Source organism: Periplaneta americana, chromosome 11 (assembly GCF_040183065.1).
Source record: "Periplaneta americana isolate PAMFEO1 chromosome 11, P.americana_PAMFEO1_priV1, whole genome shotgun sequence".
In the NCBI taxonomy this organism is placed as follows: domain Eukaryota; kingdom Metazoa; phylum Arthropoda; class Insecta; order Blattodea; family Blattidae; genus Periplaneta; species Periplaneta americana.
The window spans coordinates 179,445,995-179,734,352 of NC_091127.1; the positions used below are offsets into that span (position 1 = coordinate 179,445,995).

A 288,358-nucleotide genomic window follows, 5' to 3' on the forward strand; every position below is an offset into this window, starting at 1 on the left:
ATAAAGGTTCGTGTATATAGTATTTTCCAGGTTCAAAAGAGCAGGAGACAACTATGACAATGTTAGAGTGGGTTATATCCCTGATCACGTATACAGAATGAGTCGTAATTATGTACTATAAACTATTGCAGAGTACTCTATACACCAAAACAAACATAGTCTGTTTTGTCATATAGGCCAACACTTTTGGTTGTGACGGCTTCGTTATGGGAACAGTTTAGAAATACAAACAACAGGTACTTTCTTAGAGGGATGTTTATTGACATTGCAGGTTCATAGATGTTCGAAATATCCACTATTAACTTCACAACACAATTCCGCCCTCCTTCACCGTGAATGTCTTGTTAGGTGAAAGATATTAGGTGGGTCCCAGATTGTATTTCCTGCAGCCATGATTGCATTCAACAGATGCTGTCTTGTAGTGTATCATTGGGAGTAAACAGACCTCACAACCAAAAGTCACAGAGAGTGAGATCAGGTGATTGTGCTGGCCATGCAATAGGTCCATTGCGTCCAATCCATCTGCCTAGGAATCGTTCCTCCGAATGAAGACTCACAGCACAATCATAATTCACAGGTGCTCCATCTTGAAGTAGCCACATGTTAAATCAAGTTGTTAGTGGTATGATGTCCAATTGTTGGATTAGTTCAGTCTGCACAAAGCGTAAATACGCAGGACCTGTTAATCATGCAGGAAGTTCACATGAATCCAGTAGGATATTTCCCCAATTACACCCACCCAGATATTGATGGAAAACTGATGTTGCAAATGTACTTCCTCAATAGCATTTGGATTCTGGTATGCTCAGACATGCTGGTTGTGGCAGTTGAAGATACCATTTTTGGTGAATGTTGATTCATCCAGTACCAGTACAAGTATTTTGCTTAAAAAATATCGATCAGCTGCATTTTCATGAAGGAACCATTCGCAGAATATCCTCTGGCCTTCAAAATAAATCTCTCTGTGCAATTCTTGCACAGATTGTAGATGGTATGGGTAGAATAATACCTAATGTACAATTCTCCACACTGACTTCTGAGACATGTGATGACATCCAGCTAATTATCGTGTACTTGCACCTGGTGAACAGTCTACGGAACACAGAATGTTTTCTTCAGCAGCAGCAGCAGCAGTCCTGCGACTTGTGGTCTACCAGCATTGTTCATCACAGGTGCAAAGCGACTGGTTTCCCTAAGGCAACATTCCACTGCTACAAATGTTTTTGGAATTGAGTTGGTCGGACAGGAAAACGTTCAGTGTAGATGCGAGCAGCAGCAGAATTGTTTCTTACTTCGCCGTAAATCAAGATTATATCGGTCACTGTTTGTATATGGTTCCCCCATTCTGTATTAGTGCCAACTGTTATGTTATGCAATTCAGTAATAAACATTAATCTCGGTTACAATACTCAACATCATGAATCAGCAAAACATCATCATAACTACAAGACATGGCCAACTATGAATATATCTCTTTTTAACCACAAAACAACATCGACTTAGTTCCGATTTTAGCCATGGGTAATTGGTAGATTTGCTTTGAAATAACGCAGTGTTGCCATATCTTGATAACAATGCAGTATCGGCTATACGTTTATATGGCAGAATATATTTGTTTTGGTGTATAGAATACTCTGCAATACTTTATAGTATTTATACGGGGAGCAGCCAGCCGGAGGATGTCAATAAAGAAAAGATCAACATTTATCTGCCAACAGTTGATTACTTCAAAGCAAAATACCAGCTTGAAGACATTGAGGTGATTGGTCTTCTTATTGGAGCTCGTGGTGTGATTCCCAAGTTCTTTGAAAGCTTCAGGAAGACTTTTGAACTACCACAGACACTTACTGCTCACATCATAACTTCAAATTCTGAGTCATCATATTCACTCTGTTTAATTTTTTTTTTATTCACTTTATATTCATATATGTTTATTTTAATTTTCTTTCTACAAAATTTATGTAAACATTTAATATTGTAAAATTCATGTAGGAGAGTATACTGAGTCCTTCAGGGCTACCTCCAATGGGAGGCAGTTATCTCATCTCTCTTAATTATGACTAGTCGACCTGGTTGGCGAGTTGGTATAGCGCTGGCCTTCTATGCCCAAGGTTGCGGGTTCGATCCCGGGCCAGGTCGATGGCATATAAGTATGCTTAAATGCGACAGGCTCATGTCAGTAGATTTACTGGCATGTAAAAGAACTCCTGCAGGACAAAATTCCGGCACATCCGGCGACGCTGATATAACCTCTGCAGTTGCGAGAATCTTTAAATAAAACAACATTTTTTATAATTATGACTCACCTTGTATATCAGATTGGCCATTCCCATGTTATGAAATGGCAACATATAAACGAGAACAACAACCAGGATCTCTACTGTCGAAAATTAATTTTTTGGTAATGATCGCTAGATGGAAGTACTGCTGCAAGTTGCTCTGTGCAATTCCATCAGGGTTATAATGTGACTTCTTTTGCAGTCGCTAGATGGAGTATAGTGAAATTGATAAAAGTTGTCTTTAGGAGTCCATTAGACTTAACTCACATGGACCACACCACAAAACTGTGGTTCACTTGTGGGTGGTCAGGAATTAATATTATGGAAACAGATGATAGAATTTCATACGGACCACTAACTGAAGTCAGTGTCGACGTCGGTCACAATAAGTGGTTGGTATCACCCACAGAATTGTCGCTGTCGGTGGTTGAATGCAACTCACATAGTGCGACATGCCGACTATTCACTGTCGACACTGTATTCTTGGAAACGACAATCGCTTACTTCACTGCTGACAGCAAATATAGTAGTACATTTTGGTACTGAGCTTGCAGTGTGGTTGTCTATGGTTGACTTTTACTTTAGTAGGTTATTTTACGATGCTTTATCAACATCATAGGCTATTTAGCATCTGAATGAGATGGTGATAATGCCGGTGAAGTGAGTCCAAGGCCCAGCACCAAAAGTTACCCAGCATTTGCTCATATTGGGTTGAGGGAAAACCCCGGAAAAAACCTCAACCAGGTAACTTGCCCTGACCGGGAATCGAACCCGGGCCACCTGGTTTTGCGGATAGACGCACTAAGCGTTACTCCACAGGTGTGGACTCTATGGTTGATATGGACTTCAAGCGTCCACTAGAAAGTGGTCCATGGGTGGTTGGTTCTACCAACAGGACAACCACACAAAACTGCAAAATAATCACAAAGATGTGGTCCATGTGAGTTCAGCCTAGGGCTAATCAATCTGTTATTGTGGTCAGGAGTTACATGAGTTAAGTAACAGGAGACGAGATTTCCCTTCATCATTAGTGCTACAACTTATTACTTCTGCTAGAAACTGCTCTAATAGATGCGTCTCACACAGCCAGTCAGAACACTTTCAATGGACACTCGTCCTAGTTTGCTTATGATTCTTCTATAAATGAAAGTGCAGTATTTAGGGCAGGCAGGAGGGTCACACTTGTTCCTAGAGGAAGTTCTCTCAAGACAAAGTAACCCTCTGCATGCATTCTATCTCAGATATTGGCTTCCTTAATTATGGTGTAAGAAAACTAAGTGTAACCCAATAGTAGGAATAGTAAACATTTTTTTTGTAAAAGCAACAATCATTGTATATCTTAAAACAGTAAATAATCTGAAAGGAATAAAACCTAAGATTGTTTGATCTAATACAAACAAAAAAAATAGACGAACAAATTATTATATTTTGATTACCTAAAACAATCTTCTTCTTTCAAATGCCGAAAATGAAGTATGAAGATAATCTGAAGAACATTATTGAATGTTTATTATTCTAGAAAATTCAGTTTCTTTACTACCCTGATATATAAAGTATTTAAAATCATATAGGCTAGACCTATTTATTTAGGGTCTTTGAACCTTAGTTTCAGGTCTAATGAGTTAATACCACTATATGAATATCTTGTGAGATACCATTGCAAATGTTTTATATATATATATATATATATATATATATATATATATATATATATATTTTTTTTTTTTTTTTTTCAAATTTTTTCCTCCAGGTTTTTTTTTCTTTCAAAATTCATAATTCTTGTTTTGTTATTGAAATGAATACTCTACAGTTGCGTGCAAATTAATCCGAACAACGTAATTACAATTACTTATGCAAAAACACTCAAACAGGATAAAAAAAGTATCTAAGACATACCTCGGTAATCTATGTGGCCTCCCTTGTTCCTAATAACAACTCTGAGACGATTTGGCATGGATTCCACTAATTTCCCACAAATATTCTTCATTTCTTCATCGCGAAACCATACACCAATGAGGGCAGAAATCATCTTCTCCTTTGTAGAACAATCCATTTTTTGCATTCTTCATTTGCAAATTGACCACAAGTTCTCAATGGGGTTGATGTCGGGTGAGTTGCCTGGCCAGGGGAGTACCTGAATATTCTTCTTGTTGAAGAATTCTGTAGTTTTTCGAGACGTATGGCATGGTGCCAGGTCTTGTTGGAACACACCTCTGCCATCCAGAAATGATTTTTGCAGCTGGGGTACGATTCTGGTTTCCAATAAGTGAATATATTTGTCAGAATTCATCATTCCCTTGATAGGTATTAATGCTCCAGGCCCTTCATGTGTAAAACAACCCCAAAACATTACTTTAGGGGGGTATTTGGGTGCTTGTTACTTTTTCGGATCCTTTCCATACATAAGAAACACGGTAGCCATGGACCCCGAAATGAGACTCATCGGAAAAAAGTACATTCTTCCAGTCATTCACTGTCCAGTGTTGATGTAATTTTGCCCACATTAAGCGTTTTTTGCACATAACAGGGGTTAGCAGTTGCTTCTTAATAGGCTTACGAGCCCTTCGTCCAGCTTCCAAAAGCCTACGCCGCACTGTTGTGACATGAATATTCGCCCCAGTGGTAGCCATTAACTCGTGGGTTAAGTCGACAGCAGTTAGTCTAGGATTTAATTTACTTTTCCGGCCACAGTTTCCTTTTTTGTGGGGTGTGATGGATCCAGTCTCCCTGTATCGTTTTATGATCGAATTAACAGTAGCCAAACCGGTGTGACATTCTGCAGCAATTTGGCTCTGTGTCATAGAAGAATGCTCTGCTAATGTTATAATTTTAGACCGTTTTCGTGGAGTTGTATCCATTTGTGAAGACGACAGAATGTACACAGGATTGCAGTAGTAAGTCTTCAACACAACTGAAATGCTTATAAGTACAAAACGACAGGCAAAATGTCACATATCATAAAAAAAATAATGACAGACCTTCAACAATGGAATTACACGTACTACAGATGTCAATTAAAGCGGTATGAGCAGCTATGAGGCCAACAATGACTTACTTACATACTTACAAATGGCTTTTAAGGAACCCGAAGGTTCATTGCCGCCCTCACATAAGCCCGCCAGCGGTCCCTATCCTGTGCAAGATTAATCCAGTCTCTATCATCATACCCCACCTCCCTCAAATCCATTTTAATATTATCCTCCCATCTACGTCTCGGCCTCCCTAAAGGTCTTTTTCCCTCCAGTCTCCCAACTAACACTCTATATGCATTTCTGGATTCGCCCATACGTGCTACATGCCCTGCCCATCTCAAACGTCTGGATTTAATGTTCCTAATTATGTCAGGTGAAGAATACAATGCGTGCAGTTCTGTGTTGTGTAACTTTCTCCATTCTCCTGTAACTTCATCCCGCTTAGCCCCAAATATTTTCCTTAGCACCTTATTCTCAAACACCCTGAACCTATGTTCCTCTCTCAGAGTGAGAGTCCAAGTTTCACAACCATACAGAAGAACCGGTAATATAACTGTTTTATAAATTCTAACTTTCAGATTTTTGGACAGCAGACTGGATGATAAGAGCTTCTCAACCGAATAATAACACGCATTTCCCATATTTATTCTGCGTTTAATTTCCTCCCGAGTGTCATTTATATTTGTTACTGTTGCTCCAAGATATTTGAATTTTTCCACCTCTTCGAAGGATAAATCTCCAATTTTTATATTTCCATTTCGTACAATATTCTGGTCACGAGACATAATCATATACTTTGTCTTTTCGGGATTTACTTCCAAACCGATCGCTCTACTTGCTTCAAGTAAAATTTCCGTGTTTTCCCTAATCGTTTGTGTATTTTCTCCTAACATATTCACGTCATCCGCATAGACAAGAAGCTGATGTAGCCCGTTCAATTCCAAACCCTGCCTGTTATCCTGAACTTTCCTAAGGCCAACAATGACAGAAAATGTAAAAATATGTCGTGTTCGGATTAATTTGCACGCTACTGTATACTCAACCTACTAATCATATCATATATAAATGCTAGAGTTTTGTTGGCATTTCCAAACAGCTTGAAAACGTTACTTTTAGAAATTCCAAAATGTTTTGGAACTTGGTGAGAAAGTTGTAATAATTCCGATTTTGGTTTCTTTTTCTTAATCTTGTTGAGGGACATGCCTTACAATCTGTTCCGGCTTCACATCACTCAGTCTTCTTTGTGAAGTTTATGAGCATTTTTTTTATATGGAGAGGTTACCAGTCTTTGGCATAATCTCCAGACTTGGAGGACCAGGGTTTTTCTGTCGGGGTTTCTATTTCTTAGCCTTAGTTGATTGATCTGATTTTAGGGACAGAATACTCGTTCCCATCTCCTTTCATTTGCTACAAAGTTTCAAGGATCACAACATGGTATGGAAGTGGGGTTAGCTGACAGAGCTGATATTTCTTAACCAGACGGCCTTCTGCAGAATTTTTGGAAGCAGTCTATTAACATCAGTTGCAGTCTGTGTCCATTACCAACCTTCGATTTAACCCATAAATTATTATTGTTTAGTCAACTGCCCGAAGACAGGTCTGAACTTCATAAGTGACACCAATAAGGTATCACTCATGAGGCAACTAAACCAGGAGATGAGTAGGGTAACCAGTTCCTTTCCCCCTCCTTTGCATACATTACTGACTAGTAACGGTATTCCACTAATCAGACTTCAGGTGCCTACAAACAATTGTTTTTCCTCTGACAATGTTAAGTGAGATGTACTGCCTGGTAAAATTCAGGTGGCCCAAATTTTGTTTCTGGGTCTGTACATATCAGCCAGAACCTCAATCAGAGATAAAATAATAATAATAGTTATTATTATTACTATTATTATTATTATTATTATTATTATATGTGAAGACCAAAATCTGTAGCACAGGCTCTTAGAGCCGATGGCATCTGGGAAGGTTTGTGCCAAGAGAGACAGATAGAGAAAGGGAGCGTAAAACATTGTCATATCGTACTTCATGCACGCGTGCTGTACAAATAGTGCAGGAGAAAATTTAAATTCTCAAAAGACAATAATTACCTTAGCAGTTGATTATTGTAAGCATGCATGACACCAAACAAACCCTGTTTTCTTTACTAACAATTCTTTGCACAGTTAGCAAACCCACACCACATGCTTCTGCAGTTGGCAACATTGCAGCCAGCACCATTATGGTCGGCAGCATTCTGCTTGTCAACATTTTTAAAATAATTATACACTTTAAATAATTCCCCATGCTTGCCTGTGCAGTACTAGTCTTTTTACAGTTCCTCCATCCATTTATTGATCTTACACGCACACAATGTTAGTTTTACTTATTCAGTGTATTGAAACACCAACACATGAAGAAACAAACTCTGGAAGCACTTGTTACTGAGTCCAATTGGTTCTACAATACAAGCCAGAAGCCAGAAATGCATATTATAGCAGTCTACCACCTTCCCAACTGCCATCGACTCTAGATGTGTATCATTTATTGTGAAACCCCAATCTTCCAGTCCTCCTTATATAATTACTCTACTTCATTTTTCAAATATTTTTGGGACTTGCTTGTTGGATGTTATTTTTATTTATTTTTTCAGGATATATGGTTTGTTTTGCATGCACTCAAGTTCTTAAAGTTTTCCAAAGACAAAGAGCAAGGGGATGGTTTGGAATATGATAGGGGGCATATAGTACAATGAAACCTGGTTTTTACATTTCCGCAGTTTACGTAATTTTGTGCTGGTTTCTTCTGTTCTATACCTACAATATACTGTGAAGAATTGGTAGAACAGAGAAAATTTCTCTCCGGCACTGAGACTCGAACCTGGGTTTCCAGCTTTACATGCTGATGCTTTATCCACTAAGCCACATCGGATTCAAGTTCTGATGCCGGATTGAATCCCTCTCACTTTTAAGTTCTATCTACTATGTTCGCCTTTGTTGACCTACTCTCGTGTCACAGTAGACATAATGTCCAACCACAAGTACAGAGGTCACTCATTACAGATGTGAACAAATTATTAGCAAATTGACGACTTTTATTATATAGTTTTACAAAATTTGACTTTTTAATTTATATTACAGTTGACATTTTTGCATATTTCTGTCATTATAGTAGACAGAAATGTCAACTGTAGTGCAAATTGGAGAGTCAAATTTTGTAAAAATATGTAAAAAAAATCTTCAATTTTGCTAATAATTTGTCCACATCTGTACAAGTGACTAAGTGGCCGGGGTCCGACGGAACATGGCACTGTCTTGAATCACAAAGTGATTACTTCATATTACTGTGATGTACTGAAGTACAAAAGTAATTCTGTGTTTCCATATGGTGCACCTCTGTACTTGTGGTTGGACAATGTCTACTGTCACACATACTGTGACACTGTACACGAGGGTAGGTCGACAAAGGGGAACACAATAGGTAGAACTTAAAAATGATAGGGATTCAATCCGGCATCGGAACTTGAATCCAGTGTGACTTAGTGGATAAAGCACCAGCACATAAAACGGGAAACCCAGGTTCGAGTTCCGGTGCCGGAGAGAATTTTTCACTTTTTTACCATTCTTCACCATATAAAAATGCAGAATTAATGCACTGAAACTCCATTTGTACTTCGGTACATCATAGTAATACTACAATACACTGTTTTTTTTCACTATTAACACTTGTAAGAAGACATATTTCCCTTTATTTGCTTTTTTTATGTGGCTGCGCTGAATTTCAGCATCAATAATTCAATGATGGTCAATGGTCGATCTTCCTGGCTCAGCACCTATTGATCAATATTAATATTGATTGTCTGATTTCCTCGATTCTCGAATCATGGCATCCTTGTAACTGCTGTTGTGTTGTATCTTTTTCGATTCACTGTGTTGTACATTGTAATTTATTGCCTAATATAGATTATTGTACTTGATTGAATATGCGTTAAAATTGTTTCAAGTTTTTTTTCCGAATATGGAGGAGGAGGATCGGAAATGTTGTTGTTGTTTTCTAATGCCAGGCGTTTGACAATAAAGTCATTTGACCTTTTTCAAAGATATTATCATGGCCAGCCACTAAAGCACAGATTTTGAGATGTTCCGAATCCATTTCTTGGTGTGAAAATAAATGGAAAGTTGTAGCCGATTTAAGTGAACACCATATTTTAACGTTTTGGTGGCTACTTCATTCACACACAACCCCCAGAATGTCTGGAGGACTGGACCTAGCTGGGAGATCTTGCTGGTCACCAGCTTTCCCTCCTTAAGCCACTGGAGGACGATTTTAGTGCCATAGCAGGTCAGCATTAGGAACAGAAAAGTAGAAAGAGGAGGAAGGAAAGGGAAATTAATCCCTAGGTCTCGAATGCTCAAATGCCGTCAGGGTCGAAGAAAGTAAGAGTTCTGTCAGAGGACTGGATAGGAAAGGGTAAAGAGGGAATTAGGTATTGAATAGAGGAAAATTATACCAAATTCAGTCATTAACTCATCAAGCTGACCAGTGCTAATTGATGAGTAGCCCCTCCCTTTAGTTCAGCTTCTAAAATTATGCTTACTAACAGCTGCACCACGGGAAGGTAGGGATGGGACATTGGGTATTTGTCCAGGTTGGTTCCTTAAAGCCTTCAATGGGAAGGATTAATGGCTCTCTCCCCTGTATCCGACAGATACCCTTTTGCAGCCAGGATCGGAAATGTATTTCTGTAGAATAGAAGCTAAAAATTCTACAACTTGCAGATTCCCATGTTGGAACTCGTGTTCAATTTGCAAAAGAATTTGAACCTTCCGTGTCTACATTGAACACTATAATCAAGAACCAATCGAGCATCGAACTTTCTTCAAGACAAAGTGACCCCATGGCAAAAAAACGTAAATACATTCATAGTTTAAAGTATGACGAATTGGACACACTGGTAGCAGAATGGTTTGTTTTTGTGAGGGCATTGAGCATTCCAGTTGAAGGCACCATACTCAGAGCAAAGGCTGTGAATTGCATCGCAGTTGAGCATAACCTTATTTACTGCTTCCACTGGTTGCATAGACAGGTTTAAAACCAGGCATAACATTGTTTACAATAAAGTCTGTGAGGAAAGGAGCAGTGTGGTACCAGAGACTGTAAACCATTGGAAACAGGGAATCAGATGTGTCATTCAAGGTTATGAACCTAGAAACATTTTCAGTTCTGATGAAACTGGGCTTTTTTATAATATTGTTCCCAGTAAAACATTGTATACTAAAGCGAGAAGCGCCATGGGGGGTAAGCTGAGCAAGCAACAATTAACTCTTTTGCTAATGGTGAATGCTGATGGGTCGGAAAAGTTACCTCTACTAGTGATAGGAAAATTTAAAAAGCCACAGTGTTTCAAGAACATTAAAAATCTACTCACCACTTTGAAACCAGCAGCACAGCATGAATGACCAGCTGCATCTACCATGCATGCCCTGGATGCTAACTGGGGGCATAGCAAAGAAAAATACTGTTGTTGCTGGACAGGTGTCCTACTCATCCACAAGATTTGCAGCTCAAGAATATAAAATTGATGTTCTTTCCAGGAAATTACACCAGTGAGCTTCAGCCTTTCAATCTGGGTGTAATATATTCTTTAAAATCCAAATACAGGAAGAGACTCGTCAATAAAGCTGTTTTTATGCATGGCACTGGTGTAAATGCTAGTGAAATGAGTGCCAGTCCTCGATGCTATGCACTACGTGGCCATGCATGGCTAAATATTACTCCTGCAACAGTGTCTAACTGCTTCCGAAAGGCAGGATTTTCTTTTCCGGAAGAACAAGTAGATGTGGAGAAGGAGCAACTACATGATGAGGAGCCCAACAACTAGTCATGGTAGCAGAGTTGTCATCATTTGAATATGTCAACATTGATACTGATGTGATTTCATCCATGGTATCGGTACCTATTGTAGATGGCATTGTTTCCAATCATCAAGGAGGCAGAGATGATAGAGAAGAACAAGAAACAGAACCAACAGCAGTTCCAACACTCACCATCTTGAGGTGCTCTATTGCATGTGCATCTGGAGAGGAGGAGGCATACAATGCTTTGTATGCAATGGAGAGACAGATGGAACAAATTCAAATGCAGAAGAAGCAAATGCAAACAAAGATTTTACATTTTTCAAATAGTGTACAGTTAATTGTAATTTATTGTGTGTTAAGATGATTAAATTGTGGCCACATTAGATTGATTGATAAGTTTGAACTTTTTAATTTATTTCTTAAATTTCCTATCATTTACACTTTTCTGTAATTATATTTTTTTTTCCATCAGTTCTCTAAAAAGTATAAAAAAAAAAGGGGGTTCCACTGTATCACTAATAATTCTCTGCGAACATTTCATTAATTACTTCCATGGAAATAGTTGTATGTGCTACAGCAGAATCCTGTTTGAATAAGGCAAAGTAGCATTACATCCCTCTTAACTGGCCAAGAAAAGGGTGTAAAATCAGTCACATACTGTATAGGTACACTGAATTAATTTCTTCTTCTTCTTCCTCCTCCCTCCTCCTCCTCCTCCTTCTTCTTCAAGTAATAGGCCCTATGGTCTGTCACGATCTCACAGTTGAATTTTTAACCCAATATTTCATTGGATGACTTAGAGATTTCGTCTCATTTCCACGATAGTGAAACATGGTATTTTTTTGGTACACATGCAATGCAGATGATTTATCCATTTGTTCTGATAATGTTGTGATTCATTACAGGTTCTAATTGTAATATTCTTCCATTACACCCTCATTTCATTATGTTTATGATGCGATTTGGTATATCTTGCTGTGTATCTCATAAATTTCATTTCACTAGCCCTTATTCTAGTATGTCTTTGTACTAAGAAAAGAAAAGTTTCATAGAAATTGTGCACTTTATCCTTTCGCCACTAATGCCCTGCCATACTTTTACTTCACATTATGAAGAGACACTTCATGGAGACCAGGTTGTTCGGAGCAATGGGCCATAGGCCAGCTATGTTTGGTGGCCCACAACAAATCATGCATTAGGTTTCAGCCACTGTTCATTAAAATTATAATGAATTTGCTTTATCATAACTTTAAAAACACCAAGTGAAAAAGTTGTGTTACTTGCTCTGAAATAGAACTATATTGAATTAATCATGAATTAAATATAGAAACAAACTTATTTTAAATGAAAATAAAAAGAAAGTTAAGCTTCCAGTGTTAGTTTTCTCTGTTGCGTAGTTGCTTAAAATTGCGAAAAAAAAATCTGTTGAAATGACTGTATGAATGAGGGAGACTGGTAATTTCTATGAAAATAAATCAAATAAAGTACGGTATTAGCTCTTCATGTCCGTTCTGGACACAGTGAATACCAGAAAGTCTCCTTCTGATCAGTGATCACATTTAGTTTGAAAGCCTAAAAACACATTCACTATGTTTCATTTCACATAATTATGTTTACATATTTTTATTGTTGCCTGGTGAGCATCTGTAAAAGAATGAGTTTGTCACATGGGCTGCAACTTGCTCCTTCCATAACGTTCAACAGTAAATTGCCGAGCTTGTAACATTAAGTTTGCATCATAGGTAATTGAGAAGTAAACAGAGATAGTTGATCATTTCAACAAAAAATTTCCCTCAATTCCGGAACTTACCTTATGCTACAGCCACATTACTTGGCCCTCCATGTCCTTAGGCCTCCTTAGATTGGTGTAGTCAATATGTATTTTGTTCAGACCCATTCATAAATTTAAGCCTGAATTCAGGAACATTGGATTTTCTCCAATGATTTAATCCTTCCAGCTGCATTATAGCTCTGGAGTTTACTCAGTTTCTAACAGAAATAAGTACTCAGGGTTATTTCCTTGGGGGTAAAGATGGTGAGCATGTAGGGCTGACATCCCTTAATTACTTACAAATAGCTTTTAAGGAACCCGGAGGTTAATTGCCATCCTCACATAAACCTGCCATTGGTTCTTATCCTGAGCAAGATTAATCCAGTTCCTACCATTATATCCCACCTCCCTCAAATCAATTTTAATATTATTCTCCCATCTATGTATCAACCTCCCCAAATGTATTTTTCCTTCAGGGTTCCCAACTAACACACTATATGCATTTCTGGATTCACCCATACGTGCTACATGCCCTGCCCATCTCAAATGTCTGGATTTAATGTTCCTAATTATGTTGGGTTCTACTGGACAAAAGTGGAGGTTAAGCAGAAAAAGAAAGAAAAAGACAGCATTAAGATGTTCATTAGTGTTGTATGTACGTCAAGCCTAGTAAATATTGGTTCATAACTTGTGAATGTCTTCTATTCAAAAGTTTTACAAAAGTGAGAATGAAATGGGCTGAAAGGACATGTTTGGCAATGCATACCTGAGTGTACATTTCAGTATCTCAGAAAGGAAAAGAAAATTTGCAATAGCTTTATAATTTTAAAAAGTGTGCATTATGAGTGAGAGAGGGGGAAGCAAAGTGCAATTAACATTCAATAAAGTTTCAAGAATATATTTTAATACTGTGAAATATATTTAAATACATAATCTTCAATGAAGATTCCAGCCAAAAAAATAAAGTTTCTTTCTTTGACAATTATACATTTTTTTCAATTCCACAACCTTAACAAAGAAGAAATAAAAAATTATTCTCTTATCCTATGAACAAAATCTTCATACAAAACATTTAAAAAATATGGGCTGTCCTGTGACCTTTTAGCTCAGCAGTCAGGAATGAGTCACACTCTAGTGACATGATAATGGCCAGGGTCAAGGCTTGTCGATTGTTGGGCTATGGCTAGTGTGACTCTAAACTTGTGATAAGACACATTTCTGTTCTGTTCACTACCTATATTTATCAGTAGAATATTAATTCAGTGTTAAACATGTGTTCATTAATGACACAGTTGCGAAATACATATCGTGGAGAAGAGTGCAAAGAAAGTTTCATATGATGTATCCAAATTCCCTCAGTGCTATGTAGGACAACAATTCATAACACAGCGAGAAATTTTCGAACTACAGGTTCTGTATTAGAATTAAGTTCTCCAATTTAAATCCTTGCGATTTTTACTTATGGGATGCTTTGAAAGAGAGAGTTTATGCAAACCAAACAATCATCATTATTTGAATAAATTGAAAGAAAACAGCGGGAGGTTTTTGCCATTCCACATGAACTTCGCCATGTGTCAAGAAATATTTTTGGAAGATGTGAACTTTGTTCGAAAGCAAAAGGTCGGCACTGCGAGACACTGATGTAACACAAGGTAAGTGCTACTTCAAGGGAAAACCGCACTGGAAATCCACTGCTTAACCCCCAGTACACCAAGTGGGAAAACATGCCATGACAAGTGCCGGCTGCAAACTAACAGGTGATAGGACACCCTGTAGTATAGTACGACTTTTTCCTTAACATTAATAACTTTAGCTGTACCTCTGGCTTAGTATATCTGGAAATATGTAAAGGTGTTGTTGAAGTATTCTTCTAATTCAAATATAAAATCCCTATGACAAATTTAAGTCCTTTGGTCCTTGTAAATAATACTTTCAAATAGGTACATTTGGAATCATAGAAGATAAGAATTTCTGTATTATAAAATGGAATAAAACTGGCACGTTTCAACAAAAATATTTATAATTATAGAGGAAAAAAAATATAAGAAAATTAAATATAATGCTTGTTAGTTCATCCTGATTTACACATACCTCTTCGAAGTATAAGGTTTCAGAGATGTGGTATTCAAACATTTTCATTTAAAATAGGCCTACTATTCATATTAAAATTCATTTAGGAAAATAAGCGTACAAAAGTTACAGGTACCTGTTAAGATGGCAATTCTACAAGCACCAACAATAATCTAAAAATCAAAGTTCCATATAAAATAAGTAAATTAGTGATTCATAATATACTGATTGAGATTTTAATAGAACATTCTAGGTACGATTATGATCACTGTTTAAAATATACACAGGAATTAAACGAAGTAAAGAAGCTTTACTCCTTTCCAAATGCTTTCGTTGCTTTATATTATGTATAGTTCTGTTTTTAGAACTTGTTTCCTAACTATAAAACAAATTTATTGCCTTCTATGAACTTAATGCTTACACACATATTGCTCCATACCTGATAGTTATATCGAAATTATATATAGGCCTATCATAAAATTTATATATTTTTCCTTATGTTTCAATTACTTATTCGCCCACAGCCACGGAAACGTAGTAAGTTAGGACCTTTATAATATGTGTGAGCATTTGGAATGATAGCTTCAGTTAGAACCAAATAAATTTTCTGTCCTTAATTTGCAACAGGAGGCAACATCAAGTTGTCAAGGCACAATGAAAATATCACACTGTTATTGATGGTGGGACCCATCCTCCAAAAGCCCTTTCCATCTCCAATGCCACAGCAATGGTCAAATGGTCCTGATATAAGGAGGCCACTGCCTGAAAGAATCATATAAGAAAAGTTGAACTGAAACATATTGTGAATTCCATTGGAATTAGTGTTAAGGTATATGTACACCTTTACATACAAAAAAATTTGTTTTGTATAATTTTGCTCTGTAAAATTTTTATACAATTGAGAATGGTACCAGAAAGAGAATGAAGTGAACAGATCCCTTGAAATTATGTCTAAATTGTTTTTAAAAATTATTTTGTTTATAATTTTGACATGCAACTTGAAACATGATAGCTCATGCAGTTTTTAAAATAGAACCACAGTTTTTTCACTGTTTTATAGCTAAAACTATTCTTTAGTGCCTGACATAGAGCTATTTTTATTTACATTAATTAAATATTACCATATATGTAACTTACAATAATATTTTATGTTGCATAAATCATGTAAAAAATCCATAGATAATTATTAATTATATTAATGTTATTTTATTCATTGTCAGGCACTGGGGGACATTTCAAGCTTCAAAATGCTCAATATCTTCTTGGTATCACCATATTTGACTGAGATATCATGTTTGAAAGAATTAAATATTCTAAAATTACTATTTACAGGAAATGAGCCACAAACTTTCAGAGCCTAGAAGACTCCATCATCATATGTTACCCCTTAAGCAGCTTCATGTCGGTCCAGTTTCAGCTTCTTTCTGCCTCTCAAATACCTCCACCTTGTTTTAACTTCAGGTGTTGAATGTTTTTTTGGCATTTTTGTTCCTATTTCCATTGATGCAACAAATCCTGCGATGGTGTTTGTCCCAGGGTTTATGCCCATCCTCCTCAGAATTGTAATTTCTACTTTTGGACTCTTATTAAAATGACGTACAACATCTTTGACACTCAAATTTACAGTTTTATGACTAACAGTAAAAGGTTATAAATTACTTCATTATGTAAAAAAGTTTTTTTCAATCTAATGATCATGCCCAGATATCCATGCATCTATTTCGGGACTAGAAAGAAGTTTATTTTACAAGCAATGCTGGACGAGGGGATTGACTGCTACGAAGATCACTCCAAAAGTAGTCTAAGTGACCGTGGCTGATGACACAGCATTTTGGAAAATGGGACTTATCTGAAAAACCATAAGGCATAAATCGAAAATTCTTATATCAAATTAAAGGGGAGAAAATTCTCTATTAAAATAGTTATATTTTGAAAATTCTAATTTTTCATCATTTTTTGCGTTTTGTGGGTGTACATATACCTTAAGCAAAGATCAACATGTGAAATGACCATTCTCGAACTGCACACAGTAATTTAACTTGAAAGGCACATAAGTGAACAGGTAATAAATAAAATCTAATGTATGAATGAGTTAAAGAACAAATAAAAATTAAAATGATACTCTGAAACCTAGAATTTTACATTTATCATTGGGCCCCAGATTTTTATGTAATATCCAAGTGCGAAATATGTAATATTAATAAAATATTTAATTTAAAATCACTATTTATTGATGCAATAAATTCACAAAATGTCACAATTTAACTGGTCAGTTGAAGTGGGACGATGCAGCCTGGAAAGTTGATATGCCATTTCATACCCCATTGTACAGCTTGCAAATACAACTTGTCTCTGCCACAATGTATGTTTTTCTTGTGCCTTAAGATTTCCTAGAAAAATATTATGTATTTGATTTACCTGATACCCAACCCAAACCCTTGCTAATAGCCTATGTTCAATTTGCAACAAAGTTAAATGAGAGGTGCATCTGACTATCCCTGATTCTGAGAAAGCATTAGGCTGAACGCACACAGACCATATCTTTGCGATTATTTTGCAGTTTTTGTGTGGTTGTGCTGTTGGTGGAATCGACCACATGCAGATCACTTTTTTTGTGGTCGCTTTGAAGTCCATATTGACCACAGACAATCACACCGCAAGATTAGTACCAAAATGTATTTGTCGTCTGCAGTTAAGTGTAAGTGTCTGTCGTTTCCAAGGATATGGTGTTGGCAGCAAGTATAAAAATGTCACATTCTTTACATAATATGTAAAATAACACAACTATAACCTATCAGAACCACAAATCGCCGACATTTGTCCTTTTCAGTAGTCTACAAGTAAAGGAATGCAATATGTAATTACATAAGAATCCGGGCTCTATTTATCACCAGTACACACATACGTTTCCTCCTCCCACTCCCCAATGGTGGGGCCTTTAACTTATCATTATTCACCCTACTCTACGCGCAGCTCATAGCTCATAGATGCCAGTGGCATATACTGGTTAAAGGGTTTGGGCTACCGCTGACCCTATTATTACACAAAATATATCTAACAATTACTTTAATTTTAATTACTATGGTAAAACTAATAATACAAAATTATTACATTATGTTATATTATAAACTTTTTCTTTTGTAATTTCCTTGGGCTACCACCGGTAGCCCGCAAAATACGCCCCTGATAGATGCTGCTAGTGCTGAGAAGCATAGACCACTTGTTTGACAGATGGAGAATTTTTGGAACATCACAGGAACCACCTATGTTGCTTGTCAAAGTTACAAATTCAGGGTGAAGCGAGATTTTAATCCAAGATAACCCTACTGACATGGGAACTGTTAATGAGCACTTATCGGAACCTTCCCTCAAACTATGCTACATTGTTAGACCTCCACAGCAGATAGACAAATACAAATAATTAGCTGCTCGTACTAACTGTAAGTTTTAGAAATTAAAGCTTGTATAAAACATTACCAAAAAATTGAGTAGCACTGGTAACTGACATGGCATTAACTAAACTACTCAAAAATGTTGCAGTGTAGGCTTTCACGGCCGGATTCTATAGATGTAGATTCATTTTCCGGGCTGAGAGGCCGTGGTCTATTAGTTGGTTTTATACCAGACGTTTCGTCTGCAACTGCGGCAGACATCTTCAGTGGAGTGGTATCCGAGGTCGCAAGACTCTTCTCGGCGTACCTGAGGCAACTGATCCTGTGTCTGGTTGTGCGGGCGTATTTATAGTGCGGCTCGCGGGCCGAGGCCTGTTGTCGCTGCGGTCCGCGCCGCTTTGTTCGCTGCTCCCGTTCTGGGTTCCGTCCTTTTGTTGTAGTGGCTTCTTATCTGTTCTGTTTAGGACCGGGTACCAACACTTGTTTAGCTTTACGCCTTCTTCCTTGCGATTAAAGTTGTTGTTATATTTATGTATTTCGATCGCTTCTCTATGTAGAAGGGGGAAGAAGTGCGTCGTCGTGCTCAAGATGTCCGTGTCCTTGAATCTTATGTTGTGATCGCCCTCTTGATAGGCATGTGCTGCCACTGCCGATTTGTCGATCTGTCCTAGGCGGCAATTCCTATTATGTTCTGTCAGTCTCGTCCTGACGCTTCGCTGTGTAGTACCGATGTAGACCTTCCCGCACGAACACGGAATCCTGTAAACTCCGGCGGACAGCAGCTTGTCTCGTTTGTCCTTGGATGACCTCAGCATGTTCCGGATTTGCTTGGTCGGCAGGAAGGTCGTTTCCACATCATGACGCTTCAGCACCCTGCTGATACGGTCCGTCACATTCCTTAAGTAGGGTAGGAAGACCGTGCCCTTCTTAGTCGCTCGTTCCTGTGACCGCATCGACGGTGTTACCCTGGGGCGCATGGCTCTCTTTATCTCCGGCCTTGAGTAGCCATTGGCCATGAGTGCTGTCGATACATGGCTCAGCTCCCGTTGTATGTGTCGTGGCTCGGCTACCCGCCTGGCCCTGTTGATCAGGGTTTTCATCATGGCCCGTTTCTGGCCGGGATGATGATTCGAGGTCTTATGCAGATATCTGTCTGTGCCGGAAGCCGACCCACACAGACAGATATCTGCATAAGACCTCGAATCATCATCCCGGCCAGAAACGGGCCATGATGAAAACCCTGATCAACAGGGCCAGGCGGGTAGCCGAGCCACGACACATACAACGGGAGCTGAGCCATGTATCGACAGCACTCATGGCCAATGGCTACTCAAGGCCGGAGATAAAGAGAGCCATGCGCCCCAGGGTAACACCGTCGATGCGGTCACAGGAACGAGCGACTAAGAAGGGCACGGTCTTCCTACCCTACTTAAGGAATGTGACGGACCGTATCAGCAGGGTGCTGAAGCGTCATGATGTGGAAACGACCTTCCTGCCGACCAAGCAAATCCGGAACATGCTGAGGTCATCCAAGGACAAACGAGACAAGCTGCTGTCCGCCGGAGTTTACAGGATTCCGTGTTCGTGCGGGAAGGTCTACATCGGTACTACACAGCGAAGCGTCAGGACGAGACTGACAGAACATAATAGGAATTGCCGCCTAGGACAGATCGACAAATCGGCAGTGGCAGCACATGCCTATCAAGAGGGCGATCACAACATAAGATTCAAGGACACGGACATCTTGAGCACGACGACGCACTTCTTCCCCCGTCTACATAGAGAAGCGATCGAAATACATAAATATAACAACAACTTTAATCGCAAGGAAGAAGGCGTAAAGCTAAACAAGTGTTGGTACCCGGTCCTAAACAGAACAGATAAGAAGCCACTACAACAAAAGGACGGAACCCAGAACGGGAGCAGCGAACAAAGCGGCGCGGACCGCAGCGACAACAGGCCTCGGCCCGCGAGCCGCACTATAAATACGCCCGCACAACCAGACACAGGATCAGTTGCCTCAGGTACGCCGAGAAGAGTCTTGCGACCTCGGATACCACTCCACTGAAGATGTCTGCCGCAGTTGCAGACGAAACGTCTGGTATAAAACCAACTAATAGACCACGGCCTCTCAGCCCGGAAAATGAATCTACATCTACTCAAAAATGAATAAGGATTTTGCAATCAAAATATAAAATCTTAATTACTTGTTATTTATTCTTACGTATAATCTGTAATAATAAAAATTTTTTTAGTAGGTTATTTTACGACGCTTTATCAACATCTCAGGTTATTTAGCATCTGAATGAGATGGTGATAATGCCGGTGAAATGAGTCCGAAGTCCAGCACCTAAAGTTACCCAGCATTTGCTCTTGTTAGGTTGAGGGAAAACCCCGGAAAAAACCACAATCAAATAACTTGCCCCGACTGGGAATCGAGCCCGGGCCACCTGGTTTCGCGGCCAGATGCGCTAGCCGTTACTCGACAGGTGTAAACACTAATAATAAATCTGTAACCGAAATTTTTCTGGTAATTTTCGCTTTTCCAAAAATAATTGGTGTCAACATTGTATAATTAACCATCCTGAAACCGAAAATAGTTTTTTTTTTTTTTTAATGTCTGTCTGTCTGGATATTTGTTACCTTTTCACGCGATAATGACTGAACGAATTTATATGAAAATTGGAATATATAACTTAGATTTTAGAATATATGACATTTAAAATACGTTATTTAAAAGGTGGGTATAAGGGGGCCTGAATTAAATAAATCGAAATATCTCCCTTATTATTGATTTTCATGAAAAATGTTACGTAACAAAAGTTTTTTAAAAAATAATTTCCGATAAGTTTTATTCTATGCAAAATTTTGATAGTACTGATATTTAATGAGATAAATGAGTTTTAAAATAACAACGCCTTTTTTTTTCTCACCACCTAACGGGATGTAATGAAATAAAAACAAATGACTTCGTCTATAAGGGGCCTTGGACAACAACAAACTGAAGCTATTAACATACAGAGAATGTTTCTGTGTTTGTATGAAGTAACCTCAGAAGCTAATTAACTGATTTGTATAATTATTATTTCATCATTGGAAACTGTAGTTTCTCTAGATGGACATAATGCTATAATGTTATTACAGTAACTTCTGAGTGAATCGAGGAAGGTAAGATTAAAATAGCTTCTTATACACAGAAAACTTGATAAGCTATTCCGTATATTCAATTCCTGTATTTCTTAAAATAATGTTTATGTTCTACATTCATTTTGATCTCAGAGGATTAATGAACAACGCAAGTGTATTGATTTAGTATCCAGTAATAGTACATTAGCTTAGCATTCCATTATTTTATAATCCAAATTTTAATTATGCTCAATTGAATCGTGTTAAAATAGATAAAATGAATAAACTATGCAATGCAAAAAAATTGGGTAATGGGCCAAGCAGATTATGTTGTACTGTTGTAAAAGTTGTTACTGCTGAGATTGAAGAGCCTCCACAACAAATTAAAAACTTACTCATCTGAATACATCCGTTATCAACACAATTTTTAAGTAATATAGTATAATATAAGACAGTTGTTGTTTTGTAATGCCAGGCGTTTGACAATAAAGTCATTTGACCTCTTGCACTCCAATATTTTCAAAAATATTATCACAATCAGCCACTGAAGCACAGATTTTGAGGTGTTTCGAATCCATTTCTTGGTTTGAGTTGCACAATGGGCAGTTAGGGGACTGATATATTCCAATTCTATGCAGGTGTTTGGCCAAACAATCATGGCCTGTTGCCAATCTAAATGCAGCTACAGACGATTTTCGTGGTAAATCGGGAATTAACTGTGGATTTTGATGCAGAGAGTTCCATTTTTTCCCTTGGGACTGAGTTATCAAATTTTGTTTGTTGAAGTCTAAGTATGTAGATTTAATAAATTTTTTCACAGAGTAATACGTAGATTTAGTAACAGGTCTGTAAGTAGCAGTGCTGCCCTTCTTTGCTAAAGCATCCGCATTCTCGTTTCCCAGGATTCCACAATGGGATGGTATCCATTGGAATACAATTCTTTTATTGAGTGATATTAATTGAGAGAGCATTTTAGTTATTTCTGCTGTTCGAGATGAAGGTATGTGTTTAGAGACGATTGATAGAATAGCTGCTTTGGAGTCTGACAACATAACTGCATTCCTAAATTTATTGATGTGGCATAGAAGGTTCCTGAGACATTCACTTATTGCAATGATTTCACCATCAAAACTTGTTGTTCCATATCCAAGAGATCTATAAAGTGAGAAGAGACAGCACGTAACACCTGCACCGGCACCTTGTTCTCTGGAGATCAAGGATCCGTCGGTGTATAAATGAAGGCAGTTTTGTGGAGGGTACCTAATATTAATTGTCTCTAAAGACAATTGTTTCAGTATTTCAGTGTTTACTTCTGATTTCAGTATTTCTTCTGTTAAATTTAGATTATATTCTATATTTAATAGAGTTAAAGGGTTTGGTTTAATTTGTAAGTTTTCTTTTAAATTCGGGATATTGATTTTCTGTTTTAATTCTTGAACAATGGATATGAAACTTTTTTGAGTTTTCAATCTACGGAGAGGACTGTATGAATGCCAATTGTTTCCTGGTAATCTAATAAGTTTTTCATATTGAATCAGTGCTTTTTCTTCTATTGTCATTTTGATGCTGTTAATATTAGTGAGAAATCTCATAGAATCTATTGGAGTTGTTTTGATTCCACCAGTAATGAGTCTGAGAGCTTGGTTTTGAACATATTCTATGTCGTTTATGAAAGGTGAAGTAATTAAAATTTCTCCGCAGTATGTCAGCACTGGCTGTATAAACATTTTGTATGTAGTTTTCAAAGTATTCCTAGAGCATCCCCATTTCTTTCCTGCTAATCTTTTTAGAAGGGAGAATCTTTTACGAGCTTTTTCAGAAATGTATTTCAAATGGTTGCTCCATGTTAACTTACTATCGAAAATAACTCCAAGATATTTGGATTCATAAGTCCTAGGAAGGTGTTGGCCATTGTATTGGATATTGAATTCTCTTTCTTTTTTACCAAGTGAAAATATTTGGTAGTTACTTTTGCTTAAATTGATTGTCATTAAATTTGATGTATTCCATTCATGTAGTTGATTTAGAGCTTTAAGAGCAGAATTTTGAATTTTGTCTCTATGTCTGTAAGATCTGGAAGTCCACAAAACTATATCATCTGCAAATATTGCTGTTTTCATGTTTGATTCCTCTAATAGGGAGGGTAAGTCATTTATATAAATATTGAATAAAGTTGTGCTGAGGACAGCGCCCTGAGGTAGACCTCGATATGTTTGTCTGTAACTAGAAAGTGAGATATTGAATTTAGTTAATATAAGACAGTACAACATCTTATTTCAAGTGGCATCATTTGGTGCAAAAAAATACATAAAGTCAATTCTACGCCATCATTTAAATCTGAAGCATAGGCTTATCATTTAATTGGAAAGCTTCTTCCAGCTGATGGTAACAGCCTTCAGTTCTCACAAGTATATTCATTTCAGATGCTGACCAATTGTCTATTAGGTCTGATATAATAAAAATTTTTTTACCTTTTTTTAATAAGTTATTTTACGACGCTGTATCAACAGGTTATATAGCGTCTGAATGAGATGAAGGTGATAATGCTGATGAAATGAGTCCGGGTTCCAGCACCGATAGTTACTCAGCATTTGCTCATATTGGGTTGAGGGACAAAACCTCAACCAGGCAACATGCCCCGACCGGGATAGTATCAATCTTAAAAGTAGAGTTGACTGAACAACTCCAGAAAGTATTGCATAATAATAACAGTTAAATTCATAGTTTTAAATACAACTTTCAAAATGATTCAGGAACAAACGATTTACAACATACAAAAAGCTATTATTCACTAAGTAATTACAAAACTGTATTTAGATTTGTCAATATTTAATTCTAAGAAGTGCAGTGAAGTGGTCTCTGGACCAAAATGATCGCATTTTAATTATTTAAATACAATTTAAATTAAGTAACATATTGAACGATTTAGCCTTCTATCAAACACGAATGTTCCTTGGACCAAATGTCCTATTTTAAATAATTGATTAAGTGGCGATCTTACTCGTGTTAATTGTGTAAGCATGTGCGGCTTACAGCTGTTTCGGTGTTTCTTCACACCATCCTTAGAGCCTACTAGATCTCAACTTCATCTCGAACTTCGCTGCTGTTGTGTGGGTGCGTTCGATTGTTGAAAAGTGTTGAAATGTGGTGTCAAATAGTGTGTGTGTTCTGAAATTGATCTGTGTGTTGAGAATTTGATCAGGGTGTGTTTTGGCGTGTCTGTATATTTCATATTGTTCTAGTGTGTTGAGTTTTTGGTTTTTGGGTTGTATGTGTAGAATTTCCATGTCTGTATTTATGTAACGCTATGTGTGGTTAGCATTAGTTATTTGTTCGGCATATGTAGATGTATTGTGTCCTCTGGTTATTGCTTTAATGTGTTCTTTGTATCGAGTTTGGAATGATCTGCCTGTCTGTCCAATGTAGAAACTGTCGCAACTATTGCATGTGAGGACACAATACATCTACATATGCCGAACACATAACTAATGCTAACCACACATACCTTAACATAAATACAGACATGGAAATCCTACACATACAACCCAAAAACCAAAAACTCAACACACTAGAACAATATGAAATATACAGACACACCAAAACATACCCTGATCAAATTCTCAACACACAGATCAATTTCAGAACACACACACTATTTGACATCACATTTCAACACTTTTCAACAATCGAACACATCCACACAACAGGCAGCAAAGTTCGAGATGGCGCCGAGATCTAGTAGGCTCTGAGGATGGTGTGAAGAAACAACGAAACAGCTGTAAGCCGCACATGCTTACACAATTAACACGAGTAAGATCGCCATTTAATCAATTATTTATATTCAAGTGTTAAAAGTAGTGTACGAAAGATTCAACATGGATTGTCCTATTTTAATTATGTAATTACTTTATATTTATTTTTAACAAGTGCAGTGGAGCGCATGGGTACTGCTAGTTAAATAATAAACTAAGTTGAAGGTTTTATAGGGTATTTGTTACACAATACTATTAATGTGTGTGTGCGTGTGTGTATTTCTACCTCAAATATGTAATATTTATAACACTGTAAAGTTTGAAGTGAATTTTCAATGATCTTATATTTAAAACCAGAGCGAAGAAAGAATGATGCTGAAACTAATCAGGGAGAGAGAAAAAAGAATTGACTGGGTCACTGCTGAGAAGAAACAGCCTATTGAAGGATGCACTGGAAGGAATGATAAAATGGGAGAAGAGTAAGGACAGTTGAAGATATCAGATGATAGAAGACATTAAGATATATGGATTATATGCAGCGACTAAGATGAAAGTAGAAAACAGGAAAGATTGGAGGATGCTGAGTTTGCAGTGAAAGACCTGTCCATAGGCAGAAAACTATGAATGAATGATTTTCTTGATACTGACCACTGAAGATTAACTCTGTACCTGAAATCCAATAGGAAGACCTTGTGAACTCAGGCCCATGGGACAGTGTGTAGCTGGCAATTCCAGAACATTGAATATACCGGTGTAAGAGAAGTTAAATGGCTTCACCAGTGGTTCGTTGTGGAATGGTGCTGGAGTTGGATGTGTTGGATACAGCAGTACACCATCATTTCCTAGTATTTCCTATAAACAATACAGTAACAACATTTCACAAGGAATTAAGTTCTAATAATACCACAACAAAATATAATGCAGTACATGTGTTATAGTGTAGGAAAGAGAAATAATTCTGAGGAATATGTAATAATTTTGAGTATTAAAACACATTCTTCAAGATACATTAGGATATATTCGAAATATTTAAATGATTTAACGTGTTCCAATATGTTGTCTGTGATCAATTTAATCTGTCAAATGCTGTTACTAGTCCTCCTCTTCTCCATTCTATTACACCAATACAAAGTTTGTCGTCCTAATTTTTTTCTCAGGAACTTTAATTGCTGGTATGTTGATATTTTAAGTGAAATATTCCTATATCTTTCATAAACAACCTGTTACTTTTCGATGAAGTCGTCAATTTTTACGCACCTGCGCCACCTATGACCAAGACACATATTCCATCCTGGTAAAAATCCTTATTGGGATTCCAAAGATCAGCAGAAAAACTTTTTCAGTTCATAATGGTGGACCAGATTTCGTCCCTTGTAATGATTCATGACACAAAGACATTCCCCTCATTTGCGTAATGCTCCAGGAGCTTCAAAGAAATATCTTCCCAGGCCTGTTTCTGCTCATCTGTCATCATTTTCGGTAACCACCAAGCGAAAATCTTTCTGTAACTAAGATCTTAATGATGGTTATTTAAATTAAAACTGGTTTTCCGATGCTTACTGTATGACACATTTCAAGTGTTTTGATATAACGATCTACTTTGATATCTGTCGATTTGACCCTTGCTTTCTGTCACTGTCGTTGCTGGCAGTCCACTTCAAGGCTCTGCTTCTCTGCTCCTGAAGTGTCTCATCCAGCATCTAACTGTACTGATGTCTACAGTACATATCTTGGACGAGTATGGATTTCAATGGACTAATTTTCTCCACAATGAGGAATTCAATTGCAGCCCTTTGTTTTATATAAATACTGAAACATCCACCATTCTGAACAGCTACCATTTCACTTTCATGTGAATTATCGCATTTTCGCTCTGTATAGTGAAACAAGAGACATTTTGTGGTCACTAGGTCACTACTCGTAAATGAAATTCGCGATATTATGGCTCTCCAGGTCTGAAAGAAAAAAAAAAAAAAAGGAGGAGGCATCACTTTCGTACCAACCTATATACAAGGGCTATTCGGAATTCGACCTCCGTGAGCTGTTAAGAAAACAAGCCATGAAAATATAGGAGTCATTCGAAAATTAGTGGCAACACTTTAATTAAGAACAAAAACTTGCATATTCACAACTGACATACTTACAGTTCTTAAAAGTAATCTCTTCCAGTGTCATGTACCCATCGCCACATCTCTGGAAGGCAATGGATGCTATCCACAGTGTCGCTTTGGTCTAAGCTTCTAATTGATTGCTCTACAGCTGTTGTAATACTTACTTACTTACAAATGGCTTTTAAGGAACCAGGAGGTTCATTGCCGCCCTCACATAAGCCCACCATCGGCCCCTATCCTGTGCAAGATTAATCCAGTCTCTATCATCGTACCCCACCACCCTCAAATCCATTTTAATATTGTCCTCCCATCTACGACCTGGCCTCCCAACTAACACTCTATATGCATTTCTGAATTCGCCCATATTTGCTACATGACCTACTCATCTCAAACGTCTGGAATTAATGTTTCTAATTATGTAAAGTGAAGAATACAATGCGTGCAGTTCTGTGTTGTGTAACTTTCTCCATTCTCCTGTAACTTCATCGCTCTTAGCTCCATATATTTCCCTAACAACCTTATTCTCACACACCCTTAATCTTTGTTCCTCTCTCAAATTGAGAGTCCAAGTTTCATAATCATACAGAACATCTGGTAATATAACTATTATAAATTCTAACTTCCAGAATTTTAGAGACAAAAGCTACTCATCCGAATAATAACACGCATTTCCCATATTTATTCTGCATTTAATTTCCACCTGAGTGTCATTTATATTGTTACTGTTGCTCCAAGATATGTATTTGAATTTTTCCACCTCTTACTTACTTACAAATGGCTTTTAGGGAACCCGCAGCTTCATTGCCGCCCTCACTTAAGCCCGCCATCGGTCCCTATCCTGTGCAAGATTAATCCAGTCTCTATCATCATATCCCACCTCCCTCAAATCCATTTTAATATTATCCTCCCATCTACGTCTCGGCCTCCCCAAAGATCTTTTTCCCTCCAGTCTCCCAACTAACACTCTACAGTATATGCATTTCTGGATTCGCCCATACATGCTACATGCCCTGCCCATCTCAAACGTCTAGATTTAATGTTCCTAATTATGTCAGGTGAAGAATACAATGCGTGCAGTTCTGTGTTATGTAACTTTCTCCATTCTCCTGTAACTATCCCTGTTAGCCCCAAATATTTTTCTAAAAACTTATTCTCAAATACCTTTAATCTCTGTTCCTCTCTCAAAGTGAGAGTCCAAGTTTCACAACCATACAGAAAAACTGGTAATAGAACTGTTTTATAAATTCTAACTTTCAGATTTTTTGACAGCAGATAATTTGTAAAGTGTACCCCTCTCAGTGGTTCTTTCATCTTAGGGAAAAGGTCATAGTCGCTGGGACTCATATTCAGAGAATAAGGAGTATGCTCAAGTAAATGAACTAACTATGCAGCCACGTGACGAGCACCATCATAAAGCATAGTGGGGTGGATATTCAAGAGATTTCGAAATTTCTGATGCAATGCTGTTCGTAAATGTGTTCCAAAAAGTAACTGTAATATTTAGTATCCACACGCATTCTAATTGGAATAGAATGGGTGATTTATACACCTTCATAATAATAAACAACAATAAATATAACTTAGGATAGGTCCTGCTCTTGTTTACATTTGTTTGGCCTTATTATTACAGTCACCACATATAGAGTATAAATGAGATTATTACCTTACAACTTACAGATAACACATATCAGGCACCATTCCACCTTATATTATCAGCTTACATTAGTCACCGCTAGGGGAGCTGAATACTAGCAGTGTTGCCACTAATTTTCGAATGATCTATGTATCAATATATTTTATTAATACAAAAACACATATAGGCCTATGCTGCTACTTAACATATTCACTCTCTGAATTCAGATTTATCATATCGTAGCTTTTATATCCCTGTACCAAGGAAGTTTGCTGCCTTGGAGCTCAGCCATAAATTCTATGTTATACATGGGACTATAAGAGTACAGTACATCAGTTACTCATAGATTTCAAAAAGGCATATAACTCGGTTAAGAGAGAAGTTTTATATAATATTCTTATTGAATTCTGTATTCCCAAGAAACTAGTTTGATTAATTAAAATGTGTCTCAGTGAAATATGCAGCAGAGTCCCGTATAGGCCAGTTTCTATCTGATGCTTTTCCAATTCACTGTGGTCTAAAGTAAGGCGATGCACTATCACCTTTACTTTTTAACTTTGCTCTAGAGTATGCCATTAGGAAAGTCCAGGAAAACAGAGAGGGTTTGGAACTGAATGGGTTACATCAGTTGCTTCTCTATGTAGATGACGTGAATGTTAGGAGAAAATCCACAAACTATTAAAGAAAACGGGAATTTTACTTGAAGCAAGTAAAGAGATAGATTTGGAAGTAAATTCCGAAAAGACAGAGTATATGATTATGTCTCGTGACCAGAACATTGTACGAATTGGAAATATAAAAATCGGAAATTTATCCTTTGAAGAGGTGGAAAAATTCAAATACATATCTTGGAGCAACAGTAACAAATATAAATGACACTCAGGAGGAAATTAAATGCAGAATAAATATGAAAAATGCCCGTTATTATTCGGCTGAGAAGCTTTTGCCATCCAATCTGCTCTCAAAAAAGCTGAAAGTTAGAATTTATAAAACAGTTCTATTACCAGTTTTTCTGTATGATTGCGAAACTTGGACTCTCATTTTGAGAGAGAAACAGAGGTTAAAGGTATTTGAGAATAAGGTACTTAGGAAAATATTTGGGACTAAGAGGGATGAAGTTACAGGAGAATGGAGAAAGTTATACAACACAGAACTGCATGTATTGTATTCTTCATCTGACATAATTAGGAACATTAAATCCAGACTTTTGAGAAGGGAGGGCATGTAGCACGTATGGACGAATCCAGAAATGCATATAGAGTGTTAGTCGGGAGGCCGAAGGGAAAAAGATCTTTGGGAAGGTCAAGATGTAGATGGAAGGATAATATTAAAATGGATTTGAGAGAGGTGTGATATGATGGTAGAGACTGGATTAATCTTGCTCAGGATAGGGACCGATAGCAGGCTTATGTGAGGGAGGCAATGAACCTGCGGGTTCCTTAAAAGCCACAAGTAAGTAAGTAAGACATAACCATGGATTTTAAGAGAATGCTGTTCTTAAACAAAACAGTTCTAGAAAACATTTACTAGCTGCTTCTTGTTCATGGAAGGAGGGGGATGAAGAAACTTCTTCCTTGTTATCATTCTCTCATTGAGGATAATTAGTCTTGTATGATATTGCTTGAGCTCACAAATAAAATTCTTAATGCTGCGAGATTAATGGAGTTCAGAAAAATCTTTGTTGACCACACATGGAAGGTCTGGAAAAGAACAACATACCTAAGAAGGAAATATATATTTAATATTATTTGTCTTGCTACAGCAGTTGTAGCAAATGATTAACATATAAAGCAACAGACTTTACCTCCAATTCTTGATAAAGCTGACTGCATTGGTCTACCAGGTAGCTGTGATGTTCACTTCCGTACTTTATGCCCCAGTTCTCAATTAGTGCTGTTATAAGGCCAGTAAAGGTATGGTTGGACATTCCTATATGCCATTTCAACAATTCCCAATATACATTCACCGAGCCCTGAAAGATGCAATAAGTATATTATTAATGACTTTTCAACATACAGGGCTAGCACAAATGATTTAAGCGATTTCATTGTCATGTATTATGAAAAATATGAAGCCTACAATATTGAAACATATACCAATGAAAAGAGACAATCTCCAAGTTTCGTTTAAGTATCTCAGTACACTGTGTGACCGCTAGGCGGCTAGGTATGAGAAATGGCGGCAACAGGAGAAGAGCGCACATATTGCGTACTTGAATTCCACACAACAATATCAGTAACCACTGTACAAAGACATTTCCGCACACGATATCATAAGAAACCACCAAATAAAAACACAATACATGATTGGCATTCGAAATTTACAGCCACAGGATGTCTCTGTAAAAAAAAAAAATCCATCGGACGCCAGTCTGTCCCTGACGAAATTGTTGAGCACGTAAGGGAAGCACATGTGTGAAGTCCGCGGAAATCGACTGTACAGGGAAGCAAGAGGGCTTGGTATACCACAGTGAACAGTGTGGAAAGTGCTGCGTAAACGTCTGAAAATGAAACCATACTGTTTACAACTGCATCAAGCCCTGTTACAAGATGACAACAATCAGCGCCATGAGTTCTGCATTGAATTCCAGCAATTGTTAGAGGATGACGACACATGCAACAAACTGATTTTCAGTGACGGGGCCACCTTTCATCTGAGCAGCAAAGTAAACAGGCATAATGTTCGAGTGTGGGGAACGAAAAATCCTCGTGTGATTTTAGAACACGTACGAGATCCACCCAAAGTTAATGTGTTTTGTACAGTGTCATGTGATAGAGTGTATGGACCCTTCTTTTTTGCTGAAAACACTGTTACTGGCCTATCTTATCTGGACATGCTGACGCAGTGGTTGATGCCTCAGTTACTTGAAGATAAACCACGGTTTTTATTTCAACAAGACAGGGCTCCACCACTTTTCCATCTTAAAGTCCGCCAGATATTACAGCTAAAATAATAATCACATATCCTTACTTTACAGTCCAGAAGGTGTTCAGAAAATGCAGGTCCATTCTTTGTCTTCATTTTAGCAAACCAGATGGGAGCCGAATTCTTCATTTTCCTTATATGTATCTACAAACATGAAACATTTAAATTTTTAAGTACGAAACATTACATTTTTACAAATGAAAGACTCAAACTCATTCTCAGTACTGAATTATATTAAACGGGATTTTAATAAAAATCCTTCATAACTGCTTTTCATATTTATATTGATTTCCGTCCTAAATTGAGACTGGATCCCCACTTTAGGGATTATGTTACTTATCATTAAATATAAAATTACGTCAGTTGTTGCTAATACACTTAATAATGATATAATTAAATCATATTCGGCAAATAAAATATATCCATGTTATTATATTCTAATACATTCAAATAAAAATTACATTACACAATTACAAAACAGTTACTATGAAATTTGGTTTTAAAATCGTTCATCCAACATTCATACAAACTGACAGATACTCATTCATGTCTAATGTCCTTTTCAAAAGCACGAATCATTCTGCTGAGTAGCCATGCCAACAGAGTAGGCGACCCCTCTACTCTTACCTATTTGCCCTGGCAATGGCATTCACATTCAGTCGAAATGTAAACAAATATTATACTACTATCAATCTTAAAAACATGGCATTTTACAAATAAATTAAAAACAAAATTATAAGAAATAATTAAATTTCAGTAGAGATTTTGTTCAGCATACCGACATGTATAACATGTATTGTCTATATAATTTTGGCAGTTTATATCGTTTACACCCTTTTCGCATTAATATCAGCATATTTGTAGCAGAAGCTCTATCCTCTGTCCTATACAAAACATATTACCTTTTGAGCCTTCACGCCATATGCCTTGTCCAAATGCAACACTGCTTTATGAAGAACTTTTTTTATTTCTGGATGTACTGGACTTACAGTAGCAGATCCTCCATCATCTTCCATATAATAGAATTTAATCTTTCTTATATCAACCTACAAAAAAAAAAAAATTAATTTATTAATGTGCGAATGTGATGTAGCCTATTACTCTATCAAAATATAGATTTCTTGCGTAAAACAAGAAATTGTACAGGATTAAGAAAAGTGTCTGTATAAACCATGCCGGTAGTTTCTTTTTCAATAACTGTATAATATGAATGTATTATTCAATTCCAAATATCTCAAACTGGACATATTTACACGGATAAGATTTCAACTACACACTGTTACATTTCAAAATTAATTAAACATGATATATAAACAAAAATATTTCATGGAATGTAATTATATATGACGTTCTACTGTGAGATCTAAAGATTAAACCAATAAAACTGATTAAAAAAAATTCATTGTGTTCTTAGTATATACTCATAATGGGGAACATGGACTATATCACAGCATTGTTAAATAAACCATAATTTAATTTTTTAAAAAGAGATGTAGTCATAGTAGGCCATGTCCTGTTTATTCATGATGTTGAGTATTGTAACTGAGATTAGTGTTACTTTTACATTACTGAATTGCATAACATAACAGTTGGCACTAATACAGAATGGGGGAACCATATACAATCAGCGAAATGATTGATATGATCTTGATTTACAGTGAAGTAAGAAACAATTCTGCTGCTGCTGCTGCTCCTCGTATCTACGCTGAACATTTTCCTGCCCAACGACAAACTCCAAAAACATTTGTAACAGTGGAACGTCGCCTTAGGGAAACTGGTCACTTTGCACCTGTATGAACAATTCCGGTAGACCGCGAAATCGCAGGACTGCTGCTGCTGAAAAAAAAAACATTCTGCATTCCGTAGACCATTCACCAGGTACAAGTACACGGCAATTAGCTGCACGTCACATGTCTCAGAAGTCAGTGTGGAGAATTGTACACTAGGCATTACTCTACCCCTACCATCTACAACCTGTGCAAGAATTGCAAGGAGAGGTTGATTTTGAACGTCAGAGAATATTCTGCGAAAACTTCTTGAAAATGCAGCTGATCGACATTTAGTATTTAGTTCCGATTTTAGCCAGGGTAATTGGTAGACTAGCTTTGAAATAACGCAATGTTGCAATATCTTGATAACAATGCAGTATCGGCTATATGTTTATATGACAAAATATGTTTATTTTGATGTATAGAATAGTCTGCAGTACTTTATAGTACATAATTACGACTCATTCTGTATATAACAATATTTTCGTTTGCTTTATACTTATAACTGAAAGAAGACGAAGCACATGTATGGCACAAACATTATCTTCACAATTTAAATTCGACTGCATTTTCGTACAGAATGTTCTAGTAATTTTATTAGAAGAGAGTATGACAATAAAAAGACTAGCATAAATACTATATATCAGAGAAACTTTGTTAAATCTCCTTACTTACTTACTTACTTACAAATGGCTTTTAAGGAACCCGAAGGTTCATTGCCACCCTCACATAAGCCCGCCATCGGTCCCTATCCTGTGCAAGATTAAGCCAGTCTCTATCATCATATCCCACCTCCCTCAAATCCATTTTAATATTATCTTCCCATCTACGTCTCGGCCTCCCCAAAGATCTTTTTCCCTCCGGTCTCCCAACTAACACTCTATATGCATTTCTTGATTCGCCCATACGTTGTTAAATCTCCTTACAGGATTTAACACTGAAAAGTTCCCAATATTGGGATCAGATGAGAAGGAAAAGGAAGAGCACTTGGTAGTAAGGAGATTAACAACAATAACAATGTATACAAGTGAAAGTTTTCTTTTTACTTTACTTACATAACTTGAATACCATATTCAAAAATTTTCAATACAGTACTTGAAACAGGTGATGAGAAAGAAGTTACACTATTTGTAAATAACCACATTGTTTACTCAAATGGGTATCTTACTTTTGCATAAGGAAAAACAATAAAAAAATTTTTCAGAATTGGATTAAACTGACACTTTGTATCATTTCCACTCTATATATTTAGGAAGGGACTTTTCGTATTTATAAGTAAAAACTTAAACAATTTCTTTTTTATAGAATTGTAAAGATGCAACATGCTAATTCAGCACAAGCAAACTAGTCTTTCATATCCTGCTAACAAAAATCTTTTTTTTTTTTAACGTAGACATTATAAAAACCGTAGAAATGAAAACAAATACTCAAAACAAGAAGTTGCTCCCAACCTTTTTATCCAACTGGAGCTTGTCAACATTCTTGCCAGCAATGATCCTCAGAGTTGGTAACAGGTCGACAGCATATCTGGACATAGGACCAATACCCAAGAAACCCTCTAGCTCCTCAGGGGGATATGGATGTTGACCATGATTTGAGACAATTCCTAAAAATAAATCGATATTACATTATTAATTACAAATGAAAATTTACTAAAACCATTGTTTTAAGTAAGATAGCATTCACACACAGAAAAAGTTTAATTTCATTACAAAAAAAAAAAAGTCACACAGATGATACATACTTTTTAATTTTCACACCAATACAATTCTCTTATCAGGTCTTCGATAATATTGCTGTTTAGTTTATTTCCTCGGACTATATAATAATAATTTTTAATCTTCCTCAACTTGGTGAGGTTGCCAAAGACAAAGAATGTTAAACAGTAACATTTAAGATGTTACATTAAAAATGTCTTGCAAGAAGTTTGTTTACAACAAACTGAAATTTACAGTAGATAATGTTTTACAGTAATGAAAATTTGCAGTAAAATAAAAAACCGTTAAAAAAATAGAATGAGAAAGTTCAACTGTAATTTGAATTGAAGTACAAGTGTTGCCGTAAAATCTGCAGCGAACCCTTCAAAGCTATCATAGAAATTTCCTTAATTGTTGTTGTTGTTGGGACTCCAAATTTATGACAGAATGAGACGAATTGTTTTGTTATGGTCCCTCTAGCACCCACCATTAATCCGATGACTTCTATATCCCTGAGTTTATGTTTTGTAATAAGGGATAGTTGGTTCAAAAGACATGCATCCAAATAATAAGATAAACTTTAGTTTTTTGGATTGCATATAAAAAAGCCTTGTTAATAATTCCAAAAGTAAGACATCTAACTTCATTTACAAATCGTGTAGCTTGAGAAAATATGTACAGGATGTCTGACTGAAGCCTTTCATAAATTGTTTTAGGCATCATGCACAACATGACTAAGAATAGACACTTTTCGTCGTTAAAATTCTTTAACTCGCAGTGCTTGTATTTTAGTTTTAATAATAACTGAAAATAGCTAAAATAATAAATAGATTTTATTTTAGTAGGTTATTTTACGATGCTTCATCAACATCTTAGGTTATTTAGCGTCTGAATGAGATGAAGGTGATAATGCTGGTGAAATGAGTCGGGGATCCAGCACCAAAAGTAACCCAGCATTTGCTCATATTGGATTGAGGGAAAACCCCGGAAAAACCTCAACCAGGTAACTTTTCCCGACCGGGAATTGAACCCGGGCCACCTGGTTTCGCGGCCAGACGCGCTAATCGTTACTCCACAGGTGTGGACTTAATAAATAGATATAAACAGGTTGACTGATTAATATATTGATTCATACTATGTATTTGAGCAAAGAAACAATTTCTAATACAAGGATCTCTCAAGGTAGTTAATGGCTCTCAGCTGGAGTAATAGGTTCTATGAACATTTCGACTGCCTGCAGGATGCAAATAAAGATTTCTGATGAGGTGGGGATAGAATCCTAGATAGAGAATACCATACATAAAATTATTATTATCCTCATTCGATACGGTTCAATGCTTGGTCGCACTGAGTTGCTTGTCTTGCATCTTTATCGTAATAATAATTATATCTGTGAACAGGCTTAAGATAAGATGTGTAATTCCTAAGTTACTGATTATTGTCAGCTTGCCGGTGATGATAATACAGAAGTATTATTTTCTTTGCTTACTTTGTCCTTTATGAAGTACATATACTCGTATTAAAACAACTATATTTTGTGAGGGGGGGGGATAACTTTCCAACAGGAGGGAAATTCCCCCCATCCTTCCCGTTAATTCGCACCTTGACTGCCTGTGAGAGTTCTTCTTTTCATACTCTTTAATGTCGAACTCTGATAGTAGATGATTCTAGATTCTACTACTTTAAAACGGAAATATGTAATCGAAGAAACATCTTATGAACCAGAATGCTCCACAGCAGTAGCTATAAAAACTTGAATCCTGCCTTCGGTAATCATTCACGGTTCACATCTCAAACTCGTGACAGCAAAAGTGAATATAAGACATTCCAGCAAGCAATATATGTCCAACTCCATGAAGGTTGTCATTGACCTCATGTCACAGACGATCTGGTATGTATAGTCTAATTCAACGTTTTTCATGGTTTACCTATGTTGTGACGTTCTCATGGTAATGTTGCTAGAAATAACATACTCAAACTATCTTTAAATAAATTAATAAATTGTGTTAAAACTCTAAGCTGTCTGTTCTTTACAGGCACCTCCTTATTATGTCCATTATTTATTTAGAATTAAACAAAACAAATTAATTTGAGGTATTGGAGAAACTTATGTATTAAGAAAAATATGAGAAGCACAAATGACTTGATAAAACACTATCCAACGAAAAACGCGATTATAAGAAACGTTAGAAAGCCGAAACAAAATGTTGTTGTTGTTTTCTAATGCCAGGCATTTGACAATAAAGTCATTTGACCTCTTGCACTCCAATATTTTTCAAAGATATTATCATGGCCAGCCACTGAAGCACAGACTTTGAGGTGAAAATGGCAAGTTGTAGCCGATTTAAGTGAACACCATATTTTAACGTTTTGGTGGCTACTTCATTCACACACAACCCCCAGAATGTCTGGAGGACCACACCTGCTGTTGGTCGACAGGCCCATTGGACCTAGCTGGGAGATCTTGTTGATCACCAGCTTTCCCTCCTTAAGCCACTGGAGGACGATTTTAGTGCCATAGCAGGTCAGCACTAGGAACAGAAAAGTAGAAAGAGGAGAAAGGAAAGGGAAATGAACCCCTAGGCCTCGAATGCTCTAATGCCATCGGGGTCGAAGAAAGTAAGATTCAGTCAGAGGACTGGATAGGAAAGGGTAAAGAGGTTATTAGGTATCGGATAGAGGAAAATTATACCAAATTCAGTCATTAACTCATCAAGCTGACCAGTGCTAATTGATGAGTAGCCCCTCCCTTTAGCTCAGCTTGTAAAATTATGCTTACTAACAGCTGCACTACGGGAAGGTAGGGATGGGACATTGGGTATTTGTCCAGGTTGGTTCCTTAAGCCTTCAATGGGAAGGATTAATGGCTCTCCTCCTGTATCCGACAGATACCCTTTTGCAGCCGCCGAAACAAAATAAATAATTAACATAACAGATTGACTGACATGTTTGACATAAAATTATCACACGAAATCTAAAATCTGTAACATTCACGTGACAATGTCAGTGAACATTACACACACCCCTGATTCCGCCTGCGAAACCAATAAATACCTCCTACATGTCTGGGCCGATATTTGAGCTGCCTAAAAAAAGAATGGCTTAAATCGAACACCTTTTGTATGTATTTAATTTTGCACAAGTTGCATAAAATAACAATATTATATTCTAATAATAATTAGTTTTTTTTTTCCTTTCCATAAAAATCAGCATTTAAAAGTGAAGTTAAAATACATTAGTGATTTATAATGAGACCCTATGCATATTCCTCTTCATTCAAAATCCTGCTTTAATGGTTCGCAAGGAGGCTTACAACTAGTGACCAGTACAGTAATCCTTTAATAATGAGAAAATCGTCAATCAAATCATTGGCTTTGAATTAAATTGGACCTCCACTGCGTGTTTTTCGTCTAAATTAATAAAGATCTATTAATGAAGCATTAATAGATTTCTCCAAAAATATTTTGTTTTGTTGTGGCTATACGAAGCCTCCAGATCGTTCTGTGGAGGCCACGTAACAAAATAGCCAATAGAATTGTTTAAAATGAAGCAACACCTCCGCAGAGGTCGAAATGAGAAAATGGTGTTGGATTAGGTATACGCTAAGGAAGCCAGATGGAGCAGTTGAGAAGATGGCATTGGACTGGAAACTTCTGGATGCTAGGAAATGCCACATTTCTCATGAAAAGGGGTGTACAGATACTTCTGTTGAGATAGTATACCTAACGAAACTTTTATCTTTTGATTTTTAGTAGTTATTTATGAAAAATGTGTAAAAATTTTCAATCGATATCATTTAGTGTCACATCTCTTACATTTCAGTAACTGTAAAAATCTTATTCGTAAGTTACTACAGAATATTTCTTAAAATACTTAACCCAAAATATGTATCATCATCATTGTTTCTTTTCTTTTTAATCTACATTCTGGTGGCATATGCAATTAAATGTGTATATGCAACTACTTGTTTACATAATACAGTCCACACGCTTTACTAGCATTGCTGCTTCATTAAATACAACATAGTTACTGCACAATACAAGAGAAAGCATTCCATGTAATCAAAGAAGGTCATAATGATCCAGAATATCAATTCATAGTAATTCAGGTAATAACTCACCTTTAGATGGCTTATGGCCAAATATTCCATTGAAGAAACAAGGCATACGAATGGATCCACCTATATCTGATCCAATGCCCAATGGCGAACCAGCTGCAGCTAATAAGCAACCCTAAAAGTAAAGAATTGAAAAGATGAAATAAAACTTAATTCTGGTATGATAAATCTACCTAATTTCGTGAAGTTAGTTCTATCACGGAGTAAAATATACCACTCCGAAACTTTCTCAAGAGTGCTGCACACATGGCATCCAATGCTTAAACTCTGAAAAGTTTTAACATCTGACTCACCTTTGTTTGGTATCACTAGAGCCCAGATGTTTAGGCATTTATTCTGGTTAAAATAGGCAGGCATATAGGCACTAAAAATAGTAAAAATAGGCAGAGAAATAGGCATTTATTATTCGTGGAAAGAGACAAAAATAGACAAATAATAAACTAACCCACACGGTACTCACTTTCCTTGGTTACATGTCACAAGAAGATGCTTTTTTAAGTTGTCAACTGTCATAGTGAGCCTCCTGTCAGAGAGAACGTTTTTCATGGTGGACAAAGATCTTTCTAGTTCTACTGAAGTGACTGGAGCAAACTTAAAATAACATTTCAGAAGGACTGTCTCCTTCCTTCCTTCCTTCCTTCCTTCCTTCCTTCCTCCCTCCCTCCCTCCCTTCCTTCCTTTCAGATATCGGGAAAAACCGACTGTGTACTGTCTCAAAAAGAGGGTTGTGAGAAGAGATTACAGACTTCAAAGTATGCGTGCCTTGTGCGTGCAAGCGACAACAGTAACAGGATCTGGAAACTTGCTTTTAATACTTCCCTCATCCCCTTTCTTTCGCTGGTAAATCACGAAGTGACCTGAGCACTGAGGGTTATACTATTCAAACATCTTTGTTAAGTGCATAAAAGATGGAATCAATAGAGGAGAAAAGTTTACATGGAAACATATGTAGGCCTATCGCTGGAGAATAAGATTCTCAGCAAATATTTGTGTGAGGTGAATATATACTTTTAATTTGTACAATCATTCTTTTTTGTTTTTTTTATATAATTTATGTGCGGTTTATTTTAAATGCATTAATAATGTAGAAAATGTACCATAACGACGTAAAAAGACTAAAAAAAGGCATTTAACCTTAAAATAGGCAACGGGAGTTAAAAAAGGCAAAATAAAAATTGGGCCTATCGTCCCCAAATGTATGGAAACGTGTTTATCTCTAATAGGTCTTTCACACAAACACTCAGTTTAAAAAAAAGGCATTTTGCCTAACATCGGGCTCTAGATATCACTATCCATTTTGAAATAGTTGTGCTGCTGCAGCTTTCTCAAAGAAAGGTAATTATCTTATTACTACTAAATATTTTATATTATTCCTAGTTATAAATTAATCTTAATATACGATACTTCATATCTGATATCAGTTTGTCAAGTGTAATGAAGCGTAGGAAGCTTACGAAAATGACTGAATTTTATTAATTTTTGCAAGGAAAATGACTCCACATAAAAACAAATAATCTGAATAGAATAGTAAAAATGCAACAGTTGGTGGCTCTGTTGCCGAAAGGAGACAAAATTGCAACACTAGAGCTTGGAAAAAGCTCTTCGGAAGGTAGGTGTTAGTGGAAAAATAGTCTATGTAAAAAGCTGTCAAAGAATTTTGGATTCCCGGGGGTACACTGAAGGACTATGTGAAACAGAGTGGAAACGAACCTCAAACAGTGCCTGTTGGGAAAGTTGAAAGATCTTTTGGAAACAAGAAGGTATCTTCTGGAATCGAATCAAACAAGTGGTCTGAAGCATTAAAAAATAAAATTGTGAAGGAAAAAACATTCCATTGCCACATTTCTCAGATCCTACTCTGCTAACAAATTCAAAACATCCCACTGAAAGCCTTCTTTATTAGCTGTTCCTCTTTATTTAGGCAGGTCTACATCCAAATAGCTTACCAGTCTAACGGTCAAATTAAAAAAAAAATCTAACAGTCAGTCGTCATTTTAGGTCAGGTCTAACAGTGAATGACTTTGAAGAAGTTGGTACTTTATGATTCAATGAGAAAAACACAATGTTATTAATTTATTACATACTACTAGTTTTTTTGTGGCTCAAACGGCATTGGTCACAATAAATCCAGCACACATGGGCTCAGTTCCTCCAGAGTGAATGTGTATTCCTTGTCATGTCTGTCCCATACTGACCACATCATAAGGAGTCCCAGTACTTAAATATGTCTGGTTGATAAATCTCAATGAGGATGATGGTGTTACACACTACTTAGACTGGACACAATAGATTACATAGATGAACGAGAAGTTAACATTGTAATTGTCAAATTTACCTCTCCACCTGATGAACCACCAACAATATGGTTGGTATTATATGGATTGTTGGAACGTCCATAAACTGTATTACTACTCTCCCACCACATGCACACCTCAGAGACATTCGTTATAGCGAAGGGAATTGCTCCTGCTTGTCTCATCAACCGTATAGTATCAGCATCTTCTTTAGCTTTTACATTTCTTCTGCAGTACAGGCCAGCTGTTTGAGATAAATCTATAACATGATGGAAAATGTGGAATCATATTAGATATTAAAAACAGACCTGACTTTGTAGGTGTATTTTTATTTTATTTTTCAAAGTACAGTGAAACCCCGATAATACCCGATACACGCTTGTTTGTTACGCTATCCCACATTATACGTTCTTTTCGTTCGGTCCCTTGACATCCCTATATAAAACCATGTAAAATCCACTGCTTAATATGCTCATCATCCTGTTTAACACACTCTTTCCTCTGCTAAAAATTCTAGAATATCGTACCACAGTCTAGTATATACAGTTACGAAACTTGAGTTGTGAGGGTGCTAGGAACAATAGACTGTGCCGGTACAATTTTGCATTGTCTGTAATGAGGCGATATTAGCGATCCTAGTAGTTAGCAACTATCTATGGATGCATATTTACTATGTATTGAGCTTCGTGACTGTATATACTAGACTGTGATCGTACTTTAAGGATACTGAGAAAATCTTCCTGGACTTCTACATTCGTAGGAGTCTTGTTTGGTGAAGACAATAGAATGGACTGCGACCCTTGAGTACCTGCAAGTCTACTGTATTCAGAGCCTGTCCTTGCTGGCAGTTTTATATTGCATTGTCACTGAAGTCTAAGCGAAGAGGAAGTGAAAGCAGTAGACATTCCAAATCCTTCTCGCAATGAAGCCCTTGACACAGTGTCTATGATTCGTACATTCATTAATGTTTCTACTAGTCAAGTTACAGATGTCACTTCCGATTTAAATTGTGTGGAAAATGCAATTAATGTTTTCATAGTACTGGATCAAAGTGCAAGACAGAAAAAAATTTTTGACTTTTTAAATAAAGGGGCACTTTAATTGATAAGACAGTGTATTTGTTTCGACATTTTCTGAAAGGAAAGAAAATAAAATAATCTTCTGTCCTGCATAAGTACAGTATTTAATCCTTAAATTTCTTCAACAAACGCTTATGCTGATTCATATCTTTGTGTTAAAATTTAAAACATTCAAAAAGACTCACTCTCACTAATATGTGGTCCCGTTTAATACGTTATTTTTATGCAGTCCCTTGAAGAGCATCTTACCGAGGTTTCATTGTATCTGCAAACCATATGATTGTTTACTGCGCTCATAAAAATAAAATTTCACAATAATACATACAGTACTAATTCTAATAAACACGTTACAGCAACATCCTATAACTTTAAAATCTACAAAAATTATTAATATATCACGCAAAATAAATCGTAATGTGTAATGAAATCTCATTTTAAAGTTCTCTCTAGGACTGGAAAATTTTACTACTACTGAATACCAGTAACTCCTTCAGTTGGAAATCCATCACTTGAATGCTGAGAGTCAATTTTTGTCCAGTAAAACGTGAAATTTATGATATATTGCAAAGCAAAAAATAAAAATAGCACAAATCACTTTCATTGTTAAGAATAAAAAAAAAAAAAAAAACAAATTCTTTTCCAACAACCACAGGGGCAATATCTCCCCTCACAAAATGAACAGACTTAAAATTAGATGGTTTTTAAGCCAGCCAGGGGGAACAGTCACATTGATGTCAAGATTTTTTTGGGGAATTTTATTGGTGCAAGTACATTGAAAACAAGGATATTTGTGTTGGATTTTTCTCCTTTATGTCCTGCTTCTCCCAAAGTAAAATAAATTTAGGCCAATTCTGTTTAATTTTAAGCATGTTCAAAATGAAATTCCTCAGGATGACGAGGATTTTTTTTGTAGGAATTGGTATTTAAAAAATGAAGAATTGAGTCCTTGGCACTCTCACTTTACAACTAAGATCAGGAAAAATAATATGAAGCAAGAAGGATGATGACTTCATTGTGAAATCCAGAGCAAAAAAAAAAAAACACACACACACTCTCTCTCTCCCTCCCCCCTCTCCCTCCCTCTCTCCCCCTCCCTCACTCCCTCCCCCCTCCCTCCCTCCCTCTCTCTCTCTCTCTATATATATATATATATATATATATATATTCATGGTCTAACATTTTAACAAAATAAAATTAAAGATCAGAAGAGGATTTCTAGATATTTCACTGTTTCCTGGAACTTAACATCTACAACGAGGCTGTGTATTCGTTTTGGATAGTCTCTGGCAGAGCATGCAACATTCCTATGAGCCAACAAGACTATAAGAAAGAAATACACACTATCAAATACATAGCACAGGAAAATGGATACAACTTGAACATAATAGACAACATCATAAGAAAGACTAAATGCAAACAATAAACCGCAACACAAACACAAGAATAAAACCAATACATCACACTAACATACAAAAACAAGAATGCAAGATTCCATTATCCTTCAAGAAACTAAAATACAACATTGGATACAGAACACAGAACACACTACAAAAACATCTTAACACACAGACAAGACACACAAGCAAATACAACTTGACAGGTGTATACACACTATCATGCAATAGTTCCAACGATTTCTACATTGGACAGACTGGAAGATCATTTCAAACACGTTACAAGGAATATATCACAGCCATAACCAAACCACACAATTCAATCTACGCAGAACACATCACATACTCCAACCACAACTACAGCAACATAGACACTGACATGAATACTACACATAGCCAAAAAACCAGAAACTTGACATTCTAGAACAATATGGAATTTACATACATACAAAAACATACCCACATCATATCCTGAACACTGAATTGAATTTCAAAACACACAACCTTTTGGACATAATCATGAACACACCCCACCACAGGAAACGAGAAGATAGCACTGGACCTCTGTAGGCTACGGATAATGACGGACACCACGTCGAAACTAGTCAGCAGGTAATTTTTATAAATTAACACAGTAAAGAAGTTATAACATTAATCAGTGACAAATAATAATAATAATAATTATAATAATAATAATAATAATAATAATAATAATAATAATAATAATAATAATAATAATGCAATTTTTGTAACAGGCTTATTTATTACGTCATGATGATTATTCTATTCCTGACACACACTTGATCAGAGATGCTTGTTTCATATAACTTATTCCATTTCCATCCTCTTCAGTAGTACAACACAATACACAGCTATGTGAATTGTTCTTTCTCTCTCTTTCTGTCCTACAGAACAATGGAGTTTGCAATAAAACTGATTAGGCTATAAAATTATGATTAATTTCCCTCTTGTTAACAAAGAATTGCATTTCTTAAACAGATCAGATCACTGCCAGGTAGACAATTATTAGGCCGTGACCCAAAGCTACATTTAAAGCTGAAGTGAACTAGATAGTTGACTAAATAGCCAGATGTGACTTAGATGCCTATCGCATAAAAGGTACAAATAACAATTTACGAATGTAAGTATGGATGACAAATGAAAAGTCTTAGTAATTTCTATTGCCTAAGAAAATTTTACTAATTTGTCATGACTAACATAATATACTAAAAATGTAATGGAATGTAATTTTTTATGGGCAAACTATAAATCATGGAAGAGGAAGTCCTTCACTATTTTCTTGCGAAATGATCAAATTTATTTAACTGATTAACCAGCAATGAATTCAAGTACAATATTTACAATAAACTATGGTTCACTTCTAGAAAATAATTATTCTATACTGTACTCTATCCACAAAATCTTCAGAATGTGCATAAACAGCAGCACGTGTAACTTACACTGTGACAGCACAGTGCTATGGATTTCTCAGAAAGTTACGATTATTGTTAAGTATCGGAAATCTATTATAAATAATAAGTAATAACTGCATGTAATAATTCTGTGATATAAGCACGTTAATATGTTCGATTGTGGCACCTTGTTATTCAGGTAACTAGAGTTGTCATTTATTATTGTGAAAGCTTCAATATATTTTGCTATGTACTGCATCATTCGTACTCTACTATGTAACTCTCAGCCAATAGGAAAACGACTAGTTCTGTCTGACTAGCAGGAATTTTTTTTCCGATTCACACTGAACATTCGCTCAATGAACTATGTACAGACCTACAGTATGTAATTACATAATACATACACTTACACAGACACTGACACAATATATGCAAATAATAGTAAACATACATTATGATTTTGTCTAACAAAGAAAAGAAAACAATTTACAAATATTACATAACTGCTCAATTTTCTTATTACAAAAATAATTTTCAGAACGAATTATTACTATAACAAGGGTTTAAATGATATAATCTAATTGATTAACTAGCGGACTTACTCGTGTTAATTATGTAAGTTCGTGTGGCTTACAGCTGTTTCGGTGAGTAGGCTCTGAGGATGGTGTGATGAAGCACCGAAACAGCTGTAAGCTGCACAAACTTACATAATTAACACGAGTAAGTCCGCTAGTTAATCAATTACTTATATTCAAGTGTTAAAAGTAGTGTACGCAAGATTCAAAATGGATATAATCTGTTGTTTCAATAACCATCACAGTTTTGTAGAATGAATTAATGACTATGATCAAAGCTCTGTTGCAAAATACAAAATATGTCCACTTAACACACACTGTTTACACAGTCAACCGAGAGCATTTCACCATAGGACTAAGGTTAATGGCAAATCCTCTGAAACTTCTGAAGAAGAAAGTTGCTGTGTGATAATTAGGGACCAGATTTTTAGGTTTTCAAGAAGTCCATTTTAGGTTATTGGAATAATATGTGAAATAGGTTTTTTTTTTGTCCAAACTGTGAAAGGGGTTGCAAAAAACTACCTGATGTTAAAAATGTACGCTTGTAGTCATTTTAAATAATATAATTTAATTGGGTAAAATGTACCACAAAATTAATCTTTCTAAGTTTTATTAATATTTACAAATTCGAAATGTTTGTTCTTTCCCCTTTAAAACGTGTGGTTAAAAAATTAACTAATATTAAACCTAACACTTTATATAATATAACTTCAATTTGCATTCAGGTAACTTTTGTAGTGGTCCAGGAGTGGGAGAGGTAAAACATAATTACTATTTTACAAACTAGCTAGTAATAGAAATCTTTCTGCAATGAAACCCAATACCTCACACAAATTACAGTGCATAATCCCTGAGTATAGTAGTGGTGGTTGTGGCACGAACAACAAATTAGAATTATTTAAAACTTGGATGATGAAATTTGTTTTTGCTTTACATTCACACAAAAAGTAACGTTCGCGAAATGAAAAGTACAACAAAAATGAATGACTATCTGAAATGCATTTATAATTTGGATGGACTGAAACATAAGACCTTTCGAATTTTTAAGACTTCTAATTTAAAAGGTGGTCAACAATCAATAATTTTATATTTTTTCTCTCCCTAAAAATTCTATAGTATACCAGTGGTACGATATTAACAGGTACAATGTGCATAAAAAATTGACACTTGCTTCTGGCAGGCTTAACAATAGATAACTCTTCCCTCAGTGGTAAAGATGGAATCATTTTTAATTCACTGTTAATAAATGTGATTTCACTTATTATGGCATGGCTTTACAAAACACAAAATATAAAAATTCAATGTTAAAACCAGAGGCACCAGAATAAAACAGACTGCACAGAGACCTCAAAAAAGTTCACAACTCATACCCGCACACGTAAGATTAAAGTCTTCTATCAGCGAACATGCCCAAAAACTTCACGAATTTCAACGATACGATTTTTCGCAGTCCATTCACCTCAAGAGAAAGTTCAGACACTCCATACCATTCTACTGGCATGCCATATCATTGGAAATTCAAAAGTACATACAGTCCCATCAGTGCCCTTGAGAGGGTGAAGCCTCTGAAGGACGGGTCGCTATAAAAAGAAAGATGGAATTCCATGTTAACCTTTTATCCAAAACAACAACTGAAGACTAAAGGGGTAAAGACCGCAGATTGGGTCGTTTTCTTCAGTATAGAAGAGAATAAAAATTATAAGACGTATTTGAAATTTCTAAATATATTTATACAAAACGAAATAAGTATATAAAAATACATATTAAATATGATTTAGGTTTTTTTAGTTCTTACAGCTCAATTCAGATTCCTTTAGGTTCAACAGAATTTACATATATGACTATTATGACCATGATTCGAAAACTTATCTAAGAAATTATGAGTTCAGAAGTAAGGAAAAAAATAGGTAAAAACCTAAAAATCTGGTCCCTAGTGATAATCTAAAAACTGGTACTACAATTTCCTCTATAATTGCTGCATCATTATAGACATTTACCAATGTTAAATAAAGAATAAACTGCCTATCTGTTTTTAAAATTATGTTTCATTTAATTATGCTCGCAATTACCGAGGTTATATCAGCATCACCAGTGTACTTAAATGCCTTCAAACTGGCCGGGATCGAACCCGCTACCTTTGGCACAGACTGAGACTGCATCACCCAGGCTGCCCGCCTATCCTCATAGACATTCGGCTTAGGTGAAAAGTTTGTAACATTATAAAGTATATACAAGCAGAATTTATAATGTTATAGTAATAGTAATTTATTCACCATAAAGATCTTTACAAATCATGGCTTCGTCAATCTTATTTCTAGGTCTTAATCATAGTTATTTGTGTCCTCAGTGGCATGGTGCAGTCACTCTGTTATAAACAGCATGAATATCATTAAAATACTTGCACTAGTTACTGTAGTAAGTAAAAAATGGCAAATTCATATCATACTATACCTTTCACTTGGATGCAGTCCTTAGTACTGAAAGGAACTCCAAGAAAAGGAGTATCTTTTTCAATATCTTGTACAGATTTGTTCCCAGACTGAATGAATTCATCAACTTTACGTGCATCTTCCAATGCTTCATTGAATCTTTCATCTACAACACAGTTTAAAATAGGATTGACTTCCTTTATTCTGTCAATAAAAGTCTTTACCACTTCCACACTTGTCACCTGTAGATGAAAGAATTTATTAGATACAACAAATCGTAATCTTCCACTGTGAAATGTTCATTAAATTTTTTCCAAAGTGAGTAAACTCATAAAGCATTTTTCTTGCTAAAGTGTCATTCCATGTCAACTCAACCAAAGGGTATTGCATCAACACCACTAAATTGGCCCATTTTTTCCTTTTCAAAAAGTTACTTCATACTAAAGAACTTGTAAACCCCGCAATTAGTTTAGGAACCAGAGCTGTCCAAACTTCTAAAACCTACGTTTTTAGACTAATATGTAATATTTTTTAAAGACAACTGAGTCATCAATCATTGCATTTATTTTTATACATTTTGTCACTGAATGTTGTAGTTTATTACTGAAAAAAAAAATTGTTGCTAATAGGCAAGAAACTGTTCCAAAATTCTGTAAAAATATTGAACTTCAGAAATTTACTTTTCGTGTATGAACATGAAGTTCAGTTTGTATTTCCAGTGCAATGGAATCTACTTATCGTAGCTTTTCTGGAATACTGTTTAACTCGAAAAAAGCGAAAATTGATATTTTCATGTGAATTGGTCCAAAAAAAAAAATTATATGGAATAATGTTGTATCTCCGAAGTTATACCAATTACCGCTAGGTGGCAGATGCATCAATGGGAAGCAAAGGATGATGCGGGAAAGTTAAAACATGCTCTCCTGTACAAAACAGGCTTTTTGCGTTGCAACAGTAATCCGAAAAAGCGACGATATATACATGCATTACAGGAAAAAAAAAAATCTGTCCTAATACAGCTAACCAGACATGAAGATAAAATGCTCAGAAGCTGGCATTTTCAACTATTAAAAAATTAATGTCTGGTACTTTCCACGAATATCATTTTATTTTTCATATAATTCCCATCACTTATGACAGTCTGTGCACAATGTTTCATCTTCCATCTCAACTCTCAAGTGATATAGGTAATTGTTACAATTTTTTTTATTGATAGTGTTTTTAATGTACTGTAAGAAGTGCCATTTTAACACATGAGCACACTGGGCCCAGAGGCAGCATGAGCATAGGGGCCCCATGAAAATCTATGCACAGGCCAGAATTTAATATTAATTTTCTTAGCCTTCTCAACATTCAAATCTCCCTCTAACTCGGTAGGAGAAAAATTACGACTTGTAACAGAGAATTGACATGTCTGCATTCGCGAGACAAATGTTGCTGTTTTCATTGCTTGCAGTAGAATATTGTAACGGATTCATGGGAGGCAACAATAATATTGCTGACAATGTGCATTTGCATTATCAAAAGCAGAGCCTGCGCTGTTTATGTTTTTTTTTAGTGGGTTATTTTACGACGCTGTATCAACATCTCTGGTTATTTAGCACTTGAATGAAATGAAGGTGATAATACCGATAAAATGAGTCCAGTTTGCTTATATTGAGTTGAGGGAAAAAAACCTCAACCAGATAACTTGCCCCAACCGGGATTCGAACCCGGGCCACCTAGTTTCGCAGTCAGACACGTTAACCTTACACCACAGGTGTGGACCTGTTTGTAATCCAAGAATTCTATTTGTGTGATGAAGGGTTAGAGGAATCACCATTTGGTTCTGGAACTGTACAAATATTATATTTATGTTGAATCCAGTATGTATCTACTACACTGGTGGGCCAGAAGAAAGAAACAGGTGAAGCTTTCGGAGGGGGAAATGTAATTCTATAATCCAGACTGTTGTGCGACTTTTCGATTTTTCAAGGACCATACCAAAACACCATTTGCAGTCATATACATTTTATGCTACATTATGTTTTCTCTTTACATCCTCAAATGTGACATTAGAACAGGCCGAATGTATATCTTCGAAAATATAAATATTCTTGAATTTTGGGGATGTTGGTATCACTTGGACTCTGATTTTATATTTTTTTATCTGTGGTATCCACTTGTCGCAGGAATTGCATACGATCCTTTGAATCTATGTGGTAGTGTATTACCACAGTCTAGTATATACAGTCACGAAGCTCAATACGTAGGAAATATGCATCCATAGATAATTGCTAACCACTAGGATCGCTACTATCGCCTCATCACAGACAATGTGAAATAGTACCGACAAAGTCTATTGTTTCTAGTACCCTCAATAACTCAAGCTTCATAACTGTATATACTAGACTGTGGTATTACTGTGACTTACAATATCTTCAGATAGAACATGAAAAATACTGGATGCATGTTATGTGTTCATATGCAAATTTAAACATTTTCAACTGGGTATTGTAAACTGGCTTTAGCTGCAAGTCGTTTGACTGTTCCACCAATTCCATCATATGGACCTCTGCCATGAACTTGGTGAAAGAAATGCCATTTAACCTCTATATTAAGAAAGTCTCTTTTTATGGCTCAGAATTCTTGTAAAATTCTTTTTTTTTTTTTTTTTTTTTTTTTGTACCAGCAGCACCATAAAAAAATTAAAGTATATTTTGTAGATCAGGATGCTTTTCCCTAATACACTCAGACTGGCCTACAACTTGCTGAAAGTAATGGACAGTTACAGTGCAATGTTCTATATTAGTAATGATACACATAGATATAGGATGACTCTATTCAACGTAAGACACAAAAGGATGCAACGAAGACTGATCACTGATCCAATGAAAATCTTGAACTCATGTTGGACAAGGCCCTCAGAAAAATCGCCTAGAAACTGGATTGTTGTTTGACAATGTAAGGTGGTTACGGAGGTGGCAGAGTTTGTCAGCTAATTTTTCGATAAATTCATCACACATGTTGACACATATATCACAAACATGACCTATCTGTGCTGATCCACTGTTTGTACTTGTACACTCTCTGATCTCACTCTTAAATTTCTGTGATAAAGGATGGACAGAACAGAGAAAAATTCTCTCCGGCACCAGGACTCAAATCCGGGTTTTCAGCTCTATATGCTGACGCTTTATCCACTAAGCCACACCGGATTCCAGTTCGAGTCCCAGTGCCAGAGAGAATTTTTCTCTGTTCTGTCCACCTTTTATCATATGATAACGCAGAATTCCTGCACGAAAATATCATATGTACTTTGGTACATCATAATAATATGATATGCGTAAGTAATCACTTTGTGATTCAAGATGGCGCTCAACCCATCGGATCTCTGCCACTTAGTCACTCGTAATGAGTGCATCTCTGTACATAGTGCGTTGGACATTGTGCCACTATGACATTATATGTGATACAGTACATGAGGGTAGGCCACTAGAGAGAAAACTGAGAAGTAGAACTTAAACTGAGGGGATTCGATCTGGCATCAGAACTAGAATCCAGTATGGCTTAGTGGATAAAATGTCAGCACATAGAGCTGAAAATCCGGGTTCGAGTCCCAGTGCCTGAGAGAAGTTTTCTCTGTTCTATTCATCCTATATCATATGATAACATAGAATTCCTGCACGGAAATATCATATGTACTTCGGTACATCATAATAATACAACAAATTTCTCCAAAGTTTTCTAGCATCACCTCACACCTTCAGTCCCTAGACAACTGAAACAGGCCCCTATCATGCAGTCTTCAGAGTTGTCACCAGTCACCACACATCATCACTTGAAGTTGTTTTGCACTACACAAAGATTTGAATTGTGTTTTTTTTTTTTTTTTTTTGAAGCAGACTGGATGACAAAAGCTTCTCAACCAAATAATAGTAGGCATTTCCAATATTTATTCTGTATTTAATTTCCTCTCGACTTCATTTATATTTGTTATCGTTGCCCCAAGATATTCGAATCTTTCCACTTCTCCAAAGGATAAATTTTTTATACCAGGAATGATGAAGATATATTACCATGATAAGTACCCTCAAGTACTACTCCAGCTGCTGTTATTATGATTTTCATCTTTGGAAACATTATTATGATTATAGTATATGGTATAATTATAGTATATACAAAAGTTAAACAATTATTATGCTGTTATTTGGTATTAGAATTTTTATTGAAATTGAAAAAGAGTGTAATTCTTAAATATTTTTACGAAATTAACCAGACAGAATTGAAGAACGAAATTCACCACACAAACTACTAAAAATGTACTGAATATGAGAGAAAAATATGGAAGCTGAAATCTCTCCCAGACATCGCCAAATATAGTCGTGAAAACTTGAAAAAAATAATTTTGACAAAAATTAAGACAGGCTGTTTCCGGACTGATGTTACTAACTTTCAGGGATGATGGGGAAGGGCACATGTATCAATATGAGATAAGGAACCCTGGTCCGGAAATGACCGAGTCGAAAGTTATAAGCAAAAACAGTTGTGTGGAAATGAAATAATTTTATTCTTCTGTACACCTTATTTATGTGTATTTATCTGCACATCTTACACATACTGTATTCATCTGACATTGTTTACGTTGTCTGTCTACAGTATTCCATTCAGTGCGCTGTCTGAGGGGTGGGGACAGGAAACTACACTAAAGCAATGCAGATGGCGGAATGTGTAATGGACATGGTCGGTACTGATATGCACGTCTGTAGACAGCAGTGTATGTGTACAAGTTGCAGTGTCCAGTCGATCAGTCCTAGTGAAATGGAGGACTACACGAGAGCAAAATATGTAGACATGATTTTCGAATACGGATGAGCCAATGGGAAAGTAGACAAGTTCACAGATTGTATTGGTACAAGTACCCACATAGGAGATATCCGGCCCATACCATCTTTCCACGACTGTTCCAAAGGTTAAGGGAAGGAGGGCATGTTGTGCCAAATTATAATTTCATTTCCACACAACTATTTTTGCTTATAACTTTCGACTCGGTCATTTCTGGACCGAGGTTGCTTATCTCAAATTGATACATGTGCCCTTCCCCATTATCCCTGAAAGTTAATCCTACTGAAAAAAAAAAAAAAATTATTATAAAATATCAAAAGCCAGCACTTTTTCGTTATATTATGTGATACTCCTGTGGACAACACTTGAAATTTTGGGACATAAATGTTTGCCTAGTTTGTACTGAAGAAAAAGCTCTTTCAAATGATATATTAGTAAAATATTTATCATTAGTCATTTGCTTTTAATAAGAGATATTCAACACGTTTTTGCATTCCAGTGCTAATTTTGAAAACTTTGGACAGCCCTGGCACGTAAACTATTAACATTTCACGATTTTCCTTTCAGAATTAGGGCTTATATCATATTAAGATTTCAAGAAAAAAAAAATGTTAATTTTGATGACAGTTATGCACCATTTTCTTTTTTAAATTGGTCGAGTTCATACGGAATGATCAAGTGAGCATTGAGCATGCACAAATGTTTATGAAGAGAAAGAAAAATATAAATAAGTGCTCTCATTTTACGAGGAAACTAGATTACACTGGAACTCCGGCATACATTTTGCTGTGTATTGTGCTTGCACTGGCAGAAAGCATGTTTCATTACTACTGGCAAATCAAGACATTTAGCAACTACAGAACTGGCTTCTTACACTGCCGTCAGGAGAGCTGGAAGTTGGCCAGCGACAGAATGATGAGAAATTTCGTCGTAAAATGAGAGCACCTGTAGTAAGAGCACTAACAGCTAACTGGACGGCAAACTTCGTTACCTGGGTGATAAACATTGTGAAGTGCTTCTGTTTACTTAAAAAATAATGGCTAACACAAATGTTATTCCAAGTTTAATAATCTTAAGCATTATTCAAGTAATCAACTATCAGTTTCAGTTCAGTATTTATAATAATAGAAACATACTGATCAACAAAATATTTTATTTCTAGATACTGAATTTTGCAACATCGCCCATTTTTTTTCTCTGTCTCTTACGGGCAGTTTTTACATATACTAGGATTTAAACAAACATGTAATTCAGACCAGTGACTATCTTTTGATACTCGCAAACCAGCAAAGATAGGAAAAAATAGAGAGAGAGAGATTTAAAGAAATATAAATTGTCCAGTCTTAATTAAGGATGACAATGAGGTTCCAGAAATTAATAGCAAATATAATAAATTAAAGATGAAAAGTGTTATAAAAATAAATGGTAATAATTAAGCACAATTGATATTAATAATATAAAATAAAAACCTTAAAAGATAATCTTAAAATTACACTTATAAATAAAATATTTTAGTTAAAATTAGCATATGGCATATCCTTAATTAAGACCTTCTGAGTGGTATAAATGAAACTGTATAATCTACAGGAAATCTTTAAGAATTTGGTGATGATTTTTTTAAATTTCAAAATATGGTATTGATAATTGTTTTAAAAAATTATACGTAAATTTTTATAAAGAACCCCGAGCACCAAAAAGCAAACTTGTTAATGACCAACTGAGGAGAGGGATGTTATACTTAGCACAAGGTAGGGAATACAAGGCTCATAAATGGTCCTCTTTTCATAATCAACCTGCTTAGCTTAGTTGAGATGTCTCTCCATGCGTATAATTAGATTTATGATAATAGTCTTTTGTTGTTGCCTGTTTAATGTCATTATATTCGCTCTTCTAAGAGTCATCTTCAAAAATGCAGTTCACCTCTTCATGAACTTTCCAACTCTTTTTCCGAAGAAGACAGGCTACAGTTTCACAGACTCTATGATGCGTGTTGTTATGCAATAATTCTCCTTTCCGACAAAAGCCCAACACCTGACCAAGGGTTTCTGTCGTGTTGCAACCAAGTTGACGGCAATGGGTCATGCTGAAAGCTCTGTCAGGAATGGAGCGCACTGCAGTAAGATTGCAGGACATCTGGACTGCATTAACATGTTGACTGCCACTTGACGCATATATACGTCCATATACGTGCTGTGAGACATATATACGCTTCAAGCGGCAGTCAACGTGTTAATGTATTCCGAAGATAATAAAATCTTTTTGGTGCTGACCCAAGAATTGGCTCTTGGATATTCTTCGTAAATGACTACACTTGAAGAGGTAGAAATAAAAAAGGATACATCATTTCTTAATGTTTTATAATAATTAAAGAGTATAACATACAATGGCTAAAATGTACTGTTCTAAGTCCGAGACCTGCTATTGCCTCTCAGAGATATAAATTTTTCACTCTGTATTGGCAGCTCTCCAGTGTCCTTGTTGGGTTTAGAGTTTTGGTCATCTCACAGCGTCATTCGAGATAAGATGTCAGAAGGTCTGTGTATTGCAAATAATCATATGGCGAAAAATGTTGACTTTCATCTGTCTTATTATCCTACAGTTGATAAACAGTGTCTTACATGTAAGTAGATTACTTTTTGTTTATAATCCGATACTTCCAGTGCTTCTGCTACTCACGTCGCAATATTCTTAACATTAATAGTGATATTTTTTCCATGAATCTACAGTGCATTCGGAGCTCAGCCGAACTGGAATAAGACTAGAACCTTAGGTCAGGTCACCAGTCCACAGCCCATAGAAAGTCTTATGAGAGCTTTGTATTGTACCCACTTCTAAAAATATATGGTTATTAGTTTTATATTAGAATGACAAATAATAGGCTACATGTCAAGCAGTGTATTCTACGGAATGGTCTGGCTGAGCTACGAAAGCACTGTATAATATAGCTCACTACTTCAAGCAATTGTAAATGTATAATTTCACCACAGAGTTTGCTTTGCACTGGTGACAAGTGTAAGGCTTCACTTTTGTAGATAATCTGTACAAGTTTCATAAAATTAATCAACTCCACTTCTGAAAGAAGATGCAGCACATTCAGATATTTTATCCCTTCTAAGGATATCTTTCACATGTAGAGAGATAAAATGTTCAGCCTTCCTTGTATTATTTCATATGTTTCTTGTAGTACTGCTAACACCTCTAATTATACTGTTCTTGCTTCACTCAGTGAGCCATTAAATAAATTTAGAAATATTCTGAGAGACAGGGGGACGGAGAGAGGGGGATATGAAGGGAGAAAGGAGTAGCTGGGGAGAGAGGGAGGAGGAAGAGTGGGGGACGGAGAGGTGAGAGAGGGAGGGAATGAGGGGGAGGGGAGAGTAGAGCGAGAGAAGACATTGATACCATAATCATTTTGTGACTATTAAGGATGTAACAAATGTGTACGTAGGCATCAAAATACTTTCTCTATACTTCTTACAATAAGTACACATTACAAGCATTTTCTGGTATATGAACGTGACAGTTTTAAGTTCTGGTAAAAAGAAGTCAAACTGAAATATAAACAGTAAATTCATAAATATTCTTCCTTCAAGAATCAGAACAGGCTTCTCTAATCTTCTTTAAATTGAAATATTAATGGAAGATTGAGTAAGCAGCTTAGGGAGGAAAGCTGGAATGAATGAGTATGCAAATAGCAAAGCCACCATAACTTATACATTGAACAGAGTTTTATTCATGCTGAACAAAATTACTTCTAATAAAAACTAATTATAATTTCGTTTTTAAGGTATCAAATTATTGTTCTCATAATAAATAATATTTAAGACAGAAACTTCTACAACAGTATAATACAATATGAAAGCTGCCTGTCAGAAATAGAAGGTTTAAGTTATTATACATTCATTACCACATGCAATAATCTATTATTCATTTATATGTAGATTAACATTCACATATGTATGAATTGTGGTGTATTATTTTTTGCACTACATCTATTTTTATTCTCATGCTTTTATAACAAAGGCATGCATATTTTAAAATAAATTAATAATAAAAAAATTACCACCACAGAATTAGAACCTTGATGATGACAGCCAGAAAAAAGAACATACAAACAACTTTCAGAAATATTTTGTAATACATTTCAGCTTTTTACACATATAACACACATAAATGCACTCGAAACGCAGATTATGTTTTATACCAGTAATCATATAGATTTGTGTATGTATACAATATGTGTGTTTTTATATATAGAGTTACGTGATAAGTTTTAACTATCACATCTCCATAATGGGAAGCATGCATAAAGTGGATTCTTTTAATTGGAAACACATGATTTCATAATATTCACAAGGAAACTTGGAAAAAAAAATCTCTTTATTATCAAAATGCTAGTTGTGATAAAACTGCAGAATGTCACATGAGTCGAAAACTTCATTTCATTGGTGTGACATCACAGCATATATTATTTCGGTAACATTTATCTGATTCAGACGAGGTGGAACTTTTCTGTACTTCCTATTTACATTCCTCTACTAGAAATTTATTATGACATGTATTCCTGGTGAAAATATGCATATAAAGAAATGATGTAGCTGATGTTTTGTTCAGTACAAAAACACATTTTCATCACTTGTGCTCAAGGCACACTTTCCATTTCATAATACATTTGCCACTTTCGCAATTGCATACTTAACTTAATACTTTATACCAGTCCAAAGTAATATCAATACACTTGAAATATATAATCATACCCTTTCTCTTCCATTACACAGCCTACCTGATATTTCCATGATGAAACGCTGTTGCCTTAATCAGACCTAATTTGCAGTCTAAAATGTAAGATAGTAGTTCATATTTTATCTGTTTCAGGCATCGTCTGTAAAAGAGCCTCTATCAAGATGTAATAATTAAAGCACACGCATTTGGAAGACATCGAGATCCAACAGATAACACTCCTCATAACATTCCAAGGATTTTAAAATCATTAATTCCTCAGATGATATATTATAAAAACAAAATTCTTAGAACCTATTTGAGAAATATAAAACTTCCGTTTTCTTTTTTCCACACTACGCAGATAAAGAAGAAATTATTACTTTGAAACATGTTATAATGGTAAATGTGGAGGAAAATCACGGGATATCAGATCTTAACCAGGATTAATTTTATCATATTTACTGAGAGACCAACAATACTTTGTAATGGACATTATTGTCAAGATAATCACTGTTATCACTGGAGAAAGCAACTAAGTACAGCATTCTCTAATTTTTTCTGTGTATTTCCATCTGAAATCGTATCATAACTAATGTTCTATTTCTTGCTTCAAATCCAAAGCAGTTTGGCTTTGAGAAACTTCTTCACATCAGCGTTCAGGTAGGGTTGGCAGATGTCCTGATATGGTGGAACGTTCCCGATTTTCAGAAAATTTTTCCCGTGTCCCGCTCATATTCGTTGTGGGATGCAGAATGTGCCACTTTTGAAGATATTATCCATTCCCATGTGGAATTGAAATTCGCAGACAATGCTGCATAAATGCACTATGCACCATGTTCAGACATGCAGATTTAAGAGAATACTCTATCATTTTAATTTTGTATTTTGATGTTTATATGTTAATCTAAATGTTACTTAAAAATGTATTTTTTATAGACCCTATTAAATTGTCACATTAACTGACACAATATTGTAAATTATAAGAAATGTAATGTAAATACTGTATTCTACATCTTGATTACACAACTTTTAACACTATGTCACTTCGGATAAATATTCATTAAAATGTTGGAAAAGTATTTAATTATCTTATACATACATAGGCTACTCTGTATTGATACACTATTATTAAGTCGCTTGTATATCAGCTGCAGTAAAATGTCCCTCTTTCATATTTTTAAAATCTGGCAACCCTAAGTTCAGGCCCAATAAACCCCCCTAAGGTTAAATATCGTGATATGCTCCAACAAAATCTTGAATTTTGTTACAAAACATATTAGGCATTACGACAGTAGTTTAACAAATAATTTTTGTTCAACAGTTTTCAGTTTAGAGACTATTAAATATATTTCCATGTCCTTTAATCATAGCACTCATAATAAATGCGTTTTTTTCTCTCTGGAAATAAGTATAACAATTGAGACATACCATGCATATGTATGAGTACTTGTGTCACTTAATTTAATGTGCTGCCCATGATTCAGGTAAAACATATTGTATAACTTTTTTTTTTTACTTTAATTTTTTCACATACAGTATACATATTTTTGCTGATGATATGGTGTTGTTAGCAGAAGAAGAGACGATACTAAGAGATATGCTACTGGAGCTAAATGACTGCTGTGAGCAGTATGAGATGAAGATAAATGCAAATAAGACGAAGACCATGCATGGTTGTCGCAAGAAAAAAAAAAAAGATAAACTTGCGAATGCTAAATGACGCAGAAAAGCAAGTGAACAGCTTCAAATACTTGGTATGTACTATAAGCAGTAACATGAGCTGCATCCAGGAAGTCAAAAGGAGGATATCAATGGCAAAGGAAGCTTTTAATAGAAAAAGGAGCATCTTTTGCAGACCTCTGGAAAAAGAATTAAGAGACTAGAGAATTGCTTTGTGTGGAGTGTAGCATTGTAAGGTGAGAAATATGGACATTACGACGAAATGAAGAGAAACGAATAGAAGCATTTTAAATGTGGATATGGAGAAGAATGGAGCATGTGAAGTGGACAGACAGAATAAGAAATGAAGTTGTGTTGGAAAGAGTGGGTGAAGAAAGAATTATGCCGAAACTGATCAGAAAGAGAAAAAGAATTGGTTGGGTCACTGGCTGAGAAGAAACTGCCTACTGAAGGATGCACTGAAAGGAATGGTGAACGGGAGAAGAGTTCAGGGCAGAAGAAGATATCAGATGATAGACGACATTAAGATATGGGGATCATATGCGGAGACTAAGAGAAAGGCAGAAAATAGGAAATATTGGAGAATGCTGGGTTTGCAGTGAAAGACCTGCCCATGGACAGAACAGTTATGTATGTATGTATGTATGTATGTATGTATGTATGTATGTATGTATGTATGTTTACATATTATACAATATAATATGAAAATGTATAATACGTTTAATCTTCATCTTACGATGTTTGGGTGACGTATATACGTCTGTTGATGTGACATATTAATGAATTATTTAATTCATTAATACGTTTAAAATTTAAATTTGTCCAGCAATAATGTACGGATATGTCCACCTCACAGTTACCTGTCTGCGCTATATAGACAACAAAAATATATTCACTCTTTCGTCTGTTATGTCAGAATTCAGTTTTGCTTCATAACTAATCATTTTATTAAGTAAGAGGGAGTTACGGGAGCTACTAAATAGGGAGTTTTATGCAATCATCACAAATATAATTTTTCGTGAGCTGAAGAGCTTTGATTATAACTGTTAATACGTTTCACTAAACTGCAATTGTTACTGAAATGATAACTAAATCATTTAAAATTATGTTATATTAATAGTTCAGTCAGAAAATGTACCCTTACCACATACCCAAACATCTTTTTACGTTTAACTTCGAAAAAAAATGTATTACGAAGTATCATCTCTTATCATTACCAAATGGATTTAATGTAATAAAAATTATTAAATTCATGTCCTTTCTTACAGGACGAACAGAAGTGACACTGTTAACTTATGCAGGAGAAATACATAGGGATATAATCTGGCAAAAATAATAATTATTACTAGTTTCGACGATAATTCAAATTCAATGATATGAAATAGTGAACAATGGTTAGTAGAAACAACTAAAGCTGTCGATTGACTAACAATTTTGATCAATTAACTGGATGTCTCATTTCAGCAAGATGGCGCCAAGTGTCATACTGCTCACGAAACAGTTGACCTATTGAGGAGAAGTTCAGAGGCTTCATCATTTGTGGGATCCATACCACAGTATAAAATGCCACTACTCTTCTTAAATCAGAACACATACCAAAACATAACTTTAGATTCCTTTATTGGTCAAGAAAATGCTTGTCAGGTTGTAAAAGAAATAAAAAAAAAATGAATTGGTGGCAATCATCAAGAAACCATACTGGTCTTATTATGAGCCTTTCACTTATGTAAAAAAAACGAACACTATCATTGTTAGTCACCTAGGAACCATAAGGACCTTGGAATATACTGTGGCAACCGTGCTGGAAGATTCTAGTTGCCTTGGGAGTGCGTGCACGTATCCAGCGCAACACAGGGCGAGAGGGAGGTATGGGAACAGGAGCTCGAGCTTCTGTGGATGCTGAGGCGCAGTGCGGAGCAAGGTAGAGTTACAAGCCTGGCGCGGAGTGGAGGGGACTGACGTAAGGAAATATCTGAAGGCCGAGTGTTGTGGAGGCCCAGAAAGTTCACGAGGCAGAACAATCGAGAACGTGTGATTTAATAAATAAAAGCGCGAGCAGCCTTCGGCGTGAGTTAGTTTAGTTTGTCAGCTGTGAGAGAGATAGCTAGTCTTCAAGCCTTGGAGCGAGGTGAACCCGAGTTCGACGTGCAGTGAACTTGAGTAGGTCCACAACTGTGGCAGCGTCCAGGCAAGTGCGGCATATCCGGAAGTCTTGGGTTCGAAGTGCAGTGAACTTTATCTGAAAGTCTTGGGTTCGAAGTGCAGTGAACTGCATCTGGAAGGCTTGGGTTCGATGTGCCGTGAACTTGAGTGAGTGAGCAAGAAGAACTAGTCAAGGCGAACAAAGTGTGAAGTGAGAACTGACAGTTCTGTTTTGTACATAGTGCTTTGTGAACATTAGTTGAAATTAGGAATACATTGTTGTTCTTCTCAATAATACACGTGAACTGTCATTGTCGTTCGGTGGAGTGCATTAACGACTACTGTGTTGCTGTGTTGTGTGGTATACCCATTGTTGACGGATGTGTGATTAAAGTTAGAAATAAAAAAACACGTTATTGTTGAATGAAAGTTACAATACTTATATGCCTTTATGAGGTCCAAGAAATTATGCAGGGTTCTAAAAGAAAGTTTATCAAAGTTATTAATAAATTATATAAAAACGAAGCATATAATTCAAGGAAATGTAAGTGGAGATACAGAATAATAACATCAATAGTAGGTTTCAGTATGACTTTTGACATATCCAATATAGTTACTGTCCACACCTGTGGAGTAATGGTTAGAGCGTCTGACTGCAAAACTAGATGGCTCGGTTCGAATCCCGGATGGGGCAAGTTACCTGATTACGGGATTTTCCCTCAACCCAATATGAGCAAATGCTGGGTAACTATTGGTGCTGGAACCTTGGACTCATTTCACTGGCATTATTACCTTTATTTCATTCAGACACTAAATAATCTGAGATGTTGATACAGCATCGTAAAATAATCCACTAAATTAAAATAAAATAAAAAAATATACCTATTCCTGTCCCTTCTCCCCCATATCTATATCTTCGTGGTCCTTAAATAGGTCATCATCTATGAGTCTGGACGATATTCAATGGCAAATCTTTTTCTTATAGCTTCGTTTCTCTCTATCATTAAGTTCACCCCACAATGTGTGTACCGGTAACTACAAAAAATCGCATTATAATCTTCTTAAATTCTATGCAGTTTTATTTTACTTCATAAAACTGGATATTAATTATATGTATGTATAACTATTAATATGGCAGCCGTGTAACTCAGTTGTTAAGAAACTTGGTGTGGACTACAGTAGAAGGTCTCGAGTTTATTCCATGTGATGGTAGGATTTCTCTTGTTGCCAAACCTTCCAGAATAGCCCCAGAGTTCACTCAGCCTCTTGCCAAATTAAAAATCGAGTTTTTTATGGAGTAAAAGGTGGTCAGAGTGTGGTGCTGACTGTATCACCTCATTCTCGCGCCAAGATCATGAAAGACTGGAACTCCACTTCCATGCCCCCATTGCATCTTCATGGCACGTGAAAGGATACTAATATTATCGTGTAAATATGAAGATTTTAGAAAAATATGCTTCCTTGATATTTATCTGTATTTAGCTAATTATAAAATGGATATCTATCAACAATAAATAATTTTGGTTTTCACCTTCAGTAACATGTTACAATAATTAACCTATTACTTCTTTACAAATTGCTTTTAGATAACATGGAGGTTTATTGCCACCCTAACATAAGCCTACTACTATCAGTTCCTATCCTGAGCAAGATTAATCCAGTCTCTACATCATACCCCATCTCCTTCAAATCCATTTTAATATTATCCTCCCATCTACATTCCAGTCTCTCCAAAGGTCTTTTTCCCTCAGGTCTTCCAGCTAACACTCTATATGCATTTCTGGATTCACCCATATGTGCTACATGCCCTCTCATTTCAAACATCTGACTTTAATATTCCTAATTATGTTAGATGACGAATACAATGCATGCAATTCTGCATTATGTAACTTTCTCCATTCTTCTGTAACTTCATCCCTCTTAGCCCCAAATATTTTCCTAAGCACCTTATTCTCGAACACTCTTAACCTTTGTTCCTCAAAGTGGGAGTCCAAGTTTATAATCATACAGAACAACCGGTAATACTGTATAACTAACTGTTTTATAAATTCTAAATTTCAGTTTTTCTTTTTAAAGCAGAATGGATGACAAAAGCTTTTCAAACTAATAATAATAGGCATTTCCCATATTTATTCTGCATTTAATTTAGTACTCTCGAGTGTAATTTATATTTGTTACTGTTGCTCCATTGTATTTGAATTTTTCCTCTTCTTCAAAAGATAAATGTCCTATTTTTATATTTCTATTTCGTACTATGTTCTAGCCACGAGACATAATCACATACTACTTTGTTTTTTTTGAAATTTTCAATTAACCTATATTCACCAAAAAGTTACGAGATCCAGACAGTTTTGACACTACTTCAAACACAAAGTTACAACAATTTTAATCAACTACTCTTCACATTACAGTGACCACAATATTCCAACACACACTTACACACAAAGACTGGCAGACAAGCAGGCAGGCAACCAAGTAGGAAAAAAGACAACATATATTACAGCGAAAATAGTCAAAAGATGTTAAGGAGATCTCAAAACGTGTAATTTTGGAAGTTCGAAAATAGAATTTTTTCACGAAGCACAATGAAGATGATGCAAAAAAAAAAAAAAGAAGAAGAAGAAGACACTCTGGATGTAGACTACAGCATTAGATAAGAATACTGTTTCTTTCGAATTTAAAATCAATTATGAAATAATTTTAACGTACCTTGCGAGTCCTTATTTTGTGAGCAAGAGCAGATGCACTATCAAGCAACAGTAGATTCTCAATGGCCGGCATCTTCTCTCCTGAACCATGATACACCAACCAAAATAAAGCATATGAAACTACTTCTACAAGTCGGAAAGTTAGGCGCTGACATATTATTTTAAACTCTTTTGTCCAACTTGATGACATCTGAAATTTAATTACATGCCAAATTATTTTACGCGAAAAATTAAACATAAATAACAATTCGACAGAGTTAATGGCTTGTCAAGGAGTAATATAAGGCCGGGAAGTTTTATACACTTTTAGCTGTACAAATAGGCAACTATTAGCTCTTTATCCTTATTGGTACAAAAAAGTCCGCTAGTATATTTTACATGGAGTTCTTAAGGGTTTTCTTGCTGTATTTACAATTGAGGATCTAACATTCTAAATGTGCTAAGTGCCAAAAATAACTTTCTGAGATATTGATGAAAAACACACACACTGGGCAAAGCATGTTGAGAAACCTACAACACTGTCCTTTGGTGCATGAATGAGTCACTTATAGTTGAGCTACGACAAAGACAATTTAGTATGATATTCTCATATGGTTGTTGCTTCATTAGATTGAATAAAATGAAATTTGAAAAATTGGCAGGAACTTAGCACATTTAGAATGTTTGGTCTTTAATTGTCTTCCAGCTTTCTAGTTTACACAGTTTATGTGAGGGTGGCACTGAACCTCTGGGTTCTCTAAAATCCATAAGTAATTGAGAGGTAGTGATTGCGAAGACCTATAGCCTGTCCTAACTTAATGCCATCTTCACCTTCTTGTCTTACACCCTGTTTTAAACAAACAAGGCTCTGGCAACCGATTACCAGCAGAATAACTATAAAATCTCATGTAGAGGAAATGCTACATAGGCGAACTCCACCAATTAAACCCTTCTGGGTTAGCAGCCCATCATATTGTGTGTGTGTGTGTGTGTGTGTGTATATATATATCTGTGTGTATACAGGGTGTTTCAGAAATACTTTGACAAACCTTAGGGGCATGTTCCTCACAACAAAACAAGAAAAATAGTTCATATAAACATATGTCCGAAAATCCTTAGTTTTTTAGTTATTAATGAAAAAACATAAAACATCTGTTAGATATTGTCAGCTTAGTAGCAAGTGTTGCAACTTTAATCAATTCAGAAACTCATAACAATGAAAGTGGAAACAAGAGGAGAACATTTTGAACATTTGTTATGAGTTTCTGAATTGATCAAAGTTGCAATACTTGCTGCCAAGCTGACAATATCTAAGAGATGTTTCATAATGTTCTTTCATTAATAATTAATAAGTAAGGATTTTCAGAAATACGTTTATATGAACTTTCTTTCTTGTTTTGGTGTGAGGAACATGCCCCCAAGGTTTATCAAAGTATTTCTGAAACACCCTGTATACCGTATAATTTACAACACATTCTTCTTGCAGTTTTCAAGTGAGTTTCAGAATGAGTTCCAACAACAAACCAAATAGAGTGAATTTAAATAACTCAATTATGTGTTATCTTGTGTATCTGAGCTCCGTCTCTGATGATATTATATAGTGTCCTATATCTGGGACTTAAAATATTCCAGCGTCTCATTTTTTTTTAGGAGACAGTACATAATAGGAAATTGTATGATACAACTAGGCAAAAATTCAGACGTAAATATCCTAATAGGCCAGAGTCCTTTAGATATACAATATTAGAGTTATGTGATAGACTCAATAAAACAAGTTCGAGTTACAGAAAAAGAAGACAAGAGCAGTGTTCTTACAGAGGAAAAAATCTGTGAAATTCTAGCAGTCTTGAAACGTAATACTCACAAGTCTCTGAGACATTTAGCAAAGAAAATCAGGGGCATAACTACAGAGTGGTTGGACTGGCAAATATCCAGGGGCTGACCTGTCATTATTGTTGTTGTTGTTATTATTATTATTATTATTATTATTATTATTATTATTATTATTATTATTATCATCATCATCATCATTATATGTTTTTAGTTGTTACCAGAGCATTCTTAACGTTAAATACCTGTATTAACTTATATTAAATACATGGCATTCATTTCTGTGTATACAGCATACTGATAAGTCTGAAAATCAAAACAAATTTCGAAGAAGTAAGGTAAAAAGATTTTAGGTTTGATACAGAGAATGAATATTGTAAGTCTAAACGCTCCTTTCATAAAGGCAAATGAAAGTTTTTCATAGAAACGTTATTATACAATTTCAAAATCAGAATTATAAATCGAACGAATTTGGTTACATTATGCATCCTTAAGAACGCTGGCTTTTTGGAGAGAGAACTTAAATTACAGCACAAAGCATTTGGATAGACGATTATTGTGGTTGGAGGCAATAAATGAAGCAATAAATACCAGTATTCGTCAAAAGCACACTTGGATTCCTATCTTGTATATGAGCAGTGGTCAGTGGTATTTACATGGTACGCTGGATAAGAAAATTGAAACAATTATAAAGAAACGTAAGTTATTTTGTCACCATGTATTACACAGACTTCTTAATATTATGCTCTTGCAATATGCACTGTACCCTTTCGAAAAAACAGACCAAAGATAGGTAGGCTTAGTGAGGAAAGTGGTAGTGGAAATTTCATTAGCATTACAGAATTCCCTAACTAAATATGATCCAGTTTTACAGGAAGTAATCAATAAACCTAAAGGGCAGATTAAATATGAGTTCCAGTGTACCCACAGAATGAACTTATTAAACTATTTCTTTTAAAGGAGGAGAGCAAAATAATGACGAAATAAAAGAGATCCCTCTATTCTATTATAATGAATAGGCCTATCACCCAAGATACAGTATATCTAAGAAAGATCAGCTAAGCGAAATCTATCGTTACTGTGTGATTCAAACAGATGAGAACTGATATCAAAGACTCTTTTCTTGGGTTTCATGTAGTGGAGGGCCAATCTAACTATATTAAATCTAATGAAATCATAAAAGAAGTATAAAGACAACGGTTTTCTCTGAAGAAATGTCATTAGCAGGGATACGATGGAGTCAGCAACGTAAGAAGTGTTTACAATAGTACAAAAAAAAAAAAACAACAAAAGAGAACAAAAAAAATATTGACAGGCCAGGAAGTATGATGTAGATTTTGCTTTGAAACCGACATTTCGACACATTCATAAGGCTCTTTGTAAGAAAATTCTGTTGCGCTCAAGTCTGATGAAAAAAATGAAGCTGAAGCTCTGAACAAGCACACTGAAAATTATAACTTTGTTTGCTTGGTGATTTTTCAATTCAAAATGCTGCAATCAACATTGTGTCCAATGCACTTCAATCCAATATGGATTTATCAATTTATCAAAAACAGTAGAACTTTTACAGAAGTGCTATGAAGAACTGAAAAATGATCCAAATAACTTTAAGAATTGAAAGAGACGCAAGCCTAATAGCAAATAGCATTCCATTCAGCCCGAAATTCATTCTCGATATAGGAAAATGCAACATCACTATGATGAACTCTTTCAAGATGAACGGTTAAGAGATGCTGAAAGTTTCGAGCAGACGTGTTTTTTCACATGTTGAATGTGATTACAAGTCAAATGCAATGTCATTTCAATGGTCTGAGTGAAGCGATATCAAACTTTAGTATATTGGAATCTAAGTCTCTACAAAATTTAAAGGACATAATCTTCTGTATAAGGCTAAGAAGTTGGCAGATACGTACTTACTTACTTACTTACTGGCTTTTAAGGAACCCGGAGGTTCATTGCCGCCCTCACATAAGCCCGCCATTGGTCCCTATCCTGAGCAAGATTAATCCATTCTCTATCATCATATCCCACCTACCTCAAATCCATTTTTATATTATCTTCCCAACTACGTCTCGGCCTCCCTAAAGGTCTTTTTCTCTCCGGCCTCCCAACTAACACTCCATATGCATTTCTGGATTCACCCATACGTGCTACATGCCCTGCCCATCTCAAACGTCTGGATTTAATGTTCCTAATTATGTCAGGTGAAGAATACAATGCATGCACTTCTGTGTTGTGTACCTTTCTCCATTCTCCTGTAACTTCATCCCTTTTAGCCCCAAATATTTTCCTAAGCACCTTATTCTCAAACACCCTTAACCTAAGTTCCTCTCTCAAAGTGAGAGTCCAAGTTTCACAACCATACAGAAGAACCGGTAATATAACTGTTTTATAAATTCTAACTTTCAGATTTTTCGACAGCAGACTGGATGATAAAAGTTTCTCAACCGAATAATTACAGGCATTTCCCATATTTATTCTGTGCTTAATTTCTTCCCGAGTATCATTTATATTTGTTACTGTTGCTCCCAGATATTTGAACTTCTCCAGCTCTTCAAAAGATAAATTTCGAATTTTTATATTTCCATTTCGTACAATATTCTCGTCACGAGACATAATCATATACTTTGTCTTTTCGGGATTTACTTCCAAACCTATCTTGGCAGATACGTACAGCAAAGATATTTCTTCAGTGAGAAATTTTAACTAGCTTCCCTTCTTACAGTGAAAAATTACTTCCTTTTATCCAGTTTTTCGGAAGTTTGTACAGCTTTGATGTTGTTTCTGCCCATTCCTGCTACAACTGCCAGTGCAAAGTGATCATGTCTCAAACTTAAAATAATCAAAAGCTATCTGAGAATCACCATGGGTCAGGAAGTATTGAAAATATCAGCAGTTCTATCCATCAAGCAGTCCGTGGCTAGGAAACTGGACTTCAAAGAAGTAATAGATAACTTTATCAAAACGAAAGTCAGAAGGAACGAGTTTTAAGGTATGCAAAATGTTATACGTAACAGTACATTTATGAAATTATTTAGAAATAAGTTCTGAATATTTATTTTGTATATAAGTTGTATTTAGAATTAGGTCTATGTACTGGTATTTCTAATGTGTGGGTATAGAAATTACAAAGATATTATAAAACATGTAAAAATGTCACTCTATAGAACTCAAAAGTAGTAGAGGGCTAACATTTTTCCAGAAGCCTCCAAGCTTCTATGTATGCCACTGCAGAAGACAGGAATCTATAGCATCTGTGGCAACAAAATTATTTAAACTGAAATTGTACAGAATTCCAGTATTCATAAATTACACCTTCAAGATTACAGTCGTAGGCATTTGTAATTGAATGTTAGAAGAAGTAAATAATGAAGAAACTGATCCCAAATCGATTTTATTTTCTGATGAGGTGTGATTTCATATGCATGCCCACACATAACAGAATGACATATTATATTGGTCATCAGACAAACCAGATTTGTGAAGAGGGCTGCACTGTATGATACAAAAATAAGAATGTGGTGTGCCATCAATGGCTATAGAATTATTGGTCCATTTTTCTATGAAGAAACCAGGATGTGATTAACGGGGGAGATGGGGGAGATTTCCCCCCTCCTGTTGGAACATTATCCCCCTCTTATAAATTCATATTAACATCCCTGCCAGGGATAACTTCTATCCCCTCTCATAAAATATAATTGTTTTAAGAGAAGTATACTTTATAAAGTACAGTATAAAGCATGCAAAGAAAATAATATTGATGTATTATCATCACCAGCAAGCTGACAACAATCAATAACTTAGAAATTACATATTCCCCCCCCCCCATCAGAAATCTTAAATCGCACCCTGGGAGAAACAATCAACAGTGCGAGGTACATCTGTCACATTTTGCGACCTGTAAGTAATAGTTAATGTATGCATAACATATCTCGATGTATTTTCAACACAACACCACAGATAATATTGGAAACGAATCCATGACCGATGTGTACTGGATTTGGAGGCGGAATTATAAGCAGAAATTTCTAGCCCACTATTCCCCAAACCTCACACCTTGTGATTTTTTATCTCTGAAGAATATTCGAACATAAAGTGTATAAAACGAATCCCCATACACTAGATGAATTGAAAGAAAATATACAAAGAGCAAATGGTCCAATACAATAGAAGAACTGATATGTGTGAATGAAAATTTTATTTCTTGAGAGAGTGTTATTGATTTGTAAGAGAAAGTGGACATCAAATACAGCATCTTCTGTGAACAGTGTGAGTACCAAATGCTGTTATGTCGTATACAGCGTGAAAGTGAAATAATCTTCCTGACTGAAAGGGACAACAGGGTACACTTAAATGAATAGAAAACCTATATTATGTTTCGTGATTAAATGCACAGTTAATCAGAAATTTAAGTTTGAAGTTTCAGCAATCCGGCAACATCACTGCTTGTTCTCGTGATACAGATGTAAGAGGTCAACAAACTCGGTCTGTCTCACTCGGTGAGCCGCTCTCTGGCTCGATGTTGCAATCTGTTCACATCATGCAGTGACTTGAAATTAGTGGTTCTTTTAATTAAATTTACACGCAAATCGTTCATGCTATTGTAATATGCCGGAGGGATAAATGATTCTTTCTTAGATTTTCTATCGATATGAACAAAAATCACGATCCTGTTCGCAATAGTTACCAAATAAGAGGGTGTTAAACATTTAAGAAAAAACATTTTTTTTCTTTTTGAAAGAAAAAACTATGAACTTTCCACCAATATACTACAGTTCTTTGTTACAACATGAGCTATTCACTCTGAAAACATGCAAAGCTATTTCACTTCCTCCCTGTATACCCATGTTTTAATCCAGATAACTCCTCACAGCATAGTTCAGGAAGTAGGTGTTTGCCTGCTAATCCAGAGATATTCTCGAGCATGGGTTTAATTCCTGCTTGGACTGATTACCAGATTGGGGTTTTTCTGAAGTTTTCCCAACTGTAACGCGAATATCTGGTAGTCTATGGCGAATCTTAGGCCTCATCTTACCAAATACCACCTCGTTATCACCAATTCCATTGATGCTAAATAGTCTAGTAGTTGATACAGCGTCGTTAAATAAGTAAAAAAAAATTAACTCTTGAGAACACGCATTCTCATTTAACAGTAGAGACCTGGCTTCCTATCCAGAACATGGCCAACCAATATCCCAATCAAGCAGAATAAATGCCCGTAATTTTTACTGGACCAACCATACCTCTCCAAAGATTGATGGCAGCAGAGTAGGATTATTAGCTCCAGTGTTGAAAGGCTAATCATGTCTACTTTGGGAAAGGAACAACTTATTTCTCACACAATTATATAGATCTAATTTGAAGACCACCGATTATCACAAGAAAATGGACACTAAAATTCAATTCAAATTATTTCTTAGTGTTACACAATGCTCCCTGTTATAAATTAATACACGAGACAAATCTTCAACACACATTACAAAATAATGAAATCATAATAAAAAATTGGAGTTTAGAGTGGGTCATGAAACTAGTAAGTTTGTGTTCAATGGTGATATTACTATTTAAGTGCTTATAACTACATCCAACAAAGTTCTTCTTCTTAAACTTTATTTGTATTATTGACAGCTGAAGAAAGTGTGGAAATATTAGGAACATTTGTTTTACTCAAATAATATTATATTTAATAAGTTAAATACTAACAATTTGGTTATCTGAAACAGATAGTGTTTTGTTTTTTATCATAAAATAAAAGAAGGCATTGTTGCATAGCCTTCAATATGCAATCACATCAACAAGACGAAGGCCAATTATCCTTCCCAAATCAAGGCCCTCCAGTTAACTCTTCTACATCACGTTCCTTGATACAGCCTTCAAAATTAGTCACAAAACGACAATATCAAGAAATAACTGAAAATAATTCTTCTAATTCTGATGAAAGTTTTTTCACACCAAATAAAAAACAAACAATTTCAGCTTCTAAAATAAATTCTAAATATGTAGTCGATCTAACTACCGTCCACAACAAGTTCTCCCCTCTCGAGGAGATGGATGATGAAATTGATAATGTGACTCCAGCATCAACACAAGAATCAACCTCTACTAGGCCTACTCCCAAAATCAGAGTACCACCAATATTTCTTCACGAAGTAAATAATTACCAGCAGATAATATGCGACATAGATTCCATTATTTCCAATGAGTATTCAACACAACAACAGAACAAAGTCTTAAAAATTAATACTACTACTGCTGCTGACTTTCGTTTGGTTACAAAATTCTTAGAAGAATCACAGCTCACTTATCATACTTTTCGTAATCCAGATACCAAGAGACTGGAAGTCGTTTTACGCAATGTTCCTCATTCTCTAACAGATAATGATGTTATCTTGGAGCTTAAATCCCTCAACCTGCCTGTTATTAAAGTTACCAGGCTTTTCTATAGAGACAGACAACCTATGCCGCTCTGAGCAGTGGAATTAGACAACAATGAACAGGGTAAGAAGATTTTTGATATAAAACAAATTCAATATGCTCTCATTAGAGTAGAGTATCGCCGAAAACCTCGAAACATTCCTCAGTGCACAAGATGTCAGCGTTATGGTCACACTAAAAACTTTTGCCATCTCACACCACGCTGTGTGAAGTGTCCTCAAAATCATCACTTTTCTGAATGCACTAAACCTAAAGAAGCCGAACCAACATGTATAAACTCTGGAGGAGCACACTCAGCAAATTTTAAGGGTTGTAGTTATTATCTTGGCTTAAAAAAAAAGTCTGATTCAAATCCTCCACAGCAAAACCTCTCAACATCACCGCCAACCTTAAATTTGCAAAATTTTCCTAATCTTACAGCAAATTCTCCTTCTGCCTCGCCATCTACACCTTCTTGGCCACACTCAGTACCTATTAAAACAAATGTTACCAATACTTCAATTCAAGATACCTCTCCTGCTACAGATGTTATTGGAAACTTAATTCAATTAGTGATAACTTCCCTGAAACCACACCTACCTGTGATTAAAACTTTCCTCCTCCAACTTGTCACAGGCCTTCTCAATAATGAACAGTAATGTCAATAAAACGTTCTCTGAACTGGTTATTTTAAACTGGAACGCAAATGGAATCAAAGCTAAGCGAGGAGCTTTCTTAGAATTTCTCTCTCGACACAATGTAGCTGTAGCGTGTGTTACTGAGACTCATCTTATTCACCCAGAGAAGTTTACAGTTCCTGGTTACAATATTTATAGAACTGATCGTGTTGCTCCCGAAGGCTCTGGTGGTGTGGCAATTATAATTAGGAAAAATATACAGCATCACTCAATACTTCTGCCAGAACTGAACTGTTTAGAAGCCTGTGCTATTAAGATAACTTCACATAACCTTCCACAGTTTACTATAATTTCAGCATATAAACCACCAAAAGTACGTTTGAATTCTCAAGATGTTAATCTTTTTTCTAATACTACACCAACAATACTTTTAGGAGACTTAAATAGTAAACATCAAATATGGGGATGTCGTGTAAATAACCTAACAGAAGACGATTACTAACTATCTCAGAGGAAAACTCTATTAATATCGATGCGCCTTTGGAACCCATATTCTATCGACCTAACATATTACCAGATATACTGGACATAGCTTTGCACAAATATATTCAGAACACCTCAAACATGCGTGTATTACATGAATTAGACTCCGATCATTGTCCTGTTCTGATTTCATTTGGCGACAACGCTATGCTTCGCCCTCCTCCCAATCGACTTATTGAGGGTACTATAAACTGGAACAACTTTCAACTAAACCTAGACGATGTTTTGCAGCCAACCAATAACTTGAAAACAATCACCGATGCTGATGCAGCAGTTCGTACTTTCATTGATGCTATTACTTCATCTATTCGAGCAGCAACGGTTCCGACAAGACGGGTACATAGAAAATCTTATCACGAAACCCTTCCCTCAAAAATAAAAGGCTTATAAAGGAAAAACATCAAACCCGTTGATTGTGGCAAAAACATAGAGAACCATGGCAGCATCACCGCCTAAATCAACTAACCAGAGAGGTAAAAAAATTGTTGGACGAACACCGATTCATATCTTATCAACGCCATCTAGCCACTTTATCTCCAGAAGATTCCTCCCTTTGGAAAGAGACAAAGCCAAACCCAATAAAGAATAAAGAATTCAACGAAGAAATAGAACATTTTCCGAATAATTATCCTTCAGCACCATTGCCTGTAAACTTCACCTCGCCAAATGAGATCCACTCAATAATTCAGAAACTTCCAACAAAGAAATCTCCTGGATACAATCTCATCCCAAACTTTGTATTGAAGTATCTTACTCGTAAAGCTCTAGCAAACTTAGCTTCATTATTCAATGCTCTACTTCGTCTGGAATATTTCCCTGATACTTGGAAACATGCAGTAATAATTGTAATTCATAAACCTGGAAAACCTGCTTCAAATCCAACAAGTTACCGTCCCATAAGTCTTTTATCAACTATATCCAAAGTCTTTGAAAAGGTTTTGCTGAAACGCTTGGATATGTTTCTACTTCAAGCAACCATCCTACCTCCATATCAGTTTGGCTTTCGTCGAAATCATTCTACCAACCATCAAGTGCTTCGTATCACTGAACAAATTGCACAGGGCTTTGAAAACAAAGAACAGACTGCAGTTGCATTTCTTGACTTCACTCAAGCATTTGATCGAGTTTGGCATAAAGGTCTTCGGTACAAATTACACAAGTCCGGCGTTCCAGACTACCTATGCAACATAATGACTAGTTTCTTGTCAAATCGCACATTCTCAGTCAGAGTGGATTGTACTCACTCCTCTGTTAGACCCATCAGTGCTGGCGTTCCACAAGGCTCTATCTTAGGTCCGATATTATTCAATGTATATACCTCGGACATTCCTGCAACACCAACTGCACAAATTGCTATGTATGCAGACGATACAGCTATTTATGCAATCCATCGCAACATTAACATAGTCTCAAATCACCTTCAGGAAGCCTTAAACATCATATGCCCTTGGATTGAAAATTGGCGCATCGCACTGAACTACAATAAATGCAAAGCAATGATATTTACTTTGTGTAGTCCTACTAATCCTCCATGCATAAATCTTTCAACCAACGTGATACCGTGGAAACCAAAGGATGAAGCTATAAAATATCTTGGAGTGCACTTAGATCGCCGTCTATCATGGAAACATCACATCAACAACAAACTTAAATTGGCCTACTCAAGACTCACTAAATTATATCCGCTCCTCAACAAGAAATCATCTCTAAAGCTACAAAATTGCATGCTACTTTACACATCTCTATTACGACCTCTACTGCTTTATGCCTGTCCTGTCTGGGGAGGAGCTGCAATAAGTGAAATTAAACACATCCAGTCATTTCAAAATAAAGTCCTACGAATTTCACTCAATTCTCCTTGGTTTGTCTGTAACAGCCAACTACACAGAGAAACTGGTATTGACACAATCAAACAGTTTATTCATTCACAAGCTAAGAAGTTCTATAACAACCTAGAAAATGTTCCAGGCGCCATCCATTACTCTCTCGGAAAGAAGTCCACATTTCCCACCAGAATCAAGAGCCGACTTCGAATGGACCTCATATTATAATCAAAATTTATCATCACACCAACCTATGTAAACAATTATTTATTAACAATTATTTTTGTTCATTGAGGAGCCTAATCTAGGCTGCCCTCAATTCAGTGTCATATATTGTATTTATATTTTTTTAGGAATGATCTGTATAGCGCTAAATGCGCTGATCGATCAATAAATTGTTTAAAAAAATAATAATAATAAGAAACGAAACTTTACCTCATCTCAGGGAAAAGCAAAGGAAGGAAGAAGGAAAATATAGATATAACCCTTCACTTGTTTCACATCTTAAAGTTTCAATGCTGGTGTAAATAGATGAAATGAATTGAAACTGATAAAGGAGCATAAAGTAAAATATATTAACTACATAATCGACAGAAACCTTAAGGAAATGGATACACTCTCCTAAGGCTTCATCACTCAAACCTACATTCTATTGAATTTGGACAGATATGAAGAAGTGGGTTGGCAGCAATAATACCACATTTAAATTAACAAACATCGAACACCTGTGTTACAAGATATTCGAAGAAATGAGAGTGAAGAAACTGCAGAACATGTGCTGGCATGTGGGCGATATTGAGAAACAGATCTATACTTTCTGCAATTGTAATTCACTTACAATGTATTTAACGAGAACAAATGCATAATACAAATATGACATTCTGCACGAGATTTTATTGAAAATTAAACAAAAACATATTGTTACGCAAAAAAAAAAAACAAAAAACAAAAAAAATCTCACATTATCTAAGAACATGGCTACGAGAAAGATTGTCATGGTCTAGTCATGGCCATCTTGACAATCGCCTAATATAAATACATGTTCAAAGTTCTAAAAAAAAACAAAGGAAATGTTATATTAAACTCATGTTAAACATGCATTTATAATATAAACTCGTTGAATGTTGGCTATGTTATGACTAAGAATGTGACGTCGCGGAATAGCCTGTCTTTCTTGTTAGCCACGACCTAAGAAATATAAGTGCAATAAGTATTTGAACACTTGAGTTTCACTTCTCTTATGCCAGGCCACTCGAAAAGTAATGACAACATAGTTACTAGATCTAGACTCCGGCCGTGAAAGCCTACACTACAAGATTAAACATAGTTACTGTTTCACACTATTATTTAGATTATTTTTTTGGTATTACACATTTCAAATAAATAATATATTGCCAAATCCTTGGAAGACAGCAGACTGTATCTGCAGCATATTTCTGGATCTCTATCTCACTGATCGATCTCAAGCTCTTTGGATGTCAAATCTTGATTGAAAGCGAAAGCCTTGTCTCCACCCTTCTCGCAATAGTTCGTTATGGTTGGACTTTTCTCTCACAAGCTTCTTGTAATGCCATGAAGCACTGGTTGCATGTTTTTCCTCTCACAACTTGTATTTTTATGAAGCATCTTTGTTCAAACCTACTGAACATTTTTTGGGCGGTATTGCTTAATACAAATCAGAAACAGTCCCTGTAGTCACAAAATATGGTTACTTCAAAACTTTCAATACTCCACATTTATGCAATAATCGCTCCTTTATTGCATATTAAAAGATGCCGATGCTCACCGCTAGGAGTGCTGATTTACAGTATTGTTGCCATTACTTATTGATTGCCCTAGTATCTCATTTTCGTGGCTGATTTTACACATTCAGTACTTAGTAGGTTAATCTTTTTATTTTATAATCGCATCAAGTCTTCTGGGCATTGACTGCACCACAGTGATGAAGTCAGGGAAGAATTTCCCCCAGATTTCAGGATGTCCCCTCTCCCCCCGCCCCCACGGAGATTTCAGACTTTTTTCAAACTAAAAAAAGGTCATTTACACAATACTAATATGACTTTTCAGTAACTAAAATAAATTCTGTTATGTAGATATTTTTAAGTAGTTGTTTCCTTGAAGGCTGATGATTTTCTAATGTAGGGCAGGCATGGACAGACACATGGAATGAACATTTTGTACCTTGACAACTTTGTTTCGAAAGAGACGTGTTTCTCTTGTGCCATTTGCTGTAGATGATACCGTGGTGATGTTCATTGACAGGTTTTCCAAGAATGTTGATAACGTGAAATTATATTGTGCCTATGTCATCGTAATTAAAGTCACAAAGCACAATGGCATATATAAATATCAGACTGACCACCGGACTGATTGGTTTAAACAATTAAACCGTCTGAATATTCAGTCTTGATGTTACAGTTAAGAAGGCCAGTGTACTCTGTGTTTATTGCGTAGTTTTCAGTGCTCGTTTTAGTAAATATAGGTTTAATAATTATGTTTATTAAAACAGATACAGCATACACAGTAACTATAAATATTTCAGTGTACGATGGCAAAACAACAGACATTGCTTACTTTTCTTAAAAAAAATGTATTGAGGAGACAATCGAAAGTGCTCTGTTACATTTAATGAAGAAAATTCTCAATTGGCTAGTGAAATCTGTGAACTGGTAATTTCATCTGTGTTACCTTTATCTAGTGCTGTTGGAGGGGAGTCAATGAATAAAACGGTTGGACACAAAATCAAATACCAAAAACGATGAGAAACTAAATATGTTTGGTTGTATTTCGATCATACTTGGGGGAGTGTATTTTTTAAACTGTGCAAAATGCATTTAAGAAAATAACCCCTAACCTCTTCAAAAGCAGGAGAGGTATTCATGTCAGTGTCCTTTAAAAACTTTATAAAAGCTACTGTAAGTTAGGGAAAATTGGAAAAACATTCACAATCAAAAAAGCATGGCAAAGCTGTCTCAACGAAAAATGCCAGATAACAGGGTTTCAAACAGGGTTCAACACAATGAAGGCCAAAAGAATAGAGATAGACTAGCTTTATCTTCATTAGTTAAGATTGTGTACTTTTAAACTATAGAACAGATATAGGCCATTCGGTATATCGTGAAACCATCCCGTGTCTAAGGGGAAAGAAGTGGACTGGGAAGCTTCCCTCCCTCGCTACACTTCCACTTACAGGTAGCTAGCTCGCTTACCTCCAAGGTTCTTACTATAAGCTACGGCGCACACAAGCATATGGTTTCATGAGATAACGAATGACCTATATCCACACTACAAAATATGAACCTTTAGTCTTACAACAAATTAGTTTCATGTTTGTTTGCAGCGAATTCTAGCAGTAGTGTAAGTGGAGTTCGAGCTCGGATTTCAGAAATAAAACAATGAGAAATTTCTTAGCTACTGTATCACTAATTTTAGAAACAACTTCCCAATGCTTAAGCAGGCTTCACACACTGTCAAAGACATTTATAAACTTTTTCATTGTTCTCCTAAAAGTAAACAAATTTTACATGAAATTTTAAAATCTTCAGAAGAAACCATTCTAAACATACCTGAAGCTGTGGATTAGCAATTACTGTATTGTGCAATGGAACGGAGAAAAATTCTCTCTGGTGCCGGGATTTGAAACCGGGTTTTCAGCTCTACGTGCTGATGCTTTATTCACTAAGCCACACTGGATACCCACCCCAATCCATTACTCTTTCACAGTATGATGACGCAGAATATCTGCATGGAAATATCATATGTACTTCGGTACATTAAAATAATACACATGATATGCGTAAATCACTTCGTGATTTAAGACGGCGCTTATTCTGTCGGATCCCAGCCAACTAGTCACTCATAACGAGTGCACCTCAGCACATATGTGGACTTCAGTCCTACGTTCATAGACATCTATGACGTAGTGCAGAGGGCGGCCACTAGAGGGAACCCAAGAGTTGGAACTTAAACTGAGACGATTCTGTCTGACGCCGGGGTGGGTATCCGGTGTGGCTTAGTGGATAAAGCATCAGCACGTAGAGTTGAAAACGCGGGTTCAAATCCCGGCGTCGGAGAGAATTTTTCTCTGTTCCATTACTCTTTCATCATGTACAATTTAAGCTTTTGGTATGCCTTGCATATAATCAAAATTGTCTAAGAATGTGCCCTTTTCTGCTGTCCGCATTCCTTTGGTAATGTTATTGTAAAAATTAACCAAAACATGTCAGCAGACTATATAGTCGAAGTCTTCAAGGTACATCTACATTATTATTATTATTGTTATTGTTATTATTATTATTATTATTATTATTATTATTATTATTATTATTATTATTATTTAGGTTATGTTAGCTTAGTCTATAAGATGTCAAGAAAGCCCTCTATCCTGGTAATCTACATGAAGATGAAGAATGCAGGATTTCCAAGTGCTGTGCAAAGGCTGGTAACTTTTTGTTAGTGATGTTGCCAGTACTGGTCAGTGAGAAGCTATTGTAATGGTAGATGTACAAAGGAAGTCACATAACGAAAACTGTGTTTTTTTTATTATTAGGCCTATTTGTCCTCTTTCACTATTTTTGAGTGCTTATTCCATGAATACAAGTTAAATGTGTTCTTCACATTACATCATGTTGTGTGTTTTATGTCCCTACATTTCCTCCTTTCACTAGAAACCACAACATTTTACCTCCATTTCGACGTACTTCTCATTTCAAACGTAATTTACTACATTTTTCAACAATTTTTCTTTCTCCAAATAGGCTGTATCACTATAAAATCCTTACATTTTCAACTCCATCTCCACAAAAAAAAAATCCTTATATATTTGACGGTTCCGCGCCGCGGCATCATGGTCTAAGGCATCCTGCCTAGGACTCGCGTTACGGAATGCGCGCTGGTTCGAGTCCTCATGGGGGAAGAAATTTTCTCATGAAATTTCGGCCAGTGTACGGGACCGGTGCCCACCCAGCATCGTGATGCACTTGGGAAGCTACGATAGGTAGCGAAATCCGGTTGTGAATGCCAGCTATAACGCCTGGGGGGATCATCGTGCTAACCACACGATACCTCCATTCTGGTTGGATGATCGTCCACCTCTGCTTCGGCATGTGGGCGTGAGGTCAGCACCCGGCTGGTCGGTCTAGGCCCTTCACGGGCTGTAGCGCCATGGATTATTATTATTATATATTCGACGATTTTTACTTCCAAAATAACCAGAAGAACCTAGTTTCTCCAAGTTCTGTGATATGACTGCATTAAAACTGTGTAAAATTCCATTTATGTTCAATTTAAAAAGCAGTGTGGCAAAGTATCCTGGAGCAGAAAAATAGTCACTCATCTTAAAAGGTTTTATTTCAGTGCAGCAAAAGTGTGTATTTCAGTTCTAAAGTCAGGTTGGCAATTGTTACATTACAATAATATATTATATGGTAGTATAAAAATATATTTATATCTTAACGTGGTAACGCGATTGTAAAGAAATAATAATGTACCTCATGCACTTCAATCAAATAATGTGGCATACCAGTTATGTTATCTAGGGCTATTACCTATGGACTTGAATCTTGTATCTAACAGTTGTACTGTATATTAATGCTGGAACATCAAAAGCAAACGACAAAATTATCTTATTATAAGTCTCGCAAATCTAAGTGATACATGTGAGGAAAGAGAAAGTTGCAAGCGTGCCTTTATGTTGATCATATGTAAGGTTGAGTCAAGAAAAGGGAACATGGTTATGAAAGGGAGGAGCAATGACACTAAAGAAAAGTATGCTCCGCTGCTTAGAAGTTAGAAGAAGTCGACCTGTGTATGTTATTAAACGAGATGAACAAGAGAGGTGGTTCTCATTGTATACAGTTTAATGATCATTTAAAGACAATTGGGGTTCAAGTGGAAGAAGACAGGGAAAAGTTCAGTGAGAAAGTTTGACCCATCATCAAGTCACAATGTTAGAAAAGAGAACTGAGATCATAATAACAAATTACAATAAATTAAGGACGTACTTAATGATAGTGTAGTGGCAAAAATTTCGACCAATCTTCCATATAGCCCCACACCACACAAGGAACTGACATCTGATTAAGTTTCTTTATTAGATGGGTTAAATTAGAGAATAGTTAATTCACATTAAGCCAAGGTAGTGACAAGGTTAATGGGTTAGTTGAGGGGATTATTTAAGTGATATGAGGCCGAGGAATTGTGGTGAGGGAAGATACCAGTTTCACTAAAATTTCTAATCATAAGCACACACTTTGTAACGTTTTATTAGATTTGGTGTCAAAGCGATTGGCAGATGGGTATCGGTTGGGATCTCCAGCTGGTTGGGAGACGACATACAAGTTGGGGCCATTCTTTGATCTCGACACACAACACACACGGGGCTGGCTGACGTCTGATTTGCGTTTCGTTATGGGGTAGATGGATTACATGATGTTAAGTGACATGAGGCCGAAATATGTGACAAGGTTAGTGGGTTAGTTAAGGGAATAGTTAAGTGACGTGAGACCGATGAATGTGAAAAGGGTTCAATGATATAAGTACGTTTTCTCTCCCGCATGTAGTGTGGGGTGATATCGAAGTTTCATCAAAGTTGGTTACTGAGTCGCTCTTGGCTTGGCATTTCATTTTTTTTTTAATTAAAAAAGTAACATATATTTTTTTTACATTTAAAATTTCAGGGGCCAAAAACATCTGCGATACTTAGGCCTATAATTATTATAACCTCCATTACAGACACGCCCATTAATGTGTCAACAAAATGTCAAGTCATGTTTAATACGGTATAAAAAATTTGCATGCGAAATGTAGGGCAACAAAATTAGAAACAAACAAAAAAGACAAACTTACGCTTCTTTCGTCTATTGACAAGAATTCTATAAATACTGTACGAGTTTATCTTATCGTTGTATGGCAACTGGTATAGTTGTCATGTATTTTTAACTAGTTTATTCGTTGCTTTCACAATAAACATTCCCATAAAATGTGTACTAATATTTTTTATTGAAATTGTAATCAATGGAGGTTAAATATCGAATATCTGACAAATCGAAGACTCTTCAAATCAGCCAAATTTACATCCTAAGCACACGTCACAACACCCACGACTTTCATTGAAACGGCACCCACAATAAAGATAAAATTGTCAAATGTCAGTTGTCATTATTGCCGATGTTCAAGTGCTGCCAACCATTGCGCTAAGAATAATTATGTTGCCCTGGAAGGGTTCAATCTCTTGTTTGTGTGTTGTTTTGAAGTAGGTTATTTTACGACGCTGTATCAACATCTTAGGTTATTTAGCGCCTGAGTGAGATGAAGTGATAATGCCAGTGAAATGAGTCCGGAGTCCAGCACCGGTAGTTACCAAGCATTAGCTCATATTGGATTGAGGAAAAACCCCGAAAAAAACCTCAACCAGATAAGTGTTCGCGTACCTACGACCTATCACCGAAAGTACTCCCCCCATCAGACTATTTCCTTATCCACCTGCTCTGAAGATGACCACAACACCAAGACAACGCGGTAGAAGCCCCGAAGCTTATCCACAGACCACTCAACCAGGTAACTTGCCCCGACCGGGAATCGATCTCGGGCCACCTGGTTTCGCGACGAGACGCGCTAACCGTTACTCCACAGGTGTGGACTCTCGTTTTAAGTTGCACGGTTGCATCTACACGGTTCAACTTTTCTTTCAACTTTAAACATTCAAGCGAGTGAACGAAACGCATTCAATTGTGCATGACTTTTTCCACTAAAAATGAGAGCGCATGCAGCAATTGAAAGCTGCCTATCGCCGGTGGATATCTTGTGCATATTTCTTTCAACAGTAGCATGTAACGAAATATGTAACTACGACGTGGTAGCGAGCAACTGATTGTTTTAGGTGGTAATGCCGTGAATAAACTGAACATTTTTTTGTTTGGTCATTGGTGATGGCAGACCTTTTAAGCTAAAAATGGCGGCAAGTATGATTAGCTTTATTGAAGATTATGACAAATATGAGTATCTGGAGTGTTCAACCACAATTTTGAAAATCAAGTAGTGTAGGTCTAATTAAGTACTGGATTGATATTTTATTAATTGAATGGATTATTTATGAAAGGGCCTACGTCTTGAATACTAAATTGTTAGCAATTAAATAAAAACCGCTTACAGGCCGAAATTTTAAAATTAAGGCTGAAATAAAAATTGTATCATAAATTCTACTAAGCATTAGAGTGTGAAACTTAGTCCTCTTCATATCCAAATCGATGTATCTACACCCAAAGAACAATTATTACATTGCAAACTCGTTTTCACAAAATTATCGACTTAGGCCCTTTCATAAATAACCCATTCAATTATGTATATACATGTAGATATAGATTATAGAGAATAATGGAGCATGTCAAATGGACAGACAGAATAAGAAAGAGTGGGTGAATAAAGAATGATGCTGAAACTGATCAGAAAGAGAAAAAGGGATTGGTTGGGTCACTGGCTGAGAAGAAACTGCCTACTGAAGGATATACTGGAAGGAATGGTGAACGGGAAAAGAGTTCCGGGCAGAAGAAGATATCAGATGACATTAAGATCATAGCGGAGACTAAGAGGAAGGCAGAAAATAGAAAAGATTGGAGAATGCTGGGTTTGCAGTGAAAAACCTGTCCATGGACAGAACACTTATGTATGTAATGTATATACGTAGTGAAGATGATGTTCAACACAGCACCGCACCATGTAGACATCTGTGTGCATCTTAATCGAACGTGCGTTTTCAACTTGATGATTTCAATTTTTTTTTTTGGTACGAATTGTCTGTACTATTATATCTATAGCGAGTAATGAATGACTCTGTCAGTGAATTGGTCTGCACAGCTGAATAATAAAGTGTCACGTGTCAGACAAAAAAAAATCGTTTATATCAGAAGAATGTAGGCCTATATCAGTGGCGTTTACTGGTTTAAGGGTCTGGGCTACAACTGATCCTAACATTACACAAAATATATTGATTTTGTCATCCCTATAATAAAATTCCTTACAGTATCTATTTATATGTGAAATTCTAGACCTATTCATTGGGACGAAAATGCGTTGATGTCTTAATCATTGAAATTACAGTTGCGCTGCTTGCCAAGTTTCTGTAGAAATGACTTTTCAATGGGCATCAGTGCCAAGCCAAATAAACGTTCTTGTGTCTGAGTTGATCTAGGCCTACAGTAAGATTTTATTCTCTTCAGCGCAGAAAATGTTTTTTCTATTGATGCTGACAAAGCTTGTATCGGTATTGTCACAATTAATAACGTTGCCAATTTAAGGACTTCAGGAATTACTTGGTTCAGCTGGTTTTCATGTATGGCAGATAATATTTCATGGATCGGTTTGTTCGAGAAATCAAAGATTTCCGCTGGATATATTACACTTGATTCATTTTTCAAACATACTTTATCAAAGTGACTGTTATAGAACTGAAATAATTTCTTTAGTGCCTCATTCGAGACGTTCTCTCTATAAGCAGAAAATTTCTGAGAATCTAGGAGATGTGTGAACTAAACTTTCCATAATCAGATGAATTCTACAGCTTCAAAATCTCCTATATCACTTTCACAAATTAAAGAATTGTAGAATGTGTATAGCATTTATGAGCAAGGCAAACAGAAGAACTTTATTTTCTGCACACAATTTGGCAACTATGGTGACCATCAATTTAGGAGGAAGTATTTCATCCTTCAGCTTATTAGTCAGGGTAGAATGTAGTATTCCATATTTTCTTGCAATTTTCGTGGGATAGAGTTGTTTAAGCATCCTTAACTACAATATTTAAGGATTACTTTATATATTTGAAGAAATTTTTTCCATTTTTTGACCTAGTCATAAGAAATAGTTGCAAACATTTAAAACACAGGTTACATACAATCTATATCATTTACATAAAAAGTCAGGAGCATATTTGCAAGTGATGGACAACTACTGGATATCACTTTATTTTAAACTGGTCAACTATTGGTGTTTGATAAAAATTAAGAACTAATAAATGACCAGCCCCATTAATACTCGTAAGAACTATAAAAACTGAAAATATGTATATACATAGCTCCTATAGCTTTGAATTCATTCAATATAATATAATTATATTTCAGAGCTGTGTTCAGATGTCTGTACACCTGCTACTACACTTCCCTAATAGCAAGCACCAGCTGAAGCCATAGGTACTGCAAACACAAGCTTTGTTTCCTAAATTTCCTGCTTTCTAAAATACCATAATTTCCTGTTACACTGTTGTCAAATGAAACAAAGAGATGTTAAAGATTACTTATATCTGAAGAAATATCTTGCAATGTTGCCAGAATGCTTATTTTTAATTAAAACATTCTCATGTGGTCAACTTAACAGGGACTTTTAATAAACTTTTTGCTTTAAATTTAGTGGCTTTTTGAATTCATATCCGGTATATAAATCATTAGAATTCATTTTTAGCAAGCAATATGTGGGTATCACTCGATTCTGAACAAAATGGTCTTTACGGGGTTTTAAATCCAGAGGATTCAGATAATCTGTCGGTAATTTTCATGTGTTTACGATCTAGTATGCTGTAGCACAGCTGCCTGTATTTCAATTCATCATCTCCTTTTCTTCGTTTTAATGGTGGTTTCATTGTATTTCCATATTACTCCATATGGACGGAAATCCACTACGTCTGTTATTAACCCTGGGCTTGGAGTGGGGATAACTGGTGGAATCCCTGTTTTGAAATTTTCCCTATTTGCAGCTCAAGAATATAAAATTGGTGTTCTTTTCAGGATATTGCACCAGTGAGCTTCAGTCTTTAGATCTGGGTGCAATACATTCTTTAAAATCCAAATACAGGAAAAGACTCGTCAATACGCTGTTTTTATGCATGGCACTGGTGTAAATGCTAGTGAAATCAGTGTCAGTCCTTGATGCTATTCACTATGTGGCCCATGCATGGCTAAATGTTACTGCTGCAACAGTGTGTAACTGCTTCCGAAAGGCAGGGTTTTGTTTTCAGGAAGAACAACTCTAAACTGGCTACGGCTTAATGAACGTAGAACTTTCATTCTCTTGTTCTCCTTTTCCAAGTCCTTCACACTTCTACACCTACCTACCTTGCCTCCCTACCTACCTGTCATCATATCATAATCTCTTCACACGGCACGCAAAATAACCGCATACTAGCCATACCAACACATAAGACATCATCGTATTCATCATCATACAGTCCACACCTGTGGAGTAACGGTCAGCGCGTCTGGCTGCGAAACCAGGTGGCCCGGCTTCGATTCCCGGTCGGGGCAAGTTACTTGGTTGAGGTTTTTTTCCGGGGTTTTCCCTCAACCCAATATGAGCAAATGCTGGGTAACTTTCGGTGCTGGACCCCGGACTCATTTCACCGGCATTATCACCTTCATCTCATTCAGACGCTAAATAACCTAAGCTGTTGATAAAGCGTCGTAAAATAACCTACTAAAAAAAATCATCATACACAATCTCGCTCTTGCGCTTGTGGAATACCCTACCCAGAGACATCAGAGACTGTCGGAATTTAGTAGCATTCAAAAGCAAACTTATTAAGCACTAGCCGTACCCGTGCGCTCCGCTGCACCCGTTAGAAATAAATATAAAGTAATTACATAACTAAAATAGGACATTTGATCCAGGGAACATTCGTGTTTGATAGAAGGATAAATCGTTTAATATGTTACTTAATTTAAATTGCATCCAAATAATTAAAATGCGATCATTTTGGCCCAGAGACACTCATTTGGTGCAATGACAATTTCTTTAACATGTTTCTAATTTTTATTACATGCAACCATAGTTTAATGAAGATTGACATCATTTAGATTTAATGTGTATATTTTATTTTACTTGTTATAGGTTTCCATTGAATTATGGTAATAACTTAATTTTAACCCTTGTTTTCTATGTATTCAGTAAATGGCGCTTGGCCCACTATGGTTCTGAACCCTTCAAATAACTTAAATTATATTATATAATATTACATATTATATTATATTATATTATGTCAGAAGTTACTGTAATAACATTATAGCATTATGTCCATCTAGAGAAACTACACTTTCCAGTGGTGAAATAATAATTAATTATACAAATCGGTTAATTTAGCTTCCGATATTACTTCATACAAACACAGAAACATTCTCTGTAGGCTATCTTTCATAGCTTTCGATTGTTGCTGTCCAAGGCCCCTTATAGACGAAGTCATTTGTTTTTTAATTCATTACACGGCCTTAGATGGCAGTTATTTTAAGTTTAAAACTCATTTATCTCATTAAATATCAGTCCTATCAAAATTTTTCAAGGAATAAAACTTATAGAAAATTATTTTTAAAGAAACTTTTGTTATGTAACATTTTTCACAAAAATCAATAATAAGCGAGATATTTCGATTTATTTAATTCAGGCCCCCTTATAGCCCCCCTTTTAAATAATGTGTTTTGAATGCCATATAGCCTAAAATCTAAGTTACAACGAACTTAATGTATATTCCAATTTTCATCGAAATCCGTTCAGCCATTATCGCGTGAAAAGGTAACAAACATACAGACAGACATACAACAAATATTTCAAAAAAGCGATTTTCGGTTTCAGGGTGGTTAATTGTATATGTTAGGACCAATTATTTTTAGAAAATTGAAAATTACCAGAAAAATTTCGGCTATAGATTTATTATTAGTATAGATTTTCTTACTGCGTAAAGTAGGTTTAATTTTTACTTAATCAATAAAAGAAATGCGTCTCTCTTCTTAACTTTTACAATAAACTGTCTAGCTTTTATTAATCAGTTAATCTTTTAGTACTTTCATTTTGATTGTATTTGTAAATTTAATATTAATTGTAATTATAATTGTAATTGTATTCTTAATAATGTAGTTGTAATCCCCTGGTAGAGGGGAAGAGAAGGCCTAATGGCCTTATCTCTACCAGGTTAAATAAATAAAATGTGGAGAAGGAGTAACTACATGATCAGGAGCCCAACAAGCGGTCCATGATAGCAGAGTAATCGTCTTTTGAAGAATACGTAAACATTGATACTGATGTGATTACATTCATGGTGCCTATTGGAGATGACATTGTTTCCAATCATCAAGGAGGGGGAGATGAAGAAGAAGAAGAAGAGGAAGAGGAGGAAAGAGAAACAACGCCAGTTCCAACACTCACCATCTTGAGGTGCTCTATTGCCTGTGCATCTGGAGAGGAGGAGGCATACAATGCCTTGTTATTTAACGACGCTGTATCAACTACTAGTTATTTAGCATCGATGAGATTGGTGATAGCGAGATGAGGCCGAGGATTCGCCATAGATTACCTTGCATTCATATTACAGTTGGGGAAAACCTCGGAAAAAAACCCAACTAGGTAATCAGCCCAAGCGGGGATCGAACCCAAACCCGAACGCAACTTCAGACCAGCAGGCAAGCGCCTTAACTTACTGAGCCACGCTGGTGGCTTAAGTGTAATTTATTTTGTGCTAAGATGATTAAATTGTGGCCACATTAGACTGATTGATAATTTTGAACTTTTTAATAACTGGCCAATAAAAGCGTACAAAAATCAATCATATACTTATTGAATTAATAGTTTTGTTCTTTTTTTTCTTCTTCAAGTACTAGGCCCTATATTTCTGATATTAATAAATTGTTGTTTGTTAAGGTGAAAGTTTTACTCTTATTATTGACCCAGTATCCAACAAGGTTTTTCATCCTTTAACCAAGGTTTATGAGTTCTTAGTGGGCAAAGGGACTCCAGAACGGTTCACTTTAAAAGAATAATGAGTTTGTCCCATGGGCTGCAACTTGCTCCTTCCATAAGGTTCAACAGTAAATTGCCGAGCTTGTACCATTAAGTTTGCATCACAGGAAATTGAGAAGTAAACAGAGGCAGTTGTTAACTTCAACTGAAAAAATTTTCCTCAATTTCGGAACTTACCTTATGCTACAGCCACATTACATGGCTCTCCATGTCCCTAGGCTAAGCCCTAGATTGGTGTAGTCAATATGCATTTTGTTCAGACCCACTCATAAAGTTAAGTCTGAATACAGAAACACTGGATTTTCTCCAATGATTTAATCCTTCCAGCTGCACTACAGCTCTGGAGTTTACTCGGTTTCTAACAAAAATAAATACCCCGGATTATTTCCTTGGGGATAAAGGTGGTGAGCAGGTAGGACTGACATCTCTTAATTACTTACAAATTGTTTTTAAGGAACCTGGAGGTTCACTGCCACCCTCACATAAACCTGTCATTAGTCCCTATCCTAAGCAAGATTAATCCATCCCTACCATCATATCCCACCTCCCTCAAATCCATTTTAATATTATCCTCCCATCTACGTCTCGACCTCCCCAAAGGTTTTTTTCCCCTCAGTGTTCCCAACTAACACTCTATATGCAATTTTGGATTCACACATATGTGCTACATGCCCTGCCCATCTCAAACGTCTGGATTTAATGTTCCTAATTATGTTGGGTTCCACTGGACAAAAAATGGAATTAAGCAGAATAGGAAGGAAAGAAAGAAAGAAAAAGACAGTATTGAGATGTTCATTAGTGTTGTATGTCCATCAAGCGTAGTAAATATTGGTTCATAACTTGTGAATGTCTTCTATTCAAAAGTTTCACAAAAGTGAGAATGAAATGGGCTGAAAGGACAGGTAAGACATTTTTGACAATATATACCTAAGTATACATTTCAGTATCAATGTATACATTGAGCGAAAAGTTTCTGGACAGAAAGGAGAAGAAAATTTGCAACAGCTTTACAATTTTAAAAAGTGCATTATGAGTGAGAGAGGGGGAAGGAAAATGCAATTAACATCCATAAAGTTTCAAGAATATATTTCAATACTCTGAAATATATTTAAATACATAATCTTCAATGATGATTTCAGTCAAAAATAAAGTTCTTTTTTCTTTGGTAATTATACATTTTGTTCAATTCCACAACCTTAACAAAGAGGAAATTAAAAATTATTCTCTTAACCTATGAACAAAATCTTCATACAAAACATTTAAAAAATATGGGATGTCCTGTGACCTTTTAGCTCAGCAGTCAGGAATGAGTCATACTCTAGTGACATAATAACGGCCAGGGTCAAGCCTGGTCGATTGTTGGGCTATGGGCAGTGTGACTCTAAACTTGTGATAAGACACATTTCTGTTCTGTTCACTACCTATGTTTATCAGTAGAATATTAATTCAGCGTTAAACATGTGTTCATTAATGACACAGTTGCGAAGTACGGATCGTGGAGAAGAGTGCAAAGAAAGTTTCACATGATGTATCCAAATTCCCTCAGTGCTATGTAGGACAACAATTCATAACATACCGAGAAATTTTCGCACTACAGGTTCTGTATTAGAATTAAGTCCCCCGATTTAAATCCTTGCGATTTTTTATTTATGAGATGCTTTAAAAAAGAAATTTTATGCAAACCAAATAATCGTTATTTGAATAAATTGAAAGAAAACAGCAGGAGGTTTATACCATTCGACATGAACTTCGCCATGTGTCAACAAATAATTTTGGATTGTGCGAACTTTATTTGAAAGCACAAGATTGGCACTTCAAGACACTGATGTAACAAGGTAAGTTCTACTTCAAGGGAAAACCGCATTGGAAATCCACTGCTTAACCCCCAGTACACAAAGTCGGAAACATGCCATGACAAGTGCCGGCTGCAAACTAACAGGTGATAGGACACCCTCTAGTATAGTCGAATTTTTCCTTAACATTAACAACTTAACTGTATCTCTGGTTTACTATATTTGGAAATATGTAAAGGTGTTGTTGAAGTATTCTTCTAATTCAAATATAAAATCCCTATGACAAATTTAAGTCCTTTGGTCCTTGTAAATAATACTTTCAAATAGGTACATTTGGAATCATAGAAGATAAGAATTTCTGTATTATAAAATGGAATAAAACTAGCACATTTCAGCAAAAATATTTATAATTATAGGGAAAAGAATAATACAAAATATAAGTAAATTAAATATCATGTTTGTTAGTTCATCCTGATTTAGACATACCTCTTCGAAGTATAAGGTTTCAGAGATGTGGTATTCAAACATTTTCATTTAAAATAGGCCTACTATTCATATTAAAATTCATTTAGGAAAATAAGCGTACAAAAGTTACAGGTTCCTGTTAAGATGACAATTCTACAAGCACCAACAATAATCTAAAAATCAAAGTTCCATATAAAATAAGTAAATCAGTGTTTCATAATACGTACACTGATCGAGATTTTAATAGAATATCTCTAGGTACGATTATGATCACTGTTTAAAATATACACAGGAACTAAATGAAGTAAAGAAGCTTAACTTCTTTCCAAATGCTTTCGTTGCTTTGTACTATGTATAGTTCTGTTTTTAGAACTTGTTTTCTAACTAGAAACAAATTTATTACCTTCTATGAACTTAATGCTTACACACATATTACTCCATACCTGACAGTTACACCGAAATTATATTTATCATAAAATGTTTATATTTTTCCTTATGTTTCAATTACTTATTCGTCCACAGCCATTGGAAATGTAGTAAGTTAGGACCTTTATAATATGTGTGAGCATTTGGAATGATGAGGCAACATCAAGTTGTCAAGGCACAATGAAAATATCACACTGTCATTGATGGTGGGACCCATCCTCCAAAAGCCCTTTCCATCTCCAATGCCACAGCAATGGTCAAATGGTCTTGATATAAGGAGGCCACTGCCTGAAAGAATCATATAAGAAAAGTTGAACTGAAGCATATTGTGAATTCCATTGAAATTGGCGTTAAGCAAAGATCAACATGTGAAATGTCCAATCTCATAACGCACACAGTAATTTAACTTGAAAGGCACATAAGTGAATAGATAATAAATAAAATCTAATGTATGAGTTAAGAATAAATATAAATTAAAATGATACTCTGAAACCTAGAAGTTCATATTTATCACTAGGCCCTCGAATTTTTATATAATATCAAAATGCGAAATATGTAGTAGGCCTACATGAAAATCTAGTAAATATTGGGGAAATATGTAATTTAAAATTACTATTTCTTAATGCAATAAATTCACAAAAATGTCGTCACAGTTTCAGTTGAAGTGGGATGATGCAGCCTGGAAAGTCGATATGCCATTTCCACCCCATTGTATAGATTGCAAATTCAACTTATCTCTGTCACAATCTATGTTTTTTTGTGCCTTAAGATTTCCTAGAAAAATATTTTTATGTCGCACACATAATGGTATTTGATTTACCTGACACCAGATCCAAAACCCTTGCTAATAGCCTATATTTAAGTCACACAGAGTTAGTATGCACTCAATGTTGGTTGCTTGACGGTTGTCAGCCCACTTTGAGGTCTGTGGATATAGAGGGAAGAATTGGATCGGTGTCTGGTAGAGTTCCCGGGTAGCTCAGTTGGGAGAGTGGTGGTATGTTTAACCAAAGGTCCCAGGTTCGATACCCGGCCCCGGAACAATTTTTCCCTCAAAATTATTCAGCCTACATTCAGTTTGCAACAAAGTTAAATGACTGGCGCACCTGACCATCCCAGATTCTGAGAAAGCATTAGCAGCCTGTGTTTTATCCAACTGAATTATTGAATTCTTTGAAACCACAAGGATTGCTACTATATAATTTAATACTTAAACTATTGCAAAATACTGACTCACCAAAATTATGCAATGGAACAAGAATTGGTGTGAAAAAACTCATTAAAAAATTCTCAACATGAATCTTTACATAGCGTCACTTATAATTATTTGTCTATATTTATTTGTGCTAAGTTTATTTGTTTGTGCATGTGTGAGTATGTATATTATCGAACCTGACGATGTCATATCCAGGCCTTATACACTGGTTTCTGACAAATACATATTATTATTATTATTATTATTATTATTATTATTATTATTATTATTATTATTATTATTATTACTACTACTACTGGTACATGAATTAATGAACTTTCTTAACCAAATGCCTGAAAGGATTAACTCAATTTAAAACAAATGCAGATCAGGCAATTTTTAGAATTAATATGTTGTTTTTTGAAAGATACGACATGACAGCTCAGCAGCTGAGCTTGGAACTACAGTGCTATGTTGCCAATATGGACTACCATGCTGTCAGCTGATGGAAGCTAGCAATTGACGTTAAGATGGCTGACGTTAAAACATTCATTGACAAATGACGCGAAGGTAAGAAAAAAATATAAAAAATCGACAGAGAATCAAACACGAAACGTACTAATGCTAACATTGTGTGCACAACATTAAGCACTCGCCACATGGGAAAGTTTGGCAACTCAACCGTTGTTACCATAGTAACAGGCCTACTATGCTACATGGCATTCAGTTGTTTTTCCGATCGCAACGCTCTTGTCATGTCCCATCTTTCAAAAAAACAAGTATAGTAGTTCACACAATGCTGAGAAATACTGATACTAAACAAAAACATGTCAATTTATGCTAATTTTGACTACTTGTTTCCCATAAGTAGAATTACGTGTGAATTGTCAAATGTCTGTAAATAACTCAGTCTAGTAGAGAACACCCTGTAATCAATTCATTACATACCAAATACAAGAATGCAGAAATTTATTCGTTTTGGAATAGTGCTAGATTTTGTTTAGGACAACACAATGCCTTCTATCATTCGAATAGCAGTTATCAAAGAAAAACAAGAAAATCATGCCTTTAATTATTTATCAGAGAAAAGATTTAATATTTTCATTGATGGCCGTCATATTGACCAATGTTTCGATTATTATGTCGAGAGAGAGGGGGGGGGGGGGTTGAGAGGCAGGGAGAAGGAGAGAAAACGTTTTAAAGTTTGAAGTGAATTTTCAATGACCTTATATTTAAAATCACAGTGAAGAAAGAATAATGCTGAAACTGATCAGGGAGAGAAAAAAGTATTGATTGGGTCACTGGCTGAGAGGAAACTGCCTATTGAAGAATACACTGGAAGGAATGGTGAACGGGAGAAGAGTCTGGGGCAGAAGAAGATATCAGATGATAGGCGACATTAAGATATATGGATCATATGTGGCATAAGAGGAAAGTAGAAAATAGGAAAGATTGGAGGATGCTAGGTTTGCAGTGAAAAACCTGCCCTCAAGCAGAAAACTATGAATGAATGATTTTCTTGATACTGACCACTGAAGATTAACTCTGTACCTGAAATCCAATAGGAAGACCTTGTGAACTCAGGCCCATGGCACAATGTGTAGCTGGCAATTCCAGAACATTGAATATACTGGTGTAAGAGAAGTTAAATGGCTTCATCAGTGGTTCGTTGTGGAATGGTGCTGGAGTTGGATGTGTTGGATACAGCAGTACACCATCATTTCCTAGTATTTCCTATAAACAATACAGTAACAACATTTCACAAGGGAAGTTCTAACAATACTACAACAATACAATGAAGTACATGTAGGAGGGGAAAATAATTCTGAGGAATCTGTAATAATTTTGGGTATTAAAGCACATACTTCAAGATAAATTAGCGTATATTCGAAATATTTAAATGAGTTAACTTGTTCCAATATTTTCAATTCATTTTATGTAAATTTTCAGAAAAGTCTATATATATATATATATATATATATATATATTTTGAAAGTTTATTGTTTCAGTCATTGACTTTACTGTTGTGTATGTTTTAGGTGTTAACCTTTACATTATAAGTTACAAGATGTATAAACGTTTTCGTTGAACAGTGTCAACATCTTCAGATATGAACAATCAATTTTGCAATAGCATTACTCTCTACAATCACTACACATACAATACATGTTTAATGGCATGCGGGGATAAAATCTTTTAAAATAATATAATTATAAACACATTAATATTTTAATATTCAAATATAGGTGCCCCTAATGTCAACATTTAAAAGTGTACATATAATGTACAATAGAAATACGTTTGCAAGTCTTCACATGTGGGCTGGATTATTAATAAGATAATATTGTGAGGCTAGAAATAAGGTTAAATATAAAATTGAGCTGACTATATATCATATTGTATTATACATGTGAAGATTTGGAATTACAATGTTGTATTACATATTTTTATTCATCTTTCCATATTTTAGTGATGCACATCTTTCCAATATATATCGTAGTGTATGTTTCATGGCCTGTCGTAAATACTTATGCAGATTATTGTGATAATCTTTTTGCCAAAATATTGGGTTTTGGTTGTTTATTGTTGAGTTGGTGGTGTGCGTTTGCTTTATTGCTGTTCATTCACAGGATAACTGATCAAAGTCCAATACTGTATGTATAGTGGATTATGTAGCAAGATGTGAGTCGGGTGCCTAGAATCGCTTACTTGTTGTGGATGTGCTTTCTTTAGATGTTGATCGTGCACTGGCTATGTGAAGACAGTCTTCACACTAAAGTCATTTTGAGTGTTTGTGCCAAGGGATTTTGTTCCGGTATGCAAAAGTGTTCTGTCTGCGAGAGTGGAATGTATTCTCCGGAGGACAATAGTGGAGAAGTATAAGTATTTAAATACATTGGTATAAATGCTCGCTATACTGGAGAATTAGCACGGTCACTTTGAACCGTGCCGTTACGTTTACCATCAAATTTAAGTAAATACACAATGTCACCAACATAAGAACATGACGTTGGTGTGTGGCGTAGTTGGCGGGAGAAATTTTTTCTCTCTCTCTGTCTACCTCCTTCGTTCTGAACATTATTGAGAGATAGCACCACTGTTAGCGACAATGTGTATTTGCGTAAATATTGCGAGTAAATTTTGACGAGTGCCTTAGATGAGAGGCTCGGGACAGAAACAGGTTTGCTGTAGCGCATGCGCAGACCTCTCATGCAGTGGGAGCGTGATCCTTACTTGAATTTATTTTTGCGTGTACTTGCAGATTAAATGATTGAGATCCCTTCTTGCTCCGGTTACAGGCCTTGCATTTACGAAGGTTATGTTATGTTAGGTTAGCTTAGATTAGCTTAGCTTAGGTTAGGTTAGCTTAGGTTGGTTAGATTAGCTTTGGTTAGGTTAGATTAGTTTTGGTTAGGTTAGCTTAGCTTTGGTTAGGTTAGGTTAGCTTTGGTTAGGTTAGGTTAGCTTTGGTTAGGTTAGCTTGATTTGATTCGTCCATGTAGTAGTTAAAATTATATAATATGACAGTTTTTGATTCGTAATATTGTTAAAAAATAATAGGCCTATAATGAAAGCGGTGAATAATTTCATGGTCCTTAAATTTTTTTTCGTAAAAGGCTAGGTATTTTTCTATAGGCCAGAAATAAAACAGCAACGCCGTCATAATTACGTACTTTACGCTTTGGCGAACATTAACTGGAAATTTACTTTCCGTCATTTTAATTGTATTCCGTGAAACACACCTTTTTTCCTGTTAATTTCCTTGTGATAACCTAGTTTATTATCTTATTACATCTTCATTTTCTTTTAATGCATTCAAAAAACCGCCGTTGTACTACATAAAACCTTGAACTTGACTAATGGAGTGAATTATTTAAGAATATAGTCGCGAATTTGACTACCACCATTTCGATTATATTTTGTTTGATACGGCTCGGTACGGCCCGGTGACTAGTGGCCAGCGAGTAGAGTCGACTATCGATATTGGTCTGCCGTGCGTATTATCCAGTTGTTCCTAAATGCTTTTGGGGATTTCTATTTGCACGTGCTTTGTTGGCACGGCGTTATTGTGCGAGTACTGAATTTCACTTTCTGGTTGAGACATGTATGTGCTTTATATATATATATATATATATATATATATATATATATATTTGTAAACAGAGTGCATGACTATGTAAGTGTGTGCTATGCAATATATATATATATATATATATATATATATATATATATATATATATATATATTTTGTGTATGGTTTACGTGAGTGTTTCTGGAAGGATCTATATATGTTTGTAATCAGAGTACGTGGTTATGTAAGAGTGTGCTGCACAATATACTTGGTGTAACATTTCCTTAGATTGTTCAATTGTACATACATATATTCTCATTCTCCTAATTGCATTTCTTATTAAAGTTGTTATGTGTTTAAGTATAGTTGTTCTGTCTTTATCTCATTTATCCAATAACACACCTCGAAAGTTTACGCAAGGTCTATGGGAGCCTTGAGACGAAGGGTGGCAAGGTGCGCATCACAGGATAGGGACCGATGGCGGGCTTATGTGGGGGTGGCAATGAACCTCCAGGTTCCCTAAAAACCATAAGTAAGACATATGGATTGTAAGAGAATGCTGTTCTTAAACAAAACGGTTCTAGAAAACATTTACTAGCTGCTTCTTGTTCATGGAAGGGGCGGGGGGGGGGGGGCGATGAAAAAACTTCTTGCTTGTTATCATTCTATCATTGAGGATAATTAGTCTCGTATGATATTGTTTGAGCTCAGAAATAAAATTCTTAATGCTGCAAAATTAATAGAGTTCAGAAACGTCTTTCTTGACCACACATGGAGGCTCTGGAAAAGAACAACATACTAAGAAGGAAATAGTACATATTTAATATTATTTCTCTTGCTATGGCAGATGTAGCAAATGGTTAACATATAAATATAAAGCAACAGATTTTACCTCCAGTTCTTCATGAAGCTGATTGCATTTGTCTACCAAATAGCTGTGTTCTTCACTTCCGTACTTCATGCCCCAGTTCTCAATTAGTGCTGTTACAAGGCCAGAAAAGGTATGATTGGACATTCCTACAAGCCATTTCAGCAATTCCCAATATACATTCACCGAGCCCTAAAAGATGCAATAAGTATGATATTATTAGTGATATTTTCAACATATATTAAGCAACATAGGTCGAATAATTGTCAAGCCCTCGGGAACCAATCATATTAAGCAATACATAATACACTTGGTGAATATTAAGGCTATGTTTATGTTGGAGCAATGATAAATGATACCAACAATGGTTTAAAACATGATACTAGCAACGTGATACCTCAATAGCTGAGCGTATTTAAATTGAAGCAACGCGAAGAGGAGTAATACTTTTATAATTTTAACTGTTGATCTGACACATATCCTCTGTTGAATCTTATAAAAGCATACAGTAGTAAAAATTTAGATCCTTTTTCCTAATTCAGGAGCTCAAATTATCCCTTAATCATGTATTTTGAACAAGGTTATCGAAAAGAAGTTAAAATTTGCTAAATTACCTTAATCCCACTAGTATTACTTATGTGGCAGGCAGCAGACAAGCTTCAGTGTCAAAGATGGGCTAAAGACAGTCTGCGAGTATTTAATTAAAAGACACTATGCTTTAAAAAATGGCGGTAAGAGCCTTAGCGACAGAGAATGTTAATAGCTAAGATTCGACAAGGAATTGGGAGGAAAAGGGAACACAAGGACTTCGCCTATTTTTTATTAGTAAAAATGCAAATTTTGAGTTTTTTCAAGAAAGTTTCGATAAAACGATTATGTAAATAGAATAAATCTACATTCAAAGATTCTAAATCCATTGCACTTATCTGCCAAAATAGTAAAATTAATAATAATCTTAAAACAAAATTTATTCCAAATATCTGGTCCTCTCATATTAAGATATAAAATTAATTATAGATAGAAACCGGCCTGGCTTCATCGGTCTGCTCAAAACATTGTATAATAACATAATTACTTCGAATATAATATATATATGAGAGTATTTTCATTTTATTGGGTTATTTTACGACGCTGTATCAACATTTCAGGTTATTTAGCGTCTCAATGAAATGAAGGTGATAATGCCAGTGAAATGAGTCCAGGGTCCAGCACTGAATATATATATGAGAGTATGATTCCTACCGGTACATCTATACATTATGTTTAATGTAGTTGACCTATGTTTTATAATATTTATCTGTCTTTTATAATGAATCATATTTTAAAAGTAACACATTTGTTAAAATTTGAGTATTCACAAGCTGCTTTTTATTTAAACATATAATCTATGCAGTTTATACACAAAATCTATGCACAATATAAATAAACATGACTGAAAAAAGAACAAAAATTATTACAATGAAGAGAATTAGTCAACAGAGAAACTGAATATCTCAAAATCTGCCAAATTTTTCTTTCCATAACAATACCACTAACCTGATTTTACTTTTCTGAAATCTGATGTTCCTTCTGTTCAAAGTTCACACATAACGACAGACATTACAGTTAAAATAATTATCACATATCCTTACTTTACAGTCAAGAAGGAGTTCAGAAAATGCAGGTCCATTCTTTGTCTTCAATTTAGCAAACCAGATGGCACCCGAATTCTTCATTTTCCTTATATGTATCTACAAACATGAAACATTAAAATTTTTAAGTACGAAACATTAAATTTTTATAAGTGAAAGTCTCAAACTCATTCTCAGTACTGAATTATATTAAACGAGGTTTTAATAAGAATCATTCATAACTCTTTTTCATATTTATATTGATTTCCGTCCTGAATTATGAGACTGGATCTCCACTTTAGAGATTATGTTACCTATCATTAAATATAAAATTACATCAGTTGTTTCTAATCGTAGGCTACGGCACGACATCACATTCTTAGTCATAACATGGCCAACATTGAACAAGTTTGTATATAAATGCACGTTTAACATGAGTTTAATACCACTTGAAGACCTGTGAAGCATTAAGATCAGAAGAAACTACAGTTCAAAAGTATTGGAAAGCACGACTGCTAATGGCTTCATTGCCAAATGCAAGGCACTAGACAACAACAACAACAACAACATGAGTTTAATATAGCAATTCCTTTGTTTTTTTAGAACTTTGAACATGTATTTATATTAGGGGATTGTCAAGATGGCCATGATTAGCCATGATAACCATGTGACACCGATTCGTGCCAAAGCCTGTCTTTCTCGTTAACCACATTGCTAATACACTTAATAATGATACAATTAAAATAAAATATACAATATTATACCCTAATACACTCAAATAAAAATTACATTAAACAACAGTTACTATGAAATTTAATTTTGAAATCGTTCATCCAACATTCATACAAACTGACAGATACTCATTCATGTCTAATGTCCTTTTCATAAGCACGAATCATTCTGCTGAAGTAGCCATGCCAACAGAGTAGGCGACCTCTCTATTCTTATCTATTTGTCCTGGCAATGGCATTCACATTCAGTCGAAATGTAAACAAATATGAAACTATTATCATTCTTAAAAACATGGCATTTTACAAATTAAAAATAAAATTATAAGAAATAATTAAATTTCAGTAGACATTTTGTTCAGCATACCGACATGTATTGTATATATAATTTTGGCAGTTTATATCGTTTACGCACTTTTCACATTAACATCAGCATATTTGTAGCAGAAGCTCTATCCTTTGTCCTATACAAGAGAGATTACCTTTTGAGCCTTCACGCCATATTCCTTGTCCAAATGCAACACTGCTCTATGAAGAACTTTTTTTATTTCTGGATCTACTGGACTTACAGTAGCAGTTCCTCCATCATCTTCCATATAGTAGAATTTAATATTTCTTATATCAACCTACAAAAACATAAATTTAATTTATTAATGTGCAAATGTGATTTAACTTATTACTCTATCAAAATATAGATTTCTTGCGTAAAACAAGAAACTGTACACAATTAAGAAAAGTGTCTCTATAAACCATGCCAGTAGTTTCTTTTTCAATATTTGTATAATAGTGAATGTATTATTCAATCCAAAATATCTCAAACTGGACATATTTACACGGATAAGATTTCAATTTCACACTGTTACCCATTTCAAAATTAATTAAACATGATATATAAACAAAAATATTTCATGGAATGTAATTATATATGATGTTCTACTGTGATATCTAAAGATTAAACCAATAAAACTGATTTAAAAAAAATATTTCATTGTGTTAAGATATACTCATAATGGGGAACATGGACTATATCATAACCTTGGCAGTTGTGAGCATTGTTAAATAAATCATAATTTAATTTTTTAAAAAGAGATGTATTCATAGTAGGCCATGTCTTGTTGATTCATGATGTTGAGTATTGTAACTGAGATTAGTGTTATTTTTACTTTACTGAATTGCATAACATAACAGTTGGCACTAATACAGAATGGGGGAACACAGAAATACCTGATTGGAACTTAGTCTCTCAGACGCCGGCCACTTTCATTTTGATCAAGTGTACATAATTACAACTCACCCTATATATAACAATATTTTCGTTTGCTTTATACTTATGACTGAAAGAAGACGAAGCATATGTATGGCACAAACATTATCTTCACAATTTAAATTCGACTGCACTTTCGTGCAGAATGTTCTAATAATTTTATTAGAAGAGAATATGACAGTAGAAAGATTATCATAAATACTTTACATCAGAGAAACTTTGTTGGTGAAAATTTCCCAATATTGGGATCAGATGGGAAGAAAAGGGAAGAGCACCTGGTAGTAAGAAGATTAACAACAATAACAATGTATACCAGTGAAAATTTTTTTTTTTTTTTTTTTTTTTGCTTTACTTACATAACTTCAATACCATATTTAAAGTTTTCAATATTTGAAACAGATGATGAGAAAGAAGTTACTATTTGCAAATAGCCATATTGCTTACTCAAATGGGTAGCTTGCTTTCGCAGAAGCAAAAAAAATCTGAATTCGTCAAAATTTGATTAAACTGACACTTTGTGTCATTTTCACTCCAATATATTTAGGAAGGGAGTTTTTGTACTTACAAGTAAAAATTTGAACAATTTCTTTTTTTATAGAATTGTAAAGATGCCACGTGCTAATTGAGCACAAGCAAACTAGTCTTTCATACCCTGCTAAGAGAAATCTTTTTTTTTTTTTGACCTAGACATAAAAACTATAAATGAAAACAAATACTCAAAACAGAAAGTGCTCCAACCTTTTTATCCAACTGGAGCTTGTCAACATTCTTGCCAGCAATGATCCTCAGAGTTGGTAACAGATCGACTGCATGTTTGCACATAGGACCAATACTCAAGAAACTCTCTAGCTCCTCAGGAGGATATGGATGTTGACCGTGATTTGAGACAATTCCTAAAAATAAACCGATATTACATTATTAGTTACAAATGAAAATTTACTACAACCATTGTTTTAAGTAAGGTACCATTCACACATAGAAAAAGTTTAATTTCATTACACAGAAAAGTCACACAGATGATACATCTTCCCCATTATACATTTTAATTTTCACAACAATTCAATTCTCTTATCAGGTTTTCGATAATATTGCTGTTTAGTTTATTTCCTCGAACTTACTTACTTACAAATGGGTTTTAAGGAACTTCCAGGTTCATTGCCACCCTCACACAAGCCCACCATCAGTCCCTGTCCTGTGCAAAATTAATCCAATCTCTATCATCATATCCCACCGCCCTCAAATCCATTTTAATATTATCCTCCCATCTATGTCTTGGCCTCCCCAAAGGTCTTTTTCCCTCCAGCTGCCCAACTAACACTCTATATGCATTTCTGGATTCGTCCATACGTGCTACATGCCCTGCCATCTCAGACGTCTGGATTTAATGTTCCTAATTATGTCAGGTGAAGGATACAATGCATGTAGTTCTGCATCGTGTAACTTTCTCCATTCTCCTGTAACTTCATCCCTTTTAGCCCCAAAAATTTTCCTAAGAACTTTATTCTCAAACACCCTTAATCTCTGTTCCTCTCTCAAAGTGAGAGTCCAAGTTTTACAGTCATACAGAACAACCGGTAATATAATTGTTTTATAAATTCTAACTTTCAGATTTTTTTGACAGCAGACTAGATGACAAAAGCTTTTCAACCGAATAATAACACGCATTTCCCATATTTATTCTATGTTTAATTTCTCGAACTAATTATTCAAAAGACATGCACCAAAATAATAAGATGAACTTTAGTTTTCTGGATTGCATATAAAAAGCCTTGTTAATAAATCCAAAAGTAAGACATCTAACTTCATTTACAAATTGTATGGTTTGAGTAGATATGTACAGGTGTCTGACTCAAGCAGTTCATAAATTGTTTTAGGCATCACGCACAACATATGACTAGAAGTAGACACTTTTCGTTGTTGAAATTCTTTAACTTGCAATGTTTGTATTTTAGTTTTAATAATAATTGAAAACAGCTAAAATAATAAATAGATATAAACAGTATGACTGATTAATATATTGATTCATATGACGCATTTGAGCAAAGAAACATTAATTTCTAATACGTGAATCTCTCAAGGCAGTTAATAGTTCTCAGCTAGATAATAGGTTCTATGAACATTTCGACTGCCTGTGAGGGTTCGAACCCTGGTTCTTCTTTTCGTACTCTTTAATGTGGAACTCCGATAGCAGGTGATTCTAGAAGGTTCTAGTTAATACTACTTTGAAAAAGGAAATATGTAATCGAAGAAACATCTTATGAACCAGAATGTTCCACAGGAGTAGGTATAAAAGCTTGAACCCTGCCTTCAGTAATTATTCACAGTTCGCATCTCTGAAACTTATGACAGCAAAAGTGAATATAAGATATTCCAGAAGGTAAAATGAGAGGAATTAGAAGGAATTATCAATTAATAAATAGAGTTCACTGAAATTAAATGTATTAATGTTACTGTTTGTTTTATTTTCAGAAGCTGAAATGTTATCACTTTTTATTAAAAAGCACATAGAGAAATTAATGAAGTAAAAAAGTAAATGTCATAAATTAAAATAATTTATGCATTATTGTATAGGCTTATGAGAGAAATATCTGACGAGAACTACTTATTAACACATTTCCTTTCTGCATCGGAATGTTCCATGAAATTGGGAAACTGTACACAATAAATTTCATACCATGCTGAACATTCGTTGTTTCTATCCTTGTAGTCTTCATTTTAAATGTCCCAAATATATGGCCTTTTCTCATTCTCCATCACAAACACCTCAACGTCAACTTTCTCTACATCCATATCACCCAATGAATCCAATCACAAAGTACAATGCACCACTACAAGTTAAAAAATTGCAACAGCCGGTACTACAATACAAGTGTGATATGTCGATTGGGTCACGTTTGTGACTGAAGCAGACATTACAGAGAGTTTTTCTCGAGGTATTTATTCTCGTTCTTTGGGTTATTCTCGTGAATATTTATTGTTGTTCTTACATTTCCCTTAAATTTATTAATTTTGAATTTCCGTTTCCCCTCTGTCATTCCACCAACACTCTTCACCTCCCCTTCATTTATCATCTGCAATAGTAAAAGTAGGATGGGGTGAAGTTCTGGGGTTATAGGGCTTACGGATTTCTGATGCTGATATAGGAAGGGTTGGGGCTCATCAGGCTACTCGTATGCCTGGCTCTATCAGAGGTTCAAACGATGCTACTCGTCCATTAAACAGGACCTAGCTTTATTAGAGGCTGATGCAGGATGGCCCATCTGTCAGCATCGGATTCACAAATGTCACCCAGGCCACCTGTCGGATTTGGACAATCGTCGCATATAGCCCTATAGACATACAAAGGGCCAAAGAATGCCTAAGTTATCGAGTCCAACTCTCATAAAAGCCAAGATATGTCGTTTGGACACTTGCCGCCAAGCTGCCACGTTCGCTCATGTGATTGATGCAATATAATTCAATAGCCCATAGCAAACTTACAGCTACTGGGCAGCGTCTGTTCCGCTATGGGCGATGTGGCTTGCATATGGAGACGTTCTACTGCTGCAAACTCTCTGTCCTGTGTGAACTACTACATTTAAATTAGAGTATCACAGAAAAAGGTGCGGCCACGTGATGTGGCTGCCATTCCAAAGACATTCCATTCATGTGAACCAGGCATAAGGAAGCAGATGGAACCGTTGAGAAGATGGCATTGGACTGGAAACTTCTGGGTGCTAGGAAATGCCACATTTCTCATGAAAAGGGGTGTACAGATACTTTTGATGAGATAGTGTACCTAACCAAACTTTTATCTTTTGATTTTTACTAGTTATTTACGAATAATGTGGAAACATTTTCAATCGATATCATTTAGTGTTACAATCTTACATTTCAGTAACTGCAAAAATCTGTTGTTGTTTTCTAATGCTAGGCATTTGACAATAAACTCATTTGACCTCTTGCACTTCAATATTTTTCAAAGATATTGTCATGGTTAGCCACTGACGCACAGATTTTGAGATGTTCTGAATCCATTTCTTGATTTGAGTTGCACAATGGACAGTTAGGAGACTGATATATTCCAAAATATATATGATATATGCAAAAATCTTACTCGTAAGTATCTATAGAATATTTCTTAAGATACTTAACCCAAAATATGTATCATCATCATTGTTTCTTTTCCCTTTAATCTACACTCTGGTGCCATATGCATTTAAATGTGGATATTCACCCACTTGTTTACATAATACAATCCACACGCTTTACTAGCATTGCTGCTTCATTAAATACAACATAGTTACTGCACAATACAAGAGAAAGCATTTCATGTAATCAAAAAAGATCATAATGATTCAGAATATCAATTCATAGTAATTCAGGTAATAACTCACCTTTAGATGGCTTATGCCCAAATATTCCATTGAAGAAACAAGGCATACGAATGGATCCACCTATATCTGCTCCAAGGCCCAGTGGCGAACCAGCTGCAGCTAATACGCAACCCTAAAGGTAAAGAATTGAAAAGATTAAATAAAACTTAATTCTGGTATGTAGGATAAACCTACCTAATTTCGTGATATGTGAAGTTAGTTCTATCACGGAGTAAAATATAACAAACTGAAACTTTCTTAAGATTGCTGCAAACATGGCATCCAATGCTTAACTCTGTGAAAAGTTTTAACATCTGACTCACCTTTGTTTGGTATCACTATCCATTTTGAAATAGTTGTGCTGCTGCAGCTTTCTCAAAGAAAGGTAATTATCTCATTACTACTAAATATTTTATATTATTCCTAGTTACAAATTAATCTTAATATATGAACGTATAAATCCATCATATTTGATATAAGTTTGTCAAGTGTAATAAAGAGTAGGAAGCTTATGAAAATGAGTGAATTTCTTACGATTCTTGATTCGTTTGTTTACTGTATAATACCACAGAAAGATAAAATGAATATGGAGAACAAAAAGATAACCCTGAATTTTTCAGACCATGAAAGAGCGATTCTATCAGAGCTGGTTGGTTCTTACGCCAAGACGGAAGACTGAATTCTGATGTGAGTACAGCCTACCATTCCCAAAACACCCGCAAATTCATGTATTTGATGGAATCCAACCATTAAAGATCGTAGTTCTGCCCTTGAATTAAATGAAATATAGCGTGGGCAAAAAGACGCAATAATTTTCGACACATGATTAATAATACTACATTTTGCCATGGCAGATGAATATTACAAATATCAATCACAATGTTAGGCCCTAAATGTCCCTGCAGCATACGATCTTAATGTCGTTAAAACTCTATTCAAAGGTGAGACAGGATTATTTCGATTAGTAGAAAATTCCCGTCTTTCATTCATTTCATTCACTAACCACAACATGGTTTCTTTGGACAGACGAAATGTTTCCTCACATTTCCTAGGCCCGTATTCTTCAAAAGAATCTCCTCTTTCCACAAAAACGCCAATTTGACGTTAGTGTCCGTTTAAATAATCCAGGAACATCATTTCATCTTCAATTCCATCAAGAACATTGAATTGTGTCGTCATTTTGTTGAAACTTGACCCTGATAAATTCTACATAATCACTCCATCATAGGCAGTTAAGTTTTACCTCAGTAAACTGCCATGTTTAATTTTGATCGTGACTGATGAACCCGATACTGAAGTTGAACAGGATAAAATGCGAACTTAACCACAGTAAAGTTTTGATCAAGAATGGTGCACTTCGCCATAGGTTTTCTTTAACAATAGAAAGTTGTTAGTGCAACACAATTCTCAAATGATACAGAGTGAGTATTAAAATGTGTGTAACCAAGACGAGACAATTTATATAATAATACATGTTTCGTTTGACCACCTGCACGTTTTGAGCATTGACGACTATGCAATGAATGAGATTGAATTTCAGTCACTACGATAACATATTATTATTTGAATTCTTTATAGGACCCATCTTACTATATTATTTTTTATTTTATTGCGTTTTCTGTGCATTTTAATGTTTTCCTCCACTGCTACCATTCATGGAAAAGTGCACAAAACACATAACAAAGAGCAGCGTACAATGATGAGACGGAATTTTTCACGATAAAAATATAATCTATACTACAGTAATAATAAATCTGTAACCATTTTTTTTTTGGTAATTTTCGCTTTTCCAAAAATAATTGGTGTTAACATGTATAATTAACCATCCTGAGACCGAAAATCGCATTTTTGCAATTTTTGTTTGTATGTCCGTCTGGATGTTTGTTACCTTTTCACGCGATAATGGCTGAACGGATTTCTATGAAAATTGGAATATCAATTAAGTTCGTTCTAACTTAGATTTTAGGCTATCTGGATTCAAAATACTTTATTTAAAAGGAGCGTTATAAGGGGCCCTGAATGAAATAAATCGAAATATCTCGCTTATCGATTTTCATGAAAAACATACTAAAAGTGTCTTTAAAAATGATTTCTGATAAGTTCTATTCTATGCATAATTTTGATAGGACTGATATTTAATGATATACATGAGTCACCCCCGCCTCAGACTAATAGGCTATAATGAAATGAAAACAAATGACTCAGTCTATTTAAGGCGACCTTGCACACAACAAACAGAGAATATTAGTCATTTAACACTATTTTTATATGGATATATTTCCATTCTATTTTGGGAATATATAAATGTTTGTATGAAGTAATCTCAGAAGCTAATTAATCGATTAAGAGTTTTATCTTAAAGATGAGTATTTTTACTGCACCAAAAATATAACACATAAATATGAGTGAAAATAAGTATTTTACCATTGAGCTCACTGGAGCCGAGTTATTTTAAAAAGTGTTCCTGAGCTCATAATTTACTCATATTCGTTTCCTGTGTTTCTTCAAATAATATTTATGTACATTCATTTTCATTTTTTTTATTTACATAAACAATGATGCACAACCGAGCGAGTGGCTCAGATGGTAGAATTTGAGACTCGCATTTGGGAGGTCACGGGTTCAAACTCTGTGGGCCACCAATCTGACTGGGGTTTTTCATGGTTTCCCTTAGTCATAAAGGCAAATGTCAGATTGAAATTTACATGCCATGATTCATCACCGCACCTCAATTACCAATATGATAAACACATTAATCAAAAACTATAATCAGTTACGTGAACACAAGCAATCTACAACACACTATAGAAACAGGAACTCAACAAGAGTAAAAACAGCCTACTGTATACCCACACATTCTAAACACACGACATGACCACAGATGTTAAAGCGTGTATAAATAAACTTAACAAAGAAAAAAAAAAGATGCACAGTGAGGTTAACATAAAAAATTATCTTCGTACACAATCCACTCTCTACTGACATTAATTTGGAGTGATTTATTAAAGAATGCAGTTAAGACTACTTTAGAAAAATGTTAAACGAATTATCCTTGCACCAAAAACGGATGTTCTCTGAACCAAATGATTCTATTTTAATTATATGCATGTAATAACAATTAAGAAACATGTTTGCAGGAAATGAGTGCTCTCTAGACCAAAATGATCGTATTTTAATTGTTTAAATACATTTCAATTAAGTAACATATTAAATGATTTATCCTTCTATCAAACACGGATGTTCCCTAGATCAAATGTCCTATTTTAATTATGTTATTACTTTATATTTATTTCTAACAAGTGCAGCGAAGCGCATGGATATGGCTAGTATGGATTTATTTTATTGGGTTATTTTACGACGCTGTATCAACATCTAGGTTATTTAGGGTCTGAATGAAATGAAGGTGATAATGCCGGTGAAATGAGTTCGGGGTCCAGCACCGAAAGTTACCCAGCATTTGCTTGTATTGGGTTGAGGGAAAACCCCGGAAAAAACGTCAACCAGGTAACTTGCCCCGACTGGGATTCGAACCCAGGCCACCTCATTTCGCAGTCAGACGCGCTAACCGTTACTCCACAGGTGTGGACGCTAGTATGGAAATAATTTGCTTATAGTCCTATGTTTTATACAACATATAAAAAAAAACCTCTAATTGTTTATTTTCAAATGTAAAGAAGTTAGGGAGAAGATAAGATGCTCTGACTAAAAATCAAAGCAACTAACTTCTCTTTATTATTATCCACTGTGTTATGTCAAATACCTGTAAGAAAGATTGGTGAGGCTAACACAATTCACTAAAACCAACCTGCTCTAGCTTCTAAATTACTAACTTAAAATTAATCTGTTTGAAGTAATTCATATAGATCTCTCGACACTTTTCTCGAAAAAGTTTCAGATTTGATACATAATTCTGTAATTAATTACTCTTACAAACTTTTCTTGGATAGTTTTTACAGTTGATACTTTTTTATATAAAGAAAATCAATAGGCCTAAAACATAACAAACGAATTTAGAATAAAACACCCTTTTGTGCAGTTCTCAAATAACTAACGTTATTTTTCGAGTAAGTAGGCAAACATATTGACGCAAGAGGAAAAGTACTTGTTTCTGTATCAGTGATCTTAAAGAGTGTGATTCGTGAAAATTTCAAAATGAGTTTTTTCAGTATCACAATACCTTTTCTATACTTCTTATAATGAGAAATTAAATAGAATGTACCAATCAAATGCCACATACTCTCATACATTTCACAGAAAATTATAGTTTACATACATTGCTCAGATCCTGCTCTGCTACAAATTCAAAACATTCCCACTGAAAGTCTTATTAGCTGTTTCTCTTTGTCTAGGCAGGTCATACATCCAAATAGCTTACCAGCCTAATGGTCTAATTTTTTTTTTTTTAATCTGGCAGCTAGTTGTCATTTAGGTCAGGTCTAATAGTGAATGACTTTGAAGAAGTTGATACTTCATGGTTCAATGAGGAAAACAAAATGTTATGAATTTATTACACACTACTAGTTTTTTGTGGCTCAAATGGCATTGGTCACAATAAATCCAGCACACATGGGCTCAGTTCGTTGTAGGGGAAGTGGAGGAGGAGACTCCTCCAGAGTGAATCTGTATTCCTTGTCATGTGTTTGTCCCATACTGACCACATCACAAGGAGTCCGAGTACTTAGATATGTCTGGTTGATAAATTTCAATAAAGATGATGGTATTACACACTATTTATGCTGGACACAATAGATACATAGATTAACGAGAAGTTAACATCGTAATTATCAAATTTACCTCTCCACCTGATGAACCACCAACAATATGGTTGGTATTATATGGATTGTTGGAACGTCCATAAACTGTATTAATAGTCTCCCACCACATGCACACCTCAGAGACATTCGTTATAGCAAAGGGAATTGCTCCTGCTTGTCTCATCAACCGTATAGTATCAGCATCTTCTTTAGCTTTTTCATTTCTTCTGCAGTACAGGCCAGCTGTTAGAGATAAATCTATAACATAATGAAAAATGTGGAATCATTGTATTAAATATTAAAAACAGGCCTGACTTTGTATATCCAGTAGGTGTATTTGTATTTTATTTTTTAAAATACCTATAAACGATGTGATTGTTCACTGCGCTCATAAAAATAAATTTCAAAATAATACTTACTAATTCGAAATAAACACGTTACAGCAACATCTTCTAACTTTAAAATCTATAAAAACTATTAATATATAACGCAAAATAAATCGTAATGTGTAATGAAATCTCAATTTAAAGTTATCTCTAGGATTGAAAATCTTTACTACTACTGAATATCAGTAACTCCTTCAGTTGGAAATCCATCACTTGAATGCTGAGAGTCAATTCTTTTCCAGGAAACATGAAATTTATGATATATTGCAAAGCAAAAGATAAAAATAGCACAAGTCACAATAGTTGTTACTGAATAAAAAAGAACAAATTCTTTTCCAACAACCGCAATATCTCCCCTCACAAAACGAATAGACTTAAAATTACATGTTTTTTAAGCCAACCAGAGGAAACAGCCACATCAAAGTCAAGATTTTTTGGGGAATTTTAGTGATGCAAGTACATCAAAAACAGGGATATTTGTGTTGGACTTTTCTCCTTTATGTCCTGCTTCTCCCGAAGTAAAATACATTTAGGCCAATTCTGTTCAATTTTAAGCATGTTCAAAATGAAATTTCCTCAGGATGACGAGGATTTTTTTTTTTTGTGGGAATTGGTATTTAAAAAATGAAGAACTGAGCCATTGGCACTCTCACTTTACAACTTAGACCAGGTAAAATAATGTTTAAAAATCATGGCATCATTGCTGCACACAGTGTCTTGTTAAGCATTACATTTGCTGCCAATCTCGGTACAGATGCTTATCAAAGTCGAGCATTATATTATCATTGTATTATTATAATATGATGGTTTCTGTAGTTGTTTTTTGAATATGCAGTAATACTTTCAACATGTTTTAAGTTTTTATAATACTGTTTTAATGTTCTATTTATGGTCTAACATTTTAACTAAATAAAATTTAACATCAGAACGGGACTTCTGGATATTTTACTGTGTCCTGGAACTTAACATCTACAACGATGCTGTGTATTCGTTTTGAATAGTCTCTGGCAGAGCCAGTCCTACAGACAGCACAACAGATGCATTCGCATGGAACGGCAAAATAGAAGTGAATATAATGGAGAAAATTAATAAATGCAAATAGGTAATAATACAAAGGAAACAAAAGACAGATTGAAAACCTACACAAACACATAAACAAAATACATTCAAAACTACACTACAAACTGGCCACCCTACCCCATTATCGCCTGGCCTAGTTGCCTCATAAGTGGTGCCTTCTTGGTATCACTTGTGAGGTTCAGACCTGTCTTCTGACAGTGGTCTAAACAACAACACTAGAAATAGAAAACAACAAATCCATAAATTTCTTACACATCACAATAACAAAAACAGACAACAAGCGTAAGTTCAAAATACACAGAAAACTCACCACAGTAAATCTTTCAAGAAACTAAAATATAACATTTCATACAGAACACATTACAAAAACATCTTAACACACAGACAAGACACACAAGCAAATACAACTTGGCAGGTGTATTCAAACTATCAGGCAATAGTGGCAACGATTTCTACATTTGATATAAGTTACTGGAAGATCATTTCAAACACGTTACAAGGGATATACCACAACCATAACTAAACCACACAATTCAACCTACGCAGAACACATCACATACTCCAACCACAACTACAGCAACATAGACACTGACAACATTTGCGAAATGAAAAATACAACAAAAATTAATGATTATCTGAAATGCATTTATAATTTGGATGGACTGAAACATAAGACCTTTCGAATTTTTAAGACTTCTTATTTAATAGGTGATCAACAATCAGTAAGTTGTTTTATATTTCTTCTTCCCCTAAAAATTCTATACTGCAACTACGATATTAACAGGTACAATGTGCATAAAAAATTTACACTTGTTTCTGGCATGCTTAACAATAGACAACTCTTCCCTCGGTGGTAAAGATAGAATCATTTCCAATCCACTGTCGTAATAAATGTGATTTCACTTGTCATGGCATGGCTTTACAAAACACAAAATATAAAAATTCAATAAAACAGACTGCACAGAGACCTCAGAAAAGCTCACAGCTTGTATTCATCTACGCAAGACCAAAGTCTTCTATCAGCGAATATGCCCGAAAACTTCACGAATTTCAATGATGCGATTTTTCGCAGTCCATTCACCTCAAGAGAAAGTTCAAACACTTCATATCCTTCTACTGGAATGTCATATCTGTGATCATTGGAAATTCAAAAGTACACACAGTCCCAATCAGTGCCCTTGAGAGGATGAAGCCTCTGAAGGACAGCCCACTATACAAAGAAAGACGAAATTCACTGTTAACCATTTTATCCAAAACAACAACTGAAGACTGAAAGGATAAAGACCGCAGATTGGGTCGTTTTCTCCAGTGCAGAAGAAAATAAAAATTATAAGACGTATTTGAAATTTCTAAATATATTTATACAAAACACAACACAGAAAAATACATATTCATTATGATTTAGATTCTTTTAGTTCTTGTGATCCAATTTAGTTTTTTTTAGGTTCCACAGATTTTACATATATGACTCTTATGATCATGATTTGGAAAATTATCTAAGAAATTATGAGTTCAGAAGTAAGGAAAAAATAGGTAAAAACCTATAAATCTGGTCCCTAGTGATAATCTACAATTTTCTCTATCATTTGCTGCATCATTATGGATATTTACTAATGTTAAATGAGGAATAAACTGCCTATCTTTTTTTAAAATCATGTTTTATTTAACGATGCTCGCAACTGCCGAGGTTATATCAGCATCGCTGGTGTGCAGGAATTTTGTCCCACAGGAATTCTTTTACAAGCCAATAAATCTACTGACATGAGCCTGTCGCATTTAAGCACATTAAATGCCATCAAACTGAGCCAGGATCGAAGCCGCAACCTTGGGTACAGACTGTGACTGCACCATCCAGGCTGACCTGCCTATCTTCATAGACATTCGGCTTAGGTGAAAAGTTTAGGAATATTATAAAGTAGGCCTTTATACAAACAGAATATAATGTTCATAGACATAATCTGTGTCTTCAATGTCATGTTACAGTCATTCTGTTATAAACAGCATGAATATCATTAAAATACTTGCACTAGTTAATAAGTTAAAAATGGCAGATTCATATCATACTATACCTTTCACTCGGACGCAGTCCTTAGTACTGAAAGGAACTCCAAGAAAAGGAGTATCTTTTTCAATATCTTGTACAGATTTGTTCCCAGACTGAATGAACTCATCAACTTTACGTGCATCTTCCAATGCTTCATTGAATCTTTCATCTACAACACAGTTTAAAATAGGATTGATTTCCTTTATTCTGGCAATGAAAGTCTTTATCACTTCCACACTTGTCACCTGTAAATGAAAGAATTTATTAGATACAATAAGTAGTAATCTTCATTAAATTTTTTCCAAACTGAGTATACTCATAACGCATTTTTCTTACTAAAGGGTCATTCCATGTCAACACAACCAAAGGGTGTTGCATCAACATCACCAAATTGGCCCATTTTTTCTTTTCAAAAAGTTACTTCACACTAACGAACTTGTAAACCCCGCAATTAGTTTAGGAACCAGAGCTGTCCAAACTTCTAAAACCTATGTTTTTAGACTAATATGTAATATTTTTAACCACATTTGAGTCATCAATCATTGCATTTATTTTTATATATTTTATCACTGAATGTTGTACTTCATTACTGAAAAAAAAAAAAAAAAAAACTTGTTCCTAACACTGTTTATTAGACATATAATAGGCAAGAAACTGTTCCAAAATTCTGTAAAAATATTGAATTTTAGAAATTTACTTTTCATGTACAAACTTGAAGTTCAGTTTGCACTTCCAGTGCAATGGAATCCACGTATCATAGCTTTCCAGAATACTGTTGTAACTCAAAAAATGCAAAAATTGAGATTTTCATGTGAATTGGTCAATTTTCTATGTGGAATAGTGCTGTATCTCTGAAATTATACCAATTGCCGCAAGGTGGTGATGTATCACTATTAATGGGAAGCAATGATGATGTGCGAAAATTAAAACATGCTCTCCTGTACAAAACAGGTTTTTTGCATTGTAACAATAATCCGAAAAAGTGGCGATATATACATGCATTACAGAAAAAAAAACTGTCCCAATACCGGTAACCAGACATGGAGATAAAATGCTCAGAAGCTGGCAAAAATTAAAAAACTCGTAAAAATGGCATTTTCAACTATTAAAAAATTAATGTCTGGTACTTTCCGCGAATATCATTTTATTTTTCGCACAATTCTCACACTTATGATAGTCTGTGCACAATGTTTCATCTTCCATCTCAAGTGATATAGGTACTTGTTACATTTTTTTTTACCAACAGTGTTTTTTAATGTGCTATAAGAAGTGCTGTTTTAACACATGGGCACAGGCGCACTGGGCAGTTGCTCGGAGGTCACACGAGCATAGGGGCCCCATGAAAATCTATGCACAGACAGAATTTAATACTATAGGGGAACAACTTCGTAAACTCCATTGGTCTGCACATGCGTCAATCTTAAACAGTGACACAATATAATATTTTCCTTCTCCTTCGTAACTGTCAGCCAATAACAGAAGAAGGCATTACTTAGGTAGACTTTCAATGAAGCAGAATATTTTCGTATTTTATGTACTTAATAATAACTCAAAAAGTAGTACAGTAGTCAGATTCAAATAAGGAAAAAAGCATGTTAAAGAGTACTGTTTGCAGATTTTTAAGATGCTTGAATCACCAGAATATAACAAATGTAACAAATAAATCAATTGAGGTTTGTTTTATACTACTGTAGTGTGGGAAAATATGTTTTTGAAATAGACGATATCAATCGGCGATAAACTTTTTTTCTTGAAGAGAGAAATAGGTAGTTGCAGTGTATGGAATCATATTATATTTGACCAGCCTCATGGTCTAGTGGTCAGAGCGTCTGGCTATAGTTCATGAGGTCCCGGTTAGAGCACAGGAATTTTTCCTTAAAGAGGATTATTCCTGTGTTCGTCCATGGTCTGGAATTTAGGTTAAGTTTAGATTTAAGACCTCTCCTGGCACCACATTATCATAATCATCTTATCACATCATCGGGGTAATGTAACTCCTCCTTCCAGGCGCCCCAACCTCAGAAGTGGGTTACAACTAAGCCACGGCCAGGAGAGAAGACCAGAAATGTCGAAAAGACAACCTGGTGGTAATGGATTAAAATATTTGTTTAACCATTTAGCAAATCGATGTGTTAGAAGGCTGATATATAATTTTCCTAGGCTAGATAATATTGAAATACCACGATAATTTTCCAGATTCCTTTTCTCTTCTAGTTCCTTTATATAATGTAATTATTTTTGCACTTGACAATTTTTCTGGGTAAAAGTTAGAATTTTTTATTTTATTAAATAGCTTTAATTTCCTTTGAAGATAAATATTATTCGTCATCATCTTTTTCCAGTAAATAGTGGGGATTTCGTCTTTGCCACAGCTTTGTTCTTTGCTTTTTTTTTTAGTATTATTTTTATACATCTTGATTACACAACTTTTAACATTGTATCACTTTGGAATATGTATTATATGACTATATGACACACAAAAACACACCCCAATGAAATTCTCAACACACAACTCAATTTCAGAACACACACACTCTTTGATTCCACATTACACCACACAAACACACCCTCACAGGAAACAAAACAAGAGGCGCCAAGACCAACAACGACCAGTTCTGATGATGACCCATAATAGGTCGAAACATGTAAATCAGGTACGATAGAATTTAACACAAGAAAGTCAATATAATATATATTCCGAAATATTATTTTCAGTTCATCTAGGTTTTAAAGTCACTATCAATTCATCGCTATAATAGTTAATCGGTCCTATAAAACTTAAGACACTATTTATGACTTCTCTATTATATATTTTATAGAAATATTCTCTCCATTTATCCCGATTTTTTTTATTTTCCGGCAATGAAAATAACCTACCACTCTAAGTATTTCCAGACCTCGTTTACATTATTATTCTCAATCCAATCATTTATTTTATTTGATTCATTAAAAAGAAAATCTTGTTTCTTGTTATTTATCAAGACTTTATAATCTTTTCTTTTTTTTTTTTTTTACATAATCCTGTTTTTCTACTTCTTTTTTTCGTTTTTTTCCAAATATTAAACTTCTTAAATAACTTACTTCTTACAATTCTACTTCCTTCATCATACCATGTTTTTACCTTTGTACATAATCCTTCGGTTTTGTATCTTATCATATCACTAGCAGCGTACTTAACTATTTGATATAATAACTCAATGGCTTTAATATTATTACTACAATCACAAAAAAGGTCAAATCCTCTACCTAATACCTATCAACAATAAATAATTTTGATCTTCACCTTCAGTAATATGTTACAATTAACCTATTACTTACTTACAAATTGCTTTTAGAGAACCAGGAGGTCTATTGCCACCCTCACATAAGCCAGCCATCGGTTTCTATTCTGAGCAAGATTAATCCATTCTCTAACATCATAACCCATCTCCTTCAAATCCATTTTAATATTATTCTCCCATCTACGTCTCGGCCTCCCCAAGGACATTTTTTCCTCAAGTCTTCCAGCTAACACTCTATATGCATTTCTGGATTCACCCATATGTGCTACATGACCTGCTCATCTCAAATGTCTGGATTTAATATTCCTAATTATGTTAGGTGACGAATACAATGCATGCAGTTCTGCATTACGGTATGTAACTTTCTCCATTCTCCTGTAACTTCATCCTCTTAGCCTCAAATAATTTTCTAAGCACCTTTTCTCGAACATCCTTAACCTCTGTTCCTCTCTCAAAGTGAGAGTCCAAGTTTCACAACCATACAGAACAACTGGTAATATAACTAACTGTTTTATAAATTCTAACTTTCAGTTTTTTTAAAGAAGACTAGATCACAAAAGCTTTTAAAATGAATAATAACAGGCATTTCCCATATTTATTCTGATTTCGAGTGTCATTTTTATTTGTTACTGTTGCTCAAAGGTATTTGAATTTTTCCACTTCTTCAAAAGATAAATGTCCTATTTTTATATTTCTATTTCGTATTATATTCTGGTTACGAGACATAATCATACATTATTATTTTTTTTTATAATTTACAATTAACTTATATTCACCAAAAAGTTACAAGATCCAGACAGTTTTGACACTACTTCAAATACAAAATTAGAACAATTTTAATCAACTACTCTTCACATTACAGTGACCACAATATTCCAACACACACTTACACACAAAGACTGGCAGGCAACCAAGTAGGAAAAAAGACAACATATATTACAGCGAAAATAGTCAAAAGATGTTAAGATCTCAAAACGCGTATTTTTGGAAGTTTGAAAACAGAATGTTTTCATGAAGCACAATGAACATGATGCAAAAAAAAAAAAAAAAAAGACACTCTGGATATAGACTAGAGCATTAGATAAAAATACTGTCTCTTTAGAATCGAAAATCAATTATGCAATAATTTTAATATACGGTACCTTACGAGTCCTTATCTTGTGAGCAAGAGCAGATGCACTATCAAGTAACAGTGGATTCTCAATGGCCGGTATCTTCTCTCCTGAACCATGATACACCAACCAAAATAAACCGTGTGTAACTACTTGTATAAGTTGGAAAAGTAGGCGCTTACATATTATTTTTAACTCTTTTGTCCAACTTGATGACATCTGAAATTTTAATTACATGACAAATTATTTTACGGGAAAAACTAACATAAATAACAATTCGACAGAGTTAATGGCTTGTCAAGGAGTACCGGTAATAAAATAGGCCAGGAAGTTTTGTGATATTTCAGCTGTACAAATAGGCAATTATTAACTCTTTACACTTATTAGTAGAAAAATGTCCACTAGTATATTTTACATGGAATTCTTAAGGTTTTTCTTACTGTATTTACAATGGAGGATCTAACATTTTAAATGTGCTAAGTGCCAAAAACAACTTTCTGAGATATTGACGAAAAACACACACACTGAGCAAAGCATGTTGAGATACTTACAACACTGTCCTTTGGTGCATGAATGAGTCACTTACAGCTGAGCTATGACAAAGGCAATTTAGTACCGGTATGATATTCTCATATGTATGTTGCTCCATTAAATTGAATAAAATAAATTTGAATTTCATTTCCTGTCTGCTATTTTGACATGAGTTACGAGGATGGAAGGTGCGTGTTGTTCTACGTCTCGTGGTGATGGCTCGTGTGCAGGTTGTGATATACGTGCAATGGAATTTATATGGTTATGTAAGTATGAAGAAGATTTGCGTGGATTTTTGTTAGAGCACTGTGTTTTGTGTGATAAATACGTATGTGAACATTGTGGTTCAAGTTTGAAGGCAGATTGGAAATCTAACTTATATAGATGTCAGAAGTTAGTAGAAACAAAAGGAAAAAGAAGGGGTGTAATTTTTGTGTTTCAGTTTATAAAAACACTTTTTTTTTGCTTATGTTCATTGAACTATTCAAATTACCTAGGACGGCAATTTCCGGTGGGAGAGGGCATTTTCTCTCTCTTTATCTTCCTTTTTTCTTTCCCTTTTTTTTTATTTTTTTATTTTATTTTATAATGAAATTTGTTTTTAAAACACTTGTTCGTAAATCTTTTCTGAAGTTTGTTCTTGAACACCTTGTGTAAGTCGGATATTATTTTTCTATCACATTATCGCGGTCGTGGTGAGAGTAAAAGGAAAGTGCGCAGCTATATAAATGCCAGTTATTATACAATGAAACTGCTTAAATTTAACTGCTTGTATAAACAAGAATGCATTGTTGAAAATCAAATTGAATGTGTGTTTATTTATCGTTATGAATAGTAACCACAACTGTCAGTTACATTTCATAAATATTATAATAAATCGTCAACAATACTATTTAATCACTTTCCAGCTTACATACTATATAATTCGATATGGAAGATTTATTCTGCAGAGTTGGAATTTATTTTTTAATTTACTTTATTCTTTCTATCGAAGTAAGGAATAATTGTAATAATTATACCACCAATAAAACCAATACTTAAAAATAAACAATAGCCTGCCTTTCACAAATCAATTTTGTTTCAACAATGAATAATTTTGAATATGTTTCTTTGAATGGAGTCTGATGTGCTTCATCAGATCGACTTTGATGACATTATCAATGTTTTTTTCTGTGAAGAAAGTGCGAAAGAAATCTTTATAATTTTACAAGTAAAATGCATGTATTTTGATTCCAGCAATTTATTGTTTTCTGAACTGTAACATTTCATTTAAAACTAATTTAAACTAAACATAACCTGAGTGTTAGAGAAGGCCATATGGCCTTAACTCTGCCAGGTTAAATAACCATTATTATTATTATTATTATAGCTACTCATAAACTGTCTTTGGGAGTTGGGGGGGGGGTGGAGTGGCAGGAAATTTTAGCACTGCCTAGAGGCAGCACTGTACCTAAATCCGGCCCTGTTGACACATGATCCTCCACATCATGAGTATCTTAAGAAAAAAATTGGTATTGCTCATCAAACTGTGGTTATTTTTTCATGGAATTGGATGAAATGTATCCACTTCTTCATTATAGTAAGGTAAGAGATCAGAGTTAGTTACTGAACTGTTTCGTCGTTGATTTAGGTTAGATTATATTAGCTTAGGAATGTTAAGTTGATCATTATTATAAATTGAAATGTACTTTTGAAGTTTGTTTGCAGTACCAGTACGGGTATTCAGAGCATCGTTTCAATGAAACTCTGGTGTTAAATCTATAAACTACAGCCATGATTTCATACATGAAATCATTACAACTTACAGCAGAGTGTCTTGTTTAGGCACAGTGAAAACATAAACAAAGTGCAGGTAACGTGTGAGGGGAGGACCAGCCGTATGATAAACACGAGGGATGCACAAGGTTTTAGTTACAAAATTTATGGTGGAGCATTAATTGAAATTGTATTTTCCAAAAATACACAAATTGCATAATGTTATCATATGGTTATCTTCTCCGTATATGATGGTCAAACTTCCTCTCTAAACTTCTTTATGGCTGACAGACAATATTCCTTGCCTCTCGATCAGTAACTTACTCTTTTATTTTTCCCTGTCTTCTTCCACTTGAACCCTAATTGTCTTAAAATGATCCTTAAACTGTATACAGTGAGAACGACCTCTCTTGGTCACCTCGTTGTTATAGGCTTACTTTAGTTTAAACAGTATTGTGGCATCTAGTTTAATAACATACACAGGTCTACTTCTTCTAACTTCTAAGCAAAGGAGCATACTTTAAGTTGTGTGGATATAAAGGGAAGAATTGTGACGGTGTCGTGTATGGTTCCTGGGATAGCTTAGTCAGTAAAGCATTCATGCGCTAAGTGAAGGGTCCCGGAATCGATACCCGGCCCCAGAAGAATTTTTCCCTTGAAATTATTCAAGCCTGCTTCACAGGGAGCTTCTACCTGAAAGTCAGATTTGCATATCAATTCACTGTTTTCCAAAAAGTCTTGATTTCAGGAAACATTGTACGTGAGTTTGAGATTTTGAATGTTTTTGCTGTGCACTACACAAGTGATTCAAGTCACCAAATCCATACTTACTTCAAACCTCATTTTTGTTAGAAAACAATAAGCATGGCCAGCAAAATAGCATGAAATTTCACAACCCGATAACTATTCTACATTTTCATATTGTGAAATAGAAAAATATCTATAGTGTATTGTCCGCTTTTTGTTTTATATTGTTGCACTAAATTCGGAAGTAGCAGGGTAGGTCTACTCTTATTTACTATATGTAATTATTTCTCTTCTAGTGGGCGAGAAGAGAATGATTTCTGCAAAAGATGTTTTACAGTATACATTTCCAAGTGCTATTATCATTAAATAAGTAATTTAAATTGTTCACCTGCGCTGGCACATAACTATGAACTCTAATAAAACCTAAACACAGTAAATTCATTCACACAAGCAATAGTTTATAAGGCTACAATTGAGAAGTTGAGCTGCTTGTATACAGCATGACCTGCGAGCTTGAGAGAAGTGAGTATCCCCACCACTCCACCGTGCGCTAGCAGAGAATTATAGCAGTAACTCTCAACCGAGGATGTTCTTTTGTATGGTCAGGACAACCAGACCAGACCTCATTCCACTTTGTCAGGCAGAGTGTGGCTGTTCTGGGGATGGTGTGCACATTCAATCAGCAGGCATTTAAAATATTTAAATGGTAGGCTAATAAATTAAAATTAGTCTTGAACTATATATGCCAACTTCCAATGAGATTACCACGCATTTAAATTGTGATAAATTAAAATTGTTGTTGCATTATATAAAACAACTTAAAAAAGAGATTACAGAATTTACAGAGTGTCCAGCGCACACCTGAACACCCGCAATATACGCCCCTGATAAGCGCACACTTTGTAACGTTTTATTAGATTTTGTGTTCGTGACTTATTGGCATTATAGACCTAGGTCTATTTACACGAATTCTGGAGTGTACTTGTAGTGTCACGACGATTGGCAGATGGGTATTGGGAGTTCCAGCTGGTTGGGAGACGACATACAAATTGGGGTCAATCTTCGATATCTACCTACAATACACATGGGGCTGACGTCTGATTTGCGTTCCGTTATGGGATAGATGGGTTACCTGTGGGATTACGTGACACGAGGCTGAGATATGTGACAAGATTAATGCGTTAGTTGAGATATATAAGTGACGTGAGACCGAGAAATGTGAGAAGGTTTCAATGATATAAGTTGTCCAAGTACGTTTTCTCTCACGAATATAGTGTGGTGTGATCGAAGTTTCATCCAAGTTGGTTTTAATTTTTGGTTAACGAGCGTTGAGCGGATTCCGCCGATTTTGGAATAGACACCGACGCACTTTGGTTAGGTTTGGTTAGTTTAGGCTTTTATTATCCCGTCAAGATGAAGGTGAAAGCGATTGAGTGTGATATTTTGTTCTCTATGTTGGCAGTTCAAGTATGTCGGTGTCTATTCCAAAATCGGCGGAATCCGCTCAACCAGGACCTCCTATATTACCGGACCTGACACTGGCATCCAAGATGGCGGCCGGAAGAGGGCTTTCGTAGATTGCAATGAGTTAAAATAAATACGGCATCGAAGAGATTATTTTAACAAAATTCTCAATTAAACAATAAATATTAAAGTTCCTTACACTACATAAATGAACGTAGTACATTCAGTAACATAAAAATATACCTACATATACACCAATAATAAAAGAAAACAACTAATTAAAAGCTTCAATATGTTACTATATATTAGGCTTAGGCCTATATGTTTTTATATATGAATATTGGCAATTGACCAATTAACTCTTGTAAAATTCAGATTTGTGAGGAAATAGAAGGTAGTAATATAATACTGAATAGCTGCTATTTCAGGATTTAGGAAATCTTACCTGGATTATACAAATCGATTTCATCAGCAACTGGAAATTATATAATATGGAGTCCTGTCTTCCTAATCACTAAACTTTGTCACTGTATTCACTGAGATTGGTTGAAAATAGAGCTAGCTATTCACTACGTACAGTTTAACACTGTGCCCACTGATGTTGATTTAGAATGAAATGGTACTATTCACTGTAATTTCTCACTGTATCCACTGATTCTGATTTAGAATGAAATGGTACTATTCACTGTAGTTTCTCACTTTATCCACTGATGCTGATTCAGAATGAAATGACACTATTCACTGTAATTTCTCACTATATTCACTGATGCTGATTCAGAATGAAATGACGCTATTCACTGTAGTTTCTCACTATATTCACTGATGTTGATTCAGAATGAAATGGCACTATTCACTGTAATTTCTCGTTGTATCCACTGATGCTGATTCAGAATGAAATGACACTATTCACTGTAATTTCTCACTATATTCACTGATGCTGATTCAGAATGAAATGGCACTATTCACAGTAATTTCTCATTGTATCCACTGATGTTGATTCAGAATGAAATGACACTATTCACTGTAATTTCTCATTGTATCCACTGATGCTGATTCAGAATGAAATGACACTATTCACTGTAATTTCTCACGTATCCACTAATGTTGATTCAGAATGAAATGACACTATTCACTGTAGCTTATCACTGTAATATCCACTTATACATATACAAGTGATTAGATAGGCTGTACAACTAAAAAGGATGAGGAATTCACAGCTTGGAGAGCACAGCAGCCTATTTTTTGAACTTGGAACACTTTCGATGGGTTTTATTTTTGTCTTTCAATGTATGCTTTTCATTTTGAACCTTGCAGTAATTATTAATAAATATTTTGGCCAATACTTGCTGCACTTCACTTAAAGTCATTTCACATTTACATATTACATCAAAATCTGTGGTATTTAATTCAAAGAAAGCCATTGCTACTGTAAATTGATGACAAGCTTCCTCCGACAGTTCAACTGTAAGAAGTCATTTTAAAATGTTTCGCTTCGTAAAATGTTAAATAGTTTATACACAGGTGTACACAAACTAACAACAAAATGGGAAGGGCATTTCAGACCACCACGGTTTAAGGCATTAAAATAAGAAAATGTTGTATTGTTTTCAATTATCAAGTCCCTGGCTGTAGACAAAGTTGACACACATGATACACACTTTTCTGTATTCGATCCTAACGAGTTAAGTACACTATGAGAAACATAGCCACCAATGCAGATTAGAATTTCCTGTGTACTTCTGTCAATTTCAACTGTATGTAGATGTTCTAATGCACCATCAAACTTATTCAAGACACAGTTATAAACGAACCGTCCGCACATGGAAATTTATCTTCTCTGATAACGAAATCAGAATCAAAATGTTTTATGCAAACCACTGAGTTGTTTGTTGGGGTAAAATGTTCACAGTGAATGCTTCTTGTCCACTTATCCCTTAAATCTTTATCTTTTGGAAACAAAAATACATGTACAAACGGACTTTCTTTATCGTAATTCGATTTGCAACCTGGGACACTACACGTGCAAGGCATTTTAAGGTTAAGTCTGGTAACGACATAACAACATACTTCCAAGCTTTGTTCTCTACGAAAACAATTTATATTAATTATAATATCACAATTCTATTATTATATACTAACTTATAAACCCTTCAACGAGTATACTAGAGGTAAATGATACAAGAAACACAATAACATTCACATGAAGTACGTATACTTTCACAGTTGCGTTAACCACTCAATTGTCCACCATGTTTGTTTACTTCCGCTCACAGTGTCAGGTCCGGTAATATAGGAGGTCCTGGCTCAACGCTCGTTTCACCCTAATAATCAGGCCGTGTCTCAAAGCTACATTTTCAACTGAAGTGAACTAGATTGTTGACTAAATAGGCGGATGTGACGTCAGAAGTTACGATCTAAAGCTATGTAGCGCATAGCAATCAAGTCCGTAGTAGCTAGTAAACGAAAATGCTTGCGTGATTGTTGACTTGTTCACTAAACAAACATGGATACCTCATCAACAATTAGGGTTATTAAATCTGAAAATGCTTTGGAATTGAAATAATGTAAATATAATTTAGAATAACACGTTAACTTTGAACACTGGCATTGTTAATATCTTCTGTACAATGTTTTAAACATTACTGTAATACATTAAGTCCTTATCTTTTTCCACATAATTCATAATGAAACTGCATTAGGACACTGCCTTCTTAATTTAGTGCTGCACAGTGATGTCATGGTTTTTAGAAAAATAATCTATGAAGAAGGCCATGTTTCAAGCATACATGTCCAAAGCTCCCTAGTGTGTAGTTTATAAGTCACCTAGTTGCTAGTCACTAGTGTGTAGTTTGGACTTGAGCTTTGAGACACGGCCTCATTATAACCTCCATTGCAGACACGCCCGTCATTGTGTCAACACACAAAATGTAAAGTCATGCTTAATATCCAAAAATTTGCATGCAAAATGTATGACAACTAAAATGAGAAAGAAACAAAAATAACAAGAAATTCAGAACATGGATGCCTTCCTTTTCGTCTTACTTCAAAATTCCAACCTTGTGTACAAAAAATTAATTGTTGGCACTGAAAAGTGGCTTTTCGTAAGCATGATGATGCGCATTCGACAAACACAGACAAATCTGCTCTTTCTAGTATGTTAAGATAGGCCTACTTATCAGTGAAGTATCCGTATAATGAAATTTTCCCAAAATGGATAAAGAGAAACAAAAAAAGGCAAACTTACCCTTCTTTCGTCTATTGACAAGAATTCTAGAAATAATGTATGAGTATATCTTATCGTTGTATGGTTACTGTTTAGTTGTCAAGTACTTTTAACTAGTTTATTCGTTGCTTTCACAATAAATATTCCTATAAAAAAAGTATTGACACTGTAACCAATGGAGGTTAAATATCCAATATCTGACAAATCGAAGACTTCAAATCAGCCAAATTCACGTCTCTCATAACACGACCAACACGGTACTCACAATTCAAGAGACTTTGGCCTATTATTATAGACCCTGATCGTAATCATACGTAATCAGGGATATAGCCTCTTGCCACAATTATCAATTGTCATGTTATTGCTTATTGCCGATGTTCAAGTGTTGCCAACCACTGCGTTACGAATAATTGTTTATGCTTTGATTAAAATTACACGGTTGACGGTGGCCGGAAAACTCAGTTGGATGTTAACTGGTAAGGTTCAATCGCATGTGGCGAGTTGTATGCAAGAGGACTTATAATTCTAGCCCTCTTGGTTGGTTCAACTTTTCTTCAAATTAAGCATTCAAGCGATGCGAGTGAACGGAACGCATTCAATTATGCATGTTTTTCTTTTCCACTAAAAATGAGAGCGCATGCGGCAATTAAAATCGTCGGTGAGTATTTTGTGCGTATATAGGATGATACGCACAAACATATAACAGATGGGTCATCCCAATGTTAAAATCGGTAGCACTTTGAAGAGAACAACTGCCAGGATCGCCACAAGTCCGCCGTAAACCAACACGAGATGGCAGTACAGCCGCTAATGTAATTCAAATGGACTCACTCCTTATGTAACAACGAGATAGCAGCGTAGTAAACTTGACAAAAATTGTTACCGTCAAAGCCTATAAGGCCGAGCAATCTGGGTATATATCTGTAGTGCTCGGGAAAAGTGGCACAAGTCAAAAATGTTAATTTTACAGAAGAAGGAAAGAACTGTCTTCACACTGGTTTATGTAGATTTGATTTTCTTCTGTATGAATTATTCCAGTTTTGAGAAATACTTCTGTCTCGTTTCCCAAGCAAGCAGATGTTCCGTAAGTTGTCAATAAACTAATAAAATTTTTTTGTGGAAACTGACTTATGCCACTTTTCCCAAGCACTGCAGATATGATCTAGGGCAGGCTTCTCAAGGCCAACGCATAAAAGTTGTTACACAGAGCAATTGTAGATAGCGTAGTCAGCTGAAATTCCACAAAGCGGCACTTTTGAGTTGTACTGTCAAAATAAACGGTTGTTTTCGGAACGAATAAAATTTCTTAAGTCGTTTGCAATAATAATAATAATAATATTAATAAAATGTATTTTCTAATTATATATTATGAGTAAAAGGAAGACATCTGAAGCATGAAGAACTATAAATGTTACGTAATTATTTATTCACAAGGAACTGGCTACCCTAACCCATTATCTCCTTGCCTAGTTGCCTCATAAGTGGTGCCTTGTTGATATCACATGTGAAGTTCAGACTGTCTTCGGATAGTTGACTAAACAACAAAATACTTCGGGCTGTATTCATTGACATTCTTAGCACTGCCTTCCGGTGGATGATCAGCGAACTAACGTTTTTCGTATTCATAAACCAGTGCTAGCGATATGATATGAATCCTGTACAAGTAAACAGTCGTTAGTCGGGACTAGTTTAGCACGCTCGTAGCGCGGGCTAGCGAATGTCTATGAATAGCACTCTTCATTTCTAGTAAATGGTTTTTGGTATCTCTCTCTTTTTTAAGTTCATATTATATTTAATAAAATAAAATTCCATTAAATAATAATAATTAAATTACAATTAAAATTTTTGATTGTTAAGGTACATATTCTTACGATATGTCCTCTCAAATTCTTTTCTCAAGTCCTTCAGTTCTTCATTATACGTATTTGTTACACTGGTCTTGATTCAAATTAGGTAACAATTTTATATTAATAAAGTGGTAACAGTTATCCACTGAAACTTGCAACTCCCACAATTTCGCTTTCTAAGGACATTCTTTCCTTGGAGATGGAGACAAAATCGTAGCGGTTACAGATGTCTATTCAAACGTCGCGGTCAATGACGTCATCCGGAGATACATGAACTTCTCCCGCATCTTGTTCCACTCTTGCATTAAAGAGAGGGAGAGAGGGAGAGGAGGAGGGGGAAGTGCTCTGAGAAGGCCCTATTGAGACGTCTGATTTAGGGCATCATTTAGTAAGCCTATGGTGCGTATTTCATTCAACAGTAGCATGTAGGAAGATGTGGTAGCGAGCAACTGATTGTTTTTAGGTCAGGAGTTCCCAACCTGGTGCTCGCGAGCACCATGATGCTCTTTTAATGACATTTGGTACTTTCGTCATGCGAGTAAAAAAATGCTCGAGAGCACAAAGACTCCTGAGGTCTTATTCAATTCAAACTTTGTTGTACGAGTTGGAACAAATATTGTTGCTATTCATCCATTATGATGTCTTAGAGATCTGATAGGCCTTCTTGTATTTCATGGTGTATAATCTCTTTCAATTCAATGTAGACGTAATCAGAGAAATCAATATTACCCAAGAGATTTTGCTAATTTTTAAGAAAAAAATATTTATTGTTTTAATCAAGTGCAATATCCTTAATGTTATATAAAATTAAAGAGTACCAACGTATTTTATATGTAACATATTATTTCACGTCATGGGCATAATATTAGCTGGCCACTATAATGGACGCACGGCTCCTAAAAGTTAATTGAAAGAAAAGTTGAACCATGTAGATGCAACCATGCAACTTAACACAAGGGATTGAACCTTACCAGTTCACATCCAACTGAGTTTTCCGGCCACCATCAACCGTATAATTTTAATCAAAGCAAAGCATAAACATAATTATTCGTAGTGCAATGGTTGGCAACATTTGAACATCGGCAATAACATAATTGATCTCTATTAGAGTTGGGCAACACGATTCTTTTTCAGAAGTCGATTCCAACGATTCAATCACACATTACGAATCGATTCTAACGATTCGTTCACGATTCTTCTCAGTCTGCGATTCCAACTATTCTTTTGAATCGTCAACGAGTTCACGATTCTTCCCAGTCTGCGATTCCAACTATTCTTTTGAATCGTCGCAAGACACTTTCCTTTGCAAACCACGCGTAGAACAAAAACGTTCTACATCTCTCTCATAGATGGCATAAGAGACGAGACATTGGATTGTCTCTTTCTCATTGGCTGGAACCATTCAGTATGAACTCCATTAGTCTACAAAATTACCCAAGATAATGTCTCTAAATTATAATTTATCAACTGAACCTTATTATGAAGTACATTTTTTGCATTACATCTCTATTTAACTATGCAAATTTCAGGTTTGTGTTCATTATTTTCCATACTTAACAAATGCAGTACATATTTTGATTTCACTCTCGCTCGGGAGCATTCGACACGGTTCGGAAATGTCCGTTGACAGGTTACATCAAACAACGAATAGAATCGTGGGTTACGATACCATGCCGATTCCTTCATATTCTTTTGAATGACGATTCGTTACGATTCGTTTGAACGACGATTCGTTACGATTCTTTTGAACGACGATTCGTTGATACCACGAATCGATTCTTACGATTCTTTATTATTAGTCGTTCGAATGAACGATTCGTTCACGAATCGACCCAACTCTAATCTCTATACTAGCAGACATGTCACTATCAAGATAACTAGCGTAGTATGTGAGGCGTATGTCTAGGTCTAGAATCCCTCGTGCAATCCTGCATTACCAACCTAGAGGCAGATCAACTGGATGTCCAATGAAGAGAACTGAAAACTTTTGTGGTCCGTAACAGTCCTTCTGGGACTATAACCTTTATGGCTGATGATGTTGATATACTGAGAAAATAATTATTTGCCATTTACGTGGCACTATTTCTTTATAATATATTGTACATTTAAAAAAAAAGAACTGTTCAGCAATACTCCGGTGCTATACTGTAACAGAAGTTTTGATATCAGTGAAAATTATATTTTCTGGGTAAACTGTTAATCAGATATCAAATTCTTGTTATGTTTACTACTCTCTAATTGAAAAGCTGCCCAGAACAAGATTGTAACCCGCAAATACGAAATTCTTCAGAATTTAGGTAAAAACCATAAGAGGCCTATTGCACATATTTTCAATCTTTTAGAGCAAGAATGACAATTAGAAATGTGTGCTGATTTTAATACAAAAATTATCAATATTTTATAATGTAATGTACAGTGCATCACTAACAACCTTGATCCATGGATAAATTAAAAAAAAAATCTACAAACTGCGGCAGAGGAAACGCATGTTTTTTGATCAGCCAGTACTCGACAAAGAGGAGGGGTAGGGGTTTCCGCTGCTTGCTACTAGACAGCTTTGATTATGCAGTTTCAGTAGCTATGGTGCCAAAGACCTTAGAGTATCGACTGTTTGTTTTTGAAACTTATACTGAAACAAGTCCGTAATTGCCATCCGGTTTTAATGATATCCACTGACTGCCTCACTCACCTGCCTTGTCCATATGTGATTAGTTTTTTTGGTATTATCTCAAATCAAAGATTTACATATACAAACTCTACAACATCCAGGAACTGAAAAATTTCATTTACCTGGAAATCGCTAATGTGGAGGAAGAAATTAATGTTGGGAAGAAAAATGTAGAATTTCGAAGTGAGGTTGCGAGATTGCATATAGAAGGGAGGGTATCACTTGACGAATGTTATTTTTCGGAGATAATTCAGAATTATCAACAAAACTGCAGTGTACACGCTTTATTTCCGTGTAATTAAATTTTGTTTAACTTGCAAATTTACTGAGTTATTGTTATTTGAAAAACATGCATTTTCTCTGCTGCAAAAAAAAAAAAAAAACCTGCAGATGGATATGGAACACAAGTGGATGGAAAAGAAAAGGAAATAAAAGAAGATTTGAGGAGTAAAAGCCAATTTCTTTTTATTGTAAAAATATTATATTCTCGATTGTTCATTAATGTAAATATGATCGCTACTTCCATAAATAGTTGTAGTGTTCTTCCTATTAAATTCAGACTTTTATCCTTATTAGTGCTTGGTTTTATTGATTTTCAGGCACTTTTATAACTTTAAAAATAACACAAGTGTATAGCAAAATTTCTATGATGTCAGACTTCCATGTAAGACAACATACTAAAAAAGGACAAATATCCATATCCTAAAAAAAAGATTCGAACCTACAGCTGTGATCACTGCTTATGTAATATATACAAGCTGGTATAAACGTAGAGTTTGACTGAGTCACAGAGCCACTAAGTTCGTCCTGACATACTATAAAATTAAGATTAGTTCTATTATAAATCATTTAAATTCGTCTGATTAATTTATGCATTACTGACTGAGTACGAAGATTATAAATAAGCAAAGCATCAGTGTTATTTGAGATTTATTGATGACATGTTAAATAACAGTAGGCCTAAGCCAATTTTCAGTGTGTTTTAATGGAATTTACATTTAAAAAAACAGTTACATGAAAGCCACTACAGTTCAAAAGTATTGGAAAGCACGACTGCTAATGGCTTCATTGCCAAATGGAAGGCACTAGACAACAACATCATTTTTGTTTTCTGAAAGCCTAAATTTGTTAAATTAAAAGTCTGCTTTCAAACTAACTCCTTCAGCTTTTTCTTTTACTTTGGCAAGTTGGATGGTTTTCAGTTCTGTGTCTTTTCTCCAGATTTTATTTCTAAAAACAGCAGAGCTTACTTTTAAATTACTTAATATTGTCTGTCTTAGTTTTCCGATAAGCTGATTCTGTTTCCTAATTTTTATATTGTAATTTAATGGTTTTGGGAATTAATTTTCAATTGAGCTTTGTGTGACTAATTTTTATGTCCTTCATAGAGTTCTGCAATTCTTTACACGATAAATGTCATTTCGCAATTCTGTTACATTCCTTTGCGTACCTTTATGTATGTTTGAAAAAAAATATTTATGTTATATGAAATCCTCAAACACAGGAAACAGACGTTTTCTTGTAGAGTTAATGCCAAAGCCAAAATCAGCTCCTTTGAAATGTTTCTTGCAGACACGTGATATTGTGCTTGGTGTTCAAAAAGTCCCTTACTTGTCTGTTGGCAAGAAATGGCTAAAGAACACTCTTTTCTTAGTTCATCATCTTGTGGAAAATTATGAAATGGCATGTCATATTATTCACTGTGCTTTGATTTGGAAAAGGTTACAAAGCAGTAAACCATTTCTAATCACACAAAAATTAGCAGAATGACTTCCTAATTTTTAATTTAATTCATCATCATCATCATTATTCTAAGGCACCACAACATCAAAATTGAAAGTTTTGCCTTCTCAATAATTCTCTTCCAGACACTTCTGTCTTTGGCTGCCTTCAAATTAGTCACTTTCATTTTCTTCAGGTCTTTAATTTAATTGTAACATCTAATTAAAAATATATTTACACACACTAAAATACTGTAGCATTTACTATTATTATACTACACTACAGACTAATCAGAATTAAACTTTTTTTCGCCACTGCAAGAAAAATCGCGCAACACACTTCTTATGCATTATAACTGCAGTTTCCTATCAGTTAGTAAAAATGATAACCTTTCAAAGTGCGTATCATATTTGAAAAAAGGGTAGGGAAAATTTAGGCCTGCTTGAAAATGCTTAATTGAAGAGTGTAAACAACAAAGTTTGTAAGTGCACACAATAAAATTTTTCAGGTGAGGCATTTTGCTTCATCCAAATCATATAGTACTGTTGACAACTGCATATTGCATACTGTACATTAACTAGAGTCTACTTTCACTTCAAATTCCAACATAGGGGGAAGAAGCCTTGCAGTACTGGTCAACATACAGTACCAGCCAGTTTGTGTTTTTAAATACCAATAACAATTAGCAGGACGTGCAATGTAGTGTTCACTGCTTCTAGCAGTCAAAAATCACCGATAATTAATTCAAACTTAAATATGCATTCAGTGTTGCCAATTCAGCGGTTTTCCCGCTAGATCTAGCGTTTTTCGGCGTTAGTTTAGCGGGTAAAATTTATGAAATTTGTATTGCTGATATAGGGATTTAGCGGGTATTTTTAGTACTCACAGCGGCAAAATTATATAATTTTACATTGACAATATAGAAATTTAGCGGTTTCTGCACGGCTTCACAGTGGATTTTTAAGAATCGAGTTGGCAACACTGTATGCATTCATTCGCTAACAGTCAGTTGGAACACTTTTCTGCTTGCTGTGGTGTGAATCGATAAATCTAAATCGATTGAAATCACGGCACTTTGATAAGTAGCGTTATAAATCTTGTTTGGTTTGATTTAGTCATGATTTATGGATTACTTTTGTGCACGATCCATTTTACATAAAATAATGATGCTACAGAAAACAATATTTTTATGTTTCGCTGTGTGTCGATTAGTACTGGTCATATTCTTTCATGTAAATTATGTCTAAAATTGCAACCAAAGGATTTCAGTGTACAGGTATTCATCCCTGAATCTCAATGTATTCACAGAGCTCGATTATCTACCTTCAATGATGACAGACATAGCAGTGGATTCGAATGTGAAACTGAGAGCCCAACAGTTGGCAAGTTCACATCATGAGACTAGTCCTAGTAGGTCTACTCCTAATGATGCCATTGTTGTAGGCCTAAAGGAAACAATTCAGCAAGTTCAGCCCAATTCCGGATGCCAGTAAGAAGTGAGAAGTTAGTTGATGCCGAAAATCTAAAGGAAGTGCGGTCTTGACATCCAGTCCTTAAAGACATATCTAGAAGAAAAAAATAATGAAAAGTTGAAGAAAGTAGCCAAGAGCCTACTGCATGGGAAACACCCCTTATCAGGAAAATTCTTCCCAAAAAGCTCAAGAAAGACAACTAAGAAAAATGACGGCCAAATTAATTTTTTGTAGGGAATCTCATGATGAAGATTGGAGCCAATGTTCTTTCTGCAAAATGTGGGCTCACAAAGCCTGTGCCAGCATTCCTGAGAGGTCCGACACATATGAATGGGATTTTTGTCAAAAGTAATATGTGACCGGTACTGCCTGCCAGTTTTCTGCTGTATCAATTTTATGGACATTTATTAATATTAATTACTGAATTTTTTTCGTAATTATCATTGAGTTCACTAATATACATAAATACTTACATTATATCAAAAGAGTGTATCAAAATGTTGAATGCTTTTTTATTTATAACCCAAAACATTTAAGTAATCGGTACTGCAAGACTTCCCCCTACTGTATGACTTCTGTATCTTTGCTGTTTACTCTTCAATTATATATTCAGGGAAATGGTACATAATACCTTAATTTATTGCAATATCTCATTATAATAATAGTAAGATTTTCAAGTTGAATTAAATAGCGACTAGTTTTAACATGATTTATCTGTAAATAAAACAAAAACAATTACTTTTCTAGGACTGCACCCAATTAGAGCAAAAATAGTTATAGATGGTAAAATAATCGAACAAGTTAATACATTCAAATATTTGGGTTGTTCTATAACTTGTGGAAAAAAGTATGAAACTGATAACAAACTAAATATATTTAACTATTTTTGTGATACAGTTCACCGTACTTTGGGTAAAAAGATGTGAAAGGAAACTTTATTGAAGTTTTATAAAGCCATGGCAATCCCTGCATTCTTGTACGGTTGTAAATGCTGGACTTTAACAAAAGACCATGAATGAAGAATCGCAGCAGGAGAAATGAAGTTTTGAGATTCTATACTTTGTTGGATAGAAAGAGGAATGAGATATAAGAGAAGAACTAAATATACAAAGTATAATAGAAATAATTAGAACAAAACAACAGGACTGGAAAGAACACATAAATAGAATGCCAACAACATGTATTATTAGAGCAGCCACAGATTATAATCCTAGAGGAAGGAGGTCACTAGGAAGACCAGTTAAAAGATAGCGAGACCAATTTTGATGAGGCAGAATAGGTCGAAGGGTCTGAACCTTGAAGGAGATGATGATGATGACGACGACGAATAATAGTAAGAGTAGGTACAGTTTGCATGTAAAATTTATTAAGTTTCTTTTATTTCTTTTCGAAAACGTTTACTCTATGAATTCAAGTACAGAGAAAGCAGTGGCTCGGTATGTATGGAATGTCTTTTAATGTCAAGAGTGGTAACCATTTATTTTAACATAATGCACACATTAAAGTTGGGAAATGGTATCCATTAATCATATTCAAGTGTTCTGCTACAATTCTGTGGTATGAAACACAGCTGCTAGTGACGGAATTGGTATTATGTGGGAACCAATTGAGAGCTGTATTTTGTGTGCTATGTGCCAGTTTGTATGTACATATTACGTAAGCAGTGGCTGTGACATTTACTCGTCCATTCATTTTGAGTGCAGCATAATCAATTAATTGTTACAAGATATCATACATTTAATACATAACAGTGACACTATGATGTTAATGCTGGAAGAGGAGGTTTACTTTTTAACATATAATATCTGTATGAAATTTAGCTAAGGTACCTACTTCAAAACTAGTTAAGTCTGAGATTTTAAATAAATACTGCTAGTAATTTGGGTTGTAAGGGGTAGTGACGTGCATTCCATAACTTCTCCTATCCAAATCCCAACCCCACCTGCTCGTAGTGCAACCTGCTAATTAACTAACAGGGACTCTGGGGACCGAGTCATGGCGGTATAACCATTACATCTAGTACAGAGGAAATGCTGTACTCCCATGCCTGTCCAGAGGCTATAGGTGGCAACCCCACCACTGGACTTACTTCCTCCAGGCTAGTAACCTGTTGGAAGGACATCTTCTTACTAAAAAGTCTCTACAAACACAGAACACGACTGCTTAGTAATTTTTCTATAACTATAATTTCCTGGCACTTCTATTTAACTTAAAAGTCACTGTGATCATCAATAATAAACTTGAAAAATACAACCTACCACAAGCCATTAAAAACATGAAAGTTTTTAATTCTTTTTTTTCCCTGCCAATTTAGATGTATGACACTTTTCCACAAAACTATATCATCACAATGCAACCGGATTCCACTGCAATTCAACGTTCTTGTTATCAGCACTCTTACTTCTTACACTGTTCTTGCCCTGAGCACTCTTTCTCCTCTCCGGCCTGACTGGAGGTCCAGCATGACTGCCTTCTGAAAGTTCCTGCACTAAACGCTGTACATTGTAACTGTAGTTCAGTGCTCTACCTGCTGGACTTGATAACACATTATCAGCTATTTTATTAACAAGTGAAGTCTGATTCTTTTCAAAATGACCGTGAGAATATGATCGAGGAACTGAAGGCCGGGATGAAGGTGGAGATACCCGAGTACTTTGGCTTGCACATGCTCGTGGTGAAGGATGTATTATATTTTTCCCCTTTAGTTCTTGCATCTCGATACAGTCTATTGACAATGTGGTCTGAGTTCCAACTTCACGTCCTTCATTGTTGCTCTGGTTGTAGGGTGTAACTGATATAACACGCGTTTTACTTGCATCAAAGTTATGAGGGCTTCCTTGTGACAGACCTGAATGGGAGGACTGCACAACTAGATGAGAAAGCTCAGGACAAAATGACGTGGAACCATCTGAAACACCTCCAATATCTACAGAAGGAACGAAATTCAATTTTTGTGGAGGTTCATCATCAGAGCCTTCTGTAAGATACAATTTCACTTCATCAGGTATATTTATGTTTTTACAATCGCCATAGTTATTTCTATACCTGTTTCCCTCTGAAGTTCTACTTCGATAATCATCAACTTCTGCACTTATACTATGATGGGAACCCATATCAACAATGGAATTTTTCTGATCTTCCTCAATATGGATGCCATCATTTGCACTTACAGTGTTTGCATTAATTTCGGTACTTCTGTTTTTCCGTTTATTATTAATATCATCATTTCTGTCATCATTCTCATCTTCATTAAACTTACTTGCTATTACAACTTTCATATCGTTTTCTGCTGGCATTCCATCACTGATCTCCTCATCACTGTCATTAATATCCTCCAAATCCACATCATTAGCTTCCCTACAAAGAAAGATATCAAATTTTTTTATTGTCCCAGAAATCTTCTCATCACTGTTTTGTTCTTCATCACTTACATCAAGACTCTGATCTGGCAGGGCGAATGGCAGAATGACTTTAGAGCTGTCCAAACCTGCATTGCCAGTCCTTCGTTTCTTTAGATTGGGAACAAATGATGGAAGAGTTGTATTTGCTAGAGTAAGTGCTGACAGAATCTGAAATACAAGACAAAAACGAAACTGCTCAATACATATTTTCAATATTAACAACATATACAGCAACATTTTTGAGGGAGAGGAAAAGACAACATATCTGAGAAATATTAATTTACATAATTTTCAAATTTATATGAAAAAAAAAAAGTACCATAATATATGCTCGTGTAATTTACACCTCCGCATATTTTGCACATTCTAATTATTTAACAATTAGTTATTTTGGATTTTGTTTTTGCTTCACATATTTTACGCACCAACATTAAGTACAGTGTGAGTTCTTTGCTTTTAATAAGTAATGATTTTACCGTTTTTAATAGGTAGTTGGGCAGCTGGCATCATAACATGAAGTTGCATCAAGGGCACATCAATCAACTATCAATTGATTATCTACTATGATCTCATTAATTATTATAGACTACTGAATAGATTACAGTACATACTCATTACGATTATAATTAATTTAATTACTGCTAATTATGAAAACTATTTATTGTTACAAAATTGAAATAAAACATTCACACAACTTATTTACCGTACTCTAAATAGTAGTAGAATAAAATCTAGATAAAGCCCTCCACTAAAAAAATCTGAGTATTTTATGCACCTCAATTTTTAATAGACAAAAAGAGGGAAAAAAATTGCGAAAAATTACACCAGCAAATACAATATTATTTGTAAGAAAGAGCAACAAAACCTATGATGACACAATTACTTATAAAAATGAAATAAATTAATGAGGTGCATAAACAATTGAATGTTCTTTCATATTTAAGTATAAAAATATCGGGGTGCCATTTGAAATTTCTAAAGGGCCTGGGGGATGAAATCTAAAATGCAATTAAGCCTGGTTTCAGACTTCCCCCTCAATATATAAATTGACGTGTTTTTGTTTACATTCAATTCAATTTAAATAATTAGTTATTTAGACTGGTAAGATTTAAAATGAAAGCCCTGTATGTGTGTGTGTGTGTGTGTGTGTGTATCAATTTGCAGAAACTTTCAGTGTGACTCATAGTAATATATCGACATTATAGTAATAATTGCAAATATGTATACTTACTTACTTACTTACTTATGACTTTTAAGGAACATGGAGGTTCATTGCCACCCTCACATAAGCACGCCATCGGTCCCTATCTGAGCAAGATTAATCCAGTCCCTACCATCATATCCCACCTCCCTCAAATCCATTTTAATATTATCCTCCTATCTACGTCTCGGCCTCCCAACTAATACTCTATTCTGGATTCGCCCATATGTGCTATATGTTATAATTGCAAATATAGTTTAATTAATTATGAAATAAAAAATATATATAAAACAATAATGAAAACGAAGTTAGAATGTAATCCAACCACATTTCGGACAATTTTTCAGAATTATTTAATTTTGACCCTGTCATGTTTCTAGAGTCCTCGAAAAATGTATACAAATTTATTGGGAATTCTAATGAACGCAATGTACACATATAATTACGGAACTCACTTGTGCTCCTAACTGACTTTCTTGTGATGTTGTACTGCCTCTCCTAATCAAAAGAGGTCCCACACGACTACTTCGAATACGTCCAAACTCTCTTCTTTGTCTTCGACTGCGAGTTTTTCTGCCCCTTCCACCAGACACAGTTGCAGTACTTGCTGCAGGCATAGGAGTGGCTGCAGCTTTTCGTGTTGCTGTTACTTCAGCAATCTGTACAGACACTTGGGAGTCCAATGAGTGGCGACGTGATTCAACTGACACCCTGCAAATGATTTCCATCTGTTATAAAACTACTTTACTTTAACAGTGTGGACTTACAGTTACTGCTAATATTTCAATTTGTTATCCAGATTAAACCAATGATTATGAAGACCTAGTGTGATACTCTGTGTCAACAATGTGATTGAGCTTCACAACTTACTTACTTACTGGCTTTTAAGGAACCTGGAGGTTCATTGCCGCCCTCACATAAGCCCGCCATTGGTCCCTATCCTGAGCAAGATTAATCCATTCTCTATCATCATATCCCACCTCCCTCAAATCCATTTTAATATTATCTTCCCATCTATATCTCGGCCTCCCTAAAGGTCTTTTTCCCTCTGGCCTCCCAACTAACACTCTATATGCATTTCTGGATTCGCCCATACGTGCTACATGCCCTGCTCATCTCAAATGTCTGGATTTAATGTTCCTAATTATGTCAGGTGAAGAATACAATGCGTGCAGTTCTGTGTTGTGTAACTTTCTCCATTCTCCTGTAACTTCATCCCTCTTAGCCCCAAATATTTTCCTAAGCACCTTATTCTCAAGCACCCTTAACCATGTTCCTCTCTCGAAGTGAGAGTCCAAGTTTCACAACCATACAGAAAAACCGGTAATTTAACTGTTTTATAAATTCTAACTTTCAGATTTTTCGACAGTAGACTGGATGATAAAAGTTTCTCAACCGAATAATAACAGGCATTTCCCATATTTATTCTGTGTTTAATTTCCTCTCGAGTATCACTTATATTTGTTACTGTTGCTCCCAGATATTTGAACTTCTCCACCTCTTCAAAAGATAAATTTCCAATTTTTATATTTCCATTTCGTACAATATTCTCTCCACAAGACATAATCATATACTTTGTCTTTTCGGGATTTACTTCCAAACTTATCTCTTTACTTGCTTCCAGTAAAATTCCCGTGTTTTCCCTAATCGTTTGTGGATTTTCTCCTAACATATTCACGTCATCCACATAGACAAGCAGCTGATGTAACCCGTTCAATTCCAAACCCTCTCTGTTATCCTGGAGTTTCCTAATGGCATACTCTAGAGCAAAGTTAAAAAGTAAAGGTGATAGTGCATCTCTTTGCTTTAGCCCACAGTGAATTGGAAACGCACCTGACAGAAACTGACCTATACGAACTCTGCTGTACGTTTCACTGAGACACATTTTAATTAATCGAACTAGTTTCTTGGGAATACCAAATTCAATAAGAATATCATATAAAACTTCTCTCTTAACCGAGTCATATGCCTTTTTGAAATCTATGAATAACTGATGCACTGTACCCTCATACTCCCATTTTTTCTCCATTATCTGTCGAATATAAAATATCTGGTCAATAGTTGATCTATTACGCCTAAAACCACACTGATGATCCCCAATAATTTCATCTACATATGGAGTTAATCTTCTCAAAAGAATATTGGACAAAATTTTGTACGACGTCAACAAAAGTGATATTCCTCGAAAGTTACTACAGTTAGTCTTGTTCCCCTTCTTAAAGATAGGTATGATTATGGACTCCTTCCATTGTTCTGGTACAATTTCCTTTTCTCAAATAGCAAGTACAAGCTTATAAATTTCGTTAGATAATGCGCTTCCACCTTCTTGTATTAATTCTGCTAGAATTTGATCGATACCTGGAGACTTATAATTTTTCAGCTTTTCTATCGCAATTTCTACTTCAGAAAGCGTGGGTTCAGGTATAAATGGCTCAGCAGTTTGTATTTCAATTTCGTCCCGATCATTTCTATTTGGCCTATGTATATTTAGTAGTTGTCCAAAATAGTTTTTCCATCTGTTCAGGATTGAATGAGCGTCTGCAAGCAAGTCACCATTCTCATCCTTGATCGTGTTTACCCTTTCCTGATATTCATTGTTGAATTCCTTTATGCCCTTATATAAATCTCTAATGTTTTTATTTTTACTATTTGTTTCTACCTCATTCAGTTTTTCCTTCAAGTAATCTCTCTTTTTATTCCTAAGTGTACGATTTGCTTCCCGTCTTCTATTGAAATAATCATCTCTATTCGCCTCAACTGGATCCTGTAAGAATTTCAATTTTGCCTGTTTCCTTCTTTCTACTACCATGCAACAATGTTCATCAAACCACGGTTTCTTTTTCTTAGTTTCATAATAACCTATGCTCTGTTCAGCTGCAATTTTGATATTATCTCGGATATTTTCCCACATGCTATTAACATCTAACTCTTCCTCAACTTCGTCGGAACTTGCTAATACGGCAAACCTATTTGAAATTTCGACCTGATAATGTTGCTTAGTTTCCTCGTCCTTTAATTTCGGAATATTGAATCTTCTAATATTTACTTGTTGCTCTACTCACTTGGCTACTGATAGTCTTTCTCTTAGTTCTCCAATTACCAAATAATGGTCAGAATTAGAGTCTGCCCCCCTGAAGGTTCGAATGTCTACTATACTAGTAGAGCTTCACAAAGTATTCATATTTTTATATTCATGCAACAATTACAATGTTAATGTTTCACTTTATTATTATTAGTTCTCGATTTAGAAATTTAATTATAATTCCACTTTTACTCTCTGTAAGGTTAAAAAAAAAAAACAAAGAAAGGTGAATGAAAAGAAAAGGGAGCAATATAAAAAAAGAAAAAAAGGGAAGAAAAGTAAAAGAAACAGAAAAAAAAGACTGACAAGGAACATGCTCCAACTGTGATTAATGTTAAAGTCAAGATCACTAATTAACATGGTAATAGTTGCTCGTTTTGCTCTTGAACCATTTAGCTGTTCCTGGATCATGAACATATTATTTTATGTTCTTCTCTTAATTGGATGTGATATGCAATGTGTGCAGCAGTAGATGGCAAAATAAACACTAAGAAGTACGCAGTGCTCATACATACAAAAAGCTGTGATGTCTCTTACATTTTCGTCAGTTGCAGTCAGTTGATTTCAGTGATGACAATCATGACATTATTATGACTCAGAAGAATTTTGTTTTTAGGGTAATACAAAACATCAAATGTTGTTTGTTGTTGTTTAGTCAAATGCCTGAAGACAGGTTTAGACCCCACAAGTGACACCAACAAAGCATTACTCATGAGGCAACTACGCCAGGAGATAAAGGGGGAGGATGGCCAGTTCCTTTCCCCCTTCTTTGCATACATTGCTGACTAGTTACATATTACACTAATCAGGTTTCAGGTGTATACAAACAATTGTTCTTCCTCTGACACATATAGTTAAGTGAGATGTATTGCCTGCTAATATATCTACATATCAGCCGGAACCTCAATCAGAGGTGAATATCAAATATTTCATTAAATTAAATCGCAAAAATATTGTCCTGTTTGTGACTTTAAGAGAACACGAATCAGATACAGCGAGTTTTGTCATTTGCATCTTATCTAAACCTCACTTATGATAAAGTGTCCGAACATCTAAGAATGACCAGGTAAACATATGATTTCTTGAAAGTGATGAATAGAGATATTTGGAGCAGTGAACAACGTACACTGTGGTTTTATTTTCAATATTATGTGCGTGTATTCTCTTATTATTAGGAACATATTCTGTGAACACCGTCTCTCTCTCTCTCTCTCTCTCGCGCGCGCGCACCTCCCTTCCCTCTCCACCTCTGCCCAGAGATGACTGTTTAAATTCGTTCATTGAATTATATTCATTACTCTCACTTTCAGTAATCAGTTCCTCTCAAACATAATCATTTTCAGATTCACTACCAATGTCTAGCATGTCATAAATTGTTAAAGGGAATACCACTCTCATACTTATCTTTTTCATTAGTTCGAGTAAGATACTTGCAATACTTTATGACAACTTATTTTTTTTAATGTTCACCATATTAGCTGAATTAATGTGCGTCATGTTTACTTCAATTTATGAGCTAATGATTGTAAATTAAAACCAACAATTAATTATTATATTAATCAGTGACTGATTAATCTTAATATATAAAATTGAATGTGGGTATGTATGTATGTATGTGTGTATGTTCTCTATACAAATCTACACGCTTTGACCGATATGTGCCAAAGTTTGCACATTTAACCTTCATAACCAGGAGAAGAACATAGGCTACATTAAAATTGTGCAAATGGAAGTTAAACTAATTAAAAATATAAAAAATAAAAATAAATACGGTCAAACATTCATGTGTAATACTAAAATGCAATCTTCTATAGTCAATTGTTTTTTTATTATTGTCTGTTGTATTCAACATCGACTTTCACGAGGCCATGGAAATTTTAACACGAAATTAAATTACATTGTTGTTACAGATCATGAAGGCTAAAACTAGATAATTTATGCAATAAGTATCTCTACGCAGTCTAGGACGGTATTATGAATTCCTTGATGCAGTTTTGTAGATAGTGAGCAAACTGTTTTATACAACTGAATTCTAGAATTCTTTGAAACTACAAGGATTGCTACCACATAATTTACTTACTGTAATATTGAATAACCAATAGTACTATTGCGAAATATTGACCCACCAAAATTATGCACGAATAAGAATTGGTGTGAAAAACTCATATGATACGTAATAGAATTGGCAATATTAACTGCAAAAATAAAAGGAGATGTTTTTATTCCACGTACTGCTAGGATACTCATTCAATTTTAAGCAACTGCAATTTCAATGCCACTAGCATTTGTAATGGCCATATTAAAATGAAGCTCAAGGACAGTCGCTCAAAGTTGCAGACATTAACTAAAAAACTGCGTGTTTTTCACATCCTCAACTATATTTTATACAAAGAATTGAAAAAAAAAAAATTTTTACACATATCAATAAGCAATTCAATGATACTTTTGTCATGTTGCTAATGTAGTATGTGAATGTACATAAGCCCACTGAAAATAACATTGTATTAATTCTCAAAATATTGTTATTCACGTTGCAAATTTAGTATGTTAAGCATTGTGGAAATAAAAATCTCTTGATTTCTAAAATACCGGTAGGCCTATACGTTTCTCAGAATATTAGTCTTTATGTTAAAAAATGACTTATTGCGAGTTTATATTGTATCTGTATTTTGTGTGTAAAATTAGAATTAATATAATATGTTCTGAATTTATGAGATATAGTTTCAAGTTATATTAAAAAAAACTGGATATGATATAAGTGGGTGTACAGCGGTCAAGAGTTAAAAAAATCTTCCAATATAAATTAAATTATATATGTATATATTGATTCGATGCTGAAACTGATCAGAAAGAGGAGAAGGAATTATATTTTCGTTCGGTTTTACTTTGTTTATAGTTTGACTTTTCTATTCCTTTATTTGTATTTCTGGTGGTGTGGAAGAGAAGGCCTAATGGCCTTAACTACACCAGATAAATAAATAACATAAATAAGTAAGTAAATAAATAAATAAAAACAAATAAATAATAATAAATAAATACACAAATTTAAAACAACAGTTTAACGTCAGGCACATGATGAAATGTTTTCTTTTCGGTGCGTGATTTACAACTGTTTTAAATTGAGTTAACCCTGGCAGGCATTTGGCTAAGGAGTTCATTAATTCATGTAAGTGACGTTAAGTAAAGATTCATCTTTATGGGCGAGGAAAGCTTAGTAAAGACAATTCGTTTTGGTTGTGTATAGTTAGGTTTCCGAGATTTCCGAAAATTTAATAACCAGTTTAATTAAAAATAGAAGCAGGAAGGAAAACCCAGGCAACGCCGGGTGCTTTCAGCTAGTATGATAATAAAGCGAAGTGCGATGTGTCATGCAGAATTGTAAGAATGTGCTAGTAATGAATGGCAATGAAGTAAATTGAGCTATACTTAAAAAAATGAACTGGATAAAATTGGACAGAGACAACTGTGGAGAGAAAATCATAAAAGAGAAAATAATGTTTTAAATATTATTAGAGGGAGCTGTAGTGATATAGAAAAACAACAAATGCTTAGTTAAGCGAAAAACAAAACTTCAATATAAAATTACAGGATATTATGTATAGGCCTAATGATAAATGATAGGAATGTTAGAATTGGTTTTGCATGGATCAGGTTATGAGTATAGAAACTGAACATACAAAATTATATCTCTATTATGTGGAGAAATAGAAGATATAAAGGATATATTGTTAACATGATTGTGTTAAGACAGATTGGAGTTATGTATTTTAACAGGGTCTGCATATGACGGTCACTGTAGACCACTATTTATTCAAGAAAAATTTTTAACTGTCATAAATTTATATATATTTCAATGTCTAATGAAAATTAAGAAAAACTTTAATACTTATCACTCTGAAACAGAAGTTCACCATTATAATACAAAGTACAATTATTGTCTTTCAGAACCTAGAGTTAGATTAAGTCCAAAAAATGGTTCAATTCTATTGCTATAAAAATGTTTAATAAGTTACTACAAAAGGCACATTGTGCAAGTTATATATAATTTAAATCTGTTTTGTATAACTGGTTAATCAACCATTCATTCTACAGTATTAGTGAATTTCTTGACTCCACTGTAAATGTATTCTAAATTTCTAAGCTGCATTGCTCTATAGTATTATGATTATTATTAGTATTGTAGAGACTTTTTAGTAAGAAGAGAGAGTGGGCAAGAGATCCTTGGGCAGACCGTTCAAGCGTTGGCAAGAGACCGTAATGGGCCACTAGGCCCAATACATGCAAGGATGATGATGATTATTAGTATTGGTTATTGTTATTATTATTATTATTACCAGTATTGTTATTTCATTTGTATTATTGTATTCATCTGTTTTTACATTTTATGTTAAAACTCGACGAACACCTCAAGGTCAACACACCACTAATGGAAAATACAAATTCAGATAGATTGAACAAATAATTCTGTGAATCTCTTCTTAAAATTGCAAAAAAAAAAGCACATTCCACGAGGAAAACCAAAAAAATACACCCCATTCTGGACAGAAAGCCTGAATTTATTGAAACAAGATAGAGATAAAGCAAGAACCAAAGCAGAACATAGCAAAACACCAGAAGATACTCAATATTGGAGGAAGAAGACTGCCATTCTTAAAAAAGCAATCATAACAGCAAAAAAGAACAGTTTTAATAAATTTATTGAAAATATTAATTACAGAACCGATAGCGCTAAAACATATAAATTCCTGAAGAATATTTCCAATACACAGGAAAATACTAGCCAACCTATTATTCATAATAACAAAACACTAACATGTAGTAGAGATATAGCAAACGCATTTAATAAACACTACTCAAACTCTCACAGATTACATCCCAATATCAAAAAACTGACAAATTTATCAAAAGAAATTAAAATTTAAAAACCAAGAAATCTCCTGGCCCCGACAACATTCATTCCGAATTTTTTAAACATCTGGGGGAAAAAGCCAAGTCTGTACTTTTATCCATTTTCAATTTATCATGGAACACCTCAATTCCTGCAGCTTGGAAAAAAGCAATCATTGTACCAATTCACAAAAAAGGGAAACCTGCTCATGATGTTAATAGTTATCGACCAATAGCACTATTAAGCATGATAGCAAAAACCATGGAGTCCATGATCTCCAACAGATTAACTTGGTATTTAGAATCCCATAATCTTTTATCACCAAGACAAGCCGGTTTTCGACAACTACACCCTACCAATGAACAAGTCCTACACCTCGGCCAAGAAATAAAAGACAGTTTTAACAAGAAAGAAGATACCTTGGCAATATTTATTGACTTTCAGTTAGCATATGACTCTGTTTGCAGAAATAAATTATTACTAAAACTCCAGAAATTAGGTATCTCCAGCAATATGTTCAGATGGATATCAGAATTCCTTAGTCAAAGATTCATTGCCACTAAATTCAATACCTCACTTTCTAGTTACAGACAAACATATCGAGGTCTACCTCAGGGCGCTGTCCTCAGCACAACTTTATTCAATATTTATATAAATGACTTACCCTTCCTATTAGAGGAATCAAACATGAAAACAGCACTATTTGCAGATGATATAGTTTTGTGGACTTCCGGATCTTACAGACATAGAGCAGTGGCGTATACTGGTTAAAGGGTTTGGGCTACCACTGACCCTATTATTACACAAAATATATTTTAAAATCCCTATAATAAAATTCCTTACATATTTATGTGAATTCCAGACGTCTTGATTGGGACGAAAATACGTTGATGACTTCGTCCTTGAAATTACAGTTGGGTCACTTGCAAAGTTTCTGTAGAAATGACTTTTCGATGGATATTAGTGCCAAGCCGGATAAACGTTCTTGTGTATGAGTTGATCTACAGTAGGATTTTATTCTCTTCAACGCAGAAAATGTTCTTTCTACCGATGCTGACGTAGCTGGTATTGTCACAATTAATGTTGCCAATTTAAAGACTTCAGGAATAACTTGGTTCAGCTGGTTTTCATATATGGCAGATAATATTTCATGGATAGGTTTGTTCGAAAAATCAAAGACTTCTGCTGAATATATTACACTTAATTCATTTTTCAAATGTACTTGATCAAAGTGACTGTTATAGGACTGAAATAATTGTTTAGTGCCTCATTCGGGAAGTTTTCTCTATAAGCAGAAAAATTTTGAGAATCTAGAAGATGTGTGAACTGAAGCTTTCCATAATCAGAAAATCTGTCAGTAATTTCCAAAGAATTTTCATTTTCCATATTACTCCATATGGACGGAAACCCACTACGTCTGAACTCGGATATAGTATTTTTTTTTTAACTTTGATACCTCTTGCAAGTAGTATGCTATGTCTAGACTTTTTGTCTGAAGAATATTGTAGATCACATCTGTATGTGCGAACACTCTAGCATAGACTTCAAGAAGAAATATATTCTGAAACTGTGTGAAAAAATTCAAATATCCTTGAGCCTGCACATTTACAGCATCATCCCAGTTTTCTTCAGAGTCATTACAAATGATATTTTTAAAGAAAGCAGTCCGTTTTTCTCTGTATTCCTTTACTGTATTTACAAGCCGAGATGTAAAATTCAATCTAGTTAGTGCTACTTTTGGGAGTTTCTTGTTCATAAATTCCTTGAGTTTTCTGATCTTTTAGGAGATGATGAGAAAAATGCAGCTAAACCCGACAGTGTTTTGAAAAAAATGCGGCATTCTGGAATGGATAAAGTAGTTTGTTGCAAAACTAAATTGAGAACATGGCTGTAACAATGGACAAATAGGGCTTGAGGATACTTTTCTTGAACTTTTGTTTTTAAGCCATTAATATTTCCCGCCATAACTGAAGCACCATCGTATGTCTGTGCAATTAACTTATTGCCGACATTGTATTCTGCTATAACACCTTCCACATGCTGAAACAAAGCAGCAGCAGTTTTGTCCGAACTGACATTTGTGAATCCTATAAACCATTCTCGAACATTGGCAGTACTGTCGACATATCTTAAAACAGTGGACAATTGACTCTGATTAGAGCAGTAACTTGTTTCATCAACAACAATGGCCACAAAAGGCTTTATGTTCTTTATCATAACCCCACTTATAGCAAATATTAAGTCATTCTGAATTGCGAGAGAAGTACCACAAAATACTGTTGAACTCTCAAGATGATTGGCCAGTAAATGATCAAATTCACTTAAGGAACTTAAATATTCAATATAATTTCCTATATTGTCTGATTCCACACTCTCGTTATGACCCCGAAAAGCCAATTCTTGTTTTCCTAGAAAGCAGACTGCGTTAATAAGATGCAGTAAAATCTCCCGATTTTTTTTTTTCACAAGAGCATTGTGTTGGTCGATGTGTAGAGCTTTTGGCTTATCTAGCTGTAAATCAATTCTTGTCTTCCCAAAGTTTGCAAAGTTCATGCTACTACAAATATGAGCTTTTGATTTGTCGTATTCTAGGACTGCCGTTCGAAGGGAGTTCATATTAGAAAACCCCTCTTTTGACCACACATTAGTTTCGCGGCTAAATAACAAACATGGCCAGCAAAATAGTTTAGACAGTTTAGAAGTACCACACAACCAATTCCACTTACCATATGATGTTGAAGTGAAATGGCGTGTGTACTCTCGCTGTTTTTCTTTTACGTCCATGGACAAATTTAACTCAGGAGTTGGTCTTTCCATTTTGACAATTTCAACTTTCTCGTTGTTATGTACGACGGTTAAAAGGCACTTTTAATAAACCTTCTATTACACAGTCATTTTCAACACAAACCTCTCCAGAAACTTGTTCTGCCATATTTTTCACAATATCACTTAATTGGGAAATTCAAAACTTAATAATTCACAATTAATATAACTCTTAGACACTCGAACAAATCACAGATTTAAAATAATGCACTGCAAGAACACAATCACATTCAATTGCTAGCGTACTAAGTGTATTGCTGCTTCGCGCCTGCCAAGAAACCGATCACGAGAGCGGCAACTCGCCCGCCTACAGTGCACGATGGAAACAGGAGGGAGCGGGGGGGACGGGCAGTTGTGCGAAGGACAGCGTGAGCGAAACGGTCACAGGCTACCTCACGTAGCAAGCGGTTTCTCCAGCGATGCCACCTTGACAACTTGTTTCTTTTCGAGAGCAGAGAGCGCATATAAATCTAACAATTACTTTAATTTTAATTACTATGGTAAAACTAATAATACAAAATTATTACATTATGTTATATTATAAACTTTTTCTTTTGTAATTTCCTTGGGCCACCACCGGTAGCCCCGGTAGTCCGCAAAATACGCCCCTGACATAGAGACAAAATTCAAAATTCTGCTCTTAAAGCTCTAAATCAACTACATGAATGGAATACATCAAATTTGATGACACTTAATTTAAGCAAAAGTAACTACCAAATATTTTCACTCGGTAAAAAAGAAAGAGAATTCAATATCCAATACAATGGCCAAAACCTTCCTAGGACTTATGAATCCAAATATCTCGGAGTTATTTTCGATAGTAAGTTAACATGGAGCAACCATTTGAAATACATTTCTGAAAAAGCTCGTAAAAGATTCTCCCTTCTAAAACGACTAGCAAGAAAGAAATGGGGATGCTCTAGGAATACTTTGAACACTACATACAAAATGTTTATACAGCCAGTGCTGACATACTGCGGAGAAATTTTAATTACTTCACCTTTCCTAAACGACATAGAATATGTTCAAAACCAAGCTCTCAGACTCATTACTGGTGGAATCAAAACAACTCCAATAGATTCTATGAGATTCCTCACTAATATTAACAGCATCAAAATGACAATAGAAGAAAAAGCACTGATTCAATATGAAAAACTTATCAGATTACCAGGAAACAATTGGCATTCATACAGTCCTCTTTGTAGATTGAAAACTCAAAAAAGTTTCATATCCATTGTTCAAGAATTAAAACAGAAAATCAATATCCCGAATTTAAAAGAAAACTTACAAATTAAACCAAACCCTTTAACTCTATTAAATATAGAATATAATCTAAATTTAACAGAAGAAATACTGAAATCAGAAGTAAACACTGAAATACTGAAACAATTGTCTTTAGAGACAATTAATATTAGGTACCCTCCACAAAACTGCCTTCATTTATACACCGACGGATCCATGATCTCCAGAGAACAAGGTGCCGGTGCAGGTGTTACGTGCTGTCTCTTCTCCCTTTATAGATCTCTTGGATATGGAACAACAGGTTTTGATGGTGAAATCATTGCAATAAGTGAATGTCTCAGGAATCTTCTATGCCACATCAATAAATTTAGGAATGCAGTTATATTGTCAGACTCCAAAGCAGCTATTCTATCAATCATCTCTAAACACACACCTTCATCTCAAACAGCAGAAATAACTAAAATGCTCTCTCAATTAATATCACTCAATAAAAGAATTGTCTTCCAATGGATACCATCCCATTGTGGAATCCTGGGAAACGAGAATGTGGATGCTTTAGCAAAGAAGGGCAGCACTGCTACTTACAGACCTGTTACTAAATCTACGTATTACTCTGTGAAGAGATTTATTAAATCTACATACTTAGACTTCAACAAACAAAATTTGATAACTGAATCCCAAGGGAAAAAATGGAACTCCCTGCATCAAAATCCACAGTTAATTCCCGATTTACCACGAAAATCGTCTGTAGCTGCATTTAGATTGGCAACAGGCCATGATTGTTTGGCCAAACACCTGCATAGAATTGGAATATATCAGTCCCCTAACTGCCCATTGTGCAACTCTAACCAAGAAATGGATTCGGAACACCTCAAAATCTGTGCTTCAGTGACTGGTCATGATAATATCTTTGAAAAATATTGGAGTGCAAGAGGTCAAATAACTTTATTGTCAAATGCCTGGCATTAGAAAACAACAACAACATTTTATGTTAAATATTATTTTATAGCCTCTTGTAATTTAGTATATTTTATGTCTATTGCAACAAACTGTTGCTCATGACATTAATAAACGGTTGATTGAATATAGTTGTATGAAAAAGGAATGGCAACATTATAGTAATGAAATTGTATTAACCAAAATATCAAAATTACAAATGAACAGATAATAAAATCCTTAGGAACATATTTTTGGAAAGTACGAGAAAAGTGAATGAGGGAAATAAAAATGTAAGTATGTATGAAATGTAAGTAGACCTACCTTTGTATGTACAAAATTGTATTTGATAAGTGAATGACAGCTAAATGACCAGAGGTTAATGCTGTCATTCAACATTGTAACATGTTGCAATTAATTAATTAAATACTGTAAATAATAAACAAATAAATAAACAAACAAAGAAATAATTAGATATAAAATATAGGAATATGTGCTGGGAGCATATATGTCTATAAGGAACAACCTATTAAATGGTCATTTTTTGATACGCAAAAGACTATTGGTTTTTTTTATTTTATTGGGTTATTTTACAACGCTGTATCAACATCTAGGTTATTTAGCGTCTGAATGAAATGAAGGTGATAATGCCGGTGAAATGAGTCCGGGGTCCAGCACCGAAAGTTACCCAGCATTTGCTCGTATTGGGTTGAGGGAAAACCCCGGAAAAAACCTCAACCAGGTAACTTGCCACGACTGGGATTCGAACCCGGGCCACCTGGTTTCGCGGCCAGACGCGCTGACCGTTACTCCACAGATGTGGATAAAAGACTATTGGAAGTCCTGCAGAAATAGAATAACTATGATGCGAATTAATAAGAGGATAGAAAATTAATGATCTATATTGGAGATATATTACAAAGAAATTATATCTATAGTCTTATCCAGTTAAGGGAAAAGTTCTATGAGGAAGGATATGTCACTGGATTTATTTAAATTTCATTAAGAGCCCACTACACAAAATTCAGTACTACTATAATGTATACTGAGTGCCCATGCCATTTAACTTGTCATTAAATACCTTCTCACACTGTAACTGATTTCGGAGTCTATCGAGTTTCGATGCTGGCTTGAGTTTGAGCCAGTGGCAACACCAATAAGAGCACCACGTCGTGTCATCAGCTTCGGTAATGCTGCTGCCCAGGTTGAGCTGAAGTCTTGTGATGCAATACTGTTCATATCAAAATTTAAACCTGAATAACAAAAGAATAGCTCATATAATGCAATATGTTCAAACAATCGAAAGATTAGTTTCTATTTTATAGGAAAAGATGAACAATGAAGTTGACAATATTTATCTCTACTTTCAGCTAGTGATTTCAATGCAATTATTATCAACAACAATACCACAAGTGCTCATAGTTTTCTGATAATTTCATTGAGCTTAAGGAAAGTTTCTTGTCATAATAATTATTTCGAGACCGAAGGACGAAAAACAATTATCTTATAACAAGAAACATAAGTTTAAAGCAAAATTAAATTATCAAAGAAAATTATCACCATGAGTGATATTCAGCTAGTTAATTCCCTCGCGAAAAATTAATCTTATAACACAAGTGCATTCCAACAGAGGTTATAGATACATACCTAAGCCTTCTGGAATATGAAATTCAATGATAAATATTTGAGAAAATAACTTGATCTCCTTGCAATAAAACAAGTGAGCATCTGAGAAGATTAATATAATTATTACTTACTTATTGGCATTTAAGGAACCCGGAGGTTCATTGCCGCCCTCACATAAGCCCGCCATTGATCCCTATCCTGAGCAAGATTAATCCAGTCTCTACCATCATATCCCACCTCCCTCAAATCCATTTTAATATTATCCTCCCATCTACGTCTCGGCCTCCCCAAAGGTCTTTTTCCCGCCGGCCTCCCAACTAACACTCTATATGCATTTCTGGATTCGCCCATACATGCTACATGCCCTGCCCATCTGAAGCGTCTGGATTTAATGTTCCTAATTATGTCAGGTGAAGAATACAATGCGTGCAGCTCTGTGTTGTGTAACTTTCTCCATTCTCCTGTAACTTCATCCCTCTTAGCCCCAAATATTTTCCTAAGAACTTTATTCTCAAACACCCTTAATCTCTGTTCCTCTCTCAAAGTGAGAGCCCAAGCTTCACAACCATATAGAACAACCGGTAATAGAACTGTTTTATAAATTATAACTTTCAGATTTTTTGACAGCAGACTAGATGACAAAAGCTTCTCAACCAAATAATAACAGGCATTTCCCATATTTATTCTGCGTTTAATTTCCTTCTGAGTGTCATTTATATTTGTTACTGTTGCTCCCAGATATTTGAACTTCTCCACCTCTTCAAAAGATAAATTTTCAATTTTTATATTTCCATTTCGTACAATATTCTCTTCACGAGACATAATCATATACTGTGTCTTTTCGGGATTTACTTCCAAACCTATCTCTTTACTTGCTTCCAGTAAAATTCCCGTGTTTTCCCTAATCGTTTGTGGATTTTCTCCTAACATATTCACATCATCCGCATAGACAAGAAGCTGATGTAACCCGTTCAATTCCAAACCCTCTGTGTTATCCTGAACTTTCCTAATGGCATATTCTAGAGCAAAGTTAAAAAGTAGAGGTGACAATGCACATCCCTGCTTCAGCCCGCAGTGAATTGGAAAAGCATCAGATAGAAACTGGCCTATACAGACTCTGCTGTAAGTTTCACTAAGACACATTTTAATTAATCGAACTAGTTTCTTGGGAATACCAAATTCAATAAGAATATCATATAAAACTTCTCTCTTAACCGAGTCATACGCCTTTTTGAAATCTATAAATAACTGATGCACTGTACCCTTATACTCCCATTTTTTCTCCAATATCTGTCGAATACAAAAAATCTGATCAATAGTCGATCTATTACGCCTAAAACCACACTGATGATCCCCAATAATTTCATCTACATATGGAGTTAATCTTCTCAAAAGGATATTCGACAAAATTTTATACGATGTCAACAAAAGTGATATTCCTCGAAAGTTACTACAGTTAGTCTTGTCCCCCTTCTTAAAAATAGGTACGATTATGGACTCCTTCCATTGTTCTGGTACAATTTCCTTTTCCCAAATTGCAAGTACAAGTTCATAAATTTCGCTAGATAATGCGCTTCCACCCTCTTGTATTAATTCTGCTGGAATTTGATCAATACCTGGAGACTTGTACTTTTTCAGATTTTCTATTGCAATTTCGACTTCAGAAAGTGTGGATTCCGGTATAAATGGCTCAGCAGTTTGTATTTGAATTTCGTCCCGATCATTTCTATTTGGCCTATGTATATTTAGTAGTTGCCCAAAATAGTTTTTCCACCTGTTCAAGATTGAATGAGAGTCTGCAAGCAAGTCACCATTGTCATCCTTAATCACGTTTACCCTTGCCTGATATCCGTTTTTAAATTCCTTTATACCCTTATATAAATCTCGAATGTTTTTATTCTTACTATTTGTTTCTACATCATTCAGTTTTTCCTTCAAGTAATCTCTCTTTTTATTCCTAAGTGTACGACTTGCTTCCCGTCTTTCATTGAAATAATTATCTCTATTCTCTTCAATTTGGATCCTGTACGAATTTCAATTTTGCCTGTTTCCTTCTATCTGCTACAATGGAACAATCTTCATCAAACCACGGTTTCTTTTTCTTAGTTTCATGATAGCCTATGCTCTGCTCAGCTGCAATTTTGATATTATCTCGGATATTGTCCCACACGCTATTAACGTCTAACTCTTCCTTAGCTTCGTCGGAAGTTGCTAAAGCAGCAAACCTATTAATATAATTATTATAATGTTTTATTGTGAAATGCATAAGTTATTATGTCTTTATTTTAAAAATAATCATAAATGTAATTATATAAAACGTTTTACTTCGGAGTAGGCATTATTTATTTGCATTTGAAAGTTATACATTATACATTTTATTGAAAAAAAAAAAAACTATTATTATTAATTTTGAGCAACAAAGAACTGTTAATATAGTTTGATTGTCATTAGTCAATTATTGAGCATACCTGGTTGGGTTTTTTTTCCGAGTTTTCCCTCAACAAATTGAAGTTTTATTGTGAAATGCATAAGTTATTATGCCTTATACAGAGTAAGACATCGGACTTCACCAAGTAATTCTTTAGCACATGTCAAAACTAAAATGCCTTTAGGAAAATCTCATATCATGCATAGTTATTATTATTAGACTTAAAAGAATGAAAAGGTGGCCACACTGTAACAAAATGCTGTACTTCGGAGAACGAGCATCCTTAGCAAAATGCTGCAACACAACTGATCAGCTCAGTGAGGAGAGAAGTGAAATGGAAAAGAACTGAATTGGAAAGTCAGGGTTAATTCTCAATCATGCTCTATTTTTTTTTTATTCTTGTGTTTTCTTTATTTATTTATCTATAGTATTTCACTTATTTTAAATTTTTAAATACAGTATTTATTTTTTACTAAGGCCTAATTTTCTTCTACAAAGTAAATTATTTTTATGTTGATTTATATTTTAAATCTCATATTTGGTTCAATGCAGTATTTAACAAAAATGTATTTTTCGAAGATGTCAGCCAATAAAAGATTCCTTTATAACAAAAACAAAGTTAGTAGAAAATGTATGTACAGTACAATGATTAGGGGCACCATAATAGGGTGAATAAAATACATGAATGTTGATAAATAAAACTACTGTAATTCGTGAAAAAGTCGTTATTTAAGTAGAATTTCCATGTTTTCCCTAATCGTTTGTGGAGTTTCTCCTAATATATTCACGTCATCCATATAGACAAGAAGCTGATGTAACCTGTTCAATTCCAAACCCTCTGTATTATCCTGAACTTTCCTAATGGCATATTCTAGAGCAAAGTTATAAAGTAAAGGTGATAGTGCATCTCCTTGCTTTAGCCCACAGCGAATTGGAAAAGCATCAGATAGAAACTGGCCTATATGGACTCTGCTGTAAGTTTCACTAAGACACATTTTAATTAATCGAACTAGTTTCTTGGGAATACCAAATTCAACAAGAATATTATATAAAACTTCTCTCTTAACTGAGATCGATAAATGGGTTTGCGACCTCGATGTTGGATTAAGATTTAATTTGGGTGTAGAATTTCTCATATGCCTTTTTGAAATCTATGAATAACTGGTGTACTGTACTCTTATACTCCCATTTTTTCTCCAATATCTGTCGAATACAAAAAATCTGGTCAATAGTCGATCTATTACGCTTAAAACCACACTGATGATCGCCAATAATTTCATCTACATATGGAGTTAATCCTCTCAAAAGAATATTCGACAAAATTTTGTAGGACGTCAACGATATCTTAGGAAACTTATTAAATTACCTCATTCAAAACACTGCAATATTGCGCATCAGGTATGGATGAAAACCCAGGTTTCACAGAGAAAAGTTTCATTAAACTACTGTACAACATCTATAATGTTTGATGAAATCACATTTCTACAACAAATGGTTCAATTTTGTAGTTTGTTAACAACAATAATAAATCTATCTGGATCGTTTGAGAAAATATTTTATGTATAACAGTGTATATTGTATTTAGTAAATTTTAAGTTATTAAATGACTGCTGCATCAATCTAGTGATCAGCACGCTAGTCACTGACTGCAAACCACATGGATCCAGTTCGATATCCAGCTCTGTCCTCTGGTTTTAGATCTGGAGATGTCATGCGCACGACAAGCACAAGACAAGGGACATACATGTAGATTCGAGATACATTTCTGCCCATACCAGGAATGGGACCACAGACTGAATGGTTGAAAAGTGCATGCATCCAGTGAGCCATAGCAGAGGACAGCAATAATAGGTTGGTTTGCTGGCTGCTAGGTGTTATCTGGTATATTGATTATTACCTAATAATTTTCTCCCTAGCTTCCCAATATAAGGCTACTAAATTATCATTCTTTTGTTTATCACCATCAAGTTGACAACAGTTCAAGGAAAGCAGTAATACCGTATTTACTCGAATATTTCACGCACTTTTTCCCCGCAATTTCGATCTATAAATTAAGGGTGCATGAATTAAGCGAGGAATTTCACAAGCTGGTATTTTTAAGGGTAAAAATGACAAAACTACGCAGTTCCCTTACATATCCTAGTAACTTGTCTTCAAGATCAGGGAATTTTCCACTTTTTGGCCCACGAAATGCTTTCCTTGATGCATTTGTTTCTTGAAGAGCTTGTTTTTGTTTCCTCCAGTAGCGAATATTAAATTCTGGAACTGTGAATTCACGTCCAGCTGCTCTGTTGCCATGTGTTTCTGCATACGCAATAACTTTTAATTTGAAGGACGCAGTATGACTCGAATATCGGGATTTACCATTCATTGTTAAAACTTTTAACAGACGGCTTTTGACAGGTCTCCCTTTTCGAGTCTCAAACTCAACTGATGCGATCCAACACAAAGCTTTCAAAACCCCCATTCAAATGGTAGGGGGAGGTCAATACCCTATACCGGTATTTTTAAAGGACTTTCATAGACGAGAAGGGTGCGCCTGTAACAGGTAGCTGTCCGGTCCCAAATACCGCTATGCACTCTCTCGTTATGGCATTTAAGATACCGTACATTCAGGGCTCCTCAACATAACACACCTCATTACTTCAAGTTTCAGCATGTAGGTACTTGTTACAGTATTTCACGAATATTAAATGTGTGAAATATACGAGGAAATTAATTTATTAAATTATATAGTAAATAATTTGGGTGCGTGAAATATGCGATGGCGTGAATTACGCGAGTAAATACGGTAGTTGCTCTACAAAAATTCTTTATCGATGATACAGTATTTCATTGCTTTATGAATGTCTTTCCATTACTTTTCATATTACTTAAAATATATTTTCAATGACTTCACACCAATAAAGAAATGAAAAGTGTACTTAGGCAAACGAGCTATGTTTGATTTCACTATGTTAAAAAGCAAAATGCATTAAGTCAGAAATATTACTTCTGAGAAAAAGACATTTGAAAATTCTTGACAATAATGAATTCTCAAAATATTATTTTTAGTAAGTTGTTTCTCTTTATGTATATCTGATTTTTCAATTCTAAGTTTATACACATACATTATGTACAGTCTTAGAAAACGTTTTGTCCCAGAAAGGAGGTGTGCATGATCAGAGGATGTGCGACCTGAGTCACAAGAGAAGGACTAGTTGAGGTAATAAAAATAGTTTTGTTTCGTTGTATGTATGATCATGCACACTGCCTCCTTTCTGGGACTTATAAAGTATCTGTGGGACAAAACTTTGTTCTAAGACTGTACATTATAGACACCTTTTTCTCAGAAGTAATAGTTTTGACTTGATGTGTTTTGCTTGTAAACTGACAATTTGATTAATAGTGATAGTGGTACAATATAAGAACATAATTAATTGATTAACTAGTGGACTTACTCGTGTTAATTATGTAAGATATGTGCAGCTTACAGCTGTTTCAGTGCTTCACACACCATCCTCAGAGCCTACTAGATCACGGCGTCATCTCATACTTCTCTGCCTGTTATGTGGGTGTGTTTGATTGTTAAAAGGTGTTGAAGAGTGGAGTCAAATAGTGTGTGTGTACTAAAATTGATCTGTGTGTTGAGAATTTGATCGGGGTGTGTTTTAGTGTGTTTGTATATTTCGTATTGTTCTAGTGTGTTGAGTTTTTGGTTCTTGGTTCCATGTCCGTATTTATGTTATTGTATGTATGGTTAGCATTGGTTATGTGATCGGCATATGTAGCTGTATTGTGTCCTCTGGTTATTGCTTTAATGTGTTCTTTGTAGCGTGTTTGGAATGATCTGCCTGTCTGTCCTATGTAGAACTTATCGCAACTATTACATGCGAGTTTGTATACACCTGTGTGGTCGTATTTATTTGTTTGTGTTTTTTGTGTGTTGAGATGTCTTTGTAGTGTTTTCTGTTCTGTATGTTATGTTGTATTTCTGCTTTCTGAATGAAGATGCGATCTTATGTGTGCTTTTGTTTTCGTATGTTAGTGTGATGTATTTCTTGTGTTTGTGTTGTGTTTTGCGTGTTTTTGTGTTTGTTAAGTTTTTGTTTTGTCTTTCTTATGATGTTGTCTATTATGTTTGGACTGTATCCGTTTTCTTGTGCTATGTATTTTGTTAGTTAATCAATTAATTATATTCAAGTGTTAAAAGTAGTGTACGCAAGATTCAAAATGGGATATAAGAACAATATTTCTTACAGCTGCTTCATGAAACAGAAACTGTAATCATTTTTACCTAAATATATACATACAAGCTCATAAAGTTTTTTATTTTAAGAATTTAAATAAAATGTCAATATTTTAACGATATTATTAGTTTGTATTCCAAAATCAGATCTTTCTGAATTGAATGTCAAGACAATACACAATTCATAACTTGCCTACAGGATCCTCATGGGTGCTATGAAAACTAATGGAGAGGCGACCTGCATTGTTGAATGTCTTCCTTTTTGCAAATGCTTGAGCAATAACTTTATGCTTCTTCAATCTGACGGGTTCTTCTGCTTGAGTATTAAAAGTCCTGGTAAAGAAACAAGATGTTATTCATTTTCATACCAAATAACACTTCAAATTTTACCATTGGCCTTACTTAACCTGCAAACTCCACCTTAAAGATAATGAATATGTAGTGAGAATTTGACATACATACAATAGATCATTTTCTTACATAATTATAATGAATTTCACATTCATGCAGAATTACATTACAGCAAAATATAATGCAACTCTTTTCAACAGTTTTGACTAAAACTGCAGTACAGACAGGTTTCACTAGTCACATGATTTGCTACATATTACGAGAAGAGATTATTATTTATTTATTTATTTATTCTGGTGTAGTTAAGGCCATCAGGCCTTCTCTTCCACAACGTCAGGAATACAAATACAATAATAGAAATAAACAGAAAAAAAAAAACACTATAAACAAAGTAAAGCCACACAAAATATACACAGGTTGCAGTCACACAAACTTTAAATGAGTGATTTAAGTATCATAATTAATTCTATCCTAACTAATTAACTAACATAAACAAGAAACTTAGAATTTTAATCTAGATTAAAAAGAAAAAGAAAAAAAAAAAACACAAATCAATACTTCTAGCAATACCTAAAAAACGTTAACTAACACAAAATTTTCCAATTTAATTTTGAATTGTGATAAAGTCCGGCAGTCCCTGACATCATTAGGTAACGAATTCCAGAGGCGAGGTATTTCTACAGTATAGGAAGATGAGTATAAAGTCGTTCTATGATGAGGGATAGAAAGAAGTGCTTGATGTCGGTTTCGAAGAGTTGTAAGAAATTGAAAGTGCGATAACAGATAATTCGGAGTAGAAGTATGCATGATTCTAAAGAGAAGAGACAGTGAATGTATTGTTCTTCGTTCCTTCAGACGCGCCCATGAAAGTAACTGGAGGGAAGGTGTTATATGATCAAATTTACAAGTATTGCAGATGAATCGTATGCACACATTATGAACACGTAGTCTCTCAGCTAAGAGTGAACTTACATTAGTTAGCAAGGAATCGCAATAATCAAAATGGGGCATTACAAGCATCTGAATAAGACTGTTTTTTAGACTAAGTGGTAGAAATCCTTTCATATGAAACAAGGAGTGAAGTTGAGAAAATATTTTTTTGCAAATGTGTGTTACTCAAGTGCTTCGTAGACGATTATGTCCCATTGCGATTTCTCTGGATTTAACCTTAATCCAAATTTGTGTGGCCACAGTGAATTCGAATTCAAGTCTTCGTTTATTTTGTTTACTGTGTCACTAGTCTCATCAGGGTGGAAATGCAAATAAATCTGCAAGTCGTCAGCATTCATATGGTATCTGCAGTGTTTTATCATATTAGTCACGTCATTAATATAGATCATGAAGAGTAAAGGTCTCATGATCTTGAAAATCAGTAACACTACGGCTAGGTGCACACTTATCTAGCAAATCTGCTTTCTGCAGAAACGTTTTTTGCTGAAATCGAAAAAAGTTTTGTTTTTCCTAAAAAGCAAATGTCCTTGAGTCTTCAGTCTTGGAACCATGGCTGGAGGGGATTCAAAATCAACTGCAATCTATGGGGCACTAACCTCTAGATTTTATCGTCACCAAGAGGCCAATGTCATCTGCGTATATCGGCAGCTGACTCTTTCTACTGTGGATGAAGCATAATGGGAGGTCGTCATTGATAAACACATTAAGCAATAGGAGCCCAGTGACAAAATCCTGAAGGACTCCTGCTTCAATTTCGTGAGGGGTAGACTAATTTTTGCTTAATTGGAGCTTGAATGTGCGTCTTCTGAGATAGGATTAAATAAAGAGCACCATTCAATCTGGAACTTCCAGGTCCAGTAATTTAACAAATACGAGGCGCGTCCATAAAGTAACTTTCCCACTCGTCCCACAGCTAGCAAACCATATCTTGTGCGAAGCAACTGCATGTACGTGATAGAGTAATGTCCTGGCATGGCGCATGCGCTAGCGAAACTTTCCGAGTGCTCTCAGTAGCTTTGTTGCATTGGTTGAAGATGGACGCTCCTATTCCAACTCCCGCTGCATGTGAAGTGTGATCAGTGATAAAGTTTTTGAATGCACAGGGCATAGCGCCGATTGAAATTTATCGTCAGCTGTGCCAGGTCTATGAGCCTAACGTCATGAGCAAGCAGATGGTGCGTTGCTCCACAAGGTCGTCTCTGATGATGGTTGGCCTCCCACTACGCTCCTCGTCATGCACATTTTGGTGTCCTGCTGAAAATTGTCTACAGCAGCAACGCACCATTTGCTTGCTCATAATGTTAGGCCCATAGACCTGGCACAGCTGACGACAAATTTCAATCGGCACTATGCCCTGTGCATTCAAAACTTTATCACTGATCGCACTTCACATGCAGCAGAAGCTGGAATAAGAACATCCATCTTCAACCAATGCAATGAAGCTACTGAGAGCACTCTGGAAGTTCCGCTAGTGCATGCGCCATGCCAGGACATTACTCTATCACATATATGCAGTCACTTCGCGCAACATATGGTTTGCTAGCTGTGGGATGAGCGGGAAAGTTACTTCATGGACGCGCCTCATAGTCTCTCATGCCAAACCTTGTTGAAAGCCTACTCAATGCCCAGGTAGGCCACAGGTACTTACTACATGTTCTGTGCTCAGTCTTTGGGTAATGTCCTCAGTCATGTGAAGAGCCTGGCACATGGTAGAATGACCAAAGTGTGGAATCCGAACTGCTCATTCCTTATTTGAAGCAAAACTATATCAATGACATGTATATGTACAACCTCCTTTCCTCTGCCAGTTTGCTGAGAGAACTGAGGAGACCAATGGACCCATAATAATTACTTCGATTCATCTTATCTTTTCATGCACTCAATCGATCACCTTCCCTCTGGTGAGAAGTTCCATTACAAGAGAAGGGATAGTGACCAAGCCAAGATGTTATTGACGATATTTGCTATGTGATCATTAACTGAATGGGGGAGATGTTGAAGTACAATGCCTTGCACGGACTGAGGCATCAAATGAAATAGACTACTTTACAACCATTCCATGGCCATTCCCAATTTCTGGCTTTCTGTTAAGGTCACGAACTGAGTCTTCAATAGCTTCAATCTGGGGAATATTTAAATTTTGATCCAACAGCTAAAAAGTGATCTCAACAATCTCGTCCAGTATGTGACGTAAAGATAGTGACATCTGGTGCGATCTTCAGTGAATGATGAGATTATTGCAACAGATTGAACAGAGAGATGTGCCAGATATCTAACAGTTACATGGACTGACTCACTGATCTGCCTGAGAAAGCAGTTCATCTCAATTCTGTGCTCATCTAACTTAGTATGCTCCCACAATGTCCTAGCTTGACTGTTGGATCTCTGATATAGGTAGGGAGTTGTATCCATCCCACTTCTGAATTGTGGCATCCACTGCCATCCTGATGCACTCTGTCACATTGCTAGCAAATCTGTCTATGTCTGCTAGAGTACTTCAGGGGGAAGCGATGGAGGCATAGAGGATACATGGTACTAAGTACTCAAACAGCCACTTTGTTGTGGAACTATTAATCTCCAGAGTCCTGAGACATTTGTTCTTTTATTTTTAAAGTTCACTGTAATTCTACACTTCAAAAAAAGTCACTGACATGAGGAAAAATTCTGCAGGTTACAGTTAGCGCACAAATGCAAGTAAATAATACTATACTTTGGGTCTCTGCACATACATCTCATATCATAATCATGTATCAAGTATGGTATAGTATACTATATCCTCAGGACTCGAAGGTTAAGCAACTGGGTACATAATATCCATGAATACCGGTAGGTGGTTGAATGGATGATGATCCAGGATAGTTGATCTTACAATGGTAGTGAGATTTTTAACCAGGGTAATATTCTAACGATTGGGGATGTCTTGCAGCATCTGGTGTGTGTGTGCATGCATGCATGCGTGTGTGTGTGTGTGTGTGTGTGTGTGTGTGTGTGTGTGTGTGTGTGTGGTTCGTAAAGGCTGTCATGAAGTATCCATTTTGAAAAAGTCTCGCATTCAAATGTTCAACTTGGCTCCTCTTATATGTCTGGCCAATACGGTGAACAACAAAGGAAGTTACGAGCTTGTAATGTTCGGAGACAATGGCCACAGTTTTTTTTTGTAAGAAAAATGATCAAACTATCAGCCTGTCATCCCTTTAAGGATGGAGGCGAGTTTTACACGTAAGGATTGGCTGCTTGCAGTACCTAAGCAAAGTAGTTGAATGGAACTAGATAGTGCATTTCAGATTAAATATAATTTGAGTATCATCATACCTTCTGAGACATCTTCTCCAGGTGTCAACTGTGGAGCTCGTCCATACCCATGATGACATTATGACACCTGCCAAGAACATCACCAATATATGCAGTTGCATCATTGAGAGACTTGGTCGAGACTCTATCTTACATCTCTTTGTGTCTGCATTACCACTGCTCATAATTCGGCAACTATGAAAGATAACAACATAAAGATAAGCATAAAACTGATGCGCATGTTGAACAGCTACTTGTGAATGATGATAAAAGCAAAAGAAGAAAGAGGAAAAACTCACTAATTACAAGATTAAAAGAAAAGTACCGTTTTTTTTATTCTTATAAATAAAAATCATATATGTGCGTCATCCTAATTTTCTAAGTTTGTCTTAATAATTATTTAGAAACTTCTGAATACTTTTTTCAATTTCGTATTATAAACTAAATAATTTCATTCTGTTTGTACTTGAGCAATAGCATAGGTTTTAGAAGTATTCAATTACTGTTTACAGTTACTTCATTTGCTTAGAAAATGTTAATATTATAGAAAACATTTGCAGGAAATAGTGTGTTTGTAATTGATTTTTTTTTTGTAAAATAATCACATGTTATTAATTATTAATGCCATTTCAGATGTAATTAAATGCCGTTTCAGTTATACACTTTTCTCACTTACACGTTTTTTTCCTTCATAAAAACGTACAAATGAAGTTTTACTGTAACACCACTTCATTACATAATGACATAAAACAGAACAGCCTCACTGTGTACGAAAATTCGAAGACTACCCAACAACACTCATTGGAAAAAGTACAAAGCACCTCAAAGAAAACTTAAAGAATTAAAAGGGATTTTAAAAAAGTTAAACAAGAACATGAATTCAGCCTTGAACCTGAAGTCCTTCCACTACAATAATGTCCACTAAATTATACAGATTTATGAACAGAAACTAACGTTATCAAAAATATAAACAGGAAAGACAACAACATAGAAATTTAAAAAACTCCTTGCTCTAGAAACAATACATTTCAGATATCCAGAACCAGAATGCTATACATATGAATACAGAGTGTTAAAAAAATATCCAATATTTTAGGAGGTGACAGTATGCATCAAAACAAGAAAAAAATGTCGAATAAACATGGGTCCTACAACATATACTTTCTGAGATCTGAACACTTGTTCATAGGAGGTGCTCAATGTGACGTCCATTTATGGCAATGCATTTTTCTGCCCTACAATACAGCAGGCTACCAGATCATACCGTAGTTGACACCTCTGGCATGGAATAATGATACGTCGCAAGGAACAGTGAAAAGAAAAGTTTGGTTGCGGATATGAGCGGGGTTCAGCAGAGATGGTGTTGTGAATTTTCGTAATCAGCATGTGTGGGCTGATGAAAATTCCCATGCAGGTGAAGAAAGAAGCCATCAGCACCGATTCTCAATCAACTTATGGGGCAGGCGTTTTTGGTGATAGATTAAGGGCCATACGTGCTCGCACAGAGATTAACTGGGGCTCGTTATCAGGACTTTCTTATTAACGTATTGCCTTCCTAGCTGGAGTATGTGCCATGTCAGCAAAGACTACAAATGCATGATGGCACACCAGCACATTTTTTCCGCAATGAGCGTGAACACCTGATGCTAACATTTCAGGACCGCTGGATTGTTTGGAGAGACCCAAACCTTGACCTGCTCGTTCCTCAAATCTAAATCCTCTAGACTTTTGTTATCAAGAAAAATCAGGTCAATTTCAAAGATTGCGTGATTCCTTATGCCGAAGGACAAAGAAATGCATTGCCATGAATGGATGTCACCTCCTATGAACAAATGTTCAGATCTTAGAAAGTATGTGTTGTAGGACCCATGTTTATTTTAAAAAATGTTTCTTGTTTTGATGCATACTAGCACCTCCTAAAATATTGGATACTTTTTTTAACACCCTGTATACAGATAGGTTTTTGATAGACGAAAATGGGACTGCAGCAGCAGTCACTCCAGGTACTTCAATATTATTTATACTTTAATGATTGGTAATAATATATGAGCCGCTCAGAGCAAATGTGGTGTAAGTCAAGATTGGGTAATGAGGTTTAAAGTAGAAATTTTATAAAATACAGCGCAAAGTAGCAGTTAATATGTCCTTCGTGCTATCCACTGACTACTAATAGTTTAAATAATTGAATATTAATTGCTACTTTGCGCTGTATTTTACAGAATGTTTACTTTAACCCTCATTACTCATTTCTGACTTACACCACTTCTGCTCTGAACAGCTCATGTGTGTCCTGATTCATGAAATTATACTGTGTTAACCATGCATCAAAATACTGAAATGTATTCTAAATCCTAGTGGTCTCCCTCAATGGAGAGCAGATGATTTAAATAAATTATTCTAACTACTTGCCTCTATAATATAAAAAAAAAGTAATTTCTAAATTGTTAATATGTAGTAGGTTATCCAATTATCTTCTGACCAGAGCTGCAGCGGGAACTGCCCCAGCCGATAAAACAATGCCCACAGCCAGATGGGGAAGTGGGAGGGCGGGGTTAACTGGTTTTGACCTGACTCTCATGCGACACATGTTGTTTGAACAGTGGAAGCAACTACATGTGTACAGTCTGCTAAGAATAAATGACAAATAATAGGCCTAATTATTCCATTCCACATCAGGTGTTTATGTATGATTCGTACATCTATAGATTATCGGCTTGTGTTGTCGGGAGATTATTTCAATAGAAATTCTCATTTGATCGAGTTTCAAGTTGTAATACAATTCATAAATTAGTTAATAAATTTTGGAAAATAGGAAGTGTTTAAGATAAGAAGCTAAGAAGGAGACAAACAGTGCTCACTGAGGAAACTCTTAATGACACTGGACAATGCCTCGAAAATTCCCATAACAAATCTCTTAGTGGTCTTCCTCAGCAAACAGAAATTTCCTGGTTCTATACAAAGAGTTACGAAATTACATATGTTGTTGTTGTTTTCTAATGCCGGGCGTCTGACAATAAAGTCATTTGACCTCTTGCACTCCAATATATTTCAAAGATATTGTCATGGTCAGCCACTGACGCACAGATTTTGAGGTGTTCTGAATCCATTTCTTGGTTTGAGTTGTACAATGGGCAGTTAGGGGACTGATATATTCCAATTCTATGAAGATGCTTGGCCAAACAGTCATGGCCTGTTGCCAATCTAAATGCAGCTACAGACGATTTGCGTGGTAAATCGGGAATTAACTGTGGATTATGATGCAGAGAGTTCCATTTTTTTCCTTGGGATTGTGTTATCAAATTTTGTTTGTTGAAGTCTAAGTATGTAGATTTAATAAATCTTTTCACAGAGTAAAAAGTAAATTTAATAACAGATCTGCACGTAGCAGTGCTTCCCTTCTTTGCTACAGCATCTGCATTCTCGTTTCCCAGGATTCCAAAATGGGATGGTGTCCATTGGAATACAATTCTTTTATTGAGTGTTATTGAGAGAGCATTTTAGTTATTTCTGCTGTTTGAGATGAAGGTGTGTGTCTACAGACTATTGATAGAATAGCTGCTTTGGAGTTTGATAATATAACTGCATTTTTAAATTTACTGATGTGGCATAGAAGATTCCTGAGACATTCATTTATTGCAATGATTTCACCATCAAAACTTGTTGTTCCATATCCAAGAGATCTATAAAGTGAGAAGAGACAGCACGTAACACCTGCACCGGCACCTTGATACCTGGAGATAAAGGATCCATCGGTGTATAAATGAAGCCAGTTTTGTGGAGGGTACTTAGTATTAATTGTCTCTAAAGACAATTGTTTCATTTTTTCAGTGTTTACTTCTGATAAAACTCTACAAATGTACTGTGGTGCAAGAACTTATACTGGATGATTCTGCATTTTGGATTGCATTTTGTGAATGGATTCTGAATAGAGTGCATGACAGAGAAATTGATCCTAATCTTATCTTGTTTTCAGATGAAGCGTGGTTTCACTTATGTAGATACGTTAATTTGCAAAACTGGTGATAGTGGAGTTCCAAAAAATCTAATCTGCACCATGAGGAACCTCCTTCAGGACCAAAAATTAGTGCAGTTTCCAGTGAGAAAATAATAGGTCCTTTTTTTTTAAGGAAACAATTATTAATAGTGATTATTATCTCTGGGAATCATTAAAAGATAAAGTGCACAAGATGAGACCACACACTTTAGACGAACTGAAGGATGATATCTGCCAAGAGATCAATTCAATTTCTCAAAGAGAACTAAGAAAGGTGATAGGTAATTTCTAGACATCGGATTTTTAGGCACTAAAAATTGCAGTTTTAGGCGCCTAAAATAAGCTCAAAATTTGTAAAATTAGGCTCTATTTTAATTAAAATAGGCATTTTAGGCACATCAAGGTATCATACTTATTTCTTTCACTGAAATTTTTAGTTATACACTAAAATACGCACAAAAAAGTATGTTTAAACATTAAAAAAGAATACTATATTATATTTATAAACAGAGCTGCACAAATTTAATATATTGAAACTAATGAAATAATGATTATTGATATCAAGATTACTCATTTTAAGTTATTGAAATTCAGTTCCATGCTCAGACTTTATTATAATTATCTGCACAGTACACCACCAGAATTTTTTCTAAATTCTCCACAGTTAACCTTTGCCTTTTGTCACTGAGAATCATTTTGAAAGCAGAAAAACTTCTTTCAACCGAAACTGATGTGAGAGGCGCAAATTTTAAATTAGGTACAATAGAAACATCAATACTTACTGGAACATTTACACTTTCCCCCGATATCACTCTTGATACTTTTTCCAACAATGAAAATCCTACATTCTTATTTAATACGTTGTCCCACTTATTTTTAACTTTTTTCCCAGTTTCGCCCAAAGCAGAATGTATGTTCACTTGAGCTTCCTTTACTATTGCTATTTGGCTACAAAGAGATTGTTTTTCACGTTCTAATTGTTCAATGCTTGCAGGTATGAAAGAAAAGTTTGATGTTATGTAGGCAATATCGTTTTTCACTCGTGAGTCATTCAGACAATCTTTCACTGCTTTCACACACGCTGCACTATCAGTTTCAGGTAATTTATCAATAACTGTGACCACTTCTTCAAAATACTTAGAATAATACACCACTGACTGAATCCAGGTTCCCCATCGTGTAACAACCGGCTGAGGTGGGAGTGGGATATCTGGAAAGTTCTCTCTGAATATTGAAATCCTGGATGGGGCTTTACAAAAACATTTTTTTGTGTTAGAAATAAACGAATTGACAAGAGGAAATTCATTCCGGATTGTTTCAGAAACCCTGTGAAGGCCATGTGCTAGACAGGTTACATGCGTGAGGTTAGGATAAAATGTTTTAAGAAGTGGAGCTGCAGCAACCATGTATGAGGCAGCATCAGTACAAAACAACAGAACTTTAGAATCGTATATATTACCTGAGTATAAAGACTGTAGGCCTTTGTTTACAAAATAAGCAATGGCTTGGCTATTCACTTTCGAAAGTTCCTTAACACATACGAGGTGTGGAATCGAAGGTCCATCAGGACTAAGTTTTCCTACTGCCATATTTGCTATATACCTATTCATAGGATTTGAGGTTTCATCCACAGAGACCCATATGTAAGAATCACCTATATCCTCCCGAATGGAAGCTGAAGTTTCATTGTATATTCTGTCTAAGTAATTTTTTCTTAGGGTTGATTTAGATGGGATATTTTGTTTGCAGTATTTTTGTAAAAACTGTCTTAAAACCGGATTTTCAATTGCATTCCATGGAATGTTAGCAGCAACAAACGCTCTGGTTAAATCAGCATAGAAATTGCTGCTGAGATTGGATGAAGTAGGCTGTGTTAGTAAAGTTTGTTGCAATTGATTTTTCTGCTGAGCTTTAGCCTTATGAGCCGCTCCTTGCACATGCTGCTTTAGGTGGCACTTCTTTTCTTGCGAAATCTAAAAATGTAAAGTAAACTGAATTAAAATAAAATCCTAATTGTTGTATTGCCGTATTTCTATCACAAAGTTAGTGGGTTCGAACAATCAAAATTTTAATGACCTGCAAATACTTTAACTGTCGGAATTTAAAAGGTTAAAGTGTAGTGGTCTTAAAAAGAATTATACCTCAGGATAGCTCAGTCAATGTATAAATATTATAGGCCTACTCATTAAAATTAATAGAATTTATATATTTCAACTATTGTTACATACCTGTTTGCTACAAATCTTGCAGAATATTATTTTTCCATCATAAGTGAATTCTGAATATTCTGTTAGCCATTGCCGGATCAATGTAGATTTTGCACTTATATTTTTCGGCATTATCGCGTTAAACTTCACACGAAAAAGTCCTACCGCCCAAAACTTCTCAACACAAATAAGGTGAGGGAAAGAGCAACTGTTAACGAGCATTCAAATGAACTGTTGTTATTGAGATTCAATTGGACAAAAATACAAAGTTCCACTTATTGTTGCATTTCCTGGTAGTGTTAACACTAGGAGGGCCATTCTTTTAAATATTTTGTAACGGTTTACCCTACTAATTCGCAGTTTTACAACTTTTCATAAATATTTCAAAAACACTCTTTCTCCAAAAATTGTGATTTTATGACACTCTGAAGGGCAGTACAGCTAATTGGTTTCAGACCGAAAACAGTCATTTTTATAGTATAGTATATCTCTGAATCGGTAGCAGCACATGTTGTGATTGTTGCCTGCTTCAAAACTAAGGTTGGTTCTTTGTCGGCATTTATGCCTCCAAACATGTTAAATTCGGTGAAATCTATTGCGAGTGTCGTGAGATTCAAAACATTTTGTTTCCTTTATCAATGGTTTCATGGCCGGTGTGAAGCAAACTTTCCACTTTTTAAATGCCTTAAATTTCGCAGTGAATGCATGTATAAATTATAAAAAGTAAGAGTAAAATGCGAAACTTTACAGTGAGTTAGGCATTTTTAGGCGAATATTAACAAATTAGGCTCTAATAACCGTTTTAGGGCATTTTAGGGCACTATAAAACTCTTTGAATACCTTTCAATTTCCATGAAACACAAATATTAATAATTATTTTTACTTTTCTCCTAAAGAAACAAAATAGGCATTTGCCCTAGAATCCGATGTCTGGTAATTTCCTAAGCAGATGCCAAAAATCAGCGGCGTATTTTGCGGGCTACCGGCGGTAGCCCAAGGAAATTACAAAAGAAAAAGTTTATAATATAACATAATGTAATAATTTTGTATTATTAGTTTTACCATAGTAATTAAAATTAAAGTAATTGTTAGATATATTTTGTGTAATAATAGGGTCAGCTGGTAGCCCAAACCCTTTAACCAGTATACGCCTCTGCCAAAAATGTGTGGAAAATGGAGACAGGCAGTTCCAGTATCTCCTTGCATGACATGGGTGAGTACATAACTTATAAAGTGCATTAGAATTTATTAGGCAGTCACTCTAGCATAACAAGTAACCGCTGAACCACTGATTCATGTACTGCCCGGTTGGCAGGAAGTGATAGTTTATTGGCTGGCACAATCCCTGCCGCAGCTCTCGTCAGACAATAATTGGATGACCCAGTATCTTCTCATCTAAGCTTAATTAAAATAGTACATTTTCTATAGTTAAATTAGCATGGAATCTCAAAAGTACTATGACTCTGAAGAGAAAATTTTACAGAATTACATCACTGCTTTTCCACATTTATCCCAAATCTCCATATAAAGATAAATTAAAGAACTTCAGATATATAACAAATCTACAAGCCATGCAAGTTTACTGCGTTGAATTGCTACAACTATAGAATATGGAAAATAGAAATATAAATTACAGTAGAACCTCGATAATTCGAATTAATTGGAATGAGGGGAGGGGTAATTTGGATTATCAAACATATGGAATTACTTTACCTAAACATCAAGTAACTGTAGTTAAGTTATGTAGCGTAAGTGCTAATGCCAGTTAATCTGTTTTAATATGCCACCATAACTTCACAACACTGTGTGAAGGACTATGTAAACTGTCACTCTTGCAGTGATAGTGAATATAGCAGAGCTAAATTTTGACGCAGCCAATAAAGTTTACCTGGAGATCTCACATTCAGGAACATGGCTCCCTTATATATAATAAATCTATGACCACAAGCTTTCGATAGTGTGTTCAGATTACTGAGGTTCGAATTATCAAGGTTTTGCTGTATTAAAAAATTGCAGTACCTGTTTTTCGAAGTCCAACTATTAAAGTTCTGGGTTCAACATACTTCTCTATACTTAATAACATAAACAATAAAGCTGAAATAATTCAAAGTAAAAATTTATTATATGTCATTGTAGAAATGTCATTCTTACACTTTAAAATTTGTATAGTACTAAAATACTCATCATATTTTTACTATTATAGGTACCAATAACTCAAAAGTCGTGAAAATGTCAGAGACTTACACTATGAATTTTCTGAAACTTTCTCTCCAGTCACTGTGATGATGAAATTCGTACACATGACACACAAAGGTCACCAACACAAAGACAAATGTAAACAGTGAAAAGAGACCCATGCGCACAATGGTTTCTCTTATCTTGGCACTTGCTCTTTCTGAGATAATTTCTTGACTGTTAATTTTTAGTCTCACCAGTGTTATAAGACCTGAAATATATACAGTTGCAGTGAAACATCAATGCAAGTCATGTGTGAAACTATAACATATAGATTGTAATAAATTATGTTAATGTCACAAACAATAACGTAAATAGAAAATAAATGGGTAGAAATGTTTAATGCTATTTTTGAATGCTGAAAAATATACATTTTCGCATCTTGATATCTGAAAAGTTGTTTTCGGCTGCCTTCCCGTTCATCTGTGTACAGAATTTTCTCCTAAACTGATGTATAGAATTTGTTTACATACAAAATACAGTATCTACTAGTTTCAATTCTGAAAGTATGCACATAAAATACAGTTGAACTTCATTTTTAAATTTCCATTTTTTACATAATTTTTTCTTCAGTCTCTTTACGTTAACAAAATTTATAATTTAAATAAATGTATGCCAGTTATAAATTACAATTAATACAACTACTTTTACATAAAATAGCACTAAGTTACAACGTGAAATAAAATAAAGCTAAAAATAATTAAGAACATGGATTATGCACAGTTTCGGCAAAGAATCTCTGATTGTCATTTTCGATCATTAACACTATCATGAGAAACAACAAAGTGCTCAACAATATTTGGAAGAAGAAGAAGAAGAAGGAGGAGGAGAAGGAGGAGGAGAAGAAGAAGAAGAAGAAGAAGAAGAAGAAGAAGAAGAAGAAGAAGAAGAAGCTGGAGCAGGCGCTATTTGCTTACATTTTTTCTTCTATTAAAAAATGTTGGCACATATACAACGAATTTTCATTTACATGTACACATCACTCCAAAATATATCTGTTTGGTTACATGAATGCAAAAACATAGTTTTCTTATCCAATTTTAAAGCTGCAACTCAGGCCATCAGTTCAGCTACATTCCCTAAAATTGAAAAAAATTTAAAAAATCCTTTATATGGTAAAACAAATTCAAAATTTAAAAAAGAATATAGTATTTCAATAGGAGTCCATGTTAGCCAAGAAAGAAAATAAAATCAATATAAAAACAAACTACACATTTTCATACGAATCTATTAAATGGATTATAAAATCATCACAACAATTCAATAGCAGAACACCAAAATTCAAGACGAAAATATTTCTTGAAAGATTTAAAATTAATTCGTGATCTACCTTGAAAATCCACTGTGGCCATGGTTACTGGTCACGACTGCTTTAGTAAATACCTTCACTGAATCAGTTTATTGCTTCCTATGAAATGCTTATTATGCACAAAGGAAGAGGATATTATGGACATTGAACACCTGGCAAATAATTGTGAATCTCTAGACTTTAATGGATCTTGTAAAAAAAAAAAACATACATGTGCACATACCCACACATGCACATGCACACAAACACACACATACTTGTCAAACACTGATGGTGATGACATGTTTTAAAAAATTGTATGAATCAAAGTCTGGAACCATATAAATATTTTCCATATGCTTGATTTTCGATTACTATAGGTGTTACCAGTATTTGTAAGACCAAATGCTCTACCAGTAACACATTCGATTCTAGCCCAAAGCAGCCATTTTGAATGCAACTTTGAAATTTTAAATGGAAAGGGGGTCATGTAGGTACTCAAAACCATGTGAAATTTTCTGAGAAAAACAATGGTGCAATCCGTTTTTAGATATCTCTAATCGTTTTCAACTCTATGGCGAGTCCTCGGCATCACTTCATTTCACCTCTTTGATTTGATTACCTGGTTGGGTTTTTCCCAGGTTTTCCCCAACCAAAAGGCAAATGCCAGGTAATCTTTTGGCGAATCCTCGGACCTCATCTGATCATTGTAGAAAATTACTAAATTGTAAAACTGTAAAAATTGTACAATATTGTAAAAATTGTAATTGTAATATTGTAAAATTTTGACTTGTTACACATCTTAAAGCTTCATTGCTCATGTAAGATCTATGGAATATAATAAATGAATGAAATGAATGAAAGATAACTGTCATAATCACACCAACATTAGTTACTGCATCTAAAGATATTTTGTAACATGGTACAGTGCTAAGGAGGCTTTGGAAAAGGTACTTTTATGCAATTCTGGTAATTAACTTTTTCCGCTTTACTGTTTGGTTAACCTGTGACAGTTTCAATGCATTGTTGTGATTATTTGAACCATTCCTAACAAATTTCTTGATTTTCGTGATGACATAATCGAAAGAGGAAAGAATTGATATCATTCTTCATTCTGGTAGGTTAAGCCACAGAAATGTTGCAGCAGACTGGACGAACAGTTCCCTGGACATTGGATTGGTCGATGTGGACCAGTAGAATGGCTGGCCAGGTCTCCAGATTTAGTACGCCTTCATTTTTTCTTTTGGGGTTACATAAAGAGCTTAGTAGGATGAAGAGAAAATTAAGAATGTGGAACATTTAAAGAACCGTATCATTGAAGCCCGTGCTGAAGTCACCCCGGAAATGCTACAAAATGTTCTATCCACATTTCACGGCAAACCTAATTTCGAGGAAAACTTAATTAGAATGTATAAATGAGGTTTTGTGCCTCTTGGTGTTTAGAATACGATTGTACCTAGGTATAAGTGAGAAAAAAACAGTAATTTTACATCAGTATTAGAAAAAATGTAACACAATATGCAAATATGCCCGAGCAATTTTGGAGACATGTTCTATACTGTTGCTCTCGAAATAATTATGTAAAAATTAAGAAATAAAGAAAAAATACGAGAGAGAAAAAGAAAGAATGAAAGAAAGAAACAAACAAACAAACAAACAAAGGTCTCACTTTTGAGTAAATTTTCATTCAAAATGTTCTTTACTCACCCCTAGTGAGAAAGTATCCTCCAACAAAAAGTACTGTTGTAATGGGGACGAGCAAGAATCCTGCTCGTGCAGCATGATTAACATATCCCACAAAACAGATACCAGCAACACTGTCGCCATCTATTTCCCCTAGTGCCATAGTTGTAATAGTAAGAACTAGGGGCAATGACCAAGCCACCATGTGAAAATAAGCACTTTTCTTATCAATTCGCTCTTGAATTTTACCTGCAAAGTAACCATTAAATTAAAATATCCATATATAGTTAATACAAAAGAGAAAGAATTTAGTTATATTTCAGTTTGAAAACTAACACCGTTAACAAAAATGAAACAAAAAATTACTGTAAACAAACTTAAATGTAAATGTGTACATTAAACTAAGCCTTAGTAATACAGAAAGTCTTATAAATCCACGAGTATGAGTAGCTAGTGAACAGACATATGGTACCATTGATTAAATGTCTAAGAATTGTGATTCCTCACCAAACATGCAAGTTCAATTCGAAGTTTATGATGGATGGAATTAGTGGTGGGCAAAAATGGGGTGTAGGCATATTGTTTTGATTTTTCACATTTATTTAATTTAATTTATTTACTTTATTTATTAATTCAATTTATTTCATTTTACAAACATATACACAACAAGTTATGTAATTTCCTGACGGATATTACGTTTTAGTTCTTCCAGGATGCGTGGGTTACTTCGTCACTGAAGGGTACTTCATGAACGATATCAAGTTTCTCAGCACTATGGAAACTAGTATGGTTGTATCAACACAACTCCATACTGTCTCTTCCCTATCCAGACCTCATCTGATCACTCTGTTAATAAGAATAGAATTCAGGAAGGAATGTGAGTTGAGTGTGATCTGGGAGGACAAATAACAGATGGTGGATATTTAAGATAAGCAGGAAGAAATGGTCTGTTTGGAGTTCAGTTAATATCAGGATTAGTGGAGTTATTAGTTAAATTTTATATATATATATATATATATATATATATATATATATATATCATATTTTTTTAATAGGTTATTTTACGATGCTTTATCAACAGCTTAGGTTATTTAGCGTCTGAATGAGATGAAGGTGATAATGCCGGTGAAATGAGTCCGGGGTCCAACACCGAAAGTTACCCAGCATTTGCTCATATTGGGTTGAGGGAAAACCCCAGAAAAAAACTCAACCAAGTAACTTGCCCCAACCGGGAATCGAACCCGGGCCACCTGGTTTCGCGGCTAGACGCGCTAACGGTTACTTCACAGGTGTGGACTATATCATATTAATTGTAAGCAAATATAATAGAAAGTTATGGTGGAATCCGAATACAGAAATGTGGTGGTACTCCATAATTGATATAAATGTTGATGACAATAAATATTATCATTATCATTATATATTGTACATGTATATGTGTTCTCTTAATTTAAATAACTGTGATATCAAAAAGCTACCATAAGAACACGAATTGTGATAATAGACTATTTTTTTGCTAGTTTCAGAAGATTTTCTATAATTATTATTAATTCTCCACAAAGAACGTAAGATTTTGAAGTAGCACGAAATGTATTCTTTGCCCCATACCAACAAGAAGAACAATTCAATCTCAAGTTAACATATTATTCAAACCAGTGTAAATGAGAGTAACAGATCCAGTTGTCTTAAGAGAGAATACAGAACATTTCAAACAAGAGTTTTCGAAAACAAGAAATAATACTGGTGAAGATGTAAACGTTTTTTTATGAAGATGATTAACCAAAATGGAAGCAAAGAGCAGAGACTGTCAGGATCAAAGACATAATGCAATTAGCAGTCAAACAAATAAAATCCAGTTTCACAAGGTATATTATAACTAATAACCAGAATATTTCTACAATTTATGGAATCTTTACCAAAAAATATCTAAATTTAACAGTTTAACAGCCTAGACTGTTAAACTTACATATTTTTCTTGAAAGACAAAAGGTGTGGCTGGAATTGGCAATGATTCATTGCAAGGATGAATTTAGTATGGCAGAAACCATGGTGCTTTATTTTTTCTTACATGAAAATGCCTTAAATCTGATTTGAAATTTGTGCGATGTTGAATGTGGCATGAGCATTTTGGATGTTTAGACCATCTCAGTGATGTAGAGACATACAGTGTTTCTGGGCTACATGTCATCTACACCCACAGGAAAGACAAAGACTGGTCCAGTCCTGGAGAGTAGCTCTTGGTAATGGATCCAACAGACAGGTTCCCATTATCTTGATATATTGCAAACATCCACAAGCTTGCACCATGAATATACCTTAGTTGAACCATATCAATGTTTAATATTATTTTCACAATATCACTGACACTATAAAAAAAATTAACAATGTTTCTTTCCAACTAAGTACGTTAAGACTTCTTGAAAAGTGCGATGAAAGCGAGAGAGGGAAAGAGCGCGAAAGCAGAGAGAAAGTGGGGGGAGAGAATGAGAAAAAGGTAGAGGAATGTTATTTATAAAAGTATGTACTCTCACTATATCCAATTACCTTACCAGTCAAGAATATTGTAATGTTAACAGAATAGTGGTGTGGTAGAAACAGTAGTAAAACAATATATCAATGATGCTTAGGTAAAAGGGTTTATTCCACAAAAGAAAAAAAAATTCAGGAACAACAGAAATTTGATTTTAAGTTATTATTATTGGTTACCTTATATGAAGGGAAGTAAACATAATTGTCAAAAGCATATCTTCACATTTTGTAATTAAATTTTAACTAAATTACAGCAAAAAAGTCAAATTAAAAAAAAATTAGTGTCAAGGGCTTTTACCTAAACACTATCGACATGTATGTCAATAAAGTTTCTTGAGCACTAGTGCCACTGGTCATTATTAAAGCCAAACACGTACATTTAATGTATTAATAAAGTTCGGTATAGAAAGGCACAGAGCTTCCAGAGAAACCTATCAAACATAATACTAGCTAAAATTATGCATATGACAATTAAAATGTATTTAATTTGTATTGTTTTGGATACACTTCATATAATGAAATGTGGAAAATAAACACAATATTTAATTTTTACCTAGAGTTTGAAAACTGATGTGCCATGTGTACGTGAGAATTACAAACCACACAAAGGCAGCCATGATGAAGTAATACACCAATACAAATATTATCACACATGACAAATTCTCTCCAGTACTGTAACACATAAAAACAGGTTATATAAATTCAACAATCAAACCATCTAACAGTCACTTCTACAAGAATACACTTCATCAATACTTAAAAAATTAGTCTAAGTTTTTTACAGAATGTGGTCTTATTATTGAGAGCACGAAATTAATTTTATAAGTAAATGTAATACATAACTTAAAAATATTTAAATTATTGCACAGTCACTGTACAGAATGTCCTTCAATTGCATATTCAGTAGAGCACGACTGCATTACATAATTAAAACTTAAGTAACCAATTTATATAAACAGACTGCCTTATGTGGCATTTTAATGCTTAAAGGAAAAATCAATAAGAAAACTACTGGAGAAAATTCTGAGTAAAAATTCTAACTTTTCATGTAGGCCTATATATTGTCCAGATAATTGACTGACTTGTAAACAATGAATAATAAAAAAAGCTATCAGTAGTTTAGGACAAAATACAGCCAATTTTTACGAAATAAATTATTTTCTAACATTCCAAAATAAATTATACATAAGTCTTCATTGTTTATTAACACAACATAATTATAACCAATTTTTTTTACAGAAATTTGTGCCATACAATTCCATAAAGAATTGTGAGAGGCGATCACGAATTCATGATGAACAGTAACTCAAGGCAAAGCTTTTTTTTTGGGATAAGTCATCAAGAAGTTCACTAAACGTAATCTGCCATGAGTATGTGCGTCACTCTTGGCATACATTGAGTTTCAAAAAAACTTAAGCAAAGCACTGCAGTTTTGTGGTCATTGTCCAATGTCCATGTTTCTGATGCATATATATATATATATATATATATATATATATATATATATATATATATAAGGGTAGATATTCCCATAAATTTGTTCTGTGCCATGGTGTCGTGGTCTAACACATCCTGCCTCTGACTCACGTTACGTAATGCGAGTCATGAGGGAAGAAATTTTCTCACGAAATTTCGGCTAATGTATGGGACTGATGCTCACCCAGCATTGTGATGCATTGGGGAGCTACGATAAGTAGCGAAATCCAGTTACAAAAACCAGCTATAACAGCTGGAGGGGATCATCATGCTAACCACGCGATACCTCCATTCTGGTTGGATGATCATCCATCTCTGCTTCGGCATGTGGATGTGAGGCCAACAGCCGTCAGGTCAGTCTGAGCACTTCAAAGGCCACAGGGCCATGAATTAATATTATTATTATTATTATTATTATTATTATTATTATTATAACAATGACCAACCGCCAATATACTGCTATAATTAAAATATGTTCCAATTCAAATAATTATAGTTGGTTCAGTAAGAAGATTGGACTTTTAAAATTATTATTGAAAAAAAAAAAATCAGTTGGTTTAAACAAAGTTTAAACCATGGTCTAAATCAAATTATTTGAACTGGCCAACTCTGCTTGCAATACAGCTATATATTTTATAGCACAATACACTAAAATATGTAATAAACAGCAAAATTCTTCCACTGAAGGTAAACTTACTTAGGTTCTGACATCCTTAAAGTACCATCTTTCCGGCATATAATGCCTTCACGTGCACCAGGAATAAACTGTGCCAACCATCCAATACATGACACCAAAAAACAGCAATTGATATAGAAAATTACAAGTGCTGGATACTTGTTTGCAGAACGCCAATCAATGAAAAAGGTTACCTATATAAAGAAAAAATGTAATAAATTATTTAATAATATTTATTTTCATTAGTTCTACTTGAAGAAGCATATTGTTTTGTAGGAGCTTTTAGGGTTATTCTTGCATCTGTCTACTTTGCTTGTTATGTTTCCTTTTAGCATTTTATAGAATTTTATTGGTATTAGCAGTTAGAACCAACAACAGACTTTCAGATTGGCAACAAATTCACAGCGGAGTAAGACAAATCTGTGGTCAATCTCCATTACTTTTCATTATATATATACAGTATATATATGAAGAGAAAGATTAGAAACAGACGCATGATGGTTCAACTTCTATCAGTCGAAATTTACAGTTTGATAGTCTACTCTTTGCTGATGATTTAGTCCTAGTTGCATGTAATAAAGATGAGCTTCAGTATTCAGTGCATAATATAATTAATATGATCAGCACAAAATACGACATGGCAATCAATATTGAAAAAACAAAATATGGCATTTCGTAGGAAATACCATGTCGCAGGCAAAATTTGCTTAAACAACAAATTAATAGAAAGAGTAAATTAATTTATGTATCTTGGCTATAATTTAACATTTTTTGGTGAAACAGAAAATAACTATTTTTAACAAAATATTCTGCCCTCAATGAGGGTGACCATAAAGATCCAGAATAAAAGCACTACAGAATAATTTAGAAAGACAAAAAGATTAAATAAAACTTAGAAAATAACTTCTAAAATTTGCAAATACAATAAAACAACGGGAATAATCAATAAAATTATGAAGTCTTCCCTAGTACAGAGACACACAAGAATACATTTGTATAAAATCTTAGCTAGACCTGTACTATGTTACCAAAGCATGGACAATGAGAAGTACAGATATCAGCAGGATATAGTCGCTTGGATCGCAAAACAAATGAGGATATCATGCAAGAACTTCAATTACAACCAGTCTCACAGTTTATAAACAAGTAGCAGCTGCAGTGGAAAAATCACGTTCAATGAATGAATTGTAATAAGACTTCCAAAAGCCATGCTTCAATACTGTCCCCAAGGGAAGAGATCTTTGAGCTGTCCAAAAATAAGGTAAACTGAGAATGACTCACTGAGACCATAACAGACCTTGGGCCTTATACTTGTTTGGATGTTGATGATGACTAGAGACGAGAATTTCATGCACTATAAAATCCCAAAATATGTGTGCATTCATGCACTATCAAACTATGAAACATGCATGAAAATACATAAAAAATACATTAAGCGAAAAATACATTAAAATATACACTTTCATTTTTGTTCCAAATTTCTTATTACACTTCACTTTTCTTTTTGCACAGTCAACAACTAACAACATATCTAAATTGGTTCTGTGAGGTTCCTCAGTTCTCCTACAATATTAGATTAAATGGAACTGATTTCAAACAATCTATAAGCACAAAGTTTCTTGGTTTAGAGTTGGATAATCACTTGAACTGGAAAACACATATAGAATATATTACTCCTAAACTCATCTCTGCCAGTCATGCATTTAAGATTCTTATCTTCTATTTGCGATATAAACACACTTAAAATGTCATCCTTTCATTCTATAATGAAATATGGATTAATATCCTGGAGCAACTCATCTGAAGCTAAATACATTCTTGTTTTTTTTTTTTTAAGTGTGCACAAAAAGATTATCCAAAATTTATAAGTCTTGACCTTACTTTGTGAGTACATTCTTTCCCTAATTATGTTTATATTAAAAACCAAACTACATTTTATACAAATCAAGACATTCATAATTTTAATGCAAGATACAAATCAGATCTCCATGTACTACCCTCTGTTAGTCTAAGCTGTTATAGAAATGGAGTTCACTATTCATGTATTACAGTCTTCAATGCACCACCTAATTGTCTCAAAGCTTTGAAGGAACATGAGAAAAAGTTTAGAACAGAATTAACCAAATTTCCTATATACTCATATCTTCTAACCTGATGAATTGTTTATAGTTTTAATTAATTTACTTGCTATGTACTTATAATTTTGTACATCTCAACTAAAATATGTTTGTAAGTTAAATTAATCTGTTTACTATGTATTGTACATTTTTTGTATAGCTCAACTAATGAACTGTATGTGCTTGTAAATTGAATAATAATGTGCTTGCTATGTATTGCAAATTATCGTATAGCTCAACTGATGAATTATTTATGCTAGTAAATTGAATTAATCTACATGTATAGTAATGTATTATATACTTTTGTATATCTGAACTGATTGAATTGTGTATGTTTTTAAATTCAATTAATTTACTTGCTGTGTATTATATTTTTAAAGCTCAACTGATGAGTAATTGTTCAGGTTTGTAAACTAAATTATTTGCTTGCTATGTACTGTACATTTTTTGTAGAGCCACCAGCATAGCTCAGCCAGAAAACTCGCTTGCCTGCTGATTCAGAGCTGCGCTCTGGCTTGGATTAGATTCCCACTTGGGTTGATTATCTGGTTTTTTCCTAAGTTTTCACCAACCATAAGGAAAACACCCGATAATCTACGACAAATCCTCGGCCTCAATTGTGTAACTGTTGACATGTTTCATATCTTAAAGTTTAAATGCTAATGTAAGACATATGGAATAAAATAAATGAAATGAAACAAAATAACTTCTGATATAATATCAAAATTACGATACCTACCACTGTGAAGATATTAAAAAGAAGGCAAATGGTTCCTGCCCAAGCAATTAACTGATGGATCTGTCTATGTTCGTCTTCTGTAAGCAATGGATTTTGGCACTGAATGCCACATCCTTCTATTCCATCATAGAATGCTAGAGTATTGTCAGTTGGCACCAAAGGACTCTGGCACTGACTAGTAGTATTGTACTTCAGCTCTCGGGCATCATTCTAGAGAGGTAATTTAATTGTAGTGTTATTAATAAAATACGTGATGAGGTAATAAATGTAAACTACCTTTTACAGAACTTCATAAATTTATTTATTAATTTATTCTGGTGTAGTTAAGGCCATCAGGCCTTCTCTTCCACAACACCAGGAATACAAATACAATAATAGAAATAAACAGAAAAAAAATACACTAAAATATACTAAATGGCATATGGGTACTTGAAGTTCCCAGTTAAATGTAGCATTTGTTTACTTTTTCTTTATTTATATGAATGCTTTCATGTATTCAAATCGACTTTTCAGAGTCCGAAATACCATTGGCATTGATAGAACATCCAAGAATAAAATATTCCTCGACTAACGACATATAATCTTTAGTTGATGACGAAAATTAAACTTGAGATGTTTAAAACTGTGTTTACAAACTCACATTATTATTTAAATAATTATATTTATGCATTTTTTATTAACTTAACACTTCTTTTATGCCCGGTTTCTGGTGCACCTCAGTTAACTCTCAGTTACTTAACTGCTCTTATAAATTTAACTGCACTGATAACTTTCATGAGTTTCCAGGAAGTTGAATGTAGATTTATCAGTGCTTGTAACAGTTGAGGTAACTTCAAGTTCAGTATCTATTGTCGTCCATAAATGTCTCCACTAGTATTTTGTTAGTGATTTTTTAGTTATTTATAGTTACTTTTGTTTGCAGAAGTTTTCAGCAGTAATATAGCTGAGCTCTGTACAAGTAGGTGCAAGACTTTTTAATTAGAGAACCATGTGATAAACGATAGTGTACTTGTACACTTCCAATCTCAATCATAGTATGATTAAAAAAGCAATAATTGTTGGTATTTGGCATAATCATCAAGGTAAATAATACTAGTGAAGAGAGGGCTAGATGTAACTTCTGCTTCAAAACTGCAACTATATTCAGCTGTGTGGCTAAGGCAGCCATACTGATAAACATCTCAAAATATTCTACATTCGTCCATATGAATGCTTTCATGTATTCAAATCGACTTTTCAGAGTCTGAAATACCATTGGCATTGGTAGAACATCCAAGAATAAAATATTCCTCGACTAACGACATATAATCTTTAGTTGATGACGAAAATTAAACTTGAGATGTTTAAAACTGTGTTTACAAACTCACATTATTATCCTAATATGTCATAGAAAGTAAAACATTTACCGGAAGTTACATAAATACAACGCCAAAATTTTAAAATTATACAGATAATATGATAAATCAATTTATTGTGATCTATATTATTATTTAATATCGGTTATTGTAGTTTACAAAACAGTAATGCAGTAGCATCACATGTCAGTATTTGTTCGAATTAGTACTAACAGCCAGGTAACTACAGGCCGAAGCACAGTTACCAGTTGAAGCATAGATAACTGTAAAGATGACGATAACTGTTGTTTCGGAAACTCATTTTAAACATATAAGCACGTTAAATCATAGATAACTCTGTATGTACAAGTAACTGTATTTTCAGAAACCGGGCATTAATATGATAGACAAGGAAAACCTACGATCCTTTGTCAATTATGAATGCTGGCCCTGAATGCCACATCTGTATGATTTCTACTTCTGAATGACTTAACTGCAGATAGCCTTTGGAGATAAGGTCCAAATCTGTATCTCTCTTCCCCAGAGTACAAACCCTATTTTATGTAAGCATATTAGGATTAATCGCAAAAAAAAAAAAAAAAAAAAAAAAAAAAAAAAAAAAAAAAAAAAAAAAAAAAAAAGTGGACCAAGAATGACTCACTGAGACCATAATTGGCCTTGGGTCTTATACTTGTTTGGATGATGATGATGATGATGATATTAGGGTTAAAGGTTTTAAGTAGATATAATGTAATAATACTGGTATTTACAATTTTCTGTTGATGTAGTGAATAAGATTAATATCAACTTTTGACAATAGTTTCTACTAAAAATATTTTACAATGGCTTATTAACTCATATTACATTTTTAGGCACTTTCCAAGGCAATATAACAAATAATATACCTGATAATAACAATACTGGCTTTTACAATTTTCTGTTCACGTGGCAAGTGACATTAACGAAACCTTTTTTGACAACAGTTTCTACTAGAAATATTGTATAATGGATTAGTGAATTTCAAGGCAAATCTTAAACATCCAAATAATGAGCAATCAAACAGTAAATATTCTGTTCTTTGTTCACTTCTACAAACGCATTAAATTACATTCTCTATATTAATATGAACGAAATTTGCTATGGCTGGTTTCAAATTGGGTCAGTATGAAACTGGGTAAAAATAATGTACACGTTAAGTGTCTGTATATATCAGAGAAGAAAAGATATTTTGTGATGGAGCCATTATTACTATTTTTCTACTGTGAGTTCCACGGGTTTATTACGTATGTTTTATACTCAGCTTTGTGATAATTTTTGTATACGAAATCGTCCTTGCTGGAGGCTACTGATTTCACAAGTTCATCAGCTCTTTCATGTCCAGTTGACCATTGGAAATGAAAGACCTGATTTTGCAAATAAGAAGTGTCACTATCTCATCATGAACATTGGTCTTTTTAGATAAAATAAAAAAAAACGTATCTTTTGGTTTAAATCAGGTATGTTTAGCAATAAAAAGAACACACTATGGAGAATAAATAACAAGTGTTTTGTAATTCTATACAAATATTTTGCACAAACTAAACAGATAACATATACTAACCTTTGCCAAGTTCTCCTTCCACAGTATGCTACTGAAACTGATAGCATTTAAATTAAAAAACATCTAAATAAGTTTCACTAAAAAACGCTCATCACTAGTAGGGGAAGACTGCACTGTGAATAACTGTTCAATTACAGGCAACACTGCCTGTAAATTTACCAACTCATCTTTATGGCTCTTCCACTACTTATATGCTGTCATTACTGCTGACACCTCTAATGCAAAGAAAACTTCTTGGAATGATTTTACAATCAATATCAACAAAGAAGTTCTTAGATAGCATAATTCAAAACAGTACTTTCTTCTTCAATAGTAAGGTCCATTTATTTAGATTTTTTCTTTGGAATCCAACACGTAAGCAAGGTGTACTGCAATTATGGTCATATAGCACCATTTTTATATTTTCTTTCTAGATTTCTAGTCAGTAACAGTAACACCTTCATGAACTCACTAAAAGCCAAATGAGTATAAAATACTGGGATGAATATTCATAATTTATGATATACTAATTATTACAATTACGTGACAATACCTTACACATTGGTGGAAATCTAACTGTGTCGTCACATCTGAAGAACGATGGCCAACTTTTGTAAGATTCCAGTATTCGACATGGGCCCACTGTCATTTTGCACATTTCCTACAAAAATCAACAAATACGAATTATAAATATGTTTCTAATCTTTACACTTCATATAAGAAATAGTACAAGCATATGCCTTATATATTCACTTACAATGAACTACATGTATTACTATTTAACCACTACTTTTTTCAAAATTTTATTTTTAGAAATAAAAAAACTTCAGTTCTTTCAACTTCAAACTGTGGTGCTTAGAAAGATTATAAATGATACCTTGTATATATTTTGTCACAATTTGTTTATCATTGCCAGTGGCTTTAATTGCTTTCATTTTAGCGTTCAATCTAATTAACTACCATATTTCTGTAGCAAGGGGTGGGAGGAGGTTTGGGGATAAAACCCCACCCAGAGCTCCCCAGAAAAAAAAAAAACCGAAACGTTGAAGCTCTGCAACATTATAACAGTGACTTTCAGTAATACACAACCTGTTCACAATACTGGCAATTCTCCTTGTAACTATTCGTATTTTTTGAAATGTCATTTTCATCACTAAGAAAATGTAGACCTACCTTAGTCCAGAACTGAATCCTGGTTGCAGAGTATAAAGTTGGGGCTTTGTAGAATACCAATGCGGTGCAAGTGTTCAGCCAAGCAGCTAAAATTAGCTAGCTGAAATGTAGCTAGCTGAAATTTTGCAACTGCTTTTTGTCTAGGTCAATTTGGTAAGGACTGTATTTGATCTTTCCATTGACAGTTACTTGTTCTAATCTTCTAGGAGTTTTTGATTGGAATGTTCTGTTTACTGATGTATGAGGGATGCCACTCGAGCATATGGAACTTCACTGTGATAGGGTGGGATCTGAGTTCGTTTTTTTTTTTTTTGCAAGGATATCAGTCGTCTCATTGTCAGCAATGCCACAATGAGATGGGATCCATTGAAGGACTATTGTTTTGTTCTGTGCAATGAGGTTTTTAATCAATTATCATTATTATTATTATTATTATTATTATTATTATTATCATTATTATCATCATTATTATAACACTGCAACAAAATAATTTTTTATTTTATAACACGTCCAAAATGCACAAGCTAAGCTTCATTACAAAGAATTTTCACCGTTTCTTTGTATATAATATTGTCGATAATATTGCAAAACAAGCAACATATTTGCAACCAAGACCTCTTCAAGTGATATCTCTATCCAGTGCTTTTGCTTCAGTAAAGTCTCATTTTACAAATCTATGGATCAACAATTGGCTCTCTTCTGACAAAGGAAAAATTTTACAGTCTGTACAAAAGAAACCAAATGACCTGGAAATGTACAAAAATTTGCCCAGACATGTTCAAACATTTTTAACAAGAGCCAGAACAGGTCACATGTCACTCAATTGTACCCACACAGATTTCACATTTCTGATAATCCTACTTGTCTGTGGTGTAATAATCATGATGAAGATCTAGAACACATCCTTATATACTGTTCATCCATAAATCACAAAAGAAGTAAATTAAAATCACCAGTACCAGTTGCAGAAGACACAGGCCTGAAGTATATATTGACTACACCCCCAACTCTGGCTACTAGCAACAGGCATCTATAATGAACACCGATCAAAATACCCCTCATTTCTCGTGAAAAAACTGAATAGACTACAGTGGACTATAGTGGACTTCATGTTGTCAGCAAACAGCTGGATACATTAAGAAGATTGATTGATTTGTATTTATCATGAGGTGTAAATTTAATTGAAGCAGTCTTACCTGTGATGGCAGATCCACTGTCCCATTCTCACATTTGGGCATGTATAAAGCACAGAGAAATGGTTGAACGACAGTCCAACATTTCGGAATGTGACGTAATCCTTGCCACTGTTGTAATTTTTCCTGTAACCCATCATCAATCTAAATTTAACTTCATTTTTTCACTATCCTGTGACTACTGAAAAAATACAATGTGATGATACACTACAACTACCAAATAAAATATAATAATCTTTTCTAATATAGATTACATAGACTATGTATAATGTAAAATTTAATAAATACATGAAATAATACAAAGTGAAATTATAGGCTTACTGTTAATAAAAAAACTCAATGGACATTTTTAATAAGATAACAGATGATGTGAATGTAACTGGAAACTCTTCTTTTTGAGTCTTCAGACTGGTCCATTCATGCATGTTAAGCTGTGGCATGCACGAAAATCTATGTAAGTCATGCTTCAGGCACCAAAGAAAGAAAAGGGTGTCTCTCGTTCTGAGAAGAAAGAATGTGCAAATAAAATTTCACCTCCTAAAAAAAGAAAGATCCGTAATTAAATTTATTGATAACTGATTAAATGGCGATTTTACTCGTGTTAATTGTGTAAGCATGTGCAGCTTACAGCTGTTTCAGTGCTTCTTCACACCATCGAAGCACCGAAACAGCTGTAAGCCGCACATGACTACACAATTAACACGAGTAAGATCGCCATTTAATCAATTATTTATATTCAAGTGTTAAAAGTAGTGTATGAAAGATTCAACATGGATTAAATTTATTGTATGAATTCAAGAATAAATTACTGGTGCAATGATATTTCTGAATTATTCAGCTGCAAATATAAAATAAAAATAACTTTAATTTCAAGTCATGTACAACGAAGCCTAAAAGATCTTAATCATAGACAAATAAATAGTCTTAATACTACCACAGTCTACTATATACAGTCACGAAGCTTGAGTTTTGAGGATGCTAGAAACAATAAACTGTGACGGTACTATTTTGCATTGCCTGTAATGAGGCGATTTTAACGATCCTAGTGGTGAGCAACTACCTAATGTTTGCATATTTACTACATATTGAGCTTCGCGACTGTATATACTAGACTGTGATACTACAGTCTAGTATATACAGTCACGAAGTTCAATCCGTAGGGAATATGCATCCATAGATAGTTGCTAACCACTAGGATCGCTACTATCGCCTCATCATAGACAATGCAAAATAGTACCGGCACAGTCTATTGTTACTAGTACCCTCAACAACTCAAGCTTCGTGACTGTATACATACATACTAGACTGTGTTAATACTGTAGGCTATATTAAAACAATGAAACATTTTTGAAGTTGTAATTATGGAAGTAGAGTTTGATTAGTAGTTCTTGCCCTTTGCTGCCTATTCTCATTCTTTAAGTTACAATGTATGGAAACAGCGACTTTTTAAATATATAATCAAAGAATGTGAACCTATAAGTCTTGAGGTGAAACATATCACAAACTTTATTTCAAAAGATTTCAAAACTACAATCTGAGCAGAAAAAAGTGTCACTGCTTCTACAGTCTGTTGTGGAAGTAAGAGTGAGCCAAGAGTTTGTTCCACCTCTTTAATTACAAAATATAATATAGATTTTCTATTAATTTAAGTGTACCCTATCGTCTCTTTCGATCTGCAAGGTTATTTCACTTCCAGTCTGTATAGCAACTTTCTAGAAATGTAGACTGAAAGAATATTGAAAAACTCAAGCCAACCTCTTACCAAAATTTGTAGGCTAAATCTGCTGATCTTTCAGCCATATGATTATTTGACTGCTGCTGTGACATCACCATTCTGTTAATCTGAGCGAGCACATGAGCAGTGAACTAAATGGTTTCAAAACTAGTTTTAAATGCTATGTACAGACGGAAAATAATAAAGCTTACAAGAAAAACTTCAACATGTGTCTTATTAGGAGCTTACTTCGATTTACAAAAAAAAAAAAAAAAAAAAAAATGTGAGTTTATCCATTAAGATGCCAAAAGCTACTGAAGTCATTTAACACATGATCTATTAGCCAAGCACGCACATTACATACAAAAATACAAGCATGAGGATGATATTTATAGCACCAGGAGAAAGATTAGTTGTAACTCTGAGGTAACAGAAAGTGTTTTATTTCAATATTTTATTAAATAGTAGTTGTACATAGATTGCAACCTAAAATTCCATTATGAATGTTATTAACTTACAGTATTTAGATTATTTAATACTATGGGCTAGACTGAACTTTATTAAGGAAAGGATTTTCTGTAATGTAAGTAAATTTAAAATTATTATCTAGGCATACATTGGTAGTCATGTGAATGTGATGTGATTATTAGGCTATAGATAAAACATTGTAACTTAATGTCTTTTTTCTTAAAAGTACAAATAACCCGTCCCTTTCCCATCCCGTTTTTGTCTCAAGGAATTATGATCAGCCTGTCTGTTGGTTACGTGGCCCATCCTGCATGTGTAATCATTTGTAAACATGTACCTAATTTCTCACGCCTTCTATTCTGTAGGTGAATTCATGACATTCAATAACACTTCATGAAATTGATACTAAAACTATGTGTTGTACTAGTACTATATTGTAAATCTCGTCTGTATATATTTCATCTAGACTGTGACTATAAATTAAGATTTTATAATAGTATTAAGTTTTTTGACTTGTTCCATATTCTAGCTGTAAGCATGTATGAATACCATGGAATGTTAATAAATACAATACAATACAATGTATTTCAAATCTGAAGGCAGGTATCATGCTGTTTCAAGAATGCAACAAGTTGAAATAGTATGTTTTATCAGCTTGGCTAAAAATAGCCACCACAGCAGAGTGGCTGAAAAACTGGCTGTGCGCACTAGTCCTAATTGTTGTACTAGCAGTATTTGCTAATAAGTATTTTCACTTGAGGACGATAAAGCATGCAGTATCTAGGCCTACATTGTAAAAATGAATATTCTCAATCTTAAAATAAGGATATTGAGCCAATGAGGGTGCCATGCTCAAAAAATCAAGTTTAAAATATATTCAAAGGAATCAGAAAATGTGAATAGGCCTATCACTGTGAACTATGCAATGTCTAGCTGTAGGATGAACATACAAATTAAGATAAAATGTTATTCAAGTCACCCACGCCCGAAGTGTATTAGAAAAGCGCCTCTGGCGAAACTAACGCTGAGGTAGTTCCGATGACTTCGAAAGTAGAAATCGTTGAATTTATAAGGGATTTTTTTTGCGGAGATGTAGTTGATCGTATATGCAAGGCATAACAAAGGCAAAACCTAAACTAACCAAACCTAACTTGCCACAGATTCGTATATGCAAGGTGTGTGTATTAGAGTAATATGAAGAGAACTACCTCAGTGCTAGATTAGCCCTACAGGCTACATTAAATAAATACAAACCTGTACGAGTTCCTGTGTACCTAAATTTTCCACCAAATCAAGTGTAGTAGATGTATAAGGAAGTTTAACTCCCATGCAGGTTGTATAATTAAGTTGTTCACAACGAGCTGGGTGTCTGCAGTACGGTCCTTTCCCGTCTGATGGTGGTAATATGATGGAATCAGCTGATGAAAATTTGTCCCGAAGGAATGCATGATCTCCTTCATACCTTGCGGATCTTACTAAAACAGTCACATTTCCTCTAAATTCTCCCACGACATGAAGAGGCTCAATAATAGCAGTTAATACGAAGACGACGAACTTCGATGCAAAAAATCCTTGCATTGCCAGCCGAACTGCAAATAACATAAGATAATGTTATACGAAGACTATAAACAGCTTAATACATTTAGCGTACACAACACAGTCAGTTCGATATGAGCACTTCCAACTCTATAGTTTAGAAAACTTACATTTTTTTAAATAGATAATTTCCTTATGTAAGATCTGGCGCGTAATTCTTCAGCTTGAAAGCACGTATTCGCATAACACCGCGTCGCTCCATACAAGCGACAGCAGCACGAACCAAAGTCTGAACAAAGGCAGCCCCTTAAGTGGCAGACCACCCACGATTCTATAGGAGACCACCCACGAAGCACCCATCTCTCTTTGGCAGGTTACAAATGCCGAATGAATAGTACATATTATTACCCGAAAGATAGCAGTACAAACGCTCGTAAAACATTTGTATTTGTCCTCCATATTTTCCATGTCCCCCAATATCACAGATGTGCCCAATATATACTATAAATCCATACCTTCATTAAGCGTACGTATATTTGTATGCCATTTCAACTCTTTATTAAGTAAAAAAGTCACAAACAATTTAAATGTTGATATAATAAATCGCTCCTATGGGCAGAAAATTGGTCTTCATGTTGAAATAGTTGCATACGAAAAATAAAACATTTCATTGATATTTTGTTTCCAAAAGTTGGTATTACGTCTTCGTACGGAAAAATAACAACAAAATTTCACGTTGCGACTCGTCGGAATTGACATAAGATGTTGTAGTACTTTATGTATTTAAATTTTAGAAATTCTATTATTTTCTAATAAAACCTAGCCCTTGTCACATTCTGAGTATTTTGCATTTATTTATTAAACGATTTTAAAGTTCATAATTTTTCTTATGTTGCGCTGAAATGAAGTAACTGACAATGTCAGAAATATATGAAATCACAATACTACAGTTATCCTGGGATGATATTTTGTTCCAGCAGGTTTTCCCATTTCTTACACTAAAGGACTGTTTTAATTTTCGATCAGTTTCGAAATTGTGTAGGGAACTAGTGGATTGTTACTTTACAGTATTGAAGAAAGTGAATATTGCACCATTAAAATCATTCAATAGTTCTGCTTTCAGTGTATGTTGAAATTTTAAAAAATATAACGTGACTTTTTCTAGATTTAAAATACCGTAATAATGTATTCTGCATTTACTCTAATACCAGATTTTTTTCTTTACAGGTGCTGGTTGATAATTGTAGAAACATTCGTCATTTAAACCTAGCACATTGTAAATGGCTTGATGACAATTTAATAGTACCATTATTTTGTAGTAATAAACATCTGAGTTCTGTTAATTTGAGTGAATGTCGTGGGTTAACTAGCGCATGTCTTCAAACTCTTATAATATCCTGCAGAGTGAGTTCTATGTTTAAAAAAAAAAATGTGTTAATGACAAACATTTGAAGTTCTTAAATTTCAGTTTGGTCTTCAACTGTGTATAATAACTTGGAAAGTGAGTTTGTTTTAATTTTATTTAGCCAAAAATATTTATGTTTTAGGATCTGAGAAGTTTAAAATTGCAAAACTGCCACTGGGTAACCGTTGGTAGTGTTGAAGCATTGACTTTCCATCAGAACGATTTGGAAGAAATTGATCTCACATCATGTTGGGATTTGGGTGATGAAGCTCTCATTACACTTCTTCAGAAATTCAGGAAGTAGGCCTAATGTGTTTTTTTACATGCTTATAATTGCATTATTGTGGCAGAAGGAAGTTACATTTTAGCATGTTTTTGCTTGTTGATATGCTCTGTACGTTGGAATACGGATAGTCCATTGATGATGAAACATTTAGCACTAGAGATGCATGAATTTTTGTTCATTATAATATTTTATAGAAATAAATTCTAGATGCTGTTTGTCACGTCACTACCAAACTATCACTAAAGGGAGTAATTGATTTTAAGGAAATAACTGGTTAAAAGAAATTCAACTTAAAAAAGAAAGAAATGATTACAAGTATAAAATTACAGGGTTCTAAAAATAGAGCCCGGATGTTTAGACATTTATACAAGCCTTCCGGTCCCTCCTTCGTACGAGAGAAAAAAAAAACTTAAAATAGACAGACAAAAAAAAAAGCACTAAGTTTACAGAGACATATGTCTAATATAATTTATTACCAAACCTGTATGGGAGCATCTATAAAAAAATATACGGTTCAACTATCTGTGCGTATACGCATGCAATTTGGGGAGAACATTCAAAGATACGATTTGAAAGCACGCGTTCAATTAAAACGCATGCAGATTTTGCGTCTACGTGGTGCGCCGTGTTGTATTAATTAATGATTATTAAATATCTGCTTAATCCAATACTTAGGCCTACTTGATTCTCAAAATTATTGTCTTGTAGTTGAACACTCCATAGACATTCGTGCTTGTGGTAATCTTCAATAATGCTAATCGTATAATGTATCCACTGGCCAATGAACGAATATTTCACACTTTTATCATTGCCAATGTTGCGCTATAAACCAATTTTCGGCAATCTAATGTAAAAGACTGCCTACAAATATTTGGAAAGTTTCAAAGAAAATACATAAATTCAATCTTCTATCACGATTTTTTTGTTTTTAAATTAGGTAATTTGTTGGGAGAAATCGTTAGATATAGGCAACTCTTACACTAAACCTGGAGTAATTTGCTTATTAATAAAATATGATTGTACTTACTGTTTTTTATATGCTCACCTGTATGTAATTTATATTTTATACATATTTCATTGTTATTTTCATCCAGAGATGATTAAGAATGATGAATATAGTTTAATGTCTCCTATCTTTCTTCAAATAGTGTTTATGCTCGACCATGCCGAAATGTAGTAATTATATACCTGGTAGCAGTCCTTTAATGCATGGCATTAAAGTACACCTACTCATTAAAGTACAGGTGTTCAGCCAATGACAACTCAGCTTACAGGTGTTCAGCCAATGACAAGTCAGCTTTGTACCGTTATAAAACCGCAAGTATCGATTATTCTCGGATATGCAATCGAAAGAGAATTAGCGAAAAGTCACGGAGGCTGGAAATCCAATACTGTCGCAGAAGGTTATGTTCTGTTACTATAATAATTAGCGTTAATTGTAAATAATATTCAAATAAATTCAATTTGTCATCTCGTTTTTCAATGTCGAATTCAATAATCAAGGTTATATCAAGTTTAACGGGATTACATCAAGGTCAATGACATTATTGTTCCTCGGAAAAAATCAATACTTTCGCGTCTGCGCACATCTCACAATTCATGACCTAGAACAAGGTCACTTCCGATCTTGTCAGATACAAATAAAATGTATACATCTGAATAATTTCAAGTTAGAAATATGGTCGAGCATAAAAAGTCGTATGAAACTTGCCTATAATGGTAATTAAGACGCTCGTATGAATATTATGAAACTCGCTTGCGCTCGTTTCATAAATATCCATACTTGCGTCTTAATTACTATCATTATAGGCTCGTTGCATAATGTACTATTATGTGCCATGTTAATTTTGATTTGTTTTCATAAGTTAACAATGATGCACATTGGGAGCAACATATAAGAAATTATTTTCCTACACAATCCACGCTATATTCACGTTGTTTTGAAATGATTAATCGAAGATGCTTTGCTTATTGTTTATTGCATGCCGTAATTTCTATTTCATACGTGTTTTTCCTATCCCAAGATCATTAAGAATGGTGAATATTATTCATGCTTGTTTCCTGTATTTCTTAAAACAATGCTATATAGCATGTTAGTTTTTATTTGTCGTTATTTACTGCCAAAAATAAAAAATAATAATTTCGTACTCATCCATGTCCTATGTTCACATTTGTTTTTCAGCAATTTATTAAAAAATGTTCCGGTATTTAAAAGACGTAATTTAGAAACATGTTACATAAATCATTCTTGTGCCAAAAGAGAATGCTCCCGGGACCAAATTATCGTATTTTACAGTGGTCGTCAGTACTCGCTGAAATGGGTAACGGGTAAGAAGTGTATCGGAATATGCACTGTCGTGCAGAAGGGAGAGGGAGAAAGCATACCTGCCAACAGCCATGGATGCACACTAGTACATCTCATCTAAGAGACGCTAGTTCGAGGGTGCGCTGTGCTGATGACCACTGATATATTGGATGCAATATCAATTTAAGAAGCATATTAAAGTAATTATCCTTTCATTAAAATATAGCCTCTGCTACCTGAACAAAAATTATTGCATTTTTTTTAATTATTTAAATACGGTTGCATGTTAAACGAATTATCCTTGACCCAAAAAGGAAGCTCTCTGGACCAAATGATCATAGTTTAATTATTTCATTACTTTATAAATATACTCTCAAAAATTGTAGTACGCCATTCCAGGGACACTATGTCATCACTGCGATGGCCAATTTCATTTAACATTTCCTCAGTAAGAACACGCTTCACACATGTTCGTTTCTTATCCGATATTGATCCAGTTGTACGAAATTTCTTGACTAAATCATTGCTTTAGAAGGCTCTGGCGAATCTGGGAATGACTGACGCAAGTTTGTTACAACTGTTCTCCAAGATTCGTATTTCACAAAGTTGTCGTATATAAACACTCGTTGTTCAAGGCTATATTAATTCATAATGGACACACTGCTGCACTCTAAATGCACGGTATACAGCTGCACCCTCACTGTGTGAGCGTGTTTATGTAACTAACTAGCTCTGGCTGACTCACTCTTTATCAAGCCATGAATTGAAAATGCTAATGAAAGTGTAAATCACTTTATTTGAGACATTTTGCAGAGGATCCCACACATGCACCTGAATATTAAATTTGTGTTAAAATGACATTTCGCAATTAATATATTGGATAATAATATACAGCTTACAAAAATAGTAGAAAGATAAGTTTTTAAAATTTCGTTAAATTGATTAATTTTTACAGTTATATTAAATGATAAAAATAATGTTCAAAATATCGTAATCTATTCCAATTTGGTGCCAATATATAATAATTTTTCGAAAAAATAAATTTCATTATGATATACGTGTATTTTTTAAATATTTCTCTTAGAATAAAAATATGTTTCTGAACATGATGTTTTGTGAAACTTTGTGAAATTAATTTTTTCACTGATTTTATTTGATAAAAATAATGTTCAAAATTCGGTAACCTATACCAATAAGGTGCCAATCTGCATTAATTTTTGGAAAAAATGAATTTCATTATGTTATAGGTGTATTTTAAAAATGTTCCTTTTGAAAAAAAAAATGTTTTTGCAGAAAATGAGTTTTGTGAAAATGTCCTTCAACTCTCTTCATAATCTTTGTTGGTGTAACATAGTGATTTGGTACTGCCAAAGGGTCTCTGGTTCAATTTCCTACTTAAACATAAACAAATTTTATTCTACATACTACACGATCACAGTCAAGTTTCATCAAGAGTGAATTATTACAGTAATAAGAAATAAGTGTGATGAAACAAACTAAGACAGTAACAAAGAGAAATTTAAAAAAATAAATCTCGTCTAACTCATTTTATAGTCCTTATACCTTAGAGTGACCGGGATTAAAATAACATCAGTCTCTTGAAATCTCCTACGAAAAGGAACAAGAATATCGAGGGCATGCTGTAAAATGGGAGTTGCAATGAGAGAAAAAGAATCAAGTGAATCACCTGGTATAAATTGAAACTACTGTACAGTACTGATAAAAGTTTATATTTTCAGGCTACGTGTGCTGTGCATTTCCAATATTTATTCAGTTACTGACAGAACTATGTTTGCTATAGCACACTATTCTCATTCACTGGAACACTTGAATGTAAGGGGATGCTGGAGGATCAAAGATGAAGGAGTAAGGTAAGTTCTTACTAGTCTTTTTATCATAAGACATAACAAATTATCTGGAAGTTTCAGTATCATATTAAATATAATTTATTTATATTTCAGGATGATTGGTGAATATTGTCGTAACTTACAATCACTTCTTGTCAATGATTGCCACTACATCACAGAGAGGAGCCTAGGATGCTTACGGGATCGTGTATTTATTGACAAAGCTCGTTATTCTCAATATTATAGGGAACTTAAACACCCTATACCAATTTTGGGGTTGAACCTGTGAACTTGTAAAAAAAATGTTGTAATTGTTGTCTCTCTAACATTAAATATGTTGCAAGATTTGTGTCTAAATGTGTATCATATTAAGTATTTCTGAATTACATAATTTTTGTTACCGGTACTGTGATTTGTATATAATTGCCTGGAAAGGCCGCAGATATATAGAACGCATTATTTGTTTTTATTGTTAAATAGTATTAGTCAAGAAAATGTTATGACATTGTGTATTTTATAAATATTAAAATTTAAGGTGCCTTTTTATGTTAATTTTTAATAGTCAATAGCTGTAATTATCTTTGAAAGAGCCGTCATATATGCTTTAATCATAATTATCACTGTGACAAAATAACCTATGTTGAAGATAGAGTCAACACGAGAAGCTCTCTTATATTTTATGTTCTCAAAAACAGACCAGAATTAAGAGTCTTTAGAGTAAAAATTGTTGGTGAAATGGTTGTCATTTTTCTTTAATACATAATATTATGAAACTGTTTTGTATTTCGGTGTAGGAAAATGCAAATAGGCACTTGGAGAAGATGAAAAAGTGTTTAAAATACTGTTATTATTACAAGTATAAAAATCATATTAAAACAGTTAAACTAGACTCACATTGTATTATTCCACCGATTTTCGCCTTACTTTCTGATAACATGAAATAATAGATATGTCACTATAGTGCAGCTCTACGCAGATCACCTTGTCTTTGCCTCAGGGCAGCAGGGAGTCTCTATGTCTGCGAGAGGACAATGAGATGACGACCTATGCTCTAGGAGCATGCACTGAAACTGTAGATCACTTAATTGTCCTAGACAATGTCTTTGAGAAGCGAATCTACTGTATACCAGCCAGAAGAAAAGCTCTGCAAGGAGATCACTATTCTTGGTAGGGTATAAGGGTATGACTGACCAATGCCATTGATGTGGGATGATGCACCTCTGTCGATTATGTTCAAATAAAAATATCAATGCTGCAATGATTGAGAATCTTCTGAGGAAGAACACTGTAAGACTGTGGTTAGTTTTATATTTGACTTTGAGTTCTTTAGTTCATTGTAAGATATGTAATTCAAATTGCAAACAATATTAATACACGTACTCTTCGTTGGAAATATAGAGGAATTCTTTTTTTAGAAGACCAGCAGTGCTGCCACTACTCAGGACGATAATTTTTATTTTAGTAGGTTTTTTACGACGCTTTATCAACATCTTAGGTTATTTAGCGTCTGAATGAGATGACGGTGATAATGCCAGTGAAATGAGTCCGGGGTCCAACACCGAAAGTTACCTAGCATTTGCTCATATTGGGTTGAGGGAAAACCCAGGAAAAAAACTCAACCAGGTAACTTGCCCCGACCGGGAATCGAACCCGGGCCACCTGGTTTCGTGGCTAGACGTGCTAACTGTTACTCCACATGTGTGGACTCTCAGGACGTTAAGCTTTGTAGCATTGAGCGTATTCCGAATCTCAGTGCTGAGCAATCCGATGGCATCACGGTGTTCCGAATTCCAATGATGACGTCACTGATGCTCCACCGGTGTCGCACTGGTGCCATCAGCTTGCAGAGGTGGTGGCAGTCTCCATCAGCTGCCATCAGTGAATCTGATTGGTTCTTGTAAAGGGCGGGAATTAGCAGACGAATGACATCGTGCACTGTTGTGTCATGGCCGTGTGTTCTGCTTTGGTTCTACTGTATTGTTTGTAATGAGCAAATGTAAAAACAATATGTCAATGGCTTATGAGCGAACATGTCAACGGACCAGTTATTACTACCAGTTCAAGAAATAAATTGTTCATGCTCCATTTTCTTTGGACGAGATGACAGTACGGAAATTTTGCAAAATCTTGCTAGTGTAGCACAGACAACAACTTGTACAGCCGCCATGACAGCCATTGAATCTTCCAGCAGTTTTGTTCCTATTTTGCTGCAGCGTGACGTTATTGTTGTCCATCGGTCCGGTGAGATTTGGAATACGCGGATTGCTATTTCGTTTTAATCCTGATTTGTATGTACAGGCCTGTATTTAAGCACGGGCCAGAAAAAACATCGAGCTGAAAATAAATGTGGTATGTGATATTTTCCCACTTTGCAGATGCCTGCTTTACATAGTAGTATATGCTATATTGTTGTTACATGTCACTTTTTTACAGTTTAATTATTAAATATCTTGAGATTTACGTAGGTTAGTTGGTGGGGAGTGTAAACTTTTTTTCGGGGCTATGAGCATACCACTGTACTTAAATACGGAATTGAGCATACAGTACATTACATCAGAATGATCCTGGTAGTTAGTGGAGAGATAGAGTGCTGGCAGAAGGATGTACTTAGCAGAAATCTGTCCCAAACACAGTCTCTGTCCACTACAAATTCTATTTACGTATACTGGAATTTAAGTCTCTAGCATGAAAAGGATATGCTCTAGCCATTTGGCTAATTGCATGCAACTTCAGAAAATTATAAGCAGGACTACTTAATGCTATTTACAGAATTTGAAGAGTTTAGATGCATAATATTGAAAATATTAGCATAAATAGAATATTCTTTACTAAACTGCGTGATCCTCAGAGATGATTTACACTCATCTATGCCTAAATAACATTTTACACCAAATATCTAAATCTGAGTTTTGCAACTGTAAGATTTTATGAAGCAAATGTGCATATACACACATAAGTATAGAAACACACACCAATGAAAAAATAAGTAAAATATATTCAAAGATTTCAAATAATGGAATGTGGATATCTGTTTTTCCCCGCAATTATATACTTTTTTAATGCAACAAGTAGAAGAGGGAAAATAAAGTACACTACAATACAATAGTATGTAGGTGTGATGTGAAAAGTGAACAAAGTGCAATTCAAAACAAAACTGTAGTACTGAATCACAACGAAATATTCAACATTTCATGTGCATCAGTCTTGCATTCAGAATCATGCTGAAAATTCAGCTTTGGCAATGCAAAAAAAAAAAAAAAAAAAACTGTTTGCTTTTAATAGAAGTAATAATAATCTGTAGCTAAGTTTCTTATTCAAATATTGAATCAATACAATCTTAATGGTTACTAAAAATTAAGCTAATGGTTATGGTTATATCACAAAGTATTTGGCTTTAATATTTTGTACTATATACCTAAATACCAGGTGATAGACAAAGCTACCTCTCTCTCTCTCTTTCTCGGGATGAATACAAGATCCCAGGCAGAACAATCACTATTAAAAAAAAATAGTCGATTCCATTCCTACTCAACTGCAAAATGTGATTGAGATGGGAGGAAGATGAACTAAATATTGAATCGTGGCTTTTTGTTTTTAATTTTAATTAACTGTATAATTACAAGTTAATTTTGTACTAAAAGGACTTGCATAATACCTGATAAGATATTTCTATATGTTAATTTGTCACAAAATTTATTAATAGTCTTCCAGCCGAACAAACATCAGCTGTCATATTTTGAGTCTGTAATAGCTACAGCTGTTAAAAAGATTAATACATTTTAAGAAAGACATTCTTTAAAGAAAAATAAGAACAAAAGTATTATTATACAAATGTGTAGGTGTTCAGTAAAACATTGTTCCAACAGTAACAATGAACTACTTCCTATGTTTTACTAAAAGTTGCAAGTTTAATTTTAATAAAAGAAAATGCAAGTTCCAATAAAATTATTTAAGAAAGTAAGTCACAAATTCTTATTTCATTTTATAAAAAAAAGCAATGAACGGTTTCAGTTTCTGGAATGATACATAATTAAATCACAATAATAACTGTTGCATCTCCCTTACAGTATAAATAGCTATTCTGGTATATTAATGGCAGGTATTCATCTTAGCTCAATTTTTCTATAGAACAGGGAGCAAAACCGTAACTTGTTCATGTTTCACAGTGAGAAATTATTCAAACACAAGTCACGACAACTTAACCAATAGGCAAATGTACACACACACATGAAACGTTTAATACAGTACTTTTTATTTCCTATAAAAATGAATGAGATTAGGAGGCATTCCAGAATTCTCTTGTTAATCCTCCATATTCTGGTTTCTGTTTGAAGCATCCTAGTCGCAAATATTGCTTACAATAATTGTAATCTTGTAGTCACCACCATATTAGCTCAATAAATGCTTAAAATTTTCGTACATACGCAAAATTAGAAATTACTTATATAAATGCCATGTTAATTTTTCTATTTTATTCAGTGTTCTCCGTACCTAACCCTCTTACAATAATTTTATTATAATTCTTGCTGATGAGGCATGAGTACTGTAAAATTTGTATTTGTTCATTACAAATCAATTCGAACATCTCATTTACTTTTTATTCCTTATAAGTTACAATTTAAAATGTTTATCTATTTCTCCCTTGAAGTACGTGGATAAAATTTACAGTACAGAAAATATACTAATAACAATCATTTGTATTTAATTTTAGTTTTAATATACCCTATATTTTGTATTACTTACTATCATTTACTTTGACATATCCTCATAAATGTTTGCAGTTTTTCAAATAAAAAGGTATGAGAGGTGCAATTAGATTGCTGTGAACAATTGGCAAAATATACCTTGATAAGAATAAAGAAGTGTATATAGTATTTGTGGACCTAGAAAAGGCATTTGATGGAAAAGATTGGAACAAACTGATGGGGATCCTGAAGAAAATTGGCTTGGATTGCAAAAACAGGAGGCTGTTCAGTAATCTTTATAATATGTAACGAGTGAAAGTCAGGATAGGAGAAGAAATGCCAGAAGGAAGTGAAATAGGGAGAGTAGTAAGACGCTGTTTATCACCTACCCTGTACAACATCTACTTGGAAGATTTAGTAAAGAACTGTTTTCAGAACATGGGAGGGGTGATAGTAGGAGGAAGAAAAATAACATGCATAAGATTTTTTGATATGGGTTGTTAGCAAAAAAGGAGATGATAGAAGGTGAACCAGCCAGGGCTAGACTCCTAACGGCACTCACGGCAGCTGATTCATACGTAACGACGGTACCATATGTGGAGGATTTGTTCCGCACTTTTGCAGTTAGTATTGTGTAATGATGTACTTACCGAATTCACAATTCATGTTTGAAATGACGTCATTGTGATATCTGGTAGGTGGCACATCTCCTGAAGACATCTCCAGCAACTCGCTGCAGCTCATTCTCTGAAATGGCTCGAATTTCGTGCCGGATATTTTGAGTTCTGGTGAATGTAGGTTATTCGCATAAACTTTACTTTTCAGTGTGCCCAATAAATAAAAAAATCGCAGGGATTTAAATCTGGCGATCGGGCTGGCCATAATCAACAACTTACCACCATCATCACACACTTCCTGATAGGCGGTCATTGACACATTACAGTGTGAGCTGTGGCATTATCCTGCATGAAATAACTGTACAAGTTTCCATCCTCATTCAGCACATTAAAAAATGGACGGAGTATGAATTGTGTATATCTTGATTGTTTCCTCAAAGAAGCTGGAGCCAATCAGTCTTCATCTGCTCATTGCACACTATACCCCTATTTTTATGTCATATAGCGGTTGTTCGTGAAAATGGTGTGGATTTTCACTCCCAGTGATGATTGTTTTGAGTTTTCACGTAACCACCAAGGTGAAACCATGCTTCGTCACTATAAAAAATTAAAGTGGAGTCAAGTAGTCCATCATACACTGACTGTTGGAATCACATGCAAAATCTAAATCTGCTCTGATAATCAGATTCTGTTAACTTCTGAACTACACAAATTTTGTAAGGTTTTAATTTTGTTTCGTACCTCTTATCACTGAAGACTGTGACACCCCTCTCTGCTGAGTTACAAAGTGGAATGTAGTAGGAATTCTCTCTTGTCCATGGCCAATTTCATCTAACATCTCCTCAGTGAGAACACGCTTCACACATGTTCGTTTCTTATCCAATACTGATCCAATTGTACGAAATTTCTTCACTAAATTGTAAATCATTGCTTTAGAAGGCTCTGGCGAATCAAGGAATGACTGACGGAACTTTGTTACTACTTTACCCCCAAGATTCGTATTTCACAAATTTATTTTAATGTGCATGCTCTTCGTTGAAAAATACATTTAAGACAGCATAGCAGAAAATGGGCACGTTTCATTTAAAAACATCATGTCAGGTATTCTCTCTCTTTAATGTATGCAATGGTATGATCACTTACACACTTGTACAAATGTAGTTTCAGTTACACTGTAATTTTCCTCGTTTTGTTTAAATGTACAAGGGTTGGTCAGAAAGTAATACCTTTTATTTTTTTTCCTTAAATGAATTGGTTATGTGAAAAATTTGAATTTGGCGCAATTCCTCAAACATTCTTCTACAGTTCACTGCAGTAACAGCTTCCTAAGTCAACAGATGAGAACACTACATCAGTTTAGAAAATGGCTGACATCAACGTACATATAAGACAGTATGCTGTGATAGAATTCCTGAATGTGGAAGGTGTAACATCCATTCGCATTCATGAAAGACTGAAGGTTTATTTATGGATGTCAGCACTTATGGACAATGGGTTTGTCGCTGTATAGCAGCTGAAGGGGAAACACCATTGGCTGATGACAAGTGAAGCAGCCGGTAGGTGATTGCAGTGACTCCATGCAACACCCAGCAAGTCGATGAGCTCATTCATAATAATCACAGGGCGCACAATAAATTCTGTCCAATAAGTCGAAACCCTCAAGTAGTTTAAAACACGTTTTTAGTGGGTTCGCCCATCAAAGCTATGGTGGATATTCTTCTTTTGCACGACAATGCAAGACCACACACTAGTCAATACACCACTGGTGAGATTGCGAAAATTATTGGAAAGTCTTGCCTCATCCACCATACAGCCTTGATTTATCACCATCAGACTTCCAACTGTTTGGTCTACTAAAAGATGCTCATTGTGGGGATCACTTTGAAGATGAGGAGATCCTGAAAAATTCCGTGCATCAAAGGCTGAGGAAGAAGGATCGTGATTTTTATTGCACTGGAATACATGCTTTTGTTTCAAGGTGGACAAAAACTGTGGAAAAAAACCGAGATTATATTGAAAAGTGATGAATTAATTGTGAATGTTGTGGCTGTTATGCTAGTAAATTTCATTTAATTTTCTTGTAAATTAAAATAAAAAAATAGAAGGCATTATTTTCTGACCAATCCTCGTACACGCAAAACAGATTATTTGTGTAATCCTTTAAGTATGTGTAACTTTTGTCTTTACTATAAAATACCTCCATTCGCTAATGAAACTAGACTGTGTTTATTATTTGCTCATAATTAAGAAATGCCAAGACAGTTTAAGCAAGTAAATGTGCAATAAAGTCCACCACTGTGGAGTAATTGTTAGCTCATCCGACCGGGTTCAAATCCTGGTTGGGACAAGATACCTAGTTGAAGTTTTTTTCCCGGGGTTCTCTCCAACCAATTGAAGCAGAATTGCTGAGTAACTTCTGGCATTGGACCTCGGATTCATTTCGCCATCATTAATTCACGTATCATCATCACCCATACCATAGCCCGGGTTAGACTTGTCAGACTTGGACAATCGTAAAAGGTTGTTGGCTTATGAATGGATAAGAGATTATCCATGCTTGAGCTACGATGAAAATGTTGTATTCTGTCAGCTATGCAAAAATGAGGTGAGTGTATTTTTATGTATTATAGACTATTAATGCTGCTGTTCGGGGAGTCAGCTTAATATTTACCGAATTTTGATTTGGTTAGGTTGTGTTAATGGGACTCACATTCAGGAGATTTCAGTTTCAAATCTAATGATCGGCTGAAGTCATTCTGTATAACTGAGATTACATTGTGAAAGTATATGTGTTATGCTTTATTTTCTGCATACCAGAAGAATTCCTTCCACTATTACGAAAACAAAAAAGTTTACTGAAAGTTTAACTAATGAGATGGGTACAAATCAATTTGTATTCGTGGCTTTCTTTTAATTTATTTATTGGTCGCTATACAAATCATTGTTCAATGATGCCATAACCCATATATAGTAGCATTATGAGGTTGGTTGGTTAGGCCCCTCTGATTAGATTTATTTTAAAATTAATTCATTCATTAATCAATCATTAATTGTGATATATGAGAAATATATAAATTATAAATATGACAAAACTGCCAACATCTGAAAGGATATGGTAATAGGGTTGCCAACCATCCGGAATTTTTCTGGATTGTCAGGAAATTGGTCCTCTATGCAGGAAAAAAATTAAATTGTTTTCAGGATGCTTAATGTCCGGAATTTTGTTCATTGCAATATTATACTCTGAAATTTCATATTGATATTTCATTATTAGAGATCTGATGTAGTTTGCAATGGCTACCAAAGACATTTTATAATTATATGATATACTTTTTGATGAACAGAATCGAAGAGTTTGTAAGTTTTATAAGCTCTTTGGATAGAACACAGAAGCGAGTTCGTGGCACTCATTGGTGACAGCATTTGAATAACTTGAGTGATTCTGATGTGCATCTCTTTAAGAAGGAAGCACTGAATGTGTATTAGAGGGCCATTGACTATTTGCAAAAATGGTTTGATTACTATTCTTCACTTTTTAAGAAAATCACTTTTCTAAGCCTTAATGATACCTTCACATTCAGAATCCTTATTGAAATTGTGAATATATTGCATGTTAATACAGAACTGGACTTTGAAAATGGTGATGCAGTGTACCAAGAGTGTTGCCTATTGAAAGAAACGATGCTGATACTGAAAGATCTACCAACTCCTCAAGAATGCTGAGACACTGTTTTGAAGACACGTAGTGTACCAAAGACACGTAGTGTACCAAACTTAAAGAAAATTGCTGAACACATAACATGCTCCCCTTTTGTGGTTTATGGATGGACAGTATACAAGAATGTGTTCCAGATCTCCATCATGATTATTACACCACAGACAAGTAGGAGTATCAGAAAGGTGAAATCGGTGTAGGTACAATTGTGTGACAATGTGACCTGTTCTGGCTCTTGTTAAAAATGTTTGAACATGTCTGGACAATTACCATTAAGTACGAGAAAAATTCGTACCGGCACCGGGAATCGAACCCAGGACCTCTCAGCTGTGCGCACTGAGTGCTCTTAACCAACTGAGCCATGCCGGGACACGATCCACGACGCCGGCCGAACTCCTCTCGCAGTATTATGTTACGGCCTTACTACCTGCATTTAAGATGATACACGTCATATATATACAGGAGCGCATATTAAATGACTTTATGGCCATATTCAACAACAGTTTCTGAAAACTGTTAACATTATATATGTATCGAATATGAATGAGGTCTCGCCCACCTCATTGTATATTCCATGACTAGTGTGAACTAGTCAGTTTGTTTTATTACCATTAAGTACGAGAAAAAGTCATTTAATATGCGCTCCTGTATATATATATATATATATATATATATATATATATATATATATATATATATATGACGTGTATCGTCTTAAATGCAGGTAGTAAGGCCGTAACATAATACTACGAGAGGAGTTCGGCCGGCATCGTGGATCGTGTCCCGGCATGGCTCAGTTGGTTAAGAGTACTCAGCGCGCACAGCTGAGAGGTCCTGGGTTCGATTCCCGGTGCCGGTACGAATTTTTCTCGTACTTAATGGTAATAAAACAAACTGACTAGTTCACACTAGTCATGTAATATGCAATGAGGTGGGCGAGATCTCATTCATATTCGATACATATGTCTGGACAAGTTTTTGTACATTTCCAGACCATTTGGTTTCTTTTGTACGGACTGTAAAATTTTTCCTTTGTCAGAAGAGAGCCAATTGTTGATCCATAGGTTTATAAAATGAAACCTTACTGAAGCAAAGGCACTGGATAGAGATATCACTTGAAGAGGTCTTGGTTGCAAATATGTTGCCTGTTTTGCAATATTATCGACTTTCTCCTTTCCTGGTATGCTACAATGACTAGGTAAAAAAAAGGTAAAGGTATCCCTGTAACATGCCATGGAGGCACTTGGGGGGGCATGGAGGTAGAGTCCCATGCTTTCCATGACCTCGGCACTAGAATGAGGTGGTGTGGTCGGCACCACGCTCTGACCACCTTTTACCCCCGGGAAAGACCCGGTACTCAGTTTTATAGGAGGCTGAGTGAACCTCGGGGCCGTTCTGAAAGTTTGGCAACGAGAAAAAATCCTGTCACCACCTGGGATCGAACCCCGGACCTTCCAGTCCGTAGCCAGCTGCACAATGACTAGGTATCCATTGAAATGTTATTTCCTTTTGGAGTTTTCTTTTTTTTAGTTTACTTAGTTGTTTCTGAATTGGAATAATTCTATGTGCATATAGGTTTGGTACATATTTGATTATATTAAATATAGCCCCCTTGGAGTCAGTAAGTATGCAAATATATTTCTCAGAAATTTGAGTAACACACTGAAGAGCAGCATCAATAGCTAGCAATTCAGTGTCAAGACTGGAGGAGGATGAACATGGTATGAAGTAACTTTCTTGATACTTTGGAATATAATACCCTGCTCTTGATGTCCCATCATCAGGGTTTAGAGATCTCTCTGTATAAATTTGAAGGTGATCCTTATGTGCTGCAGACTGAAGAGTGATTGACTGGTACATGCTCTTCCAATTAGCAATGCTCATGTGGAGCAAGCCATGGCTTTGCCCAGTGTGCATAAGAAGCTTGCATATGTAGAATATAAATTTTTACAGTCTGCCCAGCAGCATCAAGCAATCGAAAATGCAGGGCTGCAGCTTAGTGAAGCTTTGAAGGTGCTTGATGTTGCAATCAAATGTGTAGATGCAGCTTGTGGTAAACAAGGCGAGGTCATCAAAGAGAAATTAACAAAGTGCTTCAAGGGTACAATAGTGGTGTGGACAATTGATCCTACCATATTGCCAGATTATAAGTTTTGTCCCCTCACAACATGTGTTGTGGAAAGAACTTTTTATATGTACAAGTTCATATTCGCTGACAGAAGAAACAAGTTGGATTCTGATAATATGGAAAGGATTACTGTATCACAAAGTTTTACACAATCATGTCTTAAAAAAGAAAATTAATTGTCTCTGTAAAATTTGTTCCAATTAAATTAGCAATAGCCATTAAGGTTGTAACTAAGAAATTACAGTGACTGTTTTTCTTTAAGGACAATAATTTGAATATTTTCTGTTATGTGACTAGTGTTTTGTTTTTTATTGGATTCTATGCTATGGTAAGTTTGTTAGCTTTTCAATTTTTAGTGCATATAAGTGCATATTTCGGCATTTTTTAAGTGCATATTTGCATGAATATTTTAGGTTTTTTAGTGCATATATTTCTCAACATTATATGATGAGATTCTGTGGAGAAACATCTTGAAGTGTAATATCTACTTGATTGAAGTATTTATTACTTCAATATTTCTGCCCTAACTGCTTTTATATTTTCGGATATATGGACACTAACTTCGGGGTGTCCAGGCCCTGGCATATTGTTACTTAATATCATATTGCTGGAATGGAAATCCCCATTTGCCACAAGTTATAATTCCTTCACTCAGCTGTTTCTCTTCATTTTAACTTAATACTGTTGGTCGCCCAACATTCTGATGTCCATTTTCCATTCATAGTTTCACACCATACTTTTTTGTAGTTTGTGTGTACATTAGTTTAAGTCTTTTAACATTTGAAACTGTCTTTTTCATGGCTTCTGGGTCATATCTTTTCCTCTTTATGGAACCCCTTTCCCTCTTCTAATTTCCTGGCATTGTTCGGTATTAAATCCTGTGAGCGAAATTAAAACAAAGCTGCTTTAAATATTTAGTATAATATACAATAGAAAAAACAATGTAACTGTTTGAATGTATTAAACTTTAAATTCAGTGCAAAAATATCTTACCTCCTGTTTTGATGATTTCTGTTATCTCTATAAAAACCTCTACCTGCTGGTATGTTCACTTCCAGGTAACACCAAGTACTGTATACTAGTGCCAGTTTCTAAATGGAACAGACCTGTCTTCGTGCTACATAGAATGTCGGGTGATTCCAACACAAACAGGAAAGCAGCTGTGTTTATGTGGTTACCCTCATTTGTTCGGCATTACTGCAGTTTACAGTAATTGTGGAGAGATAGCAACATGCTTTGCATTAACCTAAAGTATAGAAGGAGGCATGAAATATTAAAGTTCAGTGCTTATGGATTTTATTAATTAATAATAGAGTAACAGCAGATGAAATGCTGAAAAAATATCAAAGTTTTTGTTTCTGCCTTCCTGACAAGTTAATTTTCCTTTACTCATGCACCAGCAGTATATTCCAAGATCTCAATAACATTATTAAAACTGTATTTTTTATGTTATTTAATACTTTTTATGTGCTACAGAGATGATTTTTCTTTTCCACGTTAATCCATAATAATTGTCAACATCTCTTCTTAATTTTGTTATATAAACATTCTTGAACAAATGGCAGTGTAATGACTTCAAATTTGGTTTAAAGGTCCGATTTCATGGCTGGATATTCTGTGTTCTAGTTTACCGCATTATTTCTGGATAAATACTGAGATGATATCTTAAGATTGAATGCAATCACAACTTCGTATTTGACTAATCATAATCTTTCTTATTATCTTACAAGCACTGGATTATCTCTGAAATACCAAATTAAAAATTAATGAATAATGTATATAAATACGTGAATATTTATTTATTTGGCACATATGAATTATATTTATTCCGTACAAAGAGACATAAATGAAGAATACTCTTCTGGTGGACTAGTAATGGATAATAGTCTCAAAATGAATTATGATAATGTTGGAGTAAGTGAAATGTATAATAATAACTTGCTTTCTAGAGAGAAAAAAGGGTTTCACTTTTGTCACTAAGTTTAGCATGTCTCAGTAGAGAACAAATACGTGAAACTGTCTAAGATACAAAAAAATCCTAATGCTTGGAATAGCCTATAGAGATACATAATAACCATGTCTGTCTGAACAGTATACTTTTCATGTCACTTTGTATTAATTTCTTGTCAAACAAAAACTCTACTGGAGAAAGGTAATATCATGAAGCGCGATTTTGAAGCTTTATATGGTAGAGAGCTCATAACAAATTGCAATGAGAATGAATATATGCCTATGGTCATAGAAACAACCTTCTACAAGTTCAATGGATCTTTGAATTCATATAATATAAACGCAATTTCATTACAAAATGTTTCATACCAAATATATAAACACTTTTTCGAAGATATTTCGCAAGTTTTTAAGACCATATTTTAATTCAGTTTTACCTGTATACTTGGACTGCTCCAAATTAATTTCCGTTACGAATAACAGGATTATTTGCGTAAATATTGATCAGTTTTGCTCCCTGTTAAAAAAGCAATGTACAATGCATTATCCTTTCTTATGTAATAAGCTATGTATTGCAAAAAAATGACTTATCATACATGCAACTTTCGTTTTCTTTGCACTATATACACATATAAAATAGTATGATAAATGAAAAGTGTAAACACATACTGAGGTAAGAGACCTACTGTTTTCATGCAATATTACATAGGAACTACACACACTGTTATGGAAATGATCTATTCCAGCATCTTTGTAAAACTAGGTTCCTTATCTCCGTACATGTTTCAACTTCAGTTCCAATGGTGATTATGTTTCACTAGGCCTCAGTATTTCTTATACTATTAGGTACATATTTAGTCAATTTGCGTAAGAATAACATATAATACTATTTCAGAATGAAGATATTTCAACTATTTTATGGGAAAATCAAAGCACTAATGGCAATAATGGTTAAAGTCATACGAACTTCACTTTGTCACAAAAATAGTATCAAGTATTTCATGAAGGCAGCAAATCATCTAATATCAATAATTAAGGAAATGTTCGTAATACACATGATACTTTATTACAGTTTTATTCCACTTCCTTCGATTAGAATTTAAGAGCAACATTTTTGCCAAAACGCAAGTTTTACTATGATAAGAAAATCTACATTCTTCACATCCTTAAGCCATTATGTAATTTAGTGTTTTGATCTTTTAGTCAATTTTATATGGGCAGGATTAACTTTAAAATGTTACAATGAATTAAAAATACAATAAAATATAAAGAAGTGTTTTATATACCGGTATTTTTTATAACTACTAATTTCTTACTGTACACTTTCTCTGCCAATAACAGGGAATTTCATAACTAATTTACTTTTTATACATTGTTGTTTCAAAGCAACGTAGTATCTCTCATAAAATTCCTATAAATTACAAATTGTCATCATTAGTAATAAGAAATAGTATTTTGAGAGTACTGGCAGTTAAACCAGAAATAGAGTGAATTATCTCATAATTAGGCAAGAAGATATCTAACCGAGGCAAAAATGTACACTTCATCCACCAAATTGTGATAGTAAGAAAAGTCTTGAGTTGCATAACAATCATGTGAATATAATCTTTCTGCAATTCAATTGGTTGCCATCTGTCTGCTCAAAACAGTACTTCACATGCTGTCGATTTGTTTGCAGTTATTGCAGTGAACTGTTCCTGAGATTGTGTGTTATCAGGTTTTAATATGTTCTTGTGTGGAATATTTCTTATTTGTTGTTATCTGAAATGTAGAGTGCAACTAAATCTATGGCAGGAGTTTCTAACAAGATGTCTCCTCCTAAGAAGCATGCAAAGAAGCATCTTCTAAGTAATGTAGAGAAAATAAATATCTATAGAAATGAAGATAAATTAAATCCTACAGTTTCAATTTCAGAAATAGTTAGAAAAACTTTATAGTTTACAGAAGTTGGTGAGAGAAATGTTTATCACATATAATGCGAATACAAAGTGAACTATGTTTCGTCTTCATAAAAAAGACTAACACATAAGAAACTCTTCGAAGAAATTGTACACGATTTTCTCTCACATTCTTTCAACATATCTATTTCTCGCTGATGGAAGGGAGGAGTTTATTTTTCTTTTAGGAAGGTTGTTGTCCTCCTCTTTTTTAAGTTGACAACTGTTGCTTTACAACAATAACTTAGCTCACTTTTTAGACAATTCAAAATTTGCTATTGTTCTATAAATGCTCTTTCTTACAAAGAAACATGGAAGATGCAACCAGGAAATATTAAGGATCAATGAAAAGATGTGCTAAAATTAGGTAATATAATTAGATTAAGTTCCCTGTTCAAACACTAGACAGCAGTAGCAATCAAAGCAAAGATGACAGGAATGTCCAATTTTCCCTGACTGTCTCACTTTACCCCATTTTACGGAACCTTAGAAAGAGAAAAACATTTAATATTGTAACTGACACTAGTAGTTCCTGAAAACTTACAATGAACCATGCGAGAAGATGGTTAGTAAATGTATTCATTCTTGTTAATGAACAATATACTTCTACTATTACATTCTTGGAATGTACACACCGATGAACAGATTTTTAGCATTGAGGAAGTAAGGAGAATGCAGTGTAAATTAGTAAAGAAGGAAAAGATTCGAAATCCATATTAATAGTATGAAGAGAAACATAGCAATGCAATGCAAAGTGAAGGAAGTAGAGTTAGACATAAGAACAGCATATGTGTAACTACATATATTCAAAATTTTATCTCTTGCCAAAAAAATCAAATGACAATCACCACGTTTTTTATTGGCCCAAAATTAGTCTAAATGACAACTGCCATAAAAAATTGGAGATATTGGGACAATTCCCTTGTAAGAAAGTTCGCAACATGTATAGAAGCTGCTATACTCTCAATATTCCATGTACAGTAGGTGTAATTTCTGTTTTTGGATAGAAGATGCATAAGCTGAGTAATATAACACGTTTTTTTTTGTATAATTAATACTTGAAGTGTAGACTGGTTATGATGTTCGATTAATCTGCATCTGATAATGCAATTATTTTTAAGAAGTTAATATGGAGTGTAAATATCAATCCACATTTCCATTTCTCCGACTGTGTACTGTGTGATGCAAATGAAGAGATGAACATGGAACTTATCAAAAGATGCACAGCATTACTACAAGATGATGACATCATACAAAAATACAGAAGTGCAAGACGGCACTTCATTATCAAGTGCCTAGACACTGGACCAACATCATCGTCATTTGTCCTTATACAGTTATAAATGCAAGTTATTCTGGAAATAATTACTTATTCATTAAATATACCGAAACATCTGTTTAGCCTAAGGTACCTATATTGGGTTAAGTCATACTACATATATGTCAGTTTTCCTCTGTGACTTCTGTCAATTACACAAAATTACGCATGAAATTGCACTTTATTTAAAACAAAGGAAAAAATTCGTTGTGCACCACCAGCACAAGAGACAGCTCGTTGCTTAATGGTACAAGATTTATGTACATAAAGAGCTAATGAAAGTTTTGCGTGCTTATGTGGTATTGTTCATGTCTGCTACCACAACTCAGTGGATGAGGTATATTAATAATTTGTCTTCGAAAAACGTCATCATTCCATACAAACTTCTTATAACATGACACAATTGTTATATCAATTGTAAACAAACTTTATTAAATATTAGGTGCATGTTTAACCCTCACTGATTACAGTAAATTATCTTATATCACATTAAAAAAAGTTAAGAAATTATAGTCATTAATGATATAATTTTCAAGGCAACATATGTAAACTTCACAAGATGTGGCTATAACGAAGTTACATGTTATAGTAGTGAAACAACTATAATAAATCAATCATCAAAGAGATTGCTAATAATAGTCTTCAAACATATAGCTACAAATGTATGAGTAAAATCCCATTATTTCAAATTGGTTACAATCTATTCACCTTTCCTAAAAAATTTTCAGTTGTGCATAAATAATGGGGTACAAAAGAATATCCTTCAATATAAACAAGCAATATCTCCTATGCGATTTTGTGCAAAAATCTGTGCATGTTAATTTTGAATTGACACTGTAATGTTTCAATGACATGATGGGAAAGGTGAAGAATATCATGACAAATCGCTACTTAGGCCTATAAATAAATTTAAAAGTCATATATCAGAAAATTCTTTAAGAATGTAAATCTAACAAAGTAACAATGCATTCAAACATTCTATTTTAAAACACCATCCAACATAAGATAATATTCTTCTGGAGTTCAGAGTTTTTCGCTTATCACACCCGAACTTCATACTGGGTGAACAATATATAGTGGAACAGGTTTCACGGCCTCGTGCGGCCTTGAGCCCCCCACCTCCATGTGCATAGCCAGCCGGCGGTGAAAACTGTTCTGCTCCATACTGTTCACCCAGTATTATGTTTCCTGTATCAATAATAAAATTCTTTTAAAAACTCATTCCAATATAAATTTCTTTTAGAATGACCTACTGAATGACTTCATGCAGAATAATCTGAAAAGAAGGTTAAACTGCGCCATTCTCCTATTAACATGTGGTCATGAAGAGGGAACAAGGGAAGATACTGCACATCCTTAAAAAATCCTCAAAAAGAGAAGAGATTTTATGACTGGAAAAACTGCTGATTACCAAATTGATGCACGCAGAAATTCTATTGCACAATAGTAATCACTTCAAAAATAAAGTAAAAATTATAAAATTTATGACAATTTATAGCCACCAGCGTAGCTCGCTCGTTTAAGGCGCTTGCCTGCCGATCCGGAGTTGCACTTGGGCACGGGTTCGATTCCCACTTCGGCTGATTACCTGGTTGGTTTTTTTCAGAGGTTTTCCCCAACCATAAGGCAAATGTCAGGTAATCTATGGCGAATCCTCGGTCTCATCTCGCCAAATATCATCTCACTACCATCAATTCCATCAACGCTAAATAATCTCGTAGTTGATACAGCGTCATTAAATAATCAAGTAAAAAAAATGACAATTTATGACCTTGCCCATGTAATTTAATTAAATGATATAATATCACAAGAATCTTTTTACCCGAGATATTTTGATCCATTTAGTACATAATATTATGTTTAGTCCACTGTAGAATGTAGTTTTCAATCTATTACAATTTTTCCAATGATATTTACATATATTGCCCATAACTTACTGCGAAAATTCTCTCTTACACAATTTTGCAGTAACTTGAAAAGGCAACGATCTGGACATATAAAGATAAATGTCGTGGACATAAAAGCTTTACTCAATAGACGTTATTTTTACTAAATGTAAGGTAACACTGGAAACTAACTTTAAAATCAAATTATTTTAATATAGTACCTATTATATGAAATGTCAGATCTTCAAATATTAAAATTGATATTTGCATGCTTCTATCCACAGTTATTGTAGGAGAATTTGTACTTCTGAAGTCTGACGACTTCACTTCAGATAATCAAGTAGCTAAATAAGCTCGGAAGTGGGGTGAAAATTAATACATTGACATGTTACAATTTGAACATAATGCAAGTACTACAGATAATTCAAGATTGTAAAGAAAAATAACATTTCATATCACTTAATTTTCATATCTTGCGCAGTGACATCACCAAGTATTATTTTCTCAAATGCCCCAACAAAACGTTACGAGATGTATAGCAATTATTATGTTAATAATTTTTAGAGTTCCATTGAATTTTGCTCAAAAGAAATACTGATAAGTATTGCGAACTTTTCAAATTGCTTTCAATATATAATGTTAAGCAGCTTTCACATGAAGTATTATTTTAAAACATTTTATCATATAGTGGATGTGTTCAATAACATGTCAGACCTATCTTCTTAAGCTACCTCGAAACTGAAAGTTCTAGTGACATCTCTGATTTCAAGTTCATGAAAGTACACTAATCACGTGCATTAAAAATGCAAGACAAAATACAAGAAAATCTGGTTTTGTGGACTTTGGTAAAATGTATGCACTATATTTGTCATTATTTTATTTTGTCTTTCAAAATTAATCTAATTAATTATAAATGCAGTTGGGAAAATTATCACAAATTTTAACTCATTAAAAAGCAAAATATAAATTTATTATTGAAAGAAGGATAGATGAAAGTAGTGGAGAAAAAAAAAACCATCAAAAAATGAAAATTCTGTTTTTGTTGCAAAAAGTAGTTTAATGATTCACCTTCCATAATCTGTAGTTTGTTCAGCCCTATGTTACTTTTAAGCCCTTTAAAATTAAATTTAAAGGGAATGGTGCATGGGCATGGTCGCAGCATGTTTTTATTTATCAGTCATTTTTTTCAAGTTTCAGATTTTCAGACCAGTTTATACTTCAAAATGCTCTTCAAATGGTCTGGAATTTTGCACAGATGTTCATAAATATGTTACAAATAAACTAACATATCCTTTTCATTGTACAAATTAAAAATGTGACCAATTGTTGAAGATGTAATGGTTTAAAAAAATTAAAAACTAGAATGTTAATTTTTTTCTCAAAAACTTTCTTTCTAAATGCAAAAGTATTTGTCAGTTTTCTTATTCATATAAAAGGAATAGAGGAAATTTTTTTAAGGGGAAATAATTTGAACTATGAAAATTAGAACAATATTTATTAAAAATTGCTTGAGATATCAGCAAATTTTCATTTCACGTGAGTGAAAATGTTTAAGTTTCAAATTTCAGAGATCCATTGCCTTAAAACAATATTTGTTAATGAACATAAAACGCTAATATAAAACCATGTTTAGTATCAGTTTACTACTGTTCCATTACAGCACGAAATAATACAGATAGCTTGTGAATATATTTGTATATGTCAGTGAATTTTTTTTAAATTTCTAAAATATATGTCTTCAACTTGTGAGGTTTCCATATGACAAAGAATAATGGAAATAAGATTAAAACCGAATAAAACATGAAAGAAGGATGAAGAAAGAATTGTGAGAAAAAGTAATAAAAGATACAAAATACGTATCTCACATTTTTTGTTTATAGTTTTGCTGATATTTTTCATCCAACACTAACCAACCCCATGTCAACAAACAACATGGTTAGTAGCAATCAGGGCTGTCAAATACCGTTCTTTGCCTGAACTACACTTCAGATTGTAACTAGGAAAAGGGAGTAAATAATAAAGCACAATGTAGGCTAACCCTTTTGTTACTGAAAGCATAAACTGATATTTAAAACTGATTGTAATGAGCATGAGTTTGCATTGCAAGAATCATTGAAAATGATGTTTTCCAGCCCTATCATTCACACCACACTACACACCAATCTTTCCATCATGTAGTGGAACTCTATGCATAAGCCAGGGAGGTTTTTGCACTCCAGCAGCAGTTGTTTTGGAAAATGTAATTCGAACCATGCTTTATCTCAAAAGACACTGCTTGCAAAAAAACTGGAGACTTGATATTTTATGCTCCAGATGTGAAATTTTTACACATTACAAGTGAAGAACATTGTTTCAAATCGTATTATGTCCAAGAAACATTTTTTTTTTAAGGAATGACGAAAAACTGAATTACTTGTAAACTGGACAGGTTTTCTTTACACTTAACACAACCACTTTTAAGCACTTGTTTCACAATTTAAAAATAAAACTTGAAATGATCAGACTTCACAGCATGAAAGATAAGTAAGAAAAAGTATCAAATTCAATTTCGTCCACTAGTGAACTTAATATGTTTTGAAATGATGCTCATAATGTGACCTTAACTGTGAATATGCATAAATCAAAAGAGAATGAACTTCTAAAATTCGATGCTAATGGCTTCATTGCCAAATGCAAGGCACTAGACAACAACAATAAAAACAAAAGTGAACAAACCTAGTGCAAACCTCTACATTCTTATGAAGCTTTCTTCGACTGTTTAGTGATTGTTTCATGTTGAACAAATGAAATTTGCTAAAAGACGCATCATTCTGTGAAAAAAATGAACAATGTTCCAAGAAGAAGTTATTAGAGCTATTGCATTAAGGAAAAAATGCTGTAGCATATAATATATCGTTACCATTTTGAATACAGCCTGTAGTACTGTCTATGATGCTATCTGAAGATACAAGGAGACAGGTGAGTACACCAGGGGCCTATTCCAGAAAGGTATGGTGTTGTACATTACAAATTACTGGTGAAAGATGTTGTAAAGTATGAAGTTGTATCTTTCTGTTCCACGAAAGAATGAAAGTTCTTGTACATTACCAATCGCTACAAGTGACATTAATTCAATAAACATACTACGTGGCACCTAGAATCAAAATCTGCCAAGTCCATCGAAGAAAAAAAATGAGATGAAGTTGTTTTTCTGTGTATCTTCGCATGACCAATCCAATGCTGGCATTATTTTTCTGCTGAATTCCTCTGAAAATGCTGGACGAAAGTTAGGATTAGTTTCATATCCGCTAGATCCAACTGAATTTCGGCAATTGTTAGTTTCAAAAACCTCCAAGCACCTTCCTGCCAATCAGGATGTGGGACTGCTTTACCCAGCATTACTCAGCTGTGCGATGTTGATTTATTATTTGTGTGGTTAAGCTCTTGTTAAACCTTATTAAGTTTAATTTGTACTCTAATAATATTCAGTGGAATGATGGATAGAATGAGCAGTGAGTTACAAAAATGTTCACAAAAACAGCTCGTGTAAAACACTAAATAAGGAGAAATGGAAAAGAGAAATGAAAAGGAAAGAAAGGTATGTGTGGTTGAGATTATATTTTCATTACATAGAAAACATAATATGATGAATATAAATATTATCTACAGTATTCAATTATTATAATATATTGTACGTCTATTCTTACAAATTATTAAATAATTACATAATTTTGTCGGTACTCCTCTTGTGGCCCTCCTGCTATACCAGCTTGTAATCATCCTGTTGGCAGTAAATGGAAATGCAACAGTTTGAGTTTGTTGGACACAAGGAAGTTCCATTCCGTTTTCTACTCATCAGATAAACAGCAATAAGACAATTTTATTATTGCACAAAATAAAAGTACAACAATGATTGGAATGTGCTCTAAATGGCTATTCACTGAAGCACCTCTAACTATTAACAAAGTGTAAATTACATTTCCTGTGGTTGGGCATTCCTTTCTCTCTCTTGATCGCATATTTGGACTAATCGAAAAAGAAATAAAGAAAAAGTGATTGTAGATCCTCAAGAATATAAAGATATTAATGGCAAACATGAAAGTCTTGAACCTTGGAAGTGAAGATGTACCTCTTCAAGACTGGAAGAAAGAGCCAGACATAATTTTAAGATCTCTTGCCATTTCAAGTTCAGTCCCTGTTAAAGATTTATTTTAAGACTCTCTGCATTGAAGGAACAGGTAACAGTGCAAGATGAGGTTAACTATAGAAATGACATCGTTGTTGCAAAGGTAGTAAAAAGAAAAAATAAAAGAATTTCAAAATGACTGATCCTGATATTCTAAGCCTTGGAGTGCCTTTGAACTCACTTAAGGTAAAAAAACGTAAAAAAACTTTTGGAAAAGCACTTTGGGCCTGATTGACAAGAGCATTGAAACTTTATGTGGAGATTATAAATTCCAGAAATACCATTGAACACGAAGAATAAGAAACTGTTAATCTGGAGGAAGAGGAAAGTGGCCATATTGTGTACAATCTGTATCAACTTAAAAAGTGTAACATATTCAAATTTATACTGCTGTTAAAGCATGTGCATAATCATACTTCGTATCTGGTTTTCATTGCTTACATAATTTGTAAGGTTTAAGTTAAAATGTTTTCCTCTTTGACTCATTTTTATGCTTAGAACTAAATCTCTTACTATCAATAGCCTCCAAAATCAGTTAGGTGCTAATTTAACCTTACGAATTTGTTAGTTTCAATGAAGAGGCAATCCTGTAATTTGTTTGAATGTATCTAATGATAATAAAATACTTGATAAAAGCATTGTTTATATCCCAAGAATGTTTATTTATATGTAAACGTTTTTTTTTCCATTTTCCCACAAATTTTGTTTTATGGACTTGGAGGGTTTTGATTCTAGGTGCTTCATAACATGAAACAGTTGTTTATCTTCGTATTTCATTCGTCGACTTGGATTATGTTTGTCTCCTTAATCGTAATGTCATATTTTAAGGTAGGTTATACAGCAAAGATTCGTAGCACTGTAATATTTCTATGAATTTCATAACCCTGCAACGTGGTCTATAGTGGACTTTATGTTGTCAGCAAACAGCTGGATACATTAAGAAGATTGAATAACCCTGCAACGTTATTTTAGTTTACTTCTTTGATAATGAAAATTTACTTTTTTATTATTATCATGTCCTTCTGTAATTCGATATTAGATAACAGAATGTCACTAATAACAATCTTCACCTGTCAAAATTCAATTTAGAAAATCAGTATCATTTTACAGAAAAAAGTTGTTGAATAGAATTTATTATTATTGCAGAAAGTAAAGAAAAGGTTCTGTCACAGATGTTACAGATTTGTGAACTCACTTCACATCTTATTAACAAAAAGTGTAAAATTCAGGTCTCTGCCTCAAGCAAAAAGCGATTCATTCTCATAGTGTCCATATGAAATGCAAATCTCATGGCATCCAATTAGCTCACAAAAACATAATCGATAAATACCGTATATACTATAATAATCTCCGCACACTTTTTTTTTGCAAAAATTGGCAGCTGAAAATTGGGGTGCAGGTATTATTTTCAGCAAGGTTGGTACCCTGACCCTGAAGCGATAGCATGTGTAGCTTTAAGAAGTGTGGGATTACCAATTCATTGGATGGAACAGAAGTCTGTATGTTATGGCAAGGTGGCGACAATGATGATTCCGATGCAATAGTTATTTTGCTAGCAACAACAAAAGTGATGATGAATAGGTAAGTTATTTTTCTATCAATATTTTGCTGTTCTTATTCATGCAAGACCCAAAATTAAAATTCTTTTTCTTTTATTTCAGGTGCTGGATTGTGTTGTAACATAACAAATATAATAAATACATCATTTAACAATTTGTCTTTGTAAAAAAACACAAAAAAATGTTTTTTCAAGATTTCTTTCCATAAAATTAGGGAGCGGGGATTATTAGAGTATATATGGTATTTCATGTTACACACATTTTGTTACAGATGTTAATTTTCCAGTTTCAAAACAACTGTGACATTTCTAAGTCAAAATATTCACTTGAATTGCTATTAACCCAAACTACTGAAAATAAATGGCAGACATAATATAGTATAGAATAAAAGGTTTCTTGATCCTGGAGCTCTGGAGTTAACAGTGCCAACCCTCAAAATATTTCTTCAACAATAGCTCCTTGAAAAATATACATTAACAGCTGATCTTTCTATCACTAAGTGCTGCAAACTTTAGGGAAAACAAAAAAGTATCTATTACCCAGGCAAGACCACTTAGATTCAATGTCCATAGAACTTTTAAAATATTTACCTTGTGAAAATAAAACATTACAATATTTAAATTTAAAACCTTATCTATCTCTTACAATAATAATAAACAAATATTTCTGAAAAAGACTTTTTCATTGGAATTCCCAGTTTGCATGGAATGGCTGTGTTATGAAATTGCAAACACTGCAAAATCATTGAAATGGTGTCAAAGGAAAGGAATTTTTTTTTAAAGGAAATAGAAGGAAGAAAAGATATTTTAGACCATATATTTATCAAAATATATCTTAATATTAAGAAATAAATATATTTAAATAGCACTAATACATGTATGTATTCCTTTCATTGGTAGAGAATACTTGACAATTCACTGATAAGTTACAAATATTAGTACTTTTGTGAAACACAATCATGAAACTTTACTAGTAATTTGTAAGTATGGAGTAGTAACTGTATAAAACTCTTTTGTGGAACAGAAACTCTAGTATTTGTACTGCTTACTAGAGAATTTACTGATGTACAACAGTACAACATCATAACCTTTGTGGAATATGCCCATGAAGAACTGGATCAGACCTACCAAGTGTAACAAACAAAGGGATGATTGATTTATTGCATCATCAGTGCTAAGAGATAGCTTTACAATGTCATAAATTGTGACTCAGAGCCTGGAGACAGTGAGATATGTAACAGTTTCTGCCCTAATTGTTAGGAGAAGGCTAATAGACAAGGGTTGCATTCCAGAAGACCATCCATTGGACTAGAACTGTTCTCAGGCCATCTCATATTTTGCATGCCAGCACATTCTCTGGACAAATGAAGAATGAAGTTCTATTTTGTTTATGGATGACTCAAGATTCTATGTTCCCCAGATGGTTGGGAAAGAGATGGGGAGAGGTATGTGCAATGTGTCATCACTCCAAGAGCTTCTTTGAACAGTGGACCAGATACGGTATGGACAGGCATTAGTATCATTGTACATAACAACCTTGCGTTCACTGATCATAGATCGTTGACATCAGACAGGTATGTCACAGACTGTCTGCAATATCATGTAAATTGAGAATTAATCTGCTTGCTGTGTAGTGCATACTCTTATAGCTCAACTTATGTATTATATATGGTTATAATTTGAATTAGCTCAACTGATATATTGTTTATGCTCGTAAGTCCATTTGCTCCATTTATAGGCGATAGCTTACACCTAATGCACGACAACACTTGCCCACATATTGCCAGAGTTGTGACAGAATTTTTACAAGAGGTAGAAATGAACACTCTGCAGTGGCGACTGTTATACCAGTGAAAAGTGCTTTTCCACTGATTAATGGTGGAACATCTTTACTTATCTTATTTTCAGGACATCCAATTGACATCTTGGACGTCAATCACTTTCCTTGGCTTGGCTTTAAAATACTCGTAAGCAGAACTTAATGGCCTGGTGCATGACCTTAATCTCTCAAAACAGCAGACAGGATTTCTTGGATTCAGATTGCAGCAATGAAATCTCTTAGCACTGGGGACAAGTGTTGCAGCATTTAGAGATCGCAGCAAACAGTTATCATTTTATGAGATAGAGAATTCAGTTTGCTTTTGCAAAGATGTAAATGATTAATGATATACTCATAACCAGACAGCGGATTTTTGGTCCCCACACAGCAACAAGATATCACGTCCCTTGGCGTACAGAGGAATCATAGCAATGAGTTCAATGACCTCCACGCAACTGATGTACATCTAATGTTCAGCAGTGGGACCGAAAATCCACTGTCTGCTCGTAACAGTGAAAAATGGCGATTTTTTCATAGGCTCGTCAAAAATAAGCCTGAAAGCAGTGATTTTACATGAGGATAACAAAATGCCATCCATTTCTTTAGTTTATACTGCAGGATTGAAAGAAACATATGAAAGCATGGTCATTTTGTTTAAAGGAATTAAATATCAGGAACATACATTGGTTTGTTTATTTTGATTCGAAGCTAGTCACATTGCACATAGGTTTATAATAAGTTTTTACCAAATATTGTTATTTCTTGTATATTTGGGACATGAGAAATCATTACATCCAAAAAGACTGGTCCAAATGAGAAATATCCTCCACCTGGGTGACCTATATCAAGTAAGCCTGCTATCTCTCAACATCAAACTGGAACTAATGGAAAATTGTGCTAAAGAATTGAAGAAATATGGAAATATCTTTAAATATCTGGGAGAAGTAATCCCTAAACCAAGTGAATGTCAATCCACAGATTAGTGAATAAGGTTTTCAAAAGAAAGTTGCATATGAAACTCGCACATTCTTCTTGGTTGTCATTTAAAGCTATTGCTGCTGCTGGACTTCTCGGAAACAGAAAGGAACTGAACTATGTGGATACCGTCAAACATAATCTAGAAAGCTGTGCAAAAAAAAAAAAAACTTGGGTTATCACATATCTTTATGCACCCTTATTTGGGTCCAATGAGATTTTGCTTGGAAATTTTGGTTCAGTGAGTGATGAGTGCCATGATGAACTATTATGAAGGAAGACGGGATCATTTTACAATGAGAGACAATATACAATAACCTATTTTTAAAAAAAGGCGAAATAGTACTTCAATGATTATAATTTTAGTTTGAGAGCTGTACTTGTTATAAACAATCATATTACAATAAATGATCGTATGTGTTCATAACTACTGGGTAAATAATTTTAAATACTTCTCACACTAAATCCATAGTGTGTCATTTTTAACAAAAGTCAAAATAATGCAAGACAACGAAACTAAAAACTGTGACATGACACAATATCTCTAAACATTTAATTCAGCATACGGAAATTAACTAATATGTATGGAATATATTTTATGGTGGCTACAAAAAACATAAATAAATAACATTTTTTGAGTAGTGTAATTTAAGTTAGATGATCTAAAAGTTTCAGGACAAAACTGAGTAACAATTTTGGATTAAAAGTAAACATAAAGGAATGTGTTAAGTGTCACTGTAAATAACATATACTTCATTATACTTTTCGTGCAGTAACAAAAGTAAATGCTATTTTAAATAAACTGTTGTTAAGATTACATTCTTCGTATCCTTTTCTTTTTATCAGTTCACAAATCAATACTATTCCAAGTGTCTTATCTGATATTTCCAGTTATCTGAAACAAAAGCCACTTGCTCCTGATCTATTGTTTCCAAACCAAGCACCTAACTCTGCATAATTATATCCTCTGCACAGAGACTGTGAGAGTTCTTTAAATGAATGTGTCTGCTAAAGTGTGGGATGAAAGATGGCGGCCCACTGGTGCGGTTGGGATTAATTTTGTATTTTGTAAATACAGTATTGATAATCTGTAATACTTATATCAATTCTTGTCCCATCTGTTACATTTATATCCTAATTACAATTAGTGTATCTCCATTGTCTGAAGACAACTTGATTTGCATAATCCTATACGTAAGTTATTACTTTACTTTGGTGATTATACAATTTTTTCTGACACTTCCTCATGTAAGAAAAAAATAAAATTGTCTCAGAAGATTTGAAGTGAATCACAGTATTTCGCAAATTTAGTATGAGAACAATGTTGTATAAATATGAAGAAATAATCAAGGCCCTACAAATCTCTGTGGATATAATACTATAATTTGTTGTTAATATGATGATGATGACGATGATGATGACAAAATTGGACACACATACTATGAAGTAAAAAAATTATGTTTATATATACATATTTTTCAGATGAATTAGTCCATAAACAATGGACATGAACATAAAATCTGTCCAATAGTTTAGGAGAAAAAGACTATACAGAGATGAACAGACAGCATGCGCCAAAAAACACTTTCATGGCATCAGAGGTTCTGATAATGTATAGATTTCCGTGAAAATATAAAAGCAATCTTTTTATCAGCATCACAATACTTTCTGTATACTTCCACACATGCTGAAGTACTGTATTTACCCGAATATAAGACGACCTCGAATTTAAGACATGCCTTAGTTTTCCAATGGCTTCCACAGAATTTAATTTTTAAGGAATTTTTGTTAATAAATTCACAGACATTGTACTGTACAACATAAAAACTTGACGCAACTTGTATATTTTTCTTAATACGCGAATTTAAAATGCCCCCACCCCCCTTTTTCCAACTGAAAAAAAAAAATACTCGTCTTATATTCGGGTACATACGGTTTAAAAAAAACTTTATTATTTAAGTTTTGTTCAAAACGATATTTTTTTCATTCATTATTATTATCATTATTTAATAATGAATGAAAGAAATATCCAATAGAACTGAAAGCTTATTTTACATTTCTTCGTAATTAGCATTTTGTCACAAAGGCTATTGTCAAAAGAGTTTATATTTTCCAAATGTTAAACATTTATTCTTTATTTCATGAAAATAAGATGTAACAATTTTATTATTATGACAATAATTTCAACTAATTTTACATTCATTTCACAAATTCTTGTGTATCCCTACAAGAATTCGAGTAGTATGTTATTGTGAAAGGAACTTAAAGTACTTCCTATATCCAATTTGATTACAAATTCTATGACAACAGTACATTTGAAAATAAAATTGTCATTTAATACAACTTCTCCTATGTCCTCAGTGTATTCTTTTAGTATTAAAATAATGACAAGAGAATCAGTATTTTCAACAGTATGAGGATCTTACATCAATACATGGACTGTTCTCTTGCACAGTTTGTGAAGGAAAACAACGCACTGACATCCATCATGGACATTTATCCATTCTTTACATACATACAGCTGTATAGAATGAGATTGAAATATCTCTCTGCCCTCCATTTGCTACAGTAATAGTGCCAACTATTTTCCTCGAGTATTGATCTCTATGCATTCTTAGTTTACTGCCAAAAGGAAAATCATGGCATACCCTGATAGTAACACCAGTAAACTGGTCATCGACTACCTCTCTTACCTATGAGCCAGGACACACCCGGGCAACTCCGATCCTATTTCAGAGGACGGTAGTAGAGCGTCAAATCAGCTGAAGACTTCCAAATGAAATGTCTTACTGTTCGCAGATCCATATTGGAATCCAAAACCTAAAAAAATAATAAATATTATAATAAGACTCTAAATTCAATTAGTCATTTTCTGTTAATTCCAGAAGTGTTAAAAATTTCAATCTATAAGTGTTTACTGCACTCTTCAACTGTGTTGCTGGAGGACAAATTTGCAGTTAAATAAGATTCAATGAACTTACCAGTGACTCAAAACTCTTTCAATTATATTTTACTGTATATTTTGTATACAATATGAATATATAGTAAAACATGATTTTGTGTGATCTAGAATTAATGTGAACCTGCATGTAACATGGAAAATTTCAGGTCCCGAAAATGGTTCCATAAGAGCAATGTATTTCCATGTTAGAATAATGTAATTTACTTTAGAATGGTATCCACATTTAGCATTAAAAATTTATAAATATCCAGATTCTTATTCATTTTAATGTTTTTAAAATATAAGCAATTGTTGAAGCTTGCTATCATTTGGCGCAGGTATACCCAAGAGGAGCCGAAATAAGACAATGTTTCACGTGGTTTAAATCCGAAAGCTGCTTGGCCTCTGGCTTTCCATTATGTAGTTGCTACTGGCGAGTATGGAAGTTTAGAGATTGTCTTTATGTTTAGGCCAGATGATGTTTTACACGGTTTGAATCCCAGTTCAGTTGGCCTTTCTGATTTTCTGTTATGTGTTTAGTGTTGGTGATGGTGGAAGTTTCAAGACTGTCTTCAAGTTCATTGACAACCTGTGTTGTTTGTGCTCTTTTCTACTTATTGTTTCAATAGGTCTATAGATTTCAATTTAATTAGACCTAATTATGATGGAGGAAAGGAAAAACTTTTTCTTCCACTAAGGAAGTTTAATTTAATTAGTGAAGTAGAGAGAAATGTTACTGTATCCATAAGTGATGAAATGGCTTGTTGATTTGGTATAGCAAATTCTTTTTTGTTGGAAATGTTGAAAAACAAACTAGTGATTCTCAACAATGCACATTGAAAGCAAAGAAGAAAAAAGAATATGAAAACACCACCACATGAACAAATGGAATACATGCTGATGGACTGGTTTAGTGGAGCACATGCTGAAAACAAAGTAATGAAACATCAATAATCTCAATGTAACTTGGTCTCATAGACTTTAAAGCATGAAATTGATGGTTTGATATAAAATATGGCATGGAATGAATCACTTGTAGGGCAGTGTGTGTATGGTGAAAGTGCTGCAGTTAGTAACGAAAGTTAACACTGGAATGATGAAACACTACTGTCACTCTTGAAAGAATTTGATATTCGAAACATATACAAGGTGGATGAATCTGGACTTTTATCAGCTGATGTCATCTAAAACTATACATCTGGAAGGTGAGTCATGCCATGGAGGAAAATTGAGTAAGCAGAGGATTATCATTCTCCTATGTACTAATGCTCATGACGGTGATAAAATTATATCTATAGTGATAGGTAAATTTCAGAACCCTCGATGTTTCAAGAACACTACAACAATACTATGTACACTAGTTGCTTGGAATCTGAAAGCATAGCGGCCATTAGTTTCATCTCTAAAACAGAGAATGGGCATTCACGAGCATATACTATAGTACTGCTTCGACCCACCATGTGACGTCGCTCATGCTTGCAGATCCCAGGCGGGAAGTGTAAATATTTCAGCAACAGAAATGTTTGGATGACCTCTGAAGTATTCACCAGTTTCTACAAAGTTTTGATGCACAGATGGGAGCAAAACATAGGAATGTTCTTCTCTTCATGGATATGTGTCTAGCCCATCCACCAGCCATATCATTTCTTTGCAACGCGAAAGTGTGTTGTTGTTGTTCCCCCCTACCTCCATTTGTATGAGTAAGCTTCAGCTCCTGGATCTAGGAATCATTCATTGCTTTTGGAGGAAATATCGTAAGGTACTTGCTTTTGTTGACTGGAAGGTGTTGAAATTAAACATCTTACAGGCAGTGCATATGCTCACAGAAGCTTGGAAAGCAGTAGCTAACTACTGAAATAATTGAAACGTGCTTTCTTGAGTCTGGCTTCAGTAAAGACGTAACTGAAGAGGAAGACTGAAGGAGTGGTTTCCCAAGATTTGGTACAAATATTCAGTATTGTACTATTACATTTCATGAGTTTGTGGCTTGTGATGATAATCTAATCAACAACAAATATCTGTGACGTTCAGGAAATCTATGATGACCAAAGTGGGGAGAATGGTGGTGGTGGTGGTGGTGGTGGTGATGAAGAAAAAGAGGAGGCAGAAATAAAACCTACTCGAACATTCAGTGAAGCTAATGCCAATATTGACACTATCAGAATGTTGTAACATCATTTAAATTGGATAACTCTGCTGTAGCAGAGTAAACTAATTGGAAAGGGACATTCTAAACTTGAAGCGCAGTTGTGCTAATAAGCAAACACTGTAAGACTACTTAAAAAATTGAAATATGTTAAGTATCTTTTGTTGGTAAATATTCAGATTAGGTAGACTAGTACATTTTTGGGGGCTTGGTATATCACAAATATTTTGTATATGTCATACAGAGGGCTTTCTAGAATATTTATGTATTTTTAGTGATTAAAAATAAAGAATCCTCAATTTAGTGGAAACCCATATTAGGAAAAAAAAACTGTCCATTGAAAAACGTTAATAGAAGTTTTACTATAATCTATCTTGGGAAAACTATTACAAATACTAAATTAAATATGACTTTTGTCTTATACTGACTATCACTTGAGATCATTTCGAGTTCTTGCATCCCAGTAGCATATAACAAGTTCCCTGTTGATACATGTAAGGCCCTGTTCGCATGAGAATTTCTCGAAACAGGTATTTATTCGAATCAATTTTGTGTGGACAACACTGTACACAAGGTTTGATTTTTTTTCCATGTGATACTTAAATTTCTACCTCTGATCAAGGTTCTGGCTGATATGTACATCTATTATCAGGCAGTACATCTAACTTGACTATACGTGTCAGAGGAAGAACAACTGTTTTTATATATCTGAAGTGTGATTAGTGTAATATGTAGCTAGTCGGTGATGTATGCAATGGAGGGGAAAAGGAACTGGCCATTCTATTCCATTAACTCCTGGCCTAGTTGCCTCATAAGTTGTGCTTTGTTGGTATCACTTGAGGTTCAGACCTGTGTTCGGACAGTTGACTAAACTACAAACAACTTAAATTTCATTATGCATGGGGAAAAACCAAACCGTGCGTACATTGCTGTCCTCAAGAAACCAATTAGAATAAATGCCCATTTCAAGAAATTCCTGTACCGTGTGAACGGGCCCTAAGGACTTTTCTCTTGTGAGGCAGGTACCACTATTTTTAAACACCTAATAAATTACGTTAATGATTCAGATATTACTGGATTGGTATGATGGGCGATAGCTGAGATAAAAAGAAACTGCAACATGGTTTCCTATTCTCTAGGAATAGGAATAGGTATAGTGTAACTGCCATATCTGCTCTATACAAGAAGTATTGCAAGGTATAATATCTACAGCATTTAGAAGAAAACAGGTAAGTTCATTTTCGGTTGAAAATGAGTTAAATGCACCAACCATTCCCTTATAATCAGATCCACGTCGTGTAAAGATGGGTAAGTAATCGTGCAAAATATGGACGAGTTATTAAGTATTGAATCTTTGAGGTAACTCACTTCTTTAAGATTTCATTATTCAAAGAGATGTACTATTGCAAAGTCAAAGTTCGGGCATTTATATTATTATAAACATAAAAACATGCATAAATTATTTTTGATACTATTCGAATTAAAAAAACGCAAAATGATCAAACACACAAAGAGTGATGAGCTTTATATGATTTATTTGTACCTGGTCATTACAGAGGAGCTCTACCCTATCTTCAGCTATTGAACCAGTTTCTTGACGCTCAGGATCAGTACGTTCTGTTCCAGGTGAACTCGGACCTGCTACAGAACCAGACTCTGAACCTGCTCCTAGCACCTTCTCATATACATGCTCAGCTACCTTGCGGACTTGAATGAAGTCATTGGCAATCAAACGATCTCTGGGGAAGAAACAGAAATTTTGGTCTAGATTCAAATTGAATATATCACAGAACCCAAAATGTATTAATTACAGTTACACACATGAAACCAGATTAAAATACTCTCAACATGCAATTGAAAACAACTAAAAAGTTATTGTTAACTAATGCTGAGTTTTTGGCAATAAAGCCATTAACTCTCTTGCTCTCCAATATTTCTCATACATACTGGGTTTAGAGCAGGGTTGGCGGGACATGTCCTGATTTTCATATAAAAATTCCAAGTCCTGCTTCGATTTGAGGCGGGATGCAAAAAGTCCCTCCTTCAAAAAATTAACATCCCTTGTATTTATTTTCTCATTACCTAGTAACTATTTTCTTCTAGGTCTAAATAATAACATTAAATTTAAATTAATTTTCTTAACAATGTAGGTTTGCACATTGGAAAAAACTAACATTTTGGCGAGTGTAAGGTTTGTGATAACGAATTCAGTGGTGAATATGATATTTCTTAACATTTCAAAAGAGATGTTCATCAGAAATGCCTGGTACAGAAAAAAAAATTCTTGCAAATGCTGAAGTCCAGAGATAAATATGTATATAATCTCCGAAAATGTATACTGTTTGTCAAATGTGGGCTTGGAGCACTAATATGCTAAGTCACAAAATAAATATGAATTTAAATATCAATAAATTTTATGCCATTGTAATCAATTAACAAACATTGAAATTTAATGTATTTTGTGCATGTGATGCATCTTTTGGAATTTGTGCTTTACAATCAATAATAAACAGCTTGGGAAACCTATGAGACAGAACTACTATTAAGTCATGAAGTTAATAATCACAAGTCCTTCAGAAAGATGTGAAAGAAACGTGATGTACTAGTACAAAACAATATTTATTTGGCTGTAAGTTAGCCAGATAAATATTGTTTTGTACTTGAAAACCTGTAACTACAATATATTCTTTTATTAAAATTGCAATTTTGGGATTCATATTAATCACTTCAACTGCATGTAGACGGATAATTTTTAATTCTTTTTTTTTTTCTTTAACAAAACGTTAAGTGCTGTATATGATGAAGAAAAGATGTCCCTCCTTAGTATATCTAAAATCTGGTAACCCTGGTTTAGAGGAAAGGGCTGGACATCGTTGAAGACAATTCTGATCCATTTCTTCCTGAAGACTGCACAATGGACCAAGTGGTGAAGAAAAAAGTTCCTATTTCGTTCAAGTATTTTGAAAAACAGTCATGAGTAATCAAAAGGATGCAACTGCACTTTTCCTTGGATACTCAGGAATTATATTTTGTTGTACATTACCAGAAAAAAGTAATGGGCCTCTTGAAAATTTTAAGTTCCATATACAAGACACTGCGCATGTTCAGAGACCTGGAGTGCAGATACACAAGTTGTCGTTTATGGAATTATTGAATTCATTCTATTTCAGGTGTTGTCATAACCCGTTCTAAAACACACTTGAAACGATGCGAAGAAAATGGATTTTATGTAAATAATAGATGCAGTAGAATCGAAATTTTGACCTTCGTGAGGATATTGACATGTTGCACAGGAGTGAAGCATTCTGTCTCATCTCAATACTCAGACGTATGTGTATCTTGTAGAAGGTAGCGGGTTCAAGCCTCATTCCAGTGAATTTTTTTATTTCCTGAATAATGTTAAAATTGAGTTTTACTAGACTTTGGACCAATGTTTCAGTTTGTTTAACAAAGGATGGAATAGTTACTGCCCAACTACTATCAATTACTATTAGGCTTAACCTGACCCCCCCAAAAAAAAGAAAAAAAAAAACTTTTAATTGGAAGATAGTTTGTCTCTGTCAAACAAAATAAAGATAACACAATTATATAAACAACAAAATGTTCTCTAAAACTCCATTTTAATCTTATCCCGATCGTAAACTAATCTCAGCAGCATAAGTTACTTTGTGTCAACTCATACTTGCTAACAATGCCTAGACTTTTTATCTCTTACATTTCTTGCTGCTCTTTTTAAACAAGAGAATACGAGGTCTACAGTACACGGCAACATCTAATTTAATACATGAACTTCCACGAAAATCTGTGGTGGCAACATTCAGATTACTTACAGGCCTTGATTCCCTCAATAAACATTTACACAGAATTCATATTGCAGGATCTCTTACATGTCCATTCTGCAACCTTAATGAAGATATGGATCAAAATAATCTTTTTCAACATCCAACTTTTACAATCTACCTACTAAATACTGGAGTGCAACAAAGTGAATGACATCAGTGTGAACTGCTCAACATTATAAATACTAACCAACCAACCTTCCTATCAGATACACATAAAGATCTCATATAAAAATAGTTATGGGCAACAAAATACAATCTGCTGCAGACATTATTATACCATTCCACTTCATGTGACTCACAAATTACTTACTTCTTAAGACTTTTCACTCCTGATGATGCATGTGGTTGTAAGTAGAAGGGTATTTTTATAAACTTCGGTAAGTTCTTCTCCACAACAATATCCACTACCCAAGGGGGAACAGTCTCATTAAGAAGAACACCTTCTGTCTCACCCCCAGCATCTCTCACCAGTAATCGATAAAGTGTCCTTCCCCCCACCTCACTGAAAGAAAGATACAATACATTAATATAAAATTGAATTTACTTCACGACGAATAAATTACATTTTTACTCTTATTTTTTAAATTTTTTAGTTGGTTATTTGACGATGCTGTATCAACTATTCTGTTATTTAGCATTGGTGGGATTAGTGATGGTGAGGATTAACCACAGATTACCTGACATTCAGCTTATGGTTGGGGAAAACCTCGGAAAAAACCCAATCAGGTAATCAGCTCAAGGGGGAATGGAACATATATTTAATATGTTTAATACATTTAACTGCAGTAGAACCTCTATTATCTGTGGTAATGAAGGGGTTGAACTGAATGGTTAATCGAAAAAATCGGATAATCCGATTTTCGTAAATTAAGTGAATAATACTTGTACTTTCGTAATTTTCTACGTGATCTTGTGTTTAACTTGCAAGGCAGAGGATCAGAAGTTCACTCATTCAAGTTTGGTTGTCAACGACTGCTTTTTATGGAGAAAGGAAATTCCTTGCAATGGCTGTCAGCAGAAAGATAGGAATAGTAGAGGTCTCATGTTGTAGATTTACATACTTTATACACTTCACCCTTGATTTTTTATTAAATCGCGCATAAATGTAACACCAATCTCGTATTCTGATGGAAGATGAGTCACAGTTTCTCTTTCCCCAAACTACTCCGTTATTTGCACTTTTTTTAATACTTAGCACAACACGTTTTCTTTTGACATTTTGGAGTACATTTTATACAGAAGTTGAGTAGACCATACTGTGTAAGTGAAAAGGCATGTAATAACACTCTCTAGAAAAAATACGTAGGTATTAATATAACGAAAAGTAGTAGTCTACTTTATATGTTTCTGTAGAAAAAAAGGGAGGGGCGAGAGACAGTCTGATAATCCATCAATCGGTTAATAGTGTGATGGATAATCGGAGTTCTACTGTACCATTAAATGAACTGTCATATTTCATTCTAAAGGGCTAAACCTTTTCCAACTTAATTTTCGGAAGATGTTTCAATTTTAGAAAAGGTAATTTCAATTTCGGTAAAGCTAAAGCTTTGTGTGAATCAGGTGTAAGTTAAGTCAAGTGCCCATCGCATTTTAACGCAAGGTAGAGACCTTACAGTTCCAGATTGCTTCACACTATGAAAGAGGATGACCCAGATAAGCATCTCGAATTTTGTGAGTGGTTTGCGAACATATACAACAATGAACATTTTAAGTATGTAGGTATAAGAAATAAATTTTACTTACATATTGAGCCAAAAGATTTAAAATTTCACTGACAAGATAGATGAAACTTATGCAATAATGACAACATAGTCAAATTTAATATTAAATTATTATTATTAGAGAGCAAGGAGTTAATGGCTTTATTACCAAGAACTCAGCATTAATTAACAACAATTATTATCCATAATTAATTTCATAATGTTCAATATTGTTTCTAAGAAGCTGATTGTAATTGTGAAAATTTTATGAAAAGATTTATTGGAACAGATACTGCAATTGTCGAGCTATTTTTAACATATTCCCCACTGGAATCAAGACTTTTTCATAGTGTGGGAACAACTGCTGCCTGGGATTGGAACCAGTTTGTGACAGCCATCTATACCTCTCTGTTGATTCCATGGTATGACAAATGTCTCAATTCTGGTAGGGACTATGTTGAAAAACAGTTCAACAATTGCTATATCTCTTCCAATAAATCGTTCCATTGTGTTTTCTTTTTGTGAATGACTCCAGGGAACACTTCCTGGTCGCGCCTAGTATATAGTTTCGATGAAATCAGTTCATGTTATTTTTTACTTGTACCTATTTTATCACTAATAGATATCGAGTTTACAATGCGAAATATGCACTTATCCTGATATTGCCAAAAACTGGCTTGTACTGTTATTCCTGCCTATCAATTATTATAAATGAATTACTCCATTCCCTGAGTCCCAAGAACTATTCTTTAATTATGCACAATAATGACCGACAGGAAGAAAAGGGCATCCAGAATCTTGATACACAGTCACTTGAATTTATACATGTACTTTTTTAATGATGTGTACGTTTAAAGTATACCAAAAAATGACAGAAAAACAAAACATACCTAAATATTACAGGAGTGTGACCAGGTACAGAGAAGTACTCATTGCCTCCTCGTGTCTGACCCGTTCCTTGCTGGTCTCCTTGACATTCAGTGTCCTCATCTACTTGCAAAGGTCTCCACCAGTGCTCTAGAAGAGCTTGGAGTAACAAATTTCCATAATTCACTAAAAATAAAATATGTACATGAGATAAGCCACAGTTGTTAACAATTTCCAAACAACAGAACAGTATACAGTAGAGTCACAGAAACTCGACATCTGCAGAAGCTTCTCTATTTTTTTCATGGCAGATAAATCATGAAATAAGTCTTTTTATTTTATTTCTCTACTTACTGGCCAAGCAATATGAATATAGGCAGTAATTTTTGGAACATTCTGTACTGTAATGCATAACAACATTCCTGGCGACAAGTGACTTGTATGGGGAAACTCCTACTTATCACAGGTAGCAGCTTTTGAAAGTGGGACAGCTCGTGTCAATTATTCATCACTTACTGTATTCCTTTTTATTTTTGCCGGGAGGATCTTCCACTGAAAAATGAATTGTAAAGATTGAATGATATGCAGTAAATGCACGAATTTCTTCCAGTTAAACTTTCCGTGGACTGGACTTGCCATTTCTAAGTGAATCATTGTGAGGGAAAGTTTTCAATTGAGTGCTGTATTATTTTACCAGTGAAAAGATTGCGTGAGAAGAGGATACAAAACAATGTGACTATAGAAATGAAACTGGAGGCATTAAAGGGGCTGGATAAAGGGAAAAGTGTAAATAAAATTGCAATGAACTTAGAAGTTAGACAGACGATAATAATTGGCTGGAAAGGGAAGAGATCAGAGATTGAGCCTTGGTGTGTCAAAAGAGTATGTACCAAGTCTTTAAAGGAAAGAAGAAATATGAAAGGAGAAAAATACGAAAAAGTCAGCGAGGTGATGTACCTATGGTTCAGGCAGCAAAGATATGAAACATTGATTACAGGACCCATATTGTAGGAGAAAACTCGCAAATTTTATCAGGAATTTCAGGAAGATGACGAGTCTGGATTTACTGCTAGCACTGGATGACTCGCCAAGTGGAAGAAGAGCTATGGAATCAGGCAACTGAGTGTTTGTGGTGAGAAACTTTCTGCTGACATGGAAAGTGTTCATAAATTTAAAGAAAATTTTCATAAATTCATTGAAGAAGAGGGTCTTACCAGAGATCAGATTTATAATTATTGTGATGAGACAGGTTTTAATTTAAGAATGCTGCCTTCGAAAGCTCTTGAACTTTCACTGTATCTTGAAATAATGTGTTTTGTATAACTCTTGTACGAGTCTGTAAAACACGAAATTTTCGTAACTCGACAACTTCTCAGTCCTAGAGACTCTACTATATATCATTCCTCTTGGAGTTCACTTTATAATACTTATTTTCAAAACATGTCTGTGCAAAAAAAAAGAAGGAAAGAATATTTTATAAGTAAGATAACTTCGTATAAAAAGTCACAATGTCGCCAATAAAATCTGATAAAGTATGTCAACCAAATAAAATTGCGTAATCTATTAACCCTTAGAAGCTGAAAGACTTATACCACTATTGCACGCAAATGTCTAACTTTTAACCAGGGGTTTGTATACCTGCATAATTGGGTAAAATTGTGTTGGGTTTGTTAGCCGAGCGGTTTAAGGCACACAAAATATGTCCGGCCAGCATATCATGCCTAAGATCGCAGGTTCGTGTCCCAGCCACTGCAGTCAATTGAGCCTGTGGTAAAGGATAGGGAGGGCCCATGTAAAACAATTGGTGTAATGGTATACATGGAAGCTGATGGGGTTTCAGTTGACTGCAGTTGAAATGATTTTGCTAATTTTTTAAGAAAGAAAAAAAAAACATTACAAAAAAAATTTATTGTTTTAATCAAGTGCAATGTCCTTAATATTATATAAAATTAAAGAATATCAACATATTTTATATATAACATACAATTTATAACATATTATATCACGTCATGACCATAATACTGCTTCTATAATGGACGCACAGCTCCTAAGGGTTAATAGACATTAGTTAAAGTAAAAACAATTCATATATACTGCATTACTGTAGATATAGAGACAGTCATGTTATGAACAATCTAAACAGAGTTGTAAAATTGAATCAAAATAAAATAAAATTACTTGAAAAAAAAAACACAATATAGAATATAACATAAATCGACAGTCATAACAAATACAATCAATTATTATAAACAAAGAAGCTGCAATGCAAAATACACAACCCCAACACTTCAACCACTTTCTTCATTCAAAAGAAAAACAGAACATTATCCTTTTTAATCCACAGTATCAACATCACCATTTTCTTCATTAAAAGGAAAAGAAGAAACAAAACATTACCTTTTTGATCTACAGTATCATTTGGAGCTAAACCAGCTTCTCTTGCAGACACCCATGCAGAGAAACAATCATTCTCATCTTGACCCAGATGAATGGTCAGCATCTGAATAACAGTAAAATGAAGTCATTTGTTGTAATAGAGAAATCATTACAATATTATTACATTCCTTTACTGGTAAGCAAGAAAACAAATGGAATATATCCAAGCATTTAGGCATTAGATTACTACTACTACTTATTACATTCCTCACATATACTGTATGGACATGAATATTCTAAATGAGAAAGAAACTACGTATTATAATCCTAAAATAATGCTTGAATTACATGGTACATTTTAACTTCTTACTGACCATGAATGAGTGGTTATCACCAATTTGTATTAGAATTTTATTAACTAATGGATTCTTTATTTAGAATCATTATGGTGAATTGTAAGATGCTAAAAGGCTTTGACAATATTAACTGCTTTCTGAACATTGCCTACATCCTGCTTTATATCAGTGATTTGTATAATTAGGCATTATCATTCAGAGAAATTCCATATTATTCTAGGAAGTATTAAAGAATATATCATGAACTGGTTATTTTACGACGCTTTATCAACTACTATGGTTATCTAGCATCTGAGTGAGATGTAGATGATAATGCAGGCGAAATGATGCATGGTTGTTCATCCACATATATGCATACTTTTGACATCCATATATATTTCGACATTAAGAGCATATTTTAACCATATTTGATCCTGGTAATTTTTAATATTTGCAATGACAAAAACTGTTTTCTGGACTCTTGGAACACTTCAGCAGACAGTGTATTTTCTTGACAAAATTTATTCACAACTCCTTGATTTGACTTGAGGAATATGTACAAATCATTAAAATTGAGCAGAAAGCAATAATTTTCATTTTATTTAATTAGATGGTACTTACGATTTTAAGGTATGTCTTCTTAGATAGATTTCAGTGTATGATACAGTTGGCAGGGGCAACTGAAATTGGTGTGCTTGGTCTGCCAATTTGCTTTGTGCAATTAAAAAACAGTGTTTTATGCTCAATTTCATTAGTTTGTATGTTTTATGCAAACAAATCAGGGAGTTTTAAATAAATTTTATTAAGAAAACGTGTCAGCTAAAGTAAAGAATGATAGTCTGAAGAAGATTAGGGATATGACAGTGATGTGGACGTTAATCCTACCATGTTACTAGATTACAAGTTTTATTCACTCACTTCATCATGTGATACAGAAAGGACTTTTTCTGTGCACAAATTTATTTTTACAAATAGGTGAAACAAGCTGGATCCTGGAAACGGAAATGATGTCACAAAGTTTGATACAGTTATAAAAGAAAATGAATTGTTTGTATTAAATTGTTTTTAATTCCTCACGTCGGGTTGCTGTACACGTATATGTAACTTTCTAGATTAGCTCTGTACAGTAATAGCAGTCTTTTGTATAGGTGTACACGTCATGCACAATTGAACAAAACTGTCCACAGTTTGTAGTCTATTTGAGATATTTTCATGCCGTTTTTTTCTAGTGTATTGCAGAGAGTCTGTTTTTAATGTCATATGGTTGTATTATGTTTAACCATTTAGAAAACAGAAATAAAAGAGTGACGTCATGTAAATTTAATTCTATTAGGGGACTTAAATACCACTTCAGTGCTTAGCACCAGGACTTTTAAGTACTGGGTTGCCAATAAGGCAATAACTAAGAAATTGAAGTGACTGTGTTTCAAACGCAATAATTTGAATATTTCCTGTTATATGCCTAGCATTTTGTTTCTCGTGGGATCCTATAATATGGTAATTTTTCTGGCTCTTTAGTTCTAGTGCACATATATGTGCATATTTTGGCAATTTTAGGTGTATATTTTAGAGTTTTTAATATATGTAATTTTCAACACTACTGATTAAGAGTTGGGCAACACGATTCTTTTTCAGTAGTCAATTCCAACGATTCAATCATACATTACAAATTGATTCTAACGATTCTTCTCAGTCTGCGATTCCAACTATTCTTTTGAATCGTCAACGAACGACTCACAGAATACTTTCCTTTGCAAACCACGCGTAGAACAAAAACGTTTTACATTTCTCGCATAGATGGCATAAGAGGTGAGACATTGAATTGTCTCTTTCTCATTGGCTGGAACCATTCAGCATGACCTCCATTAGTCTACAAAATTACCCAAGATAGTGTTTCTAAATTATAATTTATCAACTGAACCTTATTATGAAGTACATTTTTTGCATTACATCTCTATTTAACTATGCAAATTTCAGGTTTGTGTTCATTATTTTCCATACTTAACAAATGCAGTATTTTGATTTCACTCTCGCTCGGAAGCATTCGGCATGGTTTGGAAATGTCCGCTGACAGGTTACATCAAACAAGTAAATAGAATCGTGGGTTACGATACCATGTCAATTCGTTACTATTCTTTTGAACGACGATTCGTTGATACCACGAATCGATTCTTACGATTCTTTATTATTAGTCATTTGAATGAACGATTCGTTCACGAATCGACCCAACTCTACTACTGATCACATAATAACTATCAAGTACTGATTCAAGTGGAGTTTCTTATATTGATTGGATGCTGTGGGTGGGGAGTTGGATCTTCCCTTACAGTAGCATGGGGAGTGGAATGTGTAAGTAACAGTATAGTGTTGCCTGCCTATAAGTTAACTGCCAGTCAAGGTAACATTGGAAGCGGAATTGAAGTAGGTACATTACGTGGTAAAAATTAAAATTTAATTTTATGTCCATAAAACTGGAGGGAGGGATATGAGAAGGGGGAATTTATAAGTGTAAATATGATATTTTGGTATGGAAGAAAATTCAGGCATTGAAATTTAGATGAAAAATATGCTGCGATTTTAATGCTGATGAAATGGTTTCTATTGGCACATACTTACTCCAGTTTTCAAATCCACATTAAACCAATTCGGAACATACACCATCTTGAATCTTTTTTTCACTTCTTCCTCAAAATCAGCCTGGCCTAGGTCTTCTAATTTACATGCCTGAAAATAAAAATATCACAAAAATCAAATTTCCCGTTCACAATTAATATGAATATGAGTATTTTAAGAGTTTAGAAATATATGGAGTACATAATTATATGAATACAAGAAGAAAAGTCTTAAAATGCAGGTTATGGTCAATAATTTTCATAGATATCATTGTCAAAATTCAGTAACAGACTCATTTAACAATTAATATATTTTCATTTTAAAATCATATCGGTTCTGTGCCTGAATTTTTTTAAATGTTCCTCTCAGTCTTAATATGAGTGCACTCTGATCTCCTTTGAGGGATAAATTGTTAGAATTGGATTATTACATTTTATAGACCTAATGTGAAAGTCTACATTTAGATATTTTAAAAAGGCACACTTAACATATTAAATGTAGACAGAAAATATTAATGAACAAAGGATTCAGAAAAGAAGATGCATCCAGTCTAATGGAATTTTAATATTTTAACAGAATGCATAATAAAAAAGAAGAGGAAAACTAGCTTATTCTACAGGAAAAGTCAAGGAAAAGGAGCCTATTCTGCTGATGATACTGGTCTAATTCGCGAGTATAAAGATAATTTAGGCTATACATTTTGTTAAAACTATTTTTGTTATTAAATCATTCACTCGATAAAAATAAAAGTGGAGCGTCTATATTGCAAATTAGATTTTTTTTTACTTGGTTATTAAATGACAAGGTACAACTACTATGTTATTTGATGTCGATGGGATTGGTGATAGCGAGATGAGGCCGAGGATTCGCCATAGTTTACCTGACATTCACCATACAGTTGAGGAAAACCTCGAAAAAAACACAACCAGGTAATCAGCCCAAGCTGATCAAACCCACGCCCGAGCACAATGCTGGATCGGCAGGCAAGCACCTTAGCCAACTGAGTTATGCTGATGGTGCAAATTGGATTTAGTTAAAATAATTTAATAAGTAATGAATTTTAATTAAGTAGCTGAAAAAACTGAAAGAATTTATAAAACGGTTATATTACGGGTTGCACTGTATGATGTGAAACTTGGACTCTCATTTTGAGAATGAAACAGAGGTTAAGAGTGTTCGAGAATAAGGTGCTTAGAAAAATATTTGGGGGCTAAGAGGAATGAAGTTACAGGAGAATGAACTGCATGCATTATATTCTTCCCCTAACTGCATGCATTATATTCTTCCCCTAACATAATTAGAAACATTAAATCCAGAAGTTTGAGATGGGCAGGATATGTAGCACATATGGGTGAATCCAGAAATGTGTATAGAATGTTATTTGGGAAACCTGTGGGAAAAAGACCTTTGGGGAAGCTGAGATGCAGATGGGAGAATAAAATTAAAATGGATTTGAGGGAGTTGGGAAATGATGGCGGGATTATGTGAGGGCGGCAATGAATCTCTGAGTTCTCTAAAAGCCATTTGTAAGTAAGATGTTGAAAAATAGAGTGCAGTTAGAGGTGAGGAGAGTGAATAATGCAGCAGGAGTAACAAAATATCTTAATATCCATGTCTGGAGGAATAAATATTTGAGAGTAAAGGTGAAATATTACATATAAAACTATTATAAAACTCTCATAACACATGTTACAGATATGAGAGTAGGAAAATAAAAATTAAAAAACACATATCCAAACCAATTAGCAGCAGCGGTGGTGGCAGCAGCAGCAGCAGCAGCAGAGCAGTAGCAGCAGCAGTGGTAATGGTAGTGGTGATAGTGGTAGTAATAATGATGAACAGAGAGTGTAGGGTGAACACTGCACATTAAGAAAAATTAACATTTCTTCAAACATTTTTAACTTACCTACCTTGAGTACATCATAGACCATAACATTATTCTCTGTGTCCTTGGTGAGAATATGCCGTTTATCATTCAGTATGTGATAATGCCTTACTGCAGGACCTCCTTTAATTACAAGTTCTGGCTTCAAACTAAGAGGTTTCATTATCTCTTCATCACCACTATCACCAAGCTGAGAGTCTCTCTTGGGTATTGCCTATGACATATCAAGTTGTTGTTATTATTATTATTATTATTATTATTATTATTATTATTATTATTATTAGACAAAGTTAAGAGGAATAAACTTCTAGAAATTTTGCTCAGTGACAACGTATTTTAAGACAATTTATAAAAGAGTTATTAGTAATTGTAATTTCAATTACTCGTGTGGCAAATCAGCAGCAGAAATTCTGTTGTGCCTTTAATTCGTAAGAGAAATTAGAAGTGCTGATATTAGAATGAGACTATTACAAAATAGTGAAATAAAAACAATTCAATGATATTTTATAATCTGACACAGATATAAGTAGACCTAGGATTTTTAGGCTCGAATAGGATAGATCGCAACAATTTTATGTAAGAATCCCTAAATGTATGCAACACGAGAAACTTTCGTGCAATGGTATTGCCTAAAACTAAGTGCATTACAGAAAACATGTTTCAGTCTATATTAAACAAGTCTAAAAATTCGAGTCTAGTTATGAGACTTGCTAAAACAGAAAAAAGAATGATGGAACTCTCTCTTACTACACCTACAATTAACAGAATCGAAGGTAAATTAAATGCTAACATTAGACCATGAGAGAAAAAAAGTAAATATAACACTACCAGGAGGAACGAGAAAAATGATGAATTCAGAACTCTTAAGAGGTAGATGTTTTCGAAATACGTTGATTCTATTCTTGGACGAGAATGGATACAAGAAGTTAAATTAGACTAGACCAACTTAAAAACAATTTATGCTGTCAAGTCAATCAAAACTAGATGCTATAAACTATGCTTGACAATTTCAAAGACATTTTTCAAACTGATATTGGTGTCATATCAAATGTAAAAGGTCAGCTAGTACTAACAAAAGATGTGAAGCCTATATGTATGCATTTATTTACACTGCAAATGGGCAAACACCCGATGACAGTGGTTAATTTACACACAATAATTACAATGAATAATAATAGTTAAAATAACCTAATTAATAAATAAACCTAATTTTCCATTACAACCTACATATATACACATAAATGTAACATGCACATGTATAATTACTTTGGTACTGATACTCTTTCACTACTTTCCAGCACTCTCATTTTACTACACTGGCACTATGACACATTTCACTGACACTATAAATTTTCATTAATCGAAACCGACACAACATGCTTCCAGATACAACACTTTAAATAAAACAAACAATTATGCCCTTAATATTCCGCAGAATCATACTTATAAAATATATTGACCTAAAATTGCTAGTCTAAGATCCTCTTACAAGCTATTTTAAACTAATTTACTATTCAAACCAAAGGAATAACTTGTCAGGCTAAGTAAATAATGTCCCTGAATTAGTACACTATGCTATTAAAGATAAGCAGAGAAATAACTAGAAAAATTAGAAGAAGAAAGAATTATTGCAAGATTGATCACTCTGAATGAGGCACTCCAATAGTTCTGGATATTAAAACCAACAGGCCGGCAACAATGAACTAGTCAGACCTTGCAATGTATACTAGAAAATGTGCGCGCACGCATGCACGCACACACACACACACACACACACACACACACACATATATATATATATATATATATATATATATATATATATATATATATATATATATATATATATATACTGGCTGCTAGACGACTTTGTTGTAAAATCAGATAAGAAATAAAGAAAATGTATAATACACAACAATAAATAAAACTGTTAAATAAACCATTATTATTATTATTATTAAAATTAATAAAACATGAACTCTCATCATCACTACATAAGCCAGGCAGACCACAAAATTTCTCGTTTTCCTTGTGTTGAATGATGTACGATTGAGGAACTTCAATGCAGTCTATACTCTAAGAATATGTTGTTGTTGTTTAATGCTTGGCCTTGGCAGTGAAGCCATTTGCGCATTTGCTCTCCGTATTTCTCTATGATTGATGCAGCATTGGTGCAGGATTGATCACAGGTTTGAAGATGGTCTTCAATCATTTCTTCTTCTTGATCACACAGAAGGTAGTTTGGGTTACTGTAAATTCCTATTTTGTTTAAGTGCTTCACTAAACAGTTGTGATCTGTGATAAATCTGAATTTTCTACTGAAGTTTTGTGAGGTGCTTGAGGGATGGTTTCTGGTTTATTAATAATGATATTCACTTTCTGTCCTTGGCTTTGTTGTGTAGTTCTTGGTTGTGTTGGTCTTTGTATCTGTTTTTAATTATTATCTTTTTATGGATATGAAGGATAATTTTTATTCATCTTTTGAGGTAGGTCACAGTCTTTTTTTTGCAAGATGAGCAGCCTCATTGCGAGAGATTCCACAATGTGCTGGTATCCACTGTATATACAATATGTTTACATACAGAAAATCGTAATATTTCAATAAAATCAGTTAAATATTACAGGAGCAAGATGACAAAATGCCACTGCCACTGCTGCTGCCATCGCCACCACAGCCATTGTCATTGGCACTGCCATCACCATTGTCGTGAACTTGGACCTCATGGTCTATTCCAGCTTCAACTTTATTTAATCTAAATTGAATTTGCTATCATATTTATGGATGTCCACAACTGCAGCAATCATGTAGGATCTTCCAGCATTAGAGAGAAGCTTAAATGAGCAACCAGACTTCTAACTGAGCATTGCCATCTGAATAAACACTAGATGTGTTGGACCTCATAGAGGACTTGATCTATAGGAAATGTGGGATGGATGTTAAGTCTTCATCTCACATTCTGTTGGACTGTCCAGATGTGAGACATATTAGGTATCGATACCTTGGAAAACACATGTTTTCTCCCAAGGAGATTCAGGAAAACAAACCCAGCAGCATTTTGAAGTTGTTTACCTACTGCGGTCTCCGCGGTCTCCCAGAATGATTTCTAATTTATAGGGCGCACAATGGGCCATTTGTGCCTAAAGTGCTTTTGTAGTTAGGAGGAAAAAGAAAATAAGGGTATAATCCAGTATAATGTGATGCTCTATCCCAGGCCTGCACAAGGTTTGTGCTGTCCAAGCCGGCTCACAGCTCATGAGCGGAATCCGGATATTAGCTGCGCTCTGTATAAGGGTAGACTGGAAGAAGGGGTGATCTCGTACAAAATAAACACAAAAGAAAGTACTATTATGAGTGCTTATAAAATGAATTCCCGTTCAGTGTTTGCAAAACTATCTTGGACTATTATTAATTAATAAAGAAATATTTATTTTACAGAAGTAATAGAAATTTTATAGCTTCTTAAATGTACAATATCATTTTGTTATATTTTTATTTATCAGTACATCAACACGAGGTTTTATGCTGTTGGCAGATGAAAGGAACAGTAGCCTAATGATCATAATGAAACATCAGTTACAGATGTTCGATGTCTGCCTTCATTAAAGTTGATTATAGAAAACAGTTGCTCACAAATATAAATGTTGAGTCAAACATAGCAATCATTTTCACAGCCAGCCTGTGTAGTCGTGGATATTATTGCTAATGTTTAGTCTTGTAAAAGTCAACCAGGCTAGTAGTATTATTCAAACGATCTTTAGCCCTTAGGTCACATTGAAGATCAGTAAGTTCGAATTGTAAATCGTTAAATGTTATGTTCCATCTTTTAGATTCCTCCATCCTGTACTGCAGCAGTAGGTAAGCAACGTGAACAGTTACTGAGAATAGGCCTACACACTGCACTCCACTAGATAATTGAGTGGTCGTTTCCCTCTCCTCTACCTATATGTCATTCTAATGTATCTTCCTCTCAGTTTTGGCAAGCGGTAAACACCGCTCTCCCGCTCTGAAGGAGCGCATGCGCTCGTTGAGCGCTGTTTGTGCAGGCCTGCTCTATCCTCTATATACCTCTGATTGAGGTTCTGGCTGATATGTACATCTATTATCAGGCAGTACATCTTACTTGACGATATGTGTCAGAGGAAGAACAATTGTTTGTCTACATCTGAAGTCTAATTAGTGTAATAATATGTAGCTAATCAACGATGCATATAATGGAGAGGGGAAAGGAACTGGCCACCTACCCCATTATCTCCTATCCTAGTTGCTCATAAGTGGTGCCATGTTGAAATCACTTGTGAGGTTCAGACCTGTCTTCAGACAGTTGACTAAACAAACAACTATCCTCTGCCATCTCAAGTATATGTTCAAGGGATTGATGTTGACAATCCTGCATTCTCTCAACAAGATTAAATATTTTTAGTTTGGCTTTTATTTCCGTACTGGAGATTCTATCTTCATTACAAAAATTAAATTATGAGCAGCTGAAATAACAATAATCTGAAGTAAAATTATATTACACTTGTCTATCCTACTAAACTCTGGCATACTATTTTATACAGAATTTGAACATACCACATCTTTTCTACAGAATGTTAAATTAATAAAATAAGTTACTTGCAGCTAACCCAGTTCTTTATACAAGATTCTGATGTTGCGACCCACAGAGATCCTTGATCTGGAGTCATCACCATTTTCAGAATAGGAGCACTCTCTTCACATATTAACACTCGCCTTTCAGGATTTCGCAGATCAGTCATGAAGATTTTACGATCACGACCACCAGAAATCACATGACTAAATGTATCTGTTGTCTGAAACACAATAAATTGTGTAATTAAGACTATAATCTAATAACACAGTACCCAAATTACATGCACAATTAAAGAGCTATTAATGATTACAATATTATTATCTTTCCTCTTGAGCCAAATACTGGAGGGAAGTATTTATAATATTAATTTTACATAAATCTTCAGTTCTTACAGTTGAATGTTACAGGAGAGCACAAGTTTATTTTTTCATTGTCTATTATTTCATGATCATATTCTTTTGAAGGTTTCGAAAATTCTATTATTGCACTTGTTAATTCCTTGTAGTCACAAACTGTGGTCATGGATCTTGTACACAAGTTTAATAAAAAAAACTTTTTGTTACTTTTTTTTTTTTGTTTACATATCACATAATAGCATTGTCAAAATAGAAACTAAACACGGTTTCTACATTTCCTGCATGAAAATTTGTGTGACAGTCAGTGAGTACTTTCGTGTACGCAGATAAGCCCCTCTCACTGTCCACATTGAACCAATGTAGGAAATTACACTTCCTGCAAACAATTCACATCAAATTCACAAAGATGTAACATACAACATTCTTCAATCTTAGTTGCAGTGGACTACAGTTATCTATCTTTTTTTGATAGCCATAGAGAAAATACAGGAATATTGGTATTGCCAAGTCAGTAACAAATTGATTGAAACAAAAGCCACAACAATGATTTTAGCAATATTGAATAAAATTTTGGTATACATTTCTCAGTTTTTGTGATGAAGGGATTCGTGTTTATTAACATATTTCACACAATTATATAAATTTCGCGTTATTTCGCGAGTTTGTTTTGCTTAAATATTGTATTTTAGGTATCTAGAAACGTAACTGTAACAAAGAAAGTAATTGTGGAACATTTTGCGCTTAACACTATTAACAAAAAATATGGCCCCTAACTATAATTAGTGTACTTTGTTGTTGTTCACTAACATTTTACTGCACATATCCAATTTGTTCTCTCTCAATCTGTGTAACTGCAAAGATTACACTCATCAGCATCGGAATGAGAATCAGCACTAGTATCACTTTTTTCTGGTTCATTTATATTTCTCTACATTTCAAGTTATAATTCACAATGAAAGTTTTCATCATTGCTCAAGAGCTCATTTAGTATTTTATCTCTAATTCAAATGTCTGATGTAATGCTGGTGTTACACTTATGGCTAACTGTGAAACCACTTTCTTTCTTATGAAAAAAGAAATCACTTTCTTGGAGATTTTTATGTGCGAAGACTTACAAACTTTGTCGGAATAGTATATACCAGCAGTAAATTTAAAACTGTATGTTCAGCATTAATGCAATGATGAAATGATAATCTACAGACAAACAGAAAAATCTGAAAGATGAACCTGGTTCATAGAAAAACCTTCTTTAAGTGCAATATCTCCCATCTCTTTGTAGATTTTCAACAAGAAAAAATAATGTATGACATCACACTGGCAACCATTAAAGGGCCAGTAAAAATTAAACAAAAATAATCTATATGCTCCATTGTATTGATTTCTGCCCTACCCTTTGTCTTCACTTCCCTAGTCTTGTGCCTATTATTCAATTTTATTTTATTTTATATGGGTATATACAGGGTGGAAGTAAAATACCCTTGCTGATTTTCAGATCGAATAGCTCATGTTGTATGTACGTAACAAAAAGCTATAATATCATATTGGTGAAAAGTTAATAGTTTTTTCAGAAAAAAAAAAAAAAAAATTCTCTCAAATGTATAACAACCTCTTATTCGATAACTTTTGCAAGTAGGATCGTGATTTTTGTCCATATCAATATGAAAACTAATAAAGAATAATTTATCCCTCTGGTGTATTTCAATATTGTGGACTGTTTTCGTGTAAATTTAATTTTAAAAACTTCTAAATTCAAGCAATTGCATGCTGCGAGTTGGTTGCAGCAGAGCGCCAGATCATCTAGTGAGACACACTGAGTTAGCGAGTTTGTTGATCTCTTCTCACATCTGTATCATGAGAAGCATGTGTTCGCAGCGATGTTGTTGGACTGCTAAAACTTCCAACTTAATTTTCTAATTCAGCATGCATTTGATCACAAAACGTAATATAGGTTTTCTATGCATTTCAGTGTACCCTATCTGTATCTTCAATGTTTGGTATGATTTGTAAATCAGATAAAGTTTTCTAAATAAACAGTCTCAGGTAGAAGTCTTATTTTCAATACATGTGACTGGTTGAAATGTTTATTTTGGAAGTGGATGTCATAAATTACTGAACTTGATGAAGAAACGAAATTCTTTGCCTTGCACACAAAACCCATTTCTTATATATCCTTGAAAATTTATCTTTACTGGGAAAAGAATAATAACCTATATTTTTATTATGTATTAACACAACTAGAAATGTTGCATGAAGGCATTTAGGAAAATGTTATATGAATAAACCGAATAAGAGTAATAATTTCACTCATTAATTAATAACTGGACACCAGAATTATTTGTGTGCACACATGACCTCAACAATCTAATTATACAGCGTAAGACATGTAAACATTCTCACTGTGTTTGGCAACTTGGTCAGAGTGAAGTCACTGCAATGGATTACCAACTTCATAAACTGAGATAAATTGAAACTGCTTCCATTATATGAGATAATTCAAGGAACCATAAATTATTAACATTAAATGTGGGAAAACAATAAATCAGGGTAGCATAGAATCGAGATTCTACTGTATTAATTCATGCTAGTAACATAGGGAATACCTGCAGAGTACTAACATAGTCCGGTCTTAAGAGCAAAAATTCTTGACAGGATTTTTTAGAGACTAACAAAATAATTCCTGATTTGAAAATATTAATTCACTCAATCACTTGGGAACTATTACACGACTTTCAGTACCTTAAAAAGACAAAGTTTTAAACTTCCCAAAATCTAACGTTTTCAAACATACCAAGAGTGCCCAGACACCCTCTTCATGGATGCGTATGGTTGTAATGCAGCGTTGCTGGCCAAGTGACCAAAGCTTGATAGTACCATCAGAACTGCCTGACAAACACTGTGTACCATCACGGTTTAGTACCAAAGCTTTCACATTATCTGCATGACCTGCAGATTTAAAAATACAATAAAACATCTTAACAAAATCTATTTACAAAAATAAATCATCACACTTTTAAAGAGTTACATTTATTTAATAATAATTAATAATACAATACGTCATGCACTGCCACTGAGATTAACAATACACCCACCTTTTAATTTCATAAGCTTTGCACATGTTCTCGGATCCCATACCCTCAGAACTTTCTCTGTACTACCACTCACAATAGCTGTGCCAGAGGGGTTCATTGCTAAACTATAAATTGAATCTTTATTTCCATTTAAAGATGATGCTGAAAAAAATAGAATTTTAAGAATGTAATACAGGTATTCAATAATTATTATTCAATTATACCACAAAGACATGGTGCACGCGCACGCACGCACGTACGCACACACACACAAAAAACTTTCTACAGGAGCTTGAAGTAACCCAAGATAGGCAGAATTGGGTAAAAGAAGTGGCAATATATATTCATAGCAAAATAGCACCTTTGCGTTATTAAACAACAACACTAAACACAATGCCTTAACAGAAAATATCCATAATACAATAAAAATTCTGGAGAAAAATCAATGGAAAATCCACTTCAGCTGGGTTAAAGCACACACAGGAATTATTTGCAACTAGGTGGCTGATAGACTGGCAAAAGAAGCTGCAGAAGGCGAAGAAGCTGAAATAACTCATAGCAGAATGCTGAAATCCACAATCACAACACAAATAAACAAAATAGAACTACAGCACTGATGGAACTAATAGATCAACACACCAAAAGGGACAATAAGCAAATCCTTCTTGCCTTCAATTAAACAAAATTGCCCTTAACACTTGAATTCACTGCAATGATAACAGGTCAAGACAAAACTATGGTCTATCACCACAAATTTCATATAATGGATGATCGATCCTATGTAAACATGTAACATGTGACAACAAAGAGCCAGCCATCTCATATATGAATGACCAAGTGTAAAACAACAAAGACTAATATTAATATCAGAAATAAGGAAGAAAGGAAGCAAATGGCCAGTAACTACTCAACAACTTCCAATTCAGTTGAGAGCTTTCCACCAATTTATTCAATCACTTAATTTGTAAATAGACATAACAGAGAAAACATAATGGACTTACTTACAAAATGTACATCATATAACTACTAGATAGAGCTTAAATATATTCAGGGTTAGGTCGAAAATTAGGATATGGTTAGCTTTATTCCTGTAAAATTTTACTTAGGTCGACATCTAAAATGTACATAAAAAAACCAGATAGAGTTTGAGTACTGCATACAGATCCAGTTTTAAAAATAAGCTATGGTTAGTCTTATATCTGTAAAATTTTATAATAACGAATTCCTTAATTTATTGTGTTGTATTGTATTTATTAACATTCCATGGCATTCGTACATTGCTTCACAGCTAGAATATGGAACAAGTCAAATAATACAAAATGTACACTTAAATTAATATTGTAATAGTCAAACTGCTTAATAATGCAAAAAAAGCATGCAATATTACTTTGCGGCCATGCTGATTATTATATCGATAAGAAAAAACACACACATATGGATGGTAGCCCCCTTTATTTGCAGGTGATATATTCCAAGACCTACTGTGGATACTTCAAACACTGGATAACATCAAACACTACATTAATATAGGTTCTTTTCGTTTAAATACATATCTATAACAAATTTTAATTCATAAATTACGCCAAAATAAGATATTACCAACATTATGCTCTCTCTTTCTCTGTCTAAGGTGAATTAAATTCTGTTAGCTTAACGTTCGAGGGATGATGGAGCAATGAAAGTTTTCACTATGCCACTCCAAACAGCACAGAATTTGAAACTTATGAGCTGTTTACCACTTATTTTTGGGCCATGGTCAACAACAGAAACCGAATCCATGGGTGCGAATATATATAAGCAATATGTGTGCAATATGTTATAACTGCAACTTGGAAAATTCAGGTGGCCCAAATTTTGTTTCTGGGTTTGTACATAAATGAAATCGTTTCTGAATGGAAAAAAATTTATACTAAAGAAATTATAATACACCATAACACACATTTGAACACAATATTATAATGATGTGTTAATTAATCATATCTAATATGGAAGATGACAGACGTGTTTTTTTTTTTTTTTCCTTTTTGAACAATATTTTGAATGATTTAGGTGTGATTATTTCAGTCCCTAGATTTAAAACCATCTCTGACTGAGGTTCTGAATGATATGTGCATCTATTATTAGGCAGCATATCTCACTTGACGGTACATGTCAAGAAGGAAGAACAATTGAATAGGTCATTAGAAAAAGGGCCCATCTCCACTTTTTTTTTAAACTCACTTTTTTGCATATAAACGTACTAGATGTAAGCGCGCATCTGTTGAGTGGAAAAGTGTCCCGCTGAACCGACTCTAAGCATGCTAAAATTGCTGTTAAAATATGGGTTGACTAGAAGAAGGTCCCATTTCCAGGATATGGGACGTTCTTCTAGTCACTCAACGTTGCACTCCCTCTCCTCACTTTCAGACTTCCTGTTTATCTTGCTCTTGTTTTACCACCACTTTGTTTACTTGCGTAATCGTATTGCTTACTTATTGCCAACTTAATAATATTATTAATACCTTCAAGACAGAATTTGAAGAAAAGTATAACCTTAAAAGTAGGTACATTCAAGTTCGTAAATTTACTTGTCTACTTGCGTAATGGGAAATTTTATTTATTACATTGTTTCTACTCAAGCTGATGATGGCGCCAAAACTATTTATATTATTGTCAGTTGAAGAAAGAGGAGGCAACTGTGTGGTGCTGTTAATAATACAATATGGATAGTGGTGATGAAGATGTTGAGTTTGTGGGAGGCAAACGGAAAGCGAATCCTCGAGACTGGAAAGACAATAAAGCTAAAAGATTAAGGGCTGAAGGGAAAGCATACATAAATAGAAAGGGAGAAACAAAACTGGAAAGACGTACTGGTAGCCTGTGCAGGTATGTGTAGATATTTTCTGTTATAAAATCACTATTTTCTTTCCTGTTCGTTTAATTCTACTAACAATAAATTTCATATTTCGTTATTTTAGGTGTAAACGAAACTGCTTGAAATTTATAACTGAACCAGTGCGCCAGCGGATACTGGAGAACTTCAACCTGTACGGAGATCAGAATGCCCAGGATGCCTATTTACAATCTTTGATTAAAGTAATATCTGTTGAAAGAAGGAGAGGACAATGTGATAAATTGACACGTAACTTTCATTTTCATTATGAGGTTCATGTTGGAGAGGTAGTCAAGGTAGTCTGTCGAGAAGCCTTTGCTAGCTTGCATGGAATAGGTGTGAAAAGAATCCGACGCGTTGCTGTTTTGAAAGCTGAAGCACGATCACCAAAGGACATGAGGGGGCAACATCAGAGACGGGGAAATGTAAAGCCCGATGAGGTTATTGAAAGCATTGACGATCATATTAAAAGTTTTCCATATAAAGTAGCACATTATGAGGGTTGCGGACGTAAACGCAGATATCTCTCCAGTGAACTTTCTGTAAGAAAAATGTATGAACTCTATTTAGAGAAATATGATGTCGAAAACTATTTGTTACTCAAACAGGGGAACGTAGATATACATAAACTAAAATCACAGGTTAAATACAAATTTTACTTAAATTATTTTAACAGAAACTTTAATTATGGCTTTGGGCGTCCTAGATGCGACGTTTGTACCACTTGTGAAGAGCTGTCAGCAAAAATAGAGCTAGAATCAAACCCAACTCTAATACGCCAGTTCACTAATGAGTTAAAGGTCCATAAGATGCGTGCAAAATCCTTTTATAGGGAACTTAAAACAGGAACAGAACTAGCAAAATGTACTGAGGACATAGAAGTAATATGTTTTGATTTTAAACAGAATATGCCATATCCAAACTTACCTACTACAGATGTGTTTTACTCACGCCAAATGTGGATGTACGTAATGTCAATATACTCAGGGAAAAAATCACAAAGTATTATGTATTGTTGGCCCGAAACGGAAGCCAAAAGGGGGGCAAACGAAGTAGTATCACTTGTTCACCATTATATACAAGCATTTGTATCCGATTCTGTAAAAAAGTTGTTTGTATTTACTGACGGCTGCAGAGGGCAAAACCATAATCTAACTATGTTAAAATTTTGGCAGTCCCAAGTTCTTAACGGCAGATTTCAGGAAATAAGGCACCATTTTCCCCAACGGGGACACAGCTATTTACCATGCGATCGACACTTCGGCGTCCTTGAAAGAACGCAGCGGAAAGTGGACAAGACTGAACATTATGAAGAATGGATGACAATGATAAATGAAAGATTTACTGTTGTTGACGTCAAAGGATTTATGATCAAAGATTATGTTTCTGCCCTCGGTGTACCGTATTTCAAAAAAGTTGTAACAAGCAAAGGTTATAAATTTCAAATAACCAAATATAAGAAGTTTGTATTTAGGGAACAACATAAAGATAGTGTGGAGGCATGCATGACAATATCTTTCCCTGAGGGTGAGAAATTTCAGTTAGTAAAACCTGGTATTAAAACAGTACCTATGCCAACACAGCCTTTGTATACCGCAATGCTACCTATAAATGCAAATAAACTCAAAGATGTTCTTAAACTTACAAAGTACATTACCAAACAAAGTGCTCTTGTCTATTATAGAAAGTTAATAGCTACCACTAACACTACTGCAGACGACGAGTAAGACATAATGATGCTTTTTCATTGCACATAAGCGCATATTTTTGTTTCTTTAGTTTCTAAATGTGCTACATATTTTGCATGTAACTAGTAGTTAACTGTTTTTATGCAATGAGGACAGAATAAAAAAAACTGTTTCCCATTTTCCGCTTTTTATGTCTACTAAACTAATTCAGTAGAAAAAGGGCCCAAATTCGCAGAATTAATAAATATGTACTTAATAAACTAAAGCAAGTAGAACATTCAAACATTACATGCATGTGTGTGGATACCCTATCTACCATCAGAGAAAAAATCATTGAGCTCTGCAAAAGACAAGAAGTCACTATTCTTTTTTTGTCTCTCCTGAAAAATTTATAATTGTGGATTTGGGCCCTTTTTCTAATGACCTATTCAATTGTTTCTATACATCTGAAGTAAGTCAATTAGTGTAATATGTAGCTAGTCGACAATGTATACAATGGAGGGGGGAAGAAATTGGCCACTTTACACCACTATCTCTTGGTCTAGTTGCCTCATGAGTGATGCCTTGTTGGAGTCACTAGTGGGGGTCCAGACTTGTCTTTGGACAGTTGACTAAACAAAAAGACTTAAAACCATGGTTTTATTAAGTCAATAATCTGGAACATATATGAACATCTGCTTTGGCCTTTGATATTCGCCTGTTGTTCATTCAGGGAAAAAGTTCTTTTCAGGATTTCCTATACTGATGTACATAATTTATTGGCAACACTGTGGAGTAATAGTTTGCATGTCTGACCGTGAAATGTGAGAACCCGAGTTCGTATCCTGGTTGGGATTTTTTCCGAGGTTTCCGCCCTCAGCCACTTAACACAGAATTGCTGGGTAACTTTTGACAGTAGACCTGACTCATTTTGCCTTCATTAATTTCAACCTCATCTATCATAGTTTTAGGTCGACAAGGAGATGCAGCAGCCATGGTGCCGTAATTTGCCTACAGATGTCATCTGCATAGAGCCCAGGAAGGCAGAGGGGCCTTCACAGCGGACTACGGCAGACCAGGGAGTTACAGAGCTATATAGCTTCCTCGAACAGTTTGCACCTTGGTGAATCATGATATCTAGGTGCTACAGTCTTCAGGTCAATATTGGATGCAGCAGGACGTAGTATGTGGTTTGCAATAGATGCCGTAGATCTGAGGAGGCTGCAGAATATCAAGAGGGAGAGGGACGGGCATTCCTGTTCACGTGGACTGTCAAATTAGAATTTTAGCACATGATGGTATTCCAAATCAATTCATAAAAGCTATTTATGATATTTATAATAATAATAATACATAAATATTAGGATTGAAGAATATTCGGAATGGAAATAAAAAGAATCAAGGAATGAGATAAGGACATAGCTTATCATCTCTATTATTTTTAATGTACATGAATCATATCAAGGAATAGAAATTGAAACCACATAGTACCATACATGACATCTTATTTATTATTTATAGATGACATAGTGTTTATAGCAACTTCAGAGGATGATTTACAATGTTCAGTTCATCATTTCCATCAACTACAGAACATTTCAATATGGAAATTTCAATTGAGAAATCTAAAGTAACGACTTTTTTTAGGAAAAAAACCAGTTCAGAAGAAAATTTGCATTAATAATAAATAAATTCATAAACAGTATGAGTGTGCTTAAATGCGACAGGGTCATATCAGTAGATTTACTGGCATGTAAAAAAAACTCCTGTGGGACAAAATTCCAGCACACCGACGACGCTGATATAACCTCGGCAGTTGAGTCATTAAATAAACCATAATTTAAAAATTTGTAAATTGTATGAATAAAAACATTAGAGATTTATAATAATAATAATAATAATAATAATAATAATAATAATAATAATAATAATAATGTATTTATACTGGCAGAGTTAAGGCCATAGGTACCTTCTCTTACACTCTACCAGGTCACAAAGTATACAAGCAGTAAAATTTAACAGAAAGTTAAAGAACAGAATACTACTAACATATTACAAAAAATAACAGCATAACAAAATCGACACTAAATAATATGAAAATAATACCATAATAGAAATAAAAGGAAGTAAAATACAGTTCTAAAGATTGGAATATAATAAAACCAACTCAGCTAGTACAAATAGTTAACAGAGAAAACGTAAGGAAGGACACAACAAATGGAATATAATAAAATAATAATAAAAAAATATAAAAAAAATATGAAATTTAAATAAAATCCACAATATTAAGTTGTGGAAGTGGGGGGTGAATAGGTGAACAGAAAGTACATAAAACAAATGACATTACATTAAAAAATTGTAAGACGACCTCAAAACACTAAATGGGCATGAGATGGTATGCAGTGGAGACAGAGATGTTCCACATGGCATACATACTGCACATCTCACCAAGAAATTTGTGTGGGATCTTCACTTCTCTCGCCATACACAATTCAATTTGTTTAACAGTTGAGCAATTGACAAGTAGGTAAGGCTTACAATGTTACCAAACTCTACTGGATATGAGAAGAAAATCTCAAATTAGTCAAATCACTTTTGACAAGTGATGAGACCATATCTTATTTGGACGATTTTGTAAACAAACAAAATTTAAATACAGTAAAAGAAAACTCACAAGGAAGACTTGAGTGCAGCAAAAGGATTGTGATGTGTGATATGGAAACACTGATGATGCTGGTAAACATAGATGATGCACTTTTGTTATTATTACAGAATAATAATTATTAATTATTACCACCTTGTTGGTTGCTTCGTTCCCAGTTATCTTCACCTTCCTCTTCATTCAACAGTTTCCTTGCAGACATATGTTCATTATTTTATCTTTTTGTTTAGGCATGTCGTAAATTTGCATTTTGCCACACTTGAACCAGGTCATTATGTCCCTATTGAGAGCTCATTTTTTTCCTTTCCTTCAATGACTATAATTTTTTTTCATTCGGTGATACTGTCACATAGTATTTTGTCATGATGTCTGGCAGAGGCTTACTGTATTATTTGGACCAGTATTAACTTTTTTTCACGAATTGGAAGCTTTCATCCCCTTTCTGTACCTACCTGTTTCTTAATCCTCTTTTACAATTTTATGAGAAAGCCCATGGCAAATAATCTGTCCTTTCCCAGGTGGTGAGTACCGGGTCTTTCCTGGGGATAAAAGGCAGTCAGAGCGTGGTGCCGACCACACCACCTCATTCTAGTGCCGAGGTCACAGAAAGCATGGGGCTCTACGTCCATGACCCCCAAGTGCCTTCATGGCATGTGATGGGGATACCTTTACCTTCCATACAATAATACTGTACTGTACTCTTTATTTGTTTAAGTTTTGCACAGTATGAAGTTACCTGTTCCAATAATAACAATTCACGACTGCTATTAATAACTAGGCTGGGTGATTAAAGATATGGCGTACAAAAACAGTACATATTTTCCCGCATTATAGAAGTAGTTTTTGATAAATTCATGAAATATTGTCATTTCCCCATTCAGCACATTCCGCATGACACAAAATAAATAACAGTATAATATCTATTCTAATCACAGGAACTAAAAAAGTGTTCACATTTGACTAGTACCTGCCTTATTCACATTCTGTCTTGAACAAGTTTTACTGTATTTTGGTTTCAAAATGATCAGCTGAAATAACCAATCCTGTTCATAATACAAAAAAATCATATAAATTATCTGACAATTCTCGATTTTGATTTCAAATAACGACATAAGAATATTTTCTAAAATTTTTTTTTTTTTCATATTTAACATTTCCAGATAAATTGACATATAGGTCCATAAATTGACATACAGGTGCTTATTGTAAACAACATGTGTCAAACAATTTCGGAAAAATTGCTCTACACTACAGTCGACGGCAATTTGGAAGGCGGTAGTCTGCTAGCATTTGCGTCGAGAGAGACAGATAGAGAGAGCAAGGCAGAGTACAACATTGCCACATCGTACTTCATGCATACGTGCAATACAAATAGCATAGGAGAAAATTTAAATTCTCAAAAGACAATAATGACCTTAGCCATTGACTACAGTAAGCATGACACCAAACAAGCCCTCTTTCCTTCACTAACAATATTCTTTGCACGTTTCTCAATCCCACACCACATGTTCTGCAGTCGTTTCTTGTGCATTGGCAATGTTGTAGCCAGCATCAAGATGGCCGGCAGCGTTCTGCTCGTCAACGTTTTTAAAATAATTATACACCTTAAACACTATTTTCCGCATCTTCCTGTGCAATACTTGTCTTTTTACAGTCTCTTCTTCCATTTATTTATCTTACACACACGCAGTAAATGTTAGTTTTGCTTATTTAATGTATTGAAACACTCACACGTGAACAAACGAACTCAGGAAGTACTTGTTAATAAACTGATTCTGATTGGTTCTACTGTACAAGCTTGTACGTCACATACCAGAAATGCTAGGGGGCATACAGCAGCCGACTGCCTTCCAAAATGCCGTCTAGTCTAACAGACAATATCCAAAACATTTTCAGTATTAGGGGTACTAAAAATGTTGAATTAATTTTTAACAGTAGTTGGACAACAATGTGTGTTCAAATAACAAATATTTTTTTGAAATGACATAAAATGATTACTGACTTCAAATTTACAATAATATTAAATACACGTGTATCTGAATTTCTTTTAAATACTCTCATTGCCTATTACAAAATACATTGCCGTAAATAAATACTGTATATGTTTATATTTTGTTGAGGGGGATGCAAGGAGTAGCGAAGTGCATTCCATAATCTCTCCTCTCAAATCCCATCCTCACCTTCCTGTAGTGCAACCTGTTTTTAACAAATGGGGCTCTGGGGACCGCATCCATAAAAAATGGAGAAAATGCCATTTCAGCATGCTGACCTACTATGGCATGCATAAGTACGAGGGGGATCCAGGAAATAACGACCGTTCGCGCATACCCGCCACGCAGCTGACTCCCCTTCCTTGTTTGAAGGTCAACTGGCTTCCTTAACATGTGTTCTCATAATGTTGTGAGTACTGGTTGCAACAAGTCGCCATTGTGCATTGTGTTACTTCAAAATGAACGACGTGATTGATAATCCCGCCGACTGTGAGGTGAGGAGTGTGATTCGATTTTTGAAAGCCCGACATTTGAAACCTGCAGAAATTTACCAGCAATTGAAAGAAGTGTATGATGATACTGTAATGAATGAAAGAAATGTGAGAAAATGGTGCGAAATGTTCACCAATGGGCGAATAAATGTCCATGATGAAACTCGACCCGGACGCCCATCACTCATCACAGAAGACCTGAAGACTGAAATGAACAACAAAATCTTGCAAGATAGGCGCAAATCACTCGACGAATTGCATATTGCCTTTCCTGACATTTCTCGTTCTTTGCTTGGTGAAATTGTGTCGCAACATCTTGGCTACCACAAAATCTGTGCACGATGGGTTCCACGGCAACTGAGTGACCAACACAAAACTCAGAGAATGGCCTCAGCATTGACATTCTTGATGTGATATCACACAGATGGAGACGCCTTTCTTGATCAAATTGTGACTGGTGATGAGACCTGGGTGTCTCACAACACCCCAGAGACCAAGCGCCAATCACGTCAGTGGCATCATCCCTCATCACCCAAGAAACCGAGAAAATTCAAACAGACTCTCTCAACACAAAAAGTCATGGCTACTGTCTTTTGGGATCGCAAAGGTGTTCTTTTGCTGGATTTCATGCCAAAAGGCACTACGATCAATGCAAATCGTTACTGTGAGACTTTACGAAAACTACGGCGAGCCATCCAAAACAAGAGGCGAGGAATGCTTTCGAGAGGAGTTGTGCTTCTTCACGACAACGCCTGCCTGCACACTGCTGCTTCAACTCGAGAATTGCTGGATCAATTCGGTTGGGAAATCTTTGATCATCCGCCCTATAGTCCAGACCTTGCTCCTAGCGATTTTCACCTTTTCACTAAGCTGAAAGACTTTCTGGGTGGTACGTGTTTTGGAAGTGATGAAGAGTTGAAGACAGTGAACACCTGGCTTAATGAACTGGCGGCAGAGAAGTATTACACGGGAATTCTAAAGCTAGTAAACAGATACGACAAATGTTTAAATGTAGGTGGTGATTATGTAGAGAAGTAAAGGAAGCTTCAGTTATGTAACAGACTTTGTTTTTTCAAATAAATATATTTTTTTAATTATTATTACAACAAAACGGTTGTTATTTCCTGGATCCCCCTCGTATCTCCTAAATGGTGAAGAGTGGACACAGACAGTGGAGTTGTCCAACAATCCTCCTGGCTAGGTCATATGAATCCACTAACCAAGAACAGTTCTGGTTCTTCAAACAGTTTGGGGGTTGCATGTAAGTGATACAACTGCCATAACATAAAAATATGGTGTCTACATTAAAACAGTTATATTTCTTGCTACATCACTCTCCTATGTTGGAGAGCAAGAGAGTTCATGGCTTTGTTGCCAAGAACTCAGGTTAACAACATTTCACTCATTCATTCATAGTGTTCTGCCAAAGGGCAAGTCTTTCACTGCAAACAGGACTCTCCAGTTCCTATTTGTTGAGAAAAAAAGTTGCTTAAAAATGATTTCTCTATTTTCCTCCTGCCATAGTTGATGTAGGATTATTATCTTGCAACAGAAACGCCAGTGAATGAAATCTTTAAATTTTTACCCTGGGAATAACTTATTTAAAGTTCCAATGGTGATTTAAGTCAAATTGTTTTAACCATTGTCCAGATACCTAACACTAATAGTTCCTAGAAAACCTACAGAAATTAATTCCTACTAAGAAAATGGCATGTTTCAGTACAAATGCCTCAGTTTCCATACAGAATTTTACTGACAAAAGAGATGGCATTTTGAAAACCATTTATTCTGGTATCCATTAAACATGCATTTCGATCTAAAGTTCGAAACAAATTTCTTTTCACATTTTTCAAAATAATGAGAACATAAAGCATGTCTAAAATAATAATGCACTATATGGGGGGGGGGGGGGAGAAAATACAATACGTGATTATGATATCAGTATTCAGTGAAGTAAAATGTCATAATTTCACTTACTTGTCACAGTGTTGTTACTTGCAGTAAGGGCAGTAAGTGTGTTGACATCCCATAGGAAAATGGCTCTATCTAGGCCTGCAGAAGCAACTTGCTCCCTATCTCTAGCATATGCTAGAGCTTTAACATAATCCTTATGAGTACGCAGGGTAGACATGCAGAAGCCTTTATGTGCATTCCATACTTTTACAGTAGTATCTGAACTTGCTGATATTACTGAAACACAACAAAAAAGATTAGTTTATGTAAAGATTAATATTTTCATTCTACAGAATTATCTGTTATTGTTACCATTGGTAATTAATGGAGAAAAATTCGCTCCAGTGCTGGGGATCGAACCTGGGGCCCCAGTTCTACGTACTGAGCACTCTAACCACTGAGCTATGCCGAGGCTCAATCCACAGCACCAGATCGAATATTTCTCCTTTGGTATTTTCCGTTAGTGGCAGACTAAATCTGAAGATATTTAGACGTTTAAACCTACGTAACTGATTTCTTCAGTATCTAATCATGTTTGGTTGCACTAAGAACTCACGACTCAGCCCACACTCCAATGTTTTCGGCAAATTCAAGAACATCTAACTTACATGAAACCATATAACTTTTTCGGGAATTCATTTTCTTACGCAGTAGCCTAAGTATCTGAATCACACAAGGCACTTGAAAGCACTATGCCACTCAAGCACAAGACTACTGGTAGTTACTGATTTTATGAGCTGTAATACTGAAAGGCATGATCAGGTAGAAAGGATAAATGGAAGGTCCTGCTTCCACACTGCTGCAATCTCAATGCTTTCGCTACAAGTTAGTGAAAGAGGGTGAAGTTTGTTCTTGGGCTGAACCTAATAGCATTCTACTGTTGTTGCACAACGAGATGACAGAGAAATATTCTAGGCGGGGCGGGAGAAGCCTTGGAATATTACGATGAACAACACTATGTGCATGCACCATGGCTTCCCGGCTTGCCCCACCTAGAACTTTTCTCTGCCATCTTGTGGTATGACAACAGTATGTACAGTTCTCTACTAACTTAGAGATCTACTGTATTCTCTTACAACAATTTTCTGAAAATTTACAGTTTCTGTCTCACTTAGAATACAGCACTAGAATTACATTACCAGTATTTTCTCATGGGTCTAATACTTGCATACAAAATATTTTTATAAAACTATATTTAAAAAAATTAGGAGGGTCTTACAATTGATGGGGTCTTATTTTGGAGTAAATACGATATATCAGATACAATGTCTCTAAACTGAATGGTCTTCTTTTTTCTAACAATAATTTTAAGGTTGAAGCTGTATCTATGCAAGAGAGTCCTATTCTGAAGCCACACTGTTAAATAATAATAACAATAGTAGTAGTAGTACCTAATAATAATAATAATAATAATAATAATAATAATAATAATAATAATAATAAATTAACTAGAGTAATTGAAAACTGGTTTACAATATAAAATAAGGATTATGAAATCAATATGGACAACTAAGTCTATAACATTGAAAAGATTACAATCACAGCTAAGAATGTTAGCTTTTCTAATGCATCTGGAGACTGGAGAAAGAGATTTTGAATTTTTAATATAGAAAATTTGTGAGCTCTCATGTCTTTAGTCAGAATGCGAAAGCTGAGACTCCTCAAGAATGAATCACAGGTAATATCCCCTCCAATGACCTTACATAGGAATAAATAATTTAGTTCTTAATGTTTAGTACAAAAGCTTCGACAATTAAAATAACCACATTTTAGCTCATAGCTAAACTCAGAGTTATTGGGCAGAAATCTAATGCACATATAACTTAGACATAAATTTTCTTCGAATATTTTCTAATTTAACTGATTCAGTAGTTGTAATTTAAATACTTGACCTCTTAACTTTTGTCATTAATTTAGTAATTATCTACAACAACATTGTTTTCCTGGTGTAGCCTACTCAAAGTTACGGTAGTTATTCCAGTGCATAAAAAGAGTGACAATGACATTAGTAATAACTGACATACTTCATTGGTGCCAATCTTTGTTGAAGTTTTTCTGCTAGTAATTTTAAATCAACATGTGGTATAGATCTCGTATTACATCTCTGTGTCTTTGCAACATCACATTTGCAGTGAGGAGACAAGGAGATCGGGAGAAAAGTTGTAATGCTTTTCAATATGGTGACACTCAAATTGTATGCCACTTGAAATTTAATGGCCACTGACCAGCAGAGATAAAATGCAAGATCTGCAAATTTTTTATGTGAGGAGTAAGTTAATGTGGATTTCGAAAATCCAAGCCCACCACTCACGCTGTAGCACAGTTCGTTAATTACGTATTCTGGAAGTTTTTGAAAAAGAAAAACTGGACAGCTATAGCTACTCTCTGTGATTTGTCAAAGGCCTTTCACTGTTTGCCCTACAATTTAATACTTAAGAAAGTTGAAGTTTATGGTGTGTAGGATACGTACTGAAAATGTCCTGATTGTCTCATATTGAAGGCAATACGTCGATGCAAATGAAAAGATTTCGTCTGTTAATAGCATTATCATTGGCATATTTCAAGGATCAATTTTATACCCTTTCTTATTTACTGGTATTGTTGCTACAGGTGAAATAAATGATAATTTTGCTAATATAAACAAATTAATTATTTGGTTTAATATAAATGACCTTCCATTAAATTTGTCTAAAACTCAACCTATACTTTTAGTTTAAAATGATGCGACAATTCTAATGGTGTTGTTAAGTTTCTTGTATTTTTACACTGATAATCTCTCATGGACTCATAATACGTATAAGAATTGGGTCAATGTAGAGTATCCACCGCCCACTGAACGAATATTGGTTAAACGAGCGTTGAGCGACTTCCGCCGATTTTGGAATAGACACCAACGCACTTAGGTTAGGTTAGGTTAGTTTAGGCGTTTATTATCCCATCAAGATGAAGGTGAAAGCGAATGAGTGTGATTTTTTGTTTTCTATGTTGGCAGTTCAAGTGTGTCGGTGTCTATTCCAAAATTGGCGGAAGTCGCTCAACGCTCGTTTCACCTGAATATTTCACACTTTTATCACTGCCAATGTTGCGCTATAAACCAATTTTCGCAAATCTAATGTAAAAGACTGCCTACACAAGCAACAAGTTATACTAAATGTTTAGGATTAGTGTAAAACTGGCCTATGTCTCCTATAGTGGGCGGGACATAAGTAACATTCACCAAGAATTGTAAAAAATTGCCGAATTTTTCATTATTTGCTGAAAAAAACTAAGAGTGCTTTTTTTAAGCGCTTCTTTTTAATTATTTCATACTATTATTAAATTATGATGTGATGCTATGTTCAAATGAAGTGTTCAGGTTATGTAAGCGGGTTGATCATATAACTTAATCACAGACAGTGTGACAAGAGCAATCATTTCAAACTAGATTCTCTGTGACCTCATAGCAGGCTTCTTTCATTCTCTGTAGCAATCCAGGTAGGCACTATGGAGCAGACTATAATGCATGACCCTGTCGAAAAAGTGGCAATATTAGGAATGACAAGATGCTGGATTTTCGAAAGATAATAGAAAAAAATTTCGGAAGAACATAATTTCGACTGTAGACTAACACAACCTAAACTAACCTAATGTAACCTAACCCTAACTAACCCAAGCTCAACTAAGCTAACCTAACCTAACCTAACCAGTTTATGTTAGGTTAGCTTAATTTTGCTTGGGTTAGGGTTAGTTAAGATCAGGTTAGGTTAGTTTAGTTTAGGTTGTGATAAGTTATGTTAGGTTACAGTCGAAATTATGTTTTCCCGAACTTTGTTTCTAATACCTTTCGAAAATCCAGCTCGAAAATCGTGGAGTGGTCGTCTTCCAGAATTCCCATTAAATTTTCAACGTTTTCTTGTGATTTAAATATAGCCAGTCTCTTTAAACTCTAAATGGGAAAATATGTGTCCTAGACTTTTAATGCAGAAAGATGGCAGTCTGGCCGATGCTTACCGATACTACATAATTATAAAATACTACCACCTTGTCAGTGACATGGTTAGATAGGGTTTGATGAGAAAATAGATTAGTGACAAGTAGCCCCACTGTCAGTGATAAGATCAGGTGGGGTTTGATGAGACAGATTAAGTAGTTATAAATACTTCACGCAAAAATGACAGAAGAAAATGTAAGGCCTATTGTTCAGAAAATTTTATTCACGTGACCCAAGCAACACATTTCGCGCTTATAAGACGCACTTGATTGCTGTGCTTGGCTTGTCTACATTTTTACTTTTGACCTTTTACAAAATGTACTGTTCTTAGATAGTACTGATATTGTATGTAGTCTGTGAAAATATTTTATACGTTCAATATATTAGATCCTCTACAGGTTTACTTTCGTTTGGAACAACTTAGCCAGCTATTATTCCTCTGGCTGATAACGTAAGTTGTGAAAACAAGGAAACAAAGCATATGCAGGTACTTACAGTTTTTTCCTCCACAACAGAGAACAATATCATTAACCCAATCTGTGTGGTGTTCCATCGATAACGTATATGGTTCCTTAATGTTTTTACAGTTCCAAATTCGAATAATACTGTCTCTGCCTGCAGAATACAGTCTATTGAGATGGGCATCATATTGTAGAGAGTTAACACCAGCCCTGTGTCTTCTTTCCACTTCATCTCGTATCACGAACGATACCTGCGACAACATCTGTCATTTAGTAGTAGCAATAGTTTAATGAAGTTAACAGTAAAGAGAACGATGCCACAGACCTGTTCCTAAACTTGGACCTTCAAGGAACTTCACTTCATACAAGTTTCTTTCGATGACAATGTAAAGACAAAATAAAGGGAACTATATCCTCATAGGTTAAAAAGGTTCAAGTAAGTGTTATTTTCGAAATCAGTAACAGTATAGGCTTACTATTTGTTTCCATTTCATTAATGGGAACCTACAACACTCCAAACTTTCGATCTAGGCCTACAAGTTTTCTGAACTGTGGAAATTCTAAACACAATAACTGACATCCGTTTTTTATACATAAATGATACGTAATATTTCTATACCTGCACTTTCTTACGACCACTCTGTCCACCAGACTTATGTGTAGCCATGGTTAAGATATAATTATTCGTTGAAAATCATGTTCTCTCTCTCAATCCATGTTCGAAAAAAACCACTCCTGGTAAAGAAAACGGTAAGGTTCTTCGTTCTAAATGCATTACATAATACACGTTGGTAAATTCAATGAAAGTTATATCGACATTTCAATTCATTGTGTTAAATAAAAATCCACGAACCCAAATAGCTCGAAGAGCTCCACTAGTACACGAGACAACTCTTTACAAATCATGGGAACCATTATGCTAGTACCAGCATCTACCAACATCAGCGCTAGTGATTTTTCTCCATTGACTAGATAATAATCCATATGACGTATCTTCTCGTCGTTTTTCAGATAATGATATAAATAACAGGTTTTGGCCATAGTCGCACAGAAAATATTTTAATAAACATTCTTCAAATAGTACACAAATTAAATATTAATACCGTGACTAAATAGAACTTTGAATCCATATTACCTGTACAGCTTCAGACAGTTCCTTATTTTTCAATACCGGTACCATATTTTAAAAAATAATTGTATTGCTTGGTAAAAAAAGGTAAAGGTATCCCCGTAACATGCCATGAAGGCACTTGGGGGGCATGGAGGTAGAGCCCCATGCTTTCCATGACCTCGGCACTAGAATGAGGTGGTGTGGTCGGCACCACGCTCTGACCGCCTTTTACCCCCGGGAAAGACCCGGTACTCAATTTTATAGAAGGCTGAGTGAACCTCGGGGCCGTTCTGAAAGTTTGGCAACGAGAAAAAATCCTGTCACCACCTGGGATCGAACCCCGGACCTTTCAGTCCGTAGCCAGCTGCTCTACCAACTGAGCTACCCGGCCGCCGTATTGCTTGGTACCGGTACTATTCAAAGTAGGAACTACCGCAAAATAGTTTAATTGTAGTATAACTCCTTCCATTTATCCGCGGTTCATCTCCAGCCATAGTGCAGAAAGAAGCTCTTTACCAGCCGAGCCACATCAACTTTATTAAGATTTGTTTGCAAATGTTTAATGACCATGAGCTTTACAGATACAATTTAAAACAATATACCGTAAGGACGGCTTCAGCACGAATTGGAGTCACGTGATTATCATGGTCTAATAATACATGTTCAAAGTTCTAAAAAACAAAGGAATTGTTATATTAAACTTCTGTTAAACGTGCATTTATATATAAACTTGTTCAATGTTGACCATGTTATGACTAAGAATGTGACGTCGCGCTGTAGCCTGCGGTATAATAATAATAATAATAATAATAATAATAATAATAATAATAATAATTTTCGTGTTAGGAGGAAGAGACCATCCCAAGCACTACGACCTGAGGTCTATTGTACACCCCCCGATATGGGATGAGTTGCGTGCCCACCGATCCTTTACGCGCACCGACCTAACCACTTGACCCCCTTAACGATCGGTCCCTACACCCAACAGAGTCCATGTACCACTCCTGTTTCGGCAACCCCTCCAAGGCTCCCTTAACGGTCCGAGGCGGAAGTCCTCCACCGAGGAGATCTGCCCAGAGTTCCGTTGCAGAAGCTATCCATCATCACTTGAATACAATCCACGGAGGCCGGTCGAGAGCCAGCAGCTTCGGAGGGCCGCCTGTAGAGCGATCTGAAAACCAGAAAAAGTAACGGGATGATGAATGAAAGGATGATAGGGGAGGAAAGGTAGTGGCGAAGATGAGTGGGGTTCCAATCGCCTGATGAAGTTACCTGATATTCATCTATAGGAGGGAAAACCCCCGAAAAAACTCACCCAGGCAACTCGGCCCTAGCGGGGATCTAACCCGGGCCCGCTGGATTTCTTTATTTTCATGAGAATACACGTTTCCAACATTCCTGACGTTTTGCGCGAACAGTCTTTCTATTCCTCTGTCAGCCTGAGTACTGCGATTTCTCCTAAATTAATGCGTGGATTTTTTTTATATTCAATATCTACGAGTCAATTAATTCGGGAATGATGCACATTAAATATAAGGATTTCAGTAAAAAAAGAATTAATGGGCATTTATTTCAAGTCCACAATGCAAAATTGTGATTTACTTGCAATCGGTGCAGACATTTTTCTTTTTTATTCCTTACATAAGATCGAGAGATAAATGAAATGAGGTAGGCAGTCTCCGTAGCTTGTTTCAGAAAATTATGTTCTGAAGATGGCTGACACGAAGTCGAAACTAGTCAACTAGGTAATTCAAAACTTAGTTTTCACTTTAACAGGTGTAAATTGTTAATATAACCATATTCATAAGAGAGAAATTAATATTATAAAAAACAATTTTCCACTTTGTTGCGAATTTGCTGAGTTACGAATACCCTCAGAGATGAACTTTCTCAGAACTCTGTCCATTGCAAATACAATTAAAATTAAGACACTATTCCTGCTTATCCAAGTCCATAATGTAAATATTAGGCTACTTTATTCAATCATCTACACTAGGCATCGCAAAATTATGTTTCGTGTAACAGCGCCTGAACTCTGACGTAAGTTCCACGTGACATCATCCCTCTCCGCGCTGAACTCCTTCCTCTACCGTTGTCTGTGTCAGCAGGGGTTCATTCTGTTATCCAGTACTATCTGAATAGTGATTTGGGTTCATGACAGATATTTCTGAACTGCTGAACAAACTAAATTTCCAACTTCAAGGACGTGATTAGAACATACTTGACATGTATGATGCTGTGAAATCTTTTTCTATGATGTTAAATGTTTGGAAAGCGCAATTGAAAAAAAAAAGTTTCATTTCTTGTCTGCAGTCACTTTCAAATGCTGCTGATTCAAAAATAGATAAATATTGCGATATCCTGGAAACATTATTTTCAGAATTCAGAAATAGAGGGTTTTGTGATGAAAAATGATTTCTTCCTATTTGCAAATCCTTTTAACACACCCATTCTAAGGGTATGATCAAACTTACAATTGGAAGGAGTTACGCAATAAGAAACAAAAATATGTTTTCGAAATACTGACCATTGAAATAAATCTGGTCTTTATTAAACATTTTATGCAAGAAGTATTGTAACATTCATACTATTACAAAAATAGCACAAAAATACTAAAAAAGGGCTAACGGATTTTTAATAACAGACCAGTGATTGATTTAATATTGCAAATAAAAATAAATAAATCCATTTTATGCAATAGGCCTAAACGAATTTTGCTTATATATAGTAGCAAAATGCAGATATGTCATTCTTGATTTTTTCCGAGTTAAAAATTGTCGGTTGGTATATTGTTGCGTAACTTGGTCCAATTTGAGGTTGCTAATCTCCAGAATGACACTTTTGTGAAAAGAAAACATAAGGATTGTGTTGGTTTAGCTGTATATTTAAGAATATTGACTCCTCTGAATATCCACGTCTTTGATCATTTGCTGCCACAATCGCAGCTATGTTCGGTTCTACGTATATTTGTGAACATTTTTTTTTTTTCAAAATTAAACATATTAAAATAAAAAAGGACTCACATGAAAATCTTCGTGCACATTTGGTAGTGGCTACTTATGAGGCAACCCCTAATTTTAGATCTTGCCGAATGGAAATATTTCAATCAAAAAAAAAAATAATGCAGATGAAAGTAATACACTCCTAAACAGATATTCATTCCTTCTTTCTCTTGTTATTTCTTTGTTATGAATATGGAAGGTAGTGACGATCACAAACCGTCTCTGCTGTCCAGCTTACTGCGACCGATGCTCCCCACCCCCTGTCTTCACTTTGTGTGTAGCGGATAGTATTTACATTGCGTCATGAATTTGTGAAGTTTTGCGATGCCTGATCTACGCTACAACCATAAACGTTGCGTTGAAAATTGATCCCAGCCTAGTTACTTCCGTCAGAGTGTTTAGTGCGAAAGTGAAGAAGAAGAAGAAGAAGAAGAAGAAGAGTAACCATAAACTCTCTGTGACATATCCGGTGCAAGCAAGATATACATACATACATACATACATACATATATAAATACATACATGTGTACTTAGTATATATACCTTGATTACCAGTACGCACTTTTAACATTTGCATCACTAATGATTGGTTAATTTGTTAAGGTAAACAATTTTGAAACTTTCTTATGTTAATATTAAAACTATTATGGTATTTTACATTTAAAATTGATGATTAGATTCGGATTGTTTCTGCCGCATTTAGATTTCTAGTGAGGTCTTGCGCTTATTTTCGGTTTCTTCTTGTTGGTGTCTTGGTGGGGGTCATTAATTAAGACAAAATGCCATAATAGTTTCAGTATTAACAAAGGAAAATTAAAAAAAGTTGTTTACTTAACAAATTTAAAAAAATCATTAAAATTTTAACATTGGCTGACATTATTCGAGTGTCACTAGGATAAAACGGACAGAATATTTTCACCAGTGGCGGCTCGTGCCTTTCTTGGATGGGTGTTCACAAAAAAAAAAAATATTGGTAATGAACACACTGATATAGGCTATTCTCGTATAGGTGAGCCACACGTCAGAGATAAACGAGTTCTAATATGCATGTACCAAATCTACGCATATACATCAAAATTAAAACCATTAAACAAGAGTAGAGTAAAATTAATTCATAGGAGTCACCTTCACTGCTGTTGTTGAAGATCTAGATTTATTTGTAGAGAAACTCCATGCGCCTATGTAATCTTCATCTTACGATGTTTGGTGACGTATACACGTCCGTTGATGTGACATATTAATGAATTTAAATACTATTATAGTCACAATCATGCCATGGTATGAAAGAAAAATTTCACAACCTCGAGCGGGAATCGAACCTGCGACATCCATGCGCCTAGTTTTGAGAGATGCAAATTTATCAATAACTCTAATGTTGTTAACAAGTTTTTTTTTCCACGGCCAACATAGCCAATGTACTTAATCGCTCTTATGTCATTGTGCTAAGGAGGAATATTTTAATCCTCTCTTAATTTAACACCCTCACAACTTTACACACGTGTGTTACTTACTTTGCTGAACAAAAGACAACAGAATCAGCCCCCGTGCGTATCGGTATTTTGAAAAGAAAGAAAGGAACAGGATGCCAGACCCAAGGGAGATGGAGCATCTCTCTTTCTCTGTCACTAGCACGTTAAGACCTGTGCGAGCCAGAGCTATTGTAACCATTGTAACAAACCAGAAAATATTCTCGCCTGAGGCTATTCCACCCTGCTACGGAAAAATTGTGCGAACTGCTGTCAATCTGTCCAATAGAGATTTAAAGACACACGACACACGAACGGGACATTCTCTCGAGACGAAATATGTAGGAACGTCATTACACATTGGAAAGTAATAGATGTAATAATATTAATACAGTAATATGTACGATTATTGTTGGTTTTTAAGGTGTTCACGTGCTCCTGTGCTCATTTAGAGGAACCGCCACTGATTTTCACGTAACACCGACGCAACTCTGTATTTGGACACTAATAACATAATAACTTAATAGGCCTACCTATGGCGTATTTATAGGAATAAGGGAATAAAGATCTGTCTATCAAGTTATGTTCATTTTGTTCTTAGAATAAAATTATTGTACATTTTAAACAATAACCCAAAACATGTAATACTTTTCCTAATTTTACAGACTTTCAACTGATTGATACGACTGGACCGTAAAAAATTGATGCGGACATATTACGAGTGAAATACGTTAATAAATGTAACCTTTAAAAAAATTCTATCCTTTTTAACCCATCACCTACGTTTAGGAATTAGGACCATTTTTGCCTGGCTTACGCAACTGCCATGCTAAGAGTATGATGCAATAACCTTAACAACTGCAAGAGCGTGACGTTACAAACAGATAATAGTAATATGCGTTACAAGAGCGGTATGTTGATGTTTTCATGTTCGAGGAAAAGATTGAAAAAGCTCAACTACGTTTCGCTTTTTTAATTTCCGAGAACATGAAAACAAACATACGCTCGTGTATCGTACATTATTTTGTGCGAAGATAGTTTATTACATACCTGAAAGAGGAATTTCTAATTAGTTGCAATAAAATCTCCATGTTGGTTTCTGTTTAATGACGGCAACTTCGGAAAACCAAAATATATTTCTTCAACATTGTTGCTATAAAATGTTTTCTGTGTTTACTATACTCCAGCAGGCCGTGATATACGTCTGTCTTTTTTTCCCCCAGTCTATAAATGCGAACTTAAAACAAACGGTAAGGTTATGTAATGATTTATTTTTCATTTTAATATTTTAACAATATTATTTATATAACATATTGCAGTAATAACATCGGCATAGCCACCGGCGTGGCTCAGTCGGTTAAGGCTCTTACCTGCCGGTCTGAAGTTGCGTTCGAGCGCGGGTTCGATCCCCGCTTGGGCTGATTACCTGGTTGGGCTTTTTCCGAGGTTTTCCCCAACCGCAATGTGAATGCAAGGTAATCTATGGCGAATCCTTGGCCTCATCTCGCCAAATATCATCTCGCTATCACCAATCTCATCGACGCTAAATAACCTAGTAGTTGATACAGCGTCGTTAAATAACCAACTAAAATAAAATAAAAAACATCGGCATCTAGAATCTTGTTGATTTTTTCACGGCTTCCTTAATGTTACTTGTATCAGGAATGCAATAAGTTTCGTGGAGTAGTAGACTACTTAATTTTTGCAAATATTTAAAAACAATAATTAACAGTGCAATTTAGGTGAAATTGTAGTGGTAAGTTTCCAATTTATAATTATTACTATGTTAAACGTCTCTAAAAATAATATGTTAAAAACCTAAAGCAGTAAAATGAATGTCGCGCTTAAGCTGTAAGAAGAGGGAAATTGTTATGTGTGTTACGTTGGGAATACCGAATGTGGTATTTCACACTTACTGCGTATTGGTTCTGTGCGGAAAACAAGCAAAAATCCGCACGATCTCGCACAAAAGTAATTCTTATAATAATGTAAGCAAACGAAGAAATTAATGCTGAATACGTACGTGAGTATAAACAACGCAAAGCTGAAGAAAAAAACACCGCAAACAATCTACGTCTACACCATTCTAATGTCATGATAAATTTGTTTTAATACAAGACGTAGGCCTAATATTTAACGTTATTTAGTCTTCTAACCGTACCACGAATCTCGGTTCATGATGTTAACTTACTCCACTTTTGTATAAATCAACAATCACGATGGACATTATCATAAGAAACTGCGAACTAATTTCTAGCGCGTACATCATTATTATCATCACTAGCCAATAGGAGTATACGCGTGATGTACTGCGATGGTGTGGGGGATGGTAAAACTCACCTTTTCGTTTACCTGAATATATGGAATTCGCTATAGCAGCGCTTTCATCAGCGTGCAGAGGTGGTGTGTTATGCTGTGTTGTATGTAATGAGCGTATGAACGAACGTGTAATCTGGCCATTTATTACTATACTTGTTTTTTTTTTTTTTTTTTAAGATGGGACATGACAGTTAAGCGGCGGAGCTTGGAACTACAGTGCTATGGATTACCACGCTGTCAGCTGATGGAAGCTAGCAATTGACGTTAAGATGGCTGACGTTAAAACATTCATTGACTATTGACGCGAAGGTAAGAAAACAATACAAAAATCGACAGAGAATCAAAGACGAAACGTACTAATGCTAACTTGTGTGCACAATAAATGTCACCAAGAGAGCTGTTAAGCACTCGCCACGTGGGAAAGGTAAGTTTGGCAACTCAACCGTTGTTACTATAGCAACAGACTTACCACGCTATGTGACATTCAGTTGTTTTTCCGATCGCAACGCTCCTGCCATGTCCCATCTTTAAAAACAAGTATAAATACCGTTTTCTTAGGCTTAACTCACACGGACCACAGCACAACCACAACACGGTGGTTCACTTGTGGGCGGTCAGGAATTATAAACTGTACAGACCGATTATTTAGTCCTGACAGTGCGTTCCGGCCACAGAGTTAATATAATACTAACTCTCCAACTACAGCACTGCCTATAGACAATTGAAACAGGAAACTATTTTATCCTACAAGATGCTACAAGTATAGACCGATTATTTAGTCCTGACAGCTCGACGACGCGAAAGAGGGAAAGTAATAGGAGTAGAGAGGAGAGCTCTGGAGTAGAGATAAGGGCGAGCGGTCAGTAAAGGAATGCAGTACAGCTTAACTGTACTGGAAACATACAGCTCTACCTCACGCATGACATCCGATCGCTCTGAAGGCAAGCAACAGACTAACCCAAACACCCCTTGGTGTAACTAAATGGACTCGCCTGACCCAGGCGCACATTGCCAGCAACTGTCAGGACTAAATAATCGTACTTGTACTAAGGGTACACGGCAAGACGTTCGACTGACAATTAAATTTACATCGCTCTCTGTGCGATAACCATATCACACTGCCACTAATGATGCGACCACATACTCTTACTATGGATGCACGGCAAGATGGTCGACTCACAAGTGAATTAATTTCGCTCTCTGTGCGATAACCATGCATCACACTACCATACTACCATCTAGTGATGCGACTACATACTATGAATGACAAAAACATACAACATATCGTGATACTATCGCTTAACTTCGGAATATATATATATATATATATATATATATATATATATATATATATATATATATATATATATATCGCCATGACCTAATCTCCAACTTTATATGTATGTGTAACTTCTCAACTCTGAGCACAGTACGACGCCGGGCCTACACTTAAGTGAACAAAGAAGATCATATTGACAACAGATGAATATCAGAGCCCTTAACCGGCTTGGCTTTTCGAGGGTCGGATCTGGAAAGTATCCTTGCATTTGGTTGAATTGAATTGAAAGAGGAGAAGTGGGAGGAGAAATTTGAAAGGTACGCAAAACGCGTCCTTGCAAGGGGTTCGGGACTGAAAGAAACTAAATATGTGAGCTCCAAGCCTGTTGGCCACTTGTCTCACTCGGGATTACGTTGTTCCATTGAAGAAGCTCTAGAAAATTTTGAGGGGGAAAAGCCGAAAATGAACGTAACCTCTAAGGTAGCATACCACATAAGCGAGGGAACGGAAATGTGATCAAAGTGATCACGGGAAGGGACGAGGAAGAAATGACTGGCGTAAATCTGCACATTGAAAGGAACTGTGTCATTTCGCAGTGCAAGTGAAGTCGAGAAGACTCAGTCGTCTGTTGTTCGATGACAAGGCAGGTGAAGGCCGTCAGAAGAGACGCCGTGAATTCTAAATCTGCAAATCGAAAGGTTCCCTGTCCTTTCGCAATGCGACTAAACGAGTGACCTCGCCCATGTAACAGGTAATTTATAGATTCTGTTCAAGTCCGACAAGTGGTTGTGTGACATTCATGAATCCTATGCTGACAGGTGGGGCATTCTGCCTCAGCCCTGACAGAGTGAGGTCCAATCCTCAGACGAGTATCTGATAAGTTCTAAGTCCTAGAGCCCAAGCCCTTCCTATATCAGCATCAGAATCCCGTACTACCCACAAGACACACCAGTCTATTTTTAAGTATTGAAAATGACAGACGAAATGAAGAGACAATATGGAGAATGTTGGTGGAATGATAGAGGAAACGGGATTTACCCCCAGAAAGACCCTCTACAACAGGGCCGGGCATGAGAGCGGCTCCATTTGGTCGGCCAGAGCTGCTCTCGCTCCGCAAGGCACTTCAATTCCAAGCCAGAGCAGAACGCTCACGCAGTGGAGGACTCGCATTACAGCTACCTTCCCTGCATTAACATAACAAGAGCCACAGTTGTTCTAATCATTCAGTCTGTCAGTACATAATAGTTTATGAGGATATTACATCAATCCATTGTACATTACAGAATTTATAACACTCTTATTAATTTAATGAAATAAACTTCGCTCTATGCACACAAACAAATCATTAGGCTTATTTACATAACCCATATGCACAGACTGCAATCTCCTCACCACGGTTCTACGAGACAGGCGTATGGCTTCCACTTCCCCTGCTTGGACAGAGTTCATCTGCCAATATAATTAAACATCTCTTGATGAATTCACCTTCGTTGAATGTTTTCAATTCCTTTACAATTTCGTGGCGAATTTTGTACCTAATTCTCATATCAGATTCATTAAGTGCATTATTGTCATCCTGTTAATACATAATAATATAATATAATATAATATAATATAATATAATATAATATAATATAATATAATATAATATAATATAATATAATATAATATAATATAATATAATATAATATAATATAATATAATATAATATAATATAATATAATATAATATAATATAATATGAGATATGATATGATAAGATATATGATGATATGATATGATATGATATGATATGATGTGATATGATATGATATGATATGATATGATATGATATGATATGATATGATATGACCATAAATTAATACAACTTAAAGAAAATGTTTCTCAGGTACATTATATTAGAGTATCTATTCGATATTTATATTGCATTATAAGTTATTACAGTACATTTAGTAATATATAATTTTAAATTATACAAATATTATGATATATCATAGTATAGTATATTATAGTTCATGATATATAATATGATATATGATATATCATGAACTGTAATATACTATACTACGATATATCATAATACTTGAGTAATTTAAAATTATATATTACTAAATGTGTAATAACCTATAATGCAATGTAAATATCAAATAGATGCTCTAACATAATGTACGTTAGAAACATTTTCTTTAACTTGTATTAATTTATGGCGTTCATTACCAACATATTTGTCATATTCAGTTGCATGTTGTAAAGAATAATGTCGTTGGATATTGAACTTCTTAATCAGTTGGAGTGTTTTATGCCAAATTAAACACGTACAGTATTCATACGTCAGAGTGCTCCAAGATCCGCTCTTTAAAGCACACAGCGCTCATTTCTCAGAATCACGTAATGTGCCCAGCCCTGCTCTACAACGTCGCTTTGCCCACAACAAATTCGATCACAATCTGGCCGGAGATTGAATCCGGACCGCCTGGATAAAAGACCAACGCGCTAGTGCTTGACTTCCTCGTGCATCGCGGTCGACCTATTTTACCTAGAGCTAGCAAATGGTTATTTGAAGCTGTACTTCTTAGATGGAACGCGCTGTACGATGGGACAATTTTTGTAATCTTCATGTGGACGTGGATAACATAACAAAAGTGACATTGACATTATGGCGTGCTGGACATTAAAGTTAGGTGTGAGCATCACCTAATTTAATTAGTGGACCCATGGGCGTGTCACTAACTTCGAAGCTTTTCTAATTACTATGCCCTGAAACTAATTTTCTAGGCACAGAGGGATAGCAAACGGGCGTACTCAATCCACTTTCAGAGCAACAGAAGCCGCATCCGCCGTTCTGAACTGTTTGTCAGTCTCCTCTTTGCAGCGGCAAGGTGAGGGTGAGCAGTGTCACTTGGCCTACATCGCTACACGTTTAAAAATCTTGACAAACCTTTGTGAAATTAAATGTAACGAAATGTTTACTTTGCGCTATACTTGTATCTTCTATGTTTAGTGGAGAAGAAATACATTTCTTAATTACGATATTAAAACTACATTAAATTTAATAATTAACCAAGAAATATAGGACCTAATTCTAGTAAGCCTTAAGCCTAAGTGACGGAAATTATATTGGAACGGAAGGTGATAAGAATTGTTTTCTCTGCGCTCATGAATCATGATGGTTCAATGCAATTGAAGACGTTATTACAAAAACAGCCCTAGTCATTTTTAATGAAATTGAGTTAAGGACACATTTGCTACTATTTTAAATGTTTATAGACTCCAAAAATGACACATGTCAAGTGCAGTAGACACAAGGATAAAACACCAGTTGAACTGGAATAGCTGACATGTGTTATTCTTTTATTTTTTATTGTTCTCCTGAAAAATATCAATTTTGTCAAGGGCTGTTTTTGTAATAATGTCTTCAATTGCAATTGAGTATCTAAATTTTTTATAGGCAGTGCGATCTCAACTTGATGTTAGTATTAAGATCTAATGTTTTAATCCTCATTTACATAATTTGGGTAATTTAAATTGTATGAAAGTTTCTACTGTAAATTCCATACATGACAACAGTAATTTTATGACTTTTGTTGCAGCTTGCCAGTTTCTACATCATCACTATGAAGGAAAGCGAAAGGTAAGTGTGTTGCAACAAAGAATATGCGTAAAAATTAATTTTATCCATGACTGGTAGACCTATCTATTTCACTGTCCTTAGCAACTCAAACAATGACTTTATTCACAAGAGTGAATTAAAAGGTTTTGTTGCTCGACCATTGGGGCGTACCGGATTTGAACCTCCTCCCCTTAAACTTTTTGAAAAAAGGAAATACTTAGATTTGAGTATTTATTTTTATTCATACTCGTTTTCCCTTCTCTAATTTTTCACTTTCAGAGTAACATAATCTACATCGACCTAAGGTATAATATAGTCTTCCTATCCCTCCTTCAATATAATCCCTGTGCTTGGTGCTGCGACACGTTCAAATAAGTATAACAGTGCTATCTTTATTATAGAGAGAGACTTACCGCCTAATACCGACCTTATAATAAAATGAAACTGACACAATATGAAAAAAAAATTATGGTTCATTTAAGGGGTTAGGTACAGTTTAAAGGAGTAAAAGTTTGGAAATATTCAACATTTTTTTCCTCCATTGCTGTATCTTGTACAATAATGAACATTAGTACGTGTAAAACACTGTCCTTCTGCTATATGATAAACATGTTTTTATGATTTAAAAAAACATATTATATTGTAAACACGAGTTTCAGCAATAAAATAAAAGAGAGACAACATGAAAAATTAACAAGTTTATGAGTTATGAGGAAAACGCTTCATCACTGCACAGTGAACTACACCATTATGAATTTTGAAAAAAAAAAAAAAAAAAAAAAAAATATATATATATATATATATATATATATAATTTTTTTAAACAGTAAACACATTTTTTTCATATAGCAGAAGAACAGTGTTTTACACATAACAATTTTCATTATTGTACAAGATACAGTAATGGAGGAAAAAAATGTTGAATATTTCCAAAAATTTTACTGCTGTAAGCTGAACCTAACCCCTTAACGACTCTCGCAACTGCAGAGGTTTATCAGCGTCGCCGATGTGCCGGAATTTTGTCCCGGAGAAGTTCTTTTACATACCAGTAAATCTACGGATATGAGCCTGTCGTATTTAAACACACTTAAATGCCATCGACCTGGGCCGGGATCGAACTCGCAACTTCGAGCATAGAAGGCCAGCGCTATACCAACTACGCTACCGAGGCCGGCTGACACAATATGAAATTTAACTTGTGAAACATATTGAAAAGGTTGTGCAGATTTGTTAAATATTGTGAACTGTCCATTTTAAACTCATTTCAAGAACGGTGTTTACCTGACTATAGGCCCTATTGTGAAACGTTTGTTTAACGTTTTGTACATTTGACATTTCATATTTATATAATATATTTTTAAATTCACATTATCGTTCCGGGTTTTTTGATATGTCTAAGCGACCGCAAAGATCAATTTTACAATTTTTTTTTAGCAAAATGTCGTGCAGTGATTCTCGTGCAGTTATTGAAAATTTCACATTGGCAAATATTTCTTCGCAGCCACAGCGTTGTCGCGAACGTTCTTCCAGGAACTAGTTTCACATCCCCTGTGAAAACTCAGCTGATAATACAGTAAAACCTCGTTAATTCGCTTTCGCTTGTAACACTATCCCGCTCATTACGTTCTTTTTATACGGTCCCTTAACATTCATTTAATAATCCTGCATAATTTTAACATCTTGTAAAGCTCGTTAATGCCGCTTTTCGGACCGGAAATGAGTAAAAAAAAAAATCCGTATAAATTGAGAAACATAATGTCTTAAACGCATGGTGAAAAATATGTTGCTGTGACTGCTGAGGATCATTGAACCATGAGTGCAAGAGAGAAATGTCACATTCTCCTGAAAAAAACCCTCCGGTCAACACTGTCGGAAGTTGTACCTACTGATACTTTTCTTTGTATGAAAGGATTTTAACGCTCAAAAGTCTGCCTGTCAATAAATTTCTACCTTTTATGTAAAATTTAGTCATTCTTTGAATTCTGTGAAGTTTATAGTGCAAAATGGCAAAGCGGAAATCTCTGTCTATAAGTAAGAAATTACGTTAGTGTTGCTCCTAGCAGTGTAACAACTGAAATTATTTGCAGATACTTGAACCGCATACAAGATGTTATCATTCATAATAACAGTAAAAATACACGGAAAATAACAATAAAATATTTTTTTTTCATGTAAAATGAGCTCTTATTTCCATTTGGACTGTAATTAATGCACTATATATTGTGTTTCCTATGAAGTGATGTCCAAATTGTTTTCCCCATTCCATAAATCATTTGCATTCTATAGCGCTGTCCCGCTTATAACGCAGTAAGGCCACAGTCCCTTGACAAGCGTATTAACGGAGCCATACTGTAATCACAGTCTAGTATATACAGTTACGAAGCTTGAGTTTATGAGGGTGCTAGGAACAATAGACTGTGCAGGTACTATTTCGCATTGTCTGTAATGAGGCGATAGTAGCGATCCGAGTGGTTAGCAACTATCTATGGATGCATATTTACTACGTATTGATCTTCGTGACTACATATACTAGACTGTGCTGTAATAATAATAATAATAATAATAATAATAATAATAATAATAATAATAATAATAATAATAATAATAATAATAAAAATGCACAAAATTTTAAATACCGTTAATGTAAATTGTAAATAATTTTAATAATGACTCCACTCCCTTGACAAAATTCTGAGTACGCCACTGTTCGACCATACTATAATACGCTCATTACATGTGGCGTAACTGTATCTTAATGACATACATTAAAGTACTGCTATTCATTATGTCATTGCAACTATCGATTTCCAACGTAGCATATGCGATATTGATTAATATCGTAAGCGCAACATCCCGCAAGCCTTGAGAGCACCAATCCAAATTGGCAGACGCGAGTTTTGAAAGTGACATTGATCGAATCACTCAAATAAACATTAACCCAACTTCGAAAATTCCACTGGAGCATTCCCCAGATAAATTTCACAAACTGCACAATCAACAACATGTAATTAAAATAAAATAAATTCTGTTCATGTTAATTTTAGTATTCTAATAAATTGAGTTAATTTCCTGTGTTTTAATGTGTGTTGGTTTGAGGTTAAAATCTTCATACTAAGCTCTGCAAAAAATCAATAAATACGGCGTACACGCCTGCCATCTGTTGCACTTTTCGGGAACACGCTGAAAAGACACTCTCACTCGTGTCATGTGTTGCAATAGTCGAGAACACGCTGCAAATAATAGGATACACGCATGTTCACCATTTCATTATTACTAAAGTAACAAGTTAAGATATTTGTAAAAATTCAAAACTTAGACATTTAATTATGGTCGAATAAAAACAGTTGTATGCATCTTGCCTATAATAATTGTAATTAAGACGCGAGTATGTTTATGAAACGAGCATAAGCGAGTTGCATAATATACTATTAACTCACTCTCCTCATGACAACCAACACATCAGCAACAATAAAATTCATTCGTCAATTCACTTATAACTTCTTTAGAAACAACACATTACAAGGAAAAGGACTGAAATTTAAAATTAAATTTAGATACCAATAATGGTTATAAAATAATGTATAGCACACGGGAGCAAACAGATTTTATGTTCTCATGAAAATTGTTACCCTCGGCTTAGCCAAGGATGCTAAACTTTCCAGTCGCAGATAAAATTCAATTTTAGTCCCTTATTATAAACTAGCCATATCCGTGCACTTCGCTGCACTTGTTAGAAATAAATATTGACTTAAATCTAAATATAGTTCTGTAATTACTTACGTTAGTGAATAATAGCTTTTTGTATGTTGTAAGCCGTTTGTTGCTGAATCATTTTGAAACTTGTATTTAAAACTATGAATTTAACTGTTATTATCAAGCATTACTTTCTGGAGTTCTTCAGTCAATTCTACATTTTTAAGATTGATACTATATTAGACCTAATAGACAACTGGTCAGCGTCTGAAATGAAATATACTTGTAAGAACTGAGGGATCTTACTCTCAGCTGGAAGAAGATTTCCAATTAAATGATAAGCCTATCCTTAAACTTTAAATGATGGCGTAGAACTGACTATGTATTTCTTTTGAACAAACAATGCCACTTGAAATAAGGTGTTGTAGTGTCTTGTATTATTTAAAAAGTGTGTTGAAACGGATTTACTCCGAGAAGTAAGTTTTTAATTTGTTGTGGGAGGCACTTGAATCTCAGAAGGAACAACTTTTACAACAACGCAACATAATCTGCTTGGCTCATTACCCCATTTTTGCATTGCATTTATTGAATAGTTCATCCATTTTATCTATTTTAACACAATTTAAATGAGGTGGTGTTTGAAATGCTGTAGAGTAGAGATGATATCATTTACGTAATTAGTGAATAGTAGTGTTCCTAGAACAGATCCCTGTAGGACTCCGCAATCAACGATACGCCAAGAGAAAATTTGCAGGCGCTCGCTAAGATAAAAGTAAAACCCAGAAAGTGTATTTTCTCATACATTGGAGTGATCGTAATTTTCTCGTCAATAAGTTGATATTTACAGAGTCAAACGCTTTGCAGAGGTCTAATAGTGTGAATATTGTAATTTTACGTACGTCCATAGTTTTCCAATAGGGCAGTCGCTAAATGTCGAGTCCAAAAATCTGTTGATATGTGTCTAGGAGTTTTATATCTGTTTAGGTAGTCAGTGAGTTGTCTGTGTACTACTCTCTCTAACGCCTTCGACAACGCAGGTAGAATGATAATTGGTCGATAGTGTTTGAAGGTTGTAGGCGTTTTAACTTTGAGTATTGGGCGTACAAAGACATATTTCAAAGCTTTAGGAAAGTGGATGTCATTAGCGATGCGCTGAAAATGTGTGTCAGTGTTGGTAAGATTACGTCAATAAGTTTGTTTATCATTGCGGTACTAATGTCGTCCAAAGTCTTCGCTTTGGATTTGATGCGTTTGAACCAAGTGGGCTATCAAGAGCGCTGTTATAGCCTTCTTGGTTTGAGATTTCTTGACGTCAGTAGATGTAATGTATGAGAAGTCTGTATGGGACAGGTACCTGAGGTTCTGCTATTGTCTGTTGCTATGATATATTATTAGCAGGGAAAGGATTTATATGTAAATACATATTTACTTATAAAGCTAATATAATTTATATTTTGCATTATCTTTATGTTTCACAATGTGTAGGGTTGAAAAATCCTACTTTTATTTTCCATATTTTTCCATATTTTAGAGTTTAGTACATATTTTCGTTAATTTCCATATATTTTCCATATTTCATATAAAACAGTCCATATTATATTAGGTTTAACAATAAAACAAAACAAAATTCCATTAACTTTTAAAAATACATTTCAACAATAGAGATTTAAACACATGTTCAGTAATCCCTTTAACATCAGAGTTATTTGAAAATTAGCAGTCCTATCAACAATGGGAAAGTAAGTTACAAAACTGTATTAATTTAATTTAAAATTTTTAACAGACTTCAGTTGTGCAGCTCAACAGTTAAATGCCAGTCAGAGTACACATAGGTTCAGTTTTGTAAATCATACTATAAATATGCCAAAAGTACGTCATTCAGTCAATTTAAAATCAAAACTAACAAGTTACATTTCAGAATTTAAAGAAGATGGTTTATCAACTGACAATAAAATATTATTTTGTAATTTGTGTCAGTGTGCAGTATCATCTACACAAAAGTTCCTGGTGCAACAACACATTACAACTAGTAAACATCAGGCCAACAAACAACTAAATTCCAAGCAGAGACAATTGTTTTTAACACAACCAACAACATCGAATGTAAGATCTGAGTTTAACATCGACCTGTGCCGTTCTCTCATCTCTGCTGATATTCCTCTCTACAAACTAAAGAATAAGGTCTTCAGGGAATTCCTTGAAAAATATACTCAACATACAATCCCGGATGAGTCAACACTTAGGAAGACGTATGCTCCATCCATCTACGATGAGACAATACAGAAGATAAGAGATGAAATTAAAGATAGTTCAATTTGGGTTTCCATTGATGAGACTCCCGACAAAGAAGGTAGACTTGTTGGTAATGTAGTTATCGGTTTGTTAAGTGAACAATATTCTGAACGAATTCTTTTACATTGTGATGTTCTAGAAAAGTGCAATAACAAAACTATAGTTAAACTGTTCAACGAAGCTATGGGTATCCTGTGGCCAAAGGGTATTATGTACGATAATGTGTTATTCTTTATTAGCGATGCTGCCCCTTATATGGTCAAAGCTGGACAAGCATTATCTGTTGTATATCCTAAATTGACTCATTTTACTTGTGTGGCGCATGCATTTCATCGTGTGGCAGAAGTGGTCAGAGACAATTTCCCTAAAGTAGATTTGTTGATTTCATCAGTGAAAAAAGTATTTCTCAAAGCTCCCAGTAGAGTTAACGTGTTGAAAGAAATGTACCCTGAAATTCCATTGCCACCAAAGCCAATTTTAACTAGATGGGGTACATGGCTAGAAGCAGTTGAATATTATGCCGAACATATAGACTCTATTAACAATGTTCTCCTTGCATTGGACTCTGAAGATGCAGTCTCAATTGATACTGCGAAAACAGTTACCTGTGACATAAGTGTGAAGAATGACTTAGCTCACATTCAGCATACATTTTCATGCATCATAAAAACGCTCAAAAGTCTCCAAAATAGGCACCTTTCACTATCTGAAAGTTTTGAAATTATAAATAGTACTGTGGAACAACTGAATCGTGGTAGAGGTAAAGTTGCAGATGCAGTAAGAGCTAAGGTGGACACTGTACTTTCAAAAAACCCTGGATATGAAGAACTACAAAAGGTTGTTGCTGTGATGAGTGGTGAATCAACAGTGAAGATTAACTTGGACTTATCCCCAGCAGACATTGTGAAATTGAATTATGTACCAGTTACTTCTTGTGACGTCGAACGCTCTTTTAGTCAGTATAAATCTATCCTCAGAGACAATAGAAGAAGATTCACTTTTCAGCACTTGAAAGAAATGTTTGTAACCTATTGTTATGGTAACAGACAATAAAAATTGTGTTTTGTTGAAACTACATTGGAAGATAAGGTACGTCCATTATATTTTTTGTTTAGTTTGATTAAAATGTACCAATATTTAACGTACATAGTCATTTTTTTATAATTTTAAGTCCATATTTAATTCCATATTTTGGTAAAAATCCATATTTAATTCCATATTTTGGTAAAAATAACTACATAT

At 34.7% G+C, this 288,358-nt stretch overlaps 5 protein-coding genes and 1 long non-coding RNA gene across 14 annotated transcripts; 2 read left to right on the forward strand and 4 right to left on the reverse strand.

The window, feature by feature from the left end:
* Positions 1–13,744: 13,744 nt before the first annotated feature.
* LOC138709655 (fatty-acid amide hydrolase 2-B-like) lies at positions 13,745–83,081 on the reverse strand. Of its 2 annotated transcripts, XM_069840588.1 has the most exons (11): positions 82,787–83,080; positions 64,715–64,903; positions 48,660–48,879; positions 41,790–42,007; positions 39,458–39,569; positions 35,092–35,246; positions 32,774–32,917; positions 31,917–32,015; positions 30,751–30,918; positions 25,872–26,054; positions 13,745–15,694 (listed from the first exon to the last, which is right to left on the reverse strand). In XM_069840588.1, the coding sequence occupies exons 2-11, from the start codon at positions 64,901–64,903 to the stop codon at positions 15,596–15,598; spliced, it is 1,587 nt and encodes a 528-aa protein (XP_069696689.1). In that variant the 5' UTR covers positions 82,787–83,080; the 3' UTR covers positions 13,745–15,595. The 2 variants fall into 2 exon arrangements, with proteins under 2 accessions (XP_069696689.1, XP_069696690.1); XM_069840589.1 differs by lacking the exons at positions 13,745–15,694; positions 25,872–26,054 and adding an exon at positions 30,376–30,646 and having other exon boundaries at positions 82,787–83,081.
* Positions 83,082–90,779: 7,698 nt separating this feature from the next.
* Positions 90,780–127,122, reverse strand: LOC138709654 (fatty-acid amide hydrolase 2-like). 5 transcript variants are annotated; one of them, XM_069840584.1, is made up of 11 exons: positions 126,885–127,122; positions 119,174–119,362; positions 114,776–114,995; positions 111,281–111,498; positions 106,508–106,619; positions 102,870–103,024; positions 101,350–101,493; positions 100,161–100,259; positions 98,554–98,721; positions 95,141–95,323; positions 90,780–92,682 (listed from the first exon to the last, which is right to left on the reverse strand). In XM_069840584.1, exons 2-11 carry the CDS (start codon positions 119,360–119,362, stop codon positions 92,584–92,586), a joined length of 1,587 nt encoding a protein of 528 aa, XP_069696685.1. In that variant the 5' UTR covers positions 126,885–127,122; the 3' UTR covers positions 90,780–92,583. The 5 variants fall into 5 exon arrangements, with proteins under 5 accessions (XP_069696685.1, XP_069696688.1, XP_069696684.1 ...); XM_069840587.1 differs by lacking the exon at positions 126,885–127,122 and adding an exon at positions 125,780–126,039; XM_069840583.1 differs by lacking the exon at positions 126,885–127,122 and adding an exon at positions 124,086–125,764.
* Positions 127,123–130,557: 3,435 nt separating this feature from the next.
* Positions 130,558–169,297, forward strand: LOC138709658 (uncharacterized). Its single transcript, XR_011334989.1, has 3 exons — positions 130,558–131,007; positions 157,898–158,050; positions 168,994–169,297. It is a non-coding gene; the product is annotated as an uncharacterized lncRNA (long non-coding RNA).
* Positions 131,827–193,416, reverse strand: smo (smoothened, frizzled class receptor). Of its 3 annotated transcripts, none has more exons than XM_069840590.1 (14): positions 193,132–193,416; positions 192,680–193,014; positions 189,247–189,369; positions 187,431–187,538; positions 183,965–184,174; positions 181,130–181,302; positions 179,510–179,628; positions 176,452–176,676; positions 173,466–173,667; positions 165,042–165,215; positions 160,621–160,760; positions 153,227–153,398; positions 139,630–139,885; positions 131,827–138,141 (listed from the first exon to the last, which is right to left on the reverse strand). In XM_069840590.1, exons 2-14 carry the CDS (start codon positions 193,001–193,003, stop codon positions 136,918–136,920), a joined length of 3,450 nt encoding a protein of 1,149 aa, XP_069696691.1. In that variant the 5' UTR covers positions 193,004–193,014; positions 193,132–193,416; the 3' UTR covers positions 131,827–136,917. The 3 variants fall into 3 exon arrangements, with proteins under 3 accessions (XP_069696691.1, XP_069696692.1, XP_069696693.1); XM_069840591.1 differs by lacking the exon at positions 193,132–193,416 and adding an exon at positions 189,565–189,744 and having other exon boundaries at positions 192,680–192,815; XM_069840592.1 differs by lacking the exon at positions 193,132–193,416 and adding an exon at positions 189,565–189,780 and having other exon boundaries at positions 192,680–192,815.
* A 251-nt stretch (positions 193,417–193,667) lies between these two features.
* LOC138709657 (F-box/LRR-repeat protein 15-like) lies at positions 193,668–199,693 on the forward strand. The gene is made up of 5 exons (XM_069840593.1): positions 193,668–194,085; positions 194,189–194,365; positions 194,509–194,666; positions 198,697–198,828; positions 198,919–199,693. Exons 1-5 carry the CDS (start codon positions 193,879–193,881, stop codon positions 199,091–199,093), a joined length of 849 nt encoding a protein of 282 aa, XP_069696694.1. The 5' UTR covers positions 193,668–193,878; the 3' UTR covers positions 199,094–199,693.
* A 27,966-nt stretch (positions 199,694–227,659) lies between these two features.
* LOC138709659 (WD repeat-containing protein 48) lies at positions 227,660–269,306 on the reverse strand. Of its 2 annotated transcripts, XM_069840596.1 has the most exons (14): positions 269,199–269,230; positions 268,965–269,080; positions 268,380–268,596; positions 263,939–264,151; positions 252,300–252,440; positions 251,999–252,153; positions 248,889–249,074; positions 244,288–244,476; positions 242,381–242,488; positions 239,451–239,553; positions 237,077–237,239; positions 234,797–234,988; positions 232,188–232,383; positions 228,138–228,377 (listed from the first exon to the last, which is right to left on the reverse strand). In XM_069840596.1, the coding sequence occupies exons 2-14, from the start codon at positions 269,010–269,012 to the stop codon at positions 228,285–228,287; spliced, it is 2,004 nt and encodes a 667-aa protein (XP_069696697.1). In that variant the 5' UTR covers positions 269,013–269,080; positions 269,199–269,230; the 3' UTR covers positions 228,138–228,284. The 2 variants fall into 2 exon arrangements, with proteins under 2 accessions (XP_069696696.1, XP_069696697.1); XM_069840595.1 differs by having other exon boundaries at positions 227,660–228,377; positions 268,965–269,306.
* Between the last annotated feature and the right edge of the window lie 19,052 nt (positions 269,307–288,358).

What these genes read in the sequence shown, in the direction of transcription:
- smo (XM_069840590.1), bottom strand. Translation starts at nt 193,003, where the DNA reads ATGCAAGGATTTTTTGCATCGAAGTTCGTCGTCTTCGTATTAACTGCT. An exon ending in CATCAGTTTTCAAACTCTAG is followed by an intron (nt 176,677 to 179,509) that starts GTAAAAATTAAA and finishes GTTACTTTGCAG; the next exon opens with GTAAAATTCAAGAGCGAATT. An exon ending in AAAGTCAGTTAGGAGCACAA is followed by an intron (nt 138,142 to 139,629) that starts GTGAGTTCCGTA and finishes CTTGTATTTCAG; the next exon opens with ATTCTGTCAGCACTTACTCT.
- LOC138709657 (XM_069840593.1), top strand. Translation starts at nt 193,879, where the DNA reads ATGTCAGAAATATATGAAATCACAATACTACAGTTATCCTGGGATGAT. An exon ending in TCAATAGTTCTGCTTTCAGT is followed by an intron (nt 194,086 to 194,188) that starts GTATGTTGAAAT and finishes TTTTCTTTACAG; the next exon opens with GTGCTGGTTGATAATTGTAG. An exon ending in ATCAAAGATGAAGGAGTAAG is followed by an intron (nt 198,829 to 198,918) that starts GTAAGTTCTTAC and finishes TTTATATTTCAG; the next exon opens with GATGATTGGTGAATATTGTC.
- LOC138709654 (XM_069840582.1), bottom strand. Translation starts at nt 123,472, where the DNA reads ATGAAACTTCGATCACACCACACTATATTCGTGAGAGAAAAC. An exon ending in CTATATTCGTGAGAGAAAAC is followed by an intron (nt 119,363 to 123,430) that starts GTACTTGGACAA and finishes TTAAAATTTCAG; the next exon opens with ATGTCATCAAGTTGGACAAA. An exon ending in GTCTTCCTATTGGATTTCAG is followed by an intron (nt 92,683 to 95,140) that starts GTACAGAGTTAA and finishes TGATTCTTTCAG; the next exon opens with GCAGTGGCCTCCTTATATCA.
- LOC138709659 (XM_069840595.1), bottom strand. Translation starts at nt 269,012, where the DNA reads ATGGCTACACATAAGTCTGGTGGACAGAGTGGTCGTAAGAAAGTGCAG. An exon ending in ATGTGGATTTGAAAACTGGA is followed by an intron (nt 239,554 to 242,380) that starts GTAAGTATGTGC and finishes ACTGTTATTCAG; the next exon opens with ATGCTGACCATTCATCTGGG. An exon ending in AGCTCCTCTGTAATGACCAG is followed by an intron (nt 228,378 to 232,187) that starts GTACAAATAAAT and finishes TTATTTTTTTAG; the next exon opens with GTTTTGGATTCCAATATGGA.
- LOC138709655 (XM_069840588.1), bottom strand. Translation starts at nt 64,903, where the DNA reads ATGTCATCAAGTTGGACAAAAGAGTTTAAAATAATATGTCAGCGCCTA. An exon ending in ATGGCGTGAAGGCTCAAAAG is followed by an intron (nt 32,016 to 32,773) that starts GTAATATGTTTT and finishes TCATGTTTGTAG; the next exon opens with ATACATATAAGGAAAATGAA. An exon ending in AACACCTTCTGGACTGTAAA is followed by an intron (nt 30,919 to 31,916) that starts GTAAGGATATGT and finishes TGCATCTTTCAG; the next exon opens with GGCTCGGTGAATGTATATTG.